The following is a 288,358-nucleotide window of genomic DNA, read 5'->3' on the forward strand; positions in this document are numbered from 1 at the left end:
CCTCTCCACTCACTTAACTATGATCTATAGTTACTCCTATCCCCTGCCTAAACATCTCAAAGTTGCTGTGGATTGATTGATTCATGAGTGTCTTTTTATGAATGGAATGGTGATATTTTCCCTGGAGGACCACAGAATGTGGTTCTCTCTGGCAGATGTTCTACTAAGAACGAAATGAAAATGTTAAGCTGTAAAGAAACCCAATGGAGATGAATCATTAAATAGCAGTGCTGGTAACAAGAGTTGTCAGCTAGCCCTTTCCTGACTTCAAAATATAACTGACTGTACAAAGCCTTTGATCAGTGGAGGACCTGTGCTAGAAAAATATGTAAAAGCCAAGAGTGGAGCAAGCATCTCAGCTGTCATCGTCATGGTAGTATCAAAGTAATAGAGAGCATCCCCTCATGGCATTAATTTGCTTGCTACTTGCTGCAGTGGCTACCACAGAGTAGCAGTTTCAGGCTAGTGTCCCTGTTTGTTTTCTCTACTTCACCTGCCCCCTGTAAGAATTAGAAAATATCACCTTTGCTTTCACAATGATGTGCAAAACAGAGCAAGCAACAGTAGCTTAGGAGCTTTGTGCATTCCCAAGCTGAGATGATCATTAAGGCAAACCCTTTTCTCTGTGATAGAGATGTAGCCGTGTTAGTCTGGGGTAGCTGAAGCAAAATGCAGGACAATGTAGCACTTTAAAGACTAACAAGATGGTTTATTAGATGATGAGCTTTTGTGGGCCAGATTTTGATCTGAGGAAGTGGGTCTGGCCCACGAAAGCTCATCATCTAATAAACCATCTTGTTAGTCTTTAAAGTGCTACATTGTCCTGCATTTTCCTTTTCTCTGTGGATGTGATGAGGGTGAGGTTGCATAACCAATAGAGATAAGCTTGGTCATAGAGAATTACTGTGCAGATAGAAACACTTAATGCTTATCATGTGGGGATGATAGTATACAAGCCAAAGAAAGCAATTCATGTTTTATGTACTTTTCAAGGCCATCCTATGGAATCTATCCTCTAACTCACAAGGGCTTTCATGACATGGTTTGCTTTCTTTGAGAATAATTGTAAATAATTACGTGTGAGAAATCTACGAATGTACCCAACATTTTCTTTACTCCTTCAATATGTATATCTGAAACTCACCTTAAGGAACCTCCCAAGTCTTATATGACTATTCTTTTTAATAAACAACAGTGGCTTCATGAATGTTCTTTTCTCTTATGGGGGCTTTTGATCCACTTGTGCTGTGTGACTATTCGAAAACACATTTCAAGTTCTGTGCAGTTCTATGGCTATGTCAAAAATTGGTATATGGTCTTGCGACAGGGCGCTTGCCCTGCACTGGCCCTTTAACGGCAAAACCCCAGCCCAGAGCAGGGGATAGGAGCAAAGCCCCAGCTGAGGCAGTTCTAGCTGATGAGGGCCCAGTGGGGAGCTATATAAGGGGGAACTGACAGTTGATCTGGGAGGAGAGCAGTGAGGGTCCGGCTGCTAGGGAAGTGCTGGGGTGGGAGAATGCTGGCCACGCAGGATCCCAGGCAGGGGCGAATATAGGGCAGGGTGAACGGGGCGGTCGCCCCGGGCCCCGCGCTTGAAAAAGCCCCACGCATGCGCCGTAGCAAAGGGGGGCCCCGCGAAATTATGCTGCCCGGGGCCCCGCAAAATGGTCATCTGCCCCTGATCCCAGGCTACAGTGCCTAAGGAGGAGACATGGGTGCTCTGGGAAAGGAAGGACCCTTCAGTGTGAGCAGAGTGAACAATGATGAGCCCTGGAAGCGGGGGCTCAGATGCTGGTGTGGGTGCTGCTGGAGGGCAGTGTCTGGAAGAGGATGCCGTGATATGAGGAGAAACATGGGGGCTACGTCTACACTGGCCCCTTTTTCGGAAGGGGCATGCTAATTTTCAAAGTGGAAATAGGGAAATCCGCGTGGGATTTAAATATCCCCCGCGGATTTAAATAAACATGTCCACCGCTTTTTTTCCGGCTTGGAAGTAGGAATAAGAGATCCTCCAGAATAGGGCTTTATTCCGGAGGATCAGGCAAGTCTAGATGCTTTTTTTCCAGCTTTTCCCCAAGCCAGAAAAAAAGAGGCGGACATGTTTATTTAAATCCGCGGGGGATATTTAAATCCCACGCGGATTTCCCTATTTCCACTTTCAAAATTAGCATGCTCCTTCCAAAAAAGGGGCCAGTGTAGACGTAGCCGGGGTGATACCACCTAGAGAAAGGCATCTAGCAAGGCAAGAAGAGCTAATACCCAAGACAGCTGGCTGGTAGCACTGTGGTGGTGAGTTGCTCCCCTCACAGGTCTGAAAAGCTCTGTATTACAGAGAGATTAAGCAATGCTGAATTAGGTCTCTGATATATGTCACTAGTTTATTAATTTTTGGTGTTCTAGTGTATCAATCCTAAAATCACCTTTTTTTGACTTCATAATTGTCTAAAATTGAAATGTGGAACTGGTATCTCTAACAATGTATTTTTAGGCACACATTTTTTCCTATAAAATAAGTCTAATTTATTATTTGTTATTTATAATCATATTAAAACTCTTGCCATCTCTGCATAGGGAAATGGAATACAATACTTGTTTTAGCAAGGTACACTTATGTCCTCAACGTAGACTCTGAGGCAAGTTGCTACCAGTTAGTCTAATTATTGGCCTAATACTATCAAAGAGGGTAATTTATGGAGGAATTCACATGATTGTAGGTGAAGTGTACTTGGATCAACTGAAGAGTAGAATGTTGCAATGATTGCAAACAATCTTGACTTCATAAGCAACCCTTCCCTCCTCCTTCATATTGCAGAGCAGCTAGGAATAATATAGAGTAGGTATATGTAGTGGAACAAATAATCTATCAGTATTTCATATAGCTGTCATTAGGAAGCCAGCTGAGGAAAGAGCAATAGAAGGTATTGTTCTAATAGCACTGCCCATATTTTTCTGTTAGGGTATGAATGACTCTATAAGCAAGTACTATACAGGCATCAACTCAATAAGCTATCAACATCTATCATTTCTATATGTACAAGCAAGGTGCCTTAGGGCATCCAGTCCTGTTAGCTGAATCGCACCGGAATCTGTAGAAAACACATAATTGAAAGATTGAGGCTATAGATCACAACTCAGGCAACAACTTAACACACCTTTCAGTGAAATAGTCATGACAGCATCATTCCATATGGTTACATGATCAAATCAGAGCTGTTCTGTGTCTCATGCATGACATTAGAGCCAGTCCTACCCATCAGCTGTCCATACTGAATGCCATGCATTTGGCTGTGAGGCAAGAATGGTTTGCAGTTGTAACTTCACAGCCTACTGAACTGCAGTCAAGTGACTTCTTTCTCATTGCTTCATTTGTTAGAGCTGAGCTGCAAAAGAGCATCAGGGAAAATGATGGCAGGGACCGACAGTAATGGAGGACCTCTGCTGGCCTCAGACTCCCTCACTCAGCTACTAGCCACAGTTATTCCTGTTTAGCTAGCCCTCAGACATCCATCCAGCTCCTACAACACTTCCCTAGTCACTCTCTCCATGACATTCATGGTTGCGTAGACCACTAGCATAATCCTCTCTTGTCTCTTTTCCAAGCTGTGATTCTCCTGAAGGAAATCTTTATAATGCTCAATTTTATTGAGCACTGCCAGATGTGAAACCACTCACTGTGGTCTTCTGCCAACTTCTAGCACAGGACGAGGGCCCTAACTTAGATTTCTTCTTGATAGATGTTGGCCCAAGATTAGGAATTCTTAAAATCATCGTCATGTGATGACACTTTTCCTCTAGAGATTATTTGATATTATATTTTTACTTATTTTGAATATAGGTTTACAGGGATGTCAGAAAAGCAAGCCCATTGTTTTTTGAAATAACAGGCTTGCTGTGAAGATGCAGGATAGCTATTTTGGAATATCCTGGTATCCCAAAATAGGCTATGCCTATACTACAATGCTTATAGACCTGTTTGAGTCTGCAAGGTCTACTGCCTAGATGCTAGGGGTTCTGCATGTTCCTATTTCCTCTTCCAGTTTTCTAACTTTAATCAAAATCAATAGGTGACACCTAGAAAATTCTCTGAAATTTTGAAATAGAAATAGATATGGTATTCAAAAGCTACCACATTACACCCAACCAGCCAGTGAAATTCACTAAGTTGAGGTCCTTGGTCCTAATAGTCTTGATTTTTCTCAGCCAACAATGGCCAAAAATAACAGACTGCTTATTTCAAAATTTATATTCCTGCTTTCCTGAGGGAATAATGCTAATTTCAAAATTATTTCAAAATAGTATTAGTTTGGATGTTTTGGTGCCATTATTTAAAAAAAAAAAAATACTCCTCAGAGTATTTTGAACTAATTACTCCCCAGAGCTTCCTGGGGCTCTAAGCTGAGGTAACACGTCCACATTAACAGAGCCTGCCTCAGACTAATTTTGAGGCTTTCCTATAGTGGGACACGCTATTTCAATTTTGTAAAATCAGGAGTTAAACTGAATTTAGTTATTGTGAAATCATTTGCTAGTATAGACATGGCATTAGAGACTAGCCAGAATATATAAAATTATGAGCGTTAGTGGACAAAATTGGAGTTCCAATTCATCTGATAAAGTGGGTTTTTCCCATGAAAACTCATGATTCTATATATTTTAGTTAGTGTCTAATGTGCCACAGGAACACTCATTGACTTTGAGAAAGGTTGTGATTGTCAGATAATGGGTGTAAATAGTAATAATACAAACATAATTTAGAAATTGCTATACTGGATCAGGCCATGTCCAGTTTAGTTTAGTGTCTTGTCTCTTGCAGTGGCTAGTACCAGACACTTCAGAGGAAGATGTCCTCACCCGGTAATTCTGTGAATGCCTGCCACTAAGGAAAATTTCTTACTAATTGCATAGAGCCTGGCTTTTATCATAGTGTCAAGGTTTATATTCCACATTTCCTAACTTTAAATGTTCTTCTCATCCATTAAATTACCAGTTGATTTTTTTTAATCCAGTTAAATGCTTGGCCTCAAAGTTTTCTAATGGAAGAGAATTGCACAGGCTAACTGTGCAATGTGAAAAAAGGACTCGTTAGGCATGACCTGAAGAGGTCCTCCATGTTCCTTTGTACTAATCAGGTCAGTGTCCTGAGTTGGTAGCCAGTGCATATTGCTATCTGAGTTCAGTTTTGATTTGGTTTATGATCAATAAGTGAATCTCCAATTTTTTTCTCCCAGGTGAAGATGGAGAGTGGCAGAATGAAAGAAGCAGAAAGCTTGGTCCTTTGGTGTTTCACTGTTTGAGAGAATAATAATCCCAACTATATATGCAATATGATGGGGGCTAATTTTAGCTACAACTACTCAAGAGTGATCTTGGAGTTATTGTAGATAGGTCTCTGAAAACATCCACTCAATGTACAGTGGCAGTCAAAAGAGCAAACAATGTTAGGAATCATTAACAAAGGTATAGAAAATAAGACAGAATATCTTATTGCTTCTATATAAAACCATGGTACACCCACATCTTGAATACTGCATACAGATGTGATTGCTTTACCTCACAAAAGATACATTGGCATTGGAAAAGATTCGGAAAAAGGCAACAAAATTATTAGGGGTTTGGAACAGGTTCCATATAAATAAAGATTTAAAAGAGTTGGACTTTTCAGCTTAGAAAAGAAGAGACTAAAAGGGGATATGATGGAGGTCTATACAATCATGACTGGTGTGGAAAAAGCGAATAAGGAAAGGTTATTTACTTTTTCCCATAACAAGAATTAGGAGTCACCAAATTAAATTAATAGGCAGCAGGTTTAAAACAAAAGGAAGTTTTTCTTCAGGCAATGCCAAGTCAACCTGTTGAACTCCTTGCCAGAGGATGTTGTGAAGACTAGGACTTTAATAGGATTCAAAAAAGAGGTAGATAAATTCTCATGGAGATTAGGTCCATCAATGACCTAACCTCCTACTCATTCTCATTAGCCAGAATGAGTAGGAATGCTGTCCCTAGCCTCTATTTGTCTGGAAATGGATGACAGGAGAGGGATCACATGATGATTACCTGTTATGTCCACTCCTTCTAGGGCATCTGGCCACTGCCAAGAGGCAAAATACTGGGTTAGATGGACCTTTGGTCTGACCCAATATGACCGTTCTTATGATCTTATGAGTGATTTCAGACAACACAGGACTACAAACCTGCCCAATACCATGAAAACCTCTCAACATGATCTCTGTGCTGCTGGGGCTCTGTGGTTTTGGAAAGGTGGACAGAGAGCCAAGCAAAGGGACTGCTGCTCTCTGTAGCAACATCCCCTTTCAAATCTTGATGTCGGTGTTACTTTATGCAGATTCCCACTGCTATGATTTGTGTCTGAGTGACACTTGATCAAGAACATGGAAATCAAATTAACAGTGCACAAGGTTTACAGGAGCTCTTCTGGTAGTGAGAGATGAGAGGAATGTAGCATATGGGTACTTGGGGTCAGTTCCAATATCCTTTGTAGTCAATAGTAGGCTTTCAGTGGCCTTTGAATCAGGCCTTTAGCATCTATAGTGGGTACTGACTCTTTGCAGCTGTCTAAATTCCATCCCTTTAAACAATGGATATAGAAATAATAGACTGAACAGTATAATCAGACCTTGTAAGTTGACATGGACCCGTATTGACAAGTAGATTCAAATCTGACTTCCCAAAAGTTCAGGTGTTCATAAATTCATAGCTCCAGTTTTTATGCTGTATATCAACTGTTACTCAAGGAGCATGAAGTGCTTTCTTTCTACACTGACTCTGGGCCTGTCTATGCATGGGACCAGCTATGCTGCTGTGACCCTGTATGTCAGAGGCCTGCAACAGTGCCAGACAGGGTTTTTCCTTAAGGGGCTAGGCCAAACGAGGCATTGTTCAGTTGACCTAGCCCCAGTTACCTCCCTTCCCCCCCCCCCAGTATGGCAGGCAGAATAGCTACTACGCTCACAAGACAAGCGTTTTCACCCTCCTGGACAACATCATGATGATCCCCTAGGCTGTGGGGTGGGGGGAACTGAACTTTTCTTTCTACACTGCATCCAGGCAAGTAGGGTGCCACATCTGGCCCCTGGGCCTGAGGTTTCCCACCCCTGGTCTAAGGTTTGGTCTATACTTAAGTTAGCTTGGGATAGAGACAGTGGACCAGGCATAAGAAAAACCACATATGCCCCTGACTAATGCTGCTATGCCAATCTAACCTCCAGTGGACAAATCCTTCTCTTGGCATAGCTACCATTGTTTAGGGAGGTAGTTTTCCCACTGACACAAACCACCTGTTGTAGGTATAGGCTGCATCTGCGCTATGAGAATATGTAGTCTCTGTGGTGTACATGCACCCTATATAAATGGAGTTTCTTCAGAAATTATATCTTTCATTATTTTAATAACAATGCATCACAGCAGATACATTGGAATGCTAGTGTATAGTCTCATTACACAACTAGCACCAAGAGCCATTCATGTATTTTATTTTGAATGTTTTTAGCTTGTCCCATGGAAAATAGAAGACAGGCCTTTGGCTCAGAAGGAGTTATTTTAAATACCTTATTAGCTGGAGTCACAAACATATGACAGAGTGATAACAGTATCGGGCATGTCTTACTCACACAAACTCATGATTTTATCAACTTATTGGAGGATATATTTTCTTTAATCACACATCACTTACAAACATGCTGAACAAATCAGATGTGGTTGGGAGTGTGCCCTCTTTAAATGTGCATGCAGACTTTGCTGTAGGTATTTCTACACACAGGAGGAGACTTGAGCTTGTCTCCTCTTGTAATTGAAACAAATTGTTTCAGCTACACCAGACTAACACGGCTACATTTCTATCGCTCCTCTTGTAATGTCTTTTTGCCAGTGTCTTTCATTCCTGAGGCTTAATGCACACGTTGTTGTGGACATGTAGCTTTTCTTCAGGGGGCAAAGGGCAGAGCCAAAAAGGAATACAAGGAATCTGTGTGAAGAAGCCTCCTTCCCTGAGTTCCCCAAGAGAGCATATGCAGGCTATACATGTGCAGAAAAAGAACGTGTGCTAGGGAACAGGCAACGACTCGTTTATCCAGCTCTCTTACAAACTTGCTAACTTTCCTGAGAAGCAGAGATTAATGGAGCAGCATGGTTTAGGAGCTAGACCTGGGCATAAGATCAGAGGTGCCAGAGGCTATGTCTCGCTCCGCCAACTGATAGGTGTGGGTCATATGTCTTGCTCCTTTCCTGCTTCAGGCAGGGCTGGGGGAGGCAATGGGCCTGATTCTGCAATCCGCACCAGGGCGCGTAAAGCTGATCGGAGGATCGGGCCCTCCTTGTGTGGCTTGAGGGGCGGGGAGCTGCAGCGAAGCGCGGTATCCGCGGGCCGCCGGGGCTGTTTTCGCGGGGGGCTGGGGCACTGCTCCGGCCTCCCTTTACCTGTCACCAGGCGCTTTTCCGCGGGTCCCCTTGAACAACCTCCCGCTGCCCTGACTCCTGGCCAGCGGCCGCGGGGAGCAGCCCCGGCTCGGCGCCTCCAGGAGGCCCGCCGTGTTCCCTTGGCGGCCAGCTGCTGCCCCGTGGGGCGGGAGACCCGGGCCACTGCCCGGAGCCCCGCTCGCCTGCGGCGTCCTGCCGGGGGCGGAGGGGAGCGGGAGGTGGAGACGGGGGAGGGGTGAGCGTGGAGGGGCCGGTCCCGGGAAGTGCTACGTGTCTCCCCAGCCTTTATATCGCCGTGCCCGGCGCCAGCCTCGGAGCGCAGCCTGCTCGGCCCCGGCGCGACGACATGTCCCACAGCAAGCAGCAGAAGACGGTAGGACGCTCGCTCAGCGCCCGCCCCAGCCTCTCCCGCTCGCGGGGCCCGAGAGCGCCGGGCGCCCCCCAGGGACGCGGCGCCTTGGCTGCCGCCCGCTCGCAGCCTCCCCCTGTCGGCGCCGCGCTGCCTCTCGCACTCCCTGCGGGCTGCCAGTTCCTGGGACCCGGGGCTGGCTGCGGGGACCTGCCCGTCGTCCGCAGGGAGATGCCGCCACCTGGGCAGTGGCTGCTCGGGCTGGGACGTGGCAGCGGGGCGCGTGCGGGTTGCGCACTCCCTGCGCTTGCGGAGACCCAGCCTGCGCTCTGCGCCCCAGAGCCAGCCAGGGGGCACCGTCCGCCCGCTCCCTGGCGGCCAGCGGGAGCGGCCGGGAGGAGCTGGGGCGGGGGATCCCTGGCTGCCTGGGTAACGCGGCGTCCCCGGTCTGGCTCTCGCCTATGTGCTGCCTGCAGCTGTTTGATCCTCGAGCCCAGAGCGCGGGACTGTCCTGGAAGTGCCCAAGGTGCGCGGCGCCTCCTCTGAGCCAGGACACCTGCTCTGACAGGCCACCGCTCCTCAGGCCGTTACAGTCGGTAGAGGCGGAGAGCATGATTCGTGGCTTTCTTTTCCGTGTCTCCTCGCGTGTTTTCTTTTACATTTGAACCATGCCTGTACGACACGGGTAGCAAACTTTCTACTTTTAATTTTAGCTTTTGACCCTCATTTCTTTTTCTCTAAAGAGATAGCTGGAGGGAAAACAATAACCAAGCATACGTCTCATGTGTGCCTTGGATATTACCCGTGTAATTTAAACATACAGCTTCTCTTCATAGGAGGGAATCTTCTAAGATCCATTCATGAAGATATTAAAGCGACAGGGGAATCTGTTCCTGCTGTTTTCTAGCTCTTGTACCAATTTGGTTTGCAATTAATAGGAAGAAAATCCCTGGCTATGTCTAGACTGCAGGCTTCTTTCGAAAGAGGCTCTTTCGAAAGCATCTTTCGAAAGAGCCTCTTTCGAAAGATCGCGTCTAGACAGCAGGTGGATCTTTCGATAGAGGAAATCCGCTTTTTCGAAAGAGAGCACCCAGCGAGTCTGGATGCTCTCTTTCGAAGACGGCCTCTTTACATTGAAGAACGCCTTCCTTCGAAAGAGGAACTTTCGAAGGAAGGCGTTCTTCATCGTGAAACGAGGTTTACCGCCATCGAAAGAAAAGCCGCGTTCTTTCGAAATAATTTCGAAAGAACACGGCTTGAGTCTGGACGCAGGGGAAGTTTTTTCGGGAAAAGGCTACTTTTCCCAAAAAAACCCCTGAGTCTGGACACGGCCCCTGTGGGGAGTTCCCGTTTATTTGCCACTAGGAAATGTAGCAATTGTTTGAGCATGATGATTAGCACAGGTTCCTCTATATTTTTAAAACTGTATCATTTTAATTGTGAGTGACTCCATAAAATATATCTTCACCTTCCTTTACTATTTTCCATTTATGTGGTTTTGGGTAAATTCCAGCTAGTTCATACTACACATTTCTCATTTAATCAAAACCCTGAAATTCCCTAGCCCATCTCAAAGTACACCTATCTTTTATAATGCATTCACTAATTAATTCTCAGACCTTATATTCTGCAGAAAGAGTAGAGCAATCCATATGTCCCATATCTTGGTTGTTATTCCTCAAGCTAGAGAAGAGTAGTTTGGGTATGGCACACTTTTACTCTTGAAGAGTTGAGGTGCTTTAAAAATGCTTTGTGATAAGTCACTAAAGTTATCACTTTCAGTTCTTCTTAGCTTGACAAATAGTAGCTGTATCATAGGACTCTGAAGCTTTAACTGTGTATGGAAAAACTGGAGGGATAATAATAAAAATACTTTTAATCTTCAGAATGCCCTATAAAATAAACCAATCTTCACAATACTTGTGTACATAATCAAGTATTATCCACATTTATCAGACTAGGGGAAATGGAATCAAAGTTAAATGACTTGTCTGACATTACACAGAGAGTCAATAGCAGAGATGGGATTAGAACCCAGAAATCTGGAACTATATCAATCTGCTATCATACTGCCTTGTTGCAAGTCTTGGAGGCGTCTACAAGCTCAGCAACACAAAACATCTCTATTTCAATATTCTTTCAGAATTGTAGCAGGGAAAAACTAATGTAAACTATGCTACAGTACAGGACACTGAGCATTCTGTGACATGATTGTCCAACTGCAGTTCTGCCATGATGTTAGTTACCCTGATTACAACAGGGCCAAGAGGGTAAAAATGTGAAAGACATGATCTTTCTTAACATGGATAATTGAAAAAAGTTTCTGTATTTTGTTTACTTCCATTGTAACATCAATGATGACTTACTAAAACAGGGGGAGGTAGTCTTGACTGCTCTAGAGATTGGAGTCTATAACCCTACACTCTGTTATAGGAGCCAACAATCTAGCCCTGTGCATGCAGTAAAATAATTTGTGTGCTAGCAACTGGACGCCTAACAGTGAGGAGAAGTGAAAGTGATTATCAAGGACAGAAGTTTAAAAAATAGAAAGGAAAAAATAAAAAGTGTTCCTTGCTTTTAATTTCTACATTTTAAAATGGTTATGAACCTGATTCAGTCTGTTGGGCAGTCACTAAATCTGGCTACGTCTAGACTGCAGGCTTCTTTCAGAAGAAGCTTTTCCAGAAGAGATCTTCTGAAAAAACTTCTTCTGAAAGAGAGTGTCCATACTGCCAAAGCGAAAGATAGCGTCCACGCTGATGGAACGCTATCTTGCATTTAAGCTGTAATGACAGAGTGGCCACCAGGGCACCTGTGCTTTTTCCTGTTTCTTCTTTCAAAGGAACTCCCTCTTCCTAGTCCACGCATGCCTTTTTCAGAAAGAGCTCTTTTGGAAAAAGGCTTCTTCCTTGAAGAAAGAGGTTTACCAATGTCAGAAAAACCCCTCTGTTCTTTTGATTTTTTTTCACAAGAACGTGATTGCGGTGTGGACGTAAGTGACGTTTTTTTCAGAAAAACGGCTGTTTTTCCGAAAAAACTCTGCAGCATAAACATACCCTCAGTTGAGAGTTGTAGTCTCTTGGCGAGTCATGGTAGTAGAAGGAAGGGGGAGAGACTTAATTGGAAAGAACCTAAAAGCAAGGCAATTCTGAATATTTTATATTTTGAAATAATTATCTATCTATCTATCTATCTATCTATCTATCTATCTATCTATCTATCTATCTATCTATCTATCTATCTATCTATCTATGGAAACAAGTTTTAGTAGTGCATAACAACCTATAAATCTAATCAGTTATTCTGAACACACATTGAGAATGCAACAGTGGTAGAACAGAAGACGTTTTGAATGAGGCTACGTCTACACTACGAGTTTTCTCAGCAAAAAATATGTTGAGGGACTCATTTGCATGAGTCACAGTCTCATTTGCATATTTTCTGCCAATCCATTTTTGCGCTGGGGTTTTTGCACAAAAACAAGCAGTATGGACGTTTTCCTTTTTTGCAGTGACCCCTTTTTTCCACAAGATCCTTGTGCCCCAAAAAAGGAGATAAAACCCCTTTTCCCATGAGATTGGTGTATCTCCTTTTTTGGGGCACAAGGATCTTGCGGAAAAAAGGGGTCACTGCAAAAAAAGAAAACGTCCATACTGCTTGTTTTTGCGCAAAAACCCCAGTGCAAAAACGGCTCAGCAGAAAATATGCAAATGAGATCACGACTCATGCAAATGAGTCTCTGATTAGCATATTTTTTGCTGAGAAAACTTGTAGTGTAGACTTAGCCTGATCGATTAAATAACCATATGACATTCACATACAAAAAGTAGATATAAACTGTCAAATAAGTGCTCTATCAGTAGTCCCAAACTAGTTGAAAAGGAATGATGTTAGCATTATTTTTGACCCTACTGTGTTAACCAGTACTCACTAAATTTAGACAGAGAATGCAGACTATACTGAAAATGGGGGACTTTAGCCTGGGAAACAGCGACTCTGAAAAAGCTTTCAGGGGTTATGGTGGATAATCAACTGAACATGAATTCCCAATATGACACTGGGGTCAAAAGAGCTAATGCAATCATGGGATGCATAGAATCATAGAATAATAGGATTGGAAGGGACCTCAAGAGGTCATCGAGTCCAGCCCCCCGCCCTCAAGGCAGGACCAAGCTCCGTCTACACCATCCCTGACAGATGTCTATCTAACCTGTTCTTAAATATCTCCAGAGAGGGAGATTCCACCACCTCCCTTGGCAATTTATTCCAATATTTGACCACCCTGACAGTTAGGAATTTTTTCCTAATGTCCAATCTAAACCTCCCCTGCTGCACTTTAAGCCCATTACTCCTTGTCCTGTCCTCAGAAACCAAGAGGAACAAATTTTCTCCTTCCTCCTTGTGACACCCTTTTAGATATTTGAAAACTGCTATCATGTCCCCCCTTAATCTTCTTTTTTCCAAACTAAACAAGCCCAGTTCATGAAGCCTGGCTTCATAGGTCATGTTCTCTAAACCTTTAATCATTCTTGTCGTTCTTCTCTGTACCCTTTCCAATTTCTCCACATCTTTCTTGAAATGTGGCGCCCAGAACTGGACACAGTACTCCAGCTGAGGCCTAACTAGTGCAGAGTAGAGCGGCAGAATGACTTCACGAGTTTTGCTTACAACACACCTGTTGATACAACCTAGAATCATATTTGCTTTTTTTGCAACAGCATCACACTGTTGACTCATATTCAACTTGTGGTCCACTATGACCCCTAGATCCCTTTCCGCCATGCTCCTTCCTAGACAGTCGCTTCCCATCTTGTATGTATGGAACTGATTGTTCCTTCCTAAGTGGAACACTTTGCATTTCTCTTTATTAAACCTCATCCTGTTTACCTCTGACCATTTCTCTAACTTGCTAAGGTCATTTTGAATTATGTCCCTATCCTCCAAAGAAGTTGCAACCCCACCCAGTTTGGTATCATCTGCAAACTTAATAAGCGTACTCTCTATCCCAATATCTACATCATTGATGAAGATATTGAACAGTACGGGTCCCAAAACAGACCCTTGAGGAACTCCACTTGTTATCCCTTTCCAGCAGGATTTAGAACCGTTAACAACAACTCTCTGACTATGGTTATGCAGCCAATTATGCACCCACCTTATCGTGGCCCTATCTAAGTTATATTTGCCTAGTTTATCAATAAGAATATCATGTGAGACCGTATCAAATGCCTTACTAAAGTCTAGGTATATGACATCCACCGCTTCTCCCTTATCCACAAGGCTCGTTATCCTATCAAAGAAAGCTATCAGATTAGTTTGGCATGACTTGTTCTTCACAAACCCATGCTGGCTATTCCCTATCACTTTATTACCTTCCAAGTGTTTGCATATGATTTCCTTAATTACCTGCTCCATTATCTTCCCTGGGACAGACGTTAAACTGACCGGTCTGTAGTTTCCTGGGTTGTTCTTATTCCCCTTTTTATAGATGGGCACAATATTTGCCCTTTTCCAGTCTTCTGGAATCTCCCCTGTCTGCCATGATTTTTCAAAGATCATAGCTAAAGGCTCAGATACCTCCTCTATCCTCCTTGAGTATCCTGGGATGCATTTCATCAGGACCTGGTGACTTGCTGACATCTAACTTTCCTAAGTGATTTTTAACTTGTTCTTTGTGTATCCTATCTTCTAAACTTACCCTCTCTCTGCTTGTATTCACTACGTTAGGCACACCTCCAGGCTTCTCGGTGAAGACCGAAACAAAGAAGTCATTGAGCATCTCTGCCATTTCCAAGTTTCCTGTTACTGCTGCTCCCTCCTCACTAAGCAGTGGGCCTACCCTGTCCTTGGTCTTCCTCTTGCTTTTAATGTATTTATAAAAGGTCTTCTTGTTTCCCTTTATGCCTGTAGCTAGTTTGATCTCATTTTGTGCCTTTGCCTTTCTAATCTTGCCCCTGCATTCCCGTGTTGCTTGCCTATATTCATCCTTAGTTATTTGTCCTACTTTCCATTTTTTATGTGACTCCTTTTTTATTTTGAGATCATGTAAGATCTCCTTGTTAAGCCAAGCTGGTCTTTTGCCATATTTTCTATCTTTCCTACACAGCGGAATTGTTTGCTTTTGGGCCCTTAACAACGTCCCTTTGAAATACTTCCAACTCTCCTCAGTTGTTTTTCCCTTCAGTCTTGCTTCCCATGGGACCTTACCTACAAGTTCTCTGAGCTTATCAAAATCTGCCTTCCTGAAATCCATTACCTCAATTGTGCTGGTCTCCCTTTTACCTTTCCTTAAGATCATGAACTCTATTATTTCATGATCACTGTCCCCTATACTGTCTTCCACTTTCAAGTTCTCAACTAGTTCCTCCCATAAACTGGAAAATCTCAAGCAGGAGTAAAGAAGTTATTTTACCTCTGTATTTGGTACTCGTGTGATAGCTGCCAGAATATTGTGGCCAGTTCTTGTGTCCACAATTCAGGAAGGATGTTGATGAGGTGGAGTGAATTCAGAGAAGAGCTATGAGAATGATTAAAGGGTTTAAAAATATGCCTTATAGTGACAGACTTCTGGAACTCAGTCCATTGAAAGGAGGTTAAGGATTGACTTGATCATCAATCTATAAGTATCTTCAAGGGAACAAATATTCCAGTCCAAGATGTAACACAGTCGAGTGGTTGGAACTGAAGATGGGAAATAAGGTATACATTTTTTATACAAAGGATAATTTAGTAGTGGGACCATTTACAAAGGATTGTGGTAGCTTTTCCATCAGTGACAATTTTTAAATCAAGTTTGGATACTTTTGTAAAAGATCGGCTCTACAAGGAACTTATGTGTCCTGGGTGTTCAGAATGGTCCCTTCTGGCCTTGGAATCTATGAATCACTGACAACTGGGCCCTCAAATGTGTGTTCCAGGAGCAGGGACCTTGCCATTCATTCTTCTGTAGAATGTCAAGAGCATAACTGGCAAAATGTAAATAAATAAACTGATGTATATTGACTATAAGAAATGTGCTGCTAATCTCAGTTTACAGTGGATAACTGTCCAGGTTACAAGACCCACCACCATAACTAGCACTGATTGACTGATTGTGGGCAACCTATGAGGAGAAACCAAGAATTGAATTAGCAAGGAGACTGAACTGTCTCACGCTTGAGCTAGCCTTTTCAGAATAGGATTGAGCTATATTAACAAAGTAAGTTAGTGAAGCATTCACTGAGATGGTACCTTTCAAGTATGTTAATAAATATATATATTTTTAAAAAATCTGTACTAAATAAATAATGGATGAAAATCACAGTAAAAATTTGAAGAGCCAATATTCATGCATATATGAAAATCACCTTTCAATTGCCAACTGTTTTCCATTGGTTACAAACCAAATTTCAATATTTCCCCTGGGTTTTAAACTACAGGTTGAATCTCTCTAGTCCAGCATGCTCGGGGCCTGACTGGTGCTGAGCCTGAGAATTTACAGAACCACAGGAGGTGAACTTTGTCTAACAGCTTTACCATCACTTCCACTGCTTACTGGGCTATTAAAAGACCCTTAGGAATAAATTAGAGCTAAATAACAGCACAGAAAATGGAGAGCCAGGAGTGGTGGCTGTAAACAAACTTTATTGGACTGTGGGACCTTTGCCACCACTGTGAAAAGTGGACCTCGGGCTAACTAAAATTATGCTGAACCATGGATGTTGCCAGAACAAAGAGTGCCAGACTTGTGAGAGTCAACCTGTAAACTACAATTAATTACACAGAATGATATCTGTGTATTCTCAATATTCTCAATATTCATCATTTTATAAATGGATTCACCACATTTTAAATGTGATGCAAATGCATTCAGACATGGATTAAATCAAACCCATGCACATCAAGTTTAACTACATAGAAATATTAGCATTCTCTGCATATTGTAATAAGAGTGGTGCTTCTTTGTTTTAAAACTCTTTCACATGAGCTAATCCATTGCTTTGCTGTTTGCAAACACACTGTCACAAGGGAACTCCTTTGAGTGGAAATAAATCTTTGGAGAGGGATCCACATGGGAACAGTGTAATTCTAGAGGCTATAAAATCTGGTTAGTTCATACAAATGTGTATACAATTGTTTGTTTCAGTGTTGAGACTGGCATTAAAGAAGCCTAAAGTAATAAGGCTAGCAGGATTTGACTAATTTAGCCAGCAGAGCAACTAACTTGTCAAAAATATCCCCATATGATATACCTGGGTGGTATTTATACAAATTCTCAGTTAAATTGTTCAGAAGTTTAAAATAAGAAATCAGGACAAACTTCTGGGAAAACAGACCCCCATTCCCTGTACTCCTCAGTAGATTATTGTAGTATGTTTGTTGCAAGTGAAACATACTAGAATTTTATTCTTGGAACTTTTTGTCTTTCTAGTTATTTGTATCACAGGGAGGGGCAATTTTAAATTTCCCAAACTGTCCTGGCACTGTGCGTCTACCTTAAGGAGTAAGATGATAGTTGGTCTTTGTATTAAAACTACCAAAGTGAATGGCATTCAGTGACCATTTTAGGTGGTGGGTTTTATATGGATATGTGTTTATAAGTGTAATATAGTGTAGACATAGCCCAGTAGACTACATACTTTGGGCTTTGTGAAGACATACTCATGTGGTAGAATAGACATTACCATGAATATTAACAGTTTGAGAGTATCAGAAAAAGATCATGTATATGTGATATTTAGTAGTTAAGAATTTTAAATCTTTTGAAAGGCAGTGAGTATAACTACATTTTGACAGTGAAAAAATTATTTGGTTATGTGGCCCTGTTTATGATAAATGGTTGGAGAGTTATATAATCCAAATATTTAAGAAGCCTAAGATGTTGCTTTTGTGTTATTGAAATTATAGCATTTTCACTTTATCCCCATTTAGCTGTGTAGGCAACAATAAAGAAATTAGAGGAACATCTATTTGACTTCTAATCTGTTAGCAAGGTACACAATATGGCCTTCTTATCTATTTTAATTCAGGTGAAGAACAAAATATTTTACATACAGCAATCTGAGTTTTGCTAGTTAGCATAAAAATTATTTTATCTAATTCAGTATATGGTACTTGAGGAGGTCTGGAATTCTAATGGTAATTATGCCCAGAAATGTCTCAGTCAACACATGATATGTTGCACTGAATTTGAAAAGACATCATTGATTTCCAGAGTTCTTTTCTAAAAGCAATACATATTAACTTTCAGGTGCGAAACTAGTTTGTAGAACAGTGGTGTGTAGTAATAAGCTAACATTTAACTGTACTTACACAGAGCTTCTTGTCCTTATGAGTGAACTCATACTCTTGAGAATAAATATACTTTAAAATAATTGCAGTGAGTAATGTGTAACTGTAGACCTAGCCTTGTTTATTATGTGACTTTTTGCACAGTGAAGCATTCATGACTAAATAGACCTCACAACATCCACAAGCTTCAGACTTGTTCTCTGTACACCTGAGGTGTCATTGGAATTTCCTTAATTTAGTACAAAAGTTATCTTTCATAATCAAGTGGTCTTTTCATAACATACATAAGAATACATATACAGGCAGTCCCCGGGTTACGTACAAGATAGGGACTGTAGGTTTGTTCTTAAGTTGAATTTGTACGTAAGTCGGAACTGGTACATACTGTACCCCAGGTGTCCCAGATTCAGCCGCTGCTGAAACTGACCAGCGGCTGACTACAGGAAGCCCGAGGCAGAGCTGCTTTGCCCCGGGCTTCCTGGAATCAGCCGCTGAAAAGTTTCAGCAGCCGCTGACTTGGGGACACCTGGGGTAGAGCAGCTGGGGTGCTGCCAGGTTGGTCCCCGCAGCGCCGAGGTGCTGCGCTGCGGGGACCAACCTGGCAGCGCCGCAGCTGCTCTGTCCCAGGCGTCCAAATTCAGCCGCTGTTGAAACTGACCAGCAGCGGCTGAATCGGACACGCATGGGGCAGAGCAGCTGGAGTGCTGCTGGGTTGGTCTGATAGCGCCGACCCTTGGCGTGGCGGGACCAACCCGGCAGCAACCCAGCTGCTCTACCCCAGGCGTCGGCGAGAAAAGCCTGGTCTGCTGGGGGGAGGGGCGCACTAGCTGCGCCCCCCCCAACAGACCAGGGAGACGCGGAGCGGCTTTTCTCGTTGTGGAGGATGCGGGCGGCGGGACCGTGGCGCGTCTCGGCGGACCCGCCACTCGCGTACTCCGCGGCGAGAAAAGCCGCTCCTCCTCTCCCTGGTCTGCTGGGGGGGGGGCACTAGCTCCGCGTCTCCCTGGTCTGCTGGGGGGAATCGTCCCCCGCGCCGCCAGAGGCAGCGACAGTGGGGGAGGCACCCTGCACTAGCTGCGCCCCCCCTGTTCGTAACTAGAGGTCCGACTTACATCGGATTGACGTAACCCAGGGACTTACTGTAGTGTGATTGAGAGAGAGCTTTGGGCGCTACTGGACCAACCGGGCAGCACCCCAGCTGTTCTGCCCCAGGCGTCCTGATTCAGCCACTGCTGGTCAGATTCAGCAGCGGCTGAATCAGGACGCCTGGGGCAGAGCAGCTTGGGTGCTGCTGGGTTGGTCCAGTAGCGCCGAGGAGCGGCGGCGCTACTGGACCAACCCAGCAGCACCCTAGCTGCTCTGCCCCAGGCGTCCCCAAGTCAGCCGCTGCTGAAACTGACCAGTGGCTGACTACAGGAAGCCCCTGCCCCCGGTTTCCTGGAATCAGCCGCTGATCAGTTTCAGCAGCAGCTGACTTGGGGATGCCTGGGGTTCTTAAGTTGAATCTGTATGTAAGTCAGAACTGGCGTCCAGATTCAGCCGCTGTTGAAACTGATCAGCTGAATCTGGACGCCAGTTCCGACTTACATACAGATTCAACTTAAGAACAAACCTACAGTCCCTATCTTGTACGTAACCCAGGGGACTGCCTGTATGTTGATGTATTGCAGTCCTGTTAGTTGAATTGCTCAAACATTTTTCTGATGTTTTATCATACTTCTAAAATAGTCATAGTTTACAAGTATGATTACTTCACAATTGTGAAACAGCATGGTCCTCTTATTGCCTCATAATGGTGAAATATGACTGTTTTGCTATTTGGAGTTGGACTTTTGGTCTTTCAAATAAAGAAATGAATACATATTTACATCTGCATAATTCCACAGACAATAATAGTGAGACAGCTTCCTCCCCACCCCCCTTCATATTTCAAATGTATTGAAATATGGGTGTTGGAACATAGTAGGCATTTTTTCAGGAAGGATCCTTATAGGGAAGTTTTGTATTATTTAATTATTTCTTTTCAAGACCAGTTAGTTTGTCAAGAGTAACTCTTGTTAAGATGCACTTCAAGTTGAAATTACACATATCTGTCAATTAGGTAGCTGTTCATTTCAATTTTTTTCCATCTGCCCTACTGAAAATACTTTCTATTAAAATCTTACTTTTAGGCTTTGTCTACACTACAAGCTTTGCCAGAAGAGGCAATGCAAATGAAGTGAGGATTAGCATTTTCTCGCACTTCATTTGAATATTCTCTTCTGATCTATTTTTGCCAAGGGGTTTTTGCGCAAAAACCCCTTGCACAAAAACAGATCAGAAGAGAATATGCAAATGAAGCATGAGAAAATGCTAATCCATGCTTCATTTGCATTGCCTCTCCCGGCAAAGCTTGTAGTGTAGCTGTAGCCTTAGTGTTTTACCCCTCTCTCATTTTGTAGCTTATTAATCCTGTATGTTTTAAAGGGCTACAAGCATGGCATAGCTTGTTGATTGATGATCTTACACAGCCTGGGCAAAACACCTTCTGTAGGCTGAATCTGGCCTGCTAAGCCACCAGATCCAGCCTGCAGATGCAGTAGAGAGTCTCAGGCAGACTCCCCTGCTTGCCCCACCTCCACATGCTGCTCAGAAAAGCAGCTACCAGGCCATTTGTGTTTCACAAACTGAGCAGGGGGGGAAAGGGAAGCGGTGCTTCATGGCTGCTCCCTCCCCCAGCACAATCGCACTGGCCTGTTTCTGACCAATGGGAGCTGCATGTTTCAAGAATAGATAGTATGCAAAGTACCCCTCCCACCTCCTTTCAGGCTCTGCAACCTGTGCGGGGACAGAGCAGGCTCCTGCCTGAGGAACATGCTTGGCTGCTGGGTGGGAGTCTCACTGGTATGTCTCCTGGCCAAAGCCTGCCTCTGGCACTCCACTCTCTCTCTTACCCCCAGTCCTCTGCCCCCCACTCTTGCTCTCCCCACTCCACAAAACCCAAATTATCTGCTCCCCTTCTTAAGCCATACCCCCTCCCAGACCCTGCACTTCAATTCTCTGTCCTAGGTCACAATCCCCTCCTTCCTTAGGTCACAACTCAAACCCCTGCACCCCCTCTTATATCCCAGTCCCTCGCCCTAGGTCACAAACCCTTCCTTCCTTAGATCATAATCCAAACTCCTGCACACCAATCCTGTGCTCTAAGTCACAACTGCCTCCTTTACCCAAACTCCCTCCCAGACTTCACAGGCCCTCCTGCACCCCAATCCCTTACCTCAAGCTCCCTTCTGCACCCATCCTTCATCCCAGACCCCGCACCTCCTCCATTAATATCACTCCACTTTCCAAAATCTTGGAGTGCCCCTCCCCCCCTAAAAGTTATTGCCCATCTCTGTTCTTACATGTCAAATTATTAGAGGATAGGTTCTTGCCATCTGAAAAGAAGTGTGCATGCACATAAACATGCATTTTTACATGATCTGGTAAATGTTATTTTCTGTTTCCCTAGAGTTAAAATAAGAGTGTTTTCATGTTGACTCCAGTTTCTTAAACATTCTGTCTTTCGGTGGACAGTTATGAAACTTAGTTTTATAGACATTAGTGAAAGATGTATCACAACAGAGGCTGATAATAAATAAAAAATATTTTTTTGGTGGAGCTCTATTAGATTGGATGCTTCAGGAGACTGGTAATGAAACAGCTAGTCCCTTATTTCTGGGTCACCAATTCAGACAAACCTAAGTGTTTAGTTACTAGAAGTTATTGTGTAGTGGCTGTTTGGTAACCTGAGTTGGGTGACCTGCCTTCGTTTCCCAGTAGACTGATCTTCACATAACTAATGCACACTAGGTGATAACAAGTGCCCTTTGTAGCATTGTTGGCAGAGAAGGCTAGGACTGAACAGGCATGCAGTCTAAACTACCCTTTCAACTGCAGGGGAGGACTCAGGTCAGAGCTGAAGTATATTGAGATGGAGAAGCATTTTCTGATTCCTGTGCTGCATTGGATGTGTGAGGGCATCAGGCCCATCTTACACTGGATGTGATTTGCTGACATAGCTATTCCTGCAAACTCACTTGCGGGAGACACACCTTATACTAACAAGGGTGTTATATAAATTCCCCAAACAAAATAAGCTATGCCAGTAAAGCTGTCAGGTTTCTGGTTTTTTACTAGAACACTAGGTCAGAAAGGGAGCCTGGTGGCTCTGGTCAACACTGCCAATCAGGCTGTTAAAAGTTTGCTTGGCACAAGGGTGACAGGCTCACTACGTGGCTCCATGTAGCTCCCAGAAGCAGTGACAAACCCCTCATTTTTAGCCCATTCTCAATGTCTGCACCCCTAGCTGAAGCTCACCCCTCCTGCACTTCAGCCACCTGTCCCAGCCCAGATCCCCCTCCTGTACCCTGAACCCCTCATTTCTGGCCCCACCCCAAAGCTGGCACCTCCAAGCCAGAGTCAATACTCCATTCCACACCCTATCTCCCTGCCTCAGGCCAGAGCCACCTCCCACATTCTGAATCCCATGGTCCCAGCCCGCAGCCTCCTCCTAAAATACAAACCCCATACCTCCAGCCCAGAGCCTGTACTCAGTACCACATCCCAACCCCCTACCCCAGCCTGGAGCCCCACCCTTACTCTGAACCCTTTGGCCCCACTCTTCTGACAGAGCCCAGAGCTCCCTCCTGCACCACAAATCTCTCATCCCTAGCATAACCCTACAGCCAAAACCCTCACCCTTACCCCTCCTGCACCCCAATCCTCTGCCCTAGCCTGGTGAAAAGGAGTGTGTGATTGAGGATGGGGCACAGTGAGTGACAGAGGTTGAGGGATGGTATGAGTGAGGATGGAGCCTCGGAGAAAAGGTGAAGCCTAGGGGATGGTTCAGGGAAGGGTGCAAGGCAAGAGTAATCAGTTTTGTAAAATTAGAAAGTTGGCAAACCCTAACTTTCTACCAGAGTAATTGCATCTGTACTAGTACTTTGGCCAACATTGAAATCTCATAAAAATCACATTCTTAAGTCACATTACTATACCTGCAAAAGTTTTTAGTTTCCCCTTAGTTTTTCCACTGTCAGTCCTGCACTTTTAATTAGCACTAGATGCACCCAGAAGAAACATTCTTCAAGTTTGCTGGCATTATTAAGAATGTTTCCTTGTCTGTCAATAATCCATACCTTACACAATTAATTTCAGGCATAGGCTTCTTCCTCTAGTTGTTCTTGAAATAGCAGCCCTGAAGTCAGATGCTAGAGAAAGCATGATGCTAATCACCAAACTACAGTATAAATGTAAGGTCTAATGTGCACGTTGGGGGCAAAAAGAGAGCATGTCGTTCATATGCTGTTCACCAGTGATTGGTTTTTTGGGTGCAGCATAATGTGATCTTGCCCCACTCTTTGTTTTGTTATGCATTGTTCTGTACTTACCGGGCCACACAACATCTGATAGCAGTAATGTCAGGCAGCATCAGATGGAATCGTGACACCCTGTTACTGAAGCATGGTCCATAAGTAATGTCAGTCAAGGAGGCACACCACAATCACTCCAGGAAGTTGACTGTTTTGCAACACATGGGAAATATAACGGGACAATTCCTAAATTGTCTTCTATGCCGACTCCAAAAAAGTCTGATCAGCCATTGTTGCCTCTACAGCAAGCAAAGTGTAAAACAGTGACACAGTTTGAAGACTACCCTTGCTTGACCATGATGATATGCACACAGCAGCAATGAATGAGTATTGTGATTTCACAATCTAGCCCTTGGTGATTTGTTTTTGAGGAACTGGTGTGTAGGCATGTTTACTTTTATCATGGGGTTGATATTGACTGTTGAAATATCTGTTTAAGTGGAAACAAAGTTTATATCTAAAATACAGTGTTCAATATAAGTGGACAGAATATTTATATCTAAAATATAATGTTTTAGATAAGGTTGTATCTATGCATCCAACCAGAAGATAATGTCACTTAAATGTCTGTCTCGTGAGATTGTTACTGGAAAGAATGACCTTATTTGCCTTGAGCTAGTACTTTGATAACTGTCAAGGGTACTGAAAGTTCATTGAGAGAGGCTGTGGGTATTGACTCTGGCATCATTTCAGGATTTCCTCTGTTAATGTATTACTTCCAAATACATGATGGGCCAAATTTATTCCTGGTGTAACTCCAAGTCATAATTGCAGAAAGTGAAAGAGCAGTTCACTACAGTACCTGTAGTTCAATATTTTTCTTTTAAAACTTTCTCAGAGTATTTAACAATAGGACAAATATAGATATTCAAAATTCAGTAGTAGAATGAATTGCTTGGCAAGATAACAGAAAAGTAGAAAAGTTGATGGGTGATATCAAGCTGGCAGGGGTTGCAAGTTCTTTGTTAGACAGAATTAGAATCTAAAATGGTCTTAAACTGAAGAAATGGTCTGAAAGAAATAGGATGGAATTCAATAAGGACAAATGGAAAGTGCTTCACTTAGGAAGAAATTATCAAATGCACAAATGCAAAATGGGAAATGACTGCTTAGGAAGGAATTCTGCAGAAAAGGATTTAGGGGTTATAGCAGATCAGAAACTAAATATGAGTCAATGTAATACTGTTGCAAAAAAACCCCCAAAAAGAAACCCAAGTTTCTGGGCAGTATTAACATGAGTTTTGCAAGTAAAACTAGACATCTCAAAGGGGTAGCTGTGTTAGTCTGTAAGGGTATGTCTACACTACCCCGCTAGTTTGAACTAGCGGGGTAATGTAGGCATACCGCACTTGCAAATGAAGCCTGGGATTTGAATTTCCCGGGCTTCATTTGCATAAGTGGGGAGCCGCCATTTTTAAAACCCCGCTGGTTCGAACCCCGTGCAGAGCGGCTACACGGGGCACGAACTAGGTAGTTCGAACTAGGCTTCCTAGTTCGAACTACCGTTACTCCTCATTTCACGAGGAGTAACGGTAGTTCGAACTAGGAAGCCTAGTTCGAACTACCTAGTTCGTGCCCCGTGTAGCCGCGCTGTACGGGGTTCGAACCAGCGGGGTTTTAAAAATGGCGGCTCCCCGCTTATGCAAATGAAGCCCGGGAAGTTCAAACTAGGAGGGTAGTGTAGACATACCCTAACTGAGAGAACTTAAAAAATAGTAAATGGTTCTGCAGCAGCTCAAGACTAACAAAAAATGTAGATGATATCATGAGCTTTTGTGGGCACAACTTACTTCTTCAGATGAATGGAGCAAGGGGTCCAGAAGTACAAATAAATAGCGGGAAAGGGGAGGGGAAGAGAATGAGAAAAATAAATCTTGTCAATTGGATTTTCCATGCTAAATGAGGCTAATAGAATGGGCTGTAAGTGCCCAATACTTAGCTTCTGATGTAATTAGGGTGTTGAATATAGCGTCCCATCCAGTTCATGTCTTTGTTCAAACATTGAATTTACATGTCAAATTTGCAAATGAAGGCAAGTTCCACATCTTCTCTGTCCAGCTGTTTTTTTAAATTGCTTTTTAAGAGGACAGTCACCTTTAGATCCATTAGTGAGTGCCGGGCAAGTCAAAATGTTCTCCAACAGGTTTCTGTGTGTTACCATGTCAAAGATCTGATTTATGTCCATTAATCCTTTGTCATCGATAGGGATCCTAAATTTCAATTAATCAGCTAATTGAGTAATCAATGGAATTTCCATCAACTACTTGGTTAGTTGATAAGGGGGAGGTGGGGCGCTCGCTATCCCAGCCACACTTCTGCCTTTTAAATGTAGCAAGAGCTGCCTGCCTATGCTTATTGGGTAGTTTCTTACATCTCTAATTATAGAGACTGTCCAGTGTACATGGCAAAGGGGCATTGCTGTCAGTTGATGACATAGATCACATCAACAGAACGGGATTGTGGTGGAGTACCCCAGAGAGCAGATAGATAGGTAGGCTTGGTGGTATGATCAGCCCATCAGGTGACAGTCTCAAGGGGATCTCTATGACCGACCCCATCACAGCTGTTTAATTGTTATTTTAGTATCTTGATTTTGTCCTGGGTGCTCATATCTTACCACTTTTTACCTTTCCCTTTTGCTATTCTGGTTTCCCCCAGAAGAGGCACAGAGTTGGGGTCACAGCCCATAGCAGAGCAATACAGATTGTGAGAGCAGCTCAGGGAAGACTCATTCACAGGGAGCTGACACAGCACCTTGGTGCACAGCCCCAGTGGGACCAGAACCCCAGAAAAATCCATCTTTCTCTGCATAAAAGTTTTATACAAAACAAGCTCATAAATTGTTTGTTCCTTTATCAATGAGAGAGAGAGATGCACAGCTGTTGTCCCCTCTAAGTAACAATTATTTACACTGGGTTTAATACAAAATAAAAGTGATTTTCCTTAATATAAAAAGCAGGGTTTAAGTGGTTGCAAGTGATAACAGATCAAAGTCAGTTACTAAGCCAAATAAAACAAAATGCATCAGCTAAGTTTACTACATTATGAAACTTCTTATGTAATTTCTTACCCTAATAGTAGTTCTAATCATCTTTTCTCACAGCCTCCTAGTTTGGGGATCATCCATAGCCCTGTTCAGTTTTAGATGTTTTAAGCAGTCATCTGCATGGTAAGCAGGGGATGTCTTGGTGTCTGGTAACTGCCCCGTTATTTGGTTTCCTGCCTATAAATAGATTTTGCCCAATGCAGAAATCCTTTGTGTTCAGTTTCAACCCTTTTATGCTCCTATGGAAAACTACCACATCCAAAATGAGTTCCAGCATCAGATGATCTGGCCACATGTCTTGGCAAGACCAACCATAGTTCAGGCTTACAGGAAAAGCAAGACTATTCACAGATCATTGTCATGAATACTGGGACATTAAGTTCCTTGAATACTTCTAGTGGCCTTCATTAGCACATCCAGATATATAAACAGGTTTATATTTCATTTTTTGTAACTTCAAATACAGAAATGATACATGCACACAAATAGAATATACATTCAGGGGATTACAAGCTCTCCAGTGATAGGTTACAGGACACATTTTGCATAAAGCATATTCAAGTTAGGCTTATTCATATTCAAAACCATATTTCCATAAAAATATGAAGGTGCAACATCACACAGAAAACCAAGGATATGAAAAGAAGAAATTCCTGAATTGCATATACACTCATTCTGGGAGCCTGGGTAATTGAGGAATTAAGAGTGCTCGTTATGAGCATAACTTTGATCCAGTTGGTGCTGCTAAAACCTGGTGGGATGATTCACACCATTGGAATGTTTAAATCAGTGGCAATACTCTATTTAGTAAAGATTAAGTAGGCAAAGAGGGGGAGAGAGAGTGGTGCTCTACACCAATAGGCATTATTTAATTTGGAGTCACTGATAACTGAGAAGAAAATGGTCTTAAGTGCTTATGACTCAATGTCCTAACAGATAAAGCACAGGATGGGGCATTAGTTGGTGTCTGCTAGTGAGCATCAACTCATACTAAGGATGACTACCTCCCTACTCATCTATCTATACTGTAGAGGGGAAAAACAAATAAACCCTCTGAACTCATAGGGAACTTCAGTTAGAGTGACATAAACTAAAGGTCTCATGCTGCTGGTATTAAAACATCCTTGGATTTTTTTAAACATTATCAAAAACAGATACAAAATATACTCTAAACGTTGGGACAATTACGTCCTGTCCCCCCTTCTTAAACAACAACAAACAAGCAAACCAAAAAAGAGAGGCCCCTGCAAAAGTTTTAAAAAATGCGGGCAGAAGTCCAGCAGCAGAGTTGGAACTATCCAGTTGGTTGCACTAAATACAGTGTAGTCCCCTTACTAAAGGCGCCGCTGCTTATTTTCTGGGAAGACCCTGTGTGCTGCAATCTTGCCTCACATACTACAATTCCCATGAGCCCTGGGGAGAATCAGGAAGGAAGTGACTCTTGTTTGTGAGATCTGAGTCTCTCCACCTGTGTGAAGGAAGACTCAGAAGTCTGTGGACTTTGCCCTCTGTTTTTGGAGCAGAAAGAGAGAACTGCATGGTGAATTGCCTGTCAGGTGCAAAGGCTGCAGATCTCTCAAGAGATCTAGATAGATTTATGTACAGTTCTGGGGAGGAGTCTAGTGGCCATAGTAAATGTAGGTATAAATGACATAAGGAAAGGCAGGAGAGAAGTCCTAGAGGCCAACTTTAGTCAGTGAGGTAAGAAGGTAAAGTCTGAGATTTTCCATGCTTCCACTGTCTGAAGTATTTCTAGTTTCATGCACTGGGACAGTTTGGTAGAAGTGTAGGTCCCAAAGAGTAGATGAGAGGCTAGTGGTAAAAGGAAAGATTTGTGTTTATTGTGAAATGGGGTACTATTTGAGAAAGGAGCAGCCTATATGATAAGGAGTCCACTTAAACTAAAATGGAACCAGATTGCTGGCATATAATGTTAAAAAACAGAACGGTATTTTTAAACAAAGGGCTGGGAGAAAGCAAAGGGTTGTGAAGAAGCATTCTGTTCAGACAGAAGCATCTTCAAGGGAGGATTTATTAAAAGGAATATTCTATATCTGCAAAAGAGGAGAGAAACTGATAAAGTACAAGTAGGAACAGACAAGAAAGAGGCAAATAAAAAAGAGTTCCTATTCAACTACATCACATGAAGGCAGACAACAAAATATTGACAGATTTTATAAGTGCTCAAATGCTAGAAGTCAAAATACTAAGGGGGTAAACTTGAGTGCCTGGAATTAAATATGGAGATTCATATAATAGGCATCACAGAAACTTGGTGGAATGATGATAATCAATGGGACACTGTAATACCAGAGTACAAAATATACAGGAATGATAAAGTAGGTGGCACTGGTATGGAAATAGCACTACATTTAAAAGAAAGCAGAGTCAAATATAGTAAAAATATTAAATGAATCAAACAATCATAGAATCTCCATGCACAGAAATTCTATGCTTCAATAATAAGAGTGTAGCAGTAGGAATATTCTACTGATCACCTGATCAGGATCAGGATGGTGATGATACTTGTGAAATGCTCAGGGAGATTTGAGAGGCTACAAAAACAGAAACACCAGTAATAACTGTGGTTTTCAACAATCCTCATAGTGACTGGGTACATGTGACCTCAGGATAAAATTTCTAGTCACTACTAATTCATAGAGCAGGTAGCCCTGGACCCCTTAAAGGAAGAGGCAATTCTTGATTTAGTCCTAAGTGTCTCCCAGGATCTGGTTCAGGAGGTAGCTGAACTACTAAAAAATAGCAACAGCAATAATAATTAAAGTTCATACCCTTGTTAAGGGAGAAATACCAAAGAAATCTACCACAGTAGAATTTAACTTCAAAAAGGGAACTATTCAATAATGAAGATGCTCATTAAATAAAAATTAAAAAGAACAATCACAAGTGAAATACCTACAAGCTGCATGGGAAATATTTAAAAACACCATAATGGAGACAAACTAAATGTGTACTCCCCCACCTAAAAAAATAAAAAAAAATAAGAGGACTAAAAATATTACAAAAGAGTAAAAGAGGTGTTTAAAAACAGAAAGACATCTTTTAAAAATTGGAAGTCAAATCCTCCTGAGAAAAATAGAAAGAAGCATAATGTCTTGCAAGGCAATTGCAAAAATATAATTAGGCAGGCAATAAATTATTTGCAAAGCAACTAGTGAAAGATACAAAAACTAACAGCAAAAAATGTTAAGTTCAGCAGCAGCAGGAAGTCTGCCAAACAGTCAGTGGGGTCACTGAACCATTGAAATGCTAAAGGAGCACACAAAAGAAGCAAGGACTTTGAAGAGAAGTTAAATGAATTATTTGCATTGATCTTCACATATGAGCTTCCATATGAAGAGATATTCAGCTTAGAAAAAGACAACCAAGGGAGAGGATATGACAGATTTATAAAATAATGAATGGTGTGCGAAAGTGAATAGGGGAGTGTTTTTATATCCTTCACATACCTCAAGTAACAGGGATCACCTTTGGCCATATCTACATTACACGAAAGATCGGGGTTCGAATTAGTGGGTCTAGTGAAGATCCACTAATTTGAACTGAACAGGCCTATACTTGATGGAAATGGTAGAGCTATCAATAATGCAGAGAAGAAGAAGTCTTCAATAAATATTTCTGTTCTGTATTTGGGTAAAAATAGATGATACAGTCTCCTCATATAGTGATACCATTTTCCATTCCACTAGTATCTCTGGCGGATGTTAAACAGAGGTTTCTGACATTAGACATTGGCTGGAAGTTGAACCTAGACAAGTTTAGAATGGAACTATGGTGTAAATTCTTAACAGTGGGAGTATAATTAACCATTTGAACAATTTACCAAAAAGTTGTGGTGGATTCTCTATCACTGATGATTTTAAAATCAAGATTGGATGTTTTACTAAAACAATGCTCTAGGAATTATTTTAGGGAACATTTATAGCCTGTGCTAAACAGGAGGTCAGACAAGGGCTATGTCTACACTGCAGGGGGGGGAAGAGGTTCGGAAAAAGATACACAAATTGCAAACTGCACACAAATTGCAAACTGCACACTGTATCTTTTTCTGCTTTTTTTTCTGAAGAAATTTTTCCGACATTTGGCCCATCTACATGGGACCAAATGTCGGAAAAACCTCTTTCAGAACATCCCTTATTCCTCATAAAATGAGGAGTACAGGGATGCTGAAAGAACGTGTCCACTTTTTCGGAAACTGTTCCGAAAAAGTGGAAGTGTTCTTTGGACGCAGCAGAGAGGTATCCTGGAAAAGCTCCACAGTGTAGACATAGCCTGTATGATCATAATAGTCCTTTTAGCCCTGGGAATCCTCGAGTCATATAATTGAAGACTGTATTGTATTGCATACACACAAGGGGTACATTCTGGTATTTCTTAACATTTGAGTGGTTTAGTTGGCAACTGTTGTGTTTTCTAAATAGTTTTTGGCCTATAAAGTTGATTTGATTTCATGGATTGTTTTTTCTTAAAATGTTTTTATTCTGAGTCTAAGAGTAATAACCATGGTATAAAAAATGTCTTGTGAAATTAGTAGAGATGGTTAACAAAAGTAAAGTTGTGAAATTTTCTGATGAAAAGAAGGACACGTTTTTGTAGTTTTTCACTAGAAAGAAATCCTGGTGTTTGACCAGCTCTAGAGATTAAGTTGTTTTGTACCCAATAGGCAGGCTTCTTAGTGAAGGGTACCCAGTAATACCACAAGAAGGGTGAAGGTGTGCTAGAAATCCTGCTGATTAAGGATGTGATTTTCAAAAGAGCCTAAAGGTAATTAGACATGTTGTTGCCTAAATCTAAAGCATGCTTCCAAGATTTGCTTACTTTGGGGAAGTTCCATTACATGTTTAAAACTGCACTCTTTCTCCATGCAGTCAGTCCCTCTATTAAGCATCAGAACTATTTGGGGACTATTTTGTTAAGGAAGTTATTAATCTTGTTCATTTTCACCCTCCTAAACCAATGTTTCTCACACTGGAGGGATGGACACAAAATGAGATTTCAAGGCTATTGTAAGGGAGTTGTGAGATTACACACACACACACACACACACACACACACAAATGCTGGGGGAGGTGGATCTGTAGGGGAGTTATAGCAGCTATTGTTCTCTAGCCATGGGGCTTGCTAAGTAGTGTTGCCAACACGAGCAGCAGCACAGAAGTGAGAGTGGCAATACTCTGGGGCTACGTCTAGACTGGCCCCTATAACGAAATAGCCATGCTAATTTCCAACTTTGGAATAGGGAAATCTGCGGGGGATTTAAATATCCCCCGCAGCATTTAAATAAACATGGCCGCCGCTTTTTTTCCGGCTTGGGGAAAAGCCGGAAAAAAGCGTCTAGACTGGCGCGATCCTCCGGAATAAAGCCCTTTTCCGGAGGATCTCTTATTCCTACTTGAATAGGAATTGTGTACCTTATTTTAAGCTAAGGGTGCTATGTAGACGCACCCAGGCTACGTCTAGACTGGCCCCTATAACGAAATAGCCATGCTAATTTCCAACTTTGGAATAGGGAAATCCGCGGGGGATTTAAATATCCCCCGCGGGATTTAAATAAACATGGCCGCCGCTTTTTTTCCGGCTTGGGGAAAAGCCGGAAAAAAGCGTCTAGACTGGCGAGATCCTCCGGAATAAAGCCCTTTTCCGGAGGATCTCTTATTCCTACTTGAATAGGAATAAGAGATCCTCCGGAAAAGGGCTTTATTCCGGAGGATCGCGCCAGTCTAGACGCTTTTTTCCGGCTTTTCCCCAAGCCGGAAAAAAAGCGGCGGCCATGTTTATTTAAATCCCGCGGGGGATATTTAAATCCCCCGCGGATTTCCCTATTCCAAAGTTGGAAATTAGCATGGCTATTTCGTTATAGGGGCCAGTCTAGACGTAGCCTGGGTGCGTCTACATAGCACCCTTAGCTTAAAATAAGGTACACAATTTGCGCTATACAAATTGCGTAGCTTATTTTGATGCTATTTTGAAATAGATTATTTCATAATTTGGCGCTGTTTACACTGGGCTGCTGGGACGTCAGAATAAGCTGCCCGTTATTTTGAAATCTATTTTGAAATAATGAGCTGCTTCAATAGACACGGAATAGCTCTTTTGGGATACTTCCGGTATCCTGAAATAGCTCCACAGCATAGATGTACTCTAAGAGTATGTTCCTATTAGTATGTTCAATAATTTGCTGCTATTTTTTGGGGAGGGAGAATAAGGGTGTTGTTACTAGGGGTGTTAAACTGTTGGTGGCATATTTTAATTTCTGAGTGCTTGAATTGCTAACCTAAATAACATTCTTCTAAGTCTTGTGCATCTAATTTGTTTTGTTTTTTTATGTGCTGAGTCTAATGGGTTCTTTTCAGAGACCCTGGCTCCAAGTGTGCTCCCAGAGATGAGAGAGAGGCCACTGGAGTCATGTCTCAGACCCTGGATGGGTGGAAAATGCTAGGTAGGGAGGAAGAGCCCAGCCCTTCTCTCCCTACTCAACTGCTGTTGCAGTAGCTGTTCTCTGGGTTTCCAGGATTCCCAAGACAGTGTCTGCTGCTGCTGCTCTGGTGGCAGTGTAAGCTTGGATCCTTAGAATGCCTATGTTCAGTTATTTTGGCAGGCTGTCAGTGTTTACCTGAGGGGTACATGTTGGAGAAAGAAAATAGTTATTTTTTAAAGTTTTTAATTCAACCAAAATTGGACAAATCTGGACACTTGTTCTTGGCACAGGTGATAGAGACATCTCAAGCCCCACAGCATTTTCCCTGCTAAATTGTAATGACCTGCTGTAAACAAGGCAAGTATTAGAACTTTCCAGAAAAAGGTTGCTGGAATCTTTTTATAATGGAAAGTGTTGGGCAGCCTAGATACCAAAGTAGTTAGTCGTTTCCCCTGTAGTGACATTCCTCCCCCTTTGTGCTTCTTCAGCCTTTTTTCTGTTTTTCTCCCCATCCCTCAGCCCTGCTCCTGTCATCTTTTACTCATGCAGAATCTAACTGCCACAGAGAGTAGGTAAGTGGCTACCATCCAGCAAGAGAAAGATAACATAGGTACTATATGTATTAGCTAACAAGGCAGTGTATCTGCTTTCAGGAGAGTCTGAATTCAGCATTTGTGGGGGAAAGTCAGATCCACTATTTAAAATAATGCAGAGCTGATATCTCACCTGCACAGTTAGGTTTTCACATGAGGGGCTAGTTTGCTCTGCTGTAAAAACAAGAGTTAATGGAGTCACATTTAAACTGAATTTGGACCTATTATCAAGGTAATTTAAAAAAATAAGTTAAATAACAGTATTGAGCAATTAAAACTTGACATATTCAGGTGTGCCTTCTCCTGCTGTTTTCTGAATTTCCTAATACTTGACCTCTGTCTGGTCTTATTGTTTTTCATGGGAATTATTTGTAATTGCTCTCCAAAAGACCCTTTTTGTAAAAGAAGGTAATTGACCATGTTAATGTGGAGTGCATATTACTCATGCCCTTAAATAGACAAATTTGTGCCAAGACAGATAGTTCAGAATGTGCCAATATACACACAAGTTCTAGGGAAGGTCTTGAGGAGATAATACGGAACACACCCCAACAGAACAGGAACATCAGGTTCTGTGGTAAGAAGAAGTGAACAACCCTAACAAAATAGCTTGCTACCATGACATAGTATTCAAAATCTGTTAAGGTATGGTTCAGGTTTTTGAAGACTTCAGACTTCCTTCAGATTTGGGTTGGATAGAGAGGGGTATAGTCATTAGACAGAGAAAATAATGTGTAACCACAAAATAACAAGAAGCTGTAATTCAAATCTTTGGATGGATATGAAGGTTCAAATTTGAAATTCCAGTTTAAGTTTATATGTAAATTAAGCTTCCCCTCTCTTCCACTTGGCATGTAGGGTAACTAACAATAAAGTTCACATCTTCCATTACCACATCTTGTCATTAAACAAGGCGTAACCTTGTTTAGCAGCCGGGCATTTAACTTAATCTAACAGAGTACTATACATTAAATGATCTTTAAATGACATTTGATGCAGGGCCAAATTCTATGCTGTCTGTTCTAAACAAAGCAGTGTGTGCATAGCTCTGATAAGAGATAGCTGTGGTTGGTTTACAATAGGATGGTTGTGAGTCATCAGTTTTAACTTTATATTAAGGGAAAGATCTATTCACGTGAATCAGCTTCGTTGTCTTAAAACTCTAAAGATACCAGAATCACTTTTTTTCTGTCTGCTTCCTGCTCCAACCCTACTCCTCTTAGGGCATAGCGACACTCGTGAGAAAACTGACGTGCCAGAGTTCGATCTTCTAGCATTCGATTTAGAGGGTCTAGGATAGACCCACTAAATCAAATGCTGAAGCCAGACCCCACTGGCATTTGGTACTCCTCCTTCTGCAAGGAGTAAGAGAAGTCCATGGGATCATGTGCTCCTGTCGTCCAACCACTGTGTGGACGATGCCACGGCTCAGCTTAAAGTAAGCTGACTCCAGCTATGCATTTTGCGTAGCTGGAATTGTGTACCCTAAGCCAGTCTGCCTGGTCTAGTACAGAATAGACCTTAGAGCTGAAATGCAGACCTTCTGAGTGCAGGGGACATGCAATTTTTTTAAAGATTTCACTTTGTTAATTTTTGGTTTTGAAAAAACCTCAACAGCTCAAGTTAAAGTTAAAATTTGTGCCTCCTTCTTATTTATTGTTCCTATTAAATTGTGAAAGACTGATGCTCAGTTTGCCACTTCATTAAGAGATGTTTTTCTCTTAGGCTGTGTCCAGACTCCATGCCTCCGTCGACGGAGGCATGTAGATTAGCCAGCTCGGAAGAGGGAAATGAAGCCGCGATTAAAATAATCGCGGCTTCATTTAAATTTAAATGGCTGCCCCGATCTGCCGATCAGCTGTTTGTCGGCAGATCGGGAGAGTCTGGACGCGATGCCCCGACAAAGAAGCCTTTCTTCATCGACACAGGTAAGCCTCGTGAAACCAGGTTTACCTGTGTCGATGAAGAAAGGCTTCTTTGTCGGGGCATCGCGTCCAGACTCTCCCGATCTGCCGACAAACAGCTGATCGGCAGATCGGGGCAGCCATTTAAATTTAAATGAAGCCGCGATTATTTTAATCGCGGCTTCATTTCCCTCTTCCGAGCTGGCTAATCTACATGCCTCCGTCGACGGAGGCATGGAGTCTGGACACAGCCTTAGAGAAGCTATAAGAATTCAAAGACAAAGTTGGCTTTAACACTTTTAAATTGGTTGCCTTTCATTTTCATGATGGACCTCTGCTCCTATATATGTGAAATATTAAATAGACATGCTTGACTGATTTTATTCTAGTTTCTGTAGGTTCTTATAGTAAGCTCATCACCATACACTTGTGAAAAGTGCTCAGATAGTATTAAACAACCTCTTACTGTGAGGAACCAGCTTTAACACAGTCACTTGTCCCTCTGGACCAACAGGGACTTATTGAAAGTGATCCAGCATGTAACAGATTCCAGACCTTAGACCACAGCAGTTTTCAATTTCTGAGGGAAAACCTATTATTTAGATGAAGGACATAGGGTTAACTGACAAAGCCGGGTTATTTGCAGAGCTAATTTTAAAAATGTTGCTTTCAATGAACAGGAAAATTTGTAACCATTTACAGAGTTTGTGTTTGGCAAAATATTAATTGGACAAATCTTTCTATAATCTTTTACGCAGCTGCTTGTCATATTTTTGGGAGGAGAACATGTTTTTATTAAATGACATTGTCCATTTAAACCAGCAAAATTATCCTGAAAATGAGTCTAAGCACAAAAGTTACTCCCAGATTTTACCACATAAATGAAAAAAATAGCATTATTATTGAATCATAAATAAGAGTTATGTGACTTGGGAGAGTGAGATTTAGCAAGACTGGTTTTAATCTCCTTTATTAGATTGATTTCAAGAAAACATCACAATACGCTTTTGATTTGCAAGATGAATGGAACATGAGGAAGTACTTTTTTCCTTCTTCTTATAGAAATTGTTTGTGGATTTATGAAAAAGATATAAAAATTATTTTGTTACGTTCAAATTTAGTGCCATGCTACAGGATCAGAAATACCTGAAGATTGAAATACAGTCCAGCACTGATATGAAAAGCCCATGTTTTAGTACACTAATTTTGGCATTTCAAACTGTCTGTCTCTAAACTGAAAGACTTCTTATTTTAGGTAACCAGGATATCTTTGCTGGGCTCTTTAAAAGCCTTTGTATTACATTTATGGTAAAGGAAAGAGATTGGTATGGCAGTGCCAAAATTAACAAGCATAAAATGTTAAATTGTGCTAAAGAAAAAGTATGGTTCCACTCAGTTTGTTCAGAGCACTGAATTAAAAAATTGGATCCCAGTTTAGCAATTTGCCTTGCTGTTGATGAGTAATGCTAACTGAGTCCTTGGAATCAATTAGTCCTTATGCAGGTTTGCTCTGGCATATCACTGTGTGTGACTCAGCTAACTGTAAGGCAGCCTTTAAGCACAGAAGGAATTGACAAGTAACATGTTCAACTTATCCCCTTCTTGTTTAGGAGTACAGGGAATGAGAGGTAAATGTGTAAAAGGAGCATAGGTCAGAAGAATCTGTGCTGCTAGGGGAGAGAGGGAAGGTCCTGTATAGAACTGAACAACCTGGGCTTCCCCCTCCTTTGTAAATGTCCTGAGATAAGTGGGATTTTCCCCAGGTATATTGAAACAACTGTGTATTTGGAGGCTCCTGCCCCACTGGTAATGATGGAAGCTCTGTGAATTGAAATTTGAAAAAAAAATAGGTGTAATTTCATCCCTTTCCCAGGTTGTTTCCATGGGAGAGGATGTTTCATTTTGAAACTTAGTTGCTTTTGTTGTCATTAACTATTCAAGTAGTCTTGCTCATGCTACTGTTTTGGGGAAACCAATTGTCAGAACTATGCTGCACCTCCAGGATCTGAAGTTTGGTCATAATGACTAAAGCTTTTCTTAGTATTTATGGGGCCCTATGCAGTAGTATTAAACTGGAGCCCCTATGCCTGATGGCAGCTGGGGATAATAACAGTTTTTTAGAGATATGATTTTGTAATCTTCAGGAAAACATGAATGAAATATTTTAAAAATAAATTGTAAACTATGATCCTGTAGACCAGTGGTTTCCAACATTTTTAAGCACAAGATTACTTTTTGAATTTGTCAGTCCAGGATCTACCTCAAACCCAAATATCCCTGCCCCTTCGCTGAGGCCCAACCCCCTCACTCTGTGAAGATGGGGTACAGGTAGGGTTGCCAGATGATTGAAATAAAAATACTGAACACCCCATCGCCCCCTCCCCCCCCAAAAAAACACTGGGAAAAATTCTGTTGGGGGGGGTGAGGACTCCAAGACTTATTAAGCCAAAAAAAAAAATTAAAATAAAACAGCATTAAAACAGCATGTCCCCTTGAAGAGTGAGTACAGGGATAGGAATAGGGGAGCAGTTGAGCACTAAGACCCAGGGGAAGCATTGCTTCCCCTAGGTCTTTTGGCTGGCAGCCATTTTGTGCTGGCAGCCTTGCGGAACCAGGTAAGCATGGGGGCTGGGGTTTTTGGGGGCCAGAGGGCAGCCCCGTAAGGGTGGGGGGGAGGCCGGGTGCTGAGTATTTGTAGGGTTGCCAGGTGCCCGGCATTTTCGCCTCCTGGCTGGGGAAAAATTCAGAAAATACCGGACATCTCAGGTGTCCGGTATTCTCTGAATTTTTTTACTGGACAGGAGGCGAAAATACCGGACACCTGGCAACCCTAGGTACAGGAGAGGGGGACAGAGTGATGTCAGCGTCCTCCTGCCTCTGTCTCCTCCACTTTGCACAAAGGAATAAGAGATCCTTCAAAGTAGGAATAAGAGATCCTCCGGAAAAGGGCTTTATTCCGGAGGATTGCGCCAGTCTAGACGCTTTTTTCCGGCTTTTCCCCAAGCCGGAAAAAAAGCGGCGGCCATGTTTATTTAAATCCCGCGGGGGATATTTAAATCCCCCGTGGATTTCCCTATTCCCAAGTTCAAAATTAGCATGCCCCTTCCGAAGAAGGGGCCAGTGTAGACGTAGCCCTGAGGTAAAGAGTTTCTCTTGGGAGGTGCTGAGCACTGTCTTTCCACAGCAGTCCATGGGACCACTCATATGCCAAGAGCTGAAGAAATGGCTCTGTTGTAACATTTTAAAATAAAATTGTTTATAACTTGTTATTCATTTCATTGTTTATATTTTGTTCTTCGATATCTGTGCAACATTATCAACAGTCAAATGGCTTCAAATAGTTACTTGATATACTTTGTGGCTGCGTCTAGACTGGCATGATTTTGCAGAAATACTTTTAACGGAAAAGTTTTTCCGTTAAAAGTATTTCCGCAAAAGAGCATCTAGATTGACAAGGATGCTATTGCGCAAAAAGTGCTTTTACGCAAAAGCATCCGTGCCCCGTATAGATGCGCTTTTGCGCAAGAAAGCGCCGATGGCCATTTTAGCCATCAGACTTTCTTGCACAAAAAATTAAGGTGTTTGTCTACACTGACCCTCTTGCGCAAGTATTCTTGTGCAAGAGGGCTTATCCCTGAGTGGGAGCATCAAAGTATTTGCGCAAGAAGCACTGAATTCTTACATTAGAACATCAGTGTTCTTGCACAAATTCTCGTGGCCAGTGTAGACAGCTGGCAAGTATTTGCGCAAAAGCAGACGCTTTTGCCCAAAATATTGCCAGTCTAGACGCATCCTGTGTTTCTTTTTAACTATAAATGTTTTAAATTATTTTTCATGTTGTAATGTTTTTCTCTATGATATGTGATACTTATACAAATGCTTATTAGGGTATTGAAATCTGTAGTGCTTTTGTCTCAAGAGGAAAAATATATTTTTAAGATATATCCCTTGAGAAATTATGCCTAATTTCAAATTCTGATTGAAATGCTAAAATAGTTTGAAAAATATAATGGTGTTTTTAAATAAAAAAATATAGTGTTTTTAAATAGGTCTGAAATCTACAAACACTTGCATAATAGTCCATTTGACAACACTGATGATTAGTCATGTGACTAGGGATTATTCATAGGAGCATAAAGTAGAGAATTGGTGGTAGAATTAACTTGTTTTGTAGTTTAAAATATTTTTTCAATGTATTTCAGCATTTTATTAAAACTTGACAGCTAAAACTCACTGACTTTAGTAAGAGTAGGATTGAGGCCAAAAATCAATTTTAAAAATGGCCTTTCAAATGTAACGTTAAAAAGTTAGCTGTGGGATAAAATATGAAATACAGCATTATTTTGAAATGAGTATTTCTAATGGAAACTTGGCATAAATACAATTGTATCTGTGAAAGTAGATGCTTAACTTTAAGCATGAGAACAATCCCATTGGCTTTAGTGGGGCAATTATCATACGTGAGGTTAATTATATGTTTAAATCTTAGTAGAATTTGAGCCTTACCCGTCAGCTGTATCTCCATCCATTTGGCTTGCTGAAATCAAGGCTTTATCTAATTAAATGAGCTGTTTTTATTATTTGTCAATTAATGCTCATTTACTCAAACTGTTTTAAAAGCAATTTTTTTAAAAGTTGAAGACTGAATGTGGAAATGAGGCAAATGTAAAGCGCTTTTGAAAAAAAAGTAATTTTCTTATTGAATAACCCTTAAAGAAAGATGCTTTTTTTGTCTGAACATGTACAATAAAACACATCTTTCTCCAAGAGGGGGAATCTACTCTGGGTATGATTCTGTAGACTTCCTGTATTTCTGTTAGAGACAATGCCAGTTTTAAATGCCACAAATTAAAGGAGTGGAATTATGATGGGCTCAGTTCAGCTCTCATTGAATAATGCCTTTATTGCCAATAGGAGTTTGATCAGGCTCTCTCTGCAAAATCCTAGCCTTTATGTTTCATCAGTTTGTTCTTGAAGAACAGTGCAAAATTAGGCCCAGTTTCTGCAAAGACAAATGCATATGCTTATCTGTATGCATACTCTACAGCTCTCATACTAACTTGGCTGTGTGCACTGGGGGTAGACCCATTGAAGTCAGTATAGCTACATATTTTATTCCATGAGATAGATGTACAACTAATGTGCTCTTAATATTACGCTGCTAAGAATATTTTTCTGCTGGCTTAGTTCTGGGACATCTGTAATATATTCTCAGAAAGCAGATTTTGTTTGGAATAGATTTTCTTAGACTGCCACTATTGTGGCACTTTCTGGCTCCTTTCCAGACACTGAACATGAGCCAAATATAATATGCTGAGGTATGCAGAGGCATGGGGACCAGGAATGAAGGAAATTATAGAACTGTTAGTACAGTTTAAAAAATATTTTATTTCTCTAAACAAATGGAAACTGTTTTCTAATGACAAATGTTTTCCTCCCAAAATGAAGAGGATCTTTTTCTACAGAAACACTTGTGTCTTTTAGGTAACTTAACCAATATTGGATCTATGATTTTGCAGTGGTGGACAGTGTGATGTAGACTTACTATGAGCCTAGTTGTTTCTGACATTCTTACATTAAGTAGCTTCTTTATTTGAAATAAAGTACTTCATGAAGTAAAGTACTTCTCAGTGTGACTAAGGCCATGTCTTCACTATGCAGAGATAGGGTTGCCAGGTGTCTGGTATTGACCTAGACACTCCGGTATTTTTGCCTCCTGTCTGGTAAAAAATTCAGAAAATACCGGACATCTAAAATGTCTGGTATTTTCTGATTTTTTTTCCCCTGCCAGGAGGCGAAAATGCCGGGCACCTGGCAACCCTACAAACACTCAGCACCCAGCCTCTCCCCAATCCTCCCCGAGGCTCTCCCTGGCCCCCAACACTCCTAGCCCTCCGACCCCAGCCCCCATGCTTACCTGGGTCCCACAAGGCTGCCGGTACAAAATGGCTGCCGGCCAAAAGACCTAGGGGAAGCAATACTTTCCCTGGGTCTTTGTGCTCAACTTCTCCCCTGTTCCCTGCATTCACTCTTAAAGGGGACATGCTGTTTTATTTTAATTTTTTTTTTGGCTTAATAAGTCTTGGAGTTTTTTTTTTCTCAACAACTTTGGTCTCCCTCCCCCTCCATTTTTTTCCCCTTCAACAGAATTTTTTCCCCGTTTTTTTTTTGGGGGGGCGGTCGGTATTTTTTTTTCAACCATCTGGCAACCCTAGGTCCAGTAACCACCCCAAATATACCAATAAATCTTTTCTCTATCACCAGGCACTCAAGTACCATAGAATATGCTCTGAGGAGAAAGTTCAGGATTTACACTGTAACACACTCTAAACCACCTTCGCCAAACAAGGATATGCCACCAAAGAAGTAGATTGCACTATAGAACAGGCTACCCCATGAGAGAACCTGCTTCAAAACAGAAATAAAATCTTCCTTGACCGCACATCACTAGTTGTCACTTACCACCACACATAGGAACCTACATTGGGTATCATCAAGCAGCTAACTCTCATATTTGATGGGGACTCCATTCTAAAATAAATCTTTCCTCGATCCCCTCTTCTGGCTTTCAAACACCCTCCACCTCCCCAAACTCATCATCAGACACACCAACTAAAAGCAGCGCTAGATATTGGCAGAAAAACAGATGCAAAATCTGCAGACATATCTTCCCTGTTACAGTCCTGAATACTCCCCACAACACACCTTTCAAGATCCACGAGTCCTACACAGGCATATCACAACATAAAATGTACTTCATCCACGGCACTAAATGCTCTTATGACAGTTATGTGAGTGAAACCAGACAATTACTATGCTCTTCCATGAACTCACAAAGGAAAACACTATATCACCTATGGGTAAACACTTTTCATAAAATGGTCAGTCTATATATGACTTCTTAGTCCTCATCTTAAAAAAAATGGCACAACACTTTCAAAAGATGAGCCTGGAGCTTAAATTCATAACTTTGCTAGACATTAAAAATCATGGACTGAATATACATTCTGGATTTATGGCTTATTATAATAATTAATAACCCACTAACAGCCTCTCCAGTTGCTTCCCCTGCACCTTCCTTTCCTGTTCATGATTGGCAGGGTGTTAACAGACCACTTCACCTTGAATGGTTGACACTAAACCATCTTTGCACTTTGTAGTTAGCTGTAATACTCTACACAAGCTCTTATTCAGATCTGGAAAACTAAACTCAAAAGTTTGTGTCTGACCAACAGAAATTGGCCCAATAAAAGGAATTGCCTCACCTGGGTTGTCTCTCATCAAAGGATTGGAAACATCCATTCTTTTCCTTAAACCTTGTGGCCTCTTTGAAATAAGATTATGATAGATTGTGACCTATAGCATGATGGGTAGATCTAATTGTATGAGAATAGACATCCATGGATTGGGGTGGGGAACCTAAGGCCCAGGGGCTAGATCTGGCCCCTGAATTGCATGGATCTGGTGCTCAGGGCTTCCCCCCACCAATGCACCAGGGTGCCAGCACTGGTGCTTCAACCCTATATCCCCTCACAGAGATAGAACGCCAGCACTGAGAACCCTGAGCCTTGTGGGCCAAAGTCAGGCAAGACTAGGGCTGGAACTGACCCATGGACTCTATGTGGAGCGTGGGGGAGGAAGCAGCTTTGCACACTGCTGCACCCTCTCCCCCTTCCCCTTGGAAACAGCAGCACAGAAAAGCACTGCTAGGAGGCTTTTTCCCTGCCGCTCTGATTGGCCATAATTGTGGCCCATACGAGCGGCAAGGGATGGTGCCTGGAAGCAACAGGGGACACGGAGCCATGTGCATCCCCAGAGACCTTTGCCAGGTGAGTGCCCCACTCCTGAACCCCTTCTCACTGCCAGCCCTCCCACCCTCAGCCTGCTCCTGCGCCCTACCACAATCCCGGCCCCCACACCCAAAGCCCTTTTCCCTGTAACCCGCTCCCACAAATTGAATCCCTCATTTTTGAGCCCCATCCCAAAGTCTGGGGGGACTACAAAATCTATTAGCCTGGGCACCCCTAGGCTCTACTGGGCGAGAGGAATGTGGGGCATAACTTTCTGCTTCTCAGTCGGGGGTCATGTCAGTGAAGTGGTTTGTTTTATTTTTGCCTCTCACTTTTGGGTGGCCCTCATCTGATTCTTCTGCAGGTCAGCGGCCCCCAACCCAAAAAAGGTTTCCCTCCCCAGAGTGAGCATTTTTGTTTCCATTCCATGGCCTGCCTGCAAGGGTGTTATCCAGAGGCATGTGATTTTGGAGCTGGCACTTGCCAGCTTTTCTATCACTTTCCTCAAATTTATCCAAGTTAGACCTTGTTTACAGAAGAATGTTTTGATGTTTGGATGTTACTGGAACAAGATGAACTAGAGATTCACTGCTGAACACAGTGTGTCCTGATCTACACTGACTACCCAGTCACAGGCAGCATTGCATTAGCTAACTCAGTTGTTTGGAACATTATGCATATGTGATAAAATTGCTTAATACAGCCAAGGCACTGTGTGGGTCTTCAAGGCCTTAGGTTGAGCTCAGGCCTCCTGGAAGTTGAAATGAGAAGCTTGGTCCCCAATCTTGCTTTCAGAACCTACCTGTGAAGTAGATAATTGGCAATACTGACATTACATTGTCCCCTGCAGTAGTCAGGGTATGTCTACACTACAGAGTTTTGTCGTAAAAAGGCTGTTTTTCTGACAAAACTTGAGTTACGTCTACACTGAGATAGTGTTCTTTCGAAAGTAAATTGAAAGAGCACAGGGGTTTTTCCGATACCAGTACTCGTCTTTTTATGAGGAAGAACACCTTTTCCGAAAGAGCTCTTTCAGAAAAAGGTTCATGTGGACGGGGAGGAGGGTTTTCTTTCAAAAGAAGAAGCCTCCAGGAAATAACACAGGTGCCCTGGTGGACACTCTGGCCGCAGTAATCACAACTCTATAATTCCTGTCTCCTGGCACCTCTTAAAGCTGCAGGCACCCTGGACAAGCCTTGTGGCAGGAAGCCGACCTTGGAGCAGCACCTGACCACGTGGCTCTCCCTGCCACAGGCCTGCTTACCCATGGTGGAGCCAGAAGCCCCACGAAACCCCCATGGCCCTCACAGGAAGTAGCCCCAGGGGTCCCAGGATCCACCCAGAGGGACCAAGAGGCAGGCACCCTTCTGGTCCGGAGCAGAGATCCTGTCCCTACTCGAGCTGTGGGGCACGGAGGAGACATTGCAGGATATCCACTCCAAGCGCCGCAATGCCAATATATTTGAGAGCATGGCCAAGTCCCTGGTTTAATGGCGGACACAACATACTGCTACCACCTCGGGGATGTTGTACTCCCTCACATTGAGGTGAGTCAGCAGGCACCTGAACTGTGCCTAGAGGTGGCCAAAGGCACACTCAACCTGGATCCTAGCCCAGTTCAGGAGTCCAGTTGCCAGTGTAAGGCTTCATAAGCCATGGCATCGGGGGTAAGCTGTGTCTCCCATGATGGATAATGGCATCTGCACGTCCTCTACATCAAATTCACAACAGAGGAAGAACGTTCCCACCTCCTGCTTTCTGTACAGGCTACAGTTCCCAAACACATGAGCATTGTGTGCCCTGCCCGACTACCCAACAAAAATGTCTGTGAATTATCCACAGTGGTCAACCAAGGCCTGTAGCACATTAGAAAAGTAGCCCTTGCAATTTATGTATTGGGCCGCTCAATGCTTCAGTGCACGGATTAAAATATTGGTTCCATCGATGGCTCCACCACATTTTGGGAACCCCAGGGCAGCAAATCCAGCCACGATGGGGTCCAAGTCTCCTAGGTGGATCACCCTGCACAGCAGACTGGAATTGATGCCCCTCACCACCTGCAGAAGAGACAAACAAACACACAACACAGAGAATGAGGGAGGAAGTGCCTGAGCCCTTGGGCGGTGCCCAATCCCCTCCTATCGCCTGCCCCTCTCAAAGGCCCCAGGAGCAACCCCCTTTAAGGCCACCACCCCCCCAGCAGCAGGGTTGTGTGAGGGTGGGACTGCAGAACCCCCCAGGGACGGGGCTTTCCCCCCACCTCCACTCCACCCCACACCCCTAAAGTCTCGGCTGAACTGGTTCCAGGTGGCCTTTTATGTGAAATAGCATCCAATCAGTCTGGATGTTCTCTTTCAAAAAAGCAGATCACTTTTTCGATGTGCTTTTGTGTGTGGACACGCTGTTGCGCAAGAAGTTTTTTCAGAAGATCTCTTCCGAAAAAAGGTTCTTGCGCAAAAAGCCTGTAGTCTAGATGTAGCCTTAGACTTCAGAGTTAACATGGCTTTGAGTTGATGGTAGTTCATGCCTCTTCTACAGTTATTGTTTTGGACTCTCTAACTCAGCCTCAGTCTGCACTGCATCGGTTACATCTGAGTCACATTTAAAAGGTTTAAAGCTTTCAGCATTTTAAAAAGCTAAAAATTAAAATGTTTAAAATAGCTTAGATTCCCATCTGCTCCTCTGCCCCATCACTCCCACATTGCACACTGACAGAAATATAGAAACACAAGTGTCAAGGAACATTCTTTTGTCACAGTGTTCGTATAACCTTCACACCTACTGGGTGTGGTTCAGTGGCCCATGTAGTGACACTTAGGCTAGGTCTAGACTGCGACATTTTTGCGGAAAAAGCTAGATGGGGCCAAATGGCAGAAAAGCCTCCTCTTTCGGCGGAGCCCCTATGCCTCATGAAACAAGGTATACAGGGCTCCCCGAAAGAGCGCATTTGCTCTTCCGCAATCCCACAAAAACCCCATAATCTAGATGTAGCCTTAGATTACTTACAGGGAGAGAAAGAATGAGTTTGCTCTAATGTGTTAGCTGAGAGCCAGCTACCTGTATAGCTCAAGCTGTCGAGGATTATTCACTAAGCTCAGAGATCCCAGGTTCAGCTCTGCCTGTTGGTGCTACATTTGCTCTTTGTGGTTACGAATTTGGGGGTATAATCTTTTCAAAGATTTGTTCTCAAGATGTTTTCTAGTGACAACATTCTTGGTTTCCCTCTGGTTGTTAAATGTTTCAGATCTTAATTCCCAGGCTAGATTGCTGCCTAATCATTGGATCTGGACTCATTATACTCTGGCCATCTGAAGAAGTGGGTTTTGCCCACGAAAACTCATGATATCATCTACATGTTTTGTTAGTCTTTAAAGTGCTACTAGATTATTTGTTGTTTTTTAAGTTTTTCCTGTTACAGACTAACTCAGCTACCCATCAGAAGCATTCTGGACTCTATCAATGTTTCCTGGTGAATAGTCTGTCTTGCCATGTCCTGTCAATCTACCCAATTAGGAAAAGTTTTGTATTGCTTTATTGTACTTCTGCTGTATTTATCTTCTGCATGTTTGACAGCAAGAATTTTAACCTTTAGTATTGACATTTGGGAGGGAGGGGTTATGATGAGTAGGTCCACCCAGAGAGAGGTTTTGAGTTCTTTCAGAACACAGTAGTTTCTAAAGGTCTTTTCTCTTTAAGAATGAGTCAGCTAAACATGAACAAAAATATGCATGACAAAGTTGAACAGGATTTTGGTTTCAGACTGGAATTTCCTGCAAGCTGTAGAACTGTAAATGTGCTACAGGATTTTCCAAGTACATTTCATGGTGCTTTTGGGTATATACTTCTTAGGCAATCTTTTGGGGTGAAAAAATGCTGTTGATGGGTATGCAGTAGAGAGAAATAGTTCACCAACAAGCAATTTTTCCATATTTTTTTGTTGTTATTTCTATAAGGTGACCAGGAATTTACTTTAGTTCTTAAGTCTCTGTGAAGAATAGTCACCATCAAAATTTGTATCATGCGTGATAGTTCCACCAACTTAGCATACTGAAAAAAATTATTTTATACAGTTCTGTGTACAAGCAAATTGCTACTAAAAAGAGTGGTACAAAAAGCTGAAGAACACATTCCATTTTTAAAAGATAGAACATTGTTCCCATGCAAACATTCTGTAGTGTGTCCTTCAGCCTTCAAACAGTCCCTCACAATATGGCTATGTCTACACTGGCATGAATTTCCGGAAATGCTTTTAACGGAAAAGTTTTCCGATAATGGCATTTTCGGAAAAGAGCGTCTAGATTGGCAGGACGCTTTTCCGCAAAAGCACTTTTTGCAGAAAAGCGTCCGTGGCCAATCTAGATGCGTTTTTCCGCAAAAAAACCCTGATCACCATTTTCGCGATCGGGGCTTTTTTGCGGAAAACAAATCTCTGCTGTCTACACTGGCCTTTTTGCGCAAAAGTCTTTCGGAAAAAGACTTTTGCCCGAACAGGAGCAGCAAAGTATTTCTGCAAAAAGCACTGATTTCTTACAGTAGGAATTCAGTGCTTTTGCGGAAATTCAAGCGGCCAGTGTAGACAGCTGGAAATTCAAGCGGCCAGTGTAGACACAGTCCGCCGCCCCCGCTCTATTAGTAATTCCCGTTGTGCACAATGCACTGCTCGCTTTTGTACCTCCTCGGCGGAGTGGGGGGTCCGGGCCCGCCCTCACTCCGGACCCCGACCCAGGGCCCTAACACCGAGAGCGTACCTCTCGGTGGTAGCAGGGGGGCCAGCACCCCAAACGCACCTGCTCCCGGGTTACACGACCCGCCCTGGGTCCTTCTCCGCTCCGCCGGCTGCTGCCTTGCTTATCCGGCCGCTCCGTCCTCCGCCTCCCCGTCCGAGACCGCTCCTCCCGCGGCTCCTCTGCCCGTGGCCCGCTTCTCCTCCTCCTTGCTTCCCCCCTTGCCACTCTCGCCCCGGCCCCTTTCTACTCCCCTGCACTTCCGGGTTCCCCCCTCCCCCTCCGTTGTCGCGCCCGTGACGTCACCCGCCACGCTCCCGGGCGCGCCGTGATGACGCGCCACGGCCTCCTCGTCCCTGTTCCACGCGCCCTCCGGCGCTGCGGCGTCTGCGCCCCTCTCTCTGGCGGCCCCAGCTACCGCTAGCGAGTGGCGGGGCGGTTCTGCCCCGTCACACCAGCCCTCTGGCTAAAGCAGTACCAACCCTAATTAAATCATCCCAGCCAGGGCTTTGTCAAGCTGGGACTTAAAAACCTCTAGGGATTGAGGTTTCACCACCTCCCTAGGGAACCCATTCCAGTACTTCACCACCCTCCTAGTGAAATATAAATCTAGGTGTCTGTAACAAGTTGGCAAACTGAGGCTATGTCTGGGTGTGATTCTCTGCTCACACACATGCTTGCGCTACCTCTCATCTGAGAAAGCTAAAAATAGCAGTGTAGTACCAGTAGCATGGACAGTGGCCCAGGGGCTAGCTGCCAGAGAGCTTTTTGGGGGGTTGAACTTGAGGTCCAGGATGCTGTGAGCCACAGTCTGCTGTAATCCTATCTCAAAGAAGCCACAAGGTTAATGCAAAAGAATAGGGCTTTGTCTATACTGCCCTCTCTTGTGCAAGAAAATATGCAAATGAGGCAAAGTGGTGAATATCGCTGTGCCTCATTTGCATACTTAATGAGCCACCATTTTTGCGCAAGGGGCTTTTGCTCAAATAGGAGCTCTCTACATGGCAAAAATCCCCTCTTGTGCAAGAGCCATTCTTCCTGGAAAACGGCAGAACGGCTCTTGTGCAAGAGGGGTTTTTTGCCAAGTAGGCAGCTCCTTTTTGCACAAAAGCCCCTTGCACAAAAATGGTGGCTCATTAAGTATGCAAATGAGGCACAGCAATATTCACCGCCTTGCCTCATTTACATATTTTCTTGCACAAGAGAGAACAGTGTAGATGTAGCCTAGATGTTTCCAATTCTTGAATTACCCAAGGGGTTCTGTTAGCTGCAGTGAGGATGTACAGGTTGTGAAAATATTTCTTTTTGAGTGAGAGGAAACTTTGGTTCTAGATTGGAGGAGATCTTGAAAGGAAACCATAATAAAAGCCTGGCTTGAGAAGAAAGCATCAGATCAGGTTTATGTTCAGGGTTTTTGTTTTATTGTTTTGGATTACCAGTAAAGCCCAACCCTAGGAAGGGATGACTGTGGACACAGACAGAGGGTCTCTCTGCTCTGTAGTAGGGATGTAATGACTAGTTCACTACCCAATAAGCAAATGCTTGTCGGGTAGTCAAGTAGGAACTCGACTAGTTGCTTCTCCTGCCCCCCGCCACTTGCTCCCTCGTGCCCTTTAAATCTCTGCTGGAGTCCCTGGCAGTGCATGGTCCACAGCCTGGGTAGTGTTGAAGGGCTGGCTGGGAAAGGCTAACCCAGCCCCTCTCCTTCTGCCTGAGGCCCTGCCCCTTCCAGAAGATCTGGAGCCAGCTTCCCCCCAGGTCCCAGCAAAGTCTCTCATCTGCCCTGGTAATACATGACTCTCCCACTGAACAGGTCTCTGGATTCAAGAACCTATTTCCCAGTTTAACAGTGTAGTGCATCCTGACTACACACTATCTTTTAACAAAAAGTTAGAGTCTGTGTTGCAGCTGTTATAGAAATTAGGCCTTTGTTTATCCTCCATATAAACTTGTATTGTTGCTATTCTATTAATTGGCGCATAGTAAACTAATAGATTTGGGACAGCTGTGTGGAGCACTGAGCTTGGCTTCCCAGACTGCTTGGTTTCCTACTGATCTAGCTGAAGAAATGGCTTCAAGAGACTGATAGGAAAAAAAAGTAAAATATTTTCTGCCCCAACAAATTCTGCACAATGGCCATGTTCACATGATATACATGCATAGTATATGAACTATCATGGGTTCTTCAACTTGGCCATCACATTCCACCCCATACTATGAAAATATTTACTCGTCTCCTGATGCTAGCAAAGGGAAATGATAACATTTCAGTTGCCATAGAAAAGCTGTAAGACAAAAGAACAAGGAATGTGAGAAAATAAAATGGGAAGAGAATTTTAAACATATTGGCTAGACATCCTGTATATTGTTCTTGCTTGTTGGGTCATTAACATTCTTAGAACTCAGCAAACAAATAAGCATCTATTGAAAAATCAATATTTGCTAAACTACAGAGATTTTGACTTCTGTAGAATTTTAAGTGAAAAATGATTCACTATACCTTGTTCTTATTATTGCTTTCCAATGGAGAGGTCAGACTTTTCAGAGAGATCTCCCTCCCAAAGAAACACTTATTTACTGTGTTCCAAGTTTCATGCTAATTTAAAAGTAACGATATCAGTTTAAAAAATGTGGCTCCATTTCTGTGTCTAAAAACTGTGGCTGCAAGTTTGCACTCCCAGCTATGTCTAGACGGCCGCTTTTTATCAGGAAAAGGTACGTAAATTGCGCTCTGAAATTTGTGTACCTTTTTCTGATAGTTTTGTCAGAAGAGGCTTTTCTGAAATTTGGCCCGCCTATGCTAGGCCTAATTTCGAAAAAACCTCCTCTTTCAGAAGAGCCCTTCTTCTTTGTGACACAAGGAAGACACGGCTTCCAAAAGAGTGCGTCTGATCTTCCGCAAAAAATATCAGACGAGCAGACGTGTTCCCTGGTCATGGCAGAGTTTGGAAAACTCCGTAGTCTAGACGTAGCCCCGGTTATTGTGGGAACCTAGACTTCCAGATACTTGATTTTCATGTACTATTAGGTACTTAAATATCCATGTGACAATAATTGAGAGACTGTAAAATTTCCCCAAGTTTATTTGCAGCCTCACACAGGGCAGCCAATGTATCAGAAAATCAGGCCCAGACATTTAAAAAAAAAAAACACCTCCAGAATTACAAGAAGAAGTAAATTCCCATTCTTGCGTCCATATTCCCATCTCACATCTTGATGGGAAACCCCTAAGCTAAAAGTTTTGAGGGCTCCTCTTTCAACCACAGCAGGCGATACATTCTATCCCTTCTGGGAATCCACAACCCCTAATGCCTCAACTTCCACTTCCCATTTCAACTGCTGCTGCTGGAAGTATGGTTCTCAGGGGCAGACTCCTTCTCCAGCAGCCATTACATTGGTTAAGATGGGTTATTTTTCAGTTGTTTTTCTTTGTTGCTACTACCCAGGCTAAGTCTTTGAAGGCAATTCTTTGCTACTGCTATGTCCCTATGGTAAGGAGGAATGAGTAAGTACACCATCTGATAAGAACCAACTCTGGCCAATAAAATGCAACGCAATCACTGGTTCCCACTACAGTGACAGACATTAGTGGCTCAATAATAAGGCCATCTCCTAGCAACATCTCCTGGAATACAGATGTCAGTACAACATAGCTTTTGGGTACAGAGGAGCAAGTGAACAAAAACAATGAGTTATGGATGAACCTTTTTTGAGCTCATTAGCTGGGCAGATGAGACAGCATTTGTAAGAGACCTTGGTGTTGCCAAATTTTATAATTTTATCATGAGTCTCATATTTTGAGTTTTTTCTTAATGTTTAAACTACTGTCATGATGTGATTATGTAGAACCTCAGCTTTCATTTAAAAAAGAAAGTGAGGGCAATTGAGCTATGTCAATTGCGTAGCTGAAGTTGAAATAGCCTAATTTGGCTTTTGGTGCTGTCTATACAGCAGGAAGGCAAAGGAAGAGCACTTTTCTTTCATCTTCTCTTACTCATCATGAAATGAGGGTTACAGGAGTCAGTGTAAGGAGTCTTCCTGCTCACCTATTATTTTGAAATAATGGCTTTCTGTATAGACACGCTCTTTGTGATTTTGGAATAATGTCATTTATTCCAAAATACCGGTGCTGTGTAGACATAGCCTTAATTTCTAGTCCTCACTGTTGAGGAGGAAAACATGCAGATGCAGCCAAGCATACCCAAAAAATCTAGAAAGTCAAAGAAAAAGGATAATCATTTTTTTAAACGATCTTGTGATTTCTAAACCAATCTCGTGATTTTTAGTGGCATGATTTTTAAACACCTGAGATTGCCAATACTGCAGTAAGCAATGTAACCAACTCTCACAATTTTAACACATCTCATAAAAGTTAGTTTTCTTCTTTAGAGTTCTAGCTGCTGGAATTTGTGTGAATGCATGAGAATCTCAGGTTTTCATCTTTCTAAATCACTTTCTTAGTCTTCATAATAGCAGAGAAAAGCTTGACAACATAATCTGAGTGTAATTAAGTTCAACAACCAGAAGGCAAATATAAAAACTCAATGTGTGTTTTTTAAAATCCTGATTTTTAATCCAATTTCAAGATCTTTGGGGCCTTGCTTGTGATATACTTGTAAATATTTGGCAGTACGAAGAACATGTCATAGCAGTGCAACTTTGGTCACCCTTTAGCTTTAGGCTGCTGCATTTGAGCAAGTGCTAAATGCACATGGCAGTAAGGTATCCAAGAGAAAAGTCTGTCAGAATTAAATTAACTATTATCAAAGATTAAAAAGTAGTATTTACGCTGCACTACAATTTAACATAATTTAAAGATACAGAATCAAATTGCTAATGACTCTTCCTATCACACATACACAAACAATGTTAAAAACCTATTATTAAGGTTGTAAAGTTAAGCACTCAAATATTAAAAAATGCCAGAATTAAGGGTGTCTATGAAACTTCAGTTTGCTCTCCTTACCACACTTCTACCTGTGCTTTGTGATTTGATCGAAGAGGCTACGTCTAGACCGCAGGCTTCTTTCGGAAGAAGCTTTTCTGGAAGAGATCTTCTGAAAAAACTTCTTCCGAAAGAGAGCATCCACACTTCAAAAGTGATCTGCTTTTTCGAAAGATAGCGTCCACACTGAATGGATGCTAGCTCACATTTATGCTGTGATTACTATGGACGGAGTGGCCACTAGGGCACCTGTGCTTTTTCCTCTTTCCTCTTCTTTCGAAATAACTCCCTCTTCCGTGTCCACACAAGCCCCTTTTCTCAAAGAGCTCTTTCAGAAAAAGGCTTCTTCCTCATAGAAAGAAGTTTACCAATGCCGTTTTTCCGAAAAAACTCTGTAGTGTAGACCTAGCCTAACAGTGGTCACCAACCAGTAGATCCTGGAGCCTCTGACAGGTACTCATGACCAGTGTGGCCAGGAGGCGATCAATTGTCAGCACTTCATCTGCCCTTTCCCTGCTGTGCTGCCCCTGCCCTCTGCAATGGAGGTGCTCTGGGGAGCCTCTTTCTTGCTGTGCAGGGTGGGGAGGCTGAGAAGGGGCATTGATGTCAGGGTGTCCCTCCTCCCTACACCCATGTACTCCATCTCCAGAGAGTGAGCAGAGCAGAGAAGGAGTGGAGCAGGGGCAGGGCCTCAGAGAAAGGGTGAGGAAGAAGGCAAAACAAGGGCAGTTGGGTTTGAGGTAGATCCTGAATTAAATTTTAAAAAGTGATCATGTGCTTAAAAAGGTTGGAGACTGCTGGTCGATAATTACATGTTCATGTGCTATTTTTTCTCCTCATAGTCCCAGTGTGCTTGCCTAACAAGTCTTAGTCTCCACACTCTGGATTCCCTCTGTCTCCCTCCCTTAGTGCCAGTTCCCATTTCTTTTCCCCAGCTATTAACCCCCTCCACCCAACACACACACTGTCTCTTTGTTGCCAGCCCTGTTCTGGTTCTGTTGGGGTGCTGCTGCTTTATTTACCTGTGATGTCAAGTATGGCCACTCACAGCTCCCATTGGACACAGATCGCCACTTCTGACTAATGGGAGCTTCGGGAAGCGGTGCGGACCGGGATGCCACTTTCAGCTGCTCCCATTGGTTAAGAACAAGGAACTGTGGCCAATGGGAGCTGCAAACAGTCGTACCTGTGGATGCGCAAGTAAATAAAGCATCTGGCAGTTTGCCAGGTCGCTTATTGCCTACCCCTGCTCAACACCTTTTTTCTCCCCGCTCCTCTGGTTTCTGCACATAGAAAACATGAGCATAAAATATTAGTTTGGGAAAGTTATAAGTAGCTGAACACAGATTCTTACAATGGGAAGGGTCAATAAACTTTAATAATAGGCAGTACTACCAGCCCTACCTCCAATCAGTGCCAGCAAAATGCAATTCAGTGTATGTTGTGTGTATATATGAGAGAGAGAGAATGAGTGGTGATGTGAAGAGAAATGCTTCTTCTATTTAACCCCAACTTGAATGTATGAATATTTTCAAACCACAATTTGAGTATAAATGTAATTTACTCAAAAATGAGCATTGCTGTTCAAAGTAAAGTCTATGCCACCCTACTCTCTGAGCACAGATGACCTAAATGCAACACAGTCACTGATATTCCATGGTAGAATGAGTGCAAGCTATTGAAAGATTGAGCAAGAAGAACTGTAATTTTTGGCAGTGGGAAAAGAGGGCATAAGTGTGACCAGTGGTTCAGCATTATGTGGAGACAGTGGCCAAAGTAGCGGCACCCCTAGTGCCCTAGGGCTGGGATGAGGACATTTCTACCTTTTGTCCTTAGCACAATTATTTAATTGTCTAAATAATATAAACAATTTAAGCATTGAATTTACTGGATATAAGAGTTTAAATTTAACACTCATAGCAAGTAAGCTGACCGCTTTAAATGATTTACACTATTCAATCAATTACAATTGTGCTTTACACATGCACAGATGCTTAAGGGAAATTAGACAGAAAACACAAGTGAGTGGGTAATTTTCATCTGCATTTCCTTCTTTATGCAGTGCATGTGCTTGTAGACAAGTCAGTGAGCACCCTATCTACAATTATCCATATGCAGATTAAATTTCATATCAGCTATAACAGGAAATTCCTGCAACATTCATAATCAGTGGCAACATATACCAATGCATTGACATGACGTGTTTGACATGAGGAGGTCAAAGATAAAAAGCAACTTAAAGAAATTGTATTGAATTAAAGCCAACTGAAACTAAAGACGGACATCTTATTTGAAAAAACCAGGAATCCTGTGATATTTTAAAGATTAACACATTTATTTGGGCATAAGCTTTCATGGGTGGAACCTGCGTTGTCAGATGCAAGTGGGTTCCAGCCCATAAAAGCTTTTGCCCAAATAAAACTTGTTAGTCTTTAAAGCTATGTCTACATGAGGGAGTTATTTATTTCAAAATAATAACTCCTGAAATAACTATTTTGAAATAAGCTATTCCTCTTCACAAGCAGTAGTTATTATTTTGAAATAACAAGCTCTTTATTTTGAAATAACAGGGCTGGTAGTGTAGACACTCACCTTGTTATTTTGAAATTTAAGTTATTTTGAAATAACTCCCCAGTGTAGACATGCCCTTAGGTGCCACAGGACTCCTCATGGTTTCGGCTGAAACAGACTAACATGGCTATCCCTTAAAACTTGTTGCCGTCTTATTTGGTTATTTCTCCCCCTTCTTGAGCAGTTGCCTGAGTTCTATGTAAAGCTATCTCCTATTTATTCAGAATAGCAACTGCAATTCATTTATTCAGGTAGCAACTGCAAACATACTTTTTTGTGTTTAACTGTAAAATAAGTCTCCTTTTTTAGGCTGAATTTGAATTTTTGCCTCTTGGATCTGTTCCTCTTGTATTTTCTATTTTGCAGTTTGACAGAGTAAACTTTTATTTTTCTTTGGGTGTAGAATATTCAAAGAGCCACGAATGTGGTGTATCAAGCTCATCATGTCAGCAGGAGTAAAAGAGGCCAAATTGTGGGTACAAGAGGTGGATTTCGTGGCTGCACAGTGTGGCTAACAGGTATTTTAAGCCTTATTGAGATTGCAAATGGATGTGTGAAATGTGTTGCTCAATGGTACTGGATGAGTATAACTTGAAATTAGTTTATCTATGTCAATAACCAAGGTATCGTTTAGTGCAAGATATAAAGAGGTCTGTTTATTTCAATTTGATCCGCATAAATAGATACTAATGAGGCCTAGAAAATTCTTATGACCTGGATACACAGGGTGAAATAAATCCCATTTGCTGGGATTTAAAATATTATGTTATATCATATTTATGCTTTGTATGTATAGAGAATAAATAATCCATAGAATGTAAGTTACATTGTATTCATTTAATAAAATGTTGGGGAAGGGATTACTGTCACGGTCTCACTCTGCGCACTGTTCCAGTTATGTTTGCACAGTTCTCTTACTACTATTTGTCATTTATCATGTTTGTTTGCTTGGTAACTCTTGGTATATTTTCTTTGGCAACAGCAACATGGGAAAATACACATTCCATAATGTTTGGAATGCCACTTTATCTTATGTTCATATCATTTTGTGGGCAGACCTTTCCATTAAAAACAGTTTACTTTCAAAAGGTTACTGACTACCAATCATTTAGGTGAACTACTAAATCAGTTAAAACTTATTTGTGAAGTTGAAACTCATCCAGTGCCATTTATTCCCTTTTGTATATAATTTATAGGTACTGTATGTGAAGTGTTTGCATTTCATTTAGTGGTATCTCTTCTCTGAAATATATAGAGACGTTACCATCACTTCCTATTGTTCTAATTTTTAAATGATTAGTCAATAATGAAATAACCATTGAGGGTTTCTTGATAGCTTATCTGTTAGGGGGTATGTCTAGACTACATACCTCTGCCGCTTGAGGCATGTAAATTAGACATACCGACATAGTCAATGAAATGGGGATTTAAATATCCCCCGCTTCATTAGAATAAAAATGGCCACCGAGTTGTGCCAGCTCAGCTGTTTGTTGGCACAAAGCGGCATTCAAGACGGGGATTGGTCGGCAAGGGAAGTCTTTGCCCGTCTTGACTGCTGCTTCATGCCGACAAACAGCTGAGCCGGCACAATGCGGTGGCCATTTTTATTATAATGAAGCGAGGGATATTTAAATCCCCACTTCATTGACTGTTGGTATGTCTAATTTACATGTCTCGGTCTGCAGAGGCATGTAGTCTAGACATACCCTGAGTGACTGACTCTGTTGTCTTATATGAATTGAAGGGTTTCTGTCCCTAACTAGCCCTCCTGTCCTGACTCTGTTACTCAGAGCAATCTTCAGTACATGGGTCTGAACCTCCTTCAAAGAAGAGGGTTTTGGGTGCCACCACAAAACTGTCTTTACTCCCACTCAGACCTCATGGACTCAGTGCTCTTTGTGCATTATAGGATCCATGCAGAGCAACTGGGACATGAAGTGGTTGACCAGTAATGGGGGTATGATCTCAACCTTTTGACTTTCAGATCACTGTAGGCTTCTATGCCCAGCATCCCACCAACTGTCTTAGCCCAATGAGAGTACCAGGGTCTCCAGGTGATGGCCTGGCCTCCTCCGGATCCCCTGGGATTTGCTAGATTTGAATGTACCTATTTCACAGGAGAAAGGAGGGAACCAAACTCTGTGTTCTCCCCTGAGGAGAGGATGTGAGAAACTATGAGAATTTCCTTAGTGAGTTAGTCTGCTTGCGAAAAATCCCGTTCTTCATCTTCAATAGAAGAGGAGATTCTCGGGGCCTAAGTATACAATTGCTCCACTCTGGCTAATGTATGTCTCATGCCACTAATCTACCTCTGATATCTAACCAGTTCTGTCTAGTCTGTATTTTCATCTAGGAGCTGATGTTTAATTACTCATAACCAAAAATTAGATTGCTGTTTAGTCTTTTTAATACTCCGGATGGACCTCGGTATGCCTTGCTTGTTCTCTCTAACAGGTCTTTCTGGTGCTGGGAAAACAACTATTGGCTTTGCTCTGGAAGAATACCTGGTGTCTCGTGGCATGCCTTGCTACTCTCTGGACGGGGATAACATTCGGCATGGTCTGAACAAAAACCTAGGTTTTTCAACTGATGACCGAGAAGAAAACATCCGCCGTGTTGCTGAAGTTGCCAAACTGTTTGCTGATGCTGGTCTTGTTTGCATAACTAGTTTTATTTCCCCTTTTGCAAAGGTAAACCTATTTAAGATTGTTCTGATATTTACTAGAAAAAATGGGGTCTCTGCAGAAAGTCCACTGGCACTCTCATCACTAGAATTAATTCATATTCATTAGGAAAAGAGGCACTTTTAAAGAGCATAATTTATGTATTATATTTCAGACACACAGTTATGTAGTGTACTCACCACCCCTGGTATTTCAGGGTGTGATTCTGTAGGCATGTTTATCTGTGGTGTTCCCTAAAGGCCCTCTGTCTTTACACACCATATAGCTTAAAAGCAGCAGTTCCCTTTCTGTGGGAACAAATATTCCAGCATAATCTAAGTCCTCAAGAATCAACCTTGCTTCTGGGTCTGGCCCTCACCTCCTTTCCTGGGATTCCACTGCCTGTCCTCAGCTCTGGTATCAAACATTCTTAATCCCACCACAATTTTACTGAGGCCCAAGTCCTCAACAGCCTCTAGCACTTCAGCCTTTCACAGAAACTTGCCATCCTGTCTGCTCCCTCTAGCTTCCTCCTTAAACTCTTCTGCTTTTTATGGGGCCTGTGTGTCCATTATGTTATCACCCAATGTCGCCCAATCTTGCCCCCTGTGGTTGAGAAGCAGCTAACTAGATACATATATTGTATCTAGTCCATAAGTAATTATTACCTTTCCAGACTGTGATCAGTTTCCACCTCATCACACACTCCCTTTATTTTTCCCTCTATTCTTTTTTGTTTAGATCACAACTATGTAAAGTAAGTTCCCTTGATCCCTAATGCTCACATGTAAATTTGCATGACACATTGCTGTTCAAAGATATGCAGAAAATTAGGTTTCAGTTAAAAAAGTCAAAAATAAAATTTTCACTCAAGCAATTCATTAATCACGAGTTTCCTGAAAAATGGAAAACTGGAGGAAGGCATTAGGGGCTTTACAGTGGTATAATCATACTGCTATATGCTGTTCTAAAAGTTTTGGCATGCTGTATACTTGTGATTTATTTTGCTTCATGCTAATGACACTAATCTGCTTATATCAGGTCAATACAACTGGTTATAAATAATCTTTGTTTTAAAGCAAGGATTAGTTAATAAATAGTCATTCAAAGTGTAAGATTCTGCCATCCTGCCAAGTGAAGATACTTGTCCTAAACTGCTGTGAAAAAGCTGAATCTAGATCAGACTAGTACATTTTATTAAATATTATGTGAAAAGAAACATCTTTTCTTAGTAAGAAAATACTTAAAATATATAACAGTAGAAGACTTAACTGGCGTTGCCTGGGTTCGGCCGGGGTTGGAAGTGGGGACACACACTTGGCTGCTGGCTTTTACCTGGGTTGGCCAGGGGGAGGTGGGAGGGAAGGACAGGTGCACCCTGGTGACCGGCTTCTTCCCAGTGCTGGTTGAAGGGGGGGGGAGGCACATACCCTGGCTACTGGCTTCATCTCATGGCTGGCAAGTTGCACTGGGTGCTTGCTGTCCCCCTGTGGTCATTCCACAATATAACTCCCTTTACCAGATCCCTCCCTTTGGGTATGTCTACACTACCCTCCTAGTTCGAACTAGGAGGGTAATGTAGGCATACCGCACTTGCAAATGAAGCCCGGGATTTGAATTTCCCGGGCTTCATTTGCATAAGCGGAGAGCCGCCATTTTTAAAACCCCGCTGGTTCGAACCCTGTGCAGCGCGGCTACACGGGGCTCGAACTAGGTAGTTCGGACTAGGATTCCTATTCTGAACTACCGGTACACCTCGTTCCACCTCGTTCCTAGTCCGAACTTCCTAGTTCGAGCCCCGTATAGCTGCGCTGCACGGAGTTCGAACCAGCGGGGTTTTAAAAATGGCGGCTCCCCGCTTATGCAAATGAAGCCCGGGAAATTCAAATCCCGGGCTTCATTTGCAAGTGTGGTATGCCTACATTACCCCGCTAGTTCGAACTAGTGGGGTAGTGTAGACATACCCTTCCTGTTTTATGAAAAACAATTAAATTTCAGAAACATCCTATTGTCCTGGCACAACCAAGCCCTGACCTTGCTTTAAGTTAGGATAAGAGGAAGCTGCTTTCCAAATGTGGTGGTCTTAGTTCTTTCTTATCATTTAGGAGGCATTCTTGAAGAAACAGACTCAGATGGTCAGAGAGACTCACATTTCTAAAATAGATAGATAGATTTTGCAATGGATGATTATGGCCTGTACCTTTCCATTGGAAAAATACAACTCTAGGCAGGGTTTTGTTATAAGATAAAACATCTAGCAACACTCCTCTGAGAATTCAGTTGAGGAATTGCTTGTGATTTCTCCCCTTGCTTCTTACAGGATCGTCAAAATGCAAGGGAAATTCATGAAATGGCTGGTCTTCCTTTCTTTGAAATCTTTGTAGATGCTCCTCTAAATATTTGTGAAAGCAGAGATGTGAAAGGGCTTTACAAAAAAGCAAGGGCTGGAGAAATCAAAGGTGTGGTAAACAATTTATGTTTCATGTTATTTTAGTATTTTCTTTTTATCTGCCTGCCTTTTCTCATCAACAGTGAAGAGTGCTAAGAGGAGCCAGTGTTGCCACTTCTTTAAACAAAAGGAAAAAGCCAGCCAATATTGACTCCATGGGGATTTCACTAGCAGAGATGTATGTGCTTAGAAGCAGGCCTGCAGAGAGGGAGGGTGGGAAAGGCAACTACCTCAGGGCCTGGCAATTCAAAGGTGCCCATGTCTCTCAGTCACTGCTACTCTGGCAGAGGTGGTGACCAGAGCCCCTGGCCTTTTAAATCAGCACCAGAGTAGGGATATAAAATCCTGTTTAAAATGTTAACTGGTTAAACTACATATTTAACCAGTTAATCAGACTGCTGTGTTGCACCACGGGTGGGGGGGCTGTTTCAACTGTGTCAGGTGCCAGTTAACCAGTTACCCAAGTAAGCATGCAGGTGAGGCAAATCCTTACTGGGTAACCACTTGACCCTTTACCAGATCCCCAAGCGGTGTGCTCCGGATGGTGCTGAGGGCTGGAAGGGATGTGGTGCACGTCCAAGCAGTGCTGACAGCTGGCTTCCCCCAGTTCCCCCTTCTCTGACCAAAGCTCTGCCCCTTGCAGAGCATGGCGCTGGGTCCCCGCCCCTTGCCTAGAGGCCTAGTGAGTCTGTTGGCTCTTCTGCTTATAGGGTTGTCAACAGCAGATCAGGGGTGAGAGAAATGTAAATTTTGGACTTGGACCCCTAAAGTGGCAGTTGGGCACATAAATCCCTTTGTGGATTTAGCCTTTAGGAACCTATGTCCCATTTTCAAAAGTTACTCAGACTGTTAAGCACTTAATGTTTCTTCTCGATGTTAAAATTCTTTACTTACTGGCATGCTTATATTTCTATGTTCTTTTAATGAGAGGCCAAGTTATAGGTGGTGTGATTGGGACTCGATTACAATCACATTGCTCTCTCGTTCAGCATGCAAGTATATGACATAAAGGATATTCAGCAGAGGAGCTGTGTGTTTCTATGCAGGTTATAGTCTTCTACCCGGTTACAATATGTATCACAAGCCAACTGAATCTTCTGTGCCACAACACTGCTTTAAGGCCTGACAAGTAAAGCTAATGTTGACAAGTATAAAAGTTGACATGATAATTTTCCTTTTTCTGAAATGCCAAATACATTCCCTTCCTCCACTAAACATTTGCTCATATTTTCTTTCTCTCTGCATCCCCCTGTTTTCTTTCTCTCTGCATTAAAGGCTGTAGAACAGGTTTTGCAGTGTTGGAATCAACACATTTCAATAGGAGGGCAAATAAAGGTTGTTCCGGTAGCATGGGGTATTGCTATAATCCTACTGTCATGTCCATTGTTGATAGATCAAACAAGAAGTCTCAATATTATTTCTGAGCATAGGTTCTCCGAATGAAACAATGTTTTCTTCCCAGTTGTGCAGTACCTAGCTATTTTATTGATCTGTAGACTGCTTGCTATTACGTTCACTAAATTTGCCTTGGGTTTAATTGTGCGTAGGGTTCACTGGGATTGATTCAGAGTATGAGAAACCAGAATCATCTGAACTAGTGTTGAAAACAAATATTGCTACTGTGAATGAATGTATCCAGCAGGTTGTAGAGCTGCTACAAGCACAAGTGAGTAGTTTTGAACCAAAAAATTCCTGCATTTTGTAAAATATATTTTCCAATGTAGGCCTTTTGGTATATTTTGTTTAAAAATTAATGTGTTAATGACCATGCTTATTTCTTTTCTGTATAGAACATTGTTCCCAAAACCATGATGAACGATGTTCTTGAACTGTTTGTACCTGAAAATCAGATTGGCCAGGTCCGAGCTGAGGCTAATATGCTGCCTACTTTAGAGATTACCAAGGTAGGAGAATAAAGAAAGTGGCAATGTGTAGTATGATAAATCCTTTTATCAAAGTACTGTACAAGTTACAATATAGACATCTCCAAAGTGTGTGGAGCCCTGATTATTGCAAATCCTATGACTAGTGCAAGTCCTACTGCTACACAAATGTGAACGGTTCAAGGGTTACTAAGAGTTTAAAATAAATAAAAAGCAATACAACAGCATGCAAATTATTCAGTACTGGCTACACCAGCGTTTTCCAAACTATGGGCCGCAGCCCAATACTGGGCTACGGGAAAAAAATACCAGGCCTCAGTGTGGCTGCCAGGGTGTTCCGGGCTCCTGGACTGACCATGCAACGCCAGGTCCCACAAGCCCTCAGCTGCACTGGGTGGATGCAGCCGTATGTTTCAGGCTCCCGGCAGAAGCATAGTCAGGGTTACCAGGTGAGCTCTTATTTCTGGCTGCGGAGGGGGGGGGGGGTTGGATATGGGCCGCAGGGAAGCAGGGTCAGGGCGATGGAGCTGCCCAGGGGAGATAGGGAGGGGAACCGCCCGGCAGAAGCAGGGCTGGCCGGGAGGGTGGGAGCAGTGGGTCTGGCCAGGGCGAGATCGCGGGGGGGACGGGACCGGCTGGCGGGGGCAGTGAGGCTGGCTGGGGAACCGGCCGGTGGAAGCAGGGCTGGCCGGGGGGGGGGGGGGGGGAGAGGCGGGAGCAGTGGGGCTGGCCGGGAAAGATGGTTGGGGGTGGGGAGAACCGACCAGCAGAAGCAGGGCTGGCGGGGGCAGCAGGGCTTGCAAGGGGAGATCGGGAGAGAATCTGCTGGTGGGGACAACGAGGCTGGGGGGGGGGGATGAGGGTGGAAATTGGCCAGCGGGGAGTGGGATAGTTCAGGGCGCATGCAGATCATAGAATCATAGAATCATAGGACTGGAAGGGACCTCGAGAGGTCATTGAGTCCAGCCCCCCACCCTCAAGACAGGACCAAGCTCCGTCTACACCATCCCTGACAGATGTCTATCTAACCTGTTCTTAAATATCTCCAGAGAGGGAGATTCCACCACCTCCCTTGGCAATTTATTCCAATATTTGACCACCCTGACAGTTAGGAATTTTTTCCTAATGTCCAATCTAAACCTCCCTTGCTGCACTTTAAGCCCATTACTCCTTGTCCTGTCCTCAGAAACCAAGAGGAACAAATTTTCTCCTTCCTCCTTGTGACACCCTTTTAGATATTTGAAAACTGCTATCATGTCCCCCCTTAATCTTCTTTTTTCCAAACTAAACAAGCCGGCTACGTCTACACTGGCCCCTTTTCCGGAAGGGGCATGTAAATTTCACTAGTCGTCGTAGGGAAATCCGCGGGGGATTTAAATATCCCCCGCGGCATTTAAATAAAAATGTCCGCCGCTTTTTTCCGGCTTTTAAAAAAGCCGGAAAAGAGCGTCTAGACTGGCCCCGATCCTTCGGAAAAAGTGCCCTTTTCCGGAGGCTCTTATTCGAAGTAGGAATAAGAGCCTCCGGAAAAGGGCACTTTTTCCGGAGGATCGGGGCCAGTCTAGACGCTCTTTTCCGGCTTTTTTAAAAGCCGGAAAAAAGCGGCGGACATTTTTATTTAAATGCCGCGGGGGATATTTAAATCCCCCGCGGATTTCCCTACGACGACTAGTGAAATTTACATGCCCCTTCCGGAAAAGGGGCCAGTGTAGACGTAGCCGCCCAGTTCATGAAGCCTGGCTTCATAGGTCATGTTCTCTAAACCTTTAATCATTCTTGTCGCTCTTCTCTGTACCCTTTCCAATTTCTCCACATCTTTCTTGAAATGTGGCACCCAGAACTGGACACAGTACTCCAGCTGAGGCCTAACTAGTGCAGAGTAGAGCGACAGAATGACTTCACGAGTTTTGCTTACAACACACCTGTTGATACAACCTAGAATCATATTTGCTTTTTTTGCAACAGCATCACACTGTTGACTCATATTCAACTTGTGGTCCACTATGACCCCTAGATCCCTTTCCGCCATGCTCCTTCCTAGACAATCGCTTCCCAGATCCTGAATAAAAATGTAAAAGCAGTGCCTTTTAAATATCCCCACTGCTGACAGTGAGGTTTAAAGGCACTACAATAAGTCAGAATGGAGAGAACCTGGTGCACTCACCATCTGGAATGAGAATACAGATAAAAAATTCCAAAGATGGTGTCGGCTTTCTGAAAATAAATGAGCCCCTTTTCGATACACGATGTGGTGGTGCAGGGTTTTATTGGATTACGCTGGTTCTGCTGGCAGAAGCAGGGCTGGCGGGAGGGGTGGGGGCAGTGGGGTTGTCTGGGAAAGATGGGGGCGGGTCGAGAGAACCGACCGGAGGAAGCAGGGCTGGCATGAGCAGCAGGGATGGCCGGGGGAGATCAGGAGAAGCGGGGGAGAACCGCCAGGCTGGCAGAGGGTCGGGGTGAGTGGGGATGGCTGGGCGGTGGGGAAGCAGGGGAAGAGAATCAGCCAGCAGGGAGTGGGACTGATCCGGGCGCATGCAGATCCTGGGGCGCTGCCCATCCTGAGCATGGTCCGGGTGAAGCATGAAGGAGTCTGGTCTCCTAAATTCCATTTTACCACCCCCGAGTAGTTGTGAACTGCCTGGCTGGTGGACACACTCACACAGCATGTGTTGACCAGCCAGGAAGTTGGCAACTACAAACAGATACACATAATAATAATAATAATAATAATAATAAAACGTACCTAATTAGAAAATACCGGACATTTTCTATGTCCGGTATTTTCTCAATTTGTTTCCGGACAGAACCCTCAAATACCAGACTGTCTGGTACAAAACTAAACACCGGGCAACCCTACCCCTCCTTGCACCCTCACTCTTAGCCAGATACCCTACCACAAATCAGCTCCTTCTCCCGCCTCCTGGCGTGCCCGTGCGGTTTCGGGTTCCCCAAACCCTGGCCCGGGTTGGGAGGAGGATGCAGCGAGTGAAATAATGAAAATTTATTCAGTTTCTTTTTTTTATGTGATTTTATATTTTTGGGCTGCAAAAAAAATACTGGAAAAAACACACACGTTCCAACTAAAGTAAAAGTTTGGGAAACCCTGGTCTAGCCAGCTTTCTATCCATCTTACAGTCCATTTATCCAATCCATATTCCCTTAACTTGCTGGTAAGAATATTGTGGGTTGCCATATCAAAAGCTTTGCTATAGCTGGCCGTGGGGACTTTGGGAGGACCAAAACCAACATATTTGCGTATTCCTCTTTTGCTTAATGATATGCAAATATGCAAATGGATGTTACCGGTCCTCCGAAAGCTCATGAATGGATTTACTGGTCCCTGTGTCAAAAAATTTGGGAACCCCTGGTCTACGCAATATTTTCCCACTTGTTATATTTTCTTTTCAATATTGATAAATCCTGTACCACTAAAGTAGCATCATTAGTATTTAGATGCCTTGCTCCTGACATTATAACAGCTTGTTAAATGAAATTGAAGACTCTGAAATCCAGACTTAGTCTGTTTATTCAAATTAAAGTTATAGAACTGATTCTTATGGTAACTTTTATCTTCTAAATACTGTAAAAATTTCCAGAGATACATGTATTATGTATAGAAATATAATTTTATACTATATCACATAATTGCAGTAAAACACAGTTAAACTTACACAATAAGATTTTCAAACAACAGCATATATTTCATGATCTAAACATTTAAAAATCACTCTGTTAGTATTATTTTTAGCCAATTTGTCTTTCAAATAAAATTGAAAAATTGATTATCTCTAAGGCTGTGTCTAGACTACATGCCTCTGTCGTCAGAGGCATGTAAATTAGACACATAGGCAAAGGTAAATGAAGCCGCGATTTAAATGATTTACATTTACATGGCTGTAAATCATTTACATTTACATGGCTGCCGCGCTGAGCCGACAAACAGCTTATCAGCTGTTTGTCTGCTCAGCGTGCTAGTCTGGACGCTCCCCTGCCGACATCAAAGCCCTTTGTCGGCAGCTCCGTTATTCCTCGTGGGACGAGGTTTACCGGGCTGCCGACAAAGGGCTTTGATGTCGGCAGGGGAGTGTCCAGAGTAGCGCGCTGAGCGGACAAACAGCTGATCAGCTGTTTCTCGGCTCAGCGCGGCAGCCATGTAAATGTAAAATGAAGCCGCGATCATTTAAATCGCGGCTTCATTTACCTTTGCCAAAACAACAAATCTACATGGCTCCGTCGACGGAGTCATGTAGTTTAGACGTACCCTAATAGATATTGGGATTACAATTTTTTTGTATTGAAATGGAACTGAGATTGTTTTAAAGAATTTACAAAATGGACAGATATTTGTGTATAGCCATTATCATACCATATAACTTGCTGTATTTTTGCTATGGCCTTTGTGCATCATGACATTTAAATAAATATTGTGGTCAAAATGTTCATCTGGGCTCAGCCTGGTTTCTTATATTGGACACATTTTGTCTCTGCAAAATGGCACCCATTCCTTTTGTGACTTCTCATGAAGTACAGGAGCAAGTGTTAACATCACTGAAGCAAATTATTATGTAGAGATGCACGGGAGGTGAAGATCCCTGCTTAACAATCTTAAAAAGGGGGAAAAAACAATTTGGGAATCTTGCAGAATGATGTGTTTATAAATGTACTATATTAAATAAACGTATTTATTAAGTACATAATCCACAAGATTGTTCTTAGATTTATTTATCCTTCAGTTCTATCTTTGAAGTATTATCTGGTAATACAAATAATATCTGGTTCCTTTTTTCAGTTGGATCTACAGTGGGTCCAAGTCCTGAGTGAAGGCTGGGCAACGCCACTGAAAGGATTTATGCGAGAGACACAATATTTGCAAGTTATCCATTTTAGCACCCTGAGAGATGGTATGATTTCATGCGCCTGATATATAATTTTTTTTAAACTTCCAAACAGCCTTAAAAATTGTGTGAAAAGTTTAAATTAAATATGATAATTGTCAATTATATACCAAAGACTAATTTACACTGAATGTTTAATTCCTCTCTTGATGAATGTGGCACCTGAGCAAACAGCTCTATAAAGAACAATGGTGATGGCAAGTGGGTGCATTTAACTACATGAAAGAGTATAAAAGCTGATAGTCTATTTTATAATGGAATGGCCCTCAGTGCCACATACACTGACATTCATTATTAACTAGCAGTTCAAATATTTGAATACCATTGTGTAAACTTTTCCTGCTCAGTCGTACTGGAATTAAATATAAATGCATTATCAAGGCTAATGTCTAAGGAGATTGACAGATTGTGTTTGTAATCCCAGTAGGAAACAAGACGTGTACATGGAGAAGAGAAACCTGTATATGTTTTCAGATTATATTTTTATGTCTTCTTGCTTAAAAGTATAAGCAGAGACCTGAAATTTCAGCTCTCATTAGCAATGTTCTGAATGGCTAATCTTCCTCATTTTTGGAAAAGGTAATCAAAGGGATTGTAGTGAAGGAACTAGAGTTATATATTGGTCTAGTCTGGAAACAGTAGACGGATCAATCCTTGATTTTAGATGTGGGTTTAGTAACCTAACCATACATGCAGTTAAAATGTCCATGTTGATTTTGTTAGATCTTTTAGCAGTTGTTGACATAGTTGACCATAAAGTTTTATTGACAAGAAGGTTTTTGAGAGTGTTGGGGACAACTTTCTGGGAAAAGTTCTGGAGGAACAACTAGGTCTCGTGCTCTTCTTGACCTGCTGCTCCCATACAAGGAATTGGTAGAAATAGTAGATGGCAACCTGGGCAACAGAGACCATGAGATGGTTGGGGTCAAGATTCTTATAAAGGGAAGAAAGGAGAGCAACGCAGTATGGACCCTGGACTTCAGAAAAGCATACTCCTTCAGGGAACTGGTGGGCAGGATCCCCTGGGAAGCTAAAATGAGGGGGGAAGGAGAGGTGACTATATTGTAAAGAAGTCTTATTGAGGGTTCAGGAACAAACCATCCCAATGTGAAGAAAGAAAAACAAATATAGCAAACAACCAGCTTGGCTTAACAGACAAATCTTAAGGGAGTTTAAACACAAAAAGGAAGCTTACAAGAAATGAAAACATGGACAGATGTCTAGAGAGGAGTGTAAAATATTGCTCAAGCATGCAGGGGTGTAATCAGGAAGGCCAAAGCGTAGTTGGAGTTGCACTTAGCAAGGGATGTGAAGGGTTTTTATAGGTATGTTAGCAACAAGAAGAAGGTCAAAGAATGTGTAGGACTCTTAGGCTATGTCTACACAGCAGTGTTATTTCAGAATATTTACACACAAGCAGTTATTTCGACATAATGTCAAAATAATGTTGAGCAGGAAAACTGCTTACTCTGACTCCTGTAACCCTCATTGTATGCAGAGTAAGGGAAATGAGGGGAAGAGTGCTTTATCTCTAAATAACTGCTTTCTAGACAGCACCAAAAGTCGAAATAAGCTATTTTGACTTAAGCTATGCAATTAGCACAGCTCGAGTTGCATAGCTCATTTTGAGTTTAGCCCTGCTGTGTAGACATGCCCTTACTAAATAGAGAAGGCAACCTAGTGACAAAGCATGTGGAAATAGCTGAAGTACTCAAAGCTTTTTTTGCCTTGGTCTTCTCAGAAAATGTCAGCACCCACTTGCCATCACCACAACCAGCTGCAGTAGGCGGCACTGTCTAGGAAGGAGGTGAGCAGCCCACAGTGGTAGAAGAACAGGTTGAGTACTGTTTAGAAAAGCTGGACATACACTAGTCCATGGGGCTGGATCTAATGCGTCTGAGGGTGCTGAGAGAGATGGCTGATGTGATTGCAAAACTATTGCCTATTATTCTTGAAAACTCATGGCAATCAGGGGAGGATCCAAACAACTGGAAAAAGGCAAATACAATTCTCATCTTTAAAAAGAGGAAGGAAGAGAATCTGGGAAACTACAGACTGGTCAGCCTCACCTCAGTCCCTGAAAAAATCGTGGAGCGGGTCCTCAAGGAATCCATTTTGAAACACTTGGAGGAGAGGACGGTGATCAGGGAATAGTCAACGTGGATTTACCAAGGACAAGTCATGTCTGACTGACCTATTGCCTTTTATGATGAGATAATTGTCTCTGTGGATATGGGGAAAGCAGTAGATTTGATATACCTTGATTTTAAAAAGGGTTTTGATACGGTCTCCCACAGTATTATTGCTAGCAAGTTAAAGAAATATGGATTGCATGAACTATAAGGTGGATAGAAAGCTGGCTGGACCGTCAGGCTCGAAGGGTAATGATTTATAACTTGTTGTCTAGTTGGCAGCCACTATCAAGCAAAATGTCCAAGGGTCAGTCCTGGGGCCGGTTTTATTCAACATCTTCATTAATGATCTGGATGAAAGGTTGGTTTGCACCTCGGGGGAAATGATTATTCCCTTCTATTCGGAACTGGTGACGCCATATTTGGAGCCTTGTGTCCTGTTTTGAGCCCGCTCCCCCTCCCCCACTACAGAAAGGATGTGGACAAATTGGAGAATCCAGCACAGGGCAACAAAATATATTAAGGGTCTGGGATGCATGACTTATGAGCAGAGGCTGAGGGAACTTGGCTTATTTAGTCTTCAGAAGAGAAGACTTGAGGGTGGACTTGATAGCAGCCTTCAACTACCTGAAAGGAGGGAGGGTTCCAAAGAGGATGGAGCCAGGCTATTTTCAGTGATGGCAGATGACAAAACAAGGAGAAATGGTCTCAAGTTGCAATGGGGAAGGTCTAGGTTGGATATTAGGGAGAACTATTTCACTAAGAGGCTGGTGAAGCACTAGAATGGGTTGCCTAGGGAGGTGATGGAATTTCCATCCTTGGGTTTTTTAAGGACAGGCTTGACAAAGCCCTGGCTGGACTGATTTAGTTAGGTCCTACATGACCTCCTGAGGCCTCTTCCAACCCTCATCTTTTATGATTCTATTACAGGCAGTCCCCGGGTTACGTACAAGATAGGAACTGTAGGTTTGTTCTTAAGTTGAATTTGTATGTAAATCGGAACTGGTACATATTAGTCCTTTATTCTCAAGCTGAGGTGTCTGCTGAGAAAAGCCGCTCCGCGTCTCCCTGGTCTGCTGGAGCGGTGCTAGCTTCGCGTCTCCCTGGTCTGCTGGGGGGAAGCAGCTAGTGCGGGGTTGCCTCATCCCGTTTGTAAGTAGGGATCCGATGTAAGTCGGATCCATGTAACCCGGGGACTGCCTGTACTTGCTTTTGGAAGCTTGAGAGAATGGCTGGAAATAGTGAATCTGATCTTTCCTCTCTGAGTCCCAAATCTAACACCCTCATTAACTCACTTTCACTGACTGAGATGAGTTGCAGAATAAGGTACTTTTCAAAATAAATAGGGAATGAAACATCAGACCCTGACAGAAAGGCTGCTAATTAATAGTGACTCTTCTACTGTGAAAGATTCCATATGTGGAGTCCTGCATTGTCACCACTCCTGTGCTGTGTGTACCTACCACAAACGTTTTGATCTGCAGCATCACAAATATGCAGGTGACCCAAAACTATGCTTCCTGTTAATCAAACCCACAACTTTAGTCTTTCTGATGATCCCAGTGCCTGACAAGCTAATATGATTTCATCAATATTTATGGTCGGCTTTGTGAAACAAAAGTGATGAAGCTGAGAATAGGGCATATGGTGTAGTCAATACAGTTTGCAGTCTAAAGATCACATTGCCATAATCCTTGCTTTGGATTTCCTGGTGACTTTGGTAGCCACAAGGGCCATTTACAACTGCTGGTAGCTGTAAATCTTTCCCTCTGGACCTTGCCACAATAATCCAGACCCCTGTAGCATCCAAGTTGAACTACTGTTTTGTTGTTCCACATGAAACATCATTAGGTTCAAATGCAGTAGCTCACCTCTTGCGTGGTAAGTCCCATTGTGGGTTTCTAGCACTAATGCTTAGTTGCTTGTACTGAATGCCTGTTTTGTTTTGCTGTTCATACTGTTGTTTTGTGTAGAGATCCTAACTGGCTTGGGACCCACCTATTGCAGCTCTTGGTTTTTGCATTATGTGCATTAACCTCTCCAAAACAGGCAGCAAAGGTATTTTCAGATCCCATGCCAATGGTATCTGCTGTCCTGGTTGGTCTGAGTTTGATGGTCGTTGTGTATCTGTTGCTCTGGCTTTTGACTAAAATTTTGATAGCAGGAAGTCAGATTCTCTGATTTTCTTTCCTTGCAAAGCCCTTATTTCTTTATTAATGGTTGTATTTAATGATGCAAAGTGGTTGGGTGCAGAGGCAGTGGTCACCATTATATGTTCCTAACCAACAATTTGGGACTAGATTTAAAAAAATAAAGATTCAAGTTCATTTGTAGAAGTGGGTTTTGCCCATGAAAGCTCATGATTATATATATTTTTGTTAGTCTCCAAGGTCTACAGGACTATTCATTGCTTTTAAAGTTACAGACTAACATGGCTACCCCTCTGAGACAAAAAAAGTGGGAAAATCAGTCTGTCTTATTAGCATGGAGTTTGAACCCGTAGCCTGGAACTGATCAAAAGCTGGTTATGGCTCGAAAGGATGCAGTCAGAATAAAGTGAGCAGTAAAAGCATTGGCACTGACATGTCCAAGTTCCTGTTACCAGGTTTTACTAACAGCAATACATTTTGAGTCCCATAAATTTTCAGTAATAAATCACATATTTACATTCTAGTAATTGGGATATGTAGAAAATGTCATGGAACTTACCTTCAAATGGTTCGGTTAGTACATAAGATATGTAAATGAAATCAGTGCCACACAGATTTATTGCATGATGCTGTTCTCCCCTTTAAAGATGAGATGTCGTGTGTTCCAAAATTATTGGGACAGTCAAAAAATAACACTATTTGGACAGCTTGAAAACTTGGTCAGAAATTTGAGGTTTCAACAACATGAATTTCTTTGTGACAAGTGTCTGCTTTCTGCGGAAAACAGAGTTTTTGTTGAAAAAACAAGTTTCCAGCTCAAAATGTTTGTTTTATGCAGAACCAACCGCCTCCAATTTTCTTTCAGTTCTACTAATGAATGATTTTGAGTAGGGATGTTAGATAGTGATTATTGAATAGTTGTGTAACCACACAAAATATTATTGGTTACACAACTATTCAGTAGCCGCTGAGGATGGGGCCGGCAGCCAGTGTACTTCCAGTCCCAGTCCTGGGGAGCCCCCTGCCACTCTACACAGCTGCCTGTGTATCAGAGGTAGCAGTGTGGGGTGACAGCAGCCTCTGTCTGCAGGGGGGCCAAACTCCCCGTGGACAGAGGCTGCACCTGCATCCCAGAAAGCAGCCTCTCTCTGTGGTGAGCTTGGGCCTGCCATGGACAGAGGCTGCTAAACAGCAGCCTCCCCTACCCTCCTCACCCACTGCTGCCTCTGATAGAGGCAGCATCGGGATGGGGGGTCAGCACACAAAAAGAACCAACTTAAAAGCTAGCTCCCCACATGTATTGGCTCCTGCCTGTCCCCCCGCCTCCCACTGTGCTGCTGCCTCTGTATCAGAGGCAGCAGCACTGGGTGTGTGTGTGTGTGGAAAGAGGCTCGTGTGAGCCAATACATGCAGGGAACTGGCTTGAAAGCTGGTTTACTGCGTATATCAGCTTCTGCCTGCCTCCTTCACCCTCCATGCTGCTGCCTGTCTATGAGCGGCAACAGTGCTAGGGTGGAGGGAGCAGATGATTACAAAGATCCTGTGCTCATGGGGAGTCGGTTTAAAAGCCAGTTCCCCACACAACACCAGCTCCCCCCCTTGCTGCCTCCGTTATGGGGGGGGGGGAGATTGCATATAGTTGATAAGATTAACTGATAAACCTAGGATTATTGATTAATCTTGTACTTGACTACATGTTGACATCCTTACTTTTGAATGCATGCTGTCAGCACACAGAACTTGGATTGTGTTACATGTTATGTATATATTTTTGAAGATTTTAATTATGGAGAAGCTATACACATTTGACATTTTGGGGAAGAAATACAATGTGTTATGACAACAGGTAGCGAATTAAATATATAGCACTGAATTGTTCAGAGCAAGACTTATGTTGATAGCAAAAAAGGAAAAAAATAGTCTTGAGAGTGCAAGAAAATATAACTAAAATTATGCAACAATTATGTTTGAAGTTTCAGAATAATTTAGTTCCTGAACATTATTTTTGGGGAAGTAAAAAACATAGGTATTAATTATTTTTTTATTCCTCTAGGAAAGGGTATAGTTGGTATAGCTCTGGTTGGTATGTATTTAATTATTTTCCAGATAGTATGGAAATACAATCAGACATTTTAATATAAATTATATAAAATGCCATAGAAAAATAAAGTCTAAATTAGATTACTGGAACTGGCACCAAGTTGTTTATGATCCAACCGGTTATACATAATATCAGACTTCCAATACACTATTAACTGGGTCCATGAGAATTCTAATCATATAACTTTGCAAGTTGTATTTGCATATACCATAAGTGACTGTTGTTGTGTGTGTTGTAATTAAAGCTGGAATACAATAACCCAAATTGATTTATTTAAGAAATTATTCAATGTTTTACTTTGAGTATTGGTTGAAATAAATAGACCTGATATGGGGGTGCACTTTTGATTTTTTAAACACACTTCTGAATAATTTGTGAAAGCAAGTTTCAGTCAGAGAGATTTAAACAAAAGGAAATTTACCTGTTGGATCACACATGACTACATCTTAGTATCTGATTGTGCATGAAGCTAATTTAAAATGGCTACATAGATGAATGATAAACATTTTATAAAAAAATAAAATAAAACATGGCAAAATCTACATAGTATTAAAATCATTAGATGAAAATCTCCAGGATGCTAAATCAGCAAAGTATTTAGAAAGATCTCAAAAATTCTATATGGCATGAGTTTTATCTTATTTGTCAAACCAGAATGAAATAATTTGTGTAAGATGGCCAAATAATCACTTCACAGTTACAACTGCTAAATTGTTTAATGATTCTTTCTTATGAATGTTAATTCTTATAAGGAAATACTAGGTCTATTTCCAAGCAAAAACAGGGGGTGGGAAAACCTCAGAGTAAAATCAGTATTGCCATGTGGTTAATTGAATGAGGTCATTAGACCAGTTGTTCGAGTGTCTTTGATCATTCGTACAGTCATCGGTTAGGACTTCCTCTTTCAAGACATTTTCCAAAGAGCCATTTATCTGTGCATGTGTGTATGTATAATGAATTAGCCCTTTTAAGTATATTAAAATATTGTGGTGCTCTCATCTTAGATGGCGTTATTAACCTGAGCATTCCCATTGTGCTCCCTGTTGCTACGGAAGATAAGAAACGGTTGGAGGGCTGCATTGCATTTGCACTTGATTATAATGGCCAAAGGATAGCAATCCTCAGAAATCCAGAGTTCTATGAACACAGGAAGGAGGAGCGCTGTGCGCGCGTTTGGGGGACGACTTGTGAGAAGCACCCACATGTCAAAGTAAGTGTGTTAGTAATTTCCCTATTTGCAATAATAAGTCTTGAGGAATTAAAAACTAAGAAAACCTGTAAAGGCCTTGGGTAGAGAGCAGGGAATAGTACATTTCCCATTAGCACTAAACATTGTGTTTTTGTACTCTCTCAAAGTAAAATGCAAGGGACCATTCATTGGAAAAGATTTCATTAGGATTGAAGGGAGCATTGTTTTTTTGCTTTGTAAATAGTCCTTGAACCTCATGTTTATTGATTAATGAGAGAGAGCAGTTTATGCCATCAAGCTTATGGAACTCAATCAGATGCCTGGGGTAAGGGTAAGAATAGAACAGTGCAAAAAAAGCTGGGATGTTTTCTATAAAAGCTCATTACCTATATAAGTACAGGTGTTTTTTTTAGCTTAAACATGATCACATTTATCTAATACTTCAGCTCCTTATATTTCCATGAATCAGTGGTTTGGTTTTCTCTGTTATGCCACTCATCATTCTACCACTACAAATCAATGGCTCAGAGCTGGAATAACTGATAGAGGCATGAAACAAAATATTATTAAAATGAATTTTGAATAGTGTTTTCTATTTCTTTTTACTGATTATAGAAGGTTTTTTTTATTTTTTCTTTACTCACCTCTTCTGTACTAAAATATAAATAATAATTTTATTAGTATATGTTTGCTTAAAATGAAAACTCAAGTTTGACTGTCTATCTTCAAAAATGTCATATATTTTGATTTTAGCAAGGCTTTTGACAAAGTCCCACATGACATTCTCGTGAGCAAATTTAGAGGAATGTGGTCAATCTGAAATTATTATAAAGTGAGCAATAACTGATTGAAAGACTATAAGTAAAAAGTAGTTATCAATGATTTGCTGTGACAACGAGATCTATCTAGTATTGTCCCTGAGGAGTCTGTCTTGCTGTTGGTACTATTCAGTATTTCCATTAATAGTTTGAGTAATAAAGCAAAAAATATAGTATTAAATCCACAGATTACACCAAGCTAGGAGGGTTGCAAGTACTTTGGAGAACAGAATTAGAATTCAAAACAATCTTGACAAATTAGTCTGAAATCAAGAAGATGTAATTTAGTCTATACTTAAAACATTACAGCAGCACACCTGTACCACTCACTACTTCTGTACCACTGAAGAGCTTCAGTGAAGATGCTGCCTACTCTGACAGGAGGGGTTCTCCTGTTGGGGTAGGGGCAATCCACTTCCCTGAGAGGCAGTAGCTAGGATGATGGGGAAATTCTCCCATCAACTTAGCACTGTCTAAATTGAGGATTAGATTGGTTTAACTGCATTGCTCAGGGTTGTGGATTTTTCATGCCCCTGAACAATGTAGTTATACTGACCTAATTTCCTAGTGTAGAGCAGGCCTCAGGAAAGACATGGGCAAAGTACTTCACTTAGGAAGGAAAAAAATCAAAGCTCTAACTACAAAATGGTAAATAACTAACTATAACTAGGCAATAGTACTGCTGAAAAAGATCTGGGAGTTATAGGGTATTAGAAATTGAATGTGAGCCAACAATACGATGCAATGGTAAAAAAAAAGGCTAATATTCAGGGATCTGTTAACAGGAATGTATACGTAAGGCACAGGCAGTAATTGTACTTCTCTGTGAAGCCTTGGTGAGGCCTCAGATGCATTACAGTATCCAGTTCTGGGCACCAAACTTTAAGAACTACGTAGACAAACTGGAGAAAGTTCAGAGAAAAGCAACAAAAGTATAAAAGATGTAGAAAACATGACCTTTGAGGAAAGGTTAAAAGAACTGGACATGTTTAGTCTTGAGAAAAGAAGCCTTCAGGTAGGGCCAGAGAAAGGGGGTGGGGGGAGTGGAGACTGCTAGCAAGTTTTTAATATGTTTAGAGTTGTTATAAAGAGGGCATATTCAGTGGAGATGGAAAAAACTGATGGTAGGACAAATTGTAATGAACTTAATCTGCAGTAAGGAAGATTTAGATTTAGATATTAGGAAAAGTTTTCTAATTATATAGACAGTTAAGTACTGAACTAAGCTTCTAAGGCAGGTAGTGAATCCCAATAATTCTGGAGATTTTTAAGAGCAGGTTAGACAATCAGTTCTCAGGGATGGTCTAAGTAAACTTGGTTCTACCTCAGCACATGAAACTAACTTAGATGACCTGACAAGCTTTCCTCTAACCCTGCAAGGAGATAAATTCTTAGGTTAGATGCAGCCATGCAGTAAGTCACTGGCAGTTGCACTGTGTAGGAGTTTACTGAAAGATAAAATAAATACAAAAGTTTTAGTATTTAGCAGAAATCCAATGACTAATATGTGTGTGTGTGTGTATGTGTATATATATATATATATATATGATTTGTAGATGGTGATGGAAAGTGGGAATTGGTTGGCTGGTGGTGATCTTCTTGTGCTAGAGAGAATAAAATGGAATGATGGGCTGGACCAATACCGCTTGACACCACTGGAGCTCAGACAGAAGTTTAAAGAAATGAATGCTGGTGAGCCAATGACTTTGTGATATTATACCCTCTTCACAATCTCAGCTGGGATAGTGCCTAATTATCCTTATTCTCTTTAGCAAAAAAATCCTAATTTTGATACAATGGAGCTGAAGCTAGATAATTTCTTGCTAGTTAATTTTCAGCATGCAAACTTCAGATTGAACCTTTCTAGTCCAGCACTCTCTGCTCCAGCAACATCCATGGTCTGGCATGATTTTAGTTAGCTGGATATCCACTTATCATGGACGTGACTAAGTTTCCCATGGTCCCATAAAATTTGTTTATAGCCACCTGTCCTGACTCTTAGTGTTCTGTGCTACTATTTAGCTGTAATTTACCCCTACATGTCTTCTAATAAGAGCCTAGTAAGCAGTGGAAGTGTTGGTAATGCTACTAGACAATATTGACCTCCTATGGTTTGGCCAACTCCCTGATTCGGCACCAGTCAGGTCCTGAAGAAGGTTCTAATAGAGTTGTTCCTGTTGCACATGCATAAAGAGAAAATTAGAAATTTCACAGACTTCTTGAATTGAATTATTTCACTGAGGTTGATCAAAAAGTATGTGAATAGCTAATAGTTCTCTTTATTATCAGCCCCAAATGAATTCCTACTGGAGATGTAAAAATAAGACTTGGTTTAGTTATCTCTTCTAAATTTCTGCATCTAATAATAAACATCTTCAAGGATTGGCTGTTTTCTCATCATAGTGTAGATAGAAAATATTCTTAGTAACACTAAATAATAATTTGAGTGTATTAGTGCTATATAGATGAAGTGTCACTATAAATCACAGGCCTGTCATAGAATTGTTTGTTGTTTGTGCCGAACTGTCTAATGCTGTTTTCTTCCTGCCACTGGGATTGTTCTCTTCCCAAATAAGAAGGATGAGAGAATGGAACCTATGGCACCCACAAGACAGCACTTTCTTGGCAGGTGAAGAGAGTTGCTATATCAAAACACCACTATGTTAGTGCCTGGAAAGCTTCACCAACGTTAGAGAGGCCAGATGGATGAGGCGATATCTTTATTGGACCAACTTCTGTTGGCGAAAGAGACAAGTTATTCAGCTGTACAGAGTTCTTCTTAAGATCTGAGAAAGGTACTCAGAGGGTATGTCCATAGAGCAGTTACACAGCCTGGGCTGATCTGGGCCAGCTGACTCACCCTCCCACCCCACATGGTCCTAGAACCTGGACGGCAGCCTGAGCCCAGATACCTATACCACAGTTGAAACATTCCCTTTGTCCAAACCCTATGTGCCTGTGTCCATTGGCATGAGCCAGCTGCGGGTTTTTAATTGCAGTGTACACATACCTAAATACAAGGTGGCGTTGAATAGATTGTTTAACCTAAGTAGTTAACATGTATCCTAAGGGACCATTCAGGATGAAGTGGCCTATTAACACCTCTGCAGTTACAAGACAAAAAAGGATTAGTAGGTTATAGAAGGTTGCAATAAGCCATAAATCTGGTTTCTCTCTTTAGTCCACAATTTTTAGTGTTTACTAAAGTTATAAATTTAGGCTCATCTTTTGAAAGTGTTGGGCAGGAACAAAGACTGAGAGGCCAGATATAGAGAGACTATTTTGTTCACCCAGGAGTAAGATGGTGTTTTTGTCATTTAACATTTTTTGTGAGAGCTCAGTGATTGTTTCCTTTCACCCACAGTTATTATTGAGACATTTAGTGCAATGGATGAGCCCCCCAACATGTTGCGATAAGCATGTGGTCGACTCACAGATCTTGAAAGAATTGTTGAGGGGCAGGAGGGCTTGATCATTAGCAGCAGTGAAGATATATCTGAAGGTTTTGCCTCTATTATTCTGGTGGGATCTGGTGCTGCTTTAGGTTGATATGTCCTGGTTGGTGGGGACCTTGCCTCTTATGAGACGCTAGGTGAGGTTGGCGGTTGTTCAAAGTCCAGAAGACGGGGTTCAGGAATTGCTTTCAGGATAGAGTCGTAGAATCATAGAGCTGGAAAAGACCTCAGAAGGTATTAGTCCAGCCCCCTGCTCTAGGCAGGACCAATCCCAACTAAATCAACCCAGACAGGGCTTTGTCAAGCCGAGACTTAAATACCTTTAGAGATGGAGACTCCACTACTTCCCTAGGTAACCCATTCCAGTGCTTCACCACTCTCCTAGTGAAATAGTTTTTCCTAATATCCAACCCGGACCTCTCCCACTGCAACTTGAGACCATTGCTCTTTGTTCTGCCATCTGTCACCACTGAGAACAGCCTTTCTCCATCCTCTCTGGAAGCTCCCTTCAGGAAGTTGAAGGCTGCTATCAAATCCCCCCTCACTCTTCGCTTCTGCAGACTAAACAGACCCAACTCCCTCAGCCTCTCCTCATAGGTCATATGCTCCAGCCCCCTAATCATTTTGGTCTGCCTCTGCTGGACCCTCTCCAATGTGTCCACATCCTTTTTGTAGTGGGGGCTCAGAACTGGACACAATACTCCAGATGTGGCCTCACCAGAGCTGAATAAAGGGGAATAATGACATCTTTGGATCTGCTAGCAATGCTCCTCTTAATGCAACCTAATATGCCATTAGCCTTCTTGGCTACAAGGGCATACTGTAGACTCATATCCAGCTTCTCATCCACTGTAACCCCCAGGATGTAGTCTCCATCCAGTATAGGTTGTAACTGTTCAAAGATACCCCATGGGCTTCAGGGTGGAATTCATCTGGTTGGGGGAGCTTTTTTTCCCTCTTTATGGAGCAGGTTCTGTTGGGTGTATTTGGGTAGCATGTTTCGTGTTGCAATCTACTTCTCTGGTGGACTGTCCTTGTTTGTTGAAGCCAGTTTTAAGTTTTGTACGGTGTGTACCCTAGACTTTTATCCTGGCTACATCACTGCAATCACCAAAACATGTCCATACTGAGGAGAGAAGTTCCATGAGTCACCTCCCACTTTGCATAAAATATTTGACCTTGTTTTGTAAGGCAGACGATGCTTTTATTTAAGATTTTCTAGGCTCCCTAAACATTTTATTGAACTTTGAAAACAAATATTGTCAGGAGGAGCGTGTTTAGAGGATGTGGTATAGATTGGAAATACACTCGTTAATGACAGATGAAAAATCCATTGGACTCAGTGTGATGATATAACCAAGATCAACCGCAGAGAAAATGTGCACAATGAAAAGATTTCACAGAGTACTTAAGAAGCATAATACATGTGTAATTTAAATATAGCAACCTTTCCAAGTGAAGATAAAGTTGTTTATTTTGCTTTCTTGTTCTGTGTTTGTGCAGCACCTAACACAGTGGGATTCTGGTCCATAGCTAGGGCTCCTAGGCACTATGATAATACAGATAGTCCATGCAAACAACAAAATCAGGGAACATAAACAGCAGAGATTGTCATAATTTGATGCTCATGACTTACATAGCATATAAATGTACTTACTGTTAGGTGTTCGGATTAATGTAGTTATCAGACTTATGACACTATTCTGAATCTTTCTTTCTTAGATGCCGTATTTGCATTTCAACTGCGCAACCCTGTGCACAATGGGCATGCTCTGCTTATGCAGGACACCAAACGCCATCTTCTGGAAAGAGGCTACAAACATCCTGTGCTTCTGCTGCATCCTCTAGGAGGCTGGACCAAAGACGATGATGTACCACTAGAGTGGCGAATGAAGCAGCATGCAGCTGTGCTTGAGGAACATGTCCTAGACCCAAAGTCAACTATTGTTGCAATCTTCCCCTCACCCATGTTATATGCGGGTCCAACAGAGGTAATGTATTTTTAAGTACCAACCAACACCCTGCAATATTCGCAGAATTTTAAATAAGGCTTTATTCAGAGATGTGACTTAGAAATGACATCTGAGATTCCATATTAATTCTTCATCAATAGATGCGATATCACGTTTGCTTACAGTCCAAGTCTGATAAGATTTGCTAATTGACAGGATTAAAAGATCAGACCAGTATCTGAAAAAGTCCAGAAATATGTGTATATTTGTCTTCATACATCATTTGATTAGATTTTGCTATACTGGGTCTGTAACTTGGTAAACTTGATTTTTGGACATAACCTACACACATATGATTGAAAAACAGGGAGCACATTAGAGCCATTTTTATTTAGTTACATACATTTTCCTTCACTTGTGCTGGTCTGTGTTGTAGCTGCATTTGATACAAATAAAAATACAAATTTTTACCAAAATAATTAAAAAGCAGACTTCCTAAGTGATAAAATTGTCCTATTCCTCTTTGAAAACCTGTGCGTTACTCCAAAGCATCAGTGGTTGAGAGACTTTTTAATGTCATACAGTACGTTTACATATTTCCTTCAATGTTCTTCGCATGAATGCACCTTTCTTGTATCATCAAATTAGCCAGGGTTCAAATTTTTAAAAGGTGAGATCCCAACCCAAGAGACACTTAGGTGTTATGTTAGCTTTACTTTATCTTGGCACCTGTAGGTCTCTAGGCCTGGGATGGTCTCTCTGACCTCTTAGAGAAGCTGGGGCAACTCTCACATGCAACCAAGATTATGGAAGTTCTTAGTGGCCCTAATAGATAGAGGAATTAATATTATAGTAATTAAGGATTAATTTCCCATTTCCCCAGAGGCTCCAATTAGCCAGTCAGCCATACTTAAGTTATGGCATATATTCAACTATTAGTAAATAAAGACACTTGAAGTGTGTTCACTTTACAGCTTTCTTTGGTTATGGCCTCTCAGTTTTCAGGAATTATTTCACTTCTGGATCAGAGAGCAAATGACCTCACAAACTCTAACAGCTGTAAAAACAGAAAAAAAGTTTCCCTCTCTACAGTTTCCACTTGATGCTTCCTTTGCTCAATTTGGCCACATCTACACTGCAGCACTATTTCATGTCTTTAGAGTGTGCCATTATTTCGAAATGTAATGGTCTCGCTAGTCTGACATCCCTGTAAACCTCATTCCATGAGGAATAAGGGACATTTCAGAGTAGTGATTTATTTCTAAATAAGTGCTGTGTAGACAGCACCAAATTTCAAAATAAGCTATTTCGAAAGTGACTTGAAATAAGCTATGGGATTTGCGTAGCGCAAATTGTGTAGCTTATTTTGAGCTACAGGTGCAGTATAGATGCACTCTCTTTGTCCAATTTCATTTTATTGATGCAGAGGAAGTGAAAGCAGTGGTAGAAGAAACTGAAGTGGATAAATCAATAATCAGAAACAACAAACAGTCTGCTGAAGAGTGTTATTCTTTTAATTCTGTACAAATAAAGACATTGCCTAACTTTTAAACATTTCATATTAAAGCAAGACAAAAACTGCACCAATAATGGAGTTTGGATTGTATCATCACAGGTTCAGTGGCACTGTAGGGCTCGAATGATTGCAGGAGCCGGTTTCTACATCGTGGGCCGAGACCCTGCTGGCATGCCCCATCCAGAGACCAAGAAAGATTTGTATGAGCCCACACAAGGAGGAAAGGTCCTTAGCATGGCACCAGGACTGGCCTCTGTGGAAATCATTCCCTTCAGAGTTGCAGCATACAATAAAGTAAAAAAGGCCATGATATTCTACAATCCAGAAAGGTAACACACTGAATGATAACTTGCTTTGAAGTAGCCTGTGTATTTAATATATTTAATGTTTCTTAGCAGAAGAAAGGAAAAGTTTTGTTTTGTTATTGATAAGTTGGTTGTAAATTAAATAAAAGAAGTAAGGGATGAAAAGTCCTAGGTAAGGAATCTGTTCGCCTGCCAACACCCAAGACAAAGTAATTAGTGCATGTGAAACTAACACCGTGCTTGATCTTCACCAAGAAAGTTAAGAAATTAATACTTAGGAAACAACAGTGGAAATATTCTTCTTTATTTTTAGAAAAAAGTATTTTATATTTATTTTCACTATTATATTGTATTATTGGAGCTTTTTTGATAGAGGTCCAATTGCTTCTTGCTGCTGCTGGTGAATATGCACATGAAGATAAAGATTTGTGCAATAGTGTTTATAAAGATAATGAAGTGGCCAATTGACTGATTTTCAGAATAAATTCTGGGGATAACAGAAAAAATAAATTTGAAAAGATTTGTCTTTGATGCATTTTAGGTGGATTAAATGTTCTGATTTCATCCATATGTCTGTTCTGTGTTAGGCACGAAGAATTTGACTTCATCTCTGGAACACGCATGAGAAAGCTTGCTCGGGAAGGTGAAAATCCACCTGATGGGTTCATGGCTCCAAAAGCTTGGAAAGTCTTAACTGAATACTACAAATCATTGGAAAAAAATAATTAATTCTACTTTCCCTCAAAAATATTGGCATTAAGAGTGAACACTAACTGATTGATTTACTGTATTAATGATCACTTATTTTGCATTTTCAATATCCTAATGGTAGGATAGAAGAGGGTCAAACTGTTTTTGAATGTACTTTGGCCTGGCCTTCGCCCACTTAGCCTTGGTCTACACTAGGGAGTTATTTCGAAATAACCCCCCTTATTCTGAAATAGTAAGTGGAGCGTCCACACTAAAAAGCCCATTATTTTGAAATACGAGGCTGGTTATTTCAAAATCTGTACTCCTGCCTTCCTTGGGAAATAAGTTTATTTCGAAATAGTTATTTTGGGAGTTGTTATTTCGAATTAAGTTATCTTGAAATAATTTCCTAGTGTAGACATGTCCTAAAATATTGAGAATTTTCCTTTCAACCTCAAAGGGAATAGCAGCAGGTCTGTTATTTATAGAAGAATATGGCTCTATATGACATTTTCCAAAGCAACATTAGAACTGGCCAGTTGGACATCTTTAGTGATGTCATAGTAGTGGTACAACAACCACCAGAAGTGCAGTTTGACCTTATTGCCATGACATAATTATGTATCCCTTATGCTCTTTAAATCAGTTACAAACAGAAAATAGAAAATAAATTATTTGCTATATTTTCCTTATTATTTAAGATGTCCGTGTTTTGGAATAGGCAGAAGGATTTTCTTTAGTACACTACATGGCTACGTCTACACTGGCCCCTTTTCCGGAAGGGGCATGTAAATTTCATGAGTCGTCGTAGGGAAATCTGCGGGGGATTTAAATATCTCCCGCGGCATTTAAATAAAAATGTCCGCCGCTTTTTTCCTGCTTTTAAAAAAGCCGGAAAAGAGCGTCTACACTGGCCCCGATCCTCCGGAAAAAGCGCCCTTTTCCGGAGGGTCTTTTTCCTACTTTGAAGTTGGAATAAGAGCCTCCGGAAAAGGGCGCTTTTTCCGGAGGATCGGGGCCAGTGTAGACGCTCTTTTCCGGCTTTTTTAAAAGCCGGAAAAAAGCGGCGGACATTTTTATTTAAATGCCGCGGGGGATATTTAAATCCCCCGCGGATTTCCCAACGACGACTCATGAAATTTACATGCCCCTTCCGGAAAAGGGGCCAGTGTAGACGTAGCCCATGGGTTTCTGTTGTCCACTATTCTTGCTAATGCCTCTTACTTGCTCTTACTTAAACTTGGACTTTTCAGTCAAGAAAATGAATGAACTTTATTGCAGCTTCACATTCAGCTTTTTAGATAAAGGACACACTGTAAAGCTGACCAGCTTGAGTGCCATGATGAGGATGGGAGAAGTGGTGCTTTACCCTTTTTGAGTCCTACATTGGGGGCTTCAGTGACACTTTCCCTCCCCACTCAGAACTAAGGGGGGAAGCTGGCTTGCTTTGGCTGCAGGAAGCTGTACTAGCAGATTAGATTCCTCTCACTTCCTGGCTGTGTCTAGACTGGCCAGTTTTTCCGGAAAATCAGCCACTTTTCCGGAAAAACTTGCCAGCTGTCTACACTGGCTGCTTGAATTTCTGCAAAAGCACTGACTTCCTACTGTAAGGGTATGTCTACACTACCCTCCTAGTTCGAACTAGGAGGGTAATGTAGGCATACCGCACTTGCAAATGAAGCCCGGGATTTGAATTTCCTGGGCTTCATTTGCATAAGCGGGGAGCCGCTATTTTTAAAACCCCGCTGGTTCGAACCCCGTGCAGCGCGGCTACACGGGGCTCAAACTAGGTAGTTCGGAATAGGAAGCCTAGTCCGAACTACCTAGTTCGAGCCCCGTGTAGCCGCGCTGCACGGGGTTCGAACCAGCGGGGTTTTAAAAATGGCGGCTCCCCGCTTATGCAAATGAAGCCCGGGAAATTCAAATCCCGGGCTTCATTTGCAAGTGCGGTATGCCTACATTACCCCGCTAGTTCGAACTAGTGGGGTAGTGTAGACATACCCTAAGAAATCAGTGCTTTTTGCGGAAATACTATGCTGCTCCCATTCGGGCAAAAGTCCCTTTTGTGCAAAACTTTTGCGCAAAAGGGCCAGTGTAGACAGCTGAGATTTGTTTTCCGCAAAAAAGCCCCAGTCGCGAAAATGGCGATCGGGGCTTTTTTGCGGAAAGCACGTCTAGATTGGCCACGGACGCTTTTCTGCAAAAAGTGCTTTTGCGGAAAAGCGTCCTGCCAATCTAGACGCTCTTTTCCGAAAATGCTTTTAACGGAAAACTTTTCCGTTAAAAGCATTTCCGGAAAATCATGCCAGTCTAGACGTAGCCCCTCTGTTTTATACCAGTGTAATTCCACTGAGTGGAGTGTTGTTATTTCTGATTTATATTGGTCATAGTTGGCCACAACCTGTTCCTGAAAGGCTGTTTTGGCTCCCAGGATTTGGGAAAGGTGTCACTGAGAAAGCTAGAAAAACTACTTTGCTATACAGTAAATATTACAGAGCTCAGGTTTAACACATTCCCTTGCTTATACTTTCCATACAGAACGGACAGCTCTTCCTCATTTCACCCTTCAGAAAGGTTAGCTTTAAGCATTTTAAATGTTGGTCAAATTAAGCATATCTGCTGTACCTGCAGTAAGCCCCCACAGGATGTGCATTAAGAGAGCATGGATGAAGAGTCTCCCATCAGTTTCATGCCCATAATGTTCATAAGTCATGGACCAACAGCCCATCATTTCTGCTATTCTAAAGGGGGGGGGGGGAAGAGTCCAATTCATTTTATCACTGTCTGCCAGAGACTGAGGCAGGGGTGGGCAAGAGGCTGCCAGTGGGCCAGATTCGGCCCACCTAGCCATCGGATCCAGCCTGAGGCTGCCTTGATGGGACCCTTAAATATAGCACAGTGGCAGCCACCACTTAAAATGTGACTGCTCTATTCTGGGTGCGAGGAGGGGGGCTTTATGCTCTGTCCCCTCTCCCCCAGCAAAATCTCTATGCTCCCATTGGCCAGCTTCTGACCAATAGCAGCTGAGATATTTTGCTGGTGGCAGAGACAGCCAATGAAGCCTCCTTCCTCCCCCCCCCCTTCACCCTACCCAGAGCAGACCACGTGGAACAGCTTGAGAGATTGTAGCCTTCAGGTTCCTGCAGGGCTGCTGACTGGAAGCTGCCTAGGTAAGCATCTCCCAGCCAGAGCCTGCTTCTGGTGCCCCTTCTCTCTCTCTGCTCCATGACCAACTGTCTTACCCAGGCCACCACCCAAACTCTCTGTACCCTTTTTACCCGGTCACAAATCCCTCCCAGACTCTGCACCTTCTTCTACACCCTTTCCCCAGGTCAGAATCTCTCTGGCACCCATACCCCCTCCCTGATCCTGCACCTCATTCTCCTGCCCCATGTCAACACCCAAACCCTCCGCACCCCTTCCTTCAAGTCACAACTCCCTCCCAGACTCTGCACCCCTACTAGAGACCTCCCTCAGGCCAGAATCATCTTCTACACCCATACTCCCTCCTGGACCCTGTACTCCAAGTCTGCCACAGATCACAACCCCCTCCTTCACCCAAACTTCCTCTCAGACTCCATACCCTCTCCTGCACCTCAGTCTCCTACCCCAAACTCCCTTCTATACCCAACCTCTGTTCCAGACCCCAAACCTCCTCAGTAGGAATGCGGCCCTTGAGCACTTGCCAAAATCTTGGAGTGGCCCCCCATTAAAAATTATTGCCCACTCCTGGACTGGGGCATAGGTGAAGGACAGCTGGCTGAAGCTCTATGTAGAAAGAATAGTAGTGAAGATGGCAGATGGGAAAAAATGGTGAATGGTATGTGCCTCGTTAATGGAGAGAGAGGGTGTGTCTACACTGCGTCTTATCTCAAAATAGCTTGTTTTGAAATTTGGTGCTGTCTATAGCAAGCCCTTATTAGCTTGGATCTCCCTATGTGATAAGTCACCTCTCTTTCCTGCATCTTATTACCATATTTGAAGTCAGCAGAGGCCCTGTGTACACTGAAGACCTCTCAGTCTAGAAGAGAAGGAATTGTTAACAGGTTGACTGTATGGGGCCTAGGGTTACCAGGTGTCCAGTTTTCTACTGGACAGTCCGGTTTTTGGACCCTCTGTCCAGTAAAAAAAATCCAGAAAATACCAGACATGTGCTGTGTCCAGTATTTTCTGGTTTTCCAGCTGGACCCTGGACGGAAGCCTGGTGGGGACGGAGAGAGTGGCTGGGAGGCAGGGTGCAATTGGCGCTGAGAGCCCTGATTGTGTGTGAGGAGGAGGGGCAGCCTGGTCCGTGCTCCTGTGCGCTGGTCAAGCGCATGGTGGAACCGCAGCTGGACTGACTCGTGCTTCGCCTGGACCCTGGGCGGGACAGGAGCGCCCTGGGATCTGCATGTGCCCAGGTCAGTCCCGCTCCCCGCCACCGATTCGCTTCCCCTCCGGCCAGCCAGTTGGTCCTCCCCCACTTCTCCTCGCGATCTTCGGCGGCCAGCCCCGCTGCACCCAACCCCCACCGCCAGCTCTGCCTCCCGCTGGCTGGTTCCTGCTTTGGATCTTCCCCGGCCAGATCCTCTGCCCCCTCCCCTGCCAGCCTTGCTTCCGGTGGCCAGTTCTCCCTTCCTCCTCCTGAGCTTCTCTGGCCAGCCCCGCTCCTGCCAGTTGCCCCCCCCACCCCCGACCAGCCCTGCTTCCTGTGACCCCCTCCATTTCCCCTGGCCAGCCCCGCTGCCCCCTTATCAGCTCTGCCTCCTCCCTTCCTCCCATCCCCCGCCCTTCATCTCGGCTAGCCCTGCTTCCCTCCCGGCCGGTCCCTCCCACCCCAATGAAGTGTGTCCGGTATTTTTTTATGACTACCTGGTAACCCTAATGGGACCTTAGGCTTCTTAATTCACTGCTTTCCTAGTGGATGAAATAAATCCAAAGCTTAGAACAGTATCCAAAACTTAGTTACTTTCATGGGCTTTTAGGAAGAAGAAAGCTTATGAGAACTGCTGAAGTAATGGTTGGTATTCACTGGAGATTTGTAGGATCTTGTTTCCTCTATGAACATGATATTGTATTATTCATTTTCTAGAGAATGGATACACAGTTATTATGGAAATTAATATAAATTATTTCAGTCTGTGATCATATATGCTTGTCAGACTACTCAATGGGTATCCTAAAACTGGTCAAAAGACATTGAAAATGAAATTAATATCATTCTTCTCATTTTGCAGTTTGAATTATAAGATCTACTCATAGTAAAACAATCATGCTTCTGCTTGTAATTTAGTTTAGTAAAGTATATAAATCAAATGAAATTGTTTTGCTGTAGCCATTGAGCAATGTACATAATTAAGAAAGCAATTCAAAATGTTATTTTAAAGACTTTTACTTGTCAAATGTTTCCAGATCCATATTGCTTTTAAAAATCTAGAGTAAGGAACCAAAAGTTGTATTTGTCTGAAGAAATTAAATGTGACAAATGTAATACTAGAAGCTAAAAATATATGAAAAGTGCCTTTTATATTCAGGCCCTCTGGCAGGGATCTGAATGACAAAATTAATACTGTGACTTATAATAAATATTTTATATTTTAAATAGCGGTATTGCATTTTTAACCATAAAACAATGAAGTAGCGTATGAAAAAGCAGTACACCCAAATGGTTACAGCAAAACATAAATGTATTATTCCTTTACATAGTTTAGAATAATGATTACTTCTGACTAGAGTTCATTCATTAATATTTTTGTAGTCTATTTATTAAAGACAAGAGACTGGAATTTGTGCCTTGACTGATGTGTCTCGTGATTCATAATATATTCTTAATGTTGATACTCTGTTATTAAACATTCACTTTTAGTACAAATATATATTTCCATGTATAAATATTTGCATTCTGTGGATTTTTTTATAATCTTTTATTCAATACTAAACTCAGAGGGATAAGGACCCAATGGCTTTCTGAAATATATTCACATCCCGTAAGGTAATGCAGACAGTCAGCATTCAATTTACATGGGTTCTCTGCAACTCCCAGCCTTCTAAGTACTAGGGTGTTTGGCAAGCATGGGAGAGTAGCCACAGACTGAAACAATGCTAAAATCTTACTGGATCAATGCCAGCAGATAGTTCTGTAACAGTTTCCTACACTATCCTGCTTGTTACTCTTATAGCATGGTTCCAACATGAAGATTAACATAGTTATGCAGGCATTTTACTCACAAAATACCTCTTACATAGGCCACACTGACTACATCCGTCCCACGGCCAATATATAAAAAAAAGAATTTGGGGTTATATGGTTTGCCAGTTTTCAGCCTCTACCCCAAGCACCTACATCTCTGTAAAGCAGGAATAAAATGGAGCAGTGGAATTCTTAGTCCCACTCATGTAGAAATGGTTAGTGTGAAAAAATTGCTACCACCAATTTGAAGCAATCAAGTAAGTGGGATTCTAGTGAGGGTCTTGTGCCAACTCCCTCGCTGTTCTAAGCACCTTCCTGTGCTACATTAAATAATGTAACCAATATCTGTCACCTATGGTTTGTTCTCACTCTCATCCTTTACCAAGCAGTTAGGCAGAATTGTGTGTGCTGCATAGTGTTAAAGGAGTTTTAACTTTTTACTGTTTTTAATGTACACATATTGCTGTGTGTGTCAGAAGGGGCAGGTCAAAAATGGTCATGTGAAGTGGTGCACCTTGAACTTAGAGCAGAAGGTGGTGAGGTTTGTGATAGTCTTTAGTATTTAGACTATTTAGCTACTAGCCTATTTGTTGTTTTTCCTGTTACAGACTAACTCGGCTACTCCTCTGAAGCTTTAGTATTTATGAGAATTCATTCCAGTCTAGGATGGGCCCCTGAGAAAGTTGTCTCTTGTGTGCATGAGCTGGCTAAGGCACAGATGTAGACTACAGTACTCCTGAAGCTTCTTGCACCTTTAAATATTGAGGGCCAAGCCACTGTGAGCAAACTGAAGATAAGGACGAAAACCTTGAACTTAGTATTTTATGAGAGGAGAGCAGAGGCCAGGTGTCATAGGCTTATGGGAGCCAGCATTAATGAGTTACTCTGCAGCAGTGTGTGCTAGTTAGAGTTTCCCAAGGGCCTCATCACCAGCTGTAATATATTGCTGTAACCCAAAGAGGAAGTGATGACAGTGCATATAACTGAGTCAAGGCCAACATCTGCCCAGTAGAGATGTTAGCCTGGACTTATCGATTAATCCTGATGACTACACATACCTTGTATTAGAGGCAGCAAGGTGGGGGAGGGAAGGGAGGAGGCAGGAGCTGGTGCCCGTGGGGAGCCAGCTTCCTGCACATGCTGGCTCCCATGGAGCTGCCTACCCACCACCTCTCACTGTTTTGCACAAAGGCAGAAATGCAGGGGGAGGGCAGGCAGGAGCTGGTGCTTGTGAGGCGCCAGCTTGATAGGCAGCAGCAGCGGAGGCATGCAGGACATGTGGGAAGCTGGCTTTCAAGCCATCTGCACGTACTGGCTCTGGGGAGCCACCTCCCCCCTCACTACTGCCTCAGCAATTACATGTTTACAAAAATAAACATTTGCTAGCATCCCTGCTACCCAGGAGAGAACAGATTCTCCTGGCCGACCAGGTATGGTAGAAAGCATTATGCGCAGATGCTGGTATATGTTTAGAGGTAGTGAGGAATACAAAAGTATCTCTATCCTATGGAATAAACTGACCAGTTGCAAGCACTTACCCACACCTAATGAAGGCTGAATGTGGTTGCAAGAACATCATTATTCATGGGCACACAAGAGGAAGCTCTAATCTCACAATTCCACTGCAGGAATGAAAAGACAAGGAGCTGCTGAGTGCAGCAATTCTATGTGGCATTTTCCCTCAGACCTTGGTGGGGAAAAATCCCACCCAGTCACACAGGGCTTCCAGTCTAGCTCATTGAGAAATGCAATGTCAACTTTCTTGTTTGAGGGCTTTCCCTTCACCCTCTCTTCTACTTCTTGACATGCAGACAAAGCAGGCCAAAATGCCAGCAAGCATGTCTCTCATAATTCTTGATGCCACAGTCTTGTTTCCCCGTGTCTCATTTTTCACTCCTTAGCAAACATAATAATACCTCAAATGCATGCCCTTTGTCCTATTCCTTTATAAATTATGGTCATGTTCCATTTTTAGGGGGGTTGGAATGTAGCTAATGTTCCTTGTAAACTGTGCATTCAGGTGGCCACCCAGGAGAGATTGAAATTCTACCCAGCTGATTAGCAGAGTGCCCACAGCCAGCAGCATGTGTTTCTAGTGGTGGTGCACATCCAACTATGCCTCAGTGCACATAAAATTTATTCTGGACATGGATGGAAAAATTAGAGGGAACTTTGATTATGGGTTTGGGATCGTTGGCCCACTTTTCGTATGGGGGGGAGGGGAGGCGGGGAGAGCGAGCTATTTCTTTTTTTGTGTTGTATACCTTCCCCCAACCCCTTTGCCCTTCCTGACTGCTTGCTTGACCTTGCCTTGAGAGAGGAGTTGAGGCAGTCTGCAAGCGTGCACTGATGTATTATATTGCCACTGTGCCCAGTACCATTTTAATTGCTCATCTGTTCTCATTATACCAACAAGCCCATCTGGCTCTCTAGAGGCAGCATGCACAGTCTGCTTGTGCTTTGTTCATACACACTCATAAGAATGTATAATAGTGATAGAAATGTAGCTGTGTTAGTCTGGTGTAGCCGAAGTCCTGTATTTTGTTTCATAAGAATGTATGTGTGTCAAAAAAATCAAGCAGGAAAGCACAACGCAAAATACTATCTCTGGCCAAAAAAAATACAGACCCGAGTCCTACAGTGGTGCTCATAATCCTATCATCACTCAAGGCCAGATGATGAAGTACCAGTCAGCACCACGTAGACCAAATTTTCAGAAGTCCCGCTATGTGAGTTTTGTTGATAACACTTCAGGCACCATGATCCCCTGCTTATTCGTATATCAAGTGTGGGTGAATTGTCCCTATTTGTACTCCCATGCACTGAAGGAAAAAGTTGAACTTCAAGCTTGCTCTGAAAGAGAGTCTTAAATAGCAGAAGGGCAAGTCAAGTGGTGTTCTTCAGAAATCTGTATCAAGGTGTCTGACCCTATGGTCCATGAGGCCCACAAGGTCAACAAGTTAAGTCTAAGGTTTCCAAAGGAGTCTGTATTACCATTTGAGATTTCAGGGGGTCAGCAAATGGAACAAAGGTTGAAAACCACTGATATTAATCTATCCTTCACTGAACAGCAAGGACCACATGAGTAGATATCAGCAGGATTTCCTCCCAAACTGGATCATTTGATCAGCCTTTTTGCCCAGACTACTGCAGCTTAAATCATTGCTGACTAGAATAGGAAGAGATGTAAATGAAATCAAACACATATGATTCACCACACAGAAAAGGTAGTATGATGTTTGGAGAGAGAGAGGAAGACCATTGGGTCTGAAAGGCTCTGGTTCAGCAAAAGCATATAAAAATGAGCAGTCCCATTGATTTCAATTAGACTATTCTAAGATTTAAGGCTAAGTCAGTACTTAAGCACTTTGCTAAAATGGATTGCTTATGTATAAACTTACATACTGACTTTTCCTATCTACATTTAGCAATAGCTGGTGATAATACATGCAATTTAAACTGATTATAAAACATAGAAGTTAATTTTAATATGCTGAGTGCTACTGCATGCAAGATGATGGTGGGAGAACAGTACCTAAGGCTTTACTAGAACCTTTGCTGAATTTTCCTCAAATTTCATAAATATTCAAGAACTAAATTTGCTTGTCATTTGTTCCTGATAAATCCTTGCTTCTTTTCCTCCAGCTATTTATAAGTTCTTTCTTGCTGGTTCTGTTATTTTCCAAGGACTGTTATTTTCCTTCTTTTAAAAGGCTACAATCCTGTATGATATTGGAGTCTCCTCAATTACAATTTGTTAGACTTTTCTATAGTTGAAATATTTGGGATTAAAATGTCAAATATCTCCAATTAGTGGTCTTTACTGTGGCATAATCTCATTTCACTTTTCCCCTACAACTGAAAGGTATGTGTATTTAACTTGGAGCTGTCAGTATCAAAAAGGAAACCAACATTTGGTAGGAACAAGGTAATCTTTATGAGAGAGGGTGTGGGAAGACAAGTTGCTGAGTCAAAGCAACATCTTTTCAACAGCTGATAAACAGTTAACTGAAGAAGTTCTCAGAAAAAGGGACTTTTTACATATTCTAATACAGTGGTTATAAACTTGATAGAATTTCCATTTTATATGCTAGGATGGCTGCTTCAAAGTTCATCTTATTTTTAACTTGCTTTTCAATGCTTATTTAACCTTCTTATTAGCACATGCTGCCTGTACATAAGATACTTTGGTCTGAATATTCCTGGCATTTAGGTTAGGAAGTATATATGCATTTGATTAGAGCATAATTCATAGTTCTTTAAAAAATAAAGTTATATAATAAAACAATATTAAGTTTGGAAAAGATTTACATCTTACATTATCAATCTCTTATTTTAAAGATTATATAAATTTGTTCAACTGTTGCCAACAAATACAGTAGAACATTGCTATGACCCAGGTAGACTCTCAGCTTTTCAAATTAGTACAGGAAGAAACTGAGCAAAACACCACAAAAGATATTTTCCCCTCCATGTTGAAATAAAACTTGTGATAATTCTTAGCACTGTGTAAATATGTTGCCATATATATTCTCAAAAAAATGAAGTCATAATGTAACCTGTGACTAATGTTAAATAAATCAGAGGGATAATTTTAGGGAATTATAACATGGAGGGTTTAATGAAAGACCAGATAGCAAAGTTCTACTGTAGTTATTTATTCAACTCAGAGGAAAGATGTAAAAACAGCATTAACAACCAAAAAAAGCCAAATAGCAGAATTTCATATAAAATAAAAAATATTCATTTATGTATTCACTTGCTACTTCTACTGAATGTGGACTTCAAACATTAATGTGAAAGTTACCAATACTTCAAAATGGTAAATAAAATCTCAATTCCAGCAGAATTTCTGCCTTTTCCAGGAGTTGCTTTAAAAAAAAAAAAAAAAAGTAAATATGCACTGAACAGTTTTTTTTTAAATCTATACATCTTCTGATTTAGTTTCATTCAGTAAATAAAAAAAGTTTCCATATTCAATTATCTACAGATTATGTCTATATATAAAAGTGTGGATATATACATTTAATATAAACACACACGTTTGTACGTATGTACATGAATTGGAATTCAATTATTTCCATGTCTCATTGCTCTTCAAAACATGCATCACATTAGACTCTGCTTTAAGGCTGCTACGACATATTGGTAATTGGACAAATCACAAGCATTTACTCTGGGACTGGACTATATTGATCCACTTCATGATCTGTAGACCACAACTATTTCTTTAAGATTATCAGATTTCAATAACTTAGAATTCAGTGTATAAAAATCCTCTAGAAATGAAACATTTAACTCCCTTATTGAAAGAATTTCCCTCTCCCACATTCCTTTTTCAACTGATTACAGCACAAGTCAACTAGGCCACATCAGAAACTGGAAACACACTGTTTAGTCTTAGTCTAAACTAACATGCATCAAAACATTCTGAAGCGTTGCATCTTTTGACTTCCTCATCTTCTCAATTGCCTTGTGAAGATCTTGCTGTTGCACTGGCCGAATTTCATCTTCATCATGGCTAAAAACAAAATAAAAAACAAAACACAGTGATTCCAATGTTACATAATTAATCTAAAAAACAACAAGGATTCTGGTGGGTATTAGCTCATCAGCTTTTGTGAGCTACAAATAACTATATGGTTTAAAATAATCCTCAAATACACTAAGGCAGAAACTACAGAACACTAAATACATCATGTACAGATTGAACCTCTCTAGTCTAGCACCCTGGGAAACTGACCAGTGCTGAACCAGAGAATTTGCCGAACCACGCGAGGGCAATATTGTCTAGCACCATTGCCAACACCTTCCACTGCTTACTTGGCTCTTAGAAGACATTTAGGGATAAATTAGAACTAAACAGCAGCATAGAACACAAACCCAGGACTGGTGACTAGGGATGTTCAGAAGCTAGTATTTCACTAATTGTGTAGTCAATAGACTTTTTATTAATTACACAATTAGTTGATAAAGGGATGGCACTCAGCAGGGGTAGGTTCCACACCCAGTGTGAGCTGGGACTGAGCCAGGCTTGCTCAGTCCTTGCTCCCTCCAGGTCCAGCAACCCCTGTCCATGGGGGTTGTCTGTCTCCCTCAGTATCTGGAAAGAAACTGCCCAGGGACAAAGAAGGGAAAAACCAAAAATTCCTTTGTCCCAGTTTGAAATCCCTATCTGCATTTGTATTGGCTGACTGCTCTCTGGCTTAGGTACAGTTAAGCCCTTTCTCCCCAGGCTGCTGCCCATCCCTCATGGTCATGACAGGGTCCTGGATGGGGATGCTGCTGGAGCAGCTTCTGCCAACAGAGGGCCCTGGCTCTCCCTAGGCAGAGGCTACTCTGTGGGATGAGGAGCAGCTTCTGCCACCAGCGATCCTGGGTCTGCCACAGGCTAAGGCTGCTTCATGGCAGGCTCCCCCTGCCCCCCGGCAGCAGCAGGGGGAGGGGAGGGGGAGAGGTGGCACTGTGGACACAATGCTGGGGGGAGGGGGGGAAACCAGCTTTAAAAATGCATAGGCAGCAAGGGGGGGATGCGAGTAGTCAACCTAACTGATAAGCCTAGGCTTATCAGTTACTTAACTACTTGCTTACATCCCTACTGGTGACTGTAAACAAATTTTATGGAACTGTGGGAAACATGTCCACACTCCTGGTAAGTGGACATCCAGCTAACTAAAATGATTCAGGACCACATATGTGGTCGGACCAGAGAGTGCTGGACTAAAGAGGTTCAATGTGTATTGCTGTATTAATGTATGTAATTGACCTACCCAGGGGTAAGGGAGAAGAGTTCACAGGAGCTATTCTATTACTTGCTGCAATATTCAGAAATCACACAATGTAATAGAGAATCAAGGCCCATGCAACACAAGGGTGTGTGTTCCTCCTCAGGCATTATTAGAGAAGAAGTTACGGATACTGTAATAAGGAACTCATTCAACAAGAAAGAAACCCAAATTTGACAATCTGATTGGGCACTGAAACTACAGTTAAATAATAAGGAACTTGGGCACTATTTCATGTTCACTCATTTGTGGTTTTGATATTTATGGAAAAGTTCACTTTCAATTTGAATTTAAGAGCACACGAAGGTGAGCTTGGGGGCAGTGATCCTGTAACAGATGTTGTGGAGCCTTTACATTAAAATTTATAGTTTAGCACTTTGGAAGAGGCAGGGGGTGCATGAATGGAACCTACAGAAGATATACTGAACAATCCAAGTAGTCCCATTTATAGGTTTTATGATTACAGAGGGAAACCTGAAAACATAATACAAAGTGTAACTTTATGCATATGAACAGTTCCATTAAAAAAAAAATCAATGAAGTTAAACACACAAGATGCAGTGTACCTTTTACCACAATATTTCCCTATGGTACAGAAACTATTTTCAACAAAATCCTGATTGCATCCATAATCAAAATGAAGTGATTTATTCACTGGATTTTTTTTTGGCTGTCTAGTGAGGATTGGTGTAGACATACCACTACTATATTCTTTACTTTAGTTTTTAAAGCTCCTTATTTAAAATTAGTTGTACAGTGTCTAACAAAGGGGGCGCAGCCTCAGTTTGGCAGCCTTAATACAAACAACAAGCACCTTTCTTCATGTGTAGCATTAACATATTCCCTGACACACAGGAGTGCTGCATCACGACACATTTCTTTCAAATCGCTTCCTGAAAATCCATCAGTGTCTTTAGCAATTTGCAGGAGGTCCACGTGCCTGTCCACCTAACAGAAAATAAAGCAAATATGAAAACTGGCAAGCAAGATATTCTACTAAAAAAACTACTAAATATAGAAAATAAAGTCACTGTGGAAAATTATTATTGTCTTTAGATTTAAATCAAGGTTCTACCTTTCAGAAACTAAAAAGTACTAAAAGTATTCACAATGTAAGACAATTCACCTATTATTTCCCAGGTATAGGGTATCAGAAAAATTGTTTCACTAGCAAAACTTTATAGATGTTAAAAGGAACTGGCAGAAATTAGAAGGCAATAAAATGTCCTTATTATATTTCATTTCTCCTGTACACCTCCGCCCCCAGCACAAAATCTTGAAGGAGCTTCTATGACACTTTTAGAGCTTTTCTTTACTAACAAATTATGTCAAATGAAGAGGTGTAAGTATCAGCTCAGGATTAAACATGACTTAGCATCTTGTAACTACTAGTTGATAAAAATGCGATCACAGGAATTAAGATAAAGTTCCCCTCCAACATTACCCTTTCCTTACAAGGGGCTGGTCCTAAATAGTACCTAGTGAACTTAGGTCCTTTTATATGTGTAGATAATGCAAACTGATACCTAGAGATAGGCCTATAAGTGTTGTTTTGCTTTAGTACATGTTGTCTTTCAACACAGGAACTTATTTCTCAGACATGATCTCAAAGTAGGGATGTTAAATATTGATTAATTGAATGGTCAAGTAACCTCATGAATCCTTACAGATTAGTTGACTATTCTATAGTACCTGGGGATGGGGCCAGCAGCCAGTACACTATGACCCCACTTCCGAGGAGCCCCCTGCCACTGTACTGATGCCTCTGTATCAGAGGCAGCAGTGTGGGGTGCCAGGCGGGAGCTGATCCATGAAGGAAGCCAGCTCCCCACATGGACCAGCTGCCTGTTGCCCCATGCTGCTGCCTCTGGTACAGAGGCAGCAGCCCCTGTCTGGAGGGCATCTTGAGTTCCTGGACCTGGCGTGAGCCAGAACTGAGCCAGGCTGCTTGCTAGGACTGAGTCAGGCTGCTGGTCAGCCTAATAAAAAATTTAATGGGGGGGAGGAGAGGAAGAGGAGGAAATGCATGTAGTCTATAGCATTAACCTATACGTTTTTGCTTACTGGTAAATTGAGTACACTATTATATCCCTATCTGAAAGTGTACATTTAGCATTCAAAAGTTTCATTTTAATAAACTCTTTTGCCACCTCACAGGCTAAGTCTAGGAAAAGGCCACTGACATATTTATATTTTTCTTGGCACTTTTCATCACAGAATTTCAAAAACACATTAAAGCCAATTAATTTTAACAAAGTGCTATTCAGAGGTGGTGAAGAATTAGTTCCAGGTTACAAATTAGAGAGCTGAATCATTGAGAGGTAATACAACATGTCCACGTTCATGCACTAAGTCAGGTAGAACCCAAAAAGAAAACCCAGGAGTTTTGATCCCCTCTTGATAATTCCAGTATGATCCAAGATTCCTCACCTTTAAATATAAATATTTTCCATCACAAAATGATGTCTTCTAGAAGCTAATCTTTTTACACAGCTGCATCAGAAAAGCAAGTGGATTTTTTTAAAAAAATTTCTTTATAGGGCAAATTAAGTCACTATTAAGGAACATGTTTAAATAAAAGGAAAAAACAAAGAAAAATCTGTATCTAAATCACCTTGCTCTAAAAGTTTAAATGCTTTGATATGACTTATCACATTCCTTCCAACCCCAATGTCTATAATTCTAAAGATTTCCCAATGCTAAATCCATCAAACTTAAAATCATCATCAGTAAGTTTGAGCCAGAACTACCCCTTCCTCTAAGACAGTGGTTCTCAAAGTGCGGGGCTGCCTCCCAGGTGGTCAACAGCCCCTAACTACACAGTGGGGAGTCTGTGCTGCTGCTGGACCCTTGAGGTCGGCACACAGCCACAAGCTGTAGCACCAACTCCAGCCGGTGGGCAGGGCGGTCATGAGAGAAAACTCACCCCTCCACCATCACGGGCTGTGGAGCTACACATGGAAGAGCGACGCCTGCCCAGCTCCATGGGAAAGTCCTGCCCATTGCTAGGCATCCACCTTGCTTAGGCCTCACCAAGCTTGCAGTCGCCATGGTAAGAGCAGCGCGTCTTTTGGTTGCTCCCACGGGGCAAGCTGCAGGCTGGGCTGTGCAGGACCAGGTGGCGCCGGGGCTGAGGACTCTGCAGTACACAGGTGGGTGCTCGGTTCCTTTGGGGCTTTGCAACCATGAGGACTTGGTTTGGGGGAAAGGCTCAGTGCCCTCCCCCTGAGGGCGTCATGGACTGGACTCCCAGGGGACTCTGCCCCCAGCATGACTGGACACCCTGGGATCAGTCAGTCACCCACCCATGCCTTGCTGTGCCCAGCCTCTCTGCTCTACCCCCTGTTTCCTGGAACCCCTCCCCCACCAAGCCACTGTGACTTCAGCCCTATTCTATGGGGCAGCTTGCCCTCTATCTCCCTGAACCCCCTCAGCCACTCTGCCCCCTAGGTTTATCCCCAGGCACTCTCCACCCCCGTCTTACTGCCCCAGCCAGACACCCTACCCCAAGCATCCTCCTGCAACTCCTTGCTAGCCAAATACCCTCCCTCCTGGCCAGGCACCCTCCCCTCAGTCCATTCCTGCACTCTCCCTCCTGGCCAGACACCTACCTCCCACCTTGCTCGTACATCTACCATTGCTCCTTGCACCCTTCCTCCTGGCCACACACTGCACCCTCCCTTGTTCCTGCTCTCCCCCCCTGGCCAGACACCCTACTCCCAGCTTGCTTCTGCACCCTGCCTCCCACCCATACCTCACAACCTCCCCCCCTTCTGCACCCCATCTCTATCCCACTCACTGGCAGCCCTGTCTCGCACACTGAACCCCTCATTTTGTCTTTACCCCAGAGCCTAAGGGGTCCATAAATCCACTAATTCCAGAACCCCAGAAAAGTAAATCTGTCCTATGGGAAGCCCTGAACCTTAGTCCTCCCTGTCCCTTCCCTTAGAGCAGTGGGGCTGGAATGCCAGAGAACTGAGATGTCTCAGTTGGGGGCCACCTCAGTGAGGGTTTTGGAGGAGTTTTTTTGCTTCTCACTTGTGTGGTCCCCAACTGATTTTTCTGTGGGTCAGGGGCCTCCGACAAAGAAAGATTCCCCACCTTTGCCATAAATAAAGAAAAGATAGAAACCTTTTGTGTTGGGCATACATTAATATTTTAGCTTATTTAAAATGAAATTTGATAAACTAACATGAGAAAGTTAAAATGCTTCATCGATTTAATTTAATTAAACCATTCTCCCTAGCTGCAGCACTAGCAAAATGGCGCAGGCATAATTATGTAATTAACAGTGAATTTCCATTAGCAACTGGTGGTCCATGGAAAGGTTTACATTGAGCTAGGTGCTCCACGTGCAAAAAAGTTAAGAGAACCACTGTTCTAGGAATACTATAGGCTGACAATTTTCTTTTAAGTATCAATTCTGCTTTCATATCTCTAGTGCTAACTTATTTTGCCAGAGGACCTTACATTTCTACTATAACCTGCTAGAAATCCTGATAGTTTATGAAATGCTTTTCTTCTTAACGCTTAGCCATCATAGGGATCAACTCTCATATTATTATTAAAATTAGTATAGGTTGGGGCCCCCCAGGGACCATGAGCAGTTTTCAGGTCCACTACGTGCTGGGGTGCAGTATAGAAGATTTAGGGCCCTGGGCTGACTGCCCTAGGACTAAGCAGAAGCCCTAGGACTAAGCAGAAGCCCGAGCAACATACCTTCATAGGGCACCCTATGGCATGGGTCCCTGAGCAATTGCCCTGCCTGCTACCTCTTAATGCTGCTAGGGGAAAAAGCTCCGGAATCCATGCACGTGGCGTGCATGCACCTAATTGGAATGGACACGAGCAAACATTCAAAGAAGAACTATGGAGATTACTAACATGGAGGGTCTAAAACAGGGATGGCCACACTACGGCCCATGGGTGGCATGCAGCCCATTGGACTTTTTAATCTTCCCTCAGGCTCTCCCTGGGGAGCAAGGTCAGGGGCTAGCTTTGCACTGCTTAGCTACAGGAAGCAGGGGCAGCCAGAGGCCCCACTGGCCAGGAAGTGCAGCCAATGGGAGCTGCAAGGGCTATACCTATAGAAAGTGCAGCACACAGAGCTCCACAGTCCTAACTCCGCATGAGACCTGGGGGAGGGGGATGGGCCACTGCTTGCATGAGCAGCTTCAGGTAAGAGCCGCCCACATCCTGTACCCTTCTCAGGGCCCCTCCCACTCCAACTCCCTGTTCCATCCCTGATTCCCCTCACAGCTTCCAAACCCATCAATCCCAGTCCAGCACACCCTCCTGAACCCAAAACCTCTCATCTCCTGCCCTGCCACCAGAGCGTGCACCCCCAGCTGGAGCCCTTGCTTCCCTCTCCCAAAAGCATCCCCATCCCTTGTCCCAGCAGAGAGCTCCCTCTCACCTTCTAACTCCTTCATCCCAGCTCAGAGCACCCTCCTGTACCCTGAACGCCTCATTTCTGGTCTCACCCCAGAACCTGCAACCTAACCCCCAATTTCGTGAGCATTCATGACCTACCATACAATTTCCATACCAAGATGTGGCCTTCGGACCAAAAAGTTTTCCCATCCCTGATTAAACCCTTCAAGTCCTCCATGCACAGAACTCCCATTATCTGAAAAGGGAGTTCCCTGTGGGTAGAACTCCCTTTTCAGATAATGAGGGCTCTATGCCTGGAGGCCTTACATTTTTATCAACAGCAACAGTAGTAAAATTGCCTGAGAACAGATGTTCCGAGTCTCCCTGTTCCTTCTCCACTCTGTGACATTAACCCCCATCTAAAATATTGGATAAATGTGAGGCAACCTTTTTTCTTCCCGATCAACAAGCTGGAGATAAAATTAGCGAAGTCATACATAGCTACCTCCCAGATCAGTTATAGGATGTATCACTGACAGACAGATTATATAATTTTCTCCAAACCACACAATGAATCACTGTCAAAACAGATGAGAAATCCAATTTCTCTAGAGAGTTTCATGCTTAATCTGTTGGACAACTCTGCCTTGGAAATCTGAGGTCACACCCAAATGCAGACCCTTCCCAGTCATAAATACGCTGCACACAAAGACTGTCTACCAGCATATTTCTGATTATAATCAATACATTGCCAAAGAAGGGTTGGTTCTAAAGCATGTTTTGTCAACTGCCCTGAAGGTTCCAGCCATGGCCATGATAATGCATAGAAATATTTTTTAAACAAGTTACTTACATTTTCATTTTTCAAAATCAATTTCAAAATCGCCTCTCTCTGTTTCAAAGCCTTTAAATGAAAACAAGATTTCAGTCATGGAAGAGAAAGGGAATGATACAGGCGGACATTTCTTTTCCTATTAAATACTATAGATCTTACTCTTCCCTGAGTGGGACTTGAACCCATGTAACCACCTTGGAATTTTCAGTACCCATTACTTAAAACAGAGGGTAGGGCTGGTCCCTCTGGATCTAAAATGGAAATTATATATTTAATATACTTTGTTAATCACATAATTCACAGGACAAATACAACTGCTGCAAATGCCATTAAAAAAATCACATTGACTCTAAATATCATACTTGGAAAACTTTCTTAAATAATATTAGCCATGCATTACAATGAAATTAGCAAAAGATGGGTAAGCAATGAACAGTTTTACCAAGACTGCAAAATGTAAGTACTGGGAAAAAGAAAAAAAAAAAGGCATTGAACAAGCTTTTGCCATTCAAATTCACTTCCATTCATAAAAAGTCAATGCACTGAATGCACATTGCTGAATAGTTTATCATATGCTTCAATGCCTGCCATATTACCAAGCCCCACAAACACCTTTTTCTTACCTAGAGTATGGCCTTGAGTACTCACAGCTGCCAATTCCACTTGTTATATTTGGATTAATAAGCAACCTGCTTGCCATAGTAAATGTGATGCTCAGAGATGACTGTCATCCAAACTGAAAACCACACTTGAGCTAAGTGTACTCTGGCAAAAGAGCATGGCCTTTCCAGAGTACACTCCGCTGAGGTTCAATTATCATCCCAAAAAGTGTTCTGACATAATCAAAGGGTAAAACAGCCCCAAACATCCTTTGGTTTCTTTTATTAATTCGCAGAATATTTTTACACAAGACCAAGAAGATTGTCCATATGAATCCACACCCTTTATTCACTTTCCCACTTTACAGAACCCCAGTTGCCATGGTAAGTCACTTATTCTTGTTTCAAGAATCACCAGTAAGGATACCCTCTCTGAGATACTGGGAAGCAGTAACTCTCCAGGTATTTAGGATGTGAATGCATAATTGTTCTCTTGAACCGGGAATCAGAGGAAGAAACTAAGTAGGCAGAGAAAAAAGGGAGGAGGTATAGCCTTATATATTAAAAATTCATACACTTGGACTGAGGTTGAGATGGGCATTGGAGACACACTTGTGAAGAATCTTGGTTAGGTTAAAAGGGGTAAAAAACAAGGGTAATGTCATGCTAAGGGTCTACTACAGATCACCTACCTGGCAGAAGAGGTGGATGAAGCATTTCTGAACAACTAATAAAATCATCCAAAGAACAGAACTTGGTGGCGATGGGGGACTTCAACTATCCATGATAGCTGTTTTCAGGTATCTAAAAGGGTGTTACTAGGAGAAGGGGAAAAAATTGTTCTCCTTAGCCTCTGATGATAGGATAAGAAGCAATGGGCTTAAATTGCAGCAAGGGAGGTTTAGGCTGGACATTAGGAAAAGCTTCCTAACTGTCAGGGTGGTTAAACACCGGAATAAATTGCCAAGGGAGACTGTAGAATACAGTACCATCTGGACCATCCCTGACAGATGTTTATCTCACCTACTCTTGAATATCTCCAAAGATGGAGATTCTACAACCTTTATGAATTCTTCAAGCTGTGTGTGGATGGGTAGTATAGATGGGCAGAATGGAAAACAGGTACAAAATCTATTCTACAGGAGGAATGCATGAACAGAATGCAGGATTTAGAAGCTGCTAGTGCTACAACAAGTTGGTTGTAGCTGAAATGTTTATGTCTCGAATTTCATCCTAAAAAGTAAAATTATCTGCACTTCTGAGAAACGAAAAACAAACCTTAATAATGCTTTCTGGTTCTGTTTCCCTGGAAAGTGAAGACATAAGTCCCTTATTTGGTATGGTACCTAACGCAGCAGGCAAACTCCTCAACATTATTTGAAATAATTTGCTATGACTTACTGGTTGGTTAATGTGAAACCTCGTAGGCATTCTTCTCATAATGGCAGAGTCAAGATCTTGAGGGCGATTGGTCGCTCCCATCACTATTACCTTAATATAGAAAAATAGATTAAATAGCAGAGGGCAATTATGAAATGCCAAAATATACCAATTACTTTGATATTATTATTTGGATGTGAAGCTACAAGAATCTTTACAAAGGTTACTTATAATGTAATAAAAATAAAATGCATTCATATTATCCATATTTATACCATTGGACTATAGCTTCACTGCCAATTTATGAGCAAATTTACCCACAGCACACACATCTCATTTTCTCACTTGTTACTGTAATTATGTACACTGCAAGTGCTCAGTCACAAAAACATAAATGTGAAAGAAATTAATCACATATCATTTTAGACTCCTAAATGCCCATCGATTTTAGATCCCTCATTTTGTATTTCTGCTCCACAATTGGCTTGACAAATTGAGAGCTATGCTCTCTGAGCTATGTTGCTTTCGCAGGTTAGGATGTGCTGCCACCTAGAGGCACAATATTATGGCACAGGTTATTAGTTATCTTATGCAAGGAGAATCTCCAAGTACCATAGAGCTGATTTAGTGAAGCTGCTGTTTTCCCAGAGGAAAGGTAATGTGACCAGGCCACCTGCATGCCAGGTGATTGTCTGCTTCCAGATGGGTTCCTGAGGCCAGCAGCAGAGGATTGTTATAGCGTATTTCATACCTTTGACTTTTAAGGTCTAGTCTCCACCATATCAGAAGGCTGAATTAAGATACACAACTCCAGCTATGTAAATTATGTGGTTGGAGTTGATGTGTTGATATTTAAGAACAGGTTAGATAGACATCTGTCAGGGATGGTGTAGACGGAGCTTGATCCTGCCTTGAGGGCGGGGGGCTGGACTCGATGACCTCTCGAGGTCCCTTCCAGTCCTATTATTCTATGATTCTATGATCCTACATTGTGTTTTGATGCTATCCACACAGTGGGAAGCCGATAGGAGCAAATGCTCCCATCAGCTTACCTTACTCCGCATGAGAAGCAGAAGTACCAGCGCTGATGGGACCGCACTTTGAGATCGATCTAGTGGGTCTATACTACACTCACTAAATCGAACCTCAGAAAATCGAGCCCGGCAGCATTGATCTTCCACGTAGTGTAGACATGCCCTGAGATGGTAAACAGACATTTAAATATTTTATGTTCAACAAAATGTTCTAAGCAAAAGTATAATTAAATCAATGATCCAACAATCTTTATTAGAGCCACAGGTAGAAGAAGTTAAGAGGTCAAATTCTCTGATCTGCACATAACACAGCATTAGGAAGTAAAGACCACATTTACCCATTGTTTCTGGGACCATCCAATTGGCAGGCCAGTACCTGGCAAAAGTCAAAGGTATGAAATACGATATAACAATCCTTGTTGCTGGCCCCACGAACCCGTCTGGAAGCAGGCAATCACCTGGCATGCAGGTGGCCTGGTCACATTACCTTTCCTCTGGGAAAACAGCAGCTGCACTAAATCAGCTCTATGGTACCTGAAGATTCTCCTTGCATAAGATAAGTAAGATAACTAGATCTACCTGCTTTATGGCTGCTATCTGCTTTGTGCTGAGGCCAAAAATCTATTTCCAAGTGCGAATATAAACATATCACCATTCATGCAAAAGGATGCTTGGGGACAGACTAAGCTCAATTTAGGTATTTTAAAGTTTAATATAGAGATTACAGTGTAAAATTCCACAACTGCTCTTCCCTCTTCTGTGTCCCTAGAGAAACTGTGTACCTTTCTTACAACATAGTGGATGAACAGCTGTTATAACAGTAGGAATGACCAAAAATAGATCCAATAGCTCTCAAATACTTTAGATTATTTCATAACCAATTCCTAAAATTCTACAGCCAGGTGGTATGTAAGGCGGCATGATGGCTTCTTCAGACCCAGAACACTGGATTCATTTGTGGAAGCACAAGGCCAGATACATGTTTTACTGAAGAAAAGCAATGCTTCATTTGAGGATTTGCAAGAAACTTTTGTGTTTACAGAGGCATCATGTTAAAAACAATGGGAAAAATCTGTGCCTAAGAGAACATCAGGTTACTCAACTTTAAATTTCAAGTTCTGTGTGGTGAAGTTATTAGCACAAACATCTTACTGGCATACTGTATAGAGCTGTTTCTTCCAAAGCAGACAATCAACAGCTATAATTAGCCTATATGTCTTTGAATCACAAGGTGAAACCTTTGCTATATAGTTACTGATTATATTCAAGATGTGTGAGAAGTTGGATTTTAAATGGATTGTCATTCTGACTATATCTTTTTTTAGTTTGTAACTCTAAAATCAGTTAAAACTCAGTGAAACAGCCTGCAGAAAGCTTGTTTTAAACGGAAAAGAGAACTCTGAGGCACTGGATAATTCAGGATTTTTTTTTATGAGAAATAAAACCTTATCAATTCTAGTATTCCAATCTAAGGCTACATCTACACTGCAGGCTTTTTGGGAAAGAAGCTTGTTGGAAGAGATCTTCCGCAAAAACTTGTTGCGCAAGAACGTGTCCACACTGCAAAAGCGATGCGCTTTTGTGAAGGACAGCATCCAGACTGCATGCACGCTCTCTCAAAAGTAAGTACTGATTGGTACGCACAGAATGGCCACCCGGGCACTTGTGCTTTTTCCTCTTTTTGCGCAAAAATCCCCTCCTTCCCATCCACACACAACTTTTTGCGAAAGAACTCTTTTGCAAAAAGGCTCCTTCCTTGTACAAAGAGGAATATCAATTGTACAAAAACCTCTGTTCTTTTGATTCTCTTGAGCAAAAACATGCTGTTTTTCCGCAAAAACTCTGTAATGTAGACATAGCCTAAATCCAGTTTGAAGTGACTGCAGATAGCATCCAATGACTGCTTGGTGGCCTATTACAAGTAGTCATCTGTCCAGTTCCTAGATTTCAACAGAAAAAAAACTATCAGTTTAAATGGAATTTTGACACAAATCAAGTGTTTAACAGATACAGAGAAATTTGTCCTCACACCCTTGCAAGGAGATTCCTCTAAGTCAAATTTAAGATATGTTGATAGGATGATATGGGGGCAAGCTTCCCTGTTACTCTCCAACCATTCTAAATTACAGAATTTCAGTCTCTCAAGCAATTTTACAAGCAGCAGCTATTGCTACCAAAAGTTTGAGAAAGGAAGGGTTGGTTAAATTAATCAATGAGTCAAAATTCTTGCTCTGGTAATATCAAGCTTCCTATACTTTCAAGTTTCACTCAACAGGCATAAGGGTTATGCTTTTTATTTTTTGGGAGAAGCAACTGGGCTGGTGCAGGGAGGATGCCTAGGCTTTTCTGTAATGAGTACAGATATAACTGGGATTAATATTTACATATTTTACTAAGGTTCTTGGGATCTAAGATTTAGGAGCCATGTAACTGAATTTCAGAAGGAACAGTATAGGGTTATTTCCTCACCACTTAGATAGGCTAACAGTGGTCTGTATTTGTCATAGCCATTACATTTAGCCTGAAACAACTGTTCGTGTGATTTTGTGTTTCAAGTAATAAAGTTCCAGATTTAGTCATCTCAAATCTTATGGTCATATTATTGAAACAAACTCTTGTTAAGAAGTGTCTATCATTGTCCACAGCACACGAATGCATAAAGTAGTTATTGGCATAGGGTTCTTGTTCCTACATATTTTGCTTTCCAGAAACAAAACATAGCAACTTCTCCAGCAGCTGTTCTGTTCAATAGGTTATCTTTGGTCATTTCCTAAATGAAAAAAAAAATTAAGCTTCTCTGTGATAATTATGGTAGTTTACATCTTATTTTTTTAAACTCACTTGGCACGTATAGTCAGTGTCCAGACCATCCCACAGACTCATGAACTGAGCTTTCATCATAGCCGTAGCTTCATGATCAGAACTTGAACGACTTCGTAGAAAGGAATCTTAATGAAAGATTTGATGAGAATTATTTACCTTCACGTTCAACCACAGCAACGACTATACTTATCAAGGACAAATTTATAATATTGTAATCACAGAAGAAAAATAAATTAGGACCAAGGAAAAAATACTGACTATCACTGAAATTTTAGTTAGATCTTCTCAGTTACATTATTTAAGCATTATGCAAGTACATGAAATCTCACATGAAACTGTCTCTGAAATAATCACAAAATATTGTGGAAAACCTAGGAGAAAAATCTGTATTTGCCAATGTTTTACTTTACTAGCACTTGCTATATATAAGTAGTATCTTAGGCAGCTCTTAATTTTCCATTCCTAGATATGTAAAAAATGAATTTTCATCATTGCTCCTCATGCAGACTACCATAGTGCTCCCTGTGAGAATATAACAAGCGTCAAAGTTATCAAAGGAAATTTTGCATTAGGGATGTGAATGGGTACCAGTTATATGGTAAGCATCATCCTTACCGGTATTGTGTAACTAGTTACCTGGCAGCCCTACAGCCCTGTCCATGGAATCCCACTTAATCAGTTAACTGATTAAACGGGATTTTACATCCCTACTTTGTATGTTTAATATAGAGTGGCTCACTCACTTTTCATGCAGAATTCTAGTTCCGCTAATCATCTTCAGAAGCATATATTGTTCAAAAGAGTTAGTAAGAGCATTTCCAGAAACAATTTTAACATGACATGTACTTGTTTCACTTTGGTACGGATTCACGACTTTGAAGTTAGAACGACAAATTCTTATGCTCCTAGAAAATAGAACTTCTTTCTCGCTAAACCATATACAGATTTGTTTTAAATTATCTTCTTCCTTCCCTGTTCTCATTTAAATGAAAACAAAGAAAACAAAATATAAATACATGCACAAAGTGAAGATAACATACACTAGGGATGGGAATGACTAGTTGACTATCCTATAAGCAAATGCTTATTAGATAGTCGACAGACTAATCCACTAGTCACTTCCCCCACTACTTGCTGCCTCTATCAGAAAGAGGCAGCGGGGTGGAAGGGAAGGAAAGAGGGGTGGAACCTGGAGCCTTACTTTTTCTCTCCAATGTGAACTACCTAAAGGTTCAACTTATCCCCATAGAGAAAGAAGGGGTTAGCACTGTTCTCACCAACATATATTTCTAGAATTGACCCTCTGGGTATGTCTACACAGCAAAGTTATTACGGCATAATGGCCGTTGTTCTGAAATAACTATGCGAGAGTCTACACAGCAATAGCGTTATTTTAAAATAATTTTGAAGTAACGGGAGGCTTATTCTGACTTCTGTAAACCTCATTCTATGAAGAATAATGCCTATTCCAAAATAATTATTTTGGAATAGGGACTGTGTAAACTTTCCACTTCTGCTATTTCAAAATAGCCCCTCACCAAGGCCATTCTGTGTTATTCCTCCCCAGTACCTCCTGGGGCTCTACATCGAAATAGTACGTCTACATTAGGGAAGCCTGCCTCGGACTAATTTTGAGGCTTCCTTGCAGTGAAGATGTGCTATTTTGAAATAAGCTATTTCAGAATAGCTATTCCAGAATAGCTTATTCTGAAATAAAGGCGCAGTGTAGCCTCAGAAAGTAGGAACTTCAGGTCACGATGTTATTTCTTCTAAATTCACAAACACTGTTAGTATTAGAAAGTAATTTAAGGAAAGTCTCATTAAGAAAGACATTATATAGGAATAAGAGTTAAATTTTAAATAAAGTTATCACAGGACTTCTGCAATATGATGTGCTTCTTTGCCATGGATGCTCTTGAATACGGTTCATGCTATTAAATCTTGATGGATTACCATTTTGTTCTGTATGCTAAAACATATGTTTTCTAAGAATTAGATATAATCACACACATCAACTTGCATGCAAAGTTTAATGTTTCTTTTCTATGACTACAAGAAAAAAAGCAGGTATTTTACCTATTTCATCAATAAAAATGATGGAAGGTTGGAGCTTTACAGCAAGGGAGAAGACCGCAGCAGCTAGTTTCTGAGATTCCCCATACCACTTGTCAGTCAATGTTGAAGGCTGGAGATTAATAAATCGACAACCTGCTTCCTTTGCTGTAGCTTTGGCAATCAGAGTTTTACCACAACCTGGAGGGCCATAGAGAAGTACTCCTAAAAAGTAACAGTAATAAAATATTAAGCTCACTGGAAGGAAGTAAACACTTTGGTGTGACTAACATAGTGATGTATGAAGTCATATTAAAACGAGATTTCCTGAAGGGTGACATCAAAGTATCTTTCAGTAACTACCACCAAACTCAGTGTGCACTATCGTACTGCAATTATGGCCTTAATATAAAAAAAAAATTTCAAATTATTCAAGGCCACTAACTCTTCACTAAGAAAAGAAGGTAATACATAATGCTCATTTTAAATGTAAACATCTTAAGTTTTCTGAGGAAATGTATTTTTTCAGTTTGCTTACTTGGGGCATTGGCTATGGCTTTGTTTAGTCATTCTACCTTTCTGAAAAGAGTTAAGAAAAAAAATCATAAGCTGCTTTAAAAGCACTTTAAAACATTCAGTACATATTATTTAGAAGTACATATACTAAATATTTTCTTCAAAAATCAGTCAATTTTTTAAACTTTCCAGTAGGAAATAAGTTCTTATTTAATTAGACTTAAATGAGTATTCACTATAAACAAAGCTGCAGAAGCTGATGAGTTATTTTTCTTAATTTAAATGTTTGTGGTTTTCTCATCTACATAGGGATAATTACTCAAGAGATTCATCTCCCATCTTCATGACTTAAAAAGTAACATTAAGCGGGTTGGTCTATTCAGAAGGTCCTTTCTTCCTCTTATTAAGGCACATGACAGAACACCAATCTTCTAGCCAAGATGAATTCCTAACAAGCTGACAATATTTTGTATAAACCCAAAACATTTATTTCCAAGTTAAAAATAACTGAACATTTTAAGGAGATAATTGAAAGATATATGCAGTAATTATACAAAGAAGGCTTTCATGTAATACAGAGAAAAGATGCATGAGATCTTGTCAATAGAAAATAAGCCCTATCCTTTTGTTCTCCCATGTAGCTACTTAGGTCCAAATTTTACTTTCATGTACAAGAGCATAAAGCAGTTGCGACTCTAAGGACTTCAGTGGAGACACAAACTTTTTAACACTATAAATAAGAGCAGATTTTAGACCTTTTCTCTCTCTGGTTGTGTTGAGTTAGCAATGAACTTATCTAACTAACTACCAGAGTTATTCATATATATTTATACTTCCATTCCCTTATGGGCTGTATTATTGGAGATCTGGGACCAGGGCATTCAGGGGGGTTCCCACAAAATTAGCTTTCCATGTTTTCACATTTAAGGCCTTTGTTTCTGTCAGCGTACTGGTATCATCAAAGTGTGGAAACATTTTCTACCATAGAATTGTATCTGACAACAGCAAAAGAAAATTTAATGTAAAGAGGAAAACAAATGAAATCCAGAAATAATGCATAGGTCGGATGTCTCAGAAATGTGTATTTGGATTGGTAGGACACGAAAGGATGACTTCAATAATCTACATTGTGTGTTAATAGAAGCCTAAGTAGACTAAAGAACTTGGCTTTTAAGGCTAAAAATTAACAATCGCACACTGGGAAAAAAGCCTCGGGCAATAAACAATGAGGTGATAGTCCATACATTCAATCCTAATAATTAAGATGATAGAAAAATATCATTCCGGGGACTTAAACTTCAAATATTAAATTGAGATTTGAGCCTTTTCCATAACACAAAGCTCATTGTTGCTAATACCAAACTTGACTGGAACAATAATCTTGAAAGCATAAAGGTTAAATACATTTTTTTTCCTAGGTAGTCATTACAATTTGTATTAATAAAAGAAACCACACATGAGCTATATCGAGAATGCTTTCACCTTACCTTTTGGTGGCTGCAAGAGTCTGGAATTCTCAAACAAATGTTTCTTCTGGATAGGTAAAATGACTGTGTCCTTCAGATCTGTAATAACATCATCTAAACCTGCAATATCACTCCAGGTTACCTGACGTACAAAAAACAATATGGGGGAGAGGAGGAGGTAAGTTAATGTATCATACTTAGGACCAGCAAACATAATCCTGATTCCTACATGGACTCCAAGAACTTTACTTTAAGTACGAAACCCCAGATTCAAAACCACATAAGTTTACTTATTTTTATGAGCAATGTAATAAGATGCTGAGAAAATACAGGTTTCACTCTATGATGCAGTTAAGATTTCCTGATAGAAAGTTATTTTCTACTTATATTCTGACAATGAGCTTTTAAAGATTTAAAGTTCTACATTTATAAACATAGAATTCCTAGCTGTATAGATTAGACTACTAACACTATTAAAAGCTTTCATGAATCAAATGTATTGTTTTATAAATTACACACAAACACACACCCTACCATTTCTATTATAGGAATAATAGAGGGAAATAAGCAGTGAATAAGCAGCCTTACATGCATGCTAAGAGGATCTACTAAATGTGCAGCAATGCTCATCTCGTATTCAGTAAGCTTGACATTTTTCACCCCAATCAGCTTCATGAGTTTTTCTGCCTAAAAAGAGAGAACAGCAGCCATGAACATTAGAAAAAGAAAATAGTTTAAATTCTGCTCCCATATTGATGTTTCGAAGATAGGAACTAGAAATGTGATAGGAAGTCATTTATTGACAATAGCTTGAGTCCTTTGCAGTAGAAAGGCATTACTGATTCTACTCAGTGGCCTATATGAGGCTAATTCACAGCCTCAGTTTCTGACAAATGTCACATAAAAAAATTACATACCATAAACTGGCAATTCTCAAAATGTGGGTTGGGACCCCAAAGTGGGTCATTACCCTGTTTCACTGGAGCCTCCCAACCCTGGAGTTAGATATGTTGGCTCTAAAACTTGAGCCCCACCACCCATCTGTTTTGGCTTGCATCCAATCTCCCTTGTTAATATTACTTTTGTTGAGTCCCAGTTCACTATTAACCTTTTTAGGGAAGGTTCAAGCAAAATAGGTATTAAACAACTCTGTTATCTTGATGTTATCTGTTACTGGAAAGGAGTAGCTAGTAAGTTGAGAGCTGACCCCTTCCTCCTCCTTTCTTGTGCTCCTGTGTATTTAAAGAAACTCATCTTATTGTCCTATGTCTCTTGATAGGTATCACACATTTTGTGTCTTCACCTTTCTGACTTTATTCGTACATGTTTGTGCTATTCTTTTGTACTCCTCCTTAATATGTCCACGTCTTCACTTTTTTGTAGGATTCCTTTTTGATTTTTCAGGTCATTAAAGATCTCCTGATAAAGCCATACTAGCCTTTTATTGTTCTTCCTATTTATCCTACATCTGTTCCAGTTCCCAAGTTTTGTTTCTCCTTTGCAAGAAAAACTCTAGTAACTGCCTAAATTAACCCTAATTCCCCCAAAGTTGCAAATATTATCATAGTCTTAAACTTTCTTTAGTTTTACAGCTGCCAACAAAGTTTAAACAGCAGTTGCAAGAGTGATGGGAGTTTTAACTAAGCAAAGCTATGAAGACAGCTCCAGTACCTCTTATGTCTGTAGACATGAGGAAGACAACATTACATTACTTTGCATATGGAAGGTTTTCACAGCAATCTAAGCTAGAAAATTGATTTTCAACTAAATTTTAAATTTTGCAGAAACTGACCACTTAGGCCCTGATCTGTGCCAGAGAAATATTCCCACTCATTTTTATTGAAAGTTTTCAATTTCTGTCCTATCTGTGCTTCACAAACTGTTTTTGTGCATATACAGAGCAGCTTGTATAATTATTTTTTAAAGAAAGTACTAGTGACCTGAGCCCCCTGCTCATTACACTTGCCAACCCCCCCTCCACCCCACTCTGGACACAAAGTCTTGCACTGAGCCCAACTGTGCTCTCCATGGCCCCAAGTCACTTGCACCCTTCTCCACTTCTGCATACCACAACCCTGGACAGGTCCCTTTATCCGAATGATTTTGGCCTATCCCACCCGCTTGTGCCCTTCAATCACCAACTAGTCCCTCCCGTCCGCACCCTTCCTGCTTCTGCCCCACCTGCCAATAAAATAGTTCATGGCCTAAAACCCACCCCCCTCCTACCATGCATAGCCCCACCTCCATCTTCCATTCCCTCAGCCCCATTCCCATGCCTTCATTCCTATACCCACCATTCTCCCTAACCCTCCTTCGCCATCCCGCCCATTCCCACTTTCCATCCCTATCCTACCCCAATTCCTACACCCACCCACCCTCCCTAATCCCTCTGCCTCTACACCCTCCACACTGCCTATCCCTCTGCCTCCATTACTATATATCCCTCATCCCCACATACACCCTTATCCCCTTTCCTCCCTCCCTATGCACACTCTGCCCTCTCCTAGGAACAGGCAAGCTAACCAGGCCCATACACAGGAATTTCAGGGTGGGAGGGAGGAGCTGCTCCAGGTGCTGTGACAACAGTATCTGGGCAGCTACTTGGAGAGAAGGTCAGCAAAGGTGGCATTGCTGTGGTGCTCTGAAACAGAAAAGGGGGATGTCTGTGGGCCTGGTGCACAGCCAGCGCTTCCCCGGTGGGCCTGCTCCTATGCAGCACCTCAGGCTGCCAGGAAGGCCCCCAAGCAGTGTTCCCTCTAAGCTGCTTCACAGCTTAGAAGGAACACTGCCTCCAATGTCCCCAAGTCCAGCGCCCTGGAATTTCTGCCTGGGGTCTGCCCTGTGAGCAACAGAAGCAGCGCCATTCCCTGCAGCAGGCTGATCTGGAGCAGTGCCCAGGTCCTGGATAGAGTCGCTCCCTGCCCTGGACACTTCTCAGGCACAGCAAAGCCACCTGACAGCCTGGCCTGGGCAGATTCCACCTCCCAAGGGTCCTGCCCACTCAGCTCTGGCGGCAGCCTTTTGGGAGGCAGAATTTGCCCAGGCTAGGCTGCCAGGAGGTTTTGCTGGTCCCCAAACAGTGTCTGGGACAGGGAGGCTATGCGAGGGCAGAGCCTGTGGGATGCAGAGTGATGTGATGACAGGAAAACCTTCGTCCCACAGGAAAAGTTTTTTTTTGTGTGTGTGTATATATATATGAATGAGAGAGAGAGAGAGAGAGAGAGAGAGAGAAAAAAAATACATTTAAAAGTTTGATCTTACCTGTTTCTGGGCTTCTACTTTTTGCTTCCTGGTTGGATCAATTGCATCTACCATCCATTTAATGGTAAAATAAGTCACCGCACCAAATATTGTCAAACGGAAAATTAAACCAACAACTTCATTCCGACTCAGCGGACGAGAAAAGGCTTCAGCATGAACCATTTTGATTTAACACTAAACAGAAGTCAGAGGAGAAAAAAAGCTTTAGACTTCAAAACTACACATTCTATTTTTTTTAAATGTGTTCACTTATGTAGCAGTCAGACTGTTTTCTATTTTTAGAGTAGTGGTACAAGCTCATATGTAACTTCATGCTACACTAATTAACTGGTTGAGTCTGGAATTAAACAACTAAAGGGCACGTTTCTAATTATGATAAAGTCTATATGCTGTCAAACTAGAAACACAAGCCCAAAAATGAGAGTATGTCTACACTTGCACCCTCTTTCAAGAGAGGGATGCAAATGAAGACATTTGAAATTGCAAATGAAGCCGGGATTTAAATATCCCATGCTTCATTTGCATAATCACGTTATGGCGCTATTTCGAAATAGCGCTATATTGAAATACAAAACACAGTGCAGATGCGGTTATTTTGGGAGAACACTCTTCTTCCTCATAAAATCAGGTTTAACAGTTATTTCAGAAGAAAGGTGTTCTCCCAAAATAACCGCATCTACACCATGTTTTGTATTTCGAAATAGCACCATCACGTGATTATGCAAATTAAGCACAGGATATTTAAATCCCTGCTTCATTTGCAATTTCGAAGGTCTTCATTTGCATCCCTCTCGTGAAAGAGGGGGTGCAAATGTAGACATACTCTTAGAGTGGAAAGGGTTACATCTATGGCGTATTCTACATCTGGCTTCATTTCTACTTCTGTTAGAGGCACAAAAGGCAACCACAGTAAATTGAACCCTTGCTTCTATATTTTAATGTATTCAACAAGGTCCTTATTTCAGAACAATTGTTTACTAAAATATATGAATTCCTTTTAACCATACAATACCTTACTAATAAGGATATGCCACATTTTAGTTCCCTGTTTACGCCAATCCTATTTAGGCCTGCTGTTTTATTGCTATGATTTACCAATATAAAAAATGTTGATTAAAAAAGACAAGTAAACAAACTTCCTGTTAAAGAAAGACACAATGCATTATTTCAAACTTCTTCCTCTACTACTTTTTTTAATAGGTGTCTTAACACATTTTTTAGACTTGCATTCCACATTTGGGCCTTAGAAAGTAGAAAATTGTCTGGATCCATTACAAGACATCTGCAGACTTGATTTGTACAGTTCCCCAGAAGGCTGCAAATGCTGGCTTTGTAGCAGACCATCACCTTCTCTGAATCAAATACTTAAACTTGAAAAAGTTTCATTAGGCCACAGAGCCCCTCTATACGACACACAATGTAGAGAGTTACTAAATTGCTCCTGGTCCTAAAGAGTTAAAAAAAAGTCCAATTAGGCATCTGGGGTCAGTGGAATCTATGGGTTGTCTACATTGCAGCAGCACAGCTATGGTTCTGCAGTTGTCTACACTACATACCCCTACATTGACAAACTGGGTTTTCTCCTCAGTGTAGGTAATTTGAGAGTTGATAGCTAGGTCACAGGAAGAAGTTTCTGTTGACTTAGCCACTTCTTCAGTAAGGGAAATCTCAACTTAATGGCATCATAAAGACTGCAAATTTTTTTACAGTCATAAGCTAGTAGATAGATATAGATCAGGACTAAAAATTAGATTGATCAATGCGCTACTAAAGTAGGAGGAGATCAGACTGAAAATTTTGAGCAGCCTCCATTTAGTCACGGATTGCCTTCCTTTTTAGGTCTTGGGTGACTGAATAAGAGATCCTTTGGTAATATGAACCATTGCTCCTTCTCTGTGGCTGATTTCCAAATTGAGCTGACAGCCAGTGCCAAGCTGGAGGATTTTGAACCCTGCCAGCTCTTGCTACATTTCAAAGGCAGAAGTGCCAAAGGGAGCACAGAGACAGTGGGGAGACTCAAGCAATCCCTCACTGGCCCCATGCTCCCCACGCGCTTTGCTTCTGAAATATACAAGAGCCCTGTGGGACCCTTGTACATTGCAAAAGCAGGGAGCACTGGGCCAGCAGAGGACTGCTTGAGTCCCCAGCTCGCCCTGTGTTCCCCGCGGAGCTTCTGCTTTTGAAACATAGCATTTCAAAAGCCGAAGCACCACCAGTTCCCAACTGTATCTCTGCCTCTTCCCCCAAGGAGATGAGGAGGAGGGAGCCAGATCTTCTCAGCACCGGCTCCTGCTCCTCTCTTGCTGCTTCTCTCTGATAGTAACTAGTCGAGTCACTAGCTGACTATCCAATAAGCGTATGTTTATCCGATAGTCTACTAGTCGCTTACATCCCTACCAAATCACACAAAACTGGACAGCTCCTCTTCCTCTCCCAAGACATACTTAATCTTGACTTTTCTTGGACATCTTCTCAAGAGCAAATATTCCTCTTTTCAATTTGTAAACAGATAATAGTTGATAGCTTTTATGCAGGGACTTTCCTTCTCTTCCCTTAACTATTTCCCTGGTAAATTATAAACTCTAAAGAGGATCAGGGAACATTTTTGTTGCTGTATTAGTAAAGTACTTACTTCAATGGGGATCTGAGCCGATCCATAACCGTGGCCTCTGAGCTACAGTTTGGACCTCCCTGGTTCAATACCCTCAGGATGAGGGATTTTGCCGGACCAGGGAAGTTCATATCTGGCTCCCCTGCTACCGGCTCCCCACAGCCCTGGACCAGCTGCTGGCCTCCTGGCCAACTCCTATTGCCATCAGCTTTGCTGTCCTCCCGATCCCCCCACATTCTTCCCTGCTATGCTGGGCAGCCCAGCTGCAGCCCAGCTCCTGGCATGCCAGGCTCCTGGCCCCACCGCTGGGAGCCCAGCCACCAGCCCTCCTCTGGGATTCTCTGGTCCTGGAATATCGGTGGTCTTGCCAGACAACAGATGTTGCTGGACCACGGAATCCCACGTAACAGAGATTTAACATGTACTATTACACCACAAAGCATACTAGCAAACACCTGGCCTCAAACCCTTTTACACATTTCTTCCTCCTAAGATGTAACTAGTGCACACCATGGACTAAATAACGGGCCTCAAATACTTGAGTACTTCACAATGTTCTCCTAGAATTCCATCAGACCCTTTCTAAACATCAGGCTTTTTAAATGCCAGAAAATCACTGGTATGACTTAATTCTGAAGACTTGATTATCAATTATTTGAATATATCCCACATTCTGATCCCAGAACATAACAGCCAGGCTCACTTATAATGGAAGTCTTCATTAAGTACCACACAGATATTAAGTGAGTGAATAATTTTTCCTTCCAGTTTTGGTTTCATTTGCTATAAATAGCACTTTTTATTGTGGCAATGCTGTTTGCAGCGAGTCAGAGGCCACACCAAGGACATCGGGAGGTCAAAAGATTGGAGAAGAGGTTCCAGCACACTTTATTTGCTTTTATAACATCCAGTATGTCTCTTTTCCCCCAAACAATCTCCCCAGTGTGAAATGTACTGGAAGACTATAGATGCACCCTAGACGGCAGGTACAGAGAACAGTCCATGCAAAGAACCAAAACGTTTTGAGAGTTTAATATCATAGAGAATTCTACCAATACATGTTAAAAATGTATGCTCCACAGGCAAATTGATTCCTTCAATGTCTCCTATATGGAAGTATGCATATGTATTAAACAGTTAAATTAGCTACCAACTCAGCTTAGACTGTCAGTAAAAAGTAGTAAAAAAATTGTACCAAAAATATAGCAGTACATAAGACCATGTTGAATTTTAATCCTAATAACTCAGTCAAATCAAAACATATTTTTCATCTGAACCCTTACAGACATTTCTCAGAGAGTCCTATTTTCCTGCCCATTTCAGCTTTCTATCTACAGCTGTCATGGAACACATTTAAAAAAACAACCTTCAGAGAGAAAGATACACTTATGTGTTATAAAAACAAATTTATCCCTCTCCCCTCCCCAGCTGAAAACTGTCAAGATATTTTTTGCTCTTATTCTATACATGCATGAGATCACCAGTTCACCTTTGACTAAAGTCTAAACCTGGAATATTTTGGATCTACTACAAGAATGCTTGTAATAGGAAATCAGGTGTCTCCACAGCTAAAGGATTCTCACAACAGTTAGCCTCCTCCCGTCAAGGGTGAGCATCAGAAACTGATAATAGGATATAAAAAAGTTTTATAAACTGTAACAGGGTAACCATTAAACCCTAGTTACTCTGTGGGTCTGGAGCAGCACCTGCCTGCAACTCACTGCAGCAGCAGGACCTGTGGGTCTGAAGCAGCACCCTGGCCGGCTGCTGTTTCAGCTCCTGCTGGATAACCAGAACTAGTAAGTCTCACCCTTTAAGAGTGAGGTTTACCAGTAATCATTAACTTCCCTAGCTAGGAGCTGGCATACACCAGGAGCCAGCTTTTAAGCATTGGCTCTGGCTGCTGGCCCCACTCCCAGGGAGCATGTTGCCACACTGCACTGCTATACTGGGAGCCAGGGTACACCAGCAGGACAGTGCCCTAACAGAAAATGATAAGCTGATGCTTATTGGTTAATCGGTTAAACTTTACATTCCTATTACATCCCCAGTTGATAACCAATATGGGCTTTCGCTGTCTTTCACACCACAATAAATGAGCTAAGAAAACACAGAGGGGGCAGTCGGGAAATACCTGGCCCCTTCCTAACTCAGCTGCGGCCCTTATAGGAGACTCTGTTCAAGTCATTTGATCTCTATGGGCCTCAGTTTGCAAGAGGCGCGACCCAGGGTTTTGGGACAATTCATTGAATACAAAACGCTTTAAAAGCTGTAGCTAGAGGAAACTACAAGGACACAAGAATATCGCCGGTCACTGAAGGGCAACAGCTGGGTGGCTGCCCACTAGGGAGGCAGCAGCACTGACTGGACCCGGGGAAGGAGGAAGGGGGGGAGCAGGGGGCACAAAAGTGCAACAGGAGGCAGGGACGGGCGCGCCACCGGCGGGAAGGAAAAGGAACAACCGGGCCGGAGGGGGAAGCGGCGGGGGGAGGCAGCCCCGAGCGATGCAGCGCCCTGGTGACTGGGGGAGGGGGATGGCGGGCAGGAAGCACCATCCTCTTCCTCCCCCCTCCCCCCGGCACTGGCTGCTCCCCAGTCGGAGCGCGGGCCCACAGGAATCGCAAGCCCGTGCGGGAACTTTCCCCCTCCCGCCGCCACCTCCCCGCTGCCCCAGCCCAGCCCGCCGGCCCCAGGGGGCCCATATCCGGCTCTGCCCGCGACTCACCGCGAGCCAGGCGGCAGCGTGAGGCGCAGAGTCCCGGCGCGCACCAGCAGGAAGGAAGCAGCCGGTGGCTAGTCCCGGTTAATTCCCTCCCCCGAAGCAGGAGGCGCCGCACAAAGGTTCCGTCTGGAGGCGCGGGACGAGCAGCCTCAGCCCGCGTGGCGACTCTGCCTGTACCGGCAGCGAGAAGCCCACGCAGGCCCTGCGGCCGCCGCCCGTGGGGCCCAGTTTCCCTTAGCCGCGGAGAGGCGCGATAATGTTGGCTTGCGACGTGCGGCCTGGCTGGGAGACGCCTCCCCGCCTGGTCACTGTAGCCAGTTCAGCGTCTGCTGCGCTGTGACGGTTTTGGGAAGTTCTGTCGTGACACCCCTCGGCTCGGCGTTTCGCCGCCTCCCCTGTGACAGCCCCCGGCTGTGCCTTCCGACGTGCCCGGAGCCCCGCCTGCCGCAGGAGCAGTTACGCATGTTTCAGATGAAAAATCATGTTACATCTAGAACTTAGGTGGTCAAGTGTAAACAGGACAAATGCTGCTAAAATAATTGAATTATACGTGAACATGAATTAAAGACCTGCGTTTTAAACCGTAGGCGGAACTGCTGCAGAATTTACCTCCGATTTGCTGCAGAGCACTCCCGGCCTGGATTACCAGCCACATTGTGCAGATTTAAAAAAATCTAGGCACCGATAAATAAAATTAGTTGCTGAAGGTCACCAAGAAAGTAAGTGACAGGGCTGGGAATGTTTGTTTTCCCCCCAATATTTTCCCCTACTCAGTTCTAGCATGCAGCATACCAACATACTGCTTACCTAATACAGTGCAGATATTTTCATACTGTTTGGTGCAAGTTGTTTTATATAGATCAGTTAAGCTACTGAGAACCAGTAGTTAAAGGTACATACATTTGTAATTATCTCTGTCCCTGCAACCCTTATATACATGTTTAACTTTATGCACAGGTGCTCTCATTGACTTTTATTGGTGTTCCTCCTGCTTATAATGTTAAGGATCTTCTACATAAATCTTTTGAAGACTTGAGTGTTACTATATTTGAGCTGTATCTTCTCCTATGGAGAAAGATGGATGACATAACAATATTTCATGCTGGCTTTCTGGATAATGAGCCAGATGGTTAGTTTATGTAACTTGTCTCAGCTCTTTTAACCTTAGTCGAATTAAGACAAATTATGCCAGCTGAGGATCTTTCTTTCCCTATTTAACTTCTATTTTAAAATTGAATAAAATTATTCCAAGTGATGACGTGGTAGCTTTAGACTAAGGCTACGTGTACGTCAGCAAGATTTTGCGCAAATACTTTTAACGCAAGAGTTTTTGCGTTCAAGTATTTGCGCAAGAGAGCGTCTACACTGGCATGTGCTTTTGCACAAGAGATGTGCTTTTGCATAAAAGCATCCATGCTAGTGTAGACACTCTCTTGCGCAAGAAAGCTCCGATGGTCATTTTAGCCATCGAGCTTTCTTGTGCAATAAATTTATGTTGCCTGTCTGCACTGGCCTCTTGCGCAAGAACAGTTGCACAAGAGGGCTTATTCCTGAGTGGGAGCATCATAGTTCTTGCACAAGAAGCACTGGTTTCTTACATTAGAATGTCAGTGTTCTTGCTCAAGAACTCGCGGCCAGTGTAGACAGGCAGCAAGTTATTGCACAAAAGCAGATGCTTTTGCACAAAATTTTGCCAATGTAGACACAGACTAAGAGTACAATAACTGTATAGTTACAGACCTCTGCTAGGTTAAACAAGTAAAGGGGAAAAGTTAAAGTTTTACTACACTTACCTTCTGTGTTAATATATGCTAAATAAATCTAGAATGAAAGGTCTGAGTGGGTCTTGCCTTGAGAAAAAAGTATCCATGCCTTTTAGATACAGTGGCAGTATAATACTTCATCAAGTCTGAAAGATGAACTAGTGAAAGTCATGTCTTCCTTCATACCCCAACTCATCCCTCTTTTCCAGTCCAAATCTTAAATTTCTGTACAATAGCAATATATTGTATGCCTAGCCAAGACCCACATAATACATGCCGTGTAAAGAATAAAAAAAGTGCACATATTAAGCAATAGGTATCTGAACAGTACACACATAATAATACACAAGCTGTCTGACACACACAATTATAATAAAATAGTTATGTGACCAAATTGCATATCAAAAAGATTTTAACACTTCAAAAACCTTATTAATCTACAAACATTTTCAAGCTTTATGTGGGACACTGTACCACAAACAATTCTAATTTGGTAATATAATGCTATTTTACTATGAGCGAATAAATACTTTTTAGTACTATAACAAACAAACTTGTTATGGTATGTAGCTCAAAAACAACTTACAGTACTTAGTTTTCTTCAAACTTTACAAAAATATTCATCTTTGTTCAGACACACATAAAGAGTGTCAATTCAAAAGCATTTTTAACAGACGTTAAGAGAGGTGGAAAGGACTTTAAATTGAATTTTTCTTATAATCTTAAATAACAATATATATTTCCTTGTTGCCTTTTTATTGAAAAGACTGTATAAATGAGAGTTACCAAAGATTCTTCAGTATAACCTTCATAGATAGCTCTCCTTGTTGCTTTGGGGGTGGAATAATGACCTCAGATCTGGGATTCATCGGTCATGAAGTAAGGAAGTGTGATTTGAAATGTTAATTCTCAATTCCCATAAATGCAGATTGATAGATGAGGCATAAAATGGTTCCAGATGCTACAGTTTCCAACCTATTCATCTGTGCTTGCTTTTCTCTATATCCTGGAGCAATTTTACTGTAAGTAGGCCACCTTTATTATCAGATTTACCTGAATATGGAAAAATGTCCTTGAACGTATTTGGAGAATGGTGGGTTGATGCTTAATCTCATTTCTAAAAATCTGAAAACCCTTATAGGGTTTCTCACCCTAATAAGCAATAAATTTGACTAAGTGATCAGTGCAAACATCTATGGAAAATTACTTTTGGAAAATACATTAAATGTATTAAATGAAATTGTCGTTACAAATTACAGGATTGCCACGCTTCCATTTCACAAGTTCTCTATTGAAGGCAGACTGGAACCCTTTCAGTGTAATTTAAATAAGCAGTAGTTATTGCAGCAAAAGTACAGAACAGTAAGCCTGATGCTTTTGGCTCTGTTCCTGATTCTGACCTGATGTCTTGTGTGACCTTAGGCAAGTCAGTAATCATCTTTTCTGCTTTAGCCTCATCTGTAAAGTGCTGAAGATGAGATCTAATTTAGGGGTCTTGTGATGCTTAGCGCATTAATGTATGTAAAATACTTTAAAATCCTTAGATGGAAAGTGCTATATAAATAAATGCACAGGATATTTATTAACTACATTGGGAGAAAGCTTTTCCGTTAGCAGTTAATGTTTTTAAAATGAAATCACTATTTTAATAATTATCCCTAATGTCTCATATCTCTCAGAGTCCTGAAAGCCTTTCTGATTTATCATTGTGCTTGTCACCAACCTTCTGCTTGCAGTGCCTTATGTCATAATTCTGCTCAAAGAGAAGTATATGGGACTCCCTTTAGAACTGCAGCTGCTGTAAGGTGCTTCCTCAGGACTCCAGTGGCCCAAGGAACTATAACAATGTGACTTGCTGCTTTCTTTGCAGTCTATTTATGTCCTCCCTCCAATCTACACTGGGCACCAAACAGCCAGTCCAGAAAATGTGGAACAATATTCTTCAGGTGTTATCCGAAATTAAAATACCTGAATTAAAAGAAATTCAGCTTTCTTTGTTGATTTCTTAGTTCTTTTAGATAGTGAAGCATTATTAATCCACCAAGAACTTGCAGTGGTTGCTCCTGTTGTTTATTCTTGTATCTTATTTTTTGGGATATTATTTTCCCAGTTGACTCCAAATTAATTATTAATTTTCCTTTCTTATTTCTGTTTTTTTTCTTCATGTGACCTGACTCTGCACTTAGTTTTTAATTTCTTTACTTTACTTTTCTTGTGGTTACTTTGTGTCCTTTTCATGTCCACTAATCCTCACTGTATCCATCATCTTCACACTCTGCCCAAAGGCCTCTTCTCCAGCTTTCCCCCATCCCTCCCACCCTGTTACCTCATCTGTTTTTTTCTAAAGACTTTTCCCAACTTCTGCTTAGTTGCCAGGGTGCACCCTGATAGAATGTTGCCAGAACTCTCAGACACACACTCAGAATCTTTTTTTTAAAGGAAAAGCATACACTTTACTACTCAATCTCTCAAACTTTTTCATGGAAGGGCCATTACCAGACTCTCTTATGTATTTCTTTCTCTTAGATTCACAAATGCATGAACCACCTTCCCTTCATGATAATCTAAACCACTTCCTCTCCACTTCCAGATCACATTACATCCCCATAGCAATTACAGCTATTGCTAACATAGAAATGTAATATTAGAAAAATAGTTAATGTAATTTTAACTGTTTTCATTTAGCTGGAAACAAGCAGGAGAACAAAAAGCCATTTGATGGTGGACAACCAGGAAATGCTCTGTGGACTAGGGATCTTAAATTTCCATTAACTAATTGAATAGTCGATGGGATTTCCATCGTCTATTTGATTAGTCTATAAGGACTTGAGTAGCATTCTGCCTTTGAAATGTACAAGAGCCCCAGCAGGGACTCTTGTTCATTTCAAAGTTGGAACATCACTGCTGTACCCTTGCCCCCTTCCATGGAGCTAGAGGGAACTGGCTTTTAAGCCGGCTCCCCCCAGCACCCTCTCGCCTTCCCCCGCTTGCTGCCTCTTTCTGATAGAGCTTCAGCAAAGACTAGCAACCAGAGTACCCAAATATTTCAAAGGGGTATGTCTGTACTACAAAGAACACCTGGATTTAGATTCACGTATAAGCCCAAATTCACCTATTGTCCACAAATAAAGTCTTCTGAAATGCACAAGAAACCTCTCAGGATTCAGGCCAAAAGTCTTAGGGGTATGGGTCCAACCTGAGTCCTGTTCTGGAGCAGATTCAAGCCCAGTTACTTAGCAATGTGGATGTAGTGGGAGCCCAGGTCACCACATTCATGTTCAGAGAGTTGACTAATGTTGTCTCATGATTTCCTAAGTGTATGTTTCCTAGCCCTTCCATACCCAAATTTTCCACTTTATTCCCTGGAACCAGAAACAAACTCCTGATTCAAATACAGCTGCTAATAATTTTAGCCCTTCGTTTGCACTTGGACTGCTCAGCTATAAACACAGTTAACCTTATTGTGCATTATTAGTTATGGCCAGGGCGCGACAAATAATGCAATCTACTCGCCTGTGGTGAGTAGATTACAACCCGGAAGAGCTGGGTTTGGGCGATCTGCCAGACCATCAGAAGTGCCGGACCATCGGATGCTGGACCACTGTACAATGTAGGGACTATACTCTGGTTCCTCGCCTGTGCTAAAGCCCATGCCCCTACATCTACATTGGTATTGTTTCCTGTGCTAGATAGATTAAAGCTATGCTACAGTCACACCTTAATTTCCAATCTAGACATACCCTAAAAGTGAGACATGCAGAAGCAACTTTGGCTATTAGATTACAATAAACTCTGAATCAGAAGTCGGCTACTGCTCCATGATCTGTGGGAGAATACTCCTCAGCACTTCCTCCAGTAACTCTGCTAATTTTCCACTCAAGTGGAGTCCCTTCCATTGACCTTAATGGACTTTGGATTTATTTGTGGGTATGAGACACATTTAATTAATGGATTCTACCTCTAAATTTATGCACTAATAATTATTCAGGTTTTCCAAATTAATATGAGTATGAAAATATGTAGCTATTTTGGCCCAATCTGTCCCTTAAATACTACATACATATATAAAACCCCTTATAATAATGGTCTTTATCAAAATATCTACAGACTGAGCTCTTCAGAGCTATTAGAGTTTATTGCTTTTTATTTTGTTGCATACTTTTACAGTGCAACACAATAAAAAATATTTAACCAGGAAAATAAGTATTGAATAATGCCTATAGTGAGGCAGAGATGCCTCATCTGACCCTGACAATAAAGGACTACTTCTCTGCCCCTGGTGGGCAGAGCCAAGCCAGGTCTGTCCCTGCTGAAAGTGCAGGGGGGCAACAGGAAGTATAAAGAGAAAGCCAAGCAATTCAGTTGGACAGAGTGGCCTAACTCCAAGTCTGACAGTAAGGCTATGTCTAGACTGCAAGCCTCTTTCAAAAGAGGCTTTTTCGAAAGATACTTTTGAAAAAGCCTCTTTCGAAAAAGAGTGTCTAGACTACAACCAGTACTTTTGAAAAAGCAAGGTTCTTTTTTGCAAGAGAGCACCCAGGCAGTCTGGATGCTCTCTTTTGAAAAAGCAGTTTGTATTACATAGCACCTTTTTTCAAAAGAGGACTTTTGAAAAAAGGCATTCTTCCTCGTAAAATGAGGTTTTCCATGATCAAAAAAACTGTTATTTCGATTTACTTTTGAAAGAATGCGGCAGCAGCCTAGATGCAGGGGAAGTTTTTTTGAAAAAAGGCCACTTTTTTCGAACAAACCCTGTAGTCTAGACCCACCCTAAGAGACCACGACAGCTTAAATATGCATATCAGTTTACACAAGACCATCCTTTTTCAGAACTGCTGCAGGCTCTAAGGGCAAATTAAGTTATAATCTAGACAATGTTTTCTTTCCTGTTTCTTTTTTAAAACTTCAAAGGGCATTGTGAAGAGAGTCAGCATAAATAAAAAAAATGATGGTAACAGCTTGCATTACTAATTTACTCCACTTATACTATTTACTTTTTGTACTTCCTTATCTTGAACTGGACTAAACTGATCAGTTTTCTTTTTGTGTTTTGAGCACTAGCATAATAGCTGTTGTGTTTGAATTACCACACAGAAGAATGTTTAGGACTCTTCCCTGCTCTACCTACTGTCTCCTTTCTTTCCCCAGTAAAGAATCCATTTGCTGAAATTAAGAATAAATTAAATTCAAATATATTCATTTAAAAAGAAACCAAAATAACTCTAAAATCCAAATCTTGGCACTAAACTGTTTGGGCACTTTGACACTAAGCTTCGTAGATGGAAAAAAAAAAATTGGAAGAAGCACACAAAAGTGATTGAATTGTTTCAAAAGCCAGCAAATATCCATTCAAAGTTAAGGTTGAGATGCTTATGTTTTATGCCACATAAAATTGGGCTGTGTGTTGATTTCTGCCAAAAAAGTAATATTATTTATAATGTTGGGTTTTGTACAAATATTTGCATCCTTACTGAAGTATAATCAGTATTATGCTTTCTGTATCCTTGGAGGCTCAACACAGGACTTTACAATTTTTTTGATCCTGAAAATGACTGCATAAAGACTGGTCCCTAAAATCAGTGTATATCTATGGCCCAACCATGAAGTCAACATGGTCAGGGCCTTAGATTTAAATTCATATATTCCAGGAAAGTTCTCCTGCAGAAAGGGATAAGGAATACACTTGTTGGTAAAAACTGATTTATACAAACAGAAAAGTTGTCCTAAATGCTATACTCTCTTTCCTTCGGTACATCTTCACTTTCCGTGCTGGAGATCAATCTTCTGGCATTTGATTTAGCAGCTCTGGTAGATGCTGGTACTTCTTGCAGTCACGAGGATTAAGAGATGCCAACGGGGGCATTTGCAAACCTCTTCTAGGGCATGGGTGCCTAGTGGGAAGAGGGGGCAGAGGGGCTCCCCCCCTCCCAGACTCATCATGGTCTCGTGGTGGGTAGCCCTGCCCCTTCCTCTTTAGGCCCCGCCCCTTCCAGGGTGGCCCAGGGCTACTTAAAAAATGTTTGAAGTGGCCCCCAGGGAAAAATTATTGCTGACCCCTGTTCTACAGAGAGATGGCTAGTGTATTTCCTATGAACCCAAACACCTCACTCTCTCAGCATGGGAAATCTCTCGGCTACAACTTACCTCATTTCAAGCAACAATCCATGGAAAGATGTTGACAGACAGGTGTCCTTGAGTCCTCCTGGTTTCAAGGAAAGAGTTTATCAGAAGGCTATAAAATTGTAATGGGAAAGATTTAGGGTGCGCTGACACAACTTTCTGTACACCAACAATGTTCCAATCCCCTTTTCATTTGACACCTAATTTACTGACTCCACATTAATTTGATAAATAAAAGAAGAGAGAATAGTGTTTTGTAACTGCTTGCATCAATTTATGTAAGTCTTAATGATCCCTCCCATACCATAAACCACTGCTGTCATTTACTATATATTTCAGAGAATCTGTGTGTCTGTCTGTTCAAGAACTCCTCCTAAACCAGGCTTTGAGAAAATACACTTTGCGGGCCGGATCCAGCCTGTGGTCACAGCAGGGAACATTGGGCAGACTACCTGCCTGCCCCCCAAACGCTGCTGAGAAAAGTGGCTCTTGCGGGGCTCTGTTTGAACAGCTGTGAGCCGCAGGGAAGAGAAAGAGGCTTCATGTGCTACCCCCAACCCCAGCACAATCCCATTGGCCAGATCCCAGCCCCAGCCAATAGAAGCTGGAATTAGGTGTCAAATGGAAAGGGGATTGGAACATTGTTGGTGTACAGAAAGTTGTGTCAATGCACCCTAAATCTTTCCCATTACAGTTTTTATGAAGCACCCTCCTTCTCCTCCCCTCAGGCTTGTAGCAGTTCAGAAACCACATGGCCCTTGCAGCCAGTGTAGGGGCAGGACAGGCATGCCGTTTGCTTGAGAAAGCTGCTGGCTGGTAATCAAGCAGGTAAGTCTTCCAGCCAAAGCCTGCCTCTGGCACCCCAACCATTGTCCCCTGTCCACATAACCTGAACCCTCTGCTCCTCCTTTTGCATCCATATTCCCTCCCAGATCCGGCACCCCAATCTCTGCCCCCATATCTCCTCCCAGATCCTGCACTCCAATCTCCTGCCCCATCCCAAACCCTCTGACCCTCCTCCTGTACCCATATTCCCTCCTAGATCCTGCACCCCAATTCCCTGTCCCATTCCAAATGCTCTGGTCCCCCTCCTGTACCCATATCCCACTTCAATCCCCTGCCCCAGGTCACTACCCAAACCCTCTGCCTCCCTTCTGTCCCCATATATCCTCCCAGATCTTGCAACCTAATCCCCTAACCCAGGTCACAACTTCTTCCTTTACCAAAACTTACTCCCAGATCCCACCGCTCCTCCATTAATATGGAAGAGTGCAGCCCTTTACCACTTTTCAAATTCTTGGAGTAGCCCCCCAATCAAAAATAATTGCCCACCCCATCCTAAATGGTAAGAGCTAGGACCACCAAATTTGGTATGCTTCCTCTTATCACATAAAGTTTGGTTGGTCAGGCCATTAGGGTGTGCATGGAATGCGATTGTTTCTCATCAAACAGAAAGGGAGAGCTGGGATAGCCAGGAAACACATACTCCAGAATGACCACAGAAGAACAGCAAGTACAGGGGACAGCTATACCTCAAAATGACTACAGGGGTCAGCAAGCAAGTATGGCCTTGATGTCCCAACTGCTCTACAGAGCCAGGGAACAGCCGCCAGTTGGGAAGTGCAGCCCCCACTGCCTCGGCCAGCCCAGGGAAGAGGTCCCCATCACTCCAACAGCCTTGGCGAGCCACAGAGCAGCTGCCAGCCAGGCAGCATGGCCCCTGCCACCCTGTCTGGCCCAAGTGGGTAGCCAGCAGCTGGACAAAGTCATTCCCATAGCCATGGGCCAGCTCCAGGGAGCAGTTGCCAGCGAAGTATCATGGCCTCTGCCACCCCAGCTGGGCCCTGGGCAGAAGTCCGCAGCCGGACAGCATAGTCATCACTGCCCCAGGTTGGGCCCAGAGAGCAACCAGTGGATGGGGAGAATGGTTGTCTCTGTTGCCCTAAACGCCCCCTCCTCTGCCCAGATCCCTGCATCCTATCCCTTCCCCAGAGCCCCCCACACCACCCAACCCCCTGCCCTCACTCCTCCATCCCACACCCTGCCCTCAGCTCTTCACCCCTAACCCTGATTCTTGCACCCCCATGCCACCAGTCTCCTGCCCTGAGCCCCCCACATCCCTAAGTCCATCCTGATTCTTGAATCCCCGCAGCTTCAGCCCCCTGTCCTGAAGGACCCAAGCAATACCAGGTAAACCTTCCAGTGTGATAAATAAATATAGTCCTGACAAAGATGCTTTTGAGCCATTCACTACCTGTGAGTTCAAGTTTCCTGCTGATGGAAAACACTTCTGGAAGACGGTGATTTCACCTGATGGAATAACAGATTTTGAAGCTCTGATTGATATAAATTATATCCAATTCAAGGAGAATAATTTTCCTCCCTCCTTGAACAAATCAGTTTTCACATTTTCACTTGCCATGGCAAAACTTGGGGTAGGGAGGCACAGGATTTAAACACCTGTAAACAACAAAAGCTTTGTTTATCAAGTGCAAGTGCAGACGTAGCCTAACACAGCCCTGTTATCTCCTGATGGATCCACATACTCATAGGTACTGCTCTACGATATTTACAACCAAGAAAAATGCATGATGGGCCATAAAATCTAGCCCCCACCACACATTAAATCTATTGTGTGCTTTTACCCTATGCTATACAGATTTCTGGAATTGTGGATCCTGATCCACAAGGGAGTTGCAAGGGTATCACAAAGTTTTTTAGGGGGTGATCACAGTATTGCCACCTGTTGGCTACGTCTACACTGCTTCTTTCTTGTGCAAAAGCCTATGCAAATGAAGCATGGATTAGCATATTGCCATGCTTCTTTTGCATAATTAATTAGGAGCTGTTTTTGTGCAAGAGATTTTTGTGCAAAAAGGAGCCATTTACACAGGAAGAACAGCTCTTGCACAAGCGGTGTTTTTTGTGCAAAAAAGCTCTGTGTAGACAGCTCCTTTTTGCACAAAAATCTCTTGTGCAAAACCAGCTCCTAATTATGCAAATGAAGCATGACATATGCTAATCTGTGCTTCATTTGCATAGGCTTTTGCACAAGAAGGAAGCAGTCTAGACGTAGCCTTTCTTTGCTCTCTTCAGAGCTGGGCAGCCCAAAAGTGGCAACTGTTGGCCCAAGTACCCAGCTCCGAAGGCATTGCCCCACCACCTGAAACACAGAAGTAAGGATGGCAATATCATCTTACTTCTGCACTGTTGCTGTCAGAACTAGGTGGCTGGAAAGTGGCATCTGCTGACTGATGTCCCAGCTCCTCAGGCATCAGTGAAGAAGAGGGGATGGCAATATCATACCATGCCATCCTTATTCCTGTCTTCAGAGCTAGGCTCCCAGCCAGCACCTGCCTCTCTGCAGCAACCCAGCTGTGAAGGCAGCACCGCGTTATCAGCACAAGAGTAGCAGTACAACAGTCCTGTCCCTCCTCCCCCCCCCCCCCGCCATAACTTTGTGGTCCTCACTCACTACTCTTTTTTTGGGTCAGGATCACGACAATTATAAAACCATGAAGTTTCAGATTTAAGTAGCTGGAATCATGAAATTTACATTTTTCAAAATCTCATGACCATGAAGTTGACCAGAATGGGCCATGAATTTGGCAGGATCTATATATACGCTTTTCATGACATTAATTTCATGACTAATTTTCATAAAATCACAATTCAGAAGTGATATGGACAAAACCCCCAAGTCTTCCATATGGCAAGTAATTGCCCATTCATAATCTACACACTGCGCTCTGTCTCTGATGCTCTTTAACTACATATATAGTGGGAATGATGCAAAAATGAGAAGTGCAACTGGGTTGGGCATGGAAGAGATGAGGAAGAAATAGTTGGTGAATTGCAGTTGTTGATGTACTACTATTGTGCCCTGCTCTCTGTTCCTCCTGTCAGGATGAACTGACTCCTCTGGGACCTATGAGGCTGCAGGGGGCAGTAGGTGCCCATATACTAGCTCAGAAACTACAGCTGTCCTAGAGGTGATTCTTTAGAAAAATCAAACTAATGAATTGACATGACATGTTATACAAGTATTGCCAAAACATAGAAAAGCACTTTATCAGAAGTAGATATAACACATTGGTGGTTTATTTTCATATTACATTTCTTAGTAAAAATCAGGTTTTTATACAGATTTCATATTATATTCACCTTTATTCTCATGCACAAGTTTTTAATTGCTATTGTTTGAAGCCTTTAATCATTTATGATACTTAATATCTCCTTCTTTACTCCTATTTTAGATAATAGAGTAGGAAAATACTTCAACTGCATTCTCTTTTCTATTATGCTGATTGCATAATCATTCCAATGGGGTTTGTGTTTCCATTTCTTGTTAGTTAACATTGTATATGTGGGGCGAGTATTCCTTATCTTTACATAGATCTACATAGCAAGGTATCTGTTATGGGTATATGGTCCTGCTGCTTGTGGTTATTTTTACTCTTGCTTCCACTACCTATCATGCTGGTACGTCTTGTTTTAATGTTTTTAGCATCACTCTCTCAGGCTACATCTACACTGTGTACCTTAGAGCAGCACAGCTATGCAATTACAGCCATACCATTGCTTCAGAGGGGTAGCCAAGTTAGTCTTTAAAGTGCTACCTTACTATTTTTTTAAGTTTCTCCTGTTACAGACTAACAAAACATATAGATGGTATCATGAGCATAGCCCACTTCTTCAGATGACCACCATACCATCGTAAGGTATGCAACACAGTCCTTTGCTGGCAGGACAGAGCTCTCCTGCTGGCAAAATAAAACCACCTCAATGAGAGACAGTAGCTTTGGTGGTAGAAGATGCTCTCCTGCTGACAGAGTGCTGGCCATAGTGGAACTTTCTGTAGTTAAGATTATTTTTTTTGTCAGTTGGCATGTGTATGTTTCACACCCCTGACTAGCAGAAGTTTTATTGACAAAAGCGCAGTGCAGCCTGAATATCTAGGATCCTAACATAGCCTTAGCTGCAGGCTGGGTGCGAGAAGTGGGTGTGACAGACAGCAACTGAAGCTCTGATTTTTTTTTTGCAGAAAGATTCTGGCTGACTTACAAATGTTTCCTGTGCATAGGTAACAGGTGGTGCCATAACCCATGCCACAGACTGATCACACTCACTCACCCTAACTGGAAGTGACAACTCTGTTTCACAAATTCAGAAATTGTTTTCCTTCTGCATTTCCATAAAAACAGAATTGTACTGGAGGAAGGAGGTAGCATCAGTCTCCCTCTAGCTTGGTGCTTAAAGTACTGGTCTGGACTGTATGGCTATGGCTATATCTAGACTACAAGCCTCTTTCGAAAGACAGCATCTGGACTACAAGCAGATTTTTCGAAAAAGCGAGCCACTTTTTCAAATTAGAGTCTAGACGCTCTCTTTTGAAAAAGCAGTTTGCCGTCAATAGTGTCTTTTTTAGAAACAGTACTTTCAAAAAAAGGTATTATTCCTTGTAAAATGAGGTTTACCATGATCAAAAAAACTGCTGTGTTTTTTATTTAGTTTCAAAAGAATGCAGCTGCAGTCTAGAGGCAGGTAAAGGTTTTTCGAAAAAAGGCTACTTATTTCCAAAAAAACTCTGTAGTCTAGACACACCCTATGAGACCCTCACCCCCAATTACCTGTTGTGCTTGATTTAGAGCAAGGACCTGAACCTGAGTCTCCCCCACATCCCAGCTATGTAACCTAATCCACCCACCTGTAGATTCTCTGCCCGGGACCCAAAAACTTTTCAAATAAAAATTTAATGCAAACAAACACATTGCTATTAAAATTTTAATCTTAGTCAAAACAGTGTATTTTGCCAAACCATTTCAACCAACATCACTTCAGTTATTCCTAATATTACATGGTTTAATACAAATTATCTGCCAACCGCATCTGATTCTTTCTTCTCTTACACCTGATGCAGCCCCAGGACCACTACATTCAGGGATTGCTTTATTCCATGCAGCCAGCCATCCTTCAAGTTTTCCTATATAAACACTTCTCTTCTCTGGAATAACTTTCCTACCTGGGAGGATGATGCCCTCATATATTTTCAGTCTCTACATGGTGTTCCCAGCAACCAAGAGCTGCAGCATCTGCATCTAAAGCAGAATTCCAGGGACACTGATGACATCATCAGTATTTTTACAGTTTTGAAGAGCCATTCTCTTCTCCATTCTAATTACCTCTTCACCTTGACCTTGTTCCTCATCTTCTCCATCACCCTCCCCCTTTCTCTTTACCTTATCTCCATTCATTAAAAAACCCTAACCACCTTCCTTACAAAATAAAACGAATGGGCATGCCATTTGGTGTTCCTGCAGTGTTCACTGGGGGTCGGCACCATATCCATTCTCCAGCGCTTAGTCCGATCTGTCAGGTTCATTCAGATTCTTGGGCCAGGCCCGGTTTGCTCTACGTGAACAGCATTTACTACAGTGGAGCTCGGCTTCTCAGCTGCTCCCTAACGCTAGGATCATACCGCCAGCCACAGAAGCTGCCTGCAGTGCTAGCTCCGCACTGGACACGGCACCTTGCCTCGTTCCCGGGGGCTAGGAAGAAATGCGGCGGGCAGGTACCCAGATCACGCTGCACCTACCCCACCGCGGGGGCCCACGCGTCCCGGATCTGCCCAAACCCCGCAGATCTACGCGCCCGAGAGAAGCCCATCAGCGGCCAGGCTCCCGCTCCCGATCGAACGCGAGTTGTGCTCCGCCAGGGGGGGTGAAGTGGGAAGCGCCGGCGCAGGCAGAAAAGGGCCCCAGCCAGCCCCACGTGACTCCACAGGGAAGTAGCTCCGACGCGGTCGTAACGTGAATTTATCCTTCCGCCACCCTGTGGCCGGGTCGCCGTTGGCACGCCGGGACGGCTCTTCCACTTCCCTCATCACGACCGCCGCGTTTTCCCGGGGTGCAGGAGCGAGCCGAGGAGCGGGCGGTGCCGCGGATGGGAGGAGTGGTGGTAACAGCGGCAGCGGGACGCTGATGTGGCGGGACTATTTCGCCTTAGCGGCGGAGGAGGCGGGGGGCGGAGCCAGGCCCCTCTCCTCTCGGAAGCTGCAGCCATGATGGAAGTTTGAGGCGCTCAGTGTCGCTGGGGCGCGGAGGAGGCCGGGGCCGATGAGAGCGGGCAGCCTGCAGCCCCGCACGCACCGCAGCGCCTGAGCCCGCGCGGTCTCGCTCCTCGGTGTGAGGCGCCTCCGGACGCGCCGCCTTCTCCCGCGAGGCCGGGAGCGCCCGCCCGGCTGCGCGGCCCCATCGCGCGGGCTCCGCCGCCGCCCCGGGCGGGGAGCTGAGCTGAGCGGGACGGGGGGGCCCGAGTCGCTGTCACCATTTCTGGGGCCCGGCGCGCTGGAGAGTTCCCCTCTCCGCCTCCATCGCCTCAAAGACGGCGGCGGCGGCGGCGGCACACTCAGGGACCTGGGCCGACTCTAAACCCTTCCGCCGCCGCCGCCGCGGCTCCGGCGCCGCTCTGGGCAGCTGGGGAAGGAGGGAGCCGCCGCCGCCGCCGGGAGCCGCCGCCGCTGCAGGGGGAGGAGGGTTCGCCGCTTCCCCCATCTTCAGCCGCCGCTTGCGGGCCTGGGGCTGAGCCGCAGAGGCAGGCCCTGTCCACGGTGCCATCCAGCAGCAGCAGCCATTACCCGGCCGCCGTCCAGAGCCCAGCGGCCGCCGCTGCAGCGGGGAGTGGGAAACCAGTCACAGCCGAGCTTAGGGCCATCTGCAGCCCGCCGCTGCAGAAGCCGTCGCAGCTGCCGAGCCTGTCCTCGCTATTCCTGAGTAGCCCCCGGCTCCCAGACATGACCGCCATCATCAAAGAGATCGTCAGCAGGAACAAAAGGAGATATCAGGAGGATGGCTTCGACTTAGATCTAACCTGTATCCTCGCCCGGCCCGCGCTAGCGTTTGGCTCGCCGTTTCTCTGGGTGCCTTGATCATCTCCCCAGCGACCTGTAGTGTTAATGCTGAGCAGGGATGTGTGTCTGTTTCTTCCCCCCCCCTCCCCGCTCTTCTCCAGGGCTGCCATATTCCTGACTGAATTTGCTGTTCTCTCCAGTGCAGCCAGAGCCCAGTTGGGCAGGCTGAGCGCTCGGCCTAGGCCCAGCACCCGGGATAGAGATGAGATTAAAATGGAAATGAATGCTGCACGTACAGCAATTGCATCAGATTCTTACAGTAATTATGTAGTGTGCCTGCTCGTGTTTTTTGTGTATTTGTGTTCGGCATAATTATTTTGAGCACTATCAGATTTAAAAAGTCAGATGTGCGGCTAGGTTTCTGCAGTTACTGTAATTGGAAGTTGGTCAGTTTTTAGCAACCATATTGCTTTGTTTCATGAAACTAAAGCATTATGTTGTAGAAAAAGCAACATCCTAGGTCGGTTGTTGTCTGTCTTCCAGTTGATTGATGTAGATTGGGGTATGAACATTACCTGCTTGATAGTTGTTGTTTTAGATTCTATTATGTAGTTCAGAATAGAGGTTGAATAGTTATTTGGTCAGTAATTATGATGTCATGCAGATTGAGTATTATCTGTAGTAAATGGTGATTGCAAAGATTAACAGTAGTACTCGTTTGAAATCAAAGCATTCTAGTAGGACCTGTATTGACACTTTTGCTTTAGGTGTCATGTACTAGATACAGTGATGTCATTGCTCATGTTCAGCATAATGCCATTTAAAATAGAGCCTCTTACCTTGATGTTTGATTTTTAGCTCAAATATAAAATGTAATCATTCTACTGTACTGCAAATAGTGATGCCTTTTTCAATTAGTAATTCAGCATTTCGAATTGGAAACATAATTTTAGTGGGCATGTGACTTATCTGCTATTTTCTTGTTCTTTGCATAAATAGATACAAAATATGTGTTGTGCAGTGAATGAAGCATACTTTTCCAGTTTTTAACTAAAACATACGTTGTATATAAATGACAAGAATGTAAGAAAATAACTATTAATTTAAAAATTGCGTCTCTTTAAAGAACACCAGTTTCTTCACTCAACCATATTTTACACTGGTAGACTTTGTGTGCATTGACTTACCCATGGATTAGGACATTTCACAAACAAAAATAGTGGATGAGGTTCCTTTTTTTCTGCTGTCCGATATGTTTTGGGAACTCTTGAGAAATGTAGTGTTCGGGGACATGTAATCTAGCTGCATTAGGATTAGCAAGTCAAACCATGGAGCATTAAAAGGAACTGCATAGCCTTTGAACAGATGTACTATAGCAGCAACAGCAGACAGATGTCTGGCTTTGAATATGTGCTGCAAAGTTAATGGTATATAAGATTGTATTGTAACAGATTAAACTATCAGAATTAAGTTCTGTTACTTGTCACAGATACTATTAACTAAACGTAGAATTTGTTATTTATGAAGTAGTTTTAGTGCTTAAGTAATGAATATGGTATTCATTTTCAGAAGGAGGTTCTGATTTAGAATGGTTTTACAGTAGGGTTAAGATCAGCTTATTGCTCTTCTGACTGTGAGCAGAATTGCATCACAGGTACTGGATTTCTGTATGGAGAGAGAAAAGTGCCTGTAGTACAGAATATCTACTGTTACATTGATTTGGGACTCAAACTAAATATTTGAAGACTTAAATGTGTGATCCCATGAAGTGACCATTTAGCTTTTTTTTAATTACCTGCTGCTTAGTAAAATATTTCGGTTTTAGTAAATATTTTTTCTTTCATTGGGAACATATTGATCAATTAATGGGTTGCTATTTCAGAATTTCATTTTAGTTCTTTAAACTTTTTTGTTTTTCTGTGATGTGTATAGTAATACATACCTGCATTTTCAAGTTAGTATTATAAAACCTGCAAGATTGATATCTGCTCTGAAATATAGCTTACAGACTTTAGTTTATTTGCTACACTAAATGATGTACTTACTGATTTCTTCTATAATGCTGGTAAACACGGAAAACCAATAGCAAGAAACCTAATTTCATACTTCCCAGTTCTAGGGTTTGTTTGTAAAATACTTTGTCATAATGGCATACTGTAACAAAGCAGAATTTCATTTTAGCAGAATTTCATTTTAACTATTCATCTGCACATATATCTATCTATTTTTTACTTGCCAAGAAGAATCTTGTAATTTAGTTAGTGATTTTACTCATCAAGCTCAGAGTTTTGAAGAATACATTAGGTATAGTTACAAAATGTATTTTCTTTTCTGACTTAATAAATAGTTCTATGAACTCTTTCCTTTTTAGATTTACCTTGGAGGACATAACAAATTAAACTAGAAATTGGCTATTTAAGCTCATAGAAAGATTGGTTTTAGCAATAGTTCAGATTAAATGAAATAATATCAAAGTAATATGAAATATTTTCCCATAAGATTCTATATTTTCTGTAGACTATTTTGAACAATGGAAGAAGGCTCTATGTATTAAATAAGCCCTAATTGAAAGTATTGGTGAGCATTTGGGTTTTATAACTTTTTGTGAATCCTGCACAGGGAGACCTTTGACAAAGTTGTTAATGGGTAGTTAGTTTTGTCTAATGCCTCAAAAGTTATACTGTTTTCTCCTTTACATGAATTAGGAATTAAGTTAAATCTGCAGACTAACCTTGGTTAATCTTCAGGATGTAAATGGTTAACTGGTAACCCTCACCCTTAATGGGTATGGCTTACTGATTCTGGTTAATAGGTAGGAGCTGGTGCAGCTCCCTACCCTGGGTGCCCCGCAGGGCCCACCTCAGGCCAAGGGTATTCTGGCTTGCCAGAGCAGCTGTTGTCTGTGGCAGGCCTGCCCTCCAGCTGCAGGTTACACACGGGCTCCCTGACAACAGGGCCAGCAGCCTCCTGCGGAGCTGGTTGTGGAACTGACAGCGAAACTTCCCTCTGTGGGGTCTGCTGTATAAAATTGATATATAAGCTTTAATATTGCAGAGCCCACAGCACATTTAACTGCTAGGATTTTTAGCGGTTACATGGTTACATATTTAAACGACTTTTTACATCCCTAGATGTGCTGAATTTGTGGTTAAAGACTGTTCGTAACTTTGAGAGAGACTAGATTTTAAATGTAGCACAGAATGAGGTGTATGATTATGCAATTTAAGTATCAGCATTGATACTTTTCATTGACTTTCATTGTGTTTTTAATATAAAAAGGATGTCACGTTAGTTTTAAAAGAACTAAAGTTACATATTTTTCAAACAAACTTCTTTTTAACAAGGGTATTTAGATGGTCTTTTGGAGTTGGGGTGGAATTGTGTATGTATGGGTAATGGTCACATCTGAAGATTAATGCCACTGATGTTTTTACATTACATGATCAGAACATCATAAACTATCACTTAACAACTGTCATACGATAAAATCAGTTTTTCTGCATGAATAATTTAAAATGACTGCACCATTTTTTAAACATTACACAGATTGAACTGCTAAATGTCTTATGTCGCATGTAATTCACCATTTGTAACAGATTTTTGGTATATCCTTGGAATGGCTGTAGGAAGGAATGCCTTCAGAACTGTATCCGGTCATTTAAAAAAACGTCATATTTTCGTCTGCCTTTGGTTTCTTCTACAATATTTATTTCTACTTGTCTGAATAGTGTTAAAATACTTCATGAAAATAATGGGGCAGGTGGAAAGGGGCAAATGTAACTTTTTATGTATTACTGGTGTCCCTGTAAGAAACAGTAATGCCTTAACGGTATTTTTGAATAATTTTTCAGTGCTTGAATACCTAGTCTATTTTAAACTATGTACGTACTTTCAACCACTGCAAACAAAAAAAAAAAAAAAATGAAGTGGTAACAAGTACATTCAACCATCTCATGTAACTTGGATTTCAATGCATGGGTTTTAGATGTAGTCTGTAGAAAGTTACTTAAATCGTTTGTGGAGTTTTCAGTCAATTAAGAAGCCTAAAAAACACAAAATTGTTGGTTGATGCCTATCTTTATATACCAGTTCATAGCTTTAGACAGGCATGCCAGAGTTCTACCCTGCATTGAGATCTGCTGGCAAGGACAACTGTAATGATTCTGAAGGAAGACGAGGGCCAGGTCTACTCTAGATCTGGAAGGTTGGCTTAAGAAAGGTATGCAACTACAGCTATGTAAAATAAATCAACTCCAGTTACATATCTTAAGCTGAGGTTGGCACTGTCTTCATATAGGGAGACTGACTGGATGCTCCTGTCAGCTTTCCTTACTCCTCGTGACTGCGAGGAGTACCGGCACCAACTGGGCACCAAAGTTATTTTGGTTTAGCGGCTCTTAACTAGACCTGCTATATCGAATACCAGGAGATTGATAGCCAGCGTGGAAAGTGAAGATATGGCCTAGGACTTCATGGATAGTAGATATGTGGATAGTGATTTTTATCAGTATTGTCAATAAACTCCTATAAAAGTTGGCTTGCTTTTACATTTAAATATTATTGTGCATAATTGTTTAAATCAAAATTCTGAAGAGAAGTTTCACAATGTGTAAAAAACTAATTTTTCCCTGTTTGTACCATCAGAGCATTGTGCATTAGAATGAAATCTGATCATATAACTTTACCATAAAGGGTTGCTTTTCAGTTTTAGAAAAACAGATTTGAAATAATGATACATCTTAATTATTGAATATTTAAAAATCTAATATTCCACTGAAAATAGAATCAATATTTGAGGTTGCATTTAGTCAGTCTTTCTGAGGCACAATACAGGCAGTCCCCGGGTTATGTGGATCCGACTTATGTCGGATCCCTACTTAAGAACGGGGTGAGGGAACCCCAAACTAGCTGCGCGCGCCCCCCCCCAGCATACCACCGAGACGCGCCACGGCGGTCCCGCCACCCGCATCCTCGGCAGCGAGAAAAGCCACTCCGCGTCTCCCTGGTCTGCTGGGGGGGGGGGGGGGGGGGGGGGGGGGGGGGGGGGGGGGGGTCCCCCAGCAGACCAGGGAGATGCGGAACAAAGCCGCGGAGGACGTGGGCGGCGGGACCGTGGCGTGTCTTGGCGGTCTTGCTGCCCCCATCCTCTGTGGCGAGAAAAGCCTGGTCTGCTGTGGAGGGAGGGCCCTGCAACTAGTGCGCCGCCCCCCCCCCCCCCCCCCCCCCCCCAGCAGACCAGGCTTTTCTCGCCGCTGGTCAGTTTCAGCAGCAGCTGAATCAGGACGCCTGGGGTAGAGCAGCTGGGGGGCTGCCGGGTTGGTCCCCGCAGCGCCGCACGTTGGTGCTGTAGGACCAACCTGGCAGCACCCCAGCTGCTCTACCCCAGGTGTCCCCAAGTCAGCTGCTGCTGAAACTGATCAGCGGCTGATTCCAGGAAGCCCGGGGCAAAGCAGCTCTGCCTCGGGCTTCCTGTAGTCAGCTGCTGGTCAGTTTCAGCAGCGGCTGAATCGGGGACACCTGGGGTACAATATGTACTAGTTCCGACTTACATACAAATTCAACTTAAGAACAAACCTACAGTCCCTATCTTGTATGTAATGCGGGGACTGCCTGTATAGTGTTTCTTATTAAATGTTTTGTAATGGAAGCTTTTAAATGATATAAAGGTACAGAAATCTCCATATTATTCAGGATTCTTAAATGTACGAGTAAATCAATGCATTTACCTATTTACTGGTGGAAAAACTACTCCTGTTTAGGTATGCATTATGTTGCTTAGCAATATAAAGTGACAAGTTGGAACTTCTCTTGGAGAATTTTCTAAAATCTCATTTTGTTAATGGAAGGTTAGTGTCAATATCACTGTTAATTATTCATATATCCTCTTGTAATATAGTACCTAATACATTTTATTTTTAAATGTCCACCATAACAGTGGTTAGTTAGCAGAGCGACTCTGTCAGTATATTTTCATTCAAATTATAGGTTGGCTCTTAGTATTTTCCTGTTCTTTAAATGATTTGTGATAGTGCCAACTTCATTTGGAACTGCTTAATCACTGCATTGTCTAACCATTTTAGTCAGTGCGCACAGCTTTGCTGAAGACTATTTGCACAAGCTAAACATAAAGTTAAAAATTAACAAATTACTTTTGTATGCTTCTAAATTGACAGAAGCTGCCAATTTCATGTTTTCACTTGTAGCTACTGGTTGAGTGATAGCTAGAATGTTACAGTTCTTCTGTTCAAGTAGGAGCGATAAATAAGTACTGAAAAACCGTGAATAACTTGTAAATCTTGCTCAGAATTAATAGTGATTTTTTTTCCTTAAATAGAAGTCAAGTTAGTTGTCTTGAGTGAAATTTTATGCTCTGAAAGAGTTAAAATAGAAACTTAGTTGGACAAGTAGTTTTGGAATATGTAAGGGATTTGCCTATTTTTGTATTAAAATGGGTACTGCTTTGTAATATGTAAAATGTTTCAGGGTTTAGTAGAGCAAATGTATACTAAAATTGAGATTTGAATTAAATTAAGGAAGCTGAAGGTCAAAGCAACTATTACATGAAAATTGACTATATTCTAGTGCATTGTACAAAAGTATGGATTCTTGGGAGATACACAGCTCAACTGAAATGCTGTTTAAGTAGGTGTCTTAATTTCGGCTTTACTTGCTTTTAAAAGATTATTAAAGCCATGTTACTTTCCAGAGGAATTTTCAGAAGTGCTGAACATTGGTGTTGGATCACTGATTTCTGTGGGTGTTGAGTCAGACTCAGCACTGAGCACTTGTGAAAATCCCATCGTTATACACCTGTGCTTTAAGGTAGATTTCAATGTAAAATGTCAATGGATTGGTCCAACTTCAGACTTTATAAATGAACCTGTTTAGCAGTTGGTGCCCATCACTCTGCCTGAACATTAAGGTCTTAGTTGTGTCCTCATATAGTCGTATGCAACTACTCTTCTTGACTTGAATGAGAGCATATTATCTCAGAAAAGAATATAGTTCTTAATGGAGGTTGTGAAACACTTCAGCTAGTTAGACTGCTGCAGCATGGCATATATAGAAATATGAGTGAGTTCTCTTCATAGCAGTTGATTGTTGGCCTAATAGCTTTCTTAGTAAAGAGATTTTTTTTATCATTACATTGCTGATTATTCTCAATACACTTAATGATTGCATAATAACTCTACTTAATGTTTCCAGAGTGTAATGCTTGCTGTGTGGGTAGCAGTTATTTAGAAAAACTTGGTAGTTTTATTATGTTAAATAATTTCTAGAAACAGCTAAGTACCTTTCGATTTATGCTGAAAGAAGGCACAAATTGTGTGTTTCTGTATTGTCTTGATTTGTGGTAATTTTGGAAAAGAAATTCCTCTTACCTTGATGACTGTTTGTTGAAGTGGCCTGAGTGTAGTCTTTCAGGAAGCAAAAAATATTTCAAAGTGGGAAACTTTCAGCGTATGCATTAATACCATAAATAATATTGCCCTTTAAAGCATAAATTAAAATTTTTATCAGGTAGAACTTTAGTACTTGAAGTTTTTGGCTAGAATGCAGTCTTTAACACGTGCTGCTGAACTTAATTTTTATAATGGAATGATAGTTAATGTTGTTGGGCATCACATTAATGCAGCTGATGAAAAAAATTAAATAAAATCTCCTGCCAAAAAAACCTAAAGTTAGTATTTTTGAGTTGTATAGTAACTTTACACAATAGTGCAGAGGAACTAACGCACAAGATAGTAGTAATAGACTGTATCCCTGACCAATGCAAGCCATAAGAAGCAAGGCCGTAACAGAGTAAGGTATTTAACATCTTATGTACATTCCTTTTGAGTTCTGTTTCATAAACTACCCCCATACTTTGTCTAGCATTTTTGGTTAAGTACTCTAACCTCACTTATTGGCGTTATATAGATTTGCCTTGATATACTAGTGGTATTGCTTTCATAATTACATTGTCTGTCGTTCACATGGTTTTTATTGGTGTTTATAAATCCTATTGCAATTAATTGCAAATGTCTGCAAGATGTTTTTCTGTAATGTTTAGGAAGTAATGTAGGGATATTATAACTCTAATTTGGTATGTACACGTAGAAATTAGAATGGAAATCTGTGTTTGTATGCAAATAGAATTAAGTTTGTACATTAGTCTTTGAAGGCTATGCAAATGTGGTTGAGATTAAGAGGAGGAACAAGTGAGTAGCATGTACCTAGGATGTTGAATGATTTCCTTTTGTTTTCATGGTGTGCATTGGTGAGAGATGCCATGTAGAAAAAACTTCAGATTACTTTTTTGTGTGGGGAATTTACCATGTTGTTTGATCTCTGTATGTCAGTTTGGATGTTTATGTAGCTTGGTAACACTATTAATATGTATTTCATAAAAACCCCATAAATATAAGGATTAAGATTGCTTTTTCTGTGCAGTCTTAAGTCCTCTCTGTGTATGCATTACCATGCAACTCATGGAGTGGGTTACAGCTAATGAAAAGTTATGCCAAAATAAATGTTAATCTTTAAGGTGCCACAGGACTCATTATTTTTGTTGAAACAGACTAAAATGGCTAGCCCTGACACTCATTACTCTAGTGCTGCCTAACAGCATATGTGAAGTCCGGAGGTAGAGCTAGCAATAGAACCCATTTCTCCTGGGTTTTTAGAGAGAGAGAGTGAGTGTGTATGTGTGTGTGTGGGGGGGGGGGGCCTGTTTTACACTAGGAAATTGGGGTTTTAAGACTTTTCGCGGCCAAATGATTCAGTTGTGTTGACCAGAGTGACTTGGATAAAACAACCTAGTCTCCAGTGTAGCGAGCATAAGGTTGACAGGAAAATTTTCCTGTCTTTCATGCAGATGAAATATATATGCTGTCAGAAGGCCTCCCGTTGGCATAGTTAGCATCTTCACTGAAGTGATCTAGTGGTACTGCTTCTGTATTTTAAGTATGGAATAAACTTCCTTTAAAGAGTTTATCTATAATAGCTATTCTGCATTAACTCTATATGTTAGGGATACATTTTGTTGGCAATCAGTGTGTCTTGTTCTGGTTTACCTTAATTTGCTTTGGTAGTGGGTTCGGGAATAGCTTCTGTAACTTTAAATTCACACCTGATGTTCATCTGTATTAATACTCTAGTGTAGGCAGTTTCGAAATGTAAGGTAGTCTTGTGACTCCAGTTGTAGACATTAGGGATGGAAGCATATAGATGTTTAAACGATTAACCGATAAACCTGGGTTTATTGGTTAATCCAAATGATTACACACATTCCACTTCCCCCTTGCTGCCTCTGTATCAGAGGCAGCAGGGGTGGGGTGGGAGCTGGTGCCAATGAGGAGCTATCTTTCAAGCTGGTTTCCCACATGTGCCAGTTCCCACGGAGTTGCCTCCCTTCCCACTTCCTGGCTGCTTTCCACAGAAGCAGCAGCGTGGGACATCAGGTGGGATGCAGTGCTAGGGGGAAAAAGGAGAGTGAGGGGGAGCAGGCAGTGTCATTATTATCAACATCAGGTATCATTGTAGAAATAGAAGGTGTAAGATATTGGTCTGACTCTTACTCAATGACCTGGTGGAAGTTGCTATTTTGAATAAATCCCTGGTATCACCTTGATTACTTGTCTTCTGCTTTCTTTCCATAAAAATAGAGCACAGAATATGCAATTGGATAATGTGCTGGCCAGTATACTAGTATTCTCAGTTATTAGGTTGAACATTTGTTTTGGGAGATACTAGAAATGCTGCTTAATTGAGCTTTCTGGTTAATTGAGTGCCAGATAGCAGAGCTTTTACTTTACACCATTCCCCTGCCAATCATATTAATTTTGTTCTAAAGGAAAAATGAAAATCTAGGAAACTGCATATGAAAAGTGTTAAATATGACTGTTTATGTTTCAAAGAAAAGTGGAGAAAAGATAAAAATCAGAGTTTGGGTTTCCTGTTCAATCTTAATTCTTCTGATTTGAACTTGCAGTATAATACAGTTTTAAATTACAGGGTTTCATTATTTTCTTGCAAGATCCCTGCATCATTAAGTATATTTGCTGCATAAAGTTGCAGAGATTTGTAGATCGTGCATTTGCTAAATTGAGTGATTCATCAACTGAGGTACTCTGTTTTTGATCTAGTATTACAAATATTGTATCCAAAAGACTAGAAATGACTAGATTGATTAGAATAAAACAAGTATGTTGCACTCCAAATCTGGTATTGAAGATTGCTTTGTATAGTTTGAATTCTTTCTTTTGTCTCAGTATTTATGATCTTCCAGAGTAAGTTTATGGTTCAGGATGTTAATATAAGATTCTTGTAAACTCCAAGTTTTCTAAATTAGAAATAACAAAACTCTTTAATACAAAATGTCTGTCTCAGCCAGTAGGAGCAGCAAGGGCAGTGCCTGGTGGTGGTGGGAGGGGGGGCACAGAGCCTGGTATGTGACCTGCCATCCACCTCATGCCCAGACATCACCTTCCTCTGAGACCCGAAACCCCCATCCCACTCATGCACCCTTCCTCCCACAAGACCCCCACTCTAGCCACCTCCTGCATCTTCCTTCCTTCCTTCCTTCCCAGACTCCCAACCCTGAGCCCACTCCTGCATCCTTCCACGAGGGATGTATATACCCCTTAAAGTGAAGCAGTTAAACAGTATTATTTTAATTATTTAACGGGGGTCTGAAGAGCCCACTGCGTATGGCAGGGCTGCTCTTGCTGGCTGGGGTCCTGCTAGCTGGGCCGCAGCGGGAGGGGGGCTGTTCCCGCTGCTGGTTAACCAGTTACTCTTTTACATTCCTACTTTGCATCCCATCTCCTCCTGCACCTATTTTGTAATCATGGGTGGTTGGCTGGTGGTCTGTGGAAAGTTTTGTGTTGAGTGGGATGGGCTATAGGCCAAAGAGTTTGAGAATCACTGATCTGCGCATACTTTGTTGGGGCCACATAAATGGTTCCTTGTGAAACTGATCACTTGGACTTGAAGTTACATAATATGGTCAGGCCATGTCCTTTATTTCTTTTCAGCTGCTTCAGTATGTAGTAATCTTTCTAGCTGCTTTTATGTTGGCTGGTTTTCTTTGAGCAGATACAGTTCAGTAGTTTGAATATAGTGTAGTCATACTTAAGTTTGGTTTGTTAGACCTTGTTTTCTTGCTGCTTATTTCTGTTGGTGGTAGAGCACCTCATTCTGTAATATCAGGAACCATTTCTTAGGAAATGTATCAGCCTTCTTCTGGAACTAATGCCATCTTTTTTATTATTATTATTATTATTATTATTATTATTATTACCTAAACTTTTTATGTCCATGAGTCTGCAAAGGATGTTGCAATTAGAAATTCAGCACACTTTACATTTTTCTTCAAACTTTCTCAAGTATCTCTCCTTGAGTGAATCTGACCCCAATGTATGTAGTACTTAAAGAAATTGATGAAACGATGGTTTTTCACATTACTATTAAATAGAACTTGATTATAGTTTTTGTTTTCCAATTAGACATTTTCATTATTTATGTGAAGTTACTGAAAAGAGGACTTTCTCCCATGCTCATGGTGTCCCCAGTCTGCATGTGGCGTTTCAAAGTGGTAGTGCTGCACGGAGCCCGGGGTCAAGGAGGGAGTACCCAGCTGATCCTGGGCTCCACATGGCACTGCTGCTTTGAAATGCCATATGCAGCCTGAAGCCAGGCTCTCTGCAGCGTTTCAAAGCAGTAGCACAGCACAGAGTCCAGGGTCACTGGGTGAGTTCCCAGCTGATCCTGGGCTCCATGCAGTGCTTTTGCCTTTTAAATGTAGCAACAGCCCTAGGGCTGTTAGGGCACCTCTCCCTCTTAAGTGTATTATCAACTAATCAAATAATTGATGCAAAATGCATTGACTATTCAATTAGTCATTAGTCTATATTTAGCATCCTTAATTTGAAATTTTTAATATCTGATGTTTTCAGTTCAGAGAGGTAGTCATGTCGTTTGTAAGTGGCAGAGGCAGCAGCACAGGGTGGCAGCAGCCCCGTCCAGGGAGGAGAGGAGGCCTGAGCTCCTGGACCTGGCACAAGCTGAAACTGAGCCAGGCTGCCTGCTTGCCTGGCTCCTAATACACTTTAAATGTAGAGCTGCAGTGGGAGTAGGGCCAGGATTGAGACAGGCTGCTTGCCAGCTGCTAAAAAAATTGTGTGTGGGGGGTGGGGGAGGAAATGCATGTAGTCTTACAGCATTAACCTAAAAGCTTTTGCTAATGGGTTAATCAGCTACAGTATAACATCCCTAGTGTGGAATGTAATGGCCCATCCAGTTCAGGTCTTTGTTCAGATCTCAATTCCAGGTGTCAAACTTGTAAATGAAACCAAGTTCTGTAGCTTCTCTCTCTCAAGCTGGTTTTTTAATTTGCTTTGTAATAATAGTCACTTTTAGATCCATTAGTGAGTGCCTGGGCAAGTTAAAATGTTCCCCAACAGGTTCTGTGTGTGACCTTTTTTTATCTGATTTGTGTACATAATCCTTTGTTGTAGAGACTTTCCAGTTTGGCCAATATAACATTATGACATTAAAAAGTTAAAATTAGGGATACAAGTTAACCAGTTAAACGTGAGGTTGACCTGACATTTAACTGATTAACTGACTAAAGCAGTATCTGCGCTGGGGATTCGCGGCCCTGGGGTTGGGTCTCCTGCTGTCTCCCAGCTTCTGTTCATGGCGGGCCTGGGTTCCTGTGGACAAAGGTTGTTCTAGTCCCCACCTGTTACCCGTTAACTGGAACCTGTAAGCATTACCAGTTTAGGGTGACAACCAATTAACCTTTCATATCCCTAGTTTAAAGTGTGCTACTCCATATTGCAAAATCAGTAACTACATCTAAAAAGCTTAATCTTTGAGTGTCAGATGGAAGATTTGACAGAATGCACTTGGTTGGCTATAAGGAATTCTTTTTTTACTCTGACGAACTTTCTTCCTTCTCAGTTCCTTTCTTCTTCCTGTACAACCAGAGTCACAGAACTATAGCAGCTTACTTTGTCCCAGACCAATTCTAATAGCAATGCAGCCTGTATATAAATGGGAAGAGTGTGTACAGGATAGTACAGTTTGGACCTTCCTGGTCTGACAATCTTGGGACCTGATTGGACCTGGATGAGGAAATTGTGCTGGACAATGGGAGCTCCCTGGATACCAGCCCTGCAGATGAATGCCCTTCTCTACTGCGGGCTTCTTCAGATCAGTTGGCCTGCCTGTTGGCTAGCTCCAGTCCTGGCTCCACTGCTGGCTATGCAGCACGTGGCCCTGGCTGTCCTCCTTCTTCTGGGCTGATGTGTGGCGAGGCTTCTTCGCCTAGGCTGCCGTCATCCTGGCCCTTCTGTTGGGTGGCAGGTAGTCCCAATTGTGCTCTGCCGCCGCCTGAGCTGCCTGAACTGCAATGGGTCTGATGCTACCTGAGTTATTGGGCTGTGCTGGGCTCTCAGCTGCTGCCCCTCCTGTCCCGGGTTGTTCTCATCCAGAAACATCTGTTGCCAGACCAGAGAATCTGGGATTTGGGATGTGAAACTTGTACTACCAATTGATAAATGTTGTGTGTGCCAACAGGCTTCTGTGCAATTCAGTGTAATTTTTTTAAATTAGGAGTAGCTAGGAAAACTACACAGAAGTTCGTTGGCAGTTGAAATATGGCCAAACTTCTTTAAATCTGTTGCAGAGAATCATTGAATTCTAGAACTGGAAGGGACCTCAGAGATCAAGTCCAGTCCCTTGCCCTCATGGCAGGACCATATACCACCTAGATCATCCCTGATAGATGTCTGTCCAACCTGCTCTTAAAATATCTTCAGAGGTGCAGATTCCACAACCTCCCTAGGCAATTTATTCCAGTGTTTGGTCACCACGACAGTTACTCCTAGGCTATGTCTAGACTGCAAGCCTCTTTCGAAAGAGCCTCTTTCGAAAGAGAGCGTCTAGACTGCACACGGAATTTCGAAAAAGCAAGCCGCTTTTTTGAAAGAAAGCACCCAGTGAGTCTGGATGCTCTCTTTCTAAAAAGCCTGTTTGCTTTCAAGAACGCCTTCTTTCGAAAGAGCACTTTCGAAAGAAGGCGTTCTTCCTCGTGGAATTAGGTTTACCACCGTCAAAAGAAAAGCCGCATTCTTTCGATTTACTTTCGAAAGAATGCGGCTGCAGTCTAGACGCAGGTGAAGTTTTTTCGAAAAAAGGCTACTTTTTTCGAAAAAACCCCTGAGTCTGGACACAGCCCTAATGTCCAGCCTAAACCTCCCTTGCTGCAAGTTAAGCCCATTGCTTCTTGTCCTATCATCAGAGGCCAAGGAGAAGAATTTTTCTCCCTCTTCCTTGTAATGCTTGTGGATTACAAAGGTGTTTGTGCATGTCACTATAGGGGTGACTTCTGCCTCTCCATCTGTAACTGTTTTTGAATCAGTGGGATTTAGTGGTGCAGACGTTGAGACAATTTTGGTAGACTCAAGAAGACAGCACATGAACAAAAAAATGTAACTTAACATTTTTTTTTTTTTTTAACAAAATAGAAGACCTGCCAGGATTGGTGAGAGATGGCTTTCACTTGTCAGGAAGTGAGAGTGATTACTCTTCCCTGATGAATTGGAGAGTGGATTTGTCAAGGCCTGTATTTGTCTTAGGGTAGATGTAGACATACCCATGTTAGCATTGCTCAAGCTAGTGCCTAGAAGTAGCCGTGTGGTAGCAACAACACAGTGGGAGTTCAGGCACTCTAGGTTACTTGCTTGGGCAATAAGCCCAAGCCACTGCCTTAGCCATTGTGGCCATGCCAGTATTTTTAAGGGCCAGCTCTAGCAGAACTAGCATGTTGTGTGACTTTCCACACCGGGAATTACACTTCTCGGCAACTATGTTGATATACCTTTAGTTAATTCTAAACAATGTGCTGCCTTTCTCTATGGAGACTGAATAAAACTTAAGATTTTATAAAGAATGGCTTTGTGTCTTTATCTTACATAGTTTGATATATGTTGGAGGACCTTTTGTATCCAGGCATTTGTAAACTAACAGGTGTGTTTTTTCTTAATCTCTTCAGAATTTTTTTTTATGGGCACTCTAGTTTATAAATACCATGCAGAATTTGCCATGTGGTTGCTACTTGTTGCATAGGTAATTGTTACTGCCTGTGAAAGAAAAGGTTTAATGGTGTATTTTGTATAAAAATTGTACACCATATAATTATTTAGGTAGTCTAATGATTTAAAGGTCTAGTATTGTTGATTAAAAGATAATGTTCTCCAGTTGACAAATAAGGCTTTAGTTGTGTATAATTTACAGTTCTTTTGAGTGGATTTAAGAGCAGCTTAATTATTGGAAAATATTTTAGGTTAACTTTTAGGCTTACTTCTGTTCATTGTTCTGTTATATAAAAAATTCTATTCAGTAACTTTTTTTTTCTGATTTAGTTGTAGTAAAACACTGGCACGTACTAAATGGGCTGCTTAAATGAATATTAAAATACTCAAAATTTTAAAAAAACCCAACTGAATACTCTTTAATTGTCGACTAGTATTCAAATGTAACTACCAAAGAACAAGACCGGTCTTCAAATTAATTTTAATTACTCCTAATTGATTATGATTATTTATTATTCATTCCTCTAGAAATAACACACATCTCAACTTTTTAAAAAGGAAGAATTTTCTTTCCTTTTTGGGAATGATTTCAAGATTATGTAATAAAGAAATATACCATTATAGAATAGTACACTGTGATATACAAATAGTTCACTAGTATGTTTTTTACATTTTAACTTCATCTTATTTCACTATCAAGGAAGCATCACTTTTTCGTTATGTTTGCTATTACTGCCAGTGTAATTCTGTTGCACTGTTTTACGTGATATGTTGAATGCTCTTATGCACGTTTTGAACTTGAAGTATATTTGAGAGGGTTTTCATAATCCAAAGAAAGTGGATATGAGGGCTGTTAAGTGATTAAAAATTGATTAATGGAACTATTTATAAATATTTTTGGCAGTTTTCTATATTTTTAAATGTAGGAGTGGAGCTGGGGTCTCCCTGGGCTCCAGCCCCCGTTGCCCGCCATCAGCAGAGCTGGGCTTAAGCCCCCATTGCCTAGAGAGCGCCTGAGCTGAGGATGCAGCTAATACCTCTCTCTCCACTCATTGGTATGCAACTAATATGTTAAGATTAATGCATTGATTTTGTTTTCAGTTAATTGCAGGTGATAGTGCTTCACAGTCCTAGTATATACAGTTCTCACAGCTGAGTTCTTTGCTTTTGTCAGTGTTAGTATTAAGGAAATATTTTATTCTTAAAATCTTAAATTAGGAGATTGTTTGATAACGTAGATGTTTTTATTGATATCTTGGAAACTTAAATTAGTAGTGTAAGCCTCAAGTTTTCTTTGAGGCATCCTGATCTTCAGTAGCATCTGAAAATGAGCAGGGAATGAGCAATGAAGAGAAAACTGGAAATTTTAATGTTGGTGCTTTTAGACCTGATTCTGCGAACAGCTGCCCCAGAATGGATTTCTGTGCTAGTGCTGTCCCCCATTGAAACATGAAACAGTGCACCAAGGTCTTTGTTGGTATGAAAAATGAATGTTAAAATCAGTGTAAGCAAAACTATGTGGTGTACAGGGAAACAATTACCTTAACTTTCAAACCTATTTGTATTTAAATCAGGGTGGATTGATTTAAATCAAGATTATCTAAATCATGGATTTAAATCACAATTTAAATTGCCAAGAAAAATTGATATAAATCAAGCTTCTCACTGATTCATATTTCTTAAACCATGGTATAAATCTGATAACAAAAATGTTAATTTACAGGCAGTCCCCGAGTTACACGGATCCGACTTATGTCGGATCCGCAGTTACGAACGGGGCCCGTCTCCCTGGTCTCCAGCAGACCAGGGAGAGGAAGCAAAGCGGCGGAGCACGCGGGCAGCGGACAGCCCAGACGCGTCTGGGCTGTCCCGCTGCCCCTGTGCTCCGCGGCTTTGCTCCGGACGCCTGTGGTACAGCAGCTGGGGCGCTGCTGGTTGGTCCCGTAGCGCCACTCTGGGCGCTACTGGACCAACCCGGCAGCACCCCAGCTGCTCTGCCCCGGGCGTCCTGATTCAGCCACTGCTGGTCAGTTTCAGGTGTCCTGATTCAGCCACTCTGCCCCAGGCATCCCCAAGTCAGCCGCTGCTGAAACTGACCAGTGGCTGACTACAGGAAGCCCCTGCCCCGGGCTTCCTGGAATCAGCTGCTAATCAGTTTCAGCAGCGGCTGAATCTGGACGCCAGTTCCGATTTACATACAGATTCAACTTAAGAACAAACCTACAGTCCCTATCTTGTACGTAACCTGGGGACTGCCTGTACAGTTGAGTACAGCATTTTACAACCTCTAAGAGGGTGCACTTTGTGCAAGTATTTTAGATAATTTGATTTTTATTAACTTGAAAAATAGTATGTAATCCTTATTACCTGTGTTAAGCTGCAGATAAAGCAGCAGTACATTCGGAATGGTAAGAACAAAGTCACATACACAAACACAATAGCACTTATTTAAGATTTAGTTTAAATAAAATATATGTTTCATATGTGTTTTACATCTGCAGTTTCAGCCATTTCCAGGGTTGCTGGTTGTCATTACATTTTTTTCATTCTCACATTTTATTAACTTTAACAGATGAGCCCTCAGTAGGGATGTGACCAATTAGTCAAATATCCAATAAGCAAATGCTTATTGGATAGCCGACAGGCTAGTCAACTAGTTACTTCCCTCGTCTTTTGCTGCAAGGCAGCAATGGGGAGAAGAGGAGGGGGTACTTCTAAATGGCAGCACCACGTGGAGCCTGGGGTCGGAGCCTGGGCTCCACATGGCAATACCGCTTTGAAAAGCTGCGGGACTGTCTCCAGGTTCTACATGGTGTTTCAAAGTGTCAGCCCTGGGACTCCTCCGTGGACCCCTGGCTCTGTACAGCGCTACCACTTTGAAATGCTGCAAGGAGCCTGTCTCTGGGCTCCCAACAGTGTTTTGTTGCAGTAGCTCCACATGGAGTTCGGGGTCAGTGGACAATCCCCAGCAGACCCTAGACTCCACGCGGTGCTTTCTCTTGAAGTGCAGCCACAGCCCTAGGGCTGTGGCTACACTTCAAAGGCAGAGGCGCCCTATCGACTACTCAAATAGTCTATGCAAAATGCATTGACTATTCGGTTAGTCAATTACTCGCAATTTAACATCCTAGTTCTCTGAACACTAACTGTACAGTATTCTTAAAACTTGTACAACTGTGTCTCTTCTTCCTCACTCCCTCTGTCATTTTGATTCATGGACTGAAAGAAAAATAAAAGGCTTTTCTGCTTTCTCAGTTCCTGGTTGATTTCTTAGCTTTGTGTGTGAAATACAAAATGATGAAAATATTGTCTGTGCCTGCAGAGAAAGCTACTGCTGTGAAAAGTTGGCTTAGCAACTGAAGGAACTCTGTTTCAAGGTGTCTGGCTAATGATTCCCATCAGTTCAGGGGAGTGACTTGGTTCAAAACATCCTCAGTAAACATTTACTGATTATGATTCCGCTTCAGCCCTGAAATGTATTATAACTGAGGAGTGATTTTGAGATGCTCTTTGCATGGCAGCACCCGCATCTTCAGCAGTTAGACACATACTTGGTTTCTAGGGTTAAGAATGTACGCAAGAAAATGAGGTGGTGTAAGTGTTTGATCCATGCACTCTTTTATTGCCTGTAGGTTAACTTTCTGGTGAGTTGTTTGTCAGTGTCTTTCAAATGCTCTTCAGATTTTGACAGAATAAGCAATGCAGCAGCAATTTCTCAGAAGTTTGTTCAAGGCGATGGATAATAGGTTTCAGTACACTGGGTAGGGATATAATAATGTATGTGGTTAAATGATTAACCGATAAGCGAATGCTTATTGGTTAATGCTACTGGCTACATACAGACACCTCCCCCCAGCTCTGCATTTAAAGTACTTGGCAGTCTTTAGCTACCGTATTTTTCCGGCGTATAAGGCAACTGGGCGTATAAGACAACCCCCTAATTTTCTAGTTAAGATAGGTTTTCGTCTTATACTCACCGTATAAGACCATCCCCCCCTTAAGAGGCCAACCGGCAGCGCCCCAGCGCCTCTCCGCCTCCCTGGCTTTGCTCCCGGTGTCCCTGGTCTGCTGGAGACGGTCCCCAGCAGACCAGAGGCACCGGGAGCAAAGCCACAGCAGCGGCGGGGTCCCGCGCCTCTGAGGCTTTGCCAGAGCAAAGCCTCAGAAGCGCGGCACCCCGCCGCCGCTTCAGCTTTGCTCCCGGTGCTTCTGGTCTGCTGGGGACCGTCTCCAGCAGACCAGGGACACCGGGAGCAAAGCCTCTGAGGACACCGGCAGCAGGACAGCCGTGGTGCGCCTGGGATGCCCCACCGCCGGCTTCCCCCGCGGCTTCACAAAGCCGCGGAGGGGCCCCGCTGCCAGAGCCCCTCCGCGGCTTTGCTCCGCATCTTCCTGGTCTGCAGACCAGGGAGACGCAGAGCAGCTTTTCTTGCCCCGGAGTACACGGGCGGCGGGACTGCGAGGTCCCGCAGTCTGTGTCCTCCAGGGCGAGAAAAGCCCCTGCGTATAAGACGACCCCCGATTTTTGGGGGATTTTTTTTAGCATAAAAAGTAGTCTTATACGCCGGAAAATACGGTACAAGATGTATTAAACAGGTATGGCGCAATATGTTACTTAGAAGCATACTTGTATTTCTTTTTCAAAGGTTTTTTTTTTTTTTTTTTTTTTTAAATCTTTGCTATGTTTGCAGCATTGTCTGTGACAAAACTGTGCATGTGATCTTTTCTTTTAAAATATTCTGTCTGGGCTTTTCCCAATATATCTATTTCTGAAAGATAGGATGGCATATTTTCTGTTGTCACCCAGGCACATATTAATGGATCATTTTGTACATTGCTCCACTCATCAAGGCTTAAACTAGGAAATTTCCCCTCACTATTTCTTGAACATAGTTAAAGTTTCTTCTCATAGACTGTCTCTAGCAAGCTTCTACCAGTGTCTGCTGTACTAGGTGGAGTATAGCCTGGTCACAGGGACTCTACCATGTCAGTGCAAGTATTTATTAACAATGCAAAAAGGACAATTTGTGGCATAAACAAACTGAGCAATCTTTTCATCTATGATAGTGTTTCTCAAACTGTGCTCCGCGGAGCCAGAAACATCTCCAGAGGCTCTGCGAGTTTGACAAACTGGAAACATCGATAGGTACAACACATACAATCAGTGGACCGCTGGGGCACTGCATAAATTTTTGCGCATGTAGAGGGCTCCGGAGTCCAAAAAGTTTGAGAACTGCTGATCTATTTGCTGATCCTTATTATGAAACTATCCATGGTGTTAGTTTTATTGGATTATTTAAATCTTTTGACTACTACTGATATTCTGTCTGAAATAAATTTAGTTGCAGCTTTGCTGCTAAAAATACCCATGGATGACTCTGACATTGCTGCAGATAGACCAAGCCTCTTCCACTTACATATGATCCTGAAACAATTCAAAAGATATTGAATAGTCATTCTTCTCAGTTCTTGCTCCATTATTCACGTAATTATTTAATTTTTTTCCAGCAAGGATGCAGAGCCAATTGCAAGTTATCAAAAAAATTAATTTTGGAGCAAACCCAACTGAACTTGAGTTTTTGGGGAAAACTAGTATAGGATGGGGTTCCCTTGGAAAAGCTGAGTTATGCTGAGGTAAAATAGGAAATAGACTTAGGGCATCGCCATTATAATCGGTGGCCATGATATTTCAAAATAAGGGGTATATGTTATGTAATATGAAATGATAGTGCCAATTGGACTGTAGCTTTCTGTTAGGAATGTGGAAGGTTAACCTGTTAATCGCCTACACAGTAAATATTACCCTAAACAGGCAATGCTTACTGTTATCAACTAATCCAGTAGTTGGTGGTGTAGGTAACCATGTAACTGCTAAGATTTTCAGTGGTAATATGGTTACCTTTTTAACTGACTTTTTATATCCCTACTTTCTGCATTGTATATTTGGGTGATAGCTAACTAGGTTTAGAATCTAATTAAACAAGCTGTAAGGATTAACTAAGCTAAATTTTTCTAGCAACATCCAATGTGGTAAACAGCTTGCATTTACTTCTTAAATCACATTCTTCAAGGCATAGTGTGCCTTGAAGAATGTGATTTAAATAAAAAAATATATATTTTTTTACTGAAATCATTAATTTTTATCCATCCTAGCGATGTTAGTGTGTAGACAATTACACGATTAACTGATAAGCCTGGGCTTATTGGTTAATCTTGTTGACTACCTGTACCCCTCCTTTCCCAATGCCAGTGTATCCGAGGCAACAAGGGGGGCGGGGCGAAGCAGGACCTGGTGTCTGAAGAGCTGGCTTAAAAGGCATGAGCAGTGGGTCTGGCCGCCCACCAGCATGCTGCTGTCTCTGAGGCAGCAGTGGGGAGGGGAGGTGGGAGCTGGCTTTCAGGCAGGCTCCCCCCACATGTGCTGGGTCCTCCCTGTCCCCCTTACCCTCAGTGCTGCCTCCTTAAAAGTTGCTTCTTCCCAAAACCAGCTCTTCAGTGCCACCTCTCCCCTGCCCCTCATGTTGCTGTCTCTATCAAAGGCAATAATGTGGGGGGCAGAGGAGGCTGTTTTGTTTCAGCAGCCCCTATGCATGCTGTTGCTACCCTGTGCTGCTACCACCCTGCGCTGCTGCCTCTGATATAGCAGTACAGGATGGCAGGCAGGAGCCAGTCTTCAAGAAGATGGTTTTTAAAACAGCTCCTCTCACAGACCAGCTCCCGCCTGCCACCCATGCTGCTGCTTCTGATGCCACCCATGCTGCTGCTTCTGATAGAGGCAGCTGTACAGTGCGGTAGGGGGCTCCTCAGAAATGGGGCTGGGAGTTCACTGACTAACAGCCTATCCTCTGGGGACTACCAGTCATGTATCTGCTAAAATTTCATGTGGGTACACAACTATTCAAATACACGCTCACTAACATCCCTTATCATCCTAATTTAATTTTGCTAAATTTGGCTGTGATAATCCAGTAGGCTCTGTCTGATTTAAATCCCATATTGACTGGCAGTTGATCAATGTTGGTGGCTTGGACATATTGTTGAAGAGGTAGCTCAGAGGAAAACAAGATTCAAATATTGGTGTGGCTAGTCTGGATTCTCTCTCATCACTCAGAGCCACACAAATTGTAGTTACTATGTGTACCCCCAGGTTAACTTGCTTTCCATGCAAATTTGTTGGAAAAGACTTCAGAGTTTGAAAATGAGTTCTGACACCAGAATTGGAGAGAGGCAGCAGCAGCGGGAGGGGGGGGGGGGACAACTAGTGGAGTGGTGACTTGACTATCTGATAAGATTATTGGGTAGTCGACTAGTTGCTTACATTCCTACCTGTGTTCCAGCAAAATCCCTCATCGGGGACCCATTAGGTCTTTAGGGTGCTGGACAAGGGAGGTCCAGCCTGTATTTGATATGTACGAAGGCTAAGGTGCTACATCTTTGGAGTGATAGTTTCCTCTTTTAGTTTCTTGAGAGCTTCAGAATTCAAAATTACGTAATGAAATTCATTGCGATACATTCCAAGATTTTTAGATTTACCAGCAAATAATTTTGGCATGGAAATCTGGCATGAGTTTCCTGCAATGCTAAGTCAAGTTTTTGTAAAATCTATGATCCATAATACTCTGTTTATAATGGACAAAATTCAAATACTTGTATTATTCCTCATCTGACCAATTTGTTTTCTTGGAGCTACTTGTACAGTGAAGCATGTTCAGCATGACTAAAGGTGATGGAATTCAGCCTAGAGATGAAAAACTGATAGAGGTTGATTATTAAATCTCTATCAACCATCTTTGTGGCCTAAAATTGGTTTGTGGCACATACAGGCTGGATTATTAAGAGAACAAAAGTGTTAGATTTAATCATAGTTAATACTGTGTACCTCTACAAATATCTTGGAGATTGAAGAAACTTGTACTACTTGGATTCTGAGAGCTTGACCTTACTATATGGGAGAGTTAATGAAGTAATGGTTTTGGGCAGAATAGGTTTAAATTAAGTATCGAGTAATTCGCTCATGTAATAGTCAATGCATTTGTACGTTGACTGTTTGATTGATTGATAGGGTGGTGCTGCCCCTTTGAAACACCATGGCAGGGTTTCAAAGGGCCAGCACCACATGGAGCCTGGGATCAGCTGGGGACTCTCCAGCTGATCCTGGGCTCCACATGCTGCTGCTGCTGCTTTGAAATGCTGCAGTGGCGTTTCAAAGGGTGCAGCATTGCACTGAGCTCAGAATTAGCTGTGTGGCACTACTGCTTTGAAGTACCGTCTTCTTCCCCTCTCCCCTTGCTGCCTCTGTCTGTTAAAGGCAGTAAGAGATGGGGGAGGGGGGAGTGATTAGTTGACTATCAGATAAGCATTTGCTTATTGGATAGTCAACTAGTCCTTAATTTCCCTAGTTTAAATTGGAAATATGTAAATGATCTAGTCAAGTTAAAACTTTCCCATCTATACCTGTGACTCTGAAGGCCATGTATTGGTTGAAATTATATGGCTATTAGCTTGCACATTTTAAATATTATCACTTGGATGTTCTGTTTGGTCCTTCCTCTTTGTAGCCTATAATCCATGGCTACTCAACACGCAGCCCATGGGCCGCATTTGGCCCATGGCCTTTTGTTTGCAGACCGTGATGTGGTTTGGATTTACATGGGGCTCAAAACTTGGCCCATGCGTGGGATCCTTTGAACATGGCCTCCACTAGGAGCATGGTCCCCAATGGCAAGTCAATATAATGGTCTTCTGTTGATATGCGTTTTAGTAGTTAAATTCTTGGACTGTAGTTGCTAATTAAAAGTGCTGTCATATGGGTGGAAATAGGTAAATATTGCATTTTATTTATACCAGCAGAACTGACTTAAATGGGGCCTGCATGTTGTGTAGTCTTGCCTTAATCTTTGTATTCATGCCTGTTAGCTTCTTTCACACTATTTGCATATACATGCAACCACACTTAAGCTGTAGCCTTCGTCATGTGCTGTGAGTATCATTGTGGCCCCCAGGGCTTCCAAAGTTGAGTAGCCCTGCTATAATCTATTTCATCTGTAGATTAATCCATACAGAAATCCTGGAAAGTATTTAGCTTGGTTAATATAGTTGTATAGACTGAGAGAATAGTAGCTTTTGATGGTTGGGATATTTTTTTTCTTGGGACATGAATAGGTGTTGAGAATAATGGCATCGTGATTCTGTGGATGAATATTCTCAAATGCGTTTTCTGGAGTAGCACTGAATGTTGTGGAGCCACCTTCCACCCCACCACCACACTGCCTACGTGGTAAGTCTGAATGTCTCGCACTCTCCTCCCCCTCCATGCTGCCTCCTGCAGAGGTAACCATGGAGGGCAGGAGCCAGTGCACGAGCTGCTGCCTCTATCATAATTGGAGGCAGGGGAGGCTGCCATGGAGCAGCTGCTATTTGTAGTGGACCCGGGCTCGCTGTGGACGAAGGCTGTATCCACAGTCTGCTCTGCTGCAGCGTCTCCTGCGCGCACGCGCATCCCCTCCCCCCCATGCTGCTGCCTTTAGTAGACGTAGCAGCATGGGGGGCAGGCAGGTGGGTCCACAGAGCCGGTGCTCAAGGGGAAGATGGCTTGTAAACTTAGTTGATAGCTGAACATGCCTAAGGTCAAATACTTGAATATGTTCTTGAGATGGAGAAATACTATTTTAATAGAAAGGTTTGCTATTAGTTATGACGTAGCAAAATGAGAAATGTTAATTTGATTTTGCATAGGTTGCTAGTGTATATTCGTAGTCTTTTATATTTATATATTGTAGTGTCTTGGAACAGTGGTTTTTCATAAGTTAACTTCTTAGTGTAGGATGCACCATAAGCATTTTTGAGCAAACGTTTAGTTCTGGATGTTAAAATGTGATTATTTGGCTAATCGTATAGTCAATATAGATTGTATCGACTGTATGATTAGTCAATAAGCGCTGCTGTGCAGAGTCACAGCAGAAGTAGCTCCAGGAGCTGGCTCTGGAGCCACCTGTGCCTCTGCTCTGAAGGCTGCGAACAGAGGCTGCTCTGGCACCATCCCCTGTTTGCGGCAGCTAGGGCTGGTCACGGACAGGGGTTACTTGGTGGTAATAGCCCCTGTCTGTACGGGGCCCAGCTCCCCATTGGGGCCCCTGTGGATAGGGGCTGCTTCCCAGCAGTGTTCTCTAGTCCCGCACCCCCCTCAGCTGCCTCTGATAGAGGCTGGGGGAGGGGCAGGCAGTACCCTGGAGACTGCTGGGGGAATCAGCTTTTTAAGCAGCTCCCCCCAGCACTGGCTCCTATTTTCTTGTATTTCCCTCCCCTCCCCCCCCCCCCCCCAACTCCCTCTGCCTCTCATGGTGAGCGAGGACTGTTTTAGTCCCTGCTCACCCAGTGCTCCCTGTGGCACTTCTGCTTTTGAAATGTACAAGAGCCCTGGAGGCTCTTGTATACAGGCAGTCCCCAGGTTACGTACAAGATAGGGACTGTAGGTTTGTTCTTAAGTTGAATCTGTATGTAAGTTGGAACTGGAGTCAGCCGCTGCTGAAACTGATCAGTTTCAACCGCGGCTGAATCTGGACGCCAGTTCTGACTTACATACAGATTCAATTTAAGAAACCCAGGCATCCCCAAGTCAGCTGCTGCTGAAACTGATCAGCGGCTGATTCCAGGAAGCCTGGGGCAGAGCAGCTGGGGTGCTGCTGGGTTGCTCCAGTAGCGCAGCTCCTGGGCGCTACTGGAGCAACCCAGGAGCACCCCAGCTGCTCTGCCCCAGGCGTCCTGATTCAGCCGCTGCTGAAACTGACCAGCAGCGGCTGAATCAGGATGCCTGGGGCAGAGCAGCTGGGGTGCTGCCGGGTTGGTCTGGAGCGGTGCTGCGGGACCAGCCCGGCAGCCCCCAGCTGCTCTACCCCAGGGGTAGGCAAGAAAAGCCTGGTCTGCTGGGGAGGGGGCACTAGCTTCACCCCCTTCTCCCCAGCAGACCAGGGAGACGGGGGTGGCGGGACCGCCCAAGTCCTCCATGGCTTTGCTCCGTCTCCCTGGTCTGTTGGTCGGGAGACGGGGAGCAAAGCCGAGGAGCACGCACGCAGGGGGACAGCTCAAGCGCGCCCGGGCTGTCCCGCTGCGGGCGTGCTCCAAGGCTTTGCTCCCCATCTCCCTGGTCTGCTGGTCGGGAGACGGGGAGCAAAGCCGAGGAGCACGCACGCAGGGGGACAGCTCAAGCGCGCCCGGGCTGTCCCGCTGCGGGCGTGCTCCAAGGCTTTGCTCCCCGTCTCCCAACCAGCAGACCAGGGAGACGGGGAGCAGCTTTTCTCGCCCCGGAGGACGGGGGCAGCGGACCACGGCGCATCTGGGCATCCCGCCGCTCCCGTCCTCCGGGGCGAGAGAGTCCCGTTTGTAACTGCGGATCGGACGTAAGTCGGAACCGCGTAACTCGGGGACTGCCTGTATTGCTGAAGCATTGGGGGCTGAAGCAGTTCCAGCGCACGCTGTTTTCCCACTGCTCCGCATGGAGACAGAGTTTTCCCTAGCACTGGCTCCTGCTCCTTTCCCCCTTGCTGCCTCTCTCTGATAGAGGCAGCAAGCAGGGGAAGCAACTAATTGTGGCTACTCAACTATCTGGTAAGCATTTGTTTATCAGATAGTCGACTAGTCCCTAACAAGCCCTATCCACAATGTCTCCAAGATCTCTCAATGGTAATATTGATCTAAATTAGCTATTCTGTATGTGTAGGTTGTTTTCTGATTTGCATTACTCTGAATTTATCAACAGCGAATTTCATCTGCTATTTTGTTGCCTAGACTCCCTGTTTTGTAAGATCCCTTTGTAACTCTTTGCAGTCAGCTTAAAGCTGAACTTCCTTGAGTAATTTTGTATCCTCTCCAATTTTTGCTGCTTTACTGCTATGTTTTTTCTTGATCATTTATAAATGTTAAAGAGCACTAGTCACATTACAGTTGCTCCATGGGGGTACATCATGATGTACTTTTCTCCACTTGGAGAAGTGATAATTTCTTCCTACCCTCTGTTTCCTATCTTTTAACTTGTGACTTATTCATCAGAGGACCTTTCCTCAGATCCCATGATAAGCTACTTTGCTTAAAAGCCTTTGAAGGACTTTGTTAAAGACTTTCTGAAAATATTACGTATACGATCTTCACTAGATCACCTTTGTCTACATGTTTGCCTCCCTTCAGAGAATTTTAATTGTTGAGGCATGATTTCCCGTAACAGAAACAATGTTTCCATTTTATTTATGGTTGTGCTCTTTGGGTCCCCTTCTTTTTTTAAATTTTTGGCATACATTTAGTTTGAACCCTGATTATGGTTTATTACATTTCTTTGCAGCTTTCAGGTATTTTACCTTTGTGACTGTACTTTTTCAATTTCAATTAAACTAGCATTGTCATTTTAATGTAGTATCCTTTTTAAAATTAAATGCTGCAATGCTGGGCTTCTTTGGTGTTCTCTATCTTCTGAGGATGTTAAACTTAATTATAATACAGTCGTTAATTACCAACTGGTTCAGTTATATTCACTTCTTGGACTAGATACCTATGCTCCATTTGGGAATAAATCAAGAATTACCTCTTTCCTTGTGGGTTCTAGGAGTAGTTGCTCTAAAACAGTCAACTTCTTTGAAAGTAGATGCTTATGTTCTTTCCCCAGATGTTATGTATGGCATTGAGATAAATGTATCAATCAGGAGCAGTTCAGAAAGAATAGTTGAATACTTGCCCCCAAAATGGGGAAATGAGTGAAGTCCAAATTACACCATAGAGAGAGACTTTCATAATCATTCTAGGATACTGTAAATTCTCATCTGGTGAATGTTGCATATTTACAGCATCAGACATACTGAGGATAGAATGCCACCTCAACCATTCTCTCAAGTGATAGATTGCATTATTTGTGTTAGGGATTTAAAATCCCATTTAATTAACTGGTTAAACATTAAACTCAACTGGTTAACTGATGAGACCGGGCAGGTGGGGGGGGGCCTGCTCCAGCTCTAGCTGGCTTCTTTGAGCCTTGCATGGGGCTGCTGGCTCCTACCCAGGTGGGTCCAGCAGAATCACTGATGCTTTCAGAAACTGCTGTCACTTCCACAACGAACTGCTGCTTCTGATCCCATGTGTGGATGCCAGCTCGCAACCTGTGAGAGTGCCTGGCAGAGTTGGAGCAGCCTGCAGACTGCTTCCTGTGTACTGGTTAACTGTTACCTGTTAAGGGTGATGCTTACTGGGTAATGTTTAACATCCCTATTTGTGTAGGGCTGCTAGTCCCTGCGTACCTGATATATGTACATTAGTATCTTAAAGTAGAATGTTGCTGACTAGTACTTAGTGCCTATTTTAGGATCTTGCTGATGGCTTAAAGAAGCTTTTAATTTGGAATGTTTTGTGTAATTTAAAACTGCATAATATTTTTATTTTTTGAAATAGATTTATGATTGTGAATGCTGTGGATGTGGAGGAGTATAACACTTTTTCCTCAAAGTTTTTGTTGTCTTGGTTCTGCAGTTGTTTTTTTCTAGTGAATGCTAGTGGTTTTGTTCAACTGTGAATGTTTCGGGTAGATTAATTATCTGAATTTGCAACCAGTGTTTTTGTATCTAAGACATTCAGTGTGCTCTGGGATTAGTTGGCTGAACAGTATTTCTCCTACCTCCCTATACCCCTACCCCAAACATTTTCTGGAAAGCCTCTCATAGCTTTCATGAATTTATTGCTTGTTTGTCATGTTTAATAATTAATGTATTTTGAACTGTTAAACTTAATTCTGTTTAGTAATGAAGTGGTTTGGCCATTTCTCTTCATCTTGATTAAAACTTTTAATTCTAGTATTTTGTTAAACTTGTAAATTATGCAAAATTGTATTTTCCAAATTCTTCCTTAACATGAATATTCAGATATTTATCCAAACATAATTGCTATGGGTTTTCCTGCAGAGAGACTTGAAGGAGTATACCGAAACAACATTGATGATGTAGTAAGGTAAGATTTATATTTTGCGGAAGCTCTCAATTATTTACTTATCTGTGTGTCTTTCTTTTTTGTCAAGTATCAGAGGGGTAGCAGTGTTAGTCTGAATCTGCAAAAGCGACGAGGAGTCCTGTGGCACCTTATAGACTAACTGAAGTGTAGGAGCATAAGCTTTCGTGGGCAAAAACCCACTTCGTCAGATGCATGCATCTGACGAAGTGGGTCTTTGCCCACGAAAGCTTATGCTCCTACACTTCAGTTAGTCTATAAGGTGCCACAGGACTCCTCGTCGCTTTCTTTTTTGTGTGTGTTTTTGCACTACTGTTCAAACTATAGTTCAGACTTCAATGTCTGTTATGAGTAGATAGGGTAGAGCAGTGTTTCTCAACTTTTTATAAAGTACCCCTTTAAAAAAAAAAAAAAGTATCCCCAGTGCCTACAGTTTTCAGACACCATTTTTTTTTTCTATCATTCCAGCACACTTGTTTAAACAATCATAGCTGGGCAGGCGATGAAATTTTTGGGTGTTAAAAAGTACAAAAATAATAAAGCGCTGTAAAACTTAAAACAACTTCCGTTTTCTCCCCATTTCAGTTGTGTTGACATACCCCCCCCTCCCCCCAGACTTCTCTCAAGTACCCCTAAGGCTACTCGTGCTACTGGTTGAGAAACACGGGGATAGAATACACACGATCTTCTGCTTAGACATACTTGATGTGGGTAAAGTTTTGTGTAAAAGTGGTTTTTGGTTCTGTTACTATAAAATTAAATGTATTTCTAGGGATTTATTCCTGGCTCTCTTTTATGTACACATTAGATATATTCAATCAGGTTTTTAGATGCTACAATAACCTGGGTTAGTTGTGTTAAAATGAAAAAGGTTCTTCAAGTTTGAATCAGTGACTTCAGTATCCACAATAGCAAGATTTTCATCAGCTGGATGTTGCAGAAGAGATGTTTCTGTAGCTATCTTACTTAGATGAGTACAGGCAGTCCCCGGGTTACGTACAAGATAGGGACTGTAGGTTTGTTCTTAAGTTGAATCTGTATGTAAGTCGGAACTGGCGTCCAGATTCAGACACTGCTGAAACTGACCGCCAGTTCTGACTTACATACAGAATCAACTTAAGAACCCCAGGCGTCCCCAAGTCAGCTGTTGCTGAAACTGATCAGCAGCTGATTCCAGGAAGCCCGGGGCAGAGCAACTCTGCCTCGGGCTTCCTGTAGTCAGCGCTGGTCAGTTTCAGCAGAAGCTGACTTGGGGACGCCTGGGGCAGAGCAGCTGGGGTGCTACTGGACCAACCCAGCAGCACCCCATCTGCTCTGCCCCAGACGTCCTGATTCAGCCGCTGCTGAAACTGACCAGCAGCGGCTGAATCAGGACCTGGGGCAGAGCAGCTGGGGTGCTGCCGGGTTGGTCCAGTAGTGCCCACGGGCGCTGCAGGACCAATCGGCAGCGCCCCAGCTGCTCTGCCCCAGAGTCCAAAACAAAAGCCTGGTCTGCTGGGGGGGGGGGGGGAGCACACTAGCTGCGCCCCCCCCCCCCCCAGCAGACCAGGGACACGGGGAGCAGAGCCGCAGCGGGACCCCGCCACGGCTGCGGCTTCAATCTGGGTGCCTGTGGTCTGCTGGGGACCGTCCCCAGCGGACCACAGGCACCCAGACTGGAGCGGCAGCAGCGGCGATTCCCCGCGCCTCTGAGGCTTTGCTCTGGCAAAGCCTCAGAGGCGCGGGACCCCCCCGCGGCTGCGGTTTCAGTCAGGGTGCCTGTGGTCTGCTGGGGACCGTCCCCAGCGGACCACAGGCACCCAGACTGGAGCGGCAGCAGCGGCGGTTCCCCGCGCCTCTGAGGCTTTGCTCTGGCAAAGCCTCAGAGGCGCGGGACCCCCCGCGGCTGCGGCTTCAGTCCGGGTGCCTGTGGTCTGCTGGGGACCGTCCCCAGCAGACCACAGGCACCGGGTCTCAAGGGGCAGCAGCAGCGGTTCCCGCGCTTCTGAGGCTTTGCTCTGGCAAAGCCTCAGAAGCGCGGGAACCCGCCCGGTGCCCCTGGTCTGCTGGAGACGGTCTCCAGCAGACCAGGGGCACCGGAGCAGCTTACGAACGGGGCTTTCTCGCCCCGACTTCCGGGGCGAGAGAGCTCCGTTCGTAAGTGCGGATCCGACATAAGTCGGATCCGCGTAAGTCGGGGACTGCCTGTACATAAATGTAAAGATAAGTGAATATTAATTTCAGGTAGTGAACCATAAAGCAGTTTCTGGATGAACTATTTGAATCTTGTGTAAAACATAATTAACAGAGGAGGAATAAAATTGGGCTTTAAGCTCTTTATTACAACATAATGATACATTTTTTTATGTAGTAATATCAAGCAGCAAATTTTCAAAAAACCACGTTAGATGCTCTGAAAGACTGGGTGAGCCTTTCAAGAGTGCTTAAATGACTTATTCAAAAATATCATGTTTTATCTCAGAGTTTTCCAGAGGAGCTAACCTTAAATTTCTAATGTCAAGTACCAAAGGGAAAAATGTGCCAGATACGCAAGTGCGTTAAGAGTTCAAGTACTATTTAAAAGTTGATGGAACTCATGTTCATAAGTCACTTCAGGTGCTTTTGAAAATTATACTCTGTGGCAACTGGAGAATGAGTGAAATTATGATCTTTCAAGAATTAAAGCTAAGGAATTGAAAGGGAAGCACAATTAGTTACTGAGAACACTTTATTTTCTTTAACTCAAAAAAAAAACATTTAAAATGTCTTCATTAAAAAGTTTCAGATGGTTTCACATGCAGCACGTCACTCCCAAGTACTAGTTAACAGTACCTAGTAAGCCACACCTGGTAAAGATGATGCTTACTGGCTACACATTCACATCCCTAAACCTGTTGTACACCGCCTGATGTACATCTTTTCCTCATTTCTATTGGTTCACAAGGTGCTCCTCAAGCTCTGCCGAGATGGGGAAATATTATCCTGATAGCCTCAGCCTGGGCTTGTCAGCACTGGTACCCCATGTCCTTGGAGTTGTTGGTACAATCGCCTATCCCGCTTCCTCTGACCCTGGACAGTATCACACAGGACCACAGGCATCTTTGCCACCCAGACCTCTGCTCCCTTCACCTCACAGAATGGTGGCTTTGTGGCTAAACGTAGCCAAGCTGGCTTGCTTAGAACAGTTCTGACAAGTCCTCTTTAGTAGCAGAAAGCCCTCTGAGGTTCATACTTGCCATATGGATGTGTTTCTCACATTGGTGCCTGCAGCATGACCTGACCTATTTGTCTACCTCCATTCCTCAGGTGCTGGAGTATCTGGTGTCCCTGAAGTAGCAAGGTTTAGTGACTTCATTGCTTAAAATGCATATGGTGGCCATCTCTGCTTTCCACTCGGGGAAGGCCAACGGTTTTGATGTTTCAAGCCCCCTGGTAGGGACAGACTTCACCTTATGGCTCAGCACTCTGTCCCTGTTTGTGACCTTAATGTGGCTTTCTCAGTGCTCATGGGTCGGATCTTTGAGCCTCTGGCCGCATACTCCCTGCTTTACCTCTCATGGAAGGTGGCTTTTCTGGTTGCAATCCCCTCCGCTCGATGTGTGTTGGAGTTTTGTGCCCTGTTGTCAGAACCCCCATACATAGCTTTTCACAAAGTCCAGCTTCATCCTTACTAAGCTTTTCTTCCAAAAGTGGTTTCCAGCTTCAATACCGGGCAGGACTTTTTTCTCCCTGTGTTCTACCCTAAGCACCACTATAGACTGCATTCCCTTGATGTGAGGCACCTTCTACATTGCCTGGACCAAGTCCTGTAAGTCCTCGCACCTGTTCATGGCAGTGGCATATTGTGAAGAGACACTCACTTTGTCACAAAGTATCGATTCCTGGATCACAGCGTGTATCCATGTCTTATTATCTGACGAAGGTCTCCCCATCACCTCTCATGGCGCATTCCTTGCGAGCGCAGGTCTCTTCAGCAGCTTTTTTGGCTTATACTATTTCAGGAGATCTATAGGGCTGAAACTTGGTCTTATGTACATACCTTCACAATCCACTATGTCACCATGCAACAATCCAGAAAAAAATGCAGATTTTGGTATTGTAGTTGTCACATCAGTCATGCGCTGATTCTGAGCTCTCCTCCTGCGTAAAGCTTGTGAATCACTAAATTGGAATAGATGTGAACAAGCACTCAGATTTCAAAAAATGGTTACTCACCTTCATAACTGTCGTCCTGAGATGTGTTGCTCATATTTATTCCATGCCCACCTTTCTTCCTTCTTGCTGGATAGTCCAGTAGTGGGGAACTGAGGGCAGTTGGGTCAGCAGAGTTATATAAAGGGCATCGCACTAGTGCCATTCTAGGGGGCTCCACAGCTGACCCAACAGATTGTAGCTAGGATAAAACTTTCTGCCAACAGTGCATGAAGTCCATGCATACCTAATTGGAATAGATACGAGCAACCCATCTTGAACAACTGTTATGAAGGAAGTGAAGTAACTTACCATTACTCTACATCTTTAAGAATAGAAGCTGTTACTTTTAAGTTTCTTGTAGTGCTGCCTAGAGGCTTTTTAATTTTGTGAATTTAGTGCTTAGGTTAAGTCTTATTTGATAGGAAACTCATCCACAAAGTCATTAATTTATGACGGAAACAGTGCCAGCTTCTCCCTCTTTGTCGCCCAACTCTAACCTCGTGTGGTCATCTCTAGGGATCAATGCCTGTTGATTAAGTTCTCCTCCCTCGAAACTGTATACAAAAGTGCCAGTTGTAGCAGTCATCTAAAATATTTTTCTGTAGGTGAAATCGCAGTCTAGGATTCACTGCTGTACTCACATCTGTTCTTATTTTAACGCATCGGTTTAACCACAGAGGTGGTTCTGGAGTATTATGACTGATAACTAGAGCTTGTTTTTGCTTGAGCTTTCCAGGATTTTAGCAGCTCATGTTTCTTTTCAATTTGAACAGCATGTTCTGCCATGGCTTATTTAATTCTTTCTGGCTGATGTGCAAACACACTTTGTTAAGTGTGAACACTTGTATGCTGTTTCTTATTGAACATTGTCAGGTGACACATCATATATAACCATGGAACTTTTGGTGTATCATGGTTATAGTTTAGTTCTTAGAACTGCTGCATGAAGTGTGTAGAAAAGAGACTTTTCTCTTCTACCTTAATGGTGTTTGGACAGAGGCATTAGCTGACCAGAAAAAAAAACAAGGAAAACTTGATGATCCTACTTACATTTTCTGAGGTATCACTTAAAATTTCATGGGTTCTGTTCCTCACTTTGCTGTGGACCTTCTTTGTTCCTGTGGTAAATGAAGGACACTTAAAGGGAAACTGGATTAAAGTTAGACTTTATTAGAATTTTTACAAAATCTAAGATTAATAGGAAAAAATACCACTATTACTTTAAAAATAGATCAGAATTTCCCTTTAGGTTTTACAGCTCAAGTATGTCAAAGTTATGCTTGTGCACAAGATCAAAATGAAATAGGAAACAGTGAAATAAACTAGTCCACCGAAACTGCAGTTTGTGAGAATATTAATTTTATTTTTAAATTTCCAGTTTCATTTATTTATGGTGGCTTCTGCAATATAGATAAAACATGTAACACCTCCCCCCCCCCCATAAGCAATTAAAAAGCTAGTCTTGTTCTGACAATGTGTCTTTAACTTCTGTAACTTGTGATCTTTAAAAGAAATGTACCCTGCAATGTAATTAAACCAGTTTGAAGGACTTCGACATTTTGATTGTATCACATTATAAAAACATGATTGTCTAAGATTGGCGCTCACTTGAATCAGTGTAAGTATCAAATTTATCCCACAGTATGGTTATCTTCATGCTATCTGAAACTTTAGTAAAATTGTAGAGGATTATATTGCAAAATGGTCACTAGAGTTTTAGCACAGGAAAAAAGTTCATCTAGTTTGAGAGAGTGACTGATTAATGCTGGTTCACATACTTAGAAAATAACTTGCTTCCTCCTTTTCTCTATGCCCAAAGAACTAATTGGGTTTCTTTAGGCAGTGTGTTAAAGGTTAATAATGGCTATTTAGATCCATTTTGGAAGTTTTTTTTAATTGCAGTGATAGAATGAGGATAATCAATGGGGACACAGTGATACCAGTGTAGAAAATATTTTGGAGGGACAGAATAGTGGTCCTTGTGCTAGTGGAAGAGTAGCACTGTATGTGAACAGAGTATAGTCCAGGAGTCAGCAAACTTTGCCAAGTGGTGTGTCAAGATTTAACCTCTGCTTTGTGCCACGCCACTCTCCACCATGAAAGCTCCACGGGAGCTTTCTCCACCATGCACCCCACTTGGTCTCCTGCCCCTGGGCTGTATTCTGGCTTTTCCTGTGAGGAGGGGAGGAGCAACTCACACATGCATTTCCCTGGAAGTGGCGTGGAGCCATGGAGCTTCTGCCAGTCCTGCAGGAAGCCAGTGCTGGATTGCCAGCACAGGCCAAGGTCAGGATGGCTCAGGGGATAGTTCAGGTAAATGGGCATGGCGGATGACCCTGGGGTGCCCAGCGCTGCTGGAGTGGCATCCCATGTGGGTGCGGTCCACGGCGCCTTGGCCTTCTTGCCAGGATGTAGGAGCAAGCTGGATGTGTTGGGTCTTGGCGGGGGAAGGGTGAGGGGGATTGGGGTGAAGGGTCCTGGGCATGAGGGGGAACACTTACCTGGCTTTGGGCCCCTGTTGCTCCCATTGGCTGGACAGTGGCAGTAGTGGGGAAAGCCTGCAGCCAGTGTGGGGGGGAGGCAGGGAGTTGGTAAAGCAAGCGCCAACCTTCCCTGCCAGACAGGTTCACAGAGGGAGGCCGAAGAAGCAGGTTCATGCTGAGAGAACAGGGCACGGAGCTGTTTGCTCTGCCTCTCCCCATGAGCTTGGTGCGCATACCTCACACATAACAGGGAGCAGCTGGAATGAGGCATTCCCACTCATGTCCCCACTGTCATTTGCCCCACCCCACCCCTGTGCAGGCTGAGTGCAGGTGGAGGTGGTGTCCGACTAGTGACAGTGTAGGAGGGAGACTCCCTGCACCCTAGGACGAGTGCAGCTGCCAGCCACAAGGGAGGCAGTGGCCACCTCCTCCTGCATGCTGAAGTTCCGAGCAGGCTGCCTTCCCTTTCTTTCCCCTCAAGGGCGCACAAGGAGAAGGGGCATAAGGAACAGCTTGTAGCGTATGTGTGTTACTCAGAGCCACCATAAATAAGTGCTGGTGACTGACTCTCTTTGAGGGAGAGGAGGAAGGCAAGGAGCATGGCTTGAGCCTTTTCAGAGTCTGTAGCTCCACCTCCTGTGACTGGCCAGTCACTCTGCCTTAGCTGAGTGCAACTGCTCAGAACATTTGAAAGGGCCCGGTGAGCAGGAGCCGGAGCTTGTTTTTGCATCTCGCAGCAAAGGTGGGGGAGAGGGGGGGAGGGAGCTGAGCTTAAGCTGTGGACTGCGTGTTAAGAATGCTAACTAATGAGTAATGTACTAGTTGAGTAGTTGATGGAATTTTCATCAGCTACTGGACTAGTTGATAGGCACTTGCGCATTTCTTCTTTGAAATGTACAAGAGCCCCAACAGGAACTCCACATGCAGCCCAGGGCCTGCAGGAAGTCCTGCTGGCTCCAGGAGGGCACTTACCCTTTGAAATGCACAAGAGTCCCCCCTCCCCCCAGGGGCTGTTATCACTTAGAGATCTTGGAGTCGGTGTGACTAGTTCTCTGAAAACATCCACTCAATGTACAGTGGCAGTGAGAAAAGTTAATGTTAGAATAATTAGGAAAAGGGTAGATAAATAAGACTGAAAATGTATTGCTTCTGTATACATCCATGGTATGCCCACATCTGGTCACATCATCTCAAAAAGGTATATTGTTGGAAAAGATACAAAAAAGGACATTAAAAACTACTAAAGGAATGAAACAGCTTTTATGAGGCAAGATTAGTAAAACTGTTCAGCTTGGAAAAGAGATAGCTAAGGGGGGCTATGAGAGGTCTGTAAAATCATGAATGGTGTGGAGAAAGTGAACAAGTAGGTGTTTTACTCCTTCAGTTAATAGGCAGCAGGTTTGAAACACAAACTAAGGGAAGTATTTCTTCATACAGTGCATAATTGATTTGTGGAACTCCTTGTGTGAGAATGTTGTGAAGGAGACTAATGGGGTTAGAAAAGAACTAGATAAATTCATGGAGTATGGGTCATCAGAGAGAATTAGCCAAGATGAAGAGGAATGCCAAACTATGCTCTGAAGTGTACCTACCTTCTGCTTCTGCCAAATGCTGGGAATAGGTGACATGATGAGTATCTGTTCTGTTCCTTTCCTCTGACTTGTTGGCCTCTGTTTGAAGACAGATACTGAGATGAATGGACCATTTGTCCGAGCCAGTTTGGCTGTTCTTGTGTTTTTACGATCTTTATAGTTGATTGGTTTATCAGTACAGCTGCATCAGTAAACTTAAGAGACGTTTGAGAAACAATGTTTCTGTTAAATACTCGGTGTACATGATTACATTGGAAGTAAATATTATAAATTGTTTTTTATTAACTAGACATCCTTTTGGTAAAAAAAAGTTAACCTAAAACTCATTACATTTTTAAAAATTATTGTAGTTGACAAATTGAGCATGATTATTAAATGAAATTGGTAGCTAACCACATGGATCTAAAACCTGCCTTCACTTAGGCAAGTAGTCCTGTTGAAACAACTGGGGCTATTTGTATGAGCACGATGTGCAGGATTGGGCCCCATGACTTGTATGAAGAGATGGTGTGTGGGAGTAGCCTGAATTTCAAACTCAGAAGTGCTTAGTTTTACATTTATATGAAAGCATTTTCTTGTATTTTAAAAATATTAACATCTTTGAAACAGTAATAACCAAAACACATTCATATAAATTGCCTTTTCTCTTGCTCAGGTTTTTGGATTCAAAACATAAAAACCATTACAAGATATACAATCTGTAAGTATGCTTTTATATTTATTCCTTTCAAAATAGTATTGTAAACATAGCTCATGAGTGAAAGTGTTTTATTCATCCTTGGACAGAGCTGAATATATTGTTGTACAGGTTATTTCGGGAAAACTGAAAGCATTATTACTTCATTTAGTAAAGTGTAATGAAATTAAATGGAATGCTGGTATAGGTTCTTGTCACTTGATCTACTTTAAATTGAATGGCATACAACCCATTTTAGATCCTTAAAACCATGTAGTAAAATAAAAAGTAATTCACGTTAGGGTTTTTTAATGCATTAATGACAGCTTTAGGGACGAAACTGCAAAATAGGTATTTTATGTTACTCTGCATATCTACTTATATAGCAATTTATCATAGTATACACTTTATTTAAACCAGTGGTCTCCAGCCTTTTCACACCCAAGATGACTTTTTAAATGACAGAACAAGCCAACATCTACCACCCCGCCCCTTCCTCGAAGCCCCGCCCTCTCCATTCTCCTCTTTTCCACTTGCTATCCCCAACCCTTTATACCACTGCTTTTTTCCCCCCAATTCTTCTGTAGGAAGAGGTTTTTCCAACACTTGGTCTGTCTAGACTGGACCAAAGGTCAGAAAAAACCTTCTTTTGGAAGCCCCCTTATTCCTTGTGGAAAGAGGAATATAGAGGTGACTGAAAGATCATGTTTGTTCTTTCACTAAAAGAAGTGGAAGAATCCTGAATCCTGAAAAATTCTGGAATCCTGAAAAACTCCTGCAGTCTAGCTGTATGCTCCCTGGATTGAGACAAGATGTGTAGGCTCTGGGGGTAGGAATGAGGGATTTGGGTGTGGGAAGGGGTGAGAAGTGCAAGCTCTGGGGGAAATCTGGATGCAGGAGAAGGTGGATAAGGGGACACTGGCACGGGGAGAGGGCGCCAGGCTGGGCAGTGTTGGGGTCAGATGTAGGGTTAGGGTACTAAGGAAGCCACAGACTTCTGGATGTGAGGGTTCAGGAATTTGGGTTGGGGTATGTGAGGGGCTCAGAGCAGGGGGTTCCAGTGTATGATAGGCTCCGATGTAGGGTTTGGGGAAAGGGGAGCACAGGAGTGTTATGATGCTGTGACCAGATGGGTTCTTAGTCCCAATTTGGGGTTTGTTGGCTAGGCTTCATTTTTAAATAAAATACTGTCAAACAAAAAGTTTCTGCATTGTCTTTATTTCCGAGAAGGGCAGGGTACCTGCCTTGAGTCAGGGGTCACTGACCCAAGAAAAGTCAGTTGGGGCCACAGAAGTGAGATGCAAACCCCTCCCAAGAGTCACTAATGTGGCCCCAACTGTGTTGGTGGGAACAGGGGACATAGTACTGGGGAAGGGTGCTAGTGGGTGCTTTGGCAAGACAGGGTGCCAGTGGGGACAGAGTTCTGTGGCTCGGGATAGGGGAATGGGGACAGAGTTCGGGGAATGGAGACATTCTGTGGCTGGGAACAGGGGAGTGGGGACAGAGTTCTGTGGCTAGGAAGAGGAGTGGGAATGGGGGAGTGGGAACAGGAGGCGGGCGGGGCAGTGGAGGCAGAGAGTTCCCTGCATCTGCCTCCTCCCAGGATTCCCCCCCAGGAAGCCAGCATGTGCCTCCTCGGGGGCCCAACTCACCCCCCCCCCCCGGGTGCCTGCCCCAGGGCCGATACCCCCCCCCCCCGCCCCCCGGCGCAGGGAAGCCCCGCACGCACCTACCCCAGGGCTGACTCACCCCTCCTCTGCAGTGCAGGGAGCCAATGCTCCCTCCCGCAGTACACCTGGCAGAGCAGCTATCGCACTTCTGGAATCGCCAGAAGTGGCACTGAGCTGCTGGACTTCTGTCCATCCCCGGGAAGTTGACACTACCTCCATTTTCACTTGAGGTAGGTAGTGGGCTTCTCGGGAGTGGGAGGGAAATGTGGCCTCGCGATTGATCGACCTCTTGGTGACCACGGATTTAAACCATACTGTTTTGAATCTGTGAACTGTTTGCTATCCCTGTCTGCAATTTTGAATAAGTTATTGCAATAGTAACTAGAGTTGAACTTTCCTTAGTTTTATAGGTATAATGCTTGTAGCTATATCTGTAATCAAAGTATTGTGTAGGGTTTTTGCTAACTATCAACTCGTGTCTTCATTTTCCTTTTGTTTTATTTTGTTTAATCCAATATATATTTTTCTTCTGCTAATAAAAAATCAGTCCAATAACTACACACTGTAAATAGTAAATCATTAAAAATAAATCCTGTTGGATTGTTATTTTGACATATATGAAGATAGTTTAAGACTTGATATGCATAATGTATTGATATTAACCAAACTATATATTAAAATAATGCAACTTTGACAATTTTGAAAGTGATTTATCATGCATTCCAATGATGAGGTTCTTATCTTGTACCTGTAAATTTTTCAGAAGGCAACCTAATTGGAATATATAACCTCCCACTGACACATGTGCCAGCACTATGTGACTGATAGTATTTCTAAAAGCACTTGATGAATCATTTGAATATGTTTCCCTCAAAAAGCTAAATAGGTATTTATTTGGGTTTCTGTCATGATTTCAGTCCTTCTGTAGTTCAACCTGGTCATCCAAAGCTAGGGGGCTGATATCTGCGTTCTGGAATTTATTTTAAAAAATAATTATCAAGTAGAGGACTTGTCACATAGTCAGATTGTGTTTCAAGTGGGGTTTTTTTTTGCTTAATTATTTTAAAATGCTTATTTGTTGAACTGTCAAGATTGAGTGAAGATATTTCTATGCTTCCATCCTACCCTCCCATCAAATACTGTTTGTACAAGTCAGTCATTTTTCCTGGGTTGATATGTAATAGGATAACTAATTTACTTTTCTCTGCTTATGACTGTCAATTTCAGTGAAGTGTGGCTTTGGTATTGTTCACAAGATCAGGAAGTGTTGAATTGCTCGGTACTGAGCTTGTCTTTTTAAACTGGCATAAACAGTGGCAGGTTAAAAATGGAAGTAAACATACTATATGTGTTACAGTTTCTAAATCAGGTCAGAACATAAGACTTTATAAGGAAGAGGTGAGAAAAACCTCTAATATATAGATGGTTAAAATAATGTTGGAGGCACACAGCTGGCTAGATAGTAAAGATGAAAACTTGATTACTTTTTTAAAACTTTGGGATTAAAAATGAGGTGAGCATAATAGCCATTATTTTTTTCCTTAGGCATATGACTCTTTGATATATGTATTTTGCCAATACATTCCAGATTTTGTAATGTTATCTGATGTATTTTTGAATCCCATTAATTAGTGTATCAGAGGCTTTTGTTCAACTTCACAGCAAGTTTTTGAAGCTGAAATGCAGATCTTTTTCAGTTATAAGAGTACAAAGACAGTCTTGGGTTTTGTGTCCTTACAAGATGTGTATTTCACTTTTTCTCTGTGTGGTTAATTCAGGATTGGCACAGATGCCTTAATTCTTTCCCAGAATCACCAAATTTACTCTTTGTATGAGACATTTTTCTCACAAAAGCATCAGAGGAGATTTATTTTTCTTTCAAGAAGCGGGTTGATTGAAAATAGATTAAATGGTTATAAAATGGTTCTTCATTGTAAATGCCGCTCATTTGTGTAGAGAATCCAGAAAATCTCTTAATTCTTATGATAGGGACAAAATCTGTACAAACTCCTAGCCTGAACAGTTATATTTGTAAGGATTGTACAGGAGTAATTTAGCACAGCATTTGTTTCCAAGGTAGGAAAGGATCAAATCCTAGCATTCTGTCACCAGCAAGGGATGTGTGTGTTATGGCTTCTATGTATATCAATCCCGAAGACGTTCCTTCTCTTGAAGTCACTAAATTTTTAATTTAAAAATAAGCAAAGCTGTTGACAGTACTACTAATAAAAAGTGAAGTGGGGCCCTGTGGAGGGGGAGAGAGGAGAGAAGATCATGTCATTAGACTATCATGACACTGGGAAGGTATCTGGAGTGTATGCAATCTCAATATCTACATCAGACAGCTGCATCAATTTAAATTGTGGCTTTTAATAGGGATGTAAAATTGCATTTAATCAGTTAACAGGTTAAATGTTATGTTTAACCAGTTATCTGCTTAAATGGGAAGGGGATGTCGGTTAACCATAACGTAAGCATCACCTGGTAAAGGTGATACTTATTGGTTAACAATTCCCTTTCCTAGTTTATAAACCATTTTAAATAATTGGTGTTCAAACTGTGTAGATAGAGCTTATTATGACAATTTGGCATTTCACTTCCTAGGCTGTGTTTTTTCGAAAAAACTAACTGCAGGGTTTTTTGAAAAAACTTCACCTGCATCTAGACTACAGCCACGTTCTTTCGAAATTAAATCGAAAGAATATGGCTTTTCTTTCGACGGCGGTACTCCTCATTTCACGAGGAATAACGCCTTTTTTTGAAAGTGCTCTTTTGAAAAAAGGCGCTATGTAATGCAAACTGTGCTTTTTCGAAAGAGAATCCAGACTGCATGGGTGCTCTTTCAAAAAAGCGGCTTGCTTTTTCGAAAGTACTGGTTGCAGTCTATACGCTCTTTTTCGAAAGAGGCTTTTTTGAAAGTATCTTATGAAAAAGCCTCTTTTGAAAGAGGCTTGCAGTCTTGACGTAGCCCTAGAATATGTTTATAAATATAATGGTTTCCTTTATTTTTTTTAGTCTTTCGGTTCTGTCCTTCACTCTTATTTCTTGTACATCTTCTATACCTTAAATCACTTGTTCTCAGTTTTCTGAAGTCTTATTTAACCCATATTCTTTCACTTTTTCCCTCTACTTTTATACACTCAAATTGTTATCTTTTTATTCTTAACTTCTTTTTTGTTCCCCTTCCTCTTTCTTTCTTGTATACAACATTCTTGCAGCCTTCTCCTTTGAGTAATTAGTTGCGTGGCTGTTCCTCTGTGTGTCCTCTTACATCTATGCTGAGTTCCATGTGCCGAAACAAGCTGTTGCCTTCTCTTTGGCTTTGAGACATATCAGTCAAAATGATGGATATTTCATGCTTGTATGACTGCCAGGAAGGTGCCAAATTGGTTACAGGTTAAACCATGGCCATTTTAAACCTTAAGTGGCTTTTCAAAATTTTGAAGCCACTGAAGCTGCTAGGGATTCCTGAAGGCAGGATTTGCTACAAAAACACAGCTGTAGCTTGAATTAAAAAAAAAGAAAATAAAGCAGTCTTAAATAGGAGCTCATTTACTGTCTTACATTTTATTACAATTCTAGTTGGACTTTTAAACAAATGTTTAAAATTCTAAATGAAGAAAGAGTAGGTAAGATTTACTACTGTACTTTGAGTGTCAGTGTGCCATGAGTGTGAGACAAGTCTTGCTTAGCAGTGCCTCTTGTGGCTGGTGGCTTTTTTGTACTTCTGTGCAAGGGTATAAAAGGTGGAGCAGTCATGTCCCTGCCAACATTCCCTCTTATATGACAGTGAAACGGAAAGAGGTGTAAGCCACCACAGAGGATCTGCCATTTGAAGGGAGGGAGTTCTTGGATGTAGAACAGAGAAAGCACTCAGTTTACTAAAGGACTCCTGGGCCATATTATAATCTGTAGGTGTGTATACACTAGCTTTCACCAGAAACAATACATATAGTAAGCTCAACAAGAGGCAGTTTCCTACTCCTAGAGTAGACAATCTAAGTATCTTCCAAGAAAAGGAAGAGATGACCTGCCTATTGTCCTTAGATTTAGTTCCATAAAACAGGCATCAGCATCACCCATAGCTACTGTGTTCGTTTCCACACTCTATTCCCTACCTCTCTCCCTTAGGGATGTTAAAATGCATTTAAGTGTGTAACTGCTGAAAATTTCAGAGGTTACATGTGGTCTCTGCATGAACCGGCTTCTGCCTGTCCCTCCCTGCTCTGCTGGTCCTGACAGAGAGTAGTGCCAGGGTGTCAGAGGCAGTCATCTCCCTGGGATGTTGAGAGACTGATGCAGAAGTAGCAGCACAGGGGTTAGAGGAGGCAGTTCCCCAGGAACTGGTGCATGCAGGCAGCCAGCTTTTAAGCCAGCTTCATGCATGTACCAGGGGCCTTCATGTAACTGTGAAGGTTATCTGATGAGCCCAGACTCATCAGTTAACCGTGTACATAGTTACACTTTCATATCCCTAGTCTCTTTCTCTGTCTCTCAAGAGACTTTGCATGAGAGCCTATTTGAGAGAGAATTGGCCTCATTCCTTCATTCAGGAGCAGAGGAGGAAGGAACCTCTGAAATATGGAGAAAGAGACTCACTCCTGATACTCTTTTGTGCTGAAGAAGAAAAGGATCGTATCCTAGAGCTGAGGAGACTGAACAGATATACTGCCTCAGATTGAGATTGGCAACCCTTGCCTCCATCTCTTGTTGGGATCAAAAATATATCTGTCATCAAACAAGACATGTACTTCCAATTAGTACCTACCTGACCCACAGGAAGTAGTTGAGGTTCACAGTGGGGCCAAATCACTACCATTACAAGGTACTGCCATTCGCATTCACCAAAGTATCGAGTGGCTCCACAAAATACCTAGTGGTAGTTGCTGGTGGCTCACCTTTGAAGACAGGATCCACATCTATCCTTGGATGGGATCAGAAGCAGATCCCAGGAGGAAACAGCAATAAGCCTAGAGGGAGCATATCTACACAAAGGCAGGTACTTACTGTAAGGGTTGCTGCTGAGATAAAACCATACTGTGATCTAAAGGCTTCTCTTGGGATATTGGGCCATTTATTGCAATGCATGTATGTAACACTGCTTGCCAGATTTCATCTGTGGCCCCTATAATTCTGACTCAGACCAGTCTATTCTCTACCAAAACACCAGAAAATCTGAGTACCACCTCATGTTCTTGCAGAACTGAGAAGTTGGAACCCAAGAATATATAAGGGCATTGTACTGTTCTGCAACTCCCTCCCTGACAAAGACAGTAATTGTGAATATTTCATCAAGAGTTTGGGGAGTGCAGCTGGATCATGGTTTTGGACCCTAGAAGAGCTGAGATTTCACTCAATGTCCTAGAACCCAGAGCCATCATGTTAGGTAGAAATGACATACAAGCTATCTTCCAAATTCCCAGAGCAGCTCCTGATGGACTGTGCCTGAGCAATGCAATATAAACAAGCCATTAATTGCCAACTCATCACTCCTCTGTAAGCCTCAAACTTTGGACACAGAGCTGTCAATACAGGTCACCCTGATGACTCTCCACAACAGTCGGGCGGGTAACTTGAGCAGACAGGTAACAATTATTAGTGGTCACTGAAGGGATCCATTATAGAGCAGTTACTCTGCTGTTAGGGGAGAGACCTGTTTGCCACTCAGGACAATGCTGAGTTTCAGAAATTTTGGTCCAGAGGGGCCATGAGATTGGGGGTCTTTACCAGACACACTTTCTGCAGTAGAATTGAGGTGTGCTCTTCTTTTGATTATTCTGGTCCCCCTACAGTGATTTCTGAAATCAAAGGACGACCGAAGAATTATCATTTGCATAATTCTCTTGTCTAGAGTAGTATTGGCTCAGACCTGCTACAGATGTCAGTTTAGTTGGTTGTTCAGCTCCCAGAGTACCAGGACTTGATGCTACAGCACCATGGTCATATTTGACCTGAAATTTCTGCATCCAGCGGGCTGGGTGTTGGCTGGCTAAGTATCACAGATAGCAATTTCAGGGTATGCTTCTATAAAGCCAGGTGACATCTACCAGGAATACTTACTTGTCTTAATAGAATTGATTTCTTGTGTGTGGCCCAATATAGCTTGCACCCTGCAGGCACAATATCCACACAATATCCATGACTCCATCTTCCTTTAAAATGGTCATGCCTTTAGTTCAGTTTCATTAGGTCCCCTGTGCTGCAATTTCTGCTACTCATGCACTGGTACAATTATGCTTGATCTTCTCTCACCTGGCAAATCTGAAGTTCTCTAAGGACCTGTCTCGCACTCTCCCATCAGAGAATCTGAGCCTGTCCAGGATAACATCTTCATCCTCTTAAGTCAGGGGCTTTTTCTGGGAACCTATCAGAGTGCTCTTTCCTTCATTTCACTCTGAGGACTGCATTCTTAATTGCTATTCCTTTGCTTAGGAGAGCATCTCTGAGCTCTTATGGCTGATCCTTTTTATACAGCCTTTTGTAGCTGCTAGGTGGTGGTGAAATCTTACTAAAGTTCATCCCCAAAGTGACTTCTAATTCAGATGCAACTTAATTAACTTATCTTGTCCAAGTCCCATTCCACACCAGGGGGGAGAAGTTGTTTTATACTGAATGTTTCAAGAATATTGCTTTACTACATCAGTGGAACCAAACAGATTACCTACTTTATTTCTGGCAATAACTGGCTGTTTCAAAAGCCAAAACATCCCAGCTCAGAGAATATGTATGTAGATAACATAATGGATCTTACACTGTTTCCATTTAGCTGGTATATGTGTGTGTCTCAATGTCGGGACCAGAGGTGAAAGTAGGCCTGCACAGCGTTTCAGTAAGAATTAGTCGCCAGACCAGTGTGCACACAGCCAACTTTTTGCTCCCCCGTTGGCAGCCTTGCTGGTAGGGTCTTGCAGCAATGTCAAAGTGCTGCTATGGCAGCACTGCTGGACTCTTATCAAAAGAGAAGCTGTCAGATGGAAGCCAAAGGTTCAGCTGTCCTGGGACCTGGTGATTTAAAAGGGCCTGGGTTAGAGATGCCAGGTCTGGTGCAGGGCTCATGGGTAAGTTCTGACATTTACTTTGACCCTGGATCAGGGCTCACCAAAGTTCAAGTGACCGCCTCCATCTTCTTCAGAAGTGTCAGTTTCTAAAATGTACAAGACAGTGACATGGAGTGACCACTAATCTTCACCAAAGAACCACCAGTTACTGTAGGATATCCTTAGTTTTCAGCAATATCTTTTTTATTTGCCATAGCAATTTAACCAATATATTTTAAAACAACATAATCTAAATTTTGTAGGTCAAGTTTAGCTGTGGTGTTGAGCTATAGCGGTGATGTGACCTTAAATTTTTTTTCTTGGCTTTCCTATGCTGATTGTTATGTAACAAAGTGTTGTAGACACCTTAGACTTATCTAAAGTATTTATATTGAACTTTAATCTTTTCTTTTTAGATGTGCTGAAAGACATTATGACACCACCAAATTTAACTGCAGAGGTATGTTTGTGCTGCCTAGAGTCTAGGCTATTAGCTTCTTTTCCTTCCCATCTTCTCATTTTATTTTTCTGAACTAAAGGTGCAAACTGAAACTGTCAAATATCAATGTAGTGTTTGGGGGGGGTGGGAGGAAGAAGAATTGTATTAATGTAACTTAAGAGTCTTTCATAAGAAGCTTATAGTGGTGCTTAACACTGTGCAGAGAGTATGTTCTTAGCAATTATCTGTTATGGGCTAAGGACACAAATAGATGAAATTTATGTGTAAGTCTGAGGTTATGACTAAAGCTGATTTTAAAACAAACTTTGAAGCACTCTGTTAGATTTGATGAACACTTAGTTCCCAAAAAATGGGTAAAGCCATGCTTATTGGTCAGTGGGTAAATCTGCACTGCAATTAAAAAAAAACAAAACTGTGGCATCACATGTCAGACCCCAGGTCAGCTGATTTGGGGTTGCAGGTTTTGGGCTGTGGGGCTGAAAAATTGCAGTGTGGACATTCCTGCTTGGGCTGGAGTCTGGGCTCTGACAGCCTCCCACCTCATGGCGTTTGCATCTGGGATCCAGAATGCATAGGCAGTAATTCTTAACCCTGCAATGTAAGAGGCAGCTCTGCCAGAAAGTTTTGAAATCAAGGCTTCCCCTATCTAAGTAATTGAAACTGCTTCATAGTTTCACTATTCTGCCATGGTTGAAATGGGGTAGCTCAGTGTTCTGATTTGAAGCTTTTCCGGCTACTTGAGGGGATGTTTTGGATGCTACCGAGTATAATTATTCCTCTCTTGACCCTCGGTTAAGCTAAGTCTTTTGGCAGGACACCTAGCGAAAATAAACTAATATTGCTGTTCCATGTCAGCATTGTTCTCCCATAGTGGCTCTAGATTCCTGCATGGAGCATTGGCAGAGCAATGTTTTTGGATACAGTGCATTAAGAGTTCACTCTCATATCATGATTCAGAATGGGTGCATAGATAAATAAAGGTTCTTCAGTGTAGATAGAGTTGCCAACTCTTCAGGATAGTCCTGGAATCTCCAGGAATTAAGATTAATTTTTAATTATTTTTTGATAAAATCTCCAGGAACACTTCCAGGGGAAATTGGCAACCATCAGTAAGGATGATCTAACAGGTTTTGTAGGAGCTTACTTTGCTTCATATGGATCTATAAAAGGAATCCCCTCCAGTGTGTTAAATAACAGAGTAGATTTTAACTTTAACAGGCCATGCTGCAGCTGTAATACTCAGACTCCAGTTCATTAGGATCTCCAGAGCTAAGTATCTAATGAGTGGTATAATCTCCCTCGGTGTTTGTTCCAGTATTTTTCAAAGTGTGTGTGGGGGGCAGGGAGGGCGAGGGCAACTGGCAACCATGGACAGAACTCAGTCATTTTTCCTGAGTCTGTTTAAATTGTCTTAGTAGACGCTGAATCTCTAGTTAGGGTTGCAAAAGAGACCGTCAAACACTATCCGAGTTCAACTGATTCTGCAGAGTCTGCTGTGGTTTACAGAAAGGCAGAAAACAAGAAATCATAGGTTTGAACTGCCCCATTCATTTCAGTGGGTGCAATGTGATGCTTTAAACATCATTAAACTATTTCACTGATTGTCAAAGCCTGTAAGTAAGGAGAGGAAGATTGATTCCAGGACTTCCAAGAGTAGGAGGGACATACACACAAATGAAGTTGGGTGGACCTTTAACAACACATGATCAGATGGCATGCTTACTTTCAGGTATTTTGTGCTATGAAGGAGCTTACATTTCAGAAAACACTTACTGAAATCCTTTTACTCTAGAATATCACAGAGTCCTTAACACAGTTGAATGTTATGCTTTATTCTAGTTGCTCTACCATATCTTAGCTAAGGTGGTTCAGTTGGAGAGTTGCATTATTTTTGTCTTTCATCACAAAAACAATCCACCTTTGATATATGATAAAGTTCTTAAAAATCCCCTTCTTCCATTCACCTTGCCTTCCCCTTAGAGAAGAGCAAGTTTTAGTAATTAAGTACTCAATAAAGAGAAGTGATTTGGGGGGGGGGGGGGGTGCCCAACATGAAGTATCTTGAAAGAGTTTGATATTCAGAGGATGGGTTTTCAACCAAATCAGGTGTCTTCATTGTGGAGAAAATTAAGGCCAAAACAAAATGAAAAGCTATTCAGAATGAGACCTTTAGTCTCTGTGGTACATAACAGTTTACCTAGAGTTTATGTAATCTTTTAGTCCTTTCCTCTTAGGATTGTATCTCCTTATTTTGGGGAGCAAGTTGTCCTCCACCCATCTTCTGTCTTAGCTTCCCTCAGTTCTTTCTTGGGTATAGGGATTTTTCCATGATCTTTAGGTGAATGGTCTAGAGGAGCCTGGGCCTTCTCAGCTAGTTCAGGATCTAGCCCTTGCCTGGGGTTCCTGAACTGGGAATGACTTGTCCATCCCAAACTCCAGACTCTCTTGTTCTAGTTTTCTCAAGGCTGTTTGAAATATTTGCCTAACTCAAGCTTCTCTGGAATCTTTAGCGGAGCCCTTCCTAGGCCCTTGGCTCCTTGTCAGCAATCAACTATGCTAGTCTTGACTCAGATTTAGCCCCTGGAGAGCTCCCACAACAAGCTGCTCTTCTCTTGGAACTTTTTCCAGGATCTCCTCTGTGGCTTTTTCTCCAGAGGGAACCTTGGCCAGGTCTTACCAAAATTTCAGATGGCAATATTCTGATTTTACCAATTTAAAGTGTCATGGACCCTCGTTTAAATCCATGTCAAATTTCATTGCTTTTTGTCAGTTGAGACTTTTTTGTACTTCCAGGAGAACAAGAACAAGTCTGTGCTGTGAGTGAATAAGCTGTTCTAGCAGTTTTTTTCCTCAGATAAAATGGTACGCTGCTCTGCACCAGAATTTTTTGCTAAAATAATCTCTTGGTTTGACAATAAATGTCATATCTCTTTTGCTCTCAGATCTTAACTGTCTCTACAAAGAAATTTACATACCCTTTGAATGTTATATACAACAAGTCAGTAAAATACTAATGTAAAGACTTACCCAAAATTCGATGCTTTATGTATTCTTTGGCCAAAACTAGAGAGTGAGTGTCCAAGGTACAGTTTGACTAGATTTGGATGGCAATTGTGCAAGAGTCTGTCTGCCCTTAAATCAGTGAGGGAACCTGTTGGGCAGAGTAAATACTGCTTTGTGTGACTAAATATACTGAGCAGCAATATAGGTATTATCTATTTTGCTTGACACTGCAAGACGGGTGTGTTGTATTTTGGGTGCTGCAGTCTCCTGGTTATTGCTTATTTCTCTCCACAGATTTAAGTGTCTTTTCCTTTTTATTTTTCTGCTTCCTAATTCTCAGTAGTTGCCATCTCTTGTTTGATGTATTAAGTGCGAGGGAAGGGAGAAAACATTTTAAAAGTAAAACTCACATATTTCAATGGTGTCTGTTTTTGTGGGCTTTTTGTTTGGGGGGAGGGGCAGAGATTTTTTCAAATAAACAAAAGTTATGGTTACATTGTTACATGTGTATTTGAGCCTTTTGGAATTAATTATGCAACTATGACTTGTTAAGTCCCAGGAATAGGGTGAATCATAATCTCAGAACTCTTGAGCAGAATTATCTAGTGTTATCAGTGGGCATGGCGTAACCCTCTATTCTTGGAGCAATAGGTTCTGGTATAATGTCTTATTCAACAGGACAGTGTCATCTTAAGTGTGTGTAATTGGGGAATTTGCTGGGGCAAACCTATTAGACTGTGTTCCACATCTTGTATGCCATCTTTCTGGAAACAGTCATTATGGTATTTGTGCCAGATCTACTTAACCTATTCAGTTACCCTCTTTAGACTGTTAATTGCGCAATATGCATTTTGTGAAACTAATCTTTAAATTTGAGATAACATTTACAATGTTATCTTCCTATCACAGTTGCACAGTATCCTTTTGAAGACCATAACCCACCACAGCTAGAGCTTATCAAACCTTTTTGTGAAGATCTTGACCAATGGCTAAGTGAAGATGACAATCATGTTGCAGCAATTCACTGTAAAGCTGGAAAGGGACGAACTGGTGTAATGATTTGTGCATATTTGTTACATCGAGGCAAGTTTTTAAAGGCTCAAGAAGCTCTAGATTTCTATGGGGAAGTAAGGACCAGAGACAAGAAGGTGAGTTACTGTACCCTGCTTTTTTCCACACTACCATCTGTTCCCTGGTGCTTTTGCTAATTAAGATAAATTCAGATAGGCTTTCAACAGAAGACTTGATTGTGTTGATTTGCTAGATTAACTTTTGGTTTAAAGAAATGACAGAACTGTGTTCTTGGTAATAAGATGCTTCCGAAAGAAAAATGCTGAAGTTGTGTCTTATTTCTTTTGTGTGTCAGAAGATTCTTAACGTTTGCTAGCCATAGGAATATCAGCCCACCTCTTCTAAGGGTGTTTTGCATTATATTACATCAAGTGGGTGGTAAATGGTGAACTATCCCATTCACTTATACAGGCATGGGCTTTAACCAATTGAAAGATAGGACTATTCTAGTTTGTCCCCTTTACTGCAGGGGTCCTCAAACTGAGGGTCATGATCCCTCGGGATTGTGAATATCAGCCTCCATCTGAAGCCTACTTGACCTCCAGCACTTATAAATGTTCAATATAAAAAGATGTTTTAACTTTTTTGGTGGTGGTGGTGGTGGTGGGGTGTAGTTGCACTCAAAAGTTTGCTGTGTAAAAAGGGTCATTAATACTGAAGTTTTTGAGAACCACTGCTTTAATGGAGGAGCTCTCTGGTTCTTCTCTTTCTTCTAAGGCATTCTGCTGCTCCTTTACTTGTCATGGTTGAAATGTAATGAGCCACTGTAATTTATCTTGTTTGCCTTAACTTTGCTTCGTTTTTACTTGACTCCTGTTCTGTAGGGATGAAACTTTCAGGGTAATAGGCCAAAGTAGAGGCTGCTGTCAGCATTCCTTTTTATCCTGCCTCATTGAAAGCATCATCATCTTTTCAGTCCCTATACCAGCCTCTCAATGAAAGGCATTTCTGAGTTCAGGAAATAACATTGATAGAAGGCACTTGTGGCCTTTAACTCTTTGCTAGTAGTCTTAATGGTCTTTGTTCATATGCTGTGGCTACAGCTTCCTGATGGTATGTTGGCTCCAGTCCTTTCTTGGTAGCTATTACTGAATTGCTACAATATCCAAGAACAAAGCAGTTCTTGAACTTTAGGATGTCTTTAAAACTGTTCTACTCTGAGGACTAAGACATAGTCACAGAATTGAAGACTGGAAGGGACCTAGTGAGGTTTTCTAGTCTGGTCCCTCAGATTTAAGGCAGGACCAAATATTATCTACAGTCCCTGCCAGGTGTTTGTCTAACCTGCTATTAAAAATCTCCAATGACACAGATTCCTCAGTGTCCCTACATAGTCATTCCAGTGCTTAACCATTCTGACAGGATATTTTTTTCTGTCAAACCTAAAATTCTCTTGTTGCAATTTAAGCCTATTGCTGCTTTTCCTATCCTCCAAGGTAACAAATTTTTTTTACTCTTCTCTTTGTAACAAACTTCTATTTGTAACTGTCATGTCCCCTCTGTCTTTTCTTCTCTGGACTAAACAAACCCAGTTCTGTTTAAATCTACCCTCACAGGTCATATTTTCTAGGCCTTGAATTTTGGTTGCTTTTCTATGGACTCTCCAGTATATCCTCATCTTTCCTGAAATGTGGCACCTAGAACTGGATAACAAACTCCAATTGAAGCCTAAACAGCATAGAGTAGAGTGCAAGAATTACTTCCCATGTTTTACTTGCAACATTCCTGCTAATACATTTCAGAATGTTTGCTTTTTATGCAATAGGTTTTCTCTGACTTACCTATCATATAATTCACTGTAATCCCCAGATCCCTTTCTGCATTACTCCTTCCTAGGCAATCATTTACCATTTTGTAGGTGTAACTGCTAGTTCCTTCATACTGGAGAACTTTGCATTTGTCCCTAGTGAATTTCATCCTATTTTTTTTCAGTTTTCCATTTCTCCAGTTTGTCCAGGTCATTCTATTCTGCAAATTACTTGCAACCCCTCCCAGGTAGGTATCTGCAGACTTTATAACTGTGTACTCTATGCCATTATCTATATAACGGTTGAAGATATTGGACAGAACTGGATCCAGAATTGATCCCTGCAGTACTCCACTTGATATGCCCTTCCAGCTTGCCTGGGGAACCACTGATTATTATTCTCTACGGACAGTTTTTCAACCAGTTAAACCCCCTTATTAATAGCTCCATCTAGATTGTATTTCCCTAGTATGTTTGAGAAGGTCATGGAGACTGTATCTAAAACCTCACTAAAGTCAAGATATACCACATCACCAGCTATGAGCGTGGCACCTTCTCTCCCCCCCCCCCCCCCCCCCCAGGTTTGCTATCCTGCTAAAGAAAGCTATAAGGTTGATTAGACAAATCAATGCTGACTGTTACTGATCACCTTGCCTTCTGTCTGTCTGCAAACTGCTTAATATTTGCTCCATTATATTTCTGTGTTCCGAAGTTAAGCTGATTGGTCTGTAATTCCCCACATTGTCCTTCTTCCCTTGTTCATAGTTTGACACCATATTTCCAGTTCTTTGCAATCTCAACCATCTTCCATGACTTTTTGACAATAAATGCTACTGACTCAGACATCTGTCTGCATCTTGAGTATTCTAGGATGCATTTAATCAGACCCTGGTAACTTTAAAAAAATCTAACTTGTCTAACTTCATCCCCATATTGCTTTTGGTCCTACCTCAATTTCAGTGGCATTCATTAGGTTAAATGGCTAATTCCTACTAAACTTTTTTGTGAAAACTGCAACAAAATCATTAAGCACCTCTACCATTTTCACATTTACTGTTGTTTTCTCTCCTTCATTTGAATAATGGTTCTAATCTGTCCTTAGTCTTCCTCTTGCTTCTAATGAATGTTTTCTAGTTCCCTTTGTCTTTTAGTTAGTTTAATACCATTTTGTGAGTTGGCCTTACTTAATTTATTCCTATATACTTGTGGTGGTGTTTGTTTATATTCATCGTTTTGTAATTTCACCTAATTTCCACTTTTGTAGGATTCTTTATTAAGTTTCAGGTAATTGAAAATCTCCTGATTAAGCCCTGGTGGTTTCATGCCATACTTTGTATCTTTCCTATGTAGTGGTATAGTTTGCTCTTGTGGCATTAATGTCTCTGATGGAAAAACTGTCAAGTCTCTTGAACTGTTTGTCCTTTAAGGTCCCTTGGAAAGCAAGCCTACTTACCAGCTTTCTGGGGTTGGCTAAAGTCTGCCTTCTTGAAATCCGTTTTATTGTGCTGTTCTTTAACTTACCATTCATTAGAATCATGAACTTATTTCATGATTACTTTCACCTTATCTGTATTTCACTTTCAACCATATTGGTCAAAATCAAATCTAGAACATAATCTCCCCTAGTGGCTTTCTTCAACTTCTGAGTAAAAAATGGTCTCCAATACAGTCCAAGAGCTGGTTTCTTTGCCTTGCTGTGTTATTTGCTAACTGATACCTGGGTAGTTCATGGTGTTGGGACATCAAGTCCTGTGCTTTGGGTTTTGTTTGTTTATAAAAAAAAAAACCTCATCACCTTCTCTTTCTAATTAGGTGGTCTGTAGCAGACCTCTGCCATTGTTGTTTTTTACCCATTTAGCCTTACCCAGAGACTTGCAACAAGTCTGTCTCATACTTCCATTTGAACCTCAGTTCAAATGTGTATGTTTCTGATATAAGGCAACACCACCTCTTTTCCTTGCCTGACCTTCCAAAGCTAGCTGTAGCCTTCTATACCAGTATTCCAGTCTTGTGTATTATCCTTCTAAGCCTCCGTGATGCCAGCTTAGCATTTCTAGTTCTTCTGCTTATTTCCCATAACTTCTCCCATTAAGTACATAGACATCTAGTACAGATGTGATTTCCCCCTTTGCCCCCATATTCTCTCGTCTCTTCTGTATCCATTCTATAACTACCCATGTTGCTTAAAAATCCAGTCCTTTCTCAGCAAATCCTAACATCATATACTGTGAATCCAACTTAAGACTTCCCTCCATAACTATGATGATTTTAACAAATCAGTGAATAGTGGACCTGTTCACACACTCACTTAGTGATCTGTCTTAGCAAAAGAAACAATTTAACCAAAGGAATGTTGAATCTGTCATCTTCTAGTATATATGATCAAGCACTATAAGATACCTACATGTTCAGTGTTTTGTTTTCAAAGAGAGTAATAAAATCCCTATGGAGGTTCTAGTTAGAAAAAAAGAGACACTTGTCAGATAATTTGTATTCAAAACAAAATACCATTGTAATAATTTAACCAAATATTCTTGTTACTTCAGGATGCATATATGGTCATAAGTCCCTTAAGATTCTTGTATTTTCCCTACCCTCTGTTTTGTGACTTTATTTTTTTTGGGGGGGGGGGTTGTAATATCCACCTCAAGGATGGTTTTGAGGTAAACAGTTAAGGATCAGATATTGTGTCATTTGAGCCATAAGCACTTACAGATGTTCTTATAAAAATTCTGTATCTTTAAACAAATGGTCAGAGCCCTATTTAAAGTCTCATTGTGTAAATACCTAAATATGTTAATGATAATTCAGTCTCTGTTCTCTAAGATCTGCTGTCTTTACCTCCACTTGGTTGTGATTATTTCACTGAAAGATAATTATTAATTTTAGGAATGCTGTTTATAGATATGTATTGATTAGAGATGTGGAAGTGTAATCATTTACAGAGGCACCAATGCAAGGAGACAGGTGGGAGTCAGTGTTTGTGGGTAGCCAGCTCCTCATGTGCACCGGCTGTCAGGGAGCCATCCTCCCTCATGTAACTGTGTAACCCAGCAGTGGGTAATAATTTTTGGCCAGGGCCACTTCAAAAAAATTGTCCCTCCCCCACTAGGCACCCATGACCCTGGCAGTGCAGGAAGAGGCTTCGCAAGCTCCTCCATCCCCAGGCCAATCAGGCCTTGGGGGTAGGGGAGTGCAAGAAACCTTCTCCTGCCCCCGCTTCGTCCCTCTCCCGGAGAACACTACTTGCAGGGTGGGAGAAGGGCAGAGGAAACTTCCCACAGCTCCCTTGCCCCCAGGCCAATTAGGGCTTTGGGGTGGGGGTTTGTGTGACATCGTCTCCTGCCCTGTGAACAGCACATGGCACTTTAAAGTGCCTGGGGATGGGAGAGCAGCAGGGCTTCTGCGGGCCTAATCAACCCACTTGGCGGCAAGATATGGCCTGCGGAGGCCCTTTTGCCCTCCCCTGGTAACCACTGAAATTTTTAGTGGTTACACATTTACTTTAATAAACACATTTTAACAATCGTAGTATTGATGTAGTTTCTAGTAGCTTTTATGATTCCCTTCCACTGTATCTCTTTATCTTAATGTTGTATTTCAAGTGCTATTTTTTTGAAAATTTACAGTGTCTAGTAGGATTTTAATTTGACTTATTGAGTTGAAAGTAGAATAGGGTTCATAAGAAAAACCAACTCTTACTTTTCTATTGGGGCAAGGATAAAGAAATATATAAATGAAAATTGTCTTTTTAATTTGATGCTAAATTATCTCCTCAAAGTAACCCACAATATGTACGTAGCCTGCTTTAGAGAGATTCAAATCCCAGGGGACAGTAACTAGGGAGAGTTTTGCAGTTAACAAGCAAAGCAAATGAATTCTCTCAAGGGTCTTGTGGTACGTAAGACGATGTAGACAAGAAGTATGAGTCCAATTGTAAGAGGAAGTATGACTGACTGAAGAGTACAGGCTCCAGTTTTTCTGTGGCTCACTTTTTCAGGGTGTGAAATTTCCCAAAGGTCTTTGTCAACACCAGATAAGGAAGCTGAGGCTACTCTGAATTTCCTAGACAAAGGAACCTTATATATCCTACTCTTGACCAAAAATATGGAAAGGCAAGGCAGGTGTGCTGCCTTTTGCAGGAACCATTTCAGATTGTCAGTTATCTGAAGCAGAACTTCATTATTTGATACTTTGGCTCCAGAGATAGCAGAATGTGTCTAAGCCCTGTAAAGTGTACTTGATGTTAGAAGTAAAGGCTGCCAGCTGTTTACTTCTTGAAGTCCAAGTTTAACCTTCCCAAAAATAGACAAAAGATTAGAAGCATTCAAAGTAGTGGATAGAAGGTAACACATTAATTCTGTTACCCGGAAAATGGGTTTATCGTGTATCCTCTACTTTTGGACCTTGGTAAGCAAAATATAAGGCTTTTTGAAGATCAGCATAAAATGTATTCATACAAACAATACTTTCAGTGTCAATAATTATTATAGTATATCTACTTCATCCTTTTTGCAGTTACAAAGAGACGTAGTATGCTTTAACCCGTGGTTGATCTGGAATGGCTAACTTTATTGTGCCTAGCTATTCTAAGTTGGACATGAAAGAATTCTTTTGACAGGAAACCAGGGAACTTTCCTGCATGTTCCCATCGAAAGAGACACTAGCATCCACATCCAGTGCCTTCTCAAAGGCAGTTCTAACAATAGTTTGGTCTGGAGAAGGCAAATATATACTGCTTAAGCTATGGCGCTACTAGTAGGTATCGGTTTAGTCCCAGATGGAAGCAATCATGGCATGGTTTTAGTTAAGGATGTTTCATTCAAGGGCCCTTTTTAGCATCTATCCACATCTTGATGTTTCTGTCCTTGGAGGAATAACTCTTTGAGCCAGTAGAGTTGATGTCAAGTTTGTTAAACATAGTTCTATCTGAATAAATCAATGAGTGTGAATTATTTTCTGAAATGGTATCTCAGAATAGTTATAATTGGATATCTGACTTTTTTCCAAGTAGTGTCCATTGTATTGCATCTGAATGATCCTGGCTGACCAAAGAGACTGATTTAACATATTTGAGTGATAGCCTATTTTAAATCGGATGTCCTGAATCTGGTAATATTTGCAACTTCTGCTGTTATTGTGCTACTAGAGACAGTGTTGGAAAAAAAATATTTCAGGTTCTGCATTTCATAATATACTATTAATGTCATGGTGCAAAAGTAAAGGGATAATGGGTAATTTGGAGTCAGCTCGGGAAACAATCTAGGCAAAAATGTTCCACATGTGTGTTTTGCAATGTTGGATCTTTGCATTCAAGTCTGTTTATTTTTGCCTTCTGCCAACTGGTATAGAAACACCATATCCAGGTATTACAAACTCTGGCTCACATAACAGTAGATCATCTTGTGTGGGCATACACTTGTTTAGCATACACACAACAAACTAGTTTCCTTGGGAAACAATATAGATATCAAGGTGGATAAAATTTGAATTTTTAAAATAAAATCTAAAATTTAATTGGATTTTAATATAAATTTAGGTTTATTTTTAAAACTAACTTATTTATAATTAAATTTGACATGACAACCTATTTAAGGCCTGAATTTCCTCTAATCTGTTAATCATTTGAATTCAAATATTTGGTACATATTTGCTTCCAAGATTTAATGCAAATCAAGTCACTGAATTGGTAGAAGTCACTAGCAAAATATTTGGCACCGGGATTGTTGAAATGCTAGATCAGCTTTTTGACATCAACAGCTTTGTCTGCAGGTGCAAAGTGAATTTTTTTTATTTCAGTTGATTCAACTGGTTTACCTTGCTGACTAGTTCATTAAAACTTAAGAAACCGTTTGAGAGTTGAAAAGGCAGGAAAACTTGGTTTTTATTCAGACACTGGAAGAGAAAGATAAATAAGTCTGAGAATAAGATCTAGTTTTAAGAGGGTCACAGTGACCAGAAAGTCAGTTCAATTAACACACTACAGATAATTTTAATTTTGTTAGTTTTAAATGCAAAAACATTTTTTATCTTGTGTGTCCAACACACAAACGTTAATTAATATCCAAAGAGATCTTATTACAAAACACAAATAAAGTCTAGTAAATAAGAAATGCTTCATTTACTGTTGTCTAACAAAGGTGAGTTACTTGCTTAACTATGCATAGATATGACGTCACCTTGGTTAGCAAACAGAAGTACTAAATTTAGCATAAAGTCTCTATTTGCAAGTCAACATGTTGGAATGGTTATCTCACTTGCTTTAGGAAAATAAATACAAATGTGAAACTAGATTAAATTGGTATAGATCAGGGTTTCCCTGTTTGCAAATTGAAATCACAATTAAAATCAATCCACCCTAATAGATTTCTCCTCTTTTTTGTCATAACTTTCTTCAATAAGGTTAAGCAGGTATACCATGGACTTGATAAAAACTCTACTACTTACGCAAGTCTATGATTTTTATTCTTTCTGCTTTAAGCTTTGTGTGCCTATCGGTTTGTTAGGGCTTCAGGCATAAAGACCACGTTCTTTGGCAATAAGATGAGTTATAATTGCTGTCTGGTCTGAAAGAAAATTGGTCTTTGTTTCCAAAATTTGTCAAGCTGCCACTTGGCAAGATTGGCACCTGGTTATTATCTTCAAGAATATTTGTTTCTGCATTGATACAGCATTCAGCATATCAACTATTACTATATAACTATTTTCCCCTTGGTCTGGTCTCAGTGTTAGCTGTCTTGGTAAGGATTAGAGAGATGTCTCTATAAAAGTGTGTTAGAGTGGAAATGATATAATAGAAGAGGAAGCTGTTTCCTATCTGTATCTGTTTTTCAATCTACTCCCCCATTCTGAAGCCCTGCCAAGCTGTGTGTTGGTCATTTTTAGTGTCTGGGCTATGTTTCTGAATTTAAAGTCCAGACTTGTATTAGGAAAATATTTAAAAGCTGCTTTAAGAAATGGATCTGATAAAGCAGCCTGAAGTCAAAACCTTATCAGACAGAGTTGTCAGATAGCTACTTGTAGGCATCCATTGTACAGGTACCATAAGCGGAATGGGAGAGCGGGGGTGAAATCTGTAATATAGAAATGTTTGGAGTTGTAAAAGGCCTTCATTTTGCAGCATTATTAAAAAGGAAAAAATTAGGGCTGTCAAATGATTAAAAATAATTATGATTGTGGTTTCAATAACATCATTACACAATAATAGAAAATGACCAAGTATTTTGGATGTTTTCTACATTTTCAAATATTGAATTCAATCAGAACACAGAATATTAAGTAATACAGTGCTCACTTTATATTTTTAATTATAAATATTGTCACTATTAAATAGAGAAATATTTCAAACTTCACCTTATATAAGTACTATAGTTCAATCTTTCTATGGTGAAAGTGGAAGTTACAAATGAAGATTTGTTTTATGTAACTGCACTCGAAAAAGTGCACAACTTTTGAGTAGGGATATAAGCGACTAATCGACTATCTGAGAAGCGAAAGCTTATCGGATAGTTGACTAGTCTCTTGACTAGTCACACCCTTCGCTCCCCCTGTTGTTGCTTCCTCTATCAGAGACAGTAAGGGAGGGGAGCAGGAGTAGTGCTGGGGGGAGCCAGTTTAAAAGCCAGTCGTGTCTCCCTCTCCCCCTCCCAACAGCACTGTCTCTGCGGGGAGCAGCGGTGTAGGTGGGAAGTGGGCATGAGCCGGGAATTAGCTGATTCCTGGCTCTTTCCCACTCCCAGACTCTGTTCCTCTGCTTTTTAAATTTATTAAGAGCCTGTTGGCTCTTAATACATTTAAAAATCAGAAGCTCAGTTGGGGGAAGGGTGCTGGTGTGAGCTGGGACAGCTAATTCCTTGCTCACACTTGCCCTCCTCCTCCCCCCAGGCCCTGCTTTAGCCTTTTAAATGTATTAGAGCTGCCATTTAATGCATTTAAAAGGCTGGTGCGTAGTTGTAAAGGGGAGGGGGCAGGGCGGACCCTGCATGAGCTGGGAATCAGCTATCCCATATTGCACTGGGTCACTTCTGCTGCGCTTTAGCCTTTTAAATGTGTTAAGAGCCGACAAGCTCTTAACACATTTAAAAGGCAGAGCTGCAGCAGGGTTAGCTACCCTGCTGTGGCTCCCCTGCTTATTGACTAGTCTATGGGTTGATTAAACTAAATTTAACATCCCTAATTTTGAGCGTACAAGTCCACTCAGTCCTACTTCTTCAGCTAGTTAAGGCAAACACATTTGTTTACATTTTTTGGGGTAATGTTGCCTGCTTCTTATTTACATGGTCACCTGAAAGTGAGAACCAACATTTTGCCTGGCACCATTGTAGCCAGCATTGCAAGACAACTACGTGCCAGATATGCTAAACATTATATTTTCCCCCTCCTGGTTAGACCATTGTCCCAGAGGACATGGTTTCATGCTGGTGATGGATTTGTTGGATGATGATTCAGAGCAGTGTGGCCTGACACGTTCATTTTGATCTGGTAACAGAGGGTTATCTTTATTGATGTTTTGGGTTCTGCAGCTTCTGAATCAGTGTTGCTCTTTTAAGACTTCTGACAACATGTTCCACAGGTTCTCTTGGATTTTGGAAGGCATTTCAGATTCTTAAACCTTGTGTTGAAGCTGTAGTTGTCTTGAGAAATCTCTCATTGATGCCTTCTTTGCATTTACCAAATCTGTGAAGGTGTGTTCTTAAATTGAACAGCATATGTTGGATCATCATTCAAGACTTCCATAACACAATATTTGGCAGAATGCAGGTAAAACTAAGGAGCAGGTGACATTGTTCTCCCTCAAGGAATTCAGTCATAGATTTAATGTTATTTTTAATTAGCTTCATCAGCCGGGAAGCACATGCTCTGGAAGGATGGCCAAAGCATAAAGGGAAATACGAATGATTGGCATATCTGGTACTTAAATACCTTGTAATGCCAGCTATAAAATTGCCATTTGAACACCTGTTCTCACTTGCAGGAAATCTTATAAGTAAGAAGCAGGTATTTCCCACAAATGTAAATAGACATGTTTGTCTTAGCAATTAGTTGAATCAGAGTACGTCTAAATGGACTTATAAGTGCTTATGTTTTACATTGTTTTGTTTTTTAATGCAGCTATGTAACAAAAACCTACATGTGTACTTTGTGCATAAATGATAGACTGCACTACATTACTTTTCTGTTGCATAGTGCAAATATTTGTAATAAAAATAATATAAAATGAGCACTGTACACTTTGCATTATGTTGCATTTGAAATCAATATCTTTGAACATGTAGAAAACCTCTCAGTATTTATAATTTTTTGTTGGTATTCTGTTGAACAGTGCAATTTAAAATTGTGATTGACAGTCCTACAGAAATTTGTTTCAAGTCAAATATAGCATACCTCTTCAGAATTGAGATGTTTCCTTAATTAACATGTTCAGTTGAATACCAGTTACTAAGACCAAACTGTTTGTGGACGTGCTTGTGCATGTCTGTATGCATGTATCTGTAATATGACTTTTCTCAGAAAACAGTTATACCTATTTTTTTCCTATTGTAATGTGAACATTAATATGCACTAGTTCTGTTTTGAATCTGTATATAACAAACTACATTATATATTGTTTTGAACTCTATAATTCTCTAGGTAAAATATTGATCATCTTTGTCACTAATTTTTGTTCTGAAAATCATAAAAATGAATAAACCAGAATATTTTTGATTAACTTATTGCTGCATTAAAATTTTAAAATAGTTACATTTAGTTTAGAAAAGTTATTCAACTGTTTCTCCAAATGATCATTTAATGCAGAGGTTTAAAATAATGTAGTTGAACAATCCAGTAATGACACGGAATTGGGCTAGTTGGCCTAATGTAATCTATTTCCACTTCTTTTTGTGAAACCTCTCATAAATGGGTTTCATAGTGGAAATAATAATGGCACTAGAATTTTATAGGCAATGTTAGCAAGTATGCCTAAAACCTACTGCAGACTTGAAGTCTTGTAAATGTAGGTGGTTCATGTGGCCTTCCCACTAAATATATGGTGATACTAATTGAAATCTTTTTTTCTAAAAAGCAACATGATGCTGTAGATTGCTTTGTGGACCTTAAAGCCATTTGAGTTTTTATATTAATTTAATATATACAATTGAGGGTAGCATTCCATATTTTTATTACTGAAAACCTTACATTAGGAAATATGTACATGAGTTGAAGGTAAGCAAGACTTGAAAAATCCTTTAGCACAATGTAATAGAAGCTGGACACCATGCTGTTAAGCTTTTTCATTGCTTCTCATCTCATGTGATGTGCTGCATTTGAAGTTTTTGCAAGAAAGGCAGAGCAGGTATGGTGCTGTGTATGGGAAGATGAAAAAGTGTTCCATGTAGATCATTGGTTTTCAAAGTGCGACTCAGTACTGGGTTGCAGAAAGTAAGGCACTGGATCACCTTGCTTAGCACCCAGGGACCTTGGTAGCCAGTTAAGTCTGGGTCACAACCCACACTTCAAAAACTCTTGGCCAAACGTGTTCTGCGGTACAGCATGGTGTCAGAAGTGGCCAGCAGTAGGACACAGGACTCCCCATGCTGCTTCTGCCCTAAGCACCAGCTTTACTGTAGATTAACCAGAAATCTGGTTAACCAAATGGGAGGTGGAGAGGGTCCGTGCTTGCAGAATAGAGCCATGTGTAGCTGCTTGCACGCCACAGCCTAGGAGCTGGACCTGTTGCTGACTGCTTCTGGGACAGTGTGGTCCAGAAAGCCAAGACAGGCAGGAAGCCTGCATTCGAACCTCCTGGTCACCAGAAACCATGGTTGGTAAGCCTGTACCCCAATCCACTGCCCCAGCTCTGAACCCCCACAGACCCAGAGTCTCCTGCACCCTAAATTGCATAGCCTGCATCACTAGCCCTGACCCCATCCTGCACCTCAACCCCTACCCTACCCTCCTACATAGTGAACTTCTAATCCCCAATCCCACCCCACAGCCCTCACCCCAGCATCCCTACCCACTGCCCCAGTCCTAAACCTCCTGCTATACCCCAAAGCCCTTATCCTTAGTTTTGCTGAGTGTTAAGCATGAACATTTCTCTTCAGTTGGGTCACCTGGAAAAAAAATGGAAAACCACAAGTACAGATGACCTCTCCTCTCCTTCCTTTCCTCTCAACTTCCCTACCCTCCAAAACAGGAATTAGTTTGGGGGCAAGTTTTCCCCTTTTCTAGTGGATTTAGTCTTTGTACTAACAGGTTTGGGATAACTTTTTCTAACCCCTAATTTCCAGTAATTAAGATATTACCATTAAGATGCATAAATGCTAAATTTGGGTCCACTGTGACTTTTTATACTTAGAACTGGTTTTAGTAATTTTATTTTAATTGGCTCCTGCCTATTAATGTGAACTAGTAATTAATAATTGATGGATTGTTTTTAAATTTGTTCTCTCTTTATTTAGGGAGTAACTATTCCCAGTCAGAGACGCTATGTGTATTATTATAGTTATCTGTTAAAGAATCACCTGGATTATAGACCAGTGGCACTGTTGTTTCACAAGATGATGTTTGAAACTATTCCAATGTTCAGTGGCGGAACTTGCAGTAAGTACCCTTATTCTGTATTAATGGTTCTTGTCTGCTAAAATGTGTATGGTTCTTGTCTGCTAAAATGTGTAGGTATTTGCATATGTAGAGGTATAGGTATTTGAATTTGTATATAGTTATGTAGCTCCTTGTGATTAACATTACATCCCAATGCCCTTACATCACAGAACCAACTTATCCTTTTGAGTGGTAGAATGCCATAGTAGTATAAGGAATCCTGTTTAGAGACTTGAGATCTGTTGGATTCCAATCCTGACTATGCACTCTTTTATCTTTGAAAAAGTTCCATGTAAGTTGTGTGGCATTTGTCTTAAACCACCGTACAAACAGGTGCTGTTTCATTAAACTTTAAATTGGGAAACATTTAAAGTGGTTAAGAAGGGTGTACTCTCTTTTTGTTGCTTATTCAAAATTAATTAAACACAGCAACTTCACTTTTCTGCAGTATTATTTCAGTAAAGTTTTGGTTCTGTGAGAGTTATGTAGTGTCTCAACTACAAGGAGATTCCCATGATTGTTTAACCAACACATGACATTTTTCTTCTCTATGGACTCTAAAACGTGTGATTCTGCTGCATACATGTTTATTGTCTATTTGCTGCTTTCTGAAGGAAGGACTTATTTCAGAGACTTACAAAGTTAACGCATCTAGCCAGATGTAATTCTGCTTTGGGAATATGCTATGTATTGGGAAGGAAACTATCCGATGACTTGAGTTTAACTGAAAATCTGTATTCACCCTTGTCTTTAAGAGTGTGTTTCAAAGTAGTAACATCCATTCATTTTCTATTTATGTACAAAAATGTTGCTTACCATCATTTCAGTATTGGCATTATAGTAAGGGGCAACAGACTGAAATTAATGCCATTGTAAGATACAACTTGAAAATGCATAGACTTAAAGTAGCCAAATGCAGGTTTTTATAGAGGTCTATAAAAACTAGCTTCATTTGCAGGAACAGGAAGGGAGGTGACTGTCTGCAAACAAAAGAAAAACCACCAAAATGGTAAAGTGAAGATTAGAGATGTATTTGGAAATCTCTCTCCTCAGCAAAGTGTGGTCCTAATAGCATTAACTTTTTATAAGTCTTAACATTACCTTGAGCAGGTTTTCTACATTGTGTGCATAATAGGTTTAAACTTGTACTTTGATAAGCTTCTCTATTACTTCTACTTCTGATAAGTTAACAAATTATTAGACACATGTATTAATTACCACTGTGTGTTTTTCCTCAAAGTGTAGTTTCTTTGAGGTTTTAAACCATTTCATGTAGGAAACCTGTAATTGACTGCTTTTTAAATCTCTGTATCTGTTGTGATTAACTTCAGCAAACACTGAGGCTACATTGGCAAGAATTTGCGAAAATACTTTTAACGCAAGATTTTTTGCGTTAGAGTATTTGTACAAGAGAGCGTCTACACTGGCATGTGCCTTTGCACAAGAGATGTGCTTTTGCGCAAGAGCATCCATGCCAGTGTAGATGCTGTCTTGCACAAGAAAGCTCCGATGGCCGTTTTAGCTATCGGGCTTTCTTGCACAAGAAATTCATGTTGCCTGTCTACACTGGCCTCTTGCACAAGAACAGTTGCGCAAGAGGGCTTATTCCTGAGAGGGAGCATCATAGTTCTTGTGCAAGAAGCACTGATTTCATACATTGGAACATCAGTGTTCTTGTGCAAGAACTCCCTGCCAGTGTAGACAGGCAGCATGTTTTTGTGCAAAAGCAGCTGCTACATCATGCCAGTGTAGACAGGCAGCATGTTTTTGCGCAAAAGCAGCTGCTACATCATGCCAATGTAGACACAGCCTGTGGGCTAAAACTTACCACCCCTTCCAGGAGTTCTGAGGTCCCTAACTGCAGGATCCGTGTGGCATTTCTTCAGAAAGAAGAGTGGTGGCAGGATCTGAAGACTGAAGATGAGGTTTTGAGTGAGGAGAGGAGGCTGTAAATGTCATGCCATCCAGCGCTGTAAATAGGGATCTGGCAATAGACTCTGCACTTCTTGGGCTGCAATAGTAGATTCAAAGTGGCTTCACAGTCTAGCTCAAGGCTAGCTCCCTAGCCCAGTGATCAGCCTGAATTAGACCTGAAGTGTGTTTCTAGACTGAAAAGTGATTCTGATAAATGTTGCTGGATTTCATGTTGTGTATTGGTGATTTTTAGATCAGATAAGCTTTACTATTTGCAAACTAAGCATATCTAACTTCTGTCCTTGGAGACTTAACTTGAGCTAAAAGTTAAGTGAAATTACTAATCACTTCTAGATCATGACTAGCAGTAAAGTTTCTGTGGGCTGGATTAATTCAGATTTCATAGTACTATCGTCAGTGTGTCTATACATTTGTTTAACATTTGACACAGTAATTGGAATTAAGTTAACCATTCTGTTTACTCTTAAATCAGAGCAGAATCCAGTTTATTCTGGAACAACTGAAATTCAAGCAGAAGTAAAAAGTAAAAAACTGTTTTGTCATTAAATAAGCAGATACTAGTAGGTACTACTATATATGTTTTAAATATGCAAAGGGATCAGGCTGAAGAAGATACAAGTGACTATGTAAAAATGGTATTATAAATTAGAATATAGAATGAAATACTAAGAATTTTATTTTACTGTTATACTTACTGTAACAAGGGGTGGGGGCTTAAGGGATACTGCTTTAGAGACAGGGCTGCTTACAGCTCATGACTGGAGTTCCTCTGCTACAAGGTACAACAAACCAGACAAAAAGAGAACTTCTGTTCACCACGCTGACTAACAACAAGTCACACAAACAGTTTCCTCACTCTCCAGTTCTTGTGTCACCACCTGTAACACTTCGTGTACTGATGAGATTCTGAAAACCAATCTCATAAAATAAAAAGGTTCTTCCCATCCCAGAGGATCAGCCACATTTTAAGGTCAATTTATAACTCAGTCTTGTTAAAGCACATTTCTCCAATCCTTTAGTAACTTGAAAGCTAAAGGTTTATTTATAAAAAGGAAGAGTTGAAGTTAAATTGTTAAAGGAATCAACAGTGGTAAAGTTCTTGGTTCAGGCTTGTAGCAATGATGGACTAAACTGCTGTCTTAACCAAGGTCTCTGGAGCATATCTGCAGCTTGGAGGGGCCATTCAGTCCTTGGTTTAGAGTAGAGCTACTCAACTTTGGAAGCCATGGGGGGGCCACAGTGATACTCACATCACATGCTGAGGGCTGCAACTTAAGTGTGGTTGCATATGCATGCAAATTATATATAATATATATATATATATATATATATATGCAAATAACTTCTTTCACACTGATGTGTATGAATACAAAGCACTTCCCAGAATGCCCCGGTGCTCCTGTCACCTCCTCCCCAAGGGCTAGAAATGCCAACACCCTGTTCCCATCTGTTCAAGCCAGCCTGTCCACTTGCGTGTTTCAGTGCTCACCTTGCTGTTGTGGAGTGTGTTCCCAGTGGAGGAGGCCATGTTCAAAGGATCCCACCCCTGGGCCATATGTTGAGCCCCGTGTAAACCCAAACCACACCATGGGCTGCAAACAATGGGCTCTGGGCACTTGTTGAGTAGCCCTGGTTTGGAGCTTCAGTTTGTAGCAAAGATACTACAGAGGTAGGTAGCAGGATTGAAGACAAAATGGGAATTTCCAGGGCTTTCTATATCCTTTGCCATATCTAGGGATTCCCATTGTTCTTGCGCTGGAAAAGTACAAGTACAAGATGGAGTTTGTCACATGAGCAGGCCACCTATCCATATGACTCAGTTCTTTACAGGTAGAAGCCATTTCTCCCGTCATAGTCTGGGTTTTCACATTGGATGTGGATTGGTACCTGTCTAGGCCCATTGTCAGTCCAAGTAGTTCTATTCAGCCTGAATAGTTCTTCACCATACGCTGGCCAAACGTCCTGTTGTGGTCTCTGAGAAGCAAACATTTGAGAGACAAGTTCATAGCCAATAATCATAACTTCATATTAGGGATGTAAAATCCCATTTAATTAGTTAACCACTTAAATTTTAATGGGTTAACTGATTAAACGAGGGTGAGCAAGGGAATACTGCCTGCTGCCCTGCGCTGCTTCTGATGCAGGGGCAGCAGCACAGGGCAGCATCAGCCCCTGTCTGCAGTGGGCCCAAGCTCCCCACAGACAGTTTGCTCAGATTCTGTGGTGCATCCTCTGTCCATGGGGAGCTCGGACCCCGCTGGACAGATTTAGTAGGCAGCCTCTGATACAGCAGCAGCAGTGTGGAGTGGCAGTGGGCTCCCAGGAGTGGGGCCAGGAGTGCACTGGCTGTTGGCCCTGCCCCTGAGGACTATCAAATAGTCATGTAACCACTAAGATTTCATGCAGTAACACAATTATTCAGATACCCGATATCTAACTTCCCTAATACCAACAGCATCATCATAACAGCGAATTACCAGCTCTTCATAGACACGGCATTTGGTACATACTGTGCAAGATTTGCCGCAAACATGAGAGTGGTTGCAACAGTGATCTATCTATATGGCCACATTTCAATCAGCCTCACACTCAGTGTACAGTAAAACTCCAGTTGTCCAGCATCCAGTGGTCCGACACTCCTGATAGTCCAGCACCACCTGAAAGTGCTCCAGGCAGCTGGACAATTGGCGCTGCTCTGCCCCGGGCTTCCCCGAGTCGGCCGCTGGTCAGTTTCAGCAGCGGCTGACTCGAAGTCTGGGACAGAGCAGCTGGGGTGCTGCTGGGTTGGTCCCTCAGTGTCGCGCCCCCCATCTCCTTCACAGCCCCCCTGTCCAATAGTCCGGCATATTTGATAATCCAGAACCCCCTGGCTCCCAAAGGTGCCGGATTATTGGAAGTTTACTGTATATCAGTTTGAAATTCTGACATTGAGAGTTCTAGGGTTCTATTAAGTGACGTTTCTATGCTTTAAGCTATGAAAGATCTTTCTGCGAAGTGGTGATTTTCTTGTTTATCGTATCACATTGGATAGTTCTAAATAAATACTTTTAAAATCTGTTTTTCATATTGCAAATTATAACCTTTTGTGAATCTATTAACCCAGGTTTTGGAAGTTAAAAGATTTTACTTGTGAAATAATAGCCTTTTATGTTTTACCCTGCAGATCCTCAATTTGTGGTGTACCAATTAAAGGTAAAGATATTCACCTCTCCTTCAGGACCCCCAAGACGAGAAGACAAATACATGTACTTTGAATTCCCTCAACCATTGCCGGTGTGTGGTGATATCAAAGTGGAATTCTTCCACAAACAGAACAAGATGTTGAAAAAGGTTTGTTGTCTCTTTGGAGGAAAATATAGTAATGCTGGTGGAGTGTAAGGGGAAACTGGGTGCTTCAGTTGTAGGGTTTGGGTCTGTTGGGAGTTACTCTCAGAGTTGAGAGTCGCTGCAGAGCTGAAGCCTCTGATATCCTCTTTGCCAACATCCTGCTACAAAACCAATACTGGCTAGTATGAGAATTCATTAGAAAGAAGGATCATTTGGGTGTGGAATGTAGATAAAAAGTATACTAGAGAGAAACGCATGCATTGGCATATAAATGTGATGATCTGACTGAGGCACTCCTGTTCTAAAAAAGAAAAATGCAACCACTCTTACATGGTGGATTTACTTGAAAAAAATTTATGGAGAAGCATCAAAAGGGCTAACCAAGTACCTGAAAGCTTAGTTCAGTCTCCTCAGGAGTGAGAGGTATAATAATGTTTTTTAACTTGTAGAGGAGAGGGAAAAGGTGAGGGCAAAAGCTTAGATGAACTTGGAACACTTGCTTATCACTCTTTCATAAATAGTTCTATATTGAATTGCCAGCCATTATTACAACTTCACAGTATATGGGCAGGATTTATGGCCTAGATATGCTTAGATTTAGGGTAAGACAAAATAGAAGATGATGATATTGGAGTAGTTTAGGAGACAAAAAGGCAAAGAGATTGTAAAGCAAGGAGATAGATGTATATATGTGGCTGTAAAATGATTCTGATGACTGTGAATGTGTGTATTGAATACATTGTGGTGGGATGTAAAGGTTTTATCAGCTGAATTTGTGGATGGATAGATTACTGGTAGTTGTCAAAGCTATGAACTAATTATGCATGTTATACAAACAAATATTGTTAAACTGTGTGATAGTTCTCCATGTATCCTGTATTCTCTGTTACTGCTTTACAAATACGTGTAGATTTAAAAATTTTTTTATTTAAGCAGGACTTTTGTTTCTTCCTCCCTGTAACCGGATTTGCCCGTTACTGTGGGGTATGCTTGTTTATTAGGGTTATTCTTACAGGTTGATAATTCTGTTAGTATGAAGCTTGTGTTACATGTGTTCTCGTATAGCGCTTTAGTTCTCCCTTACGCCAGTTCTCTCCCAAAGGAAGTTCTTTTGAAGAATCTAGGTTCCCCGGGAATGGGTTCTTCCTACCCTAGAATCAGATGAACCACACAGAGACTCGCACATGCTACCAGAGCACATCTGAGAGAGCAGTTAATCAGCATTCTCAAGCTGACCCCTTATGTCCCTGGACTCACTAGGCTGGGCTGCACAGCAGTGCCCCTCATGTGCCCTTTGATCAGGGATGGGCAAGAGGCTGTCAGCGTGCCTTGCTGGGACCCTTAAGTATAGCACAGCAACAGCCACTTAAAATGTGGCTGCTCTAGTCTGGAAGTGACAAGGGAGGCTTTGTGCTCTGTCTCATCCCTTAACAAAATCTCTCAGCTCCCATTGACCAGTTTCTAACCATTTGCAGTTGAGATTGGCTGCCCCTGATGCCAGCAAACAAACAATGATGCCTCCTTCCCCCCTCCTATCCCCACCCAGAGCAGAGCCATGTGCAGTAGCTTGCGACTGCAGCCTTCAGGTTCCTTCAGGGCTGCTGACTGGAAGCTGCTTAGGTAAGTGAGTCCCACGCAGAGCCTGCCTCTGGCACTCCCACCCTCTCTCCCTGCCAATCACCTGCCCCAGGCCACCACCCAAACTCTCTGTACCCCTTTCCTCCAAGTCACAACTCCCTCCCCGACCCTGCACTCTCTCGTACTCCTTTCCCCTGAGCTAGAATCCTTTGGCACCCATACCCCCTCCCTGATCCTGCATCCCATTGTCCTGCCCCATGTCATCACCCAAACCCTCTGCACCCCTTTCACCCAGGTCACAACTCCCTCCCAGACACTACATCTCCTTCTAGAGCCCCTCTCTCAGGGCAGAATCTTCTTCTGCACCCATACTCCCTCCTCAACCCTGCACCCTAGGTCTCTGCCCCAGCTCACAATCCCCTCATTCACCCAACCTCCTTCTCAGACTCCACACTCACTTCTGCACCCCAGTTTCTTACCCCAAGCTCCCTTCGGCACCCAATCTCTGTCCTAGACCCCACACCCCCTTGGTAAAGATGCAGCCTTTGACCACTTGCCAAAATCTTGGGATGTCCCCGATTACAAATTATTGCCCACCCCTGCCTTGGACTCAGTGGTCTGGGTTAAACAGCTCTTTAAGCTGCCACCTTCATATGGCTTTCAGGTTCAGCCACAACTGTTGTACTAGTAACCCCCTTTGAGCAAACCCCACAGGATTTTGGGTAATACAGGGATCTTTAGCTTATATACAATAAACTTTGTTGCAGAATGAACTGGGAAGCCAAAACAACACCCCTATGAGGGTGGGAGGGGGAAAAAAGCAAAAAGCAATGAGCTTAGCAATGAATATTGTTTCTTTCTATGTAAAAACCATATAAAGGGAACCAAACAAACAAAACAGTTAAAATATTAAATCCAACTTCAGTCTGATTACAAATGTTAAGTCTAGCAAACAATAATTGATCACAAAAGGCAGGTTCAGGAGCCTATACCTAGAGAGAGGGGGAGAGATATCGTTCATGAAGCTTAAACTGGTTGGGGTTCCCAGATAGTGATGGTAGAGGGAATCCAGAGTGCTGGAGACAGGCTGAGCAGAGCCTCCAGCATGATGAATATGGAGAAGGTGAAGTTCCAGTGGAATTGATGCAGAATTCAGATCCAGGCATCAGAACATTTTACTTGAACATGGATAAGGGTTTTTATAGGGAAACAACAATGGGTCAAGAAGAAGACACTTGTTTATGGGTAAATGGATGGCTGAAGAGTGTTCTAAAGTTGTTTTGTTTATGCTACGCAATTAAAACTGATCATTCCTACCTGTGGGTCATGTTCTGTCAAGGGAGCTCATAATGCAATTAGACAGTTTAAGTGTTTTGGATACCAGTAGAGGATTTATTACTAAACTTGGCCTGATAATTACTGATGAAGGCTGGCATGCCCACACCTAGATTAGCATTTGGAGCAGAGATTTCCCATCTGGCAGTGCTTTCCGGCTTTCTGTAGTCCGCTGTTCAGTGTGGTTCTTACTTTGGTAGTGCTATTCTCCATTCCATTGTATGCTAATAGTCTTTCTGTCCTATCTTTTATGCAGGTAAGTTTAGAGGTGTTTCTTAAATCCTATCACCCTTGTCTGGAGGGAGGGGTTTAGGTGGTTCTCCTCCTGTCTTTTCATGCTTTGGTTTTGGTTCAAGCAAGGGTGGGGGGTGTCTTCAATGAGTACTATGCCCTGATTCCCCAAGAATATATTCCCTGTTAACCAGGTACCTGAGTTCAGGAGAGACTATATAGGGCACAGAGAGCTGTCAAAAATTTTAGAAATGTTTAAAATTTATTTTCTGAAATTAAGGCATTAATATAAGGTATGTTGGTACATATGGAGAAAATAGTATCAAGAGGACTTCCAGTTGTGTAGCCTAGACTAAAAAAGGTGGACATAGAGGAAATAGAGGAAGGGAAGAAGCAGTATCCTTGTCTTATGATTTCCTCTTAGAAAAGTCTTAAAGTATCAGGAAGTGTATTTGAAAGTAAACTTTAAAAAAAAAACTCATAAAATATATGTGCACTTTTCTCATACCTGAATCTTAGCTCTTTAGCATAAGCTGGAACTTTCCCCTTTTTTGAGAGCAGTTCAAGGTTTGATTGTAAGCCAGGCCCCCTACTGGTCACTTCATGACAGCTCCTCCCTGGTATAATTCCTTCTAAACAGCTGTGAATGTTTACATTGCCTCTGGACAGCCAAGTTGCTCTCCATGAAGTACAGCATGTCATCTGCTTTTACTTCAGGAGTCTAGTGATTCTTCATTTTTTGTGCTTCCTTCCCGCAGTTACAATATTAAATTTGTAGGTTCTGTCACACTTAATGCTTACATGTTTCTCAGCGCTATTTTTAGCACAGAGCCAGAACTTCCCCCCCTTTCCCTTGCAGCAAGGGGTACAGATCAGTAGTAAATGATGAATTCTCTAACTTGAACTCGTTAAACAATAATTTGAAGACTTCAGTAACTCAGAGGTTAGAGGTCTATTACAGGAGTGTGCATGTACGTTTCTGTGGCCTGCAACATGTGGGAGGTCAGACTAGAAAATCACAGTGGTTCCTTCTGACCTTAAAGTCGGAGTCTGAGAACCAGGGAGGACAAAACTCTGTGCCTGGAAAGTAAAACCCACTTACAGTCTAACAAGGTATCAGGCAGAAAACTTTTCCCTGTTGCACTGCAAGGAAAAATCACCATAGTCTGCTCCCAGAAACTCTTGGGCCCGCTTCTTGATTGCTCTACACCTTATATAGCACTGCCATGTTCACACTTGTGGCATGGATGTAAATGACCCCATGATGTAAGACAGTGGAGTCTCTGACATGTAGATCCTGCTATCTACTTTTTTATAGCCTGCCTATCCAAGAGGTCAAGGAATGAATAGAAGAATGAGTAAAGCACTAACTTTTTCTTGTCTCTTACTTTAGGCATTAATACCACAGTGTGTTTCTTCACCAGCATTTATAGACTGCTCTGGTTCTCTAATACCCATGCAACAGCACAAAAAAAGGGAGAAAGCAAACTTGAATGTTCTCTCCCTCCCTGCCCCCCCCCCCCAAAAAAAAAGTACAGGTAAATCTGTCGTCATACCTGTAATTGCCTTCCAGTGCAGCATAGGAGACAAGTTTTCTTCTCTTCTGCAGAAGACTCCTGAAATAGTTCATATCGTTCCTAACAAACCAATGGCAATATTTTGTTCATCTCCAGAGTTTTATAACTCTGTAACATGGCGTCCCCAAAGTCCCAGTAATCTTCCACTTACTACTCAAATCTCAATAGTCCATTGAGAGCTAGTGAAACACCACGAGCTCAAGTGCCAGCAGTATGCGAACATCCTGCAACACAACTTTTGTCAGATGTAAATAGCAAACTCAGTTTTCTCAGTACTTAGCTGAATTCAGCAGCTAGCTAACACACAACCCAAGCAAGATAAAGCAATTAGTAAAAGGAGATTTTCTGTGCTATTGGATGTCCAATTAGCATGATATAAATTCTCACTTCCATCCTTCATTGTCCACGCTATTTGAAATAAAGCTGGCCGCAGTTATGAATTCAGGCTTTATTATTGCAACCAAATTTATAGAAAAATAAAGCAAAAAAAAAAAAAAAAAACCCTGACAAGACTCCCAACAAGTAGACCTTTAAATAATAACAGGTTACTCTCTTCATGGCCATGATCTCCCATGAAACTATCATCCACTTGACAAGTGCAGGAACTCCCAGAAGCAGTAACAGTGGCTATAAAATGGAAAGCTTTGAGAGACTCAAGATGTCATCTTTGCCCTTCCTCAGTTTCTTTGCACACCCATTTAATATTATAACCTGTAACGTTAATTAAGATAGGAAAAAAAGATTATGATCAAATACTAAGGAGGGATGGGATGAGGGTTAAAAGGAGATAAGCAAAGGGAGCGAATAGAGAAGGAAAAGAAGAAAGTACAGTCAGGCAGCAGTAGAGACCAAAAAAAGCAAATACAGTATTAGAACTATATGTACAGTACTTAAAAAAAAAAAAAAAAGTGAAAGCAGCATTTTTAAGTAGAGATGTTGACGGTAAACTGGTAAACATATGCCTTATCAGCATGCTTATCTGTTGACCCCATAATGGGGCCCCGGTTGGCAGGACCCCAGCCGTAGCGGGGGCCAGAGTAGCCCCCACTGCCGGCAGCTGGTTGTTGACCAGTTAACCAAATGGTTTAACCAATTAACTATTCTGGGCTGGTTTTACATCTCTATTTTTAAGTCAGTGTTCAGTTGTAGATTTCTGAGAACACAACCATAGTTCCAACCTCCATTCCTGAAGTGTTCATGACTTCGAGGTTCTGCTGCAGTGGTCCCCAACCTTTTTGCGACCAATAGCACATTCATGTTTTAAGAAGAGTGTGGTGGGCACCAACAATTTTTCAAGGCTTATTTTGTACCCAAAGAATTTTTTTTAAATGTACTTTTTGACCCCTGTTAACCATGCCCCTGGTCCCCCATTAGCCACACCCCCAGCTCCCATTAGCCATGCCTCTGGAGGCAACACACTCGGGGCAAGATGGACACATGACCAAAAGAAAAGGTGTCATGTGACACACACACCTCTTCTCCCCCCCCAATACTTTTCCCACCATCCTCCTACCAATAGGGATTAGTTTGGCCCCCACCAAACCTCCCTCATGCAACTATCCTGCAATTGCATTAACCCAATATGTGTGACATTAACTCGGGGGTGGAGAGGCTGGGGGAAATGTTCCCTCTAAGAGTTTCCTCTCATGAGCAGAATGAATTTTGTGTTGTGCACTGGTACTCAGTTCCTGTGGCTTGTTTGGATGTGCTACTGTGGCACCCAAGTTATTTATAAATATCTTCTAAATCTCTGCCTTTTCCCTCTGCTTCCATGTCTTCTCCTCTTGTTCCATCAGCTCCCCTGGTGCCTCCTGCCCCCCAACCCCTCACCCTCCTCTGCTGTCCTGACTCCTGCCCTTCTCACTGCCCTCAGCCTTCCTGAGACCTGCCCCCTCCACCAGCCCTTCTCTCCCCCCCTATGCCCACTCCTCCAGTAGCCCCACTCTGATCATGTGACCTACCCCTCCTCATCCCCTCTTCCAACACCTTCCTTTACACACCTTCCTCTCTCCTCTGGTGCTGGTCCCTCCCCTGCAGGTGTCTGCCTTTCTGCTTCACCCACAGAATCCCCGGGCACCTGCACCTTCCCTTACCCCTGCACTCTCCTGGTGCCTCCCCCTTCCCTCACTGCTCCTGACCCCTCTGCCCCCATTTCCCTCAAGCCCCCCTGTGCCCTCACACATGAATTGCTCCATCCCACCTTCCTCATGCCCACCCCTTCCTTCAAGCCTTCTCCCAGCACCTCCCCCCTATATCCTCCAATGCCCTTACCCTCTCCTCTCCCAGCATCACCCTGTCCCCCCTCCCACTTCCCCTCCTGCCCTTTTCCTCTTTGTTTCCACTTGCTCCTTTCCCCCCCCCCCCCCCCCCAGCATTTGTCTCCTCCACCCTGTCCTTTGGTGCCTGCCCCTTTCTTCTCCTGACCTGCCCCCCTCCCATCAGCACAAGCCCCTTCCTCTCCCACTCCTTCCCCCTATTTTCTCCATTCTCCCCTCCCCTCCCCTCTTCCAGTTTGCAGGGCTGGAGTCTGCTGCGATCGGGCCCCAGAAGTCCCCGCAGCCTGGGCTCCAGACCACGTGCCGGACCTGGAGCTGGGCTGCTCGGCGTTCACAGCCCCGGCCCATCACAACATGACTGCCCTGCCTCTAGCCAGGCTCTGCTTCCCCACGCCTCGCTCAGCGTGCCTCCTTCCCCGAGCTGCGACTGGCTGTTTTTAAAAATGGTGCCGCAACGCCACAGCCCTGGCTCCACCCATCTGCTGCTGCCCAGGTTGATGGTGCATGCTTGCGCCTCTTGCAGCTGTGCCCGTTTTCCCTTCCCCCAGCCTGGTACCTTCCCCAGCCGGCATCAGCTTGCTTGTCTCCTCGCCAGAGTCCCTCGGCCCAGTAGGGTCTTCTGGCAGGGCTGTAAGTGTTAGCAGCGCCCCTACCGGCTCTGGTGCAGGAGTGTGGAGCCCGGTGGCTCAGTCCCGCTGGGCCAGTCCGCCTCTGCATTAGGATGAGCTGGCAGGCACATACAAATGCCCTGGCAGGGACCATGGCACCTGCAGGCACCGCGTTGGGGACCACGGTTCTATTGTGTATTGGAAATAGGAAGCCTGCAGAATGTTGGTTTACTGCATTGCAGGGCTTAAATGGAGCAATTAAGGATAAGGACACTGCTGAGATGCTAAGTGGCATCTTTGCATCAGTCTCCCTCAGGGTTGTTTGAAAGATACCTGCCACAGACCTGATCTTGTTCGTTTTTCAGGCCTTTGTTTTAATTGGACATCTTGAACTTCCTTGGCTTTCTGGGAGCCTTGCATTCTGTGCCATTGAAGAAATGAAAGTGGGTAACATTTGAAGGCCAGTAAGGGATATGGCTCACATTCTACTGCAGTTGCTTTAGTAAGGGTTAAAATAAATCTTACAAGTTTAGGTAATTTTACCACTTTTATGATGCTGTAGCTTGAGAGTCCGAAAAGGTAGTGTCAAAGAAGCAGAAGATCTTAAGTTAAGTAACTTTTTCCTTATTTGAACATAGTTGGTTATTTGCTCTGAAACTTATTTAACTTTCTCCCTATTGTGTCTGAAGAGCTTCTTCAGTAACTTTGAGTGAATTTAGTTCCAGAATGACTGAATATTGTCTAATATGAAATTTAGATATTTTGTAGGCTTCCCTATCAAGCTCGGTGACCCTTCGTCCTTTAACATTATGATCAATAAGCAATCACTATTCTTTTAAAGTGGTGGAGACATACCACATAGCACTGTGAATCTTTTAAAAGTATTGTATAGTCATTGAATGTCAAAATTCTAGAATTACATATGTAAAAATATTTTAAAGACGACTTGACGCCTTCTTTTTTAAAGTCTGTGGATATTTTAAAAGCTCCAAATACATGCATAGAATAAACATTGAAAACAAGTTAAATGCACAGCTTCCTTAAATAGCCCTATTGCCCACATAGGTTAAGGATTTAAAGGTATGATTAATTGGAGTTGGTTATCAGTAAAGCATTGCAAATCTGCATGTACCTGCTTTATACCCATGGATATCTGCACACCATTTTTGTGGATTGTAGCTTGGACAAGGATACAGATTTTGTATCTATGCAGAGCTCTGCCGCACGCACACGCTCAGATGGAACAGTTGTTACCCAGCCTCCAGATTCAAGCTCAGCTTTCTGAATCGGTCAGCAGCAGCAATAGCCCAGTGTGCATTCTGGAAGTTGTAGTTCTCAGATAGCTTGAATGTAGGAGGTTAATTACAACTTCCAGAAGGAAATGCTATCCTGTATTTCTGCTCACTGAGTCAAGCACTGCTGTGTGTTAGAGCCACTTCAACTGAATAGGAGCATCAGAGAGGCCTCACACACACACACACATACACTGTGCACAAGGGCTAAGGATACAGTCTCCCTACCTGGAGTGGGAAGGAAGTACAGCAGAGGTGGAGTAGGTGGTGGGAGATCTCTGGGGAGAAGTGGGATGTGGCTGGGGGTTTGGCACACCTGTGTCACTAGTGTGGGATAACCTGTGAAGCTGTTCGCAGAATCCTGCAAATCCACAAATATCCGTGGATATTTACATCCTAGATCACAGATAAGATGCGAATACAAGTTTTTATATCTCTGCAAGGCTTTAGTCTATCGGGGCATAGTGCAAAGCCCGATTCAATAGATTGAACTCAGGAGTGGACTTAGTTTACGGATTCTAAGAGTGCCGTCCCCCAGTTCTAACATACTAATCGAATGACTGTTAACCACCTCAGCTGACATAAAATGTTGGCCATGTAAGACAGTTATGTCCAGGATCCAGATAACACGTTACTTTCAAATTGTGGCATTCCATATGTAATTTTATTTGGAAGCTAAGGAATGTGAATGCAGCCATTTGATATTGTTTACTGAGTGGTGATCCAAATTCTTCAATATAGTATAGTGAATTTAATAATTCCATTGGTAAATCCACAAATTGTACATACATGCAGTCCCTGGGTTACGTACAAGATAGGGACTGTAGGTTTGTTCTTAAGTTGAATCTGTATGTAAGTCGGAACTGGCGTCAGCTGCTGCTGAAACTGATCAGTTTCAACCGCGGCTGAATCTGGATGCCAGTTCTGACTTACATACAGATTCAACTTAAGAAACCCAGCCATCCCCAAGTCAGCTGCTGCTGAAACTGATCAGCAGCTGATTCCAGGAAGCCCGGGGCAGAGCAACTCTGCCTCGGGCTTCCTGTAGTCAGCGCTGGTCAGTTTCAGCAGCGGCTAAATCAGGACGCCTGGGGCAGAGCAGCTGGGGTGCTGCTGGGTTGCTCCAGTAGCGTGGCTCCTGGGCACTGCTGGAGCAACCCGGCAGCACCCCAGCTGCTCTACCCCAGAGGTAGGCAAGAAAAGCCTGGTCTTCTGGGGGGGGAGGGCACTAGCTGCACCCCCCCCAGCAGACCAGGGAGACGGGTGGCGGGACCACCCAAGTCCTCCACGGCTTTGCTCCGTCTCCCTGGTCTGCTGACCTGGGAGACGCGGAGCAAAGCCGCAGAGCATGCGGGCAGCGGGACAGTGCAGGCGCACCGCGGCTGTCCCACTGCTGGTGTGCTCCGAGGCTTTGCTCCCCATCTCCCTGGTCTGCTGGTCAGACCAGGGAGACGGGGAGCAAAGCCGCGGAGCACGCCCGCAGCGGGACAGCCCAAGCGCGCCTGGGCTGTCCTGCTGCGGGCGTGCTCCGAGGCTTTGCTCCCCGTCTCCATAGTCTGCTGGTCGGGAGACAGGGAGCAAAGCCGCGGAGCACGCCTGCAGGGGGACAGCTCAAGCACGCCTGGGCTGTCCCCCTGTGGGCGTGCTCCAAGGCTTTGCTCCCCGTCTCCCTGCAGGCCAGGGAGATGGGGAGCAGCTTTTCTCGCCCCGGAGGACGGGGGCGGCGGACCGCGGCGCATCTGGGCGTCCCGCCACTCCCGTCCTCCAGGGCGAGAAAAGCCTCGTTTGTAACTGCGGATCCGACATAAGTCGGATCCGCGTAACTCGGGGACTGCCTGTATAGGCAATTTTGGCCATTGTTTTAATCTGTCTTCTAATTAGGGATCTGCAAATCCATCCTATATTGCAAATTTCCTTGAATGCGAGTATATCTTCTGCATAAAGGCAAAAATAAACACACCTGCAGGGGAAGCTGTGTGTGTGTGTGTGTGTGTGTGTGTGTGTGTGTGTGTGTGTGTGTGTGTGTGTGTGTATATATATATATATAATGTAAAATGGTGAAGGAATAGTTGCAGCAATGAAATACAAAGCCAAGGAATGCAGAAACCAAGGTTTGACCAAGAGTCTGTTTTATTACTCTCTGTAACACAAACAGTAATACACTAAAATTTTTAACAGAAATAAAAGATTTTTTGCTCTAAGGAAATTTTGTATTGCTTCACAGACACAGAGCTATCCCAGAGGAAGCAGTGCCAGCTAGTGAAGTATTCCTGCAGCTTAAGAAATACTGAGTTGGTGTAGTTCCACCATAGTTTCCGTGCTACCCCCAACGTGCTAACCCAAATCATCAGCACTGTAGTATGGTCTGGAAGGGTTGGGCTTTTTTTTTCTTTTGTTAAAAGTATATCCGATTCCTTCATGTTACATGAGCACTAATGCAAATATATTTAATCTATCTATATGCTTGCATTTGTTCAGAAGGAATCCAATCCCTATTCTACACCATTGAACATTCGATTGTTGATTTTGCTGTGAAGGTGGTAAAATCCATTTTGAATTTTATGTCAGAGGAGATTCAAGAAGGAAATTTATCATGATTAATTTAAGGGGGACAAGCAATCTAATATAGCTGTGTCTATACTTTCAATATGTTAAGGGGCCATAAAGGTTAAATTTAATAGTAACTTCACTTTCATTAGTGGCTCAACCCAGCAAAGTTAAAAACACCTTTATTGCTGCTTGTCCTGGAGTTGGGGGGCGGAGGAGAGGACTGAAATATGCAATAGCATCCCACAACACCTCTAGTTAAAATCAAGAGTGTATATTATTGGTACTTACTAATTGTATGTAATATCAGTTGCTGTATAAATAAATCTGAGACTTGGATTAAATATACACACAGATGTAAATGTGTGCGCACACTGGAACACTGTCATGCAAGATGAACTGGTTTGTACTTTTTTGTAGCTGATAATTAGTCCTTGCTTATTGTCACAGGCAAATCATTTGGAATACTCAAGAGAAAATGTTTCTGCCTTGTTTTGATCAGTAAAAATTAGGAATGTTAAATATCGACTAATTGACTAATCGAATAGCTGATGCATTTTGTGTTGACTATTCAATTAGTCGATAGGGTGCCTCTGCCTTTGAAGTGTAGTAACAGCCCTAAGGCTGCTACACTTCAAATGCGAAAGTGCTGTGTGGAGCTCGGGTTAGCTGGGGAATCCCCCCACTGATCCTGGGCTCGACGCAGCATTGCCACCTTGAAACTCCGTGAGGAGGCTGACGCCAGGCGTGTTTCAAAGCAGCAGTGCACCATGGAGCTCAGGATCAACGGGGGAGTCCCCATCTGATGCCAGGCTCCACGTGGTGCTGCTCCCTGCAGCATTTCAACGTGACAGCACCACGTGGAGCCAGGGTCTGGCCCCAGGCTCCAAGCAGTGCTGCTGTTTTGAAATACCCCTTCTCTCTCCTGATAGATAGCAAGGAGGGGGGCAAGCAACTTGTCGAATAGTCCTTCATGTCCTTAGTAGAAATGCTGGCAAATATAACTGGACATCCCAAACATTTAAATTTCCTGACATATTTGATGTACCAATCATGTAGCATTATGTAGATTTTTATGCCTTTGTTAGTTTGGTATTGTTAAACACATACGTTTTAAAAAAGAATACAGATACTTGTATTCAAAGAAGATAATATACCATCTGTAAACACTAAAGCAAGCTTGCTTTTTTTTTCCTACAGGAAAAAATGTTTCACTTTTGGGTAAATACATTCTTCATAGGACTGGATGAAAATTCAGACAAAGTAGAAAATGGAAGTCTAGTTGGCGATCAGGAACTTGATGGTATTTTCAGCACAGAACGCTCAGATAATGACAAGGAATACCTAATCCTTACATTAACAAAAAATGATCTAGACAAGGCAAATAAAGACAAAGCCAACAGATATTTTTCTCCAAACTTTAAGGTCAGTATATTTTAATTTTAAAGAGCATACAATAAGTTATTTAATGTTATCAAAACATGTTTCTCTAGGAGCCATTTGTTACGTAACTTTCTAGACTGAGGCAGGTAACATCTGGATGTTTCATTGCTGAAGTTTATCTCTTTTTATGAATTCAGTAACTCATACTGGAATTATTGCAAAAGAAAGTGGTAGATTTTTTTCAAGAGTAATTCTGAAGTTTCTTTGGTAAACTTATACCGCATAAATTATAAATGTGGTCATGATCGGAAAAATTAACACTCAAACTTCACAGATTCAGTCTAGCAGAAAGTAGGATACCTCAGGGAAATAGTCTTTTTGTTTCTTGTATTGCCTGTTCATGGGGCTGACAAGTAGATCCATGAGTTCTATCCTAAATATTTGAGTGGTGTTCTCTGGTGTGCTGGATTGCATATGCGGTGCTTCGTGTCTCTGCATTTGTTCCATAATCTGATTCTGTTCACCTCAATGGGGTATAAACTCTTAAGGTTGTGTTTTTAAGTCCTTGTCTCCACTAGAGACATTTATGGTTCCAAGAATCCTGTGGTACTCTACCTTGCTTATGAAACTTTTGTTCCCACCTATGCATTCTGCAAAGACCCACAAAGGAAGGAATGTGAAAAATATAGGGGTGGGAAGGAGGTCCCCAGTGGGTACCAGATCTTGTTTGGAGTTGCTTGCTTTTAGTAAAGTCATCATGTGTTTATTACTCTTGGAGCTATTTGAAACTCAGGACATATTGCAACTGAAAAGGGTAAGAAGAGTTTTAAAGAATGACTAACTGCAGTGATTCAGAATGCATATGGTTAATGCATATTCAAAACTACATGTCCTAAACTAAGTCAAGTAAATTTATTTCAGTTCCCAAGTGTAAGCCACTCAAAATGTATTAAAGACAATTTACCTGAGAATTTTTACCACAACGCTAAACAACACCTTGTTCTTCTTCGAGGGCTTGCTCATGTCCATTCCACATTAAATGTTAGTTTTCACCACATGTATTGGTACTGGAAGTTTTTCCTTCTACAGTATTTGTAGGGAACCCAGCCCTAATAACCTCAGGAGTGTTGCCTGCATGGCATGGTGTAATGAACAGTGTCTGTGCCTCCCCTCCTCTTCTCTCCCCCCCCCCCCCCCCCCAGTTCCTTTTTGCCACTAGAAAGGGTACACAGAAATGCTGTGGCTTTGACCAGACTTGTTTTTCTGCTCATTCTCTGCAAATACAGTTTTTTGGTTGTATATAGCTGTCACTGGAGGGTTATATATTTCCTGCCCAAAAAAAAAGCAGGGGGCTATCCGCTCCAGTTGGGCTTGACCCGCTCTAAACCAGAAGAAAAAAATCATTTTAAGGGTTGACCCAAAGGGGACATACCAGACTGTTCCATAGATCCAGCTTCCCCGTTTGGCAACTACCTCTCCTTTTTCCTCCCAACTTGGCTCAAAGCGGTGGAGGAAGTTACATTAGTGTGTCGGAGTAGGGGGTTCTATTCACAAGATTTTCTAATCCCGAAGGCCAAGAATGGTCTGCATTCCATCCTGGATCTGCAAGACTTCAACAGGTGCCTAAGGAAGCTCAAACTCTTTTAGTCTCCCTAGCCTCCATTAGCTTCCATGTGGCAATCTTTCCAGCTCTCAGATGTTTCATTAGGCTTACAATGGGTCCCGTCTATTACCAGTTTGTAGTCATTCTGTTTGGCCTGGCTATAGCATCCAGGGTGTTTATCAAATATATTGCGGTCATAGTGGCCTCTCTCAGGCATTGGGATGAACAGATCTACCTTTACCTCGATGACTGGTTTGTCAAAGACTGCTCTCCAGGACATAAGTCCAGCCCAATGCCACAGTCCTGCAAGCCACATCCACTCCCTGTGACTCCTAATCAGTGACAACAAGTCCACGTTAGCTCCTGTTTAAAGGATAACATTTATCAGAAGGGCATTTCTGTGCTAGATGGATTTCAAGCCCTGTAGACCTCATTGCGGAAGTCTCTGCATTCTCTGTGCCTGTCTACTTTGTCGCGAGGTGGTGTGCACATACGCCTTTTCCTCTCACCACGAGTGGTTGCTGCACCCAGAGGTAGCCTGAATGTTCTCCCCAGAGGTGGGAGATGCCTCAAATAGGCCTGCTCATCACCTGGCAAGGTGGCATCAGTTTTGCTCCTGGTGAGGCCTTGACAAGGGCTCCCTCTTCTCAGTGCCTTTCTCCTGCTATGATCAGGTGATCTGATGTATGTGTTCCCCCAGGAACAAAGCCTGGTCATGATCAGCCCAGTGAAGCCTTGCCAGCATTGGTTCAACATGCTGATGAGACTGTCAATGGCCTTTGGCCTCTTACCAACCTACTGGGCCTGCTGTTGCAAGAGCATAATCATCTCCTGTACCCCAGCCTCAAATCTCTCCACTTGTTGGCATGTTTGCACCATGGCTAAACCCAGAGGAACGCATATGCTCTGAGGTGGTCCAGCAAGTCCTCTTGGGAAGTAGGAGGCCATTCACTAGAGTATCCTACCTGACTCGGTGGTTATCCCATTGCATGTCCAAATGCAGCATTTCCTCCTTGCATTCTTCTCTGCAGTCCATCTAGGCTTGCCTGATACACCTCCAGAACCAAGGTCTAGAGCAGGGGTGGCCAACCTGTGGCTCTTGAGCCGCATTCGGCTCTTTGCTCACAGAAATGCGGCTCTCAGGGTTACGGCTCGTCCAGAGCCGAATGCCCACTTTGTGCACGTGCCCCGATTCCTGGAAGGAAAAGTGTGTGGCTGTGGCGGTGGCATCTCCAGTGAGACCCAGGCCTTAGGTTAGAATGGGAGGGGGCTGGGGGTGCCTGGCTGTGGGAGGGATGTGTGGCTCTTTGCGCTACTATCCACAGCTCTTTCTGCTCTTAGTGTCTAATTGGTAGGCCACTCTGGTATAGAGCATTATGTCAGAGTTTACCTTGTGGCCAACTTCTCCTTTCCAAGAGCCAGTTCAGGTTTACACTGTTTTCCTATGACATGATGGTCAGGTTCCTCAGAGGCCTTGAGAGACTTTACCTGTAAGTGCAGGCCCCTCCCTGTCCTGTGGTGGAATCTTAATGTGGACCTCTCCCAACTAATTGGCCTGCTCTACCCTTCAAACCACCTGCTCCCTTTCCCACCTGTCCTGGAAGGTAGTTTTTCTTGGTGGCTGTTATCAGCATGACAGATCTAGGTCTGTGAGATTAAGGCTTTGACCTCAGAACCATCATACCTTATTTTTATAAAAAAAACTGTATAGCTGTGGTTCCATCTGGCATTCCAAGTTCTGAATGCCCAGAGAGCCCAGGCTTTTTACTTGTAGTGTATAGGGCCTTTCCATAAATCAGCCCAGTTCTTCATGGGTACAGCAGAGAGGATGAAGGGCCTTCTAGTTTCTTCAGAGGATTTCCAACTGGATCACCTCTTGCATAAACTCCTGTAATGATCTTGCAAAGGTCTCATTGCCATCAATTGGTCAGAGCCCATTCAAATAGAGTGCAGGCATCTTTATTAGTCTTCCTGGTACACCTCTCTATCCAGGACTTAAGTAGAGTCTGTGTGGTTCTTGATCCACATGACCACATCTTGTTACACCATAGCTCAGCAGGCTAGAAACCACACTAGGTTTGGCAGAGTTGTGCTTCTGTCTGTGCAACCATGAACTCCTACCCACCTCCATGGTTATTGCTTGGAGTCACCTAATAAGGAATGGAATAAGCAAGCACTGAAAGAGAAGACAGTTACCTGTTTCATAACTGGTGTTTGAAATGTGGTGTTGACATCCATTCCACAACCCATGCTCCTTCACTGTCAGTTTCCAACAAGGAAGAACTGAGGATGGATGGGAGCCAGTGCTACTCCTTATACCACTCCATGTGTCTGTCACTCCAGAGGACCGAGAGTCAGGTCCCTTAGTGATACTGCTAAGGGGGAAACTTCTGGCACTTGTGCATGTGGTGAACACTCACACATCTAATGTGGAATTGACATGAGCCATACCTCTGGAAGAATACCAGCTATGAAACAGATAACTGACTTTAAGCTGACATAGCAGAATCTGTATGGGGACTGTGTTTGGGGAAGGTGGTGCCATTCCTATATACTACCTCTCTAGCCATAATACTACTTTAAGCTGTAGATGCTTCTGCTGTTGGGAAATATCACTTTAATATCCATCTGTTTTAACTGTATTTAACACCCACTGACTTTATATTGTATAAAGATGGGTAAAGCAAAAAAGATAGTTGGTACTGAGTAATAGTGCCACCAAAGGGCATAATAGTAATTATAATTGGGTGTTTCTGAATGCTTATGATGATGGGGGTGGCTCTTGAAGGTCCGTTCCAAAGGTACTTGTTTGTTGAGGTAAGTTAACAACTCCTGCCATTTGTGCTACTAAAAATGTGTAGGTGTTTTAGATTTGGAACTTCGAGTTTTGTATGCCAAAAATTTAATGTTTTAAGATTATATGTAGTTAGTTTCTAAACCAATTTTGATGATACAGTGATTTTAAAGAACCTGTGTGATTTGGCAATCTCTTAAGCTAACAACTGTTACAAGTATACTACAAATTCTTGCCATTTAGAAATACTGTGTGTTTGCTGATAGTCACACAGCTGAGATGAAATAAGCTGTCTGGTGTAAACAGTGTCCATACTAGTAAACCTTTACCAATATAGCTATATAAGCAAAGCCTTCCAAGAGTAGGCTTGGCCTGTATTGTCTCCATTACTTAAAAGTAAGAAAAGTTCAGACTGTTAACTTCTTGTTTTCTTCCTTCCCTAGGTGAAGCTATTTTTCACAAAAACAGTAGAGGAGCCATCAAATCCAGAGGCTAGCAGTTCTGCTTCAGTAACACCGGATGTTAGTGACAATGAACCTGATCATTATAGATATTCTGACACCACTGACTCTGATCCAGAGAATGAACCTTTTGATGAAGATCAGCATACGCAGATTACAAAAGTCTGAATATTTTTTTTATCTGGGAAAAAAAACCACAAAGAGACAAACTTGAATAAACTGAAAAAGGACCTTTTCAAATGGCAATAGAACATTGTGTCAGATTACCAATTATAGGAACAATTCTTTCCTGACCAATCTTATTTTGCCCTATAAATCTACAGGGTTTGACACTTGTCCAGTTGAAAAAGGTTACGTAGCTATGTTATGTATATACCTTTTTGTGTCAAAAGGACATTAAAATTTCAATTAGGAAATATAAAGATGGCACTTTCCCATTTTATTCCAGTTTTATAAAAGTGGAGACAGATCTGATGTGTATGCGTAGGAATTTTTCCTTTTGTGTTCTGTCATCAACCGCAGTTTGGGAGGGGTGGGGGGAGGAGCTTTCTGATATACAGGTTCACATCCTGCCCCTTTATTTGCACTTAAGTGGCAATAGATAAGTCTGCAGTTGACTAAGAAGTTTCTAAAGGGTTGTACTACATTCTAATGCATGTATTCTGGATAGAGGAATGAAAAGAAATGCTCTGAAAGGAATATACTGTGCTGGACCCTGGACAATGTACCGTATCCGGCTACTTACATGCACCTTTCTTTAGCATGCTGCAGTAATTAATCCAGGACATTTGAGGAATCGGCTGCTGTCACTGCTTGTTGTTTGTGCATTTTATTTTTTAAGCATAATGGTGCTAGAAAAGGCAGCTAGAGGGAGTGATTCCATATAGGGGTACAGGAATGAACCTTCCACAACACCTTAAAGACCCACAAATGAAGGGATATTAAAATAATGGGGTCACAGATAAGAAACACAGCAACAATGACTTAACCATACAAATGTGGAGGCTATCAACCTAAAATGGGCTTGAAACAATTGTTCTAAAAAGACAATGATTTATTAAATGTTTTTTCTCAATTGTAATGGCTGTTCCATCTCCTGTGTAATCAAGGCCAGTGATGAAAGTCAGATGCTATTAGTACATACATCAGTCAACATCTTACACTTTATTAATTTTTCAATCATATACTAGCTGTGAATGCTTCATGTGCTGCATTGCAAGCTTTTTCCTTATTAAATATAAAATATTTTATAACGGTGCACGGGAAATTTCAGTTTGAGATTCTACAGGTTAGTGTTTATTTTGAAGATGCATTCAATCAAACAGTTGTTAGCTGTTCCACCCCTTGGACCTTAACATTCATTACAATGATTTTTGCAGTTTTGCACACTTTTTAAAAAATGTCATTAACTGTTAGGGAATTTTACTTGAATACTTAGTATCTACAATGTTATAAAAGCAACATTATACATATTACAAATGAAACCAGTCTTGCAATAAAATCTCAACACTGCACAGATACAAAGATGTGTACTTTTTTTAAAGTAGAACTTGTCCCATATTTTCTTTGTTTGCTTTTAAAAGAATTAGATATTTAAACTGGCAGCATAGTATCATTCCTTCATAGGGATATAGTCAGAACTAGGGATTGAGCTTCACTTTTGAATATTATGATTGACATGTCAGACTGCAGGTGATCTAAACAGTATGACTACTGTTGAATACAGTTATGAAGAAATGTTTTTTTTAAAATTTGTTTACTACAAAATACACCATGACCTTCAAACTCTTGGAATATTTACCCCAAACTTTACACTTGAAGATGTAAAGCCCAACTTTAACTTACTGATGCTGACATAGTTTATTAGTTGTGTTCTTACCTAGTTAACACATGAATTTGAGATCACTAGGGCTCAGTAAAACAGAATTACTGGAGAATATGAATCCTAAAAAGACAAGGCAAGACTTCACCTAAACTTTGGTAAAATAAAGGTATCATTTGCTTTTTCACTATTTATTGGTCAGTTTTGCTTGTCCAATTCATCATCTAAATTTCTAACAAAGCTAGTGTATGATTTTCTGATTTATTAGTTAATTTAGTGTTGACGGTCTTACCAAATCAAGCATATTGGTCTAGGCACTCACAATTCCCATTGTTGAATTGAGCAGCAGGCAATGGCTACCTTAAGACCAGACACTAGATACATGTTTCACCTGACGTCTGCTTTTAGCAATTGAAAGTCATGTTGGCTAACATTCATTCTTTAAAATATTTTGATATTAACGTTGTTCTATGTCCCACTTTTGGGCTCATATCAAAATTTAATTTGTGTGGCTCCAGTATGTAACACTGATGGCCAGAACGGAAATAATGACATTATAAGGGGCTTTTGCACTGTTGTTGTTTTTTCCTTTGGAATGTGAAGGTCTGAATGAGGGTTTTGATTATGAATGTTTCAGTGTTTTTGAGAAGCCTTGCTTACATTTTATGGTGTAGTCATTGGAAATGGAAAAATGGCATTATATATATTATATATATAAATATATATTATACATACTCTCCTATACTTTATTTCAGTTACCATCCCCATAGAACTTGACAAGAATTACTATGACTGAAAGGTTTTCGAGTCCTTATTAAAACTTTATTTATGACAGTATTCATAATTAGCTTGAAATGCATTCGGTAGGTAATCTCTTTGAGTTTCTGCACTATATGCTTAAACTCTTGGATGTGCAGCAGCTTACATGTCTGAAATTACTTGAAGGCATCACTTTCATAAGAGCTTACTCTTAGGCCTGTACCATCCCTAGTCATCTGTAGTCCCACTTGAAATATTTTGCCACAGTTATTAAAGGGCAGTTATATAAATAGCATCAAGATTCTTTGCTGTGGCACAATTTGTAAACTAAAGTGGAGTTTACATACAGCATCAGTTTCAGCTTTAAAAAATAAAAATAGGGTGCCAGTGTGCAAGTTCCATGTTTAGTTAGAGCAAATTTGTGCAATATGTTAACGATGCCTGTGGTTGCCACAAAGTGCCTCGTTTACCTTTAAATACTGTTTAAAAAATGTGTCATGCATGCAGATGGGAGGGGTGGAACTGAGCGCTAAAAGGGGGCTTTAACTGCAGTTTGACAGAGCTGTCTTTTACTCTGCCAGTTCAAATTTTAAGTCTGTTTTCATATAGAGTATATATTATATATATATATTAAAAAAAGAGTCTGTCAAGCAGCCTTACTCTGATTCAGCCTCTTCAGATACTATTGTGCTGTGCAACAGTGGCTCTGTGTGTAATGCTATGCACTGAGGATACACGAAAACAACAAAATATGACATGTACAGGATAATGCCTCATACAAATCAGATGTCCGTTTGTTATTGTGTTTAACAACCCTTTATCTCTTAGTGTTAAAACTCCACTTAAAACTGATTAAAGTCTCATTCTTGTCACAGTGTGGTTGTTTTATTAAAATATTTTGGATGTAAACTGCTCAGATAATTTACTATTACGTAAAGAAGAATCAAGTGTGACTGTGGGAATACGGAACATTATTCTAAACAGAGCTCCGTGTGTTTTAAAACATTTCAGGGAAACTATGTTAAAATCCTTTTACATTGAATCTCAACAAATGTTGAAATAGGAAATGTGGGTTTTACTTGCACTGGTTTTCAAAAACTAGAATAAAATTAGGTGGCTTTTTCAGTTTGGCACTATGCAACCTATAAAATACAATACAGCACTCTGGTTTCTTGAACTTAAACCAAATTACTGGCTTAAGCCTACTTTTTATTACCACAATACATTTTTTCCTCTTCAAATAATGCGCTACCCATACAAACAAGCTAAACTTTTCAGGAAAAATATAATATAGATCACTGAGATACATTATTCTAGTGCCATTTGGGAAAAAAACAATGCTGCAGACTTTGGCAGTTTAAGATTAGAAAAATTAAAATGTATGTTTTAATTTGTCATGCCTGCTGGTCCTGCTGGAATTGATTTGAAAATAGATTTTGTACATGTCTTAATGTAGAAATATTGTATCTGTTACTTTTTTTCAGTTTCTTGCCATTTGAGCCTTAAGGAAGAAGCTAGTTTATTTATCCTTATTCAGTGAGAGTGCTACAGCTTCAGTGGCTCTGTAAAAGTGGAAAGAAAATGATTTACTATTTTACATGTGATGATTTAACAGGATTTTGAATTATACATCAGATTACTTTTCTACATACTCAGTGTTTCTACCCTTCTTATTGTGCCTTTGTCATTTTACAATGGCTTAACATATGTTTGGCTCAGAAGTCTTCAAAATGATGCCCATACTGCTTTGTGAACCAATTCACAATATTCAATGCTTATAGCCATCAACATTTCCATATGGTAAAACCAATGAAAAACCTTTTGCTGCTTTAATATTGCATTTCTCCAACGTGGGTGGAATGCTTCTAGTTGTTTGACAAAATTCAAATTAGAATTTGTTAAAACGTAATGCATTTTGGTAAACAAGACAAATATGACCCATTCAGAGTTGATCCTATAATCTTTTTGCCTGTGTTCTTCCTTTTTTTTACATTTTGAAAGCAGGTTTTTAAAAGGGATAATTATTGAGAGGGATGGCGGGAGAATGTGTGGTCTGAAGCATATGAAAGTAATTAGAAACTTAAAGTTCATTCAGTGCTCTGCTCAATTAGTGGCTTCTAGAAAGACTTAAATGATTCTTCATGAAGAGGTTCTGGTGTCAGGACAATTGCAATTGTTTCTTCTGTATCTGTTGTATGAGCTAGGAGAGTGTACAGTTTACTTAAGCGCAGTATAGAATCCTGTGTAACTATGGTAGTCTAATAAAGGGCTGCTTCAATTGCTTACTTTTTAATCTGCAGTAGAACTACATTGCAATATTTCTTTGTACTTTGAGGCTTTTTGTTCAATGTTTTGAATCCATTCTGAGTTTCATCTGTCTTTCTAATTGCATGGTACTTAACTAATAAGACACAATTCTTCTGATACTGCTTTAATTGTATCAATTTTTTCTCATTTGTTACTACTTTTTATCTGAAAATTTTTGGAATGTATTGTCCTTAAGCTCTGCTTATGGGTTGTAATCTCCACTCTTTTTTTTTTCTTTAAGCTTTTGCTTACTGAAGCCAAAAGCTGGGTTATTTTTCATGACCTTTTTTTTTTTTTTTCAGGGGTGCAGCAGTGCTTACTAAAATGTCAGTTTCTTCAACCAGCCAAGCAACTGTTAGATTTCTCTGCTTCGTTCAGTCCTGGTCTCATCTGAATATTCTGCTGAAAATAATCCATATATTTTTGTGCATGGTGTAGTATGAGCAATGACAAATCAAACTTTTTGCACAATATACTTTACTGACTCTACAGGTCTATTCTGTCTGTGACCTCTACTTGGCTGCTATCCCGTGGAAGTATTATCTGGTTTTATGTGAACGCTTTTTTCCCATGCAAAACTGTTCTGAATACAAACTCAATTTATGTAGGCCACTTTCAGCCGTAAAGTGGTAGATTAAAAAAAATTCTTAAAATATTGAAGCATAAAACTGACAACATAAAAATGGGGGAATAGGCCATTTCAAAATAAGAGCTTTGAAAATAATCTTGAGGATGATAAACTGCGTATTTAAAGAAGGTAAGAGTTGCACGTTGCATCTCAATACAGTGTTTGGTATTGGGTGGTGGATAACAGTAAAGAAGACATTTGGTCAGCGTCTGAGGGAACAGATATGGAATGATGTTTGTAAGGTGTTCGTATTTGTAGAAAACACAATTTTTTAAAAATCAGCTCAGAGGCTTGGGAAACAAAGTTGGGATTGAACCACAGTCAGGTGGGAGAGTGTTTTTGCTATTATTCTTAACCCTTGGCTTTATTTCCTCACTGTCTCATTACTGTGTGTGCATTACATTAGGACAAACTGCTTTGGGACCGTGCATCCATTCGTCTATCTAACAATTTTTCTCTCAACCTTTTGTTCCAACCAAGACAGTGGCTAAATGTATCCTTCCTTTTAGCAGGAGATGAAGGGAAAACAGCTTTCTGTGGTTTTACGTATCTGCTTTCCAAGCCCCTGGAATATAAATGGATTGCTGATTCAGATTTGCATTGCTACAAGAATCCTACCTGACAATCAGTAAGCCTTAACCACTACACTGGAAAGTAGGGTGAAAATGCAATAGTCAACTCTTAAGGAAGGGAACTCTGTGTTGGCATAAATCTATTTTCCAAGTAAAATACCATTACCAATTTTGGTAAAATTACCAATAGCCAAAAACTCAGACAAAATGTTTAAGTACATTAGAAGCAGTAAGCCTGCTAAAAAACCTGTGGGTCCCCTAGATAATCGAGATATAAAAGGAAGAATCAAGGATAAAGCCATTGAGGAGAAACTAAATGATTTCTTTGCTTCAGTCTTCATGGCTGAGGAGGCTGTGAAGGCTAGGACTAGAACAGAGTTTAAAGAGAATCTAGATAATTTCATGGAGGTTAGGTCCATAAAAGGCTATTAGCCAAGGGATAGAAATGGTGTCCTTGGCCTCTGTTTGTCAGAGGCTGGAGAAGGATGGCAGGAGACAAATTGCTTGAGCATTGTCTTCGGTCCACCCTTTCTGGGGCACCTAGTGCTGGCCACTGTTGGCAGACAGGCTACTGGGCTAGATGGACCTTTGGTCTGACCCAGTATGGCTGTTCTTATTGGTGTATACCAACTTCCATATCAGTATTGAAATGAAATGTATAGAACTGCCTAGAAAGGGGGAGTGAAACAACTGGACAAATTACTCCTGCCTGGGCTGAAATAAGATGTGCAAAAACCTAAATATCAAGTGAGAAATTATTCATGCCATCTAAGTGTGCTGCACACATTACAGCCAAATGAGAGAAGTTTCCGGCCCAGTGGAACTTTTCATTTATATTATACAAAATTCATACCTAATTACATCATTTCAATAAGTAATATGTAAAATAAACATTTCCCCAAAACTATTTTATTGCCCTCTTTTCCTACAATTATGCATATATAATGTATAAATGTGTGAATTGAAGAGAGCGAGGAAGATCAGTGATCATGCCAATGTGATATTGATGTGATATCCTGGTCTACATGGTTTTGAATCTTGAGACTAGTATGGCATTAATAAAGCTTAGGTCAAATTACAAAAGTTTTCATTTACAAAAATAATGCAACAAGTGTTTAATGTGAGATCAAGGATATGTTAATTGATATAACCATAATGCAAGTCAAAGGTTCAACACGGGCTTTATATTTTGTCCTTTTGCACCTGCAAAATTAGAAAAAATATGAGTGTTGAAAATATTTTAATTAAGACTGACTTCTTTCCCCTTCATTTTCCCATTGGGGCATGTTCCATTCTCCCTTCTGTCCTTCATCTGTAACATTTATTGTAATAGAAAATATGCAAAGCAATCTTTATTATAAATCAGTATTTGTATTATAGTCAATGTTCCGTTCTACCTTTTATCATCTTTCACTTTGCTTTCTGTAGATGTTCTGACTTTGGGGCATTCTTTATGCTAATACCTTTCTTTCACTTGCTACTTTCTTATATAACTGCAAAGGGTAACTTCCTATTTTCTCTTTTTGGAATTTTAGAATAAAACTTTTCTGCTCCTCATTCAGGCAGTTTCCACTTATCCCTTGGGGAAAGACTTCAGGAAAAGTCTGGATTTGTATGATTGAAGAAATCCAAGCTGCACTTATATATGTCTGAGTTAATTTCTGGTGCACTAAAAATAAGTTGATATATGGACAATATAATAGAAAATGGTGTACATGTAGTGAATTTGTTGACAGTGAGGTGAATGCTAATTGGAACATTTGTTCTTAACACATACAGTCATTTAACCAGGACCACGTTTTTCAGCGCACACTTTTTCTTTTGAAGATTATGCTAGTGTTATGGTGCAAAGGAAATACTTTTTTTTTTTTTTACAGCCTTTGTTCCTCACAACCATGGTACACACTGCCACTTGTGAAAATTCCCTTTCAGGGAAGATTCTTCTGCTGTAAGACAAATTCTTCATTTGGTTATGTTGTATTTAATCTAGTGGAATCCAGAAATAAGGGCCAAGGTGGGTCAGACTAATTGCCCATCTAGCCCTATATCCTGTCTTCTGATAATGGGCCACATCAGATGCTTCAGAAGGGATGAACAGAACAATTTGAGCAATCCAACCTCTATTCTCTTCCAGCTTCTGATAATCACATATCACTGGCCAAAATTTGGCTCTTATATCCCAAAGGGTATGGAAAAGGATGGATTTGGTGACAGAGAAGAAGCTTAATGTGAAAATATTATAGGATAATAACCACTGAATATTAGTATGTGAAGGGTGATGGAATTAATCACAATGATAAAGGTATGCCATGGGATTGGTTTAAGAAGGAAAAATTAGTTCAGTTTTTGCAAGACTGATTGAGATGATGGAAACCATCCAACTAGAGTTGTTTAGGAGGCACCTGGAGAGAAGCAGAGAAAGGGGAAGTGGTTATGGCTACAGTAGTAGACTTGGGAATTACTTGCACAAGGGTGGCAGTTGAGACTAAGCGAGTAGATGATGTTACAGAAGTTGTAACTGGAGAAGGAGGGGACCGAGGACACAACTTGGAGAGATGCCAAGAAAGAGGGCAGGGGGAGTATTATGAGCCCATTAAACAAAATGCTGAAGTGGTTAGTAAGAGGAGAGAACTAGCCAAGAACGGTCACAGGAGCCAAGAGAGAATTACACAGATTATGAAGTATCAGAAGAAGACATGTCACACTTCAATTAGTGATGCTTCAAGCTAAAACATAAGGATAGTTCCCAACTTGTCACTCCCTATATTAAGTTGTTTAAGAAACTCTCAATGCTAAGCAGGGCTTAAGTGTTGATGCTGTAATTTGATGTATCTGCTGCAGCAATCATTTAAAAAAAATTAAATGTTTACACTTACACTTTGAGAGCTGTATGCTTGTGGAGCTCTAGTTCATATTTGTATTTCTAGAAGCTTCCATTTTTTTACCTGGTCTGTTAGAAAAAACATCAGAAGTTTTATGCTAGTTTTCCTAATTTTTCAGTCTGAGGCTTACAAAATACACCTTAACAACCCTTTAAAACCACCTGCTATTATCTGCTGTTTAAAAAAGTACATTATTAACTGAATTACTATTATATACAAATTAATTTATACTGTTCACCCAAATATAGATAAATTTGACTCAGATTTTAGTGATAACATGCCTTCATTAATTTGTGTATGATAAACTGAATGATCTTAGCAGATTGGTTATGTAGGAAAGCACTTGAGACGGGGATTCCAATGCTTGACTTGTTCGTTACTAAAACACCTATCAAATAGCCTCATAATTTGCTTACTAAAGCACCTGAAGAGGCTAGCCAGGTGTTTATACAAGGGGAGACTGTTGGAAATCAATTGATCTATTTGCATTCCTTTATTTTACACAACACCTACTTACAAATGTAATTCTCCATTACCTACCTTATACCTACAGTCTTCAACCATTTCCCAGTCTATAGTTTGCTAGTAAAAGTGACCCATAGGGGAGAAGGTCAGGGAATGGTAGTGTCACTCTTGAGTTGCCAAAAGATGCCTATCAGCACAGCATTGGGGATGAGTGTGCTTGTTTAGATGTATTCATTTGCATAATCAAACTGGAGTGATTATTTTAAATCCATGCACCCTTGGCTATAGTGAAACTTCCAAGTAATCATTTATCTTCTCCATGCAAATTATGATGTAGACAGGACATAAAAGCCCTTCTGGACAAAGATGACATAGTGATAAATTTAATTAACTACTTATGACTTGATTTTTGTAGAAAAAATGGAAGTGTTCCTGATGAAATAGACCTAGTGTGGCAGGGGAAAAGGGGAAGAAATGGGAACAAAAGTGGTGTGTAGAAAAAGTGAGATGGGGGTAACTATAGGTGAGGTGGAAAGGGAGGAAGTTATTAACTATACCATGTAACATTTCAGAGGTGTTGAATGAAAGCTTGGAGATTTTATTTAGAAGGAACAGACATTCAGCCAAGATCTGACAGTAAGTCCAGTATATCTCAGCATTTGTGGGGAGGAAAAAAGCAACAAGGGAAGCCTTCTGTAACTGATAATGAGGTAGGATGGGTCACCCAAATATGATTTCCTTTCAACAGGTTGGGTCAGGAACAAGGATATTTTGTAATCTATTCTGAAAGACAGCATTCACAGAAAACCATCGTCCTGTTCTTCAGAAAACTAAGACTGATACTGCTCTGCTTAGACCATCATTGTCTGGATGTTCTTCACAGGGTTAGCCTTTTAAAAGCTTTCTGCTTATCTTTCCCAGTAAGACACACTTTCTGTATGTGTAACGAGTAGTCCTGTGGCATGTTAAAGACCTAAATAAATAAATAAATAAATATATATATCATCAGCTTCTGTGGGCAAAACCCACTTCTTCAAATGAGATGAAAAGAGGGTCAAATGTGTTTTCAGAAGCTCAGCCCATCATCTTTTGAACACAATGCACTAGGACAGTTCTGATTCATCTGACCCTCTGACAGCAGTCGGACAAAAATCAGTAAATTGCAGGAAGCTTGGCATGTCTGTGGTTTGAAAAATACTTAGTCTCTGACTACATTTTCCATTCTCTTTTCTCCTCTTCTTTTCCTTCGCAGTTGTTTGATTATGGTACTACTCTAGGTTTTTATAAAACAAATGGCTAAAACCTTTTAGTATTTTGTTACCACTTTAGATAGGACAAAATCTAATCCAAGAAAAGCCCATTGATAAGCCCAGACAGTAATAGGTATCATAGAACCATAGAACTGGAAGAGACCTCAGAAGGTCATAAAGTCTAGCCCCCTGCTCTAGGCAGGACCAATCCCAACTAAATTAACCCGCCCAGGGATTTGTTAAGCTGAGACTTAAACACCTCTAGGGATGGAGACTCCACTACTTCCCTAGGTAACCTATTCCAGTGCTTCACTACCCTCCTAGTGAAATAGTTTTTCTTAATATCCAACCTGGACCTCTCCCACCACAACTTCAGACCATTGCTCCTTGTTCTGCCATCTGTCACTACTGAGAACAGCCTCTCTCCATCCACTTTGGAACCTCCCTTCAGGAAGTTGAAGGCTGCTATCAAATCCCCTCTCACTTTTCGCTTCTGCAGACTAAACAGACCCAAGTCCCTCAGCCTCTCCTCATAGGTCATATGCTCCAGCCCCCTAATCATTTTGGTTGCCCTCCGCTGGACCCTCTCCAATGCGTCCACATCCTTTTTGTAGTGGGGGGCCCAGAACTGGACACAATACTCCAGATGTGGCCTCACCAAAGCCGAATAAAGGGAAATAATGACATCTCTGGATCTCCTCTTAATGCAACCTAATATGCCATTAGCCTTCTTGGCTACAAGGGCACACTGTTGACTCATATCCAGTTTCTCATCCACTGTAACCCCCAGATCCTTTTCTGCAAAACTACTTAACTGGTTGGTCCCCAGCTTGTAACAATGCTTGGGATTCTTCTGTCCCAAGTGCAGGACTCTACACTTGTCCTTGTTGAACCTCATCAGATTTCTTGTGGCCCAATCCTCCAATTTGTCTGAGTCACTTTGGACCCTATCTCTGCCCTCAAGCGGATCTACCTCTTTCCCTAGCTTAGTGTCATCTGCAAACTTGCTAAGGGTGCAATCCATTCCCTCATCCAGGTCATTAAAGATACTGAACAAAACTGGTCCTAGAACTGAACCTTGGGCACTCCGCTAGAAACCGACCTCCATCCTGACATGGAGCCATTGATCACTACCCGCTGGGCCCGGCCTTGTATCCATCTTGCTGTCCATTTATCCAATCCACATTCCCTTAACTTGCTGGCAAGAATATTGTGGGAGACCGTATCAAAAGCCTTGCTAAAGTCAAGGTATATAACATCCACTGACTTTCCCATGTCTACCGAGCCAGTTACCTCATCATAGAAGCTAATCAGATTGGTCAGGCACAACTTGCCCTTTGTGAATCCATGCTGACTATTCCTAATCACTTTCCTCTCATCTAAGTGCCTCAAAATGGATTCCTTAAGGATCCCTTCCATGATTTTTCCAGGAACTGAGGTAAGACTGACTGGCCTATAGTTCCCTGGATCGTCCTTCTTCCCTTTTTCGAAGATGGGCACGACATTTGCTTTTTTCCAATCATCCGGGATTTCTCCCGATCTCCATGACTTTTCAAAGATAATAGCCAAAGGCTCCTCAATGACATTTGCTAACTCCTTCAGTACCCTCGGATGCATTAAGTCCGGACCCATGAATTTGTGTACATTTAGCTTTTCTAAATAGTTCCTAACCTGTTCTTTACCCACCACGGGCTGTCCATCTTCATCCCATCTTGCGTCACTTAGTGCAGAAGTCCAGGATCCGATCTTGTCAGTGAATACAGAGGCAAAGAAAGCATTGAGTACTTCAGCTTTCCCCACATCATCTGTCACTAGGTTACTTCCTTCATCCATTAGGGGCCGCACACCCTCTCTGATCACCTTCTTCTTAACATGCCTGTAGAAACCTTTCTTGTTATCCTTCACATCCTTAGCCAGTCGCAATTCCTTTTGCGCTTTCGCCTTCCTGATAACCCCCGGCATTCTTGAGCTATACATTTAAACTCCTCCCTGGTCATTTGTCCATTCCCACTTTTTGTAAGCTTCCTTTTTGTGCTTAAGGTCACCAAGGATTTCCCCTGCAAGCCAATCCGGTCTCCTACCATGTTTGCCTCTCTTGCTTTGCTATACGTCGGGATGGTTTCTTTCTGTGCCTTCAATAAGGCTTCTTTAAAATACTGCCAGCTGTCCTGGACTCCTTTCTCCTTCATGTTAGCATCCCAGGGGATTCTGCCCATCAGATCTCTGAGGGAGTCAAAATCTGCTTTTTTGAAGTCCAAGGTGTGCATCTTACTACTCTTTTCTTCCTTTGGTCAGGATCCTGAAATCTACCATCTCATGATCACTGCTTCCCAGGTTGTCACCCACCTCCACTTCCCCTATTAGTTCCTCCCTGTTTGTGAGCAGAAGGTCAAGCTGCGCACAGCCCCTGGTCGGATCCTTCAGCACTTGTGTCAAGAAGTTATCCCCAACATTCTCCAAAAACTTCCTGGATTGCCTGTGTACTGCCGTATAGGTTTCCCAACAGATGTCAGGGTGATTAAAGTCCCCCACGAGAACCAGGGCATGTGATCTGGAAGCTTCGCTCAGTTGTCCGAAGATAGCCTCATCTACCTCATCCACCTGATTCAGTGGCCTGTAGCAGACACCAACCACAACATCACTGCTGCTGTTTGCTCCTTTAAACTTAACCCATAAACTCTCAACAGGTTTTTCTCCCTCTTTATACTGGAGTTCAGAGCAATCAGGTAGAAAAATTTCAATTTGCTTTAAAGTTTGTTAATGGGGGTGAAAAGATCAAAGTGAGTAGTTATACTGGAGTTCAAGCTGGAAACAGTCAATTAACTTCTTATGGATCTGTCTTAAACTGAAGATGGTGAAATGAGAAGTGAAGGGAATTCTGGGATATGGAAAGGAGACTGAGGAAGGAGAGCTGCCTAACTGTAGAAAGTGCCAGATAAGGAACCAGTAGTCTGTAAATTGTGAATCTACACCGAGATTTCCACAAAAAATACTTTGATAAGGCAATGTCTTCCAGTCGGAGAAGATGCTGGGGTGGGGAGCGGACTCCTAAGGTTTTTTTCCCTGTGTTCTGAAGGTAGGTATTAGGTGAGATTCGCACTCTGACTAGAGAAGAATTTTCCATAGTGTTAGTGAAATTTGTGTATGGTAAGAGCTATTGAGACTTATTTTCTTTAGACTGGACTGCCTGGGTTACCCAATATACTGGCAGAACAGATACAGTTGAACAGGCAGCTAATGGGATAACTCCACACTGAGCTGTGAATGCAGATGGTTGTTCACATGGGCCTGCTGTAGCAGAACTTGGGCATATGGGTACCTGCATCTTCAGCCAGCTGTAGATACTGAAAAACATTCTGCCTGTCATCTGGCTGGTGTCCAGCATAATCTTTTGTAATTTTTAATGAAGTGCATTTTAATTTTGAAATTAATAAGTTTTCCTGCTTTGGGCAGGTTGTTGTACTAGATAACCTCCTGATGTCTCTTCCAACCCTATGATTCGAAGTTCCTACCCTTGTGTCTTAATTTTTCATGTTACTAACTTCTAACAATCTGTGATTTAAATGGGAGACTGTTGCTTTTGTGTGTTTGGAAATTGTGTGTGTGTGTGTGTGTGTGTGTGTGTGTGTGTGTGTATATATATATATATATATATATATATACGAAAAAAATGTTGGCAAAACTTATTCTTGTATTTTTCATTTAGTTTAGACACCTTGTTTCTGACTTAGACCTAAATATTTTTAAAAAATTAATGAATTAATTTGTGCTGAAGTTATTCTAGAGCAGTCATTAGTCCACTTTTACACACACCACCATTTTGTCACTTGTACTATGTATACCTGTAGGAAAGCCGTACTAACTAGCAGGACAGTCTCTGGTTCAAAGCATGTCTTGCCACATGGTCTTGACTGAAGCTGATGCTACCTATTCTAGCAAATTAAAGCAGTCTTGCTAATACATCATTTGGAGGGGACCACTCCAATAAATGGATCTTAATTATGAGTCATTGATGGTCACACTCTCTTCTGCTTGAATAAGTACTCAATCTGTGCCCCAAGTATGGTGTTAAAGTGCCTTCTTCTAATGAACAAGGCCATGATCCCTGCCAGCCAAAAAGAGGTATTTACTGAAGGTAATTTAAAGAGCCCCAGTATTTTTGAAATCATAAGGGAGAATTAAACTTGGCAATATAGCTGAATTACAACATACAGATGACCTAAAATCCTCTTCTATTTCAATTGCTTCAGGTATGTTTGGATCCTGTTCTGTTGCTGTACAATTATATACCCCACTGAAGGCTTCATTTCACCACTAAATGATCCCTGCTTATATTACAGCTTAAATTGTAAAATATGTTGGGCTGCTTTGAGATGAAAGGTTCTCTATTAAGGCAGCATTTTATCTATGTCTACTCTAACATCACCTACAGCCCCCAACTTAAACCTGTCCAACACATTATCAATAAACTACAGCCTATACTAGAACAGGATACTAAACTCCGAGAGGCTCTGGGACACAGACCCATAGTCTCCTATAGACAACCACCTAACCTCAAGATGATTCTTACCAACAACCACAGGATATACCACACTAATACCAACCCTGGTACCTTCCCTTGCAACAAACCCCGTTGCCAGCTTTGTCCACATAATCACTCTGATGATACCATTATTGGACCTAACCAAGTGAGTTATAAGATCAAGAACACATATTCCTGCACATCCAGAAATATAATTTATGCTATCATGTGCCGAAAGTGTCCGTCCGCTATGTACATTGGACAAACGTCTCAGACACTTCGCCAAAGGATCAATGCCCACAAAACAGATATCAGACAGGATCACAAAGAAAAAACAGTTTCTTGCCACTTCAACCAGAAAGGACATTGTCTCAACGACTTGATTACCTGCATCCTGCTTCAAAGACCTTTTAAGACTGCACTTCAAAGAGAATCCTCTGAACTGTCATTCATGCTTAAATTCGACACTTTACATGCAAATTTGAATAAAGATGCTAATTATCTTACCCATTACAAAGATAGCTTCCCAATTATCATCTCTAATATCATTAGCTCACAGACATTTACCTCACTGCCTTCCCCCTCCCCTCCATCCCCCTTCTGTTCTGAAATTTGATTTGTCCTTTTCATATGTGTTCATTTTTTTAATTGTATCCTTTGGTGTATATATGGTTGTGACTATTTTCTTCCACTATTTGATCTGAGGAAGTGGGTCTGGCCCATGAAAGCTCATCACCTATTAAACCATCTTGTTAGTCCTTAAAGTGCTACACAGTCCTGTTTTTTGTTTCAGCTGCACCAGACTAACACGGCTACATTTCTACCACTATTCTACACTAACAAGGAAAGTGACTTTTAAAGAATGTTTACTCAAGCTTTTGCAGAAAATTTTTCTTGCATAATTGATTGTAATCATCCTTTTCTGCATGTTTATATTGCATAGTAGCTTCCTAGATTAAGTCCAGGAGAGAGCATTGCAATTTTCTAGTTTGACCTATATAACATGGGCACTAGAATTTCACAATGTGATTCCTGGATCAGGTTCATTAGCTGTGGTTAAGTTTTAGCTTATCTTTTAAAGTGACTACTACTTACTTCATGTTAACATGGTCCACCCCAAATATAATGCCATACTGGGGGAGTTGGCTGTTGGAAGTTCACAGATGCTTTTTCAACATAGCATAATGACAGCAATGTCTGTACTAAAATTTCCATGCTTATACACTATGGTAAATGTTAGTATACTTGCCTCAGTTTTTTGCTTCTTTGTTCCGTGAATACAGTGGATGCACATTGCCCTATAATGTAAAATATATAACACTCTGTGCTTCAAAGGACCTTTTGATGTGCAAGATTCAGCTGTCTTGAATTTAAATGGAGACGCGAAGAGATGCACGCACACACATGCATGCACGTGCGCCCGTTCAAACAAGATGATAAACTTATGGAGAGACCTTAACCCCACAGTGATAGGGCACCATAGCCGATTTGTACTGTATACATCCTAAAAGTATTATGGTAAGCTTACTGTTGATTTCCCCTTCCCACCCAATGAGTGTCTTTTTTCAGCTATGTTGCTGTTAAGGAGCCCAGATGTGTGCTTGGTATAAATTTCCAGTCCTTTCGTCCTCACTATTGCCGCATTGGCAATGAGCTCATTTGGGTTACTATTGTCTAAACATGTTCGTTCTCCTGGTCTATATAGTCAATTTTTTATGTAGCAGTTACTTACTATATGAATATAATATAGTGGGAAAAGAGTTAAAAAAAAAAAAAGAGGCTCACCAGACTGTACCAATGTGATTGGCTGATCCTGACACTTGTAAGAGAAGATAGCCATCGGCCTCTGTGGGAAACAACTCCTGCAAGAGACCAAGTCTAAAAGTCCTGGACTAAACCAGGAATTTAATCTGGCAGCCAAGTACTTTGGCCAGTATTTCCAGATGTTCACTGCAAAAGCAGGTGGAGAAAGAGCATGCAAGAATTAATAGATCCGTGCTGGAATTCTTTAACATTTATACTCAGATTTTCTGTGCTTGATATTTGTTTTGATGTCTTTATAATGAGAACTGCAGACCATTTAAATGCAAAGATATTTCATTTTCTCTATATCCTAAATGGGATATTGAAATGCTTCTCCCCCACTCCCAGCCACTTCAGGGAAAATGAACAATAAAGTGGAATGTTTCTAGCATGATACTTTGAGTCACAGCTATATCCAATGTTTTATTTCTTATAACATTGATGTTTCTCACTGCTAGCTGTTAATGCTTTGTCTGCAAATAACTTTATATCCCTTCAGTTTTTCTAAAGTATTGGGTTGCACAGCTATGATTCTCCATCATTCTTTTTCATATAAGATTCTGTTTAAAAAAGATACCATAAAACTAGAAGGAACCTCAAGAGGTCATGGAGGTCAGTCCCCTGCCCTCCTGGCAGGACCAACCATTGTCTGGATCATCCCTAACAGGTGTCTATCTACCCTGCTCTTAAATATCTCCAGTGATGGAGATTCCACAACCCCCCTAGATAATTTATTCCAGTGTTTAAACACTTTCACAGACAGGAAGTTTTTCCTAATGTCCAACCTAAACCACCTTTGCTGCAGTTTAAGCTCATTGCTTTTTATCCTATCCTCAGAGGCCAAGAAGAACCATGTTTCTCCCTCCTCCTCATAATACCCTTTTAGATACTTGAAGATAGTTATCCTGTCCCCTCTCAGTCTTTCTTTTCTAAACTAAACAAGCCCAATTCTTTCAGTCTTCCCTCATAGCTCATGTTTTCTAGACCTTTAATCATTTGTGTTGCTCTTCTCTGGACCTTCTCCAATTTCTCCACATCTTTCTTAAAATGTGATGCCCAGAACTGGATACAATACTCCAGTTGAGGCCTAATCAGTGCATAGTAGAGTGGAAGAATGACTTCTCATGTCTGTTCACAACACGCCTGTTAATGCATCCCAAAATCATGTTGGCTTTTTTGCAATGGTGTGTCATTGACGACTCATGTTTCACTTGTCCATGATGATGGCTAAATCTCTTTCAGCAGTACTGACTAGACAATCATTTCCCATTTTATATATATATATGTGAAATGGATGGTTTCTTCCTAAGTGGAGTACTTAGCATTTGTCCTTATTAAACTCAGACCATTTCTCCAGTTTGTCCAGATAGTTTTGAATGTTGACCCTATCCTCCAAAGCACTTGTAACCCTTCCCAGCTTGGTATCATCTGTAAACTTAATTGTACTCTCTCTGCCATCATCTAAATGACCTGAAGATATTGAACAGAACCGGTCCCAAAGCAGACCCCTGCCAAACCCCACTTGTTATACATTTCCAGCACAATTGTGAACTGTTAATAACTACTCTTTGAGAACAATTGTCCAGCCAGTTATGCACCCACCTTATAGTAGCCCCATCTAAGTTGTATTTGCCTAGTTTATTGATAAGATGGTCATGTGAGATCCTGTCAAATACCTTACTAAAGTCTAGGTATACTGTGTACACTGCTTCTCCCTTACCCACAAGACTTGTTATCCTATCAAAGAAAGCTATCAGATTGGTTTGACATGATTTGTTCTTTACAAATCCATGCTGGCTGTTACCTATCACCTTATTATCTTCCAGTTGTTTGCAGATGAATTCCTCAATTTACTTGCTCCATTATCTTCCTGGCACAGAAGCTCAACTGACTGGTCTCTAGTTTCCTGGGTTGTTCCCTTTGTATAGATGGGCACTATATTTGCCCTTTTCCAGTCTTCTGGAATCTCTCCTGTCTTCCATGATTTTTCAAAGATGATTGCTTAAAGGCTCAGATACCTCCTCTACCTGCTCCTTGAGTATTCTAGGATGCACTTCACCTGGTGACTTGAAGACATCTAACTTTTTTCTAAGTAATTTTTAACTTGTTTTTTCTTTATTTTAACTTCTAAAGCTACCCCATTTCCACTAGCATTCACTATATTAAGCATTTGTTCATCATCAGACTTCTTGATGATAATTTTAAAAAAGTCATTAAACACTTCTGCCATTTCCAAGTTTCATGTTGTTGTTTCTCTCTCTTCACTGAGCAAGGGGCCTACCCTGTTCTTGGCATTCCTCTTGCTCCTAATATACTTGTAGAACATCTTGTTACCCTTTATGCCCCTAGCTAGATTTAGCTTTTGTGCCTTTGGCTTTCTAATCTTGCCCCTGCATGCCTGTGTTGCTTGCTTATATTTGTCCTTTGTAATTGGACCTAGTTTCCACTTTTTATAGGACTCCTTTATCATCTTCAGATCTCCCGGTTGATCCAAGGTGGTCTCCTGCCACATGTTCTATCTTTCCTACATAGTGGAATAGTTTGCTTTTGTGCCTTTAATAATGTTCCTTTAAAAAACTGCCAGCTTGTTTCAGTTGATTTTCCTCTGAGTTTTGCTTCCCATGGGACCTTATCTACTAGCTCTTTGAGTTCACTAAAATCTGCCTTCCTGAAATTCACTGTCTCTGTTTTGCTGGTCTCCCTTCTATCATTCCTTAAAATCATGAACTCTGATTTCATGGTCACTTTCACTGAAGTTGCTTTCCACTTTCAAATTGTTCAGTCTGAGTCTTGCTCCAAATATTAATCTTGGTAAAAATCAGCACATTCTAAGTTGTTTTTGCTGCTGGGGGTGTTATGAGGAATATATGCCACCAGTATGGCTTATCCAAAGATCAGAATCTCTTTTATATATTTTTTCTATTTGTTTACTAATTTGAGGACTTGGTTAAAATACAGGCAGTCCCCGACTTACGCGGATCCGACTTATGTTGGATCCGCACTTACGAACGGGGCTTTCTCGCCCCGGAGGTCGAGGTAGCGGATTGCTACCTGCGAGCTCCGGGGCGAGAGAGCCCCGTTCGTAAGCTGCTCCGGTGCCCCTGGTCTGCTGGAGACCGTCTCCAGCAGACCAGGGGCACCGGACGGGTTCCCGCGCTTCTGAGGCTTTGCCAGAGCAAAGCCTCAGAAGCGCGGGAACCGCCGCTGCTGCCGCTTGAGACCCGGTGCCTGTGGTCTGCTGGGGACGGTCTCCAGCAGACCACAGGCACCGGGACTGAAGCCGCAGCCGCAGCCGCGGGGGGGAGGGGTCCCACGCCTCTGAGACTTTGCCAGAGCAAAGCCTCAGAGGCGCGGCACCCCGCTGCCGCTGCTGCTCTGCTTCCCGTGTCCCTGGTCTGCTGGGGGGGGGCGCGGATAGTGTGCCCCCCCCCCCCAGCAGACCAGGCTTTTGTTTTGGACCCTGGAGCAGAGCAGCTGGGGCGCTGCAGATTGGTCCTGCAGCACCCGCTCTGGGCACTACTGGACCAACCCGGCAGCATCCCAGCTGCTCTGCCCCAGGTCCTGATTCAGCCGTTGCTGGTCAGTTTCAGCAGTGGCTGAATCAGGACACCTGGGGCAGAGCAGCTGGGGTGCTGCTGGGTTGGTCCAGTAGCGCCGAGGGGTGCTACTGGAGCAACCCAGGAGCACCCCAGTTGCTCTGCCCCAGGCGTCCCCAAGTCAGCCGCTGCTGAAACTGACTAGCGCTGACTACAGGAAGCCCGAGGCAGAGTTGCTCTGCCCCAGGCTTCCTGGAATCAGCGCTCATCAGTTTCAGCAGCAGCTGACTTGGGGATGCCTGGGGTTCTTAAGTTGAATCTGTATGTAAGTCAGAACTGGCGTCCAGATTCAGCCGCTGTTGAAACTGATCAGTTTCAGCAGCGGCTGAATCTGGACGCCAGTTCCGACTTACATACAGATTCAACTTAAGAACAAACCTACAGTCCCTATCTTGTACGTAACCCGGGGACTGCCTGTATTCAAAAGCCTCTCTGTCCCCTATTCTAGAATAATGTAGGCAGTTAGCAGCCTAAATATCAGTGAAAATGAATGGGATGTACTTGGTGTCTGTCACTTTTTTGAAAATGCAAATCAGTTTTCTCAGGAACTTTTTGGTGCTTTGGAAGATTTCTCTCCTTGTGCCTTGGTCTACACTAGGACTCTATTTCAAAATAACCCCTCCCCACAGGTTAAATTTATAAGCAGAGCATCCATACTACCAAGTCAGTTATTTTTAAATAATGGGCCATGGAATTCAAAATGTGCACTCTTGCTTTTTACCAGGAGTAATGCTAATTCCAAAATAGTGATTTCAAAATAATGGTGGTGTGGATGCTTCAGTGCCACTATTTCAAAATAATTACTCCCCAGAGTAATTCAAACTAATTACGCGTCAGTGCTTTCTAGGACTCTGAGGTAGCGCATCCACATTAACAGAACCTACCTTGGACTAATTTCAAGGTTTCCCCATAGTGTAGATGTGCTTGTCCGAATTTGATAAATTGGGGGTTATTAAATTGAATTTAGTAATTTCAAAATTTCCTAGTGTAGATATGGCCTCAGTGTATACCCAATTTGAGAAGATTTAACTCAAATCCATTTTTACATTAAGTTTAAGCTACTGCCATTGGTGGATGCTTCTCAACTGACTTGCATGTAGGGCCAGCTTTAGGCCGATTCCCCCGAATCAGGACCTGTGCCTAAAAGGGCCCAACACCCTAAAGCCAGAGGGCCCTGCGCCCTAAACCTGGAAGTGTGCCGGGCGTGCTGCAGGAGGCGGCGTCGGCCCCGGAGGAGGAGCATGGTGGCTTCTGTGTGCTGCGGGAGGCGGAGTTGGCCTGTGGGTTTGGCTGGAAGGCGGGACTCTGCCCTGTAGCTGGGGATTTAAAGGGGCTGTGAGTTGTTTCTTCGTGTGCTGAGTTGTTTTTTTCTCAACCCAAATTTGGTTCGCATTGGACCCCGCACTTCCTAAAGCTGGCTGTGCTTGCACAAGTCAGATTGATTATGCTTAGCTTGGCAAATACTACAGACTACAGTACTGAGTAGGCCTGCAATTAAATGACTCTGAGTTTCTGAAATTGTTTAAGTAACTTTAAAATACAAACCACAGGGAACAAAAACCCTCAAGTACACAAAAGTATCTTTTTTCAGTCTCCTCTGGCAATCCATTATCATCACCTTATTCTAATAGATAGTTGAGAGTCTGTCTGTCCATCTGTCAGTTTTTTGAAGAGCGCCTCCGAAACTGTAAGAACTCGGACCAACAAATTTGATATACAGCTCCCTCTTATAACTTAAAGCAAGGTCAGGGTATGGTTGTGCCAGGAAAGTGGGATGTGCCTGCTGTGAGACTTCTGTATAGTTTTCTGAAAAGCAGAGTCAGTCAGTCACCAGACTGGTGAAAGGGATGCCTCCTTCCTCTGGGACTGCCCCTGCCCCAAGCCTCTCATGTCCCAGGCACCCTTTAGGGAGGGGAGGGAGCCTCAAGTCCCTCTCCCCTCAATTTGTACAGGGATATTTCTGGCTGTTCCCCTTCATCAGGGAGTGAGGGAAATATGCACAGTTAGTCCTCAATCTGCCTAGGGAGCTTAGGTAGCAGGCAAACCTAGACCTGCCTCAAATGGGGGACATGCACCCTTCCCTTGGCTGTGCCCACTGGACCTGCAGTGGCCATGGAGGGGTGCTGCTTATCTGGCCCAACCTGCTGCAGTGAGAGGGGGCTGGGGTACTCATCTCTTCCTGGAGCAGTCTGCATACTGAGCCCCTCATCCCCAGTCCTGCTCCAGAGCTATGATTCAAATGAAGCATTTACACTTTCATTTTATTTTCCAAAAAACAAAAGGACCTGAGCAACACTGGGTAAATCTCAAATGTATTGCAACATGAAGAATTGCCTTGCTTCCTGGCAGGATGCTCTGTAAATGTCTAAAAATCCAGGTCTTGTTGAAGATGTTAGTGCTAATTATTACATAGAATGACAGCAGAATACAAGGCTTGTACTCTAACTGGCTTGCAGCATCTGATTTTAGAGGAAATATCTTTACAATTATCCTGGTGGTGAGCAATAGCCCTTTCCTTGGTGTTGAGAAGGACACAGAGGAGGCACATACTGTTGTTCCTATCAATTTTATGAAGTGGTTAGTTGTGTCTTATTTAGTCTGGCTTCCAATTAAAATAAGGATGGACATTTACCATTGCAGTGCCACCAACCAAACATGATTTTATAAGCGTGTAGGGGTTTGTCAAAAATGTTCTGGATAGGCCAACATGATACAATTCCCACGAATGTTACTTACTTCTCAGACTGGAAAATGTTCTATTTTTGGCCTTGCAATACTCTTGGGGGGGAAATTAAAGCATAGCAGGACTTTGTGCATAGACTTGAATAGTGTATTTAGGGGACTGAAACAGGCTGAACAAATGTAACCATTTTAAACCAATAATGGAGTTGTTAAAGTTCTTCTGCATATTCAAGGCTGAGGGAATAAATGCATTAATGAAGTGGGATGACCAAGGGGACATTGACATAAGGGTTTCTATTGGAGGCAGACTTGGAGGTGGGGTGGGAGGATTTCTTTTTGACCAGAAAAGATAAAAACAAATGGATAAATGCAGGATCATTTGTCTCGAGACCCAAAGAACACAGTTCAAAGGAGAGCATTCAGGAAAACAAGGAAGCCACTAGTGAGCAAGGAAGCGAGCAACCACCAAAATGACAAACCTTATGAGTGATTTCAAGCTGGCAACTTATCTGTTAAATAGCCAGTTTTCAACCTGGAATATGGCTCCTGGTATTAGTATCCAAAGGTGAGCACTATGTGGTAAACTTCAGTTGTAACCCACTAAGCTCAATTTTTTTTACTGGACTGCTGTAGGAAAGGCCAAAATGTCTTCACTATGGAAATGATTTAATCTATATTGCTTAAATAACCATCTGCCTTTTGCTGCCACTTGGGAAATTGAAACAACAGCTAAAGGTACAATTTACCACTGAGACACAGGTCTAAACCTTGGCATCTAGTACAAATGCAACTATATCTTTGAAGTTTGGTCTGTAATATTTCCCTGTGATGAGATTCAGTACAATTAATGTCAAGTCATTCAGCAGGAAGGCTTAATGGTCTCTAATTTTTTTGTGCATTTCTGTTCCTGAAACTGATTTCACTAGGCAGCAAAGTGCTGGGAACATTTCTCTTCTCCGTCCTCCTGCGCTTAAACTCACTTTAACTCTCCCCTCAGGAGATGATGGTGCCAGTCAACAATGAAGTAGATAGGGCCTGGTTTGGGTGTGGGGGACATTGATACTGTCAATGCTGCTCCTCAGAACTGTCAGTTATTGTAATCACAGTTATGAAGCACTCTAGGTCAAATCTGGGCCCCATTTAAGTTAATGTCAACACTTCTATGGACTTGAGTGAACTAGGACTACACTGTCTGTCAGAGAAGCTGAGGAGGAACTCCTGACTCTATTGAAGTTAATGAATTTGATAGTGGTGGATTTCACTGTGTGTCTAGGCATTGCAATAGTCACAGCCTTGGTGGCTAAAGACCAAAACGAGGAATCAAGATGGACTCTGTGTGGCTGTAGAGAGGCCAGCAGGCTGATGTCACTCATCTTATTTTTCTTAATAAAAAAGTGCACATTAAAAGCAAACACGGGCCTCTATGCAGGGGTGAGGTGTGAAGGGTGTAAAAGTACCCCGCTATGGTCTCCCAGGGAAAGCAGGAGCAGCATGCTGCCTGAGCCTCCTTCCCCCATGCTCTGAACACCTGAGGGAAAGCTGGGGTTCATTTCCCTGCTTGCTTGGGGGAATACAAGAGGTGCGTTCACACCCTTGTGGTCCACATTTACAAAAAAAAAAAAAAGCATCCCCCACAGAAATTCCTGCATACAGGCCTGAAATCCCACAGCTGACCAACTGCTTTCTACATGGAAATAGCCTTACCCTCTACTAAATACTGAAAGGTTGTATGCTCTCAAAACAAGTCTACATTGTAAAGAAAAATCCACAGCGTGGCACAGGGGTGGGCAAAAGGGCCTCTGGACCGATGTGGCCCACCAAGTGGGTGGATCTGGTATGTGGAGGCCCTGGGGTTTCCCTATCCCCAAGGCCGATTAAGGCCTGGGGGTGCGGGAGCATGAGTAACTTCCTCCCGCCCTGGCAGGACCATGCAGCGCTTTGAAGTGCCATGTGCTCTTTGCAGGGCGGGAGAAGACATCATGTGCTCCCCCATCCCCAAGCCCTGATTAACCTGGGAGCAGGAGGAGCGCGCGAAGTTTCCTCTACCCTCCTCCCACCCTGCAAGGAGCGCGCAACACTTCAAAGTGCCGAAGGTTCATGCAGGGCAGGGTGAAGGAAGCTTTGTGTAGCTACCCTGACCCCAGACCCTGATTGGCCTGGGGGTGGGGAAGCATTCAAAGCCTCTTCCTTCCCTGCTGGGGCATGGGTGCCTAGTGGGGGGGCAGTGCTAAGGGGCTCCGCCACCCTCAGACCAATCATGGTCTGTGGGTGGGGTAGCCCAGAAGCATCCTGGCCCCTTCTAGTGCAGTCCTGGGCCCCTTCAAAATTTTTTGAATGGACCCCGGTCAAAAATTACTTCCGAGCCCTGGCGTAGAGCCTCGCAGCCTCGGGCAGTTGACTTAGACCCATGGGGCTCTGACTGTGGAGCTAAAACCAGGGGTTAGAACATTTGGACTCAGGTTCTGAGACCTTTTTCCCCAAACACCAGCTTTTACAACCAAGGCTCTAGCCTGAGCTGGAACATCTATGCTGCTATTTGTAGCCCTGCATCCCCAAGTCAGTTGACCTGGCCTCTGAGACTCAGTTCTGAGGGTTTTTCTTTGCTGTATAGATAAACCCAATAAGGCCGCTTTGATTCAAGTAAAGAATGCAACCTTATCTCAATTAATTTAAAAAGCATTGCTCCACACTAGACTTGCTTAAACTGGTTTAACCCTTGCTGGTAACTTAGACCTGAGCTACATCAATATAAAGCAGAATTTAGATGATTTAAGTGGTTTGCATAATGGTTTGCACAACTTTAAGTAGATTCTCTTTTAATTCTAATTTTTATTGGTGTGTTTTTAAAAATATAGACCGTGCCAAAGAGCCAGGAAATTCACTAGGACGATATACTTTTTTACTTAGTAACATTTTCATTTTAAACTTATGGGTTAAATATAAAAGTCTTGGATAAACAAATCTGCAACAATTTTTTTCAAATTTACTACAAATACACTGTTTAAAATCTTTCAGAAATTCTTTGAAGTACTAGTTAAGCAGGAAGTTAATTAAAGCTGCTTTGATATCTTACAGCATGTTTTAACAGCTGCTTAAGAGCCAGTTTAAACAATAAGAACTAATGTGGTTTGGGACATGCATAGACATTTGTGTGTGGACAACGCAAACGTTCACAAGCATATTAAAGCAACAATAGTTTAACTGTAAAAAGAATTCAAACTAGGTTGTTTTCAAAACTATAAAAGTTATTATAACATCAAGACGAGTGTATCCAATATCTGAATGAAATCCTTTAACCTTTAGCATTTTAGATTCAATGCTATAGTTTTATTCTGAAGTCCTGTTTTCATTGACTTCTCAAACACTTTGAGCTAAAACTTCCCAAGTTCAGAGACAACACAAGTGCCACTTTGGAAAAAAAATTAAATGAAACCTAAATAGCTTTTAACTGCAGTTTAGTTTTAATTTTCAGTTTTTCAATATGAAAATTATTCATATTTGTTTTTCCACTTGGAGAATATATATTTAAAACTAAAACTTGTATTGCTTTTCAGTTTTGTTGGGTTCCTGGCAACCATAAGAGGTCCAAGAGGTTTTTAATGCATTCGAATAGTGTAGAAGTTCTCTGTACCACACAAAAGAAAGTCTGAGGACTTTCATGTTTTTATATGATTAGGGTTGTTAGACTCTGAAAAAACAAATTTTATATTTTTGGTTTTGCTGATTAAAGTACTCTTTTTCAATAACTCTGTAAGTGTATAGCTCGGCTTACTTAATACAACATCACTTCTCTTCAGCCAGGGGTCTCTTGCAAGGTTAATCCTGATGGGTATTTCAGTGGGCGATGTGAAAATGCAGCAAAGCCGAGAACACATGCCTGCTTTTTTATCCAAAATATTAAAGGTGGGGCACAGTTTCTTTGGAATCTTATTGGCCTGCCTGTCTACTTTTACTTGTGTGCACTGTCTTAATTAAATGAACCCAGGAAGGTTGAGACTTCAATTGCACAAGGACAGACTTTTTGTACATTACAATACAGCCTTTCATTATGGTTGCACAATACTGGGCAATGTGACAGTTTTTGCCATAACATAATAGAAATGGACTGCACCTTTTCCTAGAACTGTGGCTGTTTATAAGTAACATTTTTGTAGTACTACATATATGGTGCTCTGACCGGGGGCGGATATAGGGCAGGGCGAGCGGGGCGGCTGCCCCGGGCCCCGTGCTTCAAGAAGCCCTGCGCATGCGCCGTGTCAAAGGGGGGGGGGGGCGCAAAATTGTGCCCTGGGCCCCACAAAATCGTCATCTTCCCCTGGCTCTGACACTTAACTCTGAATTTCCTAATGGATTTAAAATGCCATCAGCCTTAAGAGTGTCCTAACAGTCTCTATATCAGAGATGAGGAACCTTTTTTTGGGTTGGGGGCCATTGTTCCACAGAAAAATCAGTCAGCGGTCACACACAAGTGAGAAGCAGGAGAAAAAAACCCCTCTCTATGGCTCCTGATTGAGAAGTAGAAAGATGCTTTCCAAAATTGCCTCTCACACTGGAGCAAAGGGGGCCCAGGCTAGTAGATTTTGTGTGCTCCAGCCCCTAGGGGAATGGTAGGAGGACTGGATCACCGGACAGGCTCCCCGATGCTGGGGGGGAGGGTCCCTGAGCCTCAGGGGCCAGAGATTCCCATCCTTGCTCTATCTGATTATACCCAATATAAACTAATTGGTGCCTAAAAATTGACTAGAGATTCTAAACTTTAGATGGTTTTGGCGATAATTTTATGTAAAAGTTTGATTTATTAGGTGTACAGTCCTTCAAGAGCAGGAAAAAGCCTGCTGCAGGCAAACATATTTCTTATTTTCAGAGTTGTAAATATTGATCTTAAGTTAAAGTAGCACTAGGCATTTCTTACACACTTGCAATCTACACCATTTACAAAACCTTCAGCTTTGTTAGCATAAGATAAATATGCCAGTTAGCACTCAGCTGAGTTCAGATTAAGAGGCAGTTCCATTTTGTATGCAGTTGAATGCTTTTGGATAGGAAGTAATGGCTGTAGCTTAACTGTGGAATGAGGAAAACTTTGGAAACATTTTGGCTTTGTATTAGCTGCAGTCAATATTTTTTTTGTCAAAAAATGCAGGCCATGTTTTGGGGCAGATTCTCAGCTGGTATAAATCTGCACAGCTCCAGGATGCGGATGGAAGGATGCCATTTATAGGTGGATCTGGTTTGTAGAAGTTTCCCATAAATACTACTGAAGAGATGCTGAGGAAGTGCAAGTATAAATGTTAGGAAACAGTAGTCTGACTGACTGTGTTTAGCTAATGCACTAGATGTTTGTCATTAGTAATAAGTACTTTAATGAGATGGGAAGACATGAGCATTGGAAGGAGGAAGCATTATATTTTTTCCAGTTAGTTTTACAAAATCCAGCTTCAATACTCACTGCATGCTATTCCATTTTAAAGAAAACTTTTCTGTTTTCTCCATTTAGGAGGCCAGATCAACATCACTCATGCAACCCCTGGCCATCAGCCCATCTAACTTTTGCAATGAGTTTTTAGAAGCATCTGCTTTGCCCATTAAAGTGATTTTCCTTTTTATTGACCTTAAGCCTGCATGCTTACTGCAATTGATTAATAGCAATTTCCTTCCATACCTGTGAGTTCACTGAACTCCTGTTGGATTGTGATTTCTTGGTCATCTTGGAATTTCTAGTGTGTGCGTGTGCAGGGGTGGGGGAGTGGAGGCAGTGGAGTGGGGGGGGGGCATGTGCATTCACACGCATAAACATATAATGACCATGTTTCTCCACTGACAATGATTTCAGCAATTGTTTGACATGTCTAAAGTTCCCATAAAATACTTGTAAGGCTTGTAGCTTACTTTACATCTTGAATTGAAGTCCAGTGCCAATTATACCTTAAGTGATATGTACCTTACTTCTTTCTCACTAAACTTTAAAGAGTTAATAGAATCCAAATGAATCACTTGGCAGTTATTGTTGCCCCTAAAGAGCTTCTGCCCAACAAATAGAAAAGCCCATTCAAGAATTCACAATTAGTTCATAGGAAGCAATGGACAAAAGTTAAATTTAAATCATGATGATGCCAGGAGAGTGTTATGGTGATCATTCAATTTTCTCACAGGCGTGTAAGAACTATCAACTTGGAAGATGCAGTAATAGAATTTTTGGTACTGCTGATCTTTTGTAAGGCTGCACAAACTCTCTGGTCCTTGCTCTACAAGTGCTATTCTCAGAGAGAGAGGAGACGTGATTTTTCATTCCCCTAAATAAACCAAGCATTCTTTACCATGTACTTTTCTTAAAATAAATAAAGTGGTCCCATTACAGACAAGACTGCTGCAGATGTGACCCTGTTTTTTGCAGCTGTTAACAACACAGTACTATGTGTGGGAAAATAATAGGATGGTGATTGAAGTGACCAGCTCTTACAACAAGGTGCTGATTGCTTGAAGTAGTTTGTCACTGCATTTTCTATATTTTGTATCACACTATCAGTTCCTAAGGAAATATCTTCTATTTGTGTTGACATGGAAAATCATGCCAATCTTTTTTAACTTCTGAAATTGTTCCCTATGGAGTCTGTTTAAAATCAATTCCTATAATGTTGATTTTAATTGAGATATATTTGTTGTATTATTTTTTGATACTTCAAACTCCTGTCTGTGCTTCTTGAAGTTATTTTGTTGTCACTTGCATGAAAAAGTAGCAGCTCGTGAAGTATATCCTTTGTATTTAGGACTTTCCCATCTGGGACTCTGTGCCACATCCTGAGAAACTGTAAGAGTTAACAGAATAACTCCCCTGTCCCTCAGATTTTCCCAGAAATATCCCGAAACACATTAGAGCAACTGAGAAACTTAAAAATGCAGAGTTCCACATGGCCTGCATTTGCTCTTTACAGATTATGAATCAAACATAATTTTAACATTACAGCCCAAAATAAGATGGAGCAATGGAACAATTAACTTAAGCTACAGTGTACTGAAATAAGCTCAGTCATCTTGTTTCAATTCTATTGCCAGTTCCCCAACATCGCTCAGTAGCTGGGATTTAAATGATGTATCCCTTCTCTTTCCCCAGCTTGGAAGAAGCCTCCAAGTGATGGCTCCATTGCTGAAAGCCTCTTTTTGCAAAGGTCCCTTTCATGTTCATCTTTCTTCCCTTGCCATGGGGCTCTGGAAAGGCTATGTAAATTATCTGCACTGCCCTTTGTTAAAGTGAGCGAGCAAACAAACCAGCTCTTTTAATGTACTGAAAACACACACACAAGACCTTGATTCTCCATGGCCTGGCAGCCTTGGGGACCTATATGTAAAATGCTACTTGTATTGAGTGGGTAAATGGTACCAGGTATAAGGAAGGGAACAGCAGGCCCTCATTCTACTTTATGTAAATACTCACAAATTGAGGTGGATTAACTGGTTCAGATTATATTAAGATGTTATGAAATGAGGCTTGTTTTCTGAACAGCTGTCATCCATAAGTCTGAGAAATTATTTCCATCTTCCACAAAAGTGAGAACAATATGCCTAATTTGAACCCCGCTTTCAGTGAGAATTAGGGATGGTGTTGAAGTCACATGGTCTGTAATTGTCTGAACTTTAAACCAAACCCCAAATGTAACTCGAATAATTTTTTGAGGGTTGGAAGGATTCAAGGTCATAACTTATTTCTAATTGAGGCAAGTATTGCATCTAAATGCAATCTCTTTGGGAATCATAGTATTAGTTTGTATCACTGTGCGCCAAGAATTGTATGCAACTTCACAGCTCCTACAAAAACTAAAAACCTTTTTGTGTGGTAACCAAAGGAAATCACTGAGACTAATCCATGCTGGACAGGTACTAACCTGTGGGAGTGGTTTACGTACACTGGTTTAAGCTGGGTTTTTCCAGAGACTAGGAGATAAAGGATGAACATGGCCTGTCACAGGGCCATGTTTCTCATGTAAATGGACAGGTCCTTCTCTCCAATGTGTCCTAACCTTTGATGAAGTGATGCAAAAACTTGCCTTAGTAAAGCTTCTTAAGACTACTGAGTGATGCTTTTATCTTAAGAATAAATATGCATGTTTAGAAGGAATTGTGTGGTGGTTTGTAACTGCTGGCAATATGCTGGTCATAGCCCTTGGAGAAAAAGCAAAGTGCAGGTGCTAGCCTTATTAGATAGCTTGGCCTGCTTTGAGGTATTGGAGTCTAAGGCAGTGAGCTATACGGACTTCAAACTTCAGTTGGGGTTGGGAGGGGTCAGGTGCAGCTGGAAGCTGGACTTTTAAAGTGGATATCAAAGGACAACAGAAGGGAATACATATGCACCTATCAGAAATTGTGACACTGTGTTTCTTCTTTTTCTGGTTTGGGCTGAGATTTGTCATGCTTTACCAGCACTGTGCAATTACTAGCTAGTTTGTAAGACACTCTGTGAAGTTAGGTAAGCAGGTTTCATACAGGAGGGGATGCAGGGAGTTTAAATGACTTGCCCAAGGCTACACAGTGAGTTAGGAGGTAAAATTGGAATTAGAGTTCAGGAGCTCCTCATTCATTGTTCCAGTGCTAGATCACCTGGTCTTGTCTACCCTTTTGAAGTGTGAGGATTGGTCAATAGCCATGCTCTGCAATTAGTCAAACCCTCGAAGGGTCTGGACCTTACTTACCTACTTTTGGAACAAATCTCTAGTCAAGCAGACCAGGTACTGAATATCTGTGCTTCTCATGCTGCTGGGCTACTGTGGACATGTGGTTTCTCGTCCATCTCTATTGTGCTTTTAATGTTTATGAACTCTCCTCATACTGCGAGCTATGGGGCCTTTGTCCCATGATAGAAAAAAAAAAATCTAAGTGACAGTTTTTGTGTAAACATTTAGCCCAATGATTTCACATAATGTTTGCAGACTCTTAAACTGGATCTCAACCAGTAGAAATGGCATCAGAGGGCCCATGCTCCCTGGAGGGACTGTTATTGACAGAACATCTCAAAAACCCAGGGAATGCTGGGAGCTAGGCTATAAGCAACCCAGCCATGGGCACATAGCCCAGCATTACAAAAGTTCCACTTGTTCAACTTAATCCGCATTCAGCATCATTCTTTACAAATGAAACCAGAGCATCTGCTGCTGGGAATTTTAGTTCAAGTGTGTTCAAATCAGCAATTTGTTCCTAATTTCAAGCTATGATTACAATCGTATTGGCAAGTGACTCTGTTTTGGAAGGAAAGAGAGAAATGCTCCACAACATTTACATGTAAATAACATGTTGAATGTAAATAAAGAGAAAATTAAATCCAGAAGGCAAAACAATCCAGTGTTCGGTTAATCCTGCTGAAGATGCATTGGTAGTGCTACAGCTACCATAATGGCCAGCTGTGAAACTGAACAGGCCAGGGAAGGAGTCAACCAAATGCTACTCCTAGAAAATTACGTGTCAGAATTTGCCATCTGTTAGCGGTCTTGATGTCTTGGTCTGAAGTTAGGGCAGATATGGGGAAGGAAAATTAATGGGCATAACTTTCACCACCACAGCCTACAAAGTGACCCTTACAACTGCTGTCCTGTGTCAGCAAACTCTAGATATGTGTTGTTACAGTGTTCTATCCTGTTTTGTGGAAAACTTTACAAACACAAAAATAGACCACTCTGGGATTTTGGTTTAGGGTTGAGCAAAAATTCAGTGGGCATCTCTACTCTGGGGAAAAGTATCATGTCTGAATATTTAACAACCCCATATCACCTATGTTAATTCTGCTGTTCAACTGAAGTTCATTAACAAGGTTCAAAACAGGTGTATCTGTTCATGCTAAGGGAAAACTTGTTTGTCTCCAGAAATCTGTCTTTTGTCACTGACGCTTGCCTATGGTCATCCGTGGGAAATGGATGTGTTAACTAGGGAGGTATGGATTAAAAAGTAGCTAATGGATAGGAGGCAGAAAAGACAAAAAAAAGGGGTGGGGGAGAGATGCAGAAGGCCAATAAGCCAACTTGTGGAAAGAAGTGTGGAATATGCCGCAGGTTTGTACTAAATACAATATGAATTAAAATATTAATTCACTACTCTGGTGTAAAAAAAAAAGGTAGGTTGATTATTATGGGTAAAGTCCATTTTAGACAGTTTATTGAAGACGCCTACTCAATGCAAGCCAGTGGTTAACAAATGGCAAAAGATATAATACATAATATAATCAGAGGTTGTATTGAGGAGGAAAAAACATGGAAAACATTGATGCCCTGTCATAAATCAGTGTCATTCTATTATCATCTTGAATACGCCATTCAGAATGAATTACATTGTCACTAGAAGAGATAGCAGAAATAGAGAAGGCTACAGAAGAAGGACAATACAAATATTGGAGGCATTGGGGACATTTTATAACAAGGAACCAGCACTGCTGAGTTTGAGATAGGGATGAGGCTGATAGGAAAAATATTTCTGAAATGCATTGAGGAGGTCATCTTGGACATTCCTGTTTGCCTTTTCTTTCTTTTGGCTCAAGCCAAAAGAGGACTTAGAATAACATGCTCCACATTTAAAATCAATCTAAGGAAATCATCTTTAAGCAACTACATCTGTCTTTCATTTCTATTGCACCAAAGTCAGGGAATCATAAAGTGAACCTACACCTTCTGGGCTAGGCGGCTACTGCAAGCATGTGGAAGAAGTTGCAAAATGAGATGACTGCGATTGGTTCAGAGAGTTAAATGACTGGTCTTGAAAAGATAGTTTCAAATGGACTTAATTCCAGACTATTCTGGCAGTGCTGGTTTGCTAACTTTGTCTGGTCCTTCTCTCTCTCTCTCTCTCTCACTCATGCACACGCATGCAAAATGATTTGAAAGTGTGTGCCTTTTGTAAATATGTATTTCACTGCCTCCAATATAAGAATGGCGTATACATATGCAGGTTTAAGTTATAGGAACCTAAGTAACTGCAGGATAAAGGAAGCAAAAACCCTCTCCTTCTCTGAGAGGTCATAGAAAGCTTGAAAAATTGACTGTACAGTGTATTGAACATTGTATATAGTGAGAGAGAGGGGGAAACCCCGAAACAGCTGCCTTCCCCACCCACATGAGTGCTAGAAACTACTGTAACCAGCTGGGAGCAGAGTCCACATCTGTTTGATTCTTCTGTCCTTTTGCTTTGTTTAGGGCCTTGCTACAGTAGTGATTAGCATTCTCTAAATACTTACAAATTGTCTAGGATTTCATTTATTGTTTCAGTTTAAGAACTGAAAAAAGGAAAGAGTTAATTCAATCCATGTTGTTTCAATTTAGATTAACAATCTGGCAGTCTGTGTATTCATTGCCCCAATAAATATCTGTTCATAAAGTTTCTTGTTGTGTGAGTAGCTTACAAAGTGCAGAGTACAATGCTGTAAAAGTTTGTTGCCATTTTTCCTTTTCAGTTTTTAATGAGTATCTTGTAGCATGTTATTGGTTTTTCCTTTCTACATTAAAGTCAAAGCAACACTGTTGTAGTAATTTAAGGGAAGATAGTACCTAATTCTGCAAGTCCTCTCTGTGTAGAGTTCCTATTGCCTCCAGTTGCCTTTTCCCCCATACTGAAGGTTTCCAAGTTCAGATTCCATAATGTCAGCATCAGGGGAATATTGTAAATTTATAGAATACTAATGTTTTAAAATTCAGATTAATTGTATGGAGCACTCTGAAAGACATGTAAACAATCCTCTGATTTCGTGATGATTGGAACTCTGGGTAGACAAGTTCTCATTTGAATGCTATTCTCTTCACGGGGAGTTTTTGAGATTTAAGATAATTAAAGCTGAATGTTGCTGCACTTCTAGTTGCATGCTTGTCATGGATTTCATCGAGACATATGATGAGAAATATCTCAGTGTTGAGAAATAGCTCAGTGTTAACCATACAGAGATCATGGCTGCTCATAAGTCTTGTCTGAATATATCATTTTGAGCCCGAGATATTGCTTTCAGCTGCATATTAAATAACTATCTTTGGCTGTTAAGGTCCATTATAAAGAGGAGTACGACCAGTTGTTCTCCATATCTACTGAAGGTAGGATGGCAAATAATCAGCTTAAACTTAAAGGGAGATTCAGGATTGATATTAGGAAAAATTTAACTATATGGATAATCTTTGGAATAGGCTTCCCAGTGAGCTTGTGGCTTCTCCACCATTGGAAGCTCAGAACAGGTTGGACAAATGACTGCCAGGAATAGTCTAAGTTTACTTCATTTTGCCTCTGCACAAATGGCTGGACAGAGGACCTTTTGAGGTCCCTTCCAACTCTACATTTCCATATTTCTATAAAATGAGAAACAAAAGTAAAAATGTATTAGGTTGAGTCCTGTGGCCTGAAGCTATAGAGAGGGGAGTTCTCTGCTCCCCTGTTTTGGTGAACAGGGGGAAGAATAGCCACAGAACTGCTTCATCTGCATAAGCTATTTACCCAGAAGTCCAGATGAGAAGGAGCTCTTTACCTTCCTTCCTCCACTTTATATCAGTCATTAGGAAGATGTCTGGCTAAAAGCAAGCACATCCTCTTGCATGAGCTTTCTACACAGAATTCCTCCATTGTTTGGGAGCTACCATAACAATACACCAAACTCTGAATTGATTGGTAGTGAAACTGTGAAAGTAAAGTATGGGAGAGAGGGTTTCTACCTTTATTGCAAGGTCTTTGCTCAGGAGTCTCATAAACTACTGGTTCATGTTCTCTGAGGTGCCTTTGCTATTGAGAAGACTTTAGAAGAAGAGAAGACCTAGACTGGGGACTTCATGGTGGTGTAGAATACTTCAAAACAAGAGATGACTGAGAGCTCCTGGGTGGGGTGCAATGCAGACGAGACACTTTGTCATGGAGAATAGCAGCAGACCTGCGTGCCTGCTGGTGAGGCCTCGCCAACTAAGACACACAAGCTGAAAACACTATCATTTGGGCTAAGTGCAGGAGCCTCAAGACAGGACCGTGAGTAGGGTTTAGATGATGGGGAAGGGATCAGTGATGTAGTAAAGGGACATTTGCCTATTGGGTGCTCACCAGTGGGGTAATGGGGCCAATTAATGCAGTACTACAAAGTCTCCATGGGGGAATATTTTTGATGACTCATTTAGCTATATTGTTGCTAAATTTCCCCAGGTTGATTGTGTTAACTTTCCCACTTATAAAGTTATCATACTCAGTGCTTGCACATGGGAAACATATTGCCTATCAAAGTTATCTAGGGGGAAAGCATTAATGATTCCAGAAATTCTGGAATTGAGCTCCAGATGGTGGCATTTGAGTTTTAAGAGAGAAACTATTTGCACCTGATCTTTTTTTGCTACTGACAGCACCTGGCAGAATGGTCATGCTATATAATACTTTATAGTGAATCCTGTATTTCCCTTACCAGTGAAAGTTGAGAGAGCAGGACAAACATTCTACTGCAGACTCAGTAATTTTGCACTGTCCTCAATTTTATTATAACAAATGTTGTCCCTATAGCATTACATGTACATGTTTGCTTAGTTATTTGGAAGGATTTATTTAACTGCTGTGCTTGCAAAATGTATGGGTTAAACATGCCATTTAAAAATAGATGCATGAAGATGTAACAGGGACTAGAGCCCTGATTCAACAAGGTACTGAATATTGTATCTGACATTAAGCATATGCGTACATACCTTATTGATCTGGAGCCTATGTGCATGACAGAATATAGACAGAGCCATGCTTTAGTGTCTACCAAAAGGAGATACTGTCAGTTTTCTGGCATGTGGGAATTGCGTATTTATTTTGCTCAGTAAGATATAAGAAGTGAATAAGGCATTTAATTCACTCTCTCCAATGAGTGGGATTGTACTATCAAGTAGTCATATATGGTTTGTACAGCATATCTTTAATCCAGTAACAGAGCTTGACAAATTGCTTGTGGTAGCACCTCCCTAGGAAACTATTTCTCATTCAATCCATTCTTTAACAATGCAGAGTCTGAAATCTTCTTATATGATGTCCTGGGACGACTTCTAGGTGTCATATCTGACGTTTCGTGGAATATTATTCCCCAATGTTTTGTTTTGACACTTTTCAGATAGGTTTGGGCTTTTCTCATGCCATTCTGGACTCAAATCAGCCTGAAAGGGTTTGAAAAGAAAACAGAATATTGGCTACAGTGCCACCCATTTACCTTCACATAAAAATGAGTTAAACTCTTTTAAATGCAGGGAGCACCTCGCGGAGAGAATACCACTTTCTTGAGTGCATGCTCTTGGAGATGAAGAAGAAACTGCCATGGACATCACCCATGAAGTCTGGATCCAGATCTTTGAGATTCAGATGAATTTTCATACAGTTTTTGGTTTGCCTGTTGTCATGGCTGGCTCCTTTCTATGTTATCTAGTTCTGAACTTCCCCAAAGTTTGGGGTTGTGCGGTTTTAGTTCAGGAGCAAGTATGCATTACAGCATGTTGTAAATTAGACTAGTGTGTTTCTGATTGTCTCTGCATTTTAGGAGTATCATAAATCAGTCTGAGTTACATTAGTAAGGAAACTGTTTATTAGCAATATAAATAAATTGGCTGATTTGTGCATGTTGGTGTGCATTTCTCAGTTTTGATGGGATTGGAACTATTTTTCTTTCCTTTTTCTCAAAATGACTGTCTTATGCCACAAAGCTGTGCACTTGAGATGTCCCATGTATGAAATGATCTGTGCATGGGACAAAGGGATTTAGTGAAGCACTTTCAAAGGGTTGGCCTTCTACTGAGAAAATGAATTCCCATAATTTTCCTTGAGTAATATGTACAAATATATTCATGCACAATGTATTTATCAAGATGTTGAAAACAAACTGGCTCATGTGGAATTACACAGCAGGGATACATTTGCAGTGTTCTGGTGTATGACTTTTGATAGCACCAACATGAACTAGATCTTGGGTAAGTAATCTAGCCACTCTATCATGGCAGCAGCATCTGGAGTTGTTAAATGCATCCATCTACCTGATAAGGTTGCTTTTATCTGGGGAAGTTTTTCCTTAGCAATACCTTATATGCAAAGTCACCAGAACCAGAATTCAAACAGCAATTCACTATTGCCTGGTGTAAAGACACCAAAGTTATGCCACAAAATAAGTATGTCAGTTAAGAGGTCAAATATATGATTTTTCCCACCAGGCAATCATCAAGAAAATGTCACACTAGCAATGTGAAGTTTTTGTGAAAACTTTCTGCTATGCAGATGGGGATAGAAGAGTTACAGAAACATATTCTGTTAAACACTATATCCATCTGCACTTACTAGAATCCCAAAGAGTCTCATGATTTTGGAACGAGGCTCTTTGAAGTCAATGGCAGAATTCCAACTGAGTTTAACAGAGCCTGAGATTTTTCATCCACGGGGATGAAATCTTGGCTATGTGTGTCCTCTAGGATTCTTGAGTAGAGTATATAGGTTAGTTTTATCTTTATTATTGGGACACTTTATTTGATAAGAGAATTTTTTTCCAGTGCATAGTGAAAAGCCTTGGTAAACTTAGGGCAATGTAAATCTGTGAAATACATTATTATTGAAAATTCCCATTGAAGTTATTTATAGGGTTCCCCCCATTCAGAGTTAATAGGTTAAAAAATTGAACTTCTAGTTTTCTAACCTGTTTGAAAAACTCATAAGCTATGGTTCATAATTACTTTTCCTGCTGGAGAATCAGTGCTCCAGAATTGGTTTTCTAAAAATTCAGTCTATAAACTCTAATTGTCCAGTGTTAATAAGTAATCCTACGATAACAAAATCTGTATCTCACCTATAATGTTAGAAAAACAAATTAGAGGCGTTAAAAGGGAGCACCAGTAAGATGATCGAAACCTACTGCTGTATGGGCAATAAAAAACACATTTTTTTCCTATAGACATTTTTCTTCCAGAGTATCAAAAATAATGTAGCTGCTGTCTGACCCTTGTGTTTCAGAATCATCTTCTGGAGACTACTTCTGTATTGTTGGTAGAAGTTGACATTACACCTAGTGGGATATTTTGACTCATTCTTGGCCTTTTTGGAGACAGGTGATTCTGTAAGTTATGGTTTTCTTTTTGCTTTAGTACTCAAGCCCTGAACATGGCATGGCCCACAACAAGAACTTAATAAATGATCTATGCAGGTGTCTAGTTCTAATTCTTTGTTATAACTAATGGGGCGAGAAAATGACTTCTCCTTCCCCTGCCTACTCCCACCAATCACAACATTTCGCAACTAGATTTACAATGTTTTTTTGTTATTCTATGACCCCAACATAACACATTTCTTGAGCTCTTAGCAAATTGCTAATTCCACATTCAAGCACTGATTTCTAAATATGAATATTAGTCAATGCATCAATACAATTGATTGGTCTGAACAAAGTTTTGAATTTCGAAATTGTAAAAAAACAAGGTCATTGCTTGAAAGGGCAATAAATGGACCTGTCTAAATGTAGTGAGGAGCAACATGCACTATTACAGTGTGTAGTGCTGTTTAGATTAGAACTATAACAGTGGATAGCCAGTTCTTTATAGTTTTATACCCCATTGATCTGCTTTGGATTAAATGCTTCACACGTCCCTCTTTTGGATTTGAAATCTAGATTTGAATTTGGTGTGGACCTACCTTTAATTTAAGTACCGGTAATTAGCTTGGCTTTGTTTAATTAAAACCCCTTCAATCCCCATTCTTGAATGCTGAATCTAATTTGCACATTGGGGCTTTTTGGCAGTGCTTTCGAAGATGTGGGAAAAAGACAGTATTTGAAATTGGTCTGTTTTTGAGCAAGCTCTGTAGAGATTGCCTTCTGTTGGATCCCATCCTCCAGACTTGGATATAGGCCTCATATAGCTCAGGCTATAACAAGGCAGAAAACCAATTGTGCATAATAGAACAAGATACTTTTCTCATTCCAATTTCACACAAAGGAAAATGTGTGGGGAGTAAATGAAGGCAGAAGACCGACCTTGATATATATATTTTTTCTTTAAAATGTACTGTACTTCTTGCTGCTCAAAATAAGTAATAACTGATCAACCATAAATGCTATTAAAATGTATAATTTTCATATGTGAAAGGGCAGTGTTTTGCTGGTATATGGATTAACCTACAGCCAATGGGTTGTGTGGTAAACCTACTCTGCCACTATATCAATCACCATTGGACTGTTTTGCTTTAATCTTGTTCAATGTAATCCTGTGGTTATAAAATGGGCAAACCTTCCTTGTATAGAATAATTATTAGAAGGTTGTATAGATTAAGGGTAGGAAAACACAATTAGTTTTGGGAAGAGGCAAAGATATCAGTTCTTCCTTCATTTCACTCTATCTAATGGGTCATAGATGCAACTGCCATATGAGTTCAGTTTCATGTGGTCTCAGGTGACTTGTTTCTTGCATCCTGGATGGTGGTTTCATATATTAATTTGGTACATAATATTTATTAATGAGTATTAGTAACTTGAAGTGTTAAAAATAATTAGTCAAGCTAATAAATTGAGAGTGGCTTGAAAATGAGATTTTGTTTTTAAGTTGGGTTTTTATTTGTCTTCTGGCTTTTGGTCTTGCTGGTGGGGGGGATAAAAAAATATAATTTTGGTTTTGTTTTGGGTTTTTAAATTGTACTTTAATACAAATAAAACTTTATTTTTATTAAAATTAAAGTTGAAATTGACAATCTTACAGCCTCAAGTTGTATAATCTATTAAAATAATTTAAATTAATTTTAAACTATTAACCAGTACATTTGCTTTGAAGTTTTAAAGAAAGCCTCGCAACTGAATTGGTGCAAGTCACTGGCTAAGCACCTGGAAGCAGAGTTTATTGAAGTGTTAAAGTATTTTTTGACAGTGGTAGCCTCCTCTTCTAGTGCAGAGCAAATATGTTTATTTCGGTTTATTGAACTAGTTGAATTCATGACTAATGCCTTCAAAGTTAAGGAACAATTGGGATTTGAAAAAGCAAGAGAGCTTATTTTCCTATTCCAATCTATAAATAAAAACTAGGTGTGAGAGGATGAGATCTACTGTTTTTAAAATCTTAAAGGTAATACTGACCAGGAATAATCACTTCAATTCAGTTACAGATAATACTTCCTGTTTTTAATAAGTCACTTAATTTTAAGAACAAAACACATTTTGGTAAACTTTTGATATGTTTGTACATACAACACATTCAAATTGGTTTAACTATTTTTTAAATGTTTTTTGCATTTAAAATTGAATTTTAATGTCCATCCAAATGGAGCTTGACACAGATGAGTACAAAATGAATCACCATCTAATAAATGATAAATGTATCTTTCACTGTTTTCTAGCACAAATACAAATGTGAAAATTAAGAATAGGAGTAAATGCAAGTTAAACACAATTACAGAAATATAGGCATACTTTAGCCTCTTAGAGAAAGAAGCATGGAATCATTGTTAAAACTATATCTAGCTGTAAATGAACATGTTCTAATGATTACCACCTAAGAAAAATAATTCAAATACAAATGAATATCAAAATTAATACTGATTGGAATCAAGGTTTCCTGCTTGTTGATTTAAATTGATTAAAATCAGTAATTTCAGTCACTTCAATTTAAATTGATCAACCCTGCTTTAAGAGACACTCATGTCATGTTTTCATGTCATGCTACCAAGTGGGTTAGAACTGTACTTTTAGAAACAATGAAAGTTGAGCTTCCTACATAGCTGCTTGTTTCCACAAGCTGGGGCTTCACGTAAACATTGAGTATCACAAGACTTGTGTTAAAATTGTGAGAGTTGGCAACACTGGGTTATCATTCTGATGTGCCACATATATTTGGCTTGTGTTCTTAGCACTTAGATATTAAAAAGATTGTCTTAAGTTTTTTGGAGAAGCCTGAGAGAGTTTATGGCCCTAAAGTGATATAATTCAACTCTACAATGCACATGAGATAAAAATTTCTTCTTGCTGGGTTATTTTGAGAAGCAGAGTTTGAGCAGGATTCCCTTTGCATTTGCTAGTAGGCCTGTCAAACTTGGTTGAGATAGCAGATTGCATTCTGTTCATGACTCATTCTTCTGTGCAGGTCAGCCAAATATTTTTTTTTTCATAATTCAGTCAAAGGAAAATCTGTTTTAATTTTAAATGCCACTGCAGACCATGCAATGTTTGAAAAGAAGTAATTTTGAGGTACTGCTTATGTCTTCTGTTCTATTAACTGGGACATGTGACAGAGTGCTATAGCAAGGCTCTTGAACATGAACACCAAAGTGTGTGTGTGTGTGTGTGTGTGTACACGTGTACGGGGGTTAACTTCAAGAATTAGTGAGCATACTTATCCTTGTTGAAATATCTTTGTTCCAGTTTAAAATCAAGACACAAATCCTTAGTGTGGCTAAATAGAGATCAAAATGTATCACACCTAGAACTAGCATTGTCTGGCTGCCTTCCTTCTCTTTTTCAAAAGCTTAGCTGATGGTAACCCCTATCCAGTAACATCTTGATGAATTTTTCTAAGTTGCCCTTTATGGTGACACAGTTCCTGGAGGCATAATTCATAGCAAAACAGGACACGCTGACAGAGGTTTCGGTTACTGTGACAGGAGCTATAATGATTGCTTGTCTGGGCCCATTATTTGACATGTAGGGAGGAATTTGGGAAAGCAGCCTGATGAATGTTTAATGCTGGTTGTGATACAGAGCCAGAAGGGGTTAAGTAACCATTAAGCGAAGTTAATCCATGTTCAACCTTTAAACAAATTAGAGAAGTACTGAAAAGGTAAACAGAGCCATTTCTTATCAATAGTTATCAAAGCCAAGCTAGGTAGGCCAGAGTGTTTAAAATACCACCGTGTATGGTAGAGAATTATTAGTAATTACTAATCATAGATGAGTTGTATGTTGTGATTTTATAAGCTTATAGATGACATCTATCGCTCACTGTTACTATATTTAATGATTTAGAGATCAAAAGGAAATATTAGCAATGAGATGAAACATTTATTTCTTTTTGAAGTTTGTGGTAAACTATGGATGAACTTTCGAGTGATTAATAGCCTTATGCTAATCAATGCATCTATTTACCTATGTATACATAGGAAATAGGAATTGACTGGTCAAACAACAATGTACATTGCTTGGTCTTTGTGCTACCTGCAGACATCTATAAAAGAACTTTAGTATCTGATACTTTTTTCATCTCGAGTCTGCTTGCTGCCTTGGGGGAAATTTTGAGTCACAAGATTGAGGTCTCCACCTCCAATCTGGATTACTATGTTAGCTCTCTTGGAAGAATTTATACAGACTCTGCACATGGACAGCCTATTAGTTTATAATTTTTGGAATGAATTCTGAAAACTTTTTGCAACTCAGAAGCTCACCATCTCTACTTGGAACTTTACTCAAATTTGTATGTGTAATGATATTTTCACCATAATCATTATCTTTTCCTTTTAATAAATCTTAGATTAGTAATTAAGAATTGGCTATAAGCATGTATTTGGGCAAAGTCTGAAAAATTTATTTGACCTGGTGAGTAATGTCTGATTTCATAGGTTTTGGTAGAACTTTGTATGGTGAATAAGACCGCAAATAATCCTCCACATATTTGATTTGCCTGCCTGGACAGGAGCCCAATGCTGGATTGTTTACAAAACTATACTTCAGCTTCTTTATAACCAGAAAGGTATCATAGAAGCTGTTTTGTTGCTGGCTTGGTGAATCTAATTATTGGAATAACCACCAATTTCGGCAACTGTCTTCCTCCCTCACTCTTTGCAATTTTCTCTGATTGAGCAATCTCAGGGAGGCTCCTCTAGATACCATGGTTGTACTGGTCCATGCTTAATATTTGGATTGAGCTAGCTATCTAACTCAGAGATGTGAAAAACTCACACTCTTGACTGCTGTAGTTAAACCTACTCCCAGAGTAGGTGTGGAATTCTTCCATTGACTTGGGAAGATGGATTACCTGTGTCAATGGAAGAACACCTTCTACTGATGTCGGAAGCATCTGTTATGATGCTACAGCAATATAGCTTCAGTGCGCCACTCTAGCACCCATAGGCTACGTCTAGATTGCATCCCTTTTTCGTAAAAGGGATGCAAATTAGACGTATCGCAATTGCTAATGAAGCGGGGATTTAAATTTCCCCCACTTCATTAGCATAAAAATGGCTGCCGCTTTTTTTCAGCAAGGAGCTTTGTCGGAAAATAGTGCCAGTCTAGATGCGGATCTTTTGGAAAATAAAGCCTTTTCCAAAAGATCCCTTATCCCTCTTAAAATGATGATGGAGGATCAATGTTGGAATGGAATGTGATGTATTGTAAATAATTTGGGGCTGTTGTGGGGGTCACAAATCATGCTACCCCTAAATGTGGGAACTGTAAAACATGACACCAGTGCTTGCAGGAGAGAGACCACCATCATTGTAAGAGGTCTCTGAGGAACAAGCCTCCCCCCTTCCAAAGTTGAGTGAACTGAGCTAGGGGTAAGGGTTAAAGGGCTTGAGTCAGCCTGCTTCACACCTGCCAGGTGTGAGCTGTAAGACTGGCCCAACCTGCTCCTTTCCCCCTTTGTTTTAAGGATAGACCTAAAGCAGACTCCATGATGAGTCTTTTTGCTAGTCCAGTAGAAACTGGAATCCTTTGCCAGTCCAGGTGGTGGCTAAGGAGTTGAAATCACTAAGAGCTGAAATCACTGGTTTGGCTGGGAGCCAGACCCATTGCAGCCAGCGAGGAGCGGTGACCAGCGGCGTAGCATGGAACGGCGGCAGGCGTGGAGTGTTGACCAGTGGCGTGGAGTGGTGACCAGTGGCGTGGAGTGGTGACCAGCGGCGTGGCGCAGCTGGTAGGAGCAGCGGCAGGCAACCAGCGGTGCAGCGTGGCTGATAGGAGCGGTGGCAGGCTACCAGCGGAGCACCCGGTGGCATGGAACAAGACAGCTGGTGGAGCATGGCAGAGTGACTCATAAGGTGGCCCCTATCTAAACCTCCCACCCCCCATTTCTATCCAAGTTGGGAGGTGAAACCCTGCGGGTGAACTTCTGAATTCTGGGTGGCACTGACCAGGGACAGAGACTTTTGGGGTGTCAGACTTTGGGACTTCGGGTGATTCTTGGCTGGGGGTGGAGGGCTTAGCTCATGTTTGGGTTATGAACTCTGTTTGTGGTATTTTCCCAAGTTAATGATGTATGACTTCTCTCTCTGTTTCATTAAATGTTTCTTTCCTACACTCAGACTCTGTTCTTGTGAGTGGGGAAGCATTGCCTCTCAGAGCACCCAGGGGTGTGTGAATTTCCCAGGTTACAGGGTGGGGGCTTGAGCCAGTTCTGTGTGAGATGGACCCCAGGATATTGAACCCAGCCCTGGTTGCTGCCAGGCCTATGTAGCCAGACACAAAACCCCATCTTGTTTTTCCACGAGCCCCATCTTGTTTCCCCTCCCCCCCCCCCCCAGAGAGCAAGAGAAAGGCAGTCAGCCTTTGATGCCCTGGGAACACAGGTTTGCTGCCTGTCCCTGACTCTACCATAAACAGAAACCAGACAGTAAATGGGCTAGCTGACGACCCGGGACCTCCCGTCGCCCTGATGGCTAGTACCAGTAATTGACACGCCTGCACTGTCCCAGGAGAGGAATCTTCGCCCATCACATACCAGAGGTGCCCATTGTCTGCATTTTCCCAGGTGTAAATTATGCTTTGCACCCTTCGTGGGAAACTTGGCATTCAAAGCCATTTTTCCTAATTGGCCACTTGAAACCAGGAAGAAGCCTACATGACCCAAGGGGTATAAAAGAGGTTCAGCAGCCCACCCTATTTGAGCTCCAATCATCTATACCTGCTGGCAGGTATTGATTGTCTCCCGAGGTCTGTGGGACGCCCAACCTCGCCCTACTTCTTCCCGAGGGATTGAGAGAAAGACGCTGGCCACGCCAAGTCTGGAACGCAGGGGTGAGAATATATACCTGCTATGTGTCTATTTTGCATGCATTTAATAAGAGCTCAGAGAACCAAAGGGTTTCATGGTACCTGTAAGTGACTTCTTAGTGTAATTTCTGTCCTGTCCTTTGTAGTGTCTGTGTTATCTGTAACACAGTAGTAGCATTTAACCGCTAAGTTTACCCTGTAACAATAAAATAGTAACTGTTTAAGCTTTAACCTGACTCCTTCAGTTGCTGTAACAGAACCAAGCACAATTTAAAAGAACTTCAGCCGGTCTAAAGGGACAGTTATAGGAAGAGCTTGGGCGTTTGGATCTGTGTCACTCCCAGGTGACAGGACCCACTGGGGCATCTTTCAGTCTTTCCTCAAGGCTGCCCGCTGCGAAGGAATTATGAAATTCTAGCAGCTGAAATCTAAGATGTAATAAGCTCTTCCTATATAACGGGGCGTCTGTTGGCCTGCTGGCCACCCTCTGCGATGGGACCCCGGTCCTAGCAGTAAAGGCACGGACGTTAAACCTTTTCTCGGAAACATACACACACACACTGCCCTGACCGTCGGCTGACAGAAGTGGCGTAGTCGGCAGGATTGTGCTACTGGTTCACATACAGCAACATGAAGCCTGTCATGATAGACATGGATTTTAGTGGTATAGAGAAAGGGTTTGCCCAGGAAGGTTGGGGCAACTCAAAATGGGATAGAGAAATGTTAGAAAAGGATTGGGGAAATCCTGAGGAGTTGTGGGTACGGTTCTGTATGTATAGAACTGCCTGCAAGCTAAAGAATGGGACAAAGCCTGAGTCTGTGGAAAGGAGCCACTTTCCATTTAGCAAGGAAAACAGGATCAGGCCCAGACAAGCAGGCAGAAATGGAAAACAGGATCAGGCCCAGACAAGCAGGCAGGTAACAGATAAGATTGAAAGCCTTGTGGTAGAACTGAGAAAAAGGCAGTAAGTACTGGAAATCGAAATCCTTAAACATACTTACAAGTGTAATATCTGAAACAAGGCCAGTTTTTATTTTAGAGATAAGAAAGTGTTTTAAGAAAAGAGAAACAGAGAATTTAAACTCTGCAGAGAATGGAGAGAATTGAGCAGTTGTGCAAATGCTAAAATGGTGTAGATAGAAAACTGTGGTTTCTTTACAGTCATTCTGAAGGAAAAATGGGCCCTTTTTCCAAAGGAATGTCTGTAAATAATCCAGGCAAATTTGACTCAAATCTGAACATTTGATTAGAGAGACTGCTAAAAGAACTCTAAAGGGAGGGGGTTCTATTGGAACTGAACTACCCCATTGAATAAAAAGGGAATGTAATTGTTGTACAGCTATGTAGAAATAGTGTAAGAAAGGTTCAGAGAGAATATATGTGTATCTGTGTGTAGATATATATATATAGTGTAAATAATATGAAGTTTTAAGGTCCAGTAATCTTGTTTGTTTGTAGGTTTAAAACAGATTGGTTTGGTTTACTTTCAGTAAAATCATTTTAGTCCAAGTTGTTTAATGAAAGTACAGGATAACTGTGAGCATAAAGAGAGAGTTATACCCTATGCAAAGTTTAATGTGGCTAAGTAGTGTTATAAACAAAGATTGCACATTTTTCTGTAACATGCCATGTACACTATAGAATGAGTAAAAACTGCAAACAGATTAAATGCTGTGAAAGCTCCAAGAGCCACAACAGGTTGTGATTTCCTTTGTGATGTAAATGCCCTAGCTGGCAGCACAAAGAAGCTTTGCAGGTAATAGCTAAGTATTATCAGCAAACTACCTGAGATCAGAAACTTCAAATTGTAGCCCTCCAGAAAGAAAGAAAAAGGAGGTATTGGTATTGCTATTTTAGTCCCAATAGGAGGTTGGGTATACTAGGAAAAGTTTAAATTATTTTGCAGGAATTAGGATGGACCAAAAGAAGGGGAAGGCAGAAAGTTTATAGCCCTATGGGCATAGTTGAAGGAATAAGGAAAGTTTCTTTGAAAGGACAAAGCAAGTGATTTGAGGAAATGTGAAGATAAAAGGTGGACTCCATGGGAGTGTGGAAGGAATTAAGTGATGGTTGTAATATGTGAAGGGAAATCTTGTTTTAAAAATGACACCTTGTTTCTTTGCAGCCTCTTAACAATGTGCAAACCATGTAGGCAAAGAAACAATCAAATGTAAACATTTTGTCTATGGACCCCTTTGTTAAATCTGCAAAGGGAAATTAAGGATTCTACTGAAACCTAATTGGTTAACTGCATAAAGAATGAGCTCTATATATTGTAACCCTATTTTGTGGGTTTCAAATGAACTAGTTTTATTTTGTTTTGGATAATGTCCTCTTGCTTAAAATTGCAAATAGACAAGGCACAAATTAGTTAGTGCTTGTGTTGGGCATTCAACTTTTAAGGTTAAATTTAACTTTCTAGAAACAAAATTATTAGTTTAGAAATTCAAGCTTTGAAACTTAACTGTCTCTTTCAAGGCTGAGTTAATAACACTTTTGGCTTGCTTTTAAATTCAACATTATATGTAAATACAGGCTGCCTGGTTATTTCAAAGGAAAGTGGACAGGGAAGGCTGTTGCTGTTTCAGCAGACACATCCATTGCACCCCTGACCACAAACATAGAAGGAACAGCTCAGCTTGCAGAGCTGGCAGCAATTAGCTTGTGAGGCAGGGGCCAGTACCATCTACACTAACTCCTATGCTGTATGGGCTGGAGCCACCCAGTGGATAACTAATTGGAAGAATAATAACTGGGAAATAGGAAAGCTTGTTTGAAGATTGGAATATTGGAAATGGATATACCAGTATGCAACCCAAAATGCCTTAAGCATAAGTCATGTGTCCAAAAAAATAACACCCTGACTGCATAGCTAAATAACCTAGCAGATGCAGCAGTACAAATTTTTGCTGCCCAGGTGGATTGGGAACGCCTGTACATTTGGCTACATGAAACCTTGGGACACACAGAAAGCGATGAGCTGGTGCGGCAGGCACATGCCAGGGGGTGGCCTATCACCCACAAACAAGCCAGAAATCTGGTACAAGCTTGCACCCTATGTGCTGAAATCAGAAAACATATAACAGAAAGGCAATGATTTGCCAGGCTAAAAGATAGAAAAATATTATGGGCAACCTGGCAAGTAGAGTATATTGGTCCACCGCCCACCAGTAAGCAAGGGTGGGAGTATGTTTTAACTGAAGTAAAAATTGTTTCAAAAATTGGTTTTGCTTACCCAACCCGATGAACAACAGGGTTGTCTACGATCATGGGACTAAACCACTTAATAGCCCTTGTCCCAACACCCCAATTTGGGGAAACAAACCCATGTACTGCACTCCTATAAGGGAAAGGGAGTCGGGACAACTGCAGATGCTGGGCTAACACCAATAACCATTACTGAGGCTTGGATTGTATCCAAGACCAGCAAACCTTATGTTTTCTTACAGGAAACTGAGGCAATAGCCCTGAACAGTGCTCCAGTGGGATGGATCCCTCCCAATGCTGGTGTGGATCCGGGAAACCACCATGAACTTTTTGTATATATATATATCGCTGGCTGTTGTAGCGCTTGCAACCACTGTTGTTAGTTACAGACTATTGAAATGAGACATGGTACTCCAACTCGCCATGGTCTTCTTCCTCATCCCAACTGCTACTGCTGTACCAGAACACCTTACTTGACTCCTCTACTGGACTGGGAATCAAGTTTGTCCCTCTCAGCCCAAATGACTGGTGAAACAAAGTGACATGGGAACCGGTATGGTTCGATGACAGCGACTACCGCAATCCTCTAAATAACTCTGGGGGGAGGTCAAGGGGTGAGGCAAGGGAAGTGGCAACAAACGGTATGGGATAAGACATGCTGTAACTAAAAATGTAAAGCCTCATGGCTAGATTGTCTAGCTCAACACCTAGGACTTTCATTAACTCCCTTCCTTCACTCTATTGTAAATACTATATTAACCATTTTACTTGTTGTAATTGCTTGCTGCATGTTTCTATGTATTGTTAGGCATTTTATGTACACTGCTACCTCCTCTGCACAAATCTGGTATATGGCGTTGGGAAGCGATCCTAATCAATCCCTTGATCCAAATTATCTGATCAGACCCTGCTGATAAGGCGATTTTAGCTTCCTCCAAGGAGGGCAAAGGGTGCTGGCATCACCGCCATCTTGCGTTCTGGGACATAGTGAGGCGTGTCAAGGGGGTGGAATGTAGCCAGACACAAAACCCCATCTTGTTTTTCCACGAGCCCCATCTTGTTTCCCCTCCCCCCCCCCCCCCCAGAGAGCAAGAGAAAGGCAGTCAGCCTTTGATGCCCTGGGAACACAGGTTTGCTGCCTGTCCCTGACTCTACCATAAACAGAAACCAGACAGTAAATGGGCTAGCTGACGACCCGGGACCTCCCGTCGCCCTGATGGCTAGTACCAGTAATTGACACGCCTGCACTGTCCCAGGAGAGGAATCTTCGCCCATCACATACCAGAGGTGCCCATTGTCTGCATTTTCCCAGGTGTAAATTATGCTTTGCACCCTTCGTGGGAAACTTGGCATTCAAAGCCATTTTTCCTAATTGGCCACTTGAAACCAGGAAGAAGCCTACATGACCCAAGGGGTATAAAAGAGGTTCAGCAGCCCACCCTATTTGAGCTCCAATCATCTATACCTGCTGGCAGGTATTGATTGTCTCCCGAGGTCTGTGGGACGCCCAACCTCGCCCTACTTCTTCCCGAGGGATTGAGAGAAAGACGCTGGCCACGCCAAGTCTGGAACGCAGGGGTGAGAATATATACCTGCTATGTGTCTATTTTGCATGCATTTAATAAGAGCTCAGAGAACCAAAGGGTTTCATGGTACCTGTAAGTGACTTCTTAGTGTAATTTCTGTCCTGTCCTTTGTAGTGTCTGTGTTATCTGTAACACAGTAGTAGCATTTAACCGCTAAGTTTACCCTGTAACAATAAAATAGTAACTGTTTAAGCTTTAACCTGACTCCTTCAGTTGCTGTAACAGAACCAAGCACAATTTAAAAGAACTTCAGCCGGTCTAAAGGGACAGTTATAGGAAGAGCTTGGGCGTTTGGATCTGTGTCACTCCCAGGTGACAGGACCCACTGGGGCATCTTTCAGTCTTTCCTCAAGGCTGCCCGCTGCGAAGGAATTATGAAATTCTAGCAGCTGAAATCTAAGATGTAATAAGCTCTTCCTATATAACGGGGCGTCTGTTGGCCTGCTGGCCACCCTCTGCGATGGGACCCCGGTCCTAGCAGTAAAGGCACGGACGTTAAACCTTTTCTCGGAAACATACACACACACACTGCCCTGACCGTCGGCTGACAGCCTACCCGGCAGAAGGGTTACATTTCTGATCATTTTAACACACTTTTAGCTCACGAAAAACAATTGGGATTGGCGAAAGATCCTACGTCTTTTAAATCCTGAGGTTTGGTGTAAGACATTGGGAGTTTGTAAATCTTAAATCTAAGTCAATCCCATTGTAGTGCACATACTAAATATTTGAGATAGTAAGTGGATGAAAGCTCTCTGGATTTTGTCTCCTATATTTAAGAATGTCACTATGTGAACTACAGATTGAACCTCTAACATATGGGACATTCTGGTCCAGCAACATCCATGGTCCAGCAGGACCATTAATATTGTTGGATCAGGGAGCCCCACCTGTCCAGGTTCAAAAAGCACCATCCAGGCTGGGCTGGCAGTGGGGAGCCCCAGGCCCAACGCGGCTAGCGTGGTGGAGAGCACAGCCCTGGCCAGATCTGGTGTGAGGAGCACAGCCCCAGTCAGGGCTGGAGGTGGCAGGGTAGAGGACCAGGAGTCCATCCCCGGCCGGGGCTGGCGTGGTGCAGGAGCACAGTTGCAGCTGGGCCTGGAGTCAGTTGGGCACATAGCCCAGGCTGGTGCTGTGTGCATGTGTGTGTGTGTGGGGGGCTCAGCCCCTGCTGGGGCTAGAGACAGAGTGGCCAGCCCCTGTCTGGGGCTTGTGTGGTGAGGGACACAACCCCGGCCAGGCCTGGCACGGTGTGGGGCTGGAGGCAGTAGCAGAGAGTGCAGTCCCAGCTGGCAACAGTGCCTATAGCCGGGCAGGGAGCCTTCATCACCCCTTGTCTGGCAAACTGTATTGTTTGGGGAAAAGGGAGGTCTGACCTGTAGTGGTTACAGTAAAGTGGTAGGACCATAAGGATGTTAATATAAATCCCAGCTGAATCATTCTCTGAAGTGGAACTGGTTGAAAATTAGAATTTGGGGAGGGGGCCATGTGTGGAATTTTTTGCAACAAAAAAGGTTGTTTTTCAGAAAATGTAGAAACTTTTTGACTAGCTCACTCTAGAAAAATCATTTGGTCTCCTTATGTCTCCATCAGTTAACTTAAAAGAATTGGTGAAAAAGGGGTCACATCATAACTGGCATTAATTTTTCTGTGTAGGATATTTGTTATAAAATATATTTCTACTAAAAGAATTTAAATGTGCCCTTTGACTCACATTTGCATGTTGTTCACTGGGCTTTGGGCATTATGTGTATGTTTGAAAGATTCTATGCCAGCAAGCACAATAGATCAGAAGTATTTCTTAACGTTTGGGCTAACTAATTGCTTACCTCAATTAATATGAGCTATTTGGAATATTTCTCTTCACTGTACTGAATATTTCCTTCCTCTTTTGTAGTAGTGGCAAAGTGTACTTTAACATGTAAACAGCATTTATGTCGGACCTTTTGTTATGATTATCACCAAGACCAGCATGACAGAACGGAAGAATGAGAAAAGGCATTTTTTCTATCTCTTTCAGTTTGTTTCCTTGGTGACTTTGACAACATTTTATGTCTTGTTGTTTTTGCTGTTCTGTCAATTGTCAGTTGCACTTCCTGTCTCCTGCATGCTCTCCGTTAGGCCTGGTATTTGTATTTTTACTATTAATGCTGGCAGCAAAGTTGCTGCTCTTTCTGATGTCAGGGAATGGAAATTATCTGGTTTTTTGGCCTCTGAATGGAACTGGGGAGTGACAAGAGATGAGTAGTTCACTGCTCCACAAAACGACTACTTTTCTCAGAGAAAGACTGAGAGGAATAGGAACCAATAGGTTGGGGGTGAATATGGTAGCTCTCTTCTTCACTCCCCATACTCTTGCCTCAAGCCAGGGCATTACAGAAACCTGGGATCCCTCATCAGTTAGATTACTCCGAAGAGCTATGACCCATAGGGCAGGTTCTGTATGCCATAAGATTGCTCTGAAAATCTCAGACAGGAGTTGGAAGGTTAGGAGCCTTTACATCAATGTAGTTGAGTCTGGCAGAAGTTTGTTGAGAGGAGCAGGCCCAAGCGCATTTGTAGGAATACCTCAGGTTGGCTCCTTCTTTTTTGTTGGGTGAAAAAAAAAATCAAAGTTTCTGATTGTGCAAACACTTGTGTGAATATTCTCTTGGTACCTCACCAAACCACTTCTTCTCTATGGCACTGCTCACAAGAATTTGCAGGGCTGGGGCCTTGAGCATAAATAAAAAAGCAGAAAAATTCTTATTTAAAAGATGGAATTTAAAATAGAATGTTAAGACATGCTTTTTAAAAGCATGATGAACAAATAAAAATGACTTTGCTGAAATATAGAACTTCCTGAAATTGTGGAAAATTTGTTTGCATCATCCTGTGTTGTCAAATTTAATTTAACTAGTGGAAATTTTTGAATATAAGAGTGTTTTATGAGCAGTAAGCATATTAGAGGTAGTGTTTCTGAAAATAATTCTAAACTCTCTTGGAAAATTTTATGTTGGGGGATAATTTGTGGAGAAGTTTGTATGTAAAATTTCTAAGAGGACAAAGTGGTGGCAGGTTTTTTTTCCTTCTTTCAGTGTAGCCCATATGCAAAAATATGAAGGACTAAAGGACGTTATGATGTCATGGATATTCATGCCATTAAGCGCTTTGACTTCTTTATAGCCATATGTGCAGCTGCTTTTATAGTGCTTCATATGGGTCCATCTTAATTAAATTTTTCATAATTGATTTGACCTGTTTCATTCTCTTAGCTTTAACAAAACTAATTCTGACAGGTTTTGTGATTGAGACTAAAAATATGTTCCAACTAGCAGCAGATTCATAAAGCACCTTGAATTCATAATAACGATAATGTACAATCTGTTTGGAACAATTAAGTTCCTATTATTTACATGTTGCAAACCAGTCATGGATGATGGGAATTTTGTCCCTAGTTTCAGTTTTTACTCATCTTCCATAATCTACTATATGGGATATGGGGGCAACAAATTGCACTAAAGATCACCTTGAAAATATTATTTCAAATTGTAGATCTCATCCTGTAGCCCTAACACACATGACAGCCTCTATTGAACTCAATGAGACTGTACTTGGTTTCAACAAGGTCAGCAGTCATGGCTCTTTGAGGTTTAAATTTATTCACTCATTATACCAACGTTAATCCCTTCGTAATCTGTTTTCTGTGGTTCTCATGTTCAAAGTAGCAGGCAGTGAAAGGCTAGAATTTTGAATATCACTTTTTATAGCTGAATTTGAGTTAAAAATGTTTGTTGCAATTTTTGTACAAAAGCTGTCAAACTTGGTAAATCTGACCTGGTGCTCATTCCTCTGCCTCCCTTATCCTGCCCAGATGATATCTCCAGATGGCAAAAAGCCACACAGAGGTTCTTTATCAGCTCCTCTGTATATCAGGGCCGAAGTATTGCTACACCTTGGTCATCTCAGCTATTGGAATGGCTTCTTGGGGTTGTAAGCAGCTGGACATCACTTGGGCTTCCATATGGGTTCATGGAGTTGCAAAGGTGCCTTAAAACTTGCCTTTGCTCTCTCCCCTTTCAGCTACAGCTGAGGATCTAGAACAAAAAGTATGTTTTGGCAGATATATGTATTCCTTTTGGTGGACCATCGCTCTCCTGTTATTTGTCAAATAAAACTTGGCTTTAGTAGCAGTTGTTTTCAGTTTCACAAGTAGTGACATGCATTGAATTTTTTTATGCACTTTTCCTAGTCTGTCCTATTTTTATCAATGTTCAAAGGAGTTGGTTGGTGAAATAATGGCTTTCTCCCAAATGATCTTTTCCATTGCTCAACTGTGGAGTGAGGTTAGAATACTAACTTTGTGCCCCATGGAAAGACTATGATGTTGTGAATAATCCGTGATTATGACTTCAATTGCAAAATGAAACACATAGAAGGTCTCAGTGGTGACTAGAGCAGGGTGAACTATATGCACTGAACAAAGGATCTGATGAATTTAGCCCAATTTCCATGAATGAATTAACTATAAACAGTTATTTTAAAAATAAATTTGTTCATTGTCAGAAAGTTTCCAGGCATCCTAGAAGTTTTCATAACCCATTTCTTAAATACTATTTGCTATAACTGTTGCTAGTTCACATGTTTCTTTTCCCTGGTTGTGTGTCTTTTAAACCTACAAGGTGGCTTCACAATATCTGTGGAAGCGCTTTTAGTGCAAATACTTGTGTACTACATCTTTACAACATTTCCCCCATGCACAAACTTTGTGAACAATGTTTCTTGCACAGATGTTTACAGAAAGTCCCAGGAGCCTATGTCTCAGCCTATATTTGCTTGCCTTAAACTTCTCAGGATGCAGTTGAGTTGGCCAGACATGTGTGCTGCAGCCTTTCCTAGCAAACTGCTTTATGAGCCCATCAAAAATCTTGTACAAAATGTACTCCGGGTGCTTGGTATGTGATTTCCAAAGGCTCATAAGTCATTTCAGTTAACACCAAACTTCACCAGAAAACTCCAGGGCACTTTTCCTCAGTGAGGGATATTTCCATGCCAAATTTTAACTTTGTGTGCTTGAATTAGTGCGTAGAACTCTTTTACACAAAGTAAGTTCCAACTCTTTAAAGTGGGGATTTTATTCTTTCCTTTTTTATACTCTAAAACAGCTGATCCATTTTGATTAATCTTAAAGATGAATACAGAACATTTGGTCAGAGACCAAGGTACAAAAATTTCAGCCTGAAAGGTGAATATTTCAAAAAGTTATGAGTGACTGAAAAGAGTTAGAATTGCAGCCTACGTGTATTCTGTAGAATAGCATTTATGCTGGCATGAAAAGTGTTATAGTGAAATAAGTACATAAGCCAGAAAAGAGCTGCTTATGATATACTATAAATAAGAGCAGAAGACAGCTGCATTATTTCCTAGCATGTAGCCAATTGGTGGGGCAGCATATGATAGATAAAGCACTAACAAGTTTCTTTTTTTGGAATAAAATCATTCTTTCAATTTTTGGTTCAGAAAATATATATATTTACTTTCACTTACAGCAGTGCATACTGAAGGATTACGAGTGGTGCATGAGGAGTTTGGAGGAATTCACACTTGGATTATATTCAAAGGCTTTTCTGAGTACACTCTTCATGATTATTACTGTTTATGGATTCAAACTATGTATACAGCAGACATTACTCTGGTAAACCAGTGTTTAATGCAACCTGGCAAAACTAACAGAAAACTTCATTTGGTGTCTTTATAAACTTGTGAAATTAGAAGGCAGTGTCTCTCCATTGTGTCTCTTTTGAAATTTTAATAAACAGAAATAGAAATTGTTTCCTCTTCTGTGGTGGTCATGCTCATTTTTTTATTTTACTTGATACTACATGCACTAGTATAGTACTATATCTTTGATCTGCTTGCACTGTTTGTGTGAATGATGCCTGGGATACGCACGCTCATGTTAAAAACATATTTCTACCACTTTTATCTTCATAAGTGTAATATGCTTCTCACATCTGTGTAAGTTATAATTCTCAGAACCTTTTAGGATCGACACTTTCTTTCTTTATCTTAAACAATATAGAGAAAACTTTGTGCTGATTTTTTTTTCATTTCCCTTTTTCTGGAGCAGAACTCTTGGATAATCATTGTGCATTTCTTCTCTGATGTGCAGTTTTCTGTAGATATCTCTACTTATTTCCCACACAAACCCTCTCTTGACATTAAGAAGAATTCTGTGTGGGGAAGGAGATGATAAAACAGGCTATCCACAATGTGCACCTTGGAGCCAAATTTTGCCCTGAATAGAAACATTGATTTACAAAAGGTTACATTGTAGGTCCAGAAGCAATGTATTTTCCCTGTCTTTACTGAAGAATATATAGCATCCTCTCTGGCTGTCATTCAGATTCTTCCTCAACCATTCTTTTGCGATATCTTTCCTCTATTTCACACTGAATTTCAACTTATTTTCTTTGAGCAGAGAAACTGTAGGCTAGTTCTTTGGCTGCTCTAAATTCACATAAGTCAACAGGGCTATCCTGACTTACACCAGATAAAGATTTGCTTCTGATCTCACACCTGTATTAAATCAGGACAGAAGCCATAGTACCTGGGCAATACACACCTTCATTTGACTCCCAGCAGATATTTTCAATTCTGCTGCTTGTCAGCTTCAGTAAATACCCCACTTTTCTTGGGAGCTGGGTACCTGACTAAAACAGCCATCAATACCAACTCATGCATTAGTCAGAAAATATTGAGCCAGGTGGTAAATTGTAGCAGAGCTCTACTCAGCCCAGCAAGAGCAGGACAAAAGTGACTGTGAGCCATATTTGCATTTTTCACAATTCTTGGGGTCAGTTGGGTGACAAATGTAATTTACAGCAGCCTTGTGATATTAGGTTAGCACGTTTTTGCTATACCCCTATGTAACATTTACTTCCAGTTCAGATACAAAAGTTGATAACTAACACTAATGCACATCTGGCTTGAAATCTCACTCTGATCATACCGAACAGCATTTGTCTAGCACTGCGCTCCTGCTACCTGCAATTGCAAAGTAGTGCTCAACTGTGGGCCAGCTCCTGAGTGGTGATCCATCCTGTTTGCACTGTCCTGGTAGTGCAAAGGGGCTAGAGGTCAGATGGGTTTCACTTACTGGAGATATGGCTCCACTAGGGGCAGAATACTGGGGGCAGGGAGTGAGGCGTTGGGGCACCATTGTAGTGTGGTAGTGTCTGTCAACTAGTGAACATCCGCTTGGTGGGGAGAGTGTGTGTGTTACATCAGAGTCTGCTCTAAAGCAAATCAGGGCTGGGATTGGGGCTGGTGAGGAATTTGCTCCTGGTGCAGGGATCCACATCTGGCTTCTCAGGGTTTCCCCATTAGGTGAGGATCAAGTTCTGTGGGTGGGTCTGTAGAGGTTTTGTTTCTGGTCCCTCTTCAAACCAGTAGAAAATAATCAGACCATGTGAAAATTAGTTCTCTCTGCATCAGTTCCTGCAGTTGCCTGTGCTACTTTTGGGTTTGTCTACACTGCAGTTAGGCATGTGTGAATGGCCTGTGCCAGCTGACCTGGGCTTGGAGCCCCCCTCCTGAACTACTCTAGACTGAGTCCAAAAGTCTACACTGCAATTAAATAGCCCCTTAGCCTGAGTCTGGATCAGTGGGTTTTTGACTTCAGCATAGATATGCCCTTTTTGTGTCAGGATCTTGTTCTTATTAAGTTCTTTGTGGAAAAACCCACATTCTGCACCTACTGTGCTGCAGGACAATGAGAACGGTATTTCTGCCAAGAGCAATTAACCACCAGGCCCCCCTGTCTCTCTGGATATAAGAGCTTTGTTAAAAGGTCTATGCTCTGTCATGGTGTGATCTGATGCTATTTAAACAAAACATTAAGGGCAAACGCTGATGCAGAGCACTCTGCTTTTCTACCTCCTTTAGTTTCTGATTGAGCAGAATCTTTGCACATCATTGCCATGAATGGCCCGCACTTTTCATCCCTACAAAATTAGAGAGCCAAAGCATAAATACTATGTGCATAATGGTTGTGGTAGCTTCATGAATCTGGTGTCCATATGTTCTATGGCACCTTCAAGCCTATCACTCTAGTTATCTGTTATTTCTACAGTCCTGATGAAGTTTTCATACTGGAGGGCCAGTGGGTTTTATATGGCTGCGAGTTCCAGCCTAGCATAACTATATTATTGCAACAAGTTCTTCTGTGCTGGAGTTATTGGATCAAATCCTGCTCTCCTGGAGTGCATCTGGATTTATGCCTAGGTATATAATTGCAGACTTTATCCTAGACATGTTTTCACATGTACACGCTGTAGCATTGTTGACTTTATTGCATGTATTTTTGGTAGTCAAGAAGTCTTTTACATTATACACACACAGTACTAAATGTTTTTCTGTGGATACACAAGCTGGTGTGGCATTCAGCCTCTGTCACTTTGCACACCCAAGAGAGCTGCTTTTTTATTATTAACCATTGATTTTGGCCATTAGTCATGCAAATTACTAATACAGCCCAAACCTCCAAAGCTGCTGCTTTTTAAAAAAAAAGCCACTTAATTTGACTTTAGAAAGTGATAGAATTCCCAGCTGAACAATCTCTAATGCTACAGAACATTATATGCACGTCATATCAGCCAGAGGTGGAGAATGAGTAAAAGTCATTTAAAAGAGCATAGGATGATTCTTAATGCCATTCACTGGTCTTGAACTAAGAGAGTAATCATACATGCTAAAATAAGCAGGGAAAGTGCAAAAATGGAAAGATATTGGGATTAAATTCTGGCTCAATTGAAGTTGATGGCAAAACACTGATTTCAGTGAGGCCCACTCTTTGTATCTTTGTTGCAACATCTCTGGACAGACCCTGCTTCTATGGAAGTTTGTTTCAGGAGATGCAGGCCCTGATCCTGTAAGCTGCCATTCATTGGCAGAGCCCCATACTTATGAGGAGTCCTACTGATGTCAGTGGAGTTCCATGGGGTAGGTGGGTGGGGTGTGTGTGTGTGTATTGGTCTAGCTTGGTGAGCTCCTTGTTGAATGGGAAATGTGTTCTATTGCATGACCAATTCACTGGGATGCTCAAGAACACACACAGCCTGCTTCTTCAGTAAATTATTGTTAAACAAGCAACAAGAAAAAGAAAACCACAAACACTGCTTTAAAAAAATGTATGTCTTATCTAATATTGGGATGTTAATGGACTGAAGGTTAGGGCTGAAGATTGGAAGCCAGATGTTTCCTTTAGCCAGACCTTGACAAATCAAGACACATGAAAAGAATTCAAAAGCTAGGTTCACTAACAGGGTAGAAATCCAAGTCTTGGTATTGTACATTACACTGTGTTACATTCAAGGTGTTAGTCAAGAGAAGGTAAAGATAATTCATTTTTTTATAGTCCTAGCAAAGCTAATGCTTCATTTATTGTGTTGTAGGCCCCCAGCGCCAGCTGTCTTATCTCAAAGCATGTTGGGCTTTGTAGATTTTAGATTTTATTCAGCACTTCAGCTTCTATATAGAGGCTAGTGATTGCTTAACAGCCATACTAGTCAGAACCACAGAAAAGAGATCATGTTACAAGAACACTTCATGCTGAAGTTTTTGCCATCACATTTTAACACAGATGTGGGCAATAATTTTTGCAAGGGGGACACTTTACAAATATTGGTAATGGTCGCAGGCAATCTTGGAAGTGGTGGGGCCTCAGGAAGAAGGGGTGGGCCCTCTAGGCACCATGTGCAAAGACTTTGCACGCTCCCCCGTGGAGTGGGGGAGAATGGGAGGTGTCTCCACCCCACCCCGCCCTGCCAGGGGTGCATAGCACGCAGAGGGAAACAGCCATTTTGAACAGCCAGCAGTTCTCTCTGGTGCTGTGTGCCTCTGGCAGGAGGAGGAGACTTCGCATGTTCCCCTTCCCCCAGGCCCTGATTGGCCTGAGGATGGTGGAGCATGCAAAGTCTCCCACCCCGGCCCTGCCAGGGCACACAATGCCTAGAGGGAACCGCCAGAAGTTTTGAACAGCTGGCAGTTCTCTCTGGTGCCATGTAGCCCTGGCAGGGAAGGAGACTTCATGTGCTCCCCTACTTGCGGGTCACAATTAGCCTGGAGATGGAGGGGTGTCAGAGCAGGCTGTGGGTCAGATCAAACAGCTTGGTGGGCCAGATTTGGCCTGTGGATTGTATCTTGCCCACCCCTGTTCTAACATCACTTGACTGCTGATGCTGTGCAATTTTGATGTATATATCAGCCTGCTGCAGGGAGAACATGGGTCTTGTCTACACTAAGGAAATTGGGACAGCCTTGTGTAATTATATGGATCTGTTAATCTAGTTGCATACAGAAATACGCTTCACCCGAAGCATTGTGCCTACTGTAGAGATTTGCACTAATACAACAAAACCAACATAGCTTCACTAGTGCAACTCTCCTTCGTTTGGCTAGGACTTAGATGTAGCTTTTATTTACAATAGTTTGACTATCTAGGTACTGAGGGAACTGCACTCAAGATACCCTTATATGTCACTTTTAATAAGCAAATTTTCTCTATGCTTTTATAGTTACAAAAACACTTGAAAAGGAGAGCAAATGTGAAGACTGAAAAGAAAACACAAGCAGATGTTGGATATGGATGAAGGAAAGGGAGAAACGTTTTGGTATTGAAAGACAGTGAAAACAAGTTTGTGACATAGTAGTACTGTTTTCCAAACTGCAAGGACACTTCTCCTACTTTGCTTTGAAATGTATAATTGTAAAACAAACAAAATTCAACTGTGGCTTTCAACTTGTCAATGCCTGCAGGAAAGTTCACAAGAGTGTTACATAGTTCTAATCATGCAATAAAACACTGTATTGGAACAAAGGATTTGGAAATGTCAGAGATTCTGGCAAAGGACCCTGTTAAAAGCCGTAATAACACAGAAAAGGACTAAATACCATTTCAAATATCCTGGGGAAAAAACACCAAAATTATCAATCAAACCATGTTCCTAACTCTGTCTTTTTACCCTCGATATAAAAGTTGTCAGGGATAGAGCTCTGCACTGATACAAAATTGGTATCCGCTTTGGCAATGCATGGCTTTTCAGGGCTCTTCTCCTGGAGTCCAGTCAAGCAAACCTCTTGCTGACTTTTTGGCCAAATTAATCCATGGTTGTAATTCCACTGACTTTATTGTGTTTACATTAGGAGTGTGTATGGGCAATGTTTGAAAGAGCACTTGCGAATTTTTGAGATTATACAATTAATATACTTCTTTATCTCTCTGTATTGTAGTGAATGAAGCACTGTTTTTCAGCCCATAGTACGGATCACTTCTCGTTGCTGGGTTTAACCATGATCTAGTGCAATATTTAGCACAGATGAAGTTTGAAAACATTTTCATTGGGGACTTATTTTGCTTTTAGATAAGTTTATAACTCTCCATAAAGTCAGCATGTATATCTCTGAAGGCAGATTTTGGCTCGTGAGGGCATGTTAATATGCAAGCGCTCTCTGTCAACATGAGCATTGGCAACCACAACTTGAAGGTGGATAGCTTTTCAAAAATATTCTCTGTGCAGAAACACAAAAGGAATGCTAATCCTATTGAGTCTCTGTAAACGATGGGCTAGATCCTTATTTTCTTGCTGGGCCACTGACCCATTTTGAAATTCAGTTTGCTTCTTTCTGCTATACATGGCTTGATTCTCAATGATTGTAAGTAAGGATTTATCAGATATGGAACCCATATCTACCAGGGTTTTTTTAAAAAATGAAATTCCTCCTTCAGTAAATAGTTACTTTTGACTGTGGTCCTAGATAGGGCAGAGGTAATAACCTGCATGTCAGCCTGCTGTGATATGGAGGGAGTAGCCAAGGACTTCAATTGGCTCCATTTTCCATGAATAAATCATGACTATAGTTTTTTCCTCTGTTGGCCTCTGAACAAGATACTTGACACTGAGATTATTTCTTCATTGAAATGCAGACTCAAAATAAAGCAGTGTGTCCACCTCCCTCCCCCTTCAGGACCCAAAGGGAGCTTAGTAAAAACACATCTTTTCTACTGTGCTTGCTTCTGTAATCTCACCGCTGCCTGCTTCGAGTATTTTTGTTTGACTGTTATCAGCATGGGACATGTCTAACAAAAGGATATTCCTATTCACAGTGCTTTTATCAACAAAGGCCACATATATGGCAGTTGCAGTCATACGAAGCTATTCGTGAATGTCTCCTCAAAAATACAGGTCTATGTTCTTCATTTGTTTGAAAAGAATTGTTGCACATTTTATTTTAATTTTTTAAACTGTGTAGTTAGTTCAACTGAAGGATACTGGAAGATGCACTTTCTACCCACAGGATAGAGAATGCACTGGTTGTCTCAATACCAACCTCCCCACACAATCCCATCAATTTCTCTTGCACCTGTTATGGACAGATGATCTCTCAGGCAGGGGCTTAAACTCCATGTTCATTAGGTCCTTGATTTCTCGAAGTTGTAGTCCTTTGTGGTGGTGGGTTTTGTGATGTGGATACTCATTCCCTAGAAACTGTTCTGCAATGTCCAGTTCACGGCATACAAGGCATCAAATGTAATAGCTTTTGGTTACTGTTTCCCTGTTTTGGATTAAAAACAGTGACCTAAAGGCACAGGACACTATCTTATGGCTATGTCCCTTCTTTAAGTCTGGCCATCAGAAATCCCTTTAACATGTTTCCTGTGCTTTGTAGCATAGACAACTGAGTATTAGATACTGGTTGTGGGCAATGGGGCTAAAATCACAGCTACTGAACCTGGTGCTGCCTTTGTCATTTCTATCTCATAGCTCTAATAGGGTCTGATCCAAAGCCTCATGATGTCATTAAATGTTTTTTCCAGTGACTTCAATGCAT

At 41.8% G+C, this 288,358-nt stretch overlaps 3 protein-coding genes and 1 long non-coding RNA gene across 8 annotated transcripts; 3 read left to right on the plus strand and 1 right to left on the minus strand.

Annotated features, from left to right (window-relative positions):
• Positions 1-8,648: 8,648 nt before the first annotated feature.
• Positions 8,649-85,300, plus strand: PAPSS2 (3'-phosphoadenosine 5'-phosphosulfate synthase 2). Of its 3 annotated transcripts, XR_016350172.1 has the most exons (14): positions 8,649-8,806; positions 55,861-55,975; positions 57,912-58,147; positions 60,441-60,579; positions 62,117-62,235; positions 62,360-62,473; positions 67,242-67,353; positions 73,683-73,712; positions 74,735-74,940; positions 77,294-77,429; positions 80,915-81,183; positions 82,760-82,989; positions 83,553-84,411; positions 84,825-85,300. XR_016350172.1 is itself a non-coding variant. In XM_075935081.2 (13 exons), the coding sequence occupies exons 1-13, from the start codon at positions 8,780-8,782 to the stop codon at positions 83,692-83,694; spliced, it is 1,875 nt and encodes a 624-aa protein (XP_075791196.2). In that variant the 5' UTR covers positions 8,649-8,779; the 3' UTR covers positions 83,695-84,479. The 3 variants fall into 3 exon arrangements, 2 of the variants coding, with proteins under 2 accessions (XP_075791196.2, XP_089636281.1); XM_075935081.2 differs by lacking the exon at positions 84,825-85,300 and having other exon boundaries at positions 83,553-84,479; XM_089780155.1 differs by lacking the exons at positions 73,683-73,712; positions 84,825-85,300 and having other exon boundaries at positions 83,553-84,479.
• A 9,162-nt stretch (positions 85,301-94,462) lies between these two features.
• ATAD1 (ATPase family AAA domain containing 1) lies at positions 94,463-124,906 on the minus strand. Of its 2 annotated transcripts, none has more exons than XM_025183842.3 (10): positions 124,768-124,906; positions 115,949-116,122; positions 113,276-113,374; positions 112,709-112,829; positions 110,730-110,930; positions 108,672-108,778; positions 104,818-104,907; positions 102,836-102,886; positions 97,424-97,557; positions 94,463-95,345 (listed from the first exon to the last, which is right to left on the minus strand). In XM_025183842.3, exons 2-10 carry the CDS (start codon positions 116,108-116,110, stop codon positions 95,225-95,227), a joined length of 1,086 nt encoding a protein of 361 aa, XP_025039627.1. In that variant the 5' UTR covers positions 116,111-116,122; positions 124,768-124,906; the 3' UTR covers positions 94,463-95,224. The 2 variants fall into 2 exon arrangements, with proteins under 2 accessions (XP_025039627.1, XP_006121517.1); XM_006121455.5 differs by lacking the exon at positions 124,768-124,906 and adding an exon at positions 121,285-121,571.
• Positions 121,837-125,036, plus strand: LOC106731896 (uncharacterized). The gene is made up of 3 exons (XR_001368154.4): positions 121,837-122,000; positions 123,973-124,066; positions 124,781-125,036. It is a non-coding gene; the product is annotated as an uncharacterized LOC106731896 (long non-coding RNA).
• An 11,777-nt stretch (positions 125,037-136,813) lies between these two features.
• On the plus strand, positions 136,814-227,968 carry PTEN (phosphatase and tensin homolog). Of its 2 annotated transcripts, XM_014572722.4 has the most exons (9): positions 136,814-137,035; positions 165,992-166,076; positions 174,977-175,021; positions 184,121-184,164; positions 188,077-188,315; positions 201,427-201,568; positions 206,667-206,833; positions 219,475-219,699; positions 224,498-227,968. In XM_014572722.4, the coding sequence occupies exons 1-9, from the start codon at positions 136,957-136,959 to the stop codon at positions 224,681-224,683; spliced, it is 1,212 nt and encodes a 403-aa protein (XP_014428208.2). In that variant the 5' UTR covers positions 136,814-136,956; the 3' UTR covers positions 224,684-227,968. The 2 variants fall into 2 exon arrangements, with proteins under 2 accessions (XP_014428208.2, XP_075791200.1); XM_075935085.2 differs by lacking the exons at positions 136,814-137,035; positions 165,992-166,076; positions 174,977-175,021; positions 184,121-184,164 and adding an exon at positions 186,206-187,026.
• The last annotated feature ends 60,390 nt before the right edge of the window (positions 227,969-288,358 follow it).

This window comes from Pelodiscus sinensis, chromosome 8 (genome assembly GCF_052426305.1).
Source record: "Pelodiscus sinensis isolate ZL-2025 chromosome 8, ASM5242630v1, whole genome shotgun sequence".
Lineage (NCBI taxonomy): Eukaryota > Metazoa > Chordata > Testudines > Trionychidae > Pelodiscus > Pelodiscus sinensis.

Excerpts from the sequence above, each read along its gene's own strand:
- PAPSS2 (XM_075935081.2), top strand. The coding sequence starts at position 8,780 with ATGTCCCACAGCAAGCAGCAGAAGACG. Across the intron at positions 55,976-57,911 it reads CTGCACAGTGTGGCTAACAG|GTCTTTCTGGTGCTGGGAAA; the intron begins GTATTTTAAGCC and ends TCTCTCTAACAG. Across the intron at positions 58,148-60,440 it reads TTATTTCCCCTTTTGCAAAG|GATCGTCAAAATGCAAGGGA; the intron begins GTAAACCTATTT and ends TGCTTCTTACAG.
- ATAD1 (XM_025183842.3), bottom strand. The coding sequence starts at position 116,110 with ATGGTTCATGCTGAAGCCTTTTCTCGTCCGCTGAGTCGGAATGAAGTT. Across the intron at positions 113,375-115,948 it reads AAGTAGAAGCCCAGAAACAG|GCAGAAAAACTCATGAAGCT; the intron begins GTAAGATCAAAC and ends CTCTCTTTTTAG. Across the intron at positions 108,779-110,729 it reads CATTTTTATTGATGAAATAG|ATTCCTTTCTACGAAGTCGT; the intron begins GTAAAATACCTG and ends TCTTTCATTAAG.
- PTEN (XM_014572722.4), top strand. The coding sequence starts at position 136,957 with ATGACCGCCATCATCAAAGAGATCGTCAGCAGGAACAAAAGGAGATAT. Across the intron at positions 137,036-165,991 it reads CTTCGACTTAGATCTAACCT|ATATTTATCCAAACATAATT; the intron begins GTATCCTCGCCC and ends ATGAATATTCAG. Across the intron at positions 188,316-201,426 it reads TAAGGACCAGAGACAAGAAG|GGAGTAACTATTCCCAGTCA; the intron begins GTGAGTTACTGT and ends CTCTTTATTTAG.